The following is a 248,506-nucleotide window of genomic DNA, read 5'->3' as shown; positions in this document are numbered from 1 at the left end:
ACATTTATTATTGTTGAAAAGAGTTGTGATGCATAATATTTTATGAAAACATCTTACATTATATGATTCTTGACTGTTCCTTTAAAAAAATAAAATTTTGTTGGATTTAATTTTCTTTTTTTATATAATGATAGTCGGTGGGGTCCACTGTTGTTTTATTATATTTAATGACAATTTGGACTAAACATAAGCACACACGGTTAAAAAGAAATGTTTTAAAAGAAATATGATATAACAATATGAATGATAGTATGGCAGATGACAACAGTTCTTGAGGCAAGTTTGGTCAGCAACATTTCTAAGGCTTAGAGAAGGGCCAGTTCATTTCAGCTTGAGATTTGTTATTAGTTGCTAAGTTCACCTCGTCCACCTGGAAAACAATTTCAAAAGTGTCTCATTTCTATGTTTCTCATTTAAGAGGTTCCAAGGGAAGCCTAGCTGGATCATCTGAGCTGGATCAGAAGTTTACTTCAGAGCGTGACGGAGAATGAGGAGGCAGAGGAAGATGTCAGGTGAGATGAGCTTCGAGACACCCTACTTTTCATAGCTCTCTTATCGCCAGACAGAGATTTCCCACACAGTAATCCTGTATGTTTTTAGCCAGCTCAGGCTTTACACAGTTGGGTATTTGGACACAGATGACCTGATATTCAGTGATACTGTAGGTTTTCACCTTAAGTACATACAATAGCTTTTCAAAAAATCAACGTCCAGGAAAAAAGTGTGTCTGTCCACACCAAGAAGCAGAACCCTCTTGTGCTACAGATCTCTTCACTCTCTCTTGAATATATTTATTATGTATGTGCATATATAATATATGTGCATAAGTACAAAATAAGTTTTTCATTTAGCCTGAAAATGAAAGTTGCCTGATGCATGCCTGTCATGTACAGTTCTAGGAAAATGCATGCGTTGTAAGCATTCTGAGTAGTGAGAGTGTCAGCTGCAGATGTCCTCAGGATATTATCAGAGAATAAACCAGATCTTGAGAGTTCACTTTCTCAAGAATCTCTTTAGTTTGAGCAGCTGTCAGTGCAAATCTCTCTTTTTCTCTATCCAAACTCATTCAGGCTTCTTGTTTCTCCAGCTCTCTTTATATTATAAGCCAAATGTATCAGTAAATAATTGTTAGGTTCTTTCTTTGTGTGTTTGGGTGGATGGTGATTTTCCATGGGCGTATCAGGCTGTCTTTGAGGCTTGGTTCCTGCTGGTGCAGTGTGGGTACTGGGTGGACACAGCTGCTGAGCTGCTTGTTCTGGCATCGCCTGAGAACACCGATTCACTGCTGTGGCTTCTGACGGTCTTCCACCACCCCACCAACAGAGGGCACCAGAGGTCCCAACAAACCGTAACAGATCTAATTACAGCCCTGAAGTCAGTCAACCTTACGTCACAAGTTAAAAACAGCAAAGTGAAGCCAACTGGAAAATTACTGATGGCTTCCTCCTCTTTGTTTTAATATCAGGCAGTGGCCAGAGAAGTCTGGACTCATCTAAGGATGGTGTTTCTCACTCGTCCTCCCCTTCCTAGACACCTCAGTGCTGTGAAAGAGCTCCTGTCCTCCTACTCGTTTTGCATTTGTTTTCAAACTTCACCGTCTTTTCCCACGGACCTGTTAGCATTATCACTGAAATGACCGACAAGGTGAGATCTTCACTGATTCAGATTCAACACATTGTAAAATAACATTCGCGTCCTAAAATGCCAAGGGTTTGCTCATGCTGCCATGGTGGCCTATTCAAGACTAGACGAGGGCTGTGCGAAGCCGTATTAAGTTGTCATCAGTGCCTTTATTGACCCTATGCTAGTTCTTTTGGTATGCAGAGAACAACAGAATAAAATAGGCTGCCGGCTGTTTACGACACATTTAAAATCAAAAAACATTTCAGTCTCTCTCACACACTCTCTGTACAAAAACAAGTTTACACTCAACAGCTTAAATGCTGAGAGCTGCTCCTTTCTGACAAGGTAATGCTGAGTTTTAATAAAGTCAGCTTTGTTTACATACAGGGATAGTTTATCCACAATTTTCACCCCTGTGCTGTTATAAAACCATAAGATTTTATTCTGTGGAGCACAAAATGTGATATTTTGATTAATCTCCATGCAGGTGTTTCCAATTCAATCAAAGTTCTTAAGGAACACGGGCTGTCAAGCTCTGACACTGACACACAGAAACCAAAAAGCATCATAAAAGTAATTCACATGACTTCCAAGTCTTATGAAAGCTTGTGATAGATTTGTGTGAGGATTATGCTGAGATTTAAATCATCATTCACTATTGGCAATCTTTCCCCAGGAAAGCTTTTAACTCAAGTCATCGAGTTTGAACTGGTCCAAAAGAATGATTCATCGATTGAAAGAAAAAAAAGAATTATTCAATGTTCTGATCACAGTGATTCTTGCATTAACAGCTCACTGGAAGTGGAAGATTTCAACTGAATAATTTATCACTGATACTTGTGAGAAAGTAAAAATGCTTTGCTATTCATAATTTTGAGTTAGAAGTCATAATGAGATTTAAGTTTTAAAAGACTTTCTACATTTTTGGCTTTCTTTGATATAGGTTAACTGTCCTTTTCTCAGTAGTTTTTGTCGTAATTCAGATTTTGTAATTAGATGTTGTAATTAAGACTTTAAAAAATAACAATATAAATTATTTCATAAATTACTTTTTTTTGTGATTTTTTTTTTATGCCATAATTATTGCTTAGTACGTCATAACTTAAACTTTCATTATTGCCGTTATTATGATTTACTAAATAATTATTTATCTTTCCTTTGTGGCAGAAATGGTCAATTTTTCCACCTTGTGTATATCATACCAATGTTTAAACTAATTTAAGCTTTGTTGGTCTTTGTGTGTTTTTGCCTCAGACCTTTTCTGCTTCATCAGCTATACATGTTCTAATTCTCCTGATGTCTTTGCTGGTAAAGCACAAGAATAATTGTGTTCCATTGTTACATTTTTGCTGTTCGCACCCCACTGCATCATATGCCACTAGTGCACAGAGGCGGCAGCCAATGAATGTGAGGATTTTCTCCAACGTTTAGTGAAACACAATGGGTCACATCATTTATCCTGGCAAAGTACACAAAGGGGTGTGACGTGCACCCTTCAATATTACATCTTTTTATAGAATCCTATATGAGAATTTGAAGAAAAAGGTTTTAAATTAGCACCTTTGAAAAAATTATTCTCTGTATTCCACTGAAAAGATGACAGCATATAGGGTTTGGAATATGAGAGTAAATAATGAATTGTTAATTTCATTGGCCCATCTCAATAACTGCTCCAGTGGAAATTGTGAGGGCTGGTTATCCAAATGTGTGAGTTTTGTGATGCTGGCAGGTGCTGACTGAGGCCTCTGTGAAGTGCAGGGCAGTGTGGATCCTTTTCAATACGCTGCAGACTAAACAGTGCTGCTACGCGGGATGAAAGGGTTCATTCCAGGCTGAGGACTCTTCAGGACACCCTCCTCCAAACCTGAGAGCCTCACATAAAAAGTCCTAGATTCAAGCATTCACTGAAACTATTTATTAGGACTAGGAATCCTGCCGTGGTTCAGTTACGCACCGAAAAGCTGGGTGGGACGATATGGCATTTATAGAAGAGAAGCCCAGCTGCCATTTTTAACTTTAAAAGCAGTGGGTGTTCTTCCCCTAGACCCAAGAGGGGCCTCCGCACTTGATGTACTGAGCCAAATAAAAGGAACACATGTAGTTCTTTCTGTGTGTTTGGATCAAACACGAATCGGAGAAAGTCGATTTCCAGGGATGCGACTGCTGTCAGATCTGCGGTTGTATTTCCTGAGTGTTTGGACTTGGAGTCTTTGTTGTTGGACTGGGGAGCTCCGTCTTTCTAACACACCGTTTGTCTTTGCTCACTGTCCTCCCACACAAGGAGAGTCCTTCTCACCACATGAACATTCACATCTGTGTGTGTGTACTCCCAGCACAGGGCCTCTTGAATAGTTTAGTCTCTGTAGACTTCATCATCACTAGTGCTTCTCCTCTGAACCATTTCCTCTGAGCATTTTCTGTATTCGGGCGGCTTAAGCACTCAAAACTGGATCATACTGTATTGACGGCCTTGCTAAACTTGTGAACTCGTCTTGTGAAAAGCTACATGTTTGTAAGAAACAAATCCCTCATTAAGGCCTTTTAACATTAAATGGTAATTCTGCCCAAAATATGAGTTAATAATTCATAATACTTCTACCAGTGAAAAGGTCCATGAACAATTTTTGCCAAAAGAAACAGTCTAAAGTAAAAACTTACAAATTTCTCGGATGGCTTAAGGGTGAGTTCATTTTTGGCGAACTCTTCCATTAATACTGGAATAACTAGTTATATTTCTAGTTACTGTACTTATTTACGGTTTTTGAACAAATAAATGGCTATAATATGGGACCACAATTCTAACAAAGAAAATGTGATGTCAACCACAGAAATATCCCTGAATGTGTGGTGTAAAAACACCAACCATGCATCATCAGCACATATTTGTACCACAAACATTTCTTGCTATCAGATCGTGACTCTGGAACTTGATGTGGTGGGTTCAGAAAATGCTGACGGTGCCTTCAGTGTGCATGAAAACAAGATGTAGCTTAGTGTGGAAGTTCAGGTAGACTTCAGAATGACACATTCATTTGTGCATAGAATTTGTTTTTATTTCTTACAATACAAAATATGAAATTTTTGTCTTTTTATGCCTTCTAGCTTAAATGTGCAATGATTGTTGGATTGTTGTTTGTGTTTTGAATAGTCCATTCATTGTGCTCTCTGAGCATCAGTGAGCAGCGGACAGTCAGTTCCTGCATGATTTCCCCGAGTTAAAGACCAGACAGATCTGAAACCTGCAAAAGAGAAGAGTACAACAGGAAACCTTATCATTCACGATCATGACATCAGAAATAATGGATGAAGGCAAGTTTATTTACATAACACACTCGATACGCAAAGGAAATTCACAGTGCTTTACATAAAAACAATTTAAAAAAGTAATAACAGATGCAAAGGAAATTTATTTGATTTCAAATGTTTCATACTTGTCTTTAAATGCAGCAAAGATGTTAGATTCTTGTTTGGAATATTAAAGCCTTCTATTTTATTGTCTGAACTCTGAACCCCTTGTTTTTGTTTGGGTATATTTTGCATGACTTCAAATAAAAAATAGTAATCATAAAGTAAAGTATAAAGTAATTTACTGCAATAATACAAATCTATGTAAAATAGTTTTAGACTGGGAATAATTAGCCCAACTCTCCCCATTGATTTTGTGTTTTAGTAATTTAAGTTACTTCTTTCATGTCTAAGTTTTATTAAAATGTATATTTTTAGCTTCATTTCAGTGAACAAAAACTTTTTTTTTTTAATATATATATATAATTTCCGTTTTATTTAACAAGATAAAGTTAATGCTTTTCACGAGTCGCCTCCAAGCTTGGCACACTTCAGTTGTACTGAGATGGCTGTGTGTGGATGAGCCTGAAGCTGCAGAGATGAGTTGGTGTCTGTGGACCAGACTCCTGTTCCTGCTGAACTGAGCCAGTGTTTCTACAGTACTGTAATCAGCTCAGTAGGCACGGGAGGCCAGCTCCATCTACAGTCTCTCTCACATGCTCACATATGATTCACATTCAGCATGGGCCACTTGATGGGAGCATCAGATATGGGATAATACGCTTCAGCTGAGGGTGCTTAGCACTTCATTTCCCACAAAATATCTCCTAATGACATTTGAAATACAGCCTGTGCAACTAATTCCATTTTTACCAGCCGTGAATGGTAATGCATCTTTAAACAGCTTCTAAATATAGTCATTTATGGCCAGCTTCTCCTTAGCTTTATATTTAACTCCTACATCTGTCATGACTTAGTAGACTGCATGCTGGCCGCGGCCGTACGCTAACTTGATCTGCAGAGGTCCTTTTAAGCACAACTTCCTGTCTCAGTTGCTGTCTTTCATATCTCAACCATCAAAGCTAAAAGTGGAGCTGTTTTTACAGTCCACAGATGCAGATGTTTGGTCTGTGTGGCTGTCTAGCTCCTTCTGTCCACGTTTCCCAGAATTTCTCTGAATTTCATGTGGATTTTGTGGCCTAGCCGTAGGAAAGAGCAAAATTATTTTGTTATTCGCACAGTAGAGGTACGAAGTGATGCTAAAAGACTTGAGCATGAGGAGAAGATGATAACTCCTGGGCTCCTCATCTCACTGTGGGCTCCATTAGTTCAGTCTGCTTCTCTTCAGTCCTCATTACAGCCGTCTCCACCATCTTAGACTCACTCTTCATCTGTCAGTGCTCTCGGCAAGAGTTTGTTTTGCGCATTGTGAAAGGGATCTCACAATCAGCTCATAACGAAGGCAACCACGTCATACTGCACTGCTATGATAACATTTCATTTCACTCCAGAAACCCTCAAAGAAAGTTTGTACATTGACATATGAGTTCTAAAATGTTTTGATGAAGCAACTTGGAAATGAACCAGTGGGGTAGAAAATAAGGGTATGAAAAACAGAGGTCAAAGCACGTGCAACAAATTCCTCACCTTTAAAAATAAATCGAAATAAATAATTTAAACAGTGAAAGTTCTTAAAAATTAGCCTGTTTATGTATACCACCATTAAAAAGATCGGAGTTGTCTCTACAGTCACTTGTTCAATTTAATGCATCCTGACTAAAGAATCAGTCAAAAATGACCAATTTTTTATATTACCAACCCCAAATGTCATTTTCTTGAGTGATTAGTCATTTGTCGGCTGACTGGTGCCAACAATGTAATTGCTTGGAAAAGCTCTTTCTAGTTATTACAGACCTTCTGTAACTGATGACGATGTGCAACAAGAAAGTTTTTATGCATGTTTAACTTACAAACTAAAATACAGACACTCTCCATTGACTTTCTTTCTTTCATGCCTTCTACCATTTCTGAATGTATAATCATTATGCTTTTAACACTTCACATCTGTGACGCGATGAAGAAAAGCGGGAAAAAGCTTTTCCCTGAAGTCTCTCTCTGTCTGTCATCCTCTCATCAGGTGCAGAACTTAGCCACTGTGAACAAAGAGTTCAATCACTGTTCACCAATCAGCTAAGCTCTGCGCCTGCTCTGAGAGTCTCTCCTCGACACTCGTGCGTACGCGCTCCTTCACCCACGAAACGTTCCTACGCTTCATTTTCTTGTCATCCTGTCGGAGGCCCACAGAGAACAGCCATGTTTTCTTTTATTTTTATTTTCTTGAGCTGTGTTAAGACGGTGCCTCTGGTTGCCATAGCAGCTGTCCGAGCGGCGGTTGTGTGGTAATCCCTGGCAATGTGATTTTTATCTTAAGTCACAAATCAGCACGCCAGGAACCCACACAGCCAGCAACATGAAAGGCAAAACCTGCAGATCCTCTTGCTCTCCTGCGAAGGAGCACGCTTGGCTGGGCCGTGGATATGTCCCTCATTATCCCCATCAAGACGCATTTCACAGGTCTCTGAACTCCACCGACCCTAGCTCTCCCTTATGAGGAGAAGTTCAGATTTCAGCCCTTACACATTTCTTAGGAGTTTGCTCACATTTTTTTTTTTTTTTTGGTATATTTTTTCTGTCTGAAGTACACTGATTGTAATCGGCAGACTGAGTATTTCTGAAAGGCATGAACTATGGCTGCTTTTAACATCTAGAATAAAGGAAACTTTAAAAGGTTTTTATTTAAAACTGTCTGACTGGATTGTTTTGTGTCTTTTTTTAAACAGCATTCAAACTCAGCTTAAGAAAGAGAAGAACCAATGATGTGTCTAGATGATAAAGAGAATAGAAAATCTATATACAACTCATTTAAGTCTCAGAAATGTTGAGTGTACATATCTTATATTTTAAAATATTTTATAAAATATATAAAAAAATATTTTATAAAATATATGAAATATTTTAAATTGTTTTATTAATTTTAGTTTTAGTATTTTTTTCATGTTTTATTTTTCCATTTAGGTTTAATTTATTTGGAAAATTTAATTTGTTATTTTAGTACTCATTTGTAAGTCGCTTTGGATAAAAGTGTCTGCTAAATGACTAAATGTAAATGTACTTTAACTTAAAACATTTTATTTCAGTTTCTATTTCTAATTTATATATATATAAACACACACACACACACACACACACACCGGTGCATCTCAATAAATTAGAATATCATTCATTTCAGTAATTCAACTCAAATTGTGAAACTCATGTATTATATAAATATGATGGAGTTTCATCTGAAAAGAGGACTTTGGACCACTGGGGAACAGTCCAGTTCTTCTTCTCCTTAGCCCAGGTAATACCTCTGATGTTGTCTGTTGTTCAGGAGTGGCTTAACAAGGGCAATATAACAATTGTAGCCAAATTCCTTTACACGTCTGTATGCCTTGACCTCAAGCTCAGTCCATTCCTTGTGAAGTTCACTCATATTCTTAAATCTGCTTGATAATCCCATTAAGGCTGCATTTCTCTTGGTTGGTTGTGCATCTTTTTCTTCTTCTACACTTTTTCCTTCCGCTCAACTTTCTGTTAACATGCTTGGAAACAGCACTCTGTGAACAGCCAGCTTTTTTGGCAATGAATGTTTGTGGTAAATGATTGGACAACTATCAGATCAGCAGTCTTCCCCATGATTGTGTAGCCTAGTGAACCAAACTGAGAGAACATTTTGAAGGCTCAGGAAACCTTTGCAGGTGTTTTGAGTTGATTAGCTGATTGGCATGTCACCATATTCTAATTAGTTGAGAACTAACTACCAAACTACTTAAAATTTTCATTACAGTATTTCAATTTTAGTTAGATTTTAGAGAATTTTGATTCTCATTTGATTCAACATTTTGATACATTTTAATACAAAATTAAATATATGCTCATCATAGAAGAGGTGTACTTAATTGTATGTGTTAATGCCATTTTTAATGTAGTTTTGAATTATAAGATAAAAGTTTGACTCCAAAATAAAAATAAATAAAAAAAAAACTGAAAAGCTCAACACCCATTATTCAGGTCTAATAGCTCTTCCTGACACTGTTTGGCATACTTCAAAACAGCAGGGGTGGTCTGCTATCCGAATTTAGTACATTTCAAGGCACGTCTGAGTGAGGCAGACGCCTAATGTGTGCTGAAGAATTATTGACATGGCTAGACGCTGACCTCTGAAGGCAAACAGGCTCTTTGAGAATGAAAATACTGCATTAGCACAGCACAAATTGCAGGATGATCACGACTGATGTGATTCATCCAAGTCAAGTGACATAAACCGCAACATCTTGGAAAAGCCACCTGTCTCCTCCGAGTCCCCAAACAAATAAAACTGTCTAGCTGGCAGATTAAAAGCACCACATCTTCACCAAAAACGCTGGAGCGGGATGACTAATTGATTTATCTCGGGGTCCATAAGTCGTCTCTTTCCTATAGGCTGACGAGCGGCCCGTGCTGCTTGGTTAAACCGAATAATATCTCGGCGTGATGTGAGATAAGCAGCTTGAAAGTCAGACAATTGCCCTTTCTTCCGCTCATGGTTACCACCATATATCAGTCCACCACAGCTTTTTGGGAAGCAACAAATTCAGGTTGTTATGTGGACCCAGGGAATCCCTGCCTTGTGGGGGAAGGAATTTGATGCAGTAAGAGCCCGAGACCCACCTCTCTCCTAAAGTTTCATCTGAAAACGGTGCAGACCCATTTCTTTTCTGGTGCTTGGGAATTGTTTGAGGTGCACATTCCAAATTCATCATATTACAAACAGATCTAGACAGGCTTCCTGGAAAATTGCAGAAGCAGCAGACGGGAGCTTCTGGAAGAATGTGAATGTGGCGGTGGCCGGGACAATGGGAGTGGATCTTTAATAATATTGTGAGTAAAAACAAAAGGCCTTTTTATGATTTCTGTATCGCTCAGCTACTGAGTGACTACTTTTTCAAAGTGGCTCTTTACATAATAGGATATTTTTATGTCAAACGTGTCCAAAAATAACTACTGTCCCATTGTTACTCTGCCATTAAAATCTGTTGATCTCTTTGATCGCCCCCTGGTGGCTGGCTCCAGTACAGGTCATAAACCCCGCCCTCTCCATGTAAACTATGGGGACTTGAGTAAAAAATAAAAAAATAAAATAAAACTTCCAATAAAATTTTCTGAAAGATGGTTTTGGTCATTTAAGGTAGTTGTCATATATGTTAAATTGTTTATTTTTGTGATGTTTGATTTTAGCTAGTAATTTGATGCTGTAAAAACGGTACGGGGTGTTATGATTTACAACTGTGATTGACAGCTTCTCTGAGCAGACTGTCAGAGCTTCGAAAGGAGATTGAAGATATAACCAGCTATTCATTTTCGATTTCTGTTATCTCAACAAAATGAGTTGTTTAGCAGTAAACTGTACTAACCGACCTACTAGATCTGATGGATCACTGAGTTTTTTTCTGTAATGTTAAATGTGGGTTTTATAAGCTAACTAATAAATGTTATTAGATAAGATAACACGCCTAACGATTAGCCATGATGGTAAAAAGCAGGTAATCGTTATTTGTAAGTTACTAATTCTTTTTATGGGTTTAAAATTATATTTAGGAAAACAAAACTAATGATAGCCAACTAACTCTAATTAATTATAGAATACAGTCTACAGCAGTCGTTCTCCTGTAACGGCAGGACCATTTTAGAGCTGTTTCTAGTGGCATATTAAACTAAAGATCATTGATTTTGCTGTCCCGCACATTGTGGTAGACTAGTTGTTCATTTTAAATAATTTTAAAAATAGCCACAATTTTTTTCAATATATAGTATATTATTGTGTGTTTTAAAATTTAAGTCATTATTTGTTGTATTTACGTTGTTTTAGCAGGCCTTCGGTATTCGCCAGTCAAATGATAAGTTCAAGGGGCATGGTTTATTGGGTCTGCGCTGCAGGAGTTTGATTCCGTGGCTCCATACCACGACACTACTGCACAGACTCTGACTCCAAACGAATCTCTACTGCGCAGACTCTGACTCCAAACAAATCTCTACTGCGCAGACTCTGGCCCCAAACGAATCTCTACTGCACAGGCTCTGGGTCCAAATGAACCTCTACTGCGCAGACTCTGACTCCAAACAAATCTCTACTGCGCAGACTCTGACTCCAAACAAATCTCTACTGCGCAGACTCTGGCCCCAAACGAATCTCTACTGCACAGGCTCTGGGTCCAAATGAACCTCTACTGCGCAGACTCTGACTCCAAACGAATCTCTACTGTGCAGACTCTGACTCCAAACGAATCTCTACTGCGCAGACTCTGGCCCCAAACGAACGTCTACTGCGCAGACTCTGACTCCAAATGAATCTCTACTGTGCAGACTCTGACTCCAAACAAATCTCTACTGCACAGGCTCTGGGTCCAAACGAACCTCTACTGCGCAGACTCTGACTCCAAACGAACCTCTACTGCGCAGACTCTGACTCCAAACGAATCTCTACTGCGCAGACTCTGACTCCAAACAAATCTCTACTGCGCAGACTCTGGCCCCAAACGAACCTCTACTGCGCAGACTCTGACTCCAAACGAATCTCTACTGCGCAGTATCTGGCCCCAAACGAACCTCTACTGCGCAGACTCTGACTCCAAACGAATCTCTACTGTGCAGACTCTGGCCCCAAACAAATCTCTACTGCGCAGACTCTGGCTCCAAATGAGGTCATTTACTCAAGATGGCAGTGGCCATACTAGGATGCTTTGGCTTCACTTTTCCGTAGTGGAAGGAAGTGGAGATGCGTCATCCATCTTTTTTTACAGTCTATGGTTGAGACATCATAAGCTGATTGAGGAACATCTCTTGATTCCAAAAATCTTTTGTAGGATTTTTAGAGAATGAGCTGATTTAAATTGTAAATCATTTGGACTTCGAACTGTATATAAAGGTCAGAATGGATATGATAATCTTACCTGATTTGACTGAGTTCAGAGGATCATTTCCTCTACAACAATGCGTGCTGATTGGTCCATGTCATCTTTAATGATGGAGAGTCAACGGCATGCCAATGCTTGTTGTGGGGCATCTTCCTGGACCATCAGTTCGCTGTACAAATGCACTACCATGGCCTGCCATACACACACACACACACACTAATATCAAGAAGTGTTCTTTATGATAGAAAGCTAAATCTAAGCTCTGTTCCTAAACCTAAGCAGCAACCTGACTGAAATGTTACCTCATAAATGACTGATAAATTAATATATATAATAAACACTTTATTGGGGGGTGGTAATTATTATTATTTAACAAGTATTTATTGATAAATATCTAAACTGAAATAAAACAAACTAATTCAATATAAACCTGTCAAAAAGAGACTTTTATTAAAGCCTCGTTTATTTAATAAAATGCAGCCTTCATAATCATATAAAGTATCAAAAATAGTAAAACTGAAATATTATTACAATTTAAAACTACTAATTTCTATATGTATTTCCAGTGATTGCAAAGCTGAATTTTCATCAGTCATTACTCCAGTCTTTAGTGTCACACGATCTTTCAGAAATCATTCTAATATGCCTTTTCTAACATACATTTAGTCATCAACAATGTTGAAATTTATTTATTTTTTTCTTAGGATTTTTTGATGAATAGAAAGTTCAAAAGAACAGCATTTATTTGAGATATTAAACTTTTGTAACACTATAAATGTCTTTACTGTCACTTTAGATCAATTTAATGCATCCTTGCTGAATACATTTAGTTTATATATATTTTATTGTTTTACTGATTATATAAATAAAATATTGTTTTATTGATGACATAGTATTTTATTTATTTATTTTTTAACAAGCACACTGTATTCTATGATTGACTTCTCTATCAAGGATGCATGTGATGCTTTCTTTGGCAAAATATTATATTTCAAAAGACAGAAGTTAAAATAACTTCTGAAATGTGTCATGGACATGCCTTAAAAGGCTGCTTATAAAGACAGCTCATTAGGTTTGGGAACAGTGCTGGAGAACAGCTCATTTACCTGGTCATGGATCGGAAAGAGCTCAACATCTCGGTATGCCGCTGTGTGTTTATACTTGACCACAAGTTCACTCCAGCGATGATTCACCTAATAAGAAAGAGACAGATAGAAAGTGATTAAACAAGATGAAAGCAGCCCAACAGCTACATAATAACACTGAGCTCACGGGACGTCACCACCTGTGGAAATTACATGCATATGGGGAAATCTGCATGACTCTGTAGTTTTGTTATCAGTGTGTTTTGTGGTGAGACAAGCATGTGTTAGTGAAGCTGTGTGCTCTGTTTATGTTCGATGTACTCTCTCTCTCTTATGTATAAATGGAGGCTGTGTTAGTTCGGTAGAGCAGAGAGATCACAGACTGGCTCTGTCTATCCCTTGTTCTCATTCCTGTTCTTGTTCTCTGCTGTCATTCAACTCTTCCTTCGGTGACCTAACAACAGCAGCGATAAACATGGCCCAAAACCTGACCTCATACATGCATGGAAGATCTCATTACACTAACTGTATTTAAAGGAATATCCCAGGTTCAGTTCAATCAGAAGCAAAAATGGCATTGTTTTAATTACCATAAAATAATTTTACCTTCTTCCTTGGTTTCTTTGAAAAAAAAAAAAAAAACCTGAGGTTACGAGACATTAACAGTTGCGATCAAAATTATTCAAACTCCCTGACCTGCAAGACATTTTGCTGCAGAGAACAAATCTTCTGAAAACGATTTGACAATGGCAACAGTAAACGTAGAGAAATTGTATTAATGCACAATTAAGTGAATCTGTAAATGCAAAGTTGATGAATGATGAAAAAAAAAAACGTTTTACTGGCTCTAAACATTAATTGTAAAAATTATTCATCCCCCAAAAGTCAAATTTGATCCAAAATCTTTTATTCTTTAAAACCACCAATAACGTTACTTGTTAATTAATAATGTGTTACCAAAACCTAAACTAAACTTAAAACATGACATTATATATTGACATTATCACTTTCAATATGCCAGTAAACTTTTATAGGTGCAATTTTTATAAAATCCTGGATCAAAATACAAGAGAAACTTGTATTTGTAAAGTACTGTAGTCTCTGAATAATTTTATTGCAACGGTACAATGGTAGTGAATAGGGTATGTTTTTGTAGGTTTCAAAAGGAGAAATGTGAAGTGAAGCAAATAATTCTACAGAAGTACATTTTTTTGTGTTAAAATGTGCAAATGTGTTTATATCATGAATTCAAATTTGAATTAGAGCGATTCTGTCATGCCGACAACATAAAAGAAAAGAAAAAGAGAGATCAAGGGCTGGTGGGTACGTTTTACCCAATATTTTTCTGGGGTCCATAATATATATATATATAAATATCTCACCCTCTGTAGGCTAATTTTCATTCACATAATTATTATTGTATTCAATATAACATGATAGAACATTATTATATAAATTTATGGTATGATGTAAATTACTATGATAGTTGACCGATTACTCAATTACCAAAATATTCAATAGTGGCAGCCCAAGATATAACTTTACAAAAAAGGTTTAATTTCTTTCACACTAAAATCATGCTAACACATATTATTTATGTTTTGTGTTTATATTAATGTTTAAAGATTGTCTCCATTACTTTTTTTTTTTTTTTTGAAAACAAAGAAGTTGAAATTTGTGGTAATTAACATTACGGTATTTTTCGGACTATAAGTCGCACCTGAGTATAAGTCGCATCAGTCCAAAAATACGTCTTGACAAGGAAAAACAACATATATAAGTCGCACTGGACTATAAGTCGCATTTATTTAGAACCAAGAACCAAGAGAAAACATTACTGTCTCCAGCCGCAAGAGGGCGCTCTATGTTTTCAGTGGTGGACTACAGGAACACTGAGCAGCATAGAGCGCCCTCTGGCAGCTGTACACGGTAATGTTTTCTCTTGGTTCTTGGTTCTAAATAAATGCGACTTATAGTCCAGTGCGACTTATATATGTTTTTTCCTTGTCAAGACGTTTTTTTGGACTGATGCGACTTATACTCAGGTGCGACTTTCATGTCAAAGTAATTTTTATAAATAAGTCGCACCTGACTATAGGTCGCAGGACCAGCCAAAATATGAAAAAAAGTGTGACTTATAGCCCGGGAATATACGGTATGTTACAAATGCTTTTGATTTTGCTTAAGTGAATCAGTGGATTCAGGGGTTGGACATGATAGTTCTGCATCATCATAAGCATATTAGTGATTTGAACTGAAATCACTCGTTCCCATTTCATCTCTTTACGCTTCTCTTTGGCTCCGCCACACGCAGGGCGTTTTATTAAAGCTGAATGGGTGGGAGCTCAGGGGGCCTGAAGGTGGCAGGCAGTTTAATGATTAATGAAGTAAGATTGTGTGTGTCTGTGTACAAGTGTGTGAGAATCTTTGCTTTAAGACGAGGTGTGAAGTGACTCAGGAAAACAACAGGAAGCAGCGGCACAGCAAAGAGCCTTCCGGTCACAAATCACCATCTATTTATGAAACCTGTTCAAATGTCACTGCGCTCACAAGGTATGAAGTTTTCTCGTTCTCTCCCGCAGACACCATTAACTCCCTTCCGTCCTCACCTGCCCGCAAACCTTATCATTTCAGCTGATCGCGGTTGTGTTTCTTGTTTTGTTCTTTCTCTTTCACTGCCAGATGTTATGTCATGCAATATTTTAATCAACTGCCTTTCATGCAAAAGTGTGCTCACACATGATTTCCGTCTTCACTGTTCAGTTTCACTTCACATCTCAGTGCAGATAAAAAGATTAACACTTGCCAAGTGTTAAATGCTAATAAAAAAAGCTTCTTCAGGAAGTTAATAAAACTTGACATGATGCAAGTGGCCTGTGCTCTTTCCATCAATTGTGGAAAAGTAACTAAGCTGTAATAGGATGAGCAAATAAATATTTTTCACCCATATGCTATTTTTCAGAATTCATCGCTATCAGGGAAAAAAACAGTTCATGAATATGAAGAATAGAGAATGTAACTTTTAGTAAAATAAGACAAAATAAAATAGTTAATTGTAATATTTGATGTTTGATACGCATGTTTTTGCTCTTGAAACACAAAAAAACAAAGATGCCATGTATTTGTGGTGGAAATGTTGGCAGGCAAGTACAAATCTGAACTACTGGCTGGTTTTGTGAACTTGTGAAAGACTTGAAAAACACACACATATACAGATTAATAACAAAACCCTTTCCCGCCCGGGTCACAGAACCGCCTGGAGCCTACAAAAGCTGCAGTGACAATAGCCACCTACTAGAGAAAACACACATCAGTAATTAGCAGTAGGGTGGCAAATCCTTCAGATTTACACACAGAAGAGCAAGCTTGGTGTGCGTCTGTCTAGACACAAACAGCAAGCAACATGTGTGCATGGGAGAAAGGATCTCGTCTGGGGAATGGTAATAGTAGAGTTAATGATAACACTGATCCACACTCCCACCACAGGAAGACATTTAGTTCAGTCAGGCAGCTTGACCTACATTAACCTAACCTGAGGACACTAGAAGAATCCAATAAACCTAATATGCACATAACATCAGGTGGCTCACTTATTAAAACTGGCAGGAAGAGAAAGGATTTAAGAAAGACTGTAGGTGGTGACTGGGAGAGAAAAACTGCGTGAATGATGATCCGATGGCTTAAAGGGATAATTCAGCCAATTACTAGCATTTCAATCTGTTTCTTGCACAAAACTTTAAACCCAGCAAATGAACAGTATGATATAATGATGTTTTTAAGTAATATATTTACAATTATTTGCAACAGTGCATCATAATTTTTTTTATAAAATACATATTATTATATATCGTTTAGCTTTATAGATTATCATTTTATTCAAACATTATCATTCAATTTCAAATATTTACTGTTCTTTTCAACTTTCCTTTTTATCAAAGGATCCCAGGAAAAAATGAATCATGGTTTCTACAAAAATATTAAGCAGTACAAGTGTTTTCAACATTTTTGATAGTAAGAAATGTTTCTTGAGCACCAAACCAGCATATTAGAATGATTTCTGAAGGATCATGTGACAATATGAAGACCGAAGTAGTGGCTGCTGAAGATTCAGCTTTATTAAATTGTAATAATATTGTAGACTTTCCGTATATTTGATCAAATAAATCCAGACCTGGATAGCATGAGACTGTTTTTTGAAAAATGCATGGGGGGGGGGGGGGGGTGTCAAACATTACTTTTGATCATTAGTGTATATCATGGGCGTTGGAAGAAAACCAAATGTGAGTGGGTGGTCCTCCAGAATGTTTTCACTGGAGTAGATGCTATTTCCTGTATTCTGGTGCCTTTTAATTAAACAATTGCTTTTATAGCCTAAAACAGTTACCTCATGCCTGAGTTTGTTTCCCAACAATTAACACAGCAAATAAAGTCCGGTAAGTTAGCTAGCCAGCTAGCCAATCAAAAACGTCAGATAACTGTTATAGCACTGTAACAACATAGTGTAACTGTAATTCAGTGCTGCGACAAAGACTACATGATGCCATTAAAAGCCACAGGTGAACAAATGATGAACATTCACTTTAATCTCAGCTTGTTTAGTGCCAATATGTGAGCACACACTCAGACACACAGTATAGTTTAATTTATATGGACTCTGAATGTGCCAAGTGGAAGGGGTTTGATGAGGCAGCAGCTATAACACGGAATGAAGTTTCATTTATTAGGGCATTCTCAAGTGGAATAGATTTGACTGAGGGCATCTGTTCAGTGAACAGACACATGCGCTGAATTAGGGTAAAAGTGAGTTAAAAAATGTGTGGGTCTTTTCCCACCTACATACAATGGTTCTTACACCCATGGTGTATTCAGTTACAATTTGTTCGTTAACTCTTCAAATATGTTGGCTTCTTAGAGCTTGTGGTGTCATGGGATAGCAAAGTGTCCACTGGTTTTGCTTTTTAGAATTTCAGCAGATGCAATCATCATTCAGATATAGTTAATTACTGCTTTTCCCATGCTGTGTAGAAGGGAAGTATGTACTAGACTGTACGGAAAAGAGTAGCCTGGATTTCAACAGAAGAACATAAAACATACACATCTCAGAAGACATCTGGGTGAGCAGATGACAAAACTTTCATTTCTGGATGCACTGTTCCTTTAAAGTAGTCTTGGCTGACCCCTGTGTGCCCACAGCGGACTGAAGTACCATGCCATGAGCATCAGTGATTTCACTCTGCATCTGTGGAACTGTTTCTGTGTGCATGTACACGTATGCTTGCAGTAATAAATTGTGGAATGTCCCGTGTAATTACTGCATCTCTGGAGAGTGGGAGAGAGAGAGAGAGAGAGAGAGAGAGAGAGAGACGCAGGCAGGCACACTGCAGCTGTCCTGCCTCAGGGGTCTCCCCAGGAATGCAGCTCAACTCTGATCCCCTCTGCAGCTGCCGGGTCTATACAGGGCACAGGGGAGACCACACCAACACACATGCACATAATTTCAATTATAAAACCCGGAACCATGCATCCACAAGCGTATATCATGCACAAGCTAATATCCAAATATGTGCCTTTTAAAACAAGTAGCTTAAGCCATGTTGGACACATGGTGACATTATGTGCACATTGAGATTTATATAAAGATATGCCAGCCTTACATAGACTTCCTGATACAGTACATCAGATGGCTGGACTACAGAGGCTCCATCTGAACCAAATAAAAACCTCCGGTCATTTATCACCAGTGATGCAGTATTTCATAACATGTCAAGAGTGCAACCCTTAACTGTTGTAGTGCTTGCGTGGGTAACGCCGCCCTGTGATGAGATCATTCCAGAAGTCCCTGTTTGATCTGGGAGTTTAATTACTGTTATTTGGTTAATGCTGATTGTGCTTTCTGATAGTTTTAATGTAGTGGTTACAGTTGTTAGGTCTCATTCATTAATAATTGTGTACAGCAATAGTTCCCACGCAAAAGGTCCGGGTGCATATTATTCTCACACACATAATTCTCAGTCTAATGTTTAGATAAAAGGATTATTCTAAACAACACAGGGCGTCCCCGCGGTAATTGTAATACATGTCCAAATCACCATATAAGGACTTTAGTACCTGTGTCCAGAATTTTTTTTTTTTTTTCATGTGATCATGTGACACTGAAAACTAGAATAATGATGTAATCAGAATAAGTAGGATTGATGCTGAAAATTCAGCTTCACCATCACAAGAAGCAGTTATTTAAAATATGATATTTCACATGATTAATGTTTTAATATATTTTTATGAAATAAATTCAGTCTTGGAGAGCATACGATTTTTGAATAGTAGTGTACATATTTAATTATAGAAAATTTTATTTTCTTTTTTTTTATGTAGAACCAGATAAAGCTACAGTATAACTTGTAATTTTTTGCTACCCTGAAATAAATAAAACTTACTTTAGGGTTATTTACTTTGAGAGTTACTTAGTTATTCAATTGATAATAAGAATAAAAAATAATACATTCAGGTAGAAACTTTATCCTAAATTTAGAAAAAAATTAATTATTAAAATAAATTATAATAAAGTGCAACCCAACTGATAAATCATATTTGTTTTGTGTTTATGCACAGGTTTTATTAACAAATACTTGAGTATATGCGATAGTCAAACAAATGTTTTATGTTGTCAGTGTTTCATATTGTTTAGATTCCGATTCCCAAAAATGATTTTCAGCTGAAACAGGTGTGATCTGACCTCTCATCATGCAGCCCATGTTACGATTCAGCTGATTATTCTCCTGGCTGTGGGAACACACAAGACACATCTAGACTTCTGATATGCCTTTTATCAGTCACTCTCTTCCTGGCTGGTTGTCTGTGTGTGTGAACTTTGTGACCGACCGACCGACTTTGAGAATAGCTGTAATACAATGTATTCTGTGTGCCTGACCGACAGATGGTACTCGCACTTACACGCGCAACACACACACACACACACACACGAGTCCTCACATGAAACAGCATACCACAATGCTTAGCCCTCATGCTTTTGCTTGTGCTCGCACGAAATATACAGCACACATGACGCACAAAGTAGTGAGAGGTGCTCTTCTCTACTGATTGGCATGCTTAATCTAGGCGGAATCCATCCAAAATACTGTTAAAACACTTGAAAAATATGCAGGCTTCTGAAGTACTATATTGTGTAATGGAATGGATGCTGCACTGAAGGCGTATGTCCTAAAACCAATGTCCTAAATTTGACCTTCTAGTATTATTCTAAATGCACCATAGTGTCAAGTATAAACAAGTGATAGTTTCAGCTATCACTTTTCAGGTTTATTTTAAATAAGGCGAATAAAAGAGAACGTAAAAAAAAAAACAAAAAAAAAAAAACAAGTGGTGCTTGCCTGTGCAATAAGATGCTAGGTGGCATAGAGTTGTTAATAAATTATAAGTTGTTATTGAGTGTTTTCAAAATTCTGCTATGCAGTTGCTAGGGTGTTCTGGCTGTTTGAAGGGGCAGTCACATAGCTTTTTTTTTTTTTGTTCCAATGATTTACATTCATATGCATGCGAATGCATCAGACAAGAAAGCTTGTGTCGAAAAGTTTCGAATTTCACAGCGTTAAGCCTGGTGAACTCTGACCTGCAAATTCACATCACGTGAAATGTGTTCCCAACAGCAGATGGATGTCAGAGCATGACCTCAGCTGAATTAAAAGAACATACATTTAAAACTGCAGCGCTGCTGGAAAGTCGAGCAGATTTTATGTTTTTAAATTTAAGATGTATTATTATTTGTTATGTGTTGAATTTTAAGTGTTCAAGAAGAGACACTTAACAGACGTTGCAGAGCATGACGTCATATCACGACTGTTGCAGCGTACAAAGAGATTTTGCATGCTCAGAGTCTAGTGTGACCGCGGCTTAAGGCTGGAATGACACTACAGGATCTGAACACATTTTAAAACACTGGGCATCATACACTTTGTAAACAGTGGAAAAACTTAACAAACACACAGTGAGCCAGAAACGCGCACCTTGACGTGTGACAAATATCAAACGTTTGATATCCTCCGACTGGTTAGATTCATGGTCTGAAGCTAAAAAATCTGAGTCTGTGACCATCATACACTATGTGATTTTTGATTAAATCTGTCAAGTCAGATCTAAAGAGTGGCTCTTACATTCGCCAACTAGTGTCAACTTCTCCAGCCTGTAAATAGGGGGGAAAAATCTGAGAAAAGGTCGAGTAGTGTATTCCAACCTTTATAGATTTAGTCAAAAGATTCCATTGTCAGTTTTAAGTAATATTTTAATCTCTAGATATAGCTCAGAACACTCCATCAATGCAAGTCTACAGGATGTTTCCACCTATTTTACTGTATGCCAGGTGAAAATTATAAGTCTGATCGCTTCAAATAAGTAAATAGCACACTTCTCTTCAACAAGCCACACACTTAGAGACATAATTCATGTCTGTAGATGAGTCATGACTAGTTGCATTTAATACACAGGGTTAGGGGTTTGTTTAAATCCCTAACCCTTAGTTTAAGCAATATTAATGGCCATGCTTGCCGTTGCAAGCACCACTAATTATGAAATATCCAGTGATTCATTTCTTATGTGAGAACAACGCCCAGTGATGACCCACACAGACTAAGTGGCGCCGACCACACCTCTCAACTTTATTGTGACATTAAAGCAATCTTCATGCAGCGCTAATAATTATGCACAGCTAATAATGATTCACGTCTATTTTAAAACATTAAAATGATATGTCAGCAGCAATTCACAAAAGGAAAAACAAATGCAAAATGGTGACGTTGGTAAAAAAAAAAAAAAAAAAAAAAAGAAAAAGAAAAAGGCTAGCAGGGAGGAGAATTAAATCTGTCTGAAAGAAAAGATGACTGTCGGAGCCTGGGAGAAGCAGAGGAGAAAAGAAGCCAGAGAGTGGTTTGGATGGAGGGAGGGGCATGTGGTAGTAATAACCTGATTTATTTTTAGAGGGACTTTTGTTTTTCCTGGAATACCTTGACGAAAACCTCCCATTGGGCCTCAGTTTGAAACTAACTGTGGTAGTCTGGGATTTACTGTGGTCACCATTTCCTATTATCTTACATCTTTCATGCTGCCAAATAGTGCTTCATTTCACAAGAACGTTGTGGTAGGTCACTGCTGGCCTGCCAAATGTTGCTCCCAAACAGAAGCTGGCCTCCTCTGAATTGACTAAGAATCACAAAGTGGCCTAATTGGCTGCCGGGACAGTAATTGAATCAGGAGGCAAATACCACAGAGGTTAGCATTTGGCTAGCGTGCACTTTTCAAAGAGCGCAGTGCTCGGCCTGAAACCCCTCTAAGTCTTAAGAAGAAAACTCTCCACATAATCTGATAGAAATCAGATACCGTGGCTTCACTTGCGCTTGCCTGATATGCCCAAGTAAGAGGCCGTTTCAGGGAATTCAAGTAGATAAGATATTTTCGAAACCTCTCTATCTTAAACAGAATGAAGAGATTACTTGCAAATAAATGCATGCAACTTTTTCAGTAGGGTAAAATGATAAATGTCAGTGGTATGGTGTTATAGTATACAAACTCTAGAATGAGAGCGCCATAAAATGATAAGACTGATGGATTGGTGTGTTTTTTTAGCTGTGAACATAAGAGGTGTTGGTGGAGACATGACAAATGAGTTCAGCCTGCCTCTAGTCAATATTTAAAAAGGTGTGGAGGGGAAAGAGCAAAATAAATTAAGCTATTAAAAACACTTTGTGCGCAATACAATGAAAAATAATTATTCTTTTTTCAAGCTGTTCTCCTGAACTCTCCATGCCCAAACTTCTAAAAATGGTTACACATCTCTACATATTAAACTGGGATACAACAAACTATTACAATAAAAGGGATCAACCTTCAACAACAATGAAGTACTATGACACTGATAGGTAATAATGTGAATGAAGCTGTAAAAGCTGTAAAACAGACGTTTTTAGTTTCCTGACTGTTTCAAGCAATCGTTCAATATAATTGATGAGACCACAAAGCAGTAGTCAGACTCGATAGAGATAAATATACATATGGCTGAGCAGTGGTGATGTTGGGAGCAGGTCTGGAGGTGAAGTAAACAGTTCCATGCGGCAGTTTGCGGTGGAAATCTGTGTAGGAGGATTGGTTACCTCAGCATCCTGGGCCTGTAGGTTAGAAGTGGTCTGAAGTAGTCTCATCGTGGACAGATTCAGCTCTGGTTCCTCTAGAAGAAGAAAAAACTCCAACAGAAGACTCAGCTGCCCTGGGCTCAACTGAAACAGAAAAACAAAAGGTTTTTGAATAATTTCATACAGCTAACATATACAGTGAGGTCCGAAATTGCATATATACAGTATTATATGAGCAGAGGGAAGACACTAAGAATGGTACAAAATATTTCTACTTCAAATAAATGTTGTTCTGAACTTTCTATACATCAATGAAACCCGAGATAAATGTATAAGGGTTTCCAGAATTTTTTTTTTTTTTTTTTTTTTTGTAACAATATGTTTCTTGAACACCAAAAACATTATGTGATAATGTGTCAGTGAAGACTGGAATAATGGCTGCTGAAAATTCAGCTTTGCCATCCCAGAAATAAATTAAATTTGAAAATAATATATTTGTAAATTAAATTGTATTCATATTTTACAATATTACAGTTTTTTGTCTTTTTAATCAAATAAATGCAGCCTTGGTACACATAGGAGAACCCTCCTTTAAAACATATGCTTAAATGAACCACACCACAAAATTATTTACGGGCTTCAAATACAATCAAAAATAACACCATGAGCCATGATGGGATTTTCAGAAGGTCGAATAAGACATCAATACCGTCTTTGAAGACTATCAGAAAGCAGACTAGGAAAGGAGAAGCTCAAGCACCAGCTTGAAGATGGAAGAGCATTCCAACAAGGTAGAACAAAAGTGAGAGAAAATAACATATTGTGCATATTAAACCCCGCTCCCTTAAAAGAGCTCCTCTGATAATCGTCAGAATAAGATTAAAATCACATTTCTCTCTCTTCTTGAAAAAGCAGAGTCTGCATAATGGTTTCTAGAGTATAGACAGCTAATGGAGGGAAGGAATGTTTTGGGATTTGAGCGCTGGAAAGATGCTTTAAAGTCTCATCTTGCAGTATGGAAATCAGGCCTAAACCAATTATTGCATGAAATGGCTATATTTACAGGGGATTATGTTTCTTTTTTAATTCTAAGTCTGCTTACTCTCATTTTAACCCATGTTTCTGTCACTAAAATGTAACATTCAAGCTGTTAAGAAACCGTACAAAGAAACAAGTCACAACAGTTTCAGACAGGTAGAAATGAAAAGGCCCATGTGCTTACATTACCATGAGATTATCAAAAAAATGTGCTGCCCTTTAAAAGAAATGACAGAAATTATGAGTCATCCTCATAACATATCCCGACAAACGTTTATAAAGACACGACATGAGTCACAGCTAAATAATCAAGAATATCGCTGACCTGACAGCATGTTTTATTATTTGCTGGTGCGTGTAAGGAAGCAAGAAAGAAGGAAATTCTGTCCTGCTGCTTTTATCATAAGTCAAACACCCTGTCAAAAAAGTTTGCAGCTGTGGTTGACAGAAATTCACTGTCAAATGCAGTGATAATATTTCAGATGTAGGTGTCTGCATATTTTACACTTTATAATGATTCATCTCATTACTGATATAATATTAATATACCACTCTACTTGAACTATTAATATACCTTTCATATGTTAAAAAATGTATGATAACTACCATAATAACGCAAGCAAAAGTCCACATAATTAATTAAAGTTAAGGAAATTGGCCTTACTATAAATATGATACTGAAATAATGCAATAAACATGAACAACGGAAATTTCTAAATATATATAGCATATAAATTGTATTTGTTTAGTAAATAATGTATGATAACTACCATAATAACGCAAGCAAAAGTCCACATAATTAATTAAAGTTAAGGAAATTGGCCTTACTATAAATATGATACTGAAATAATGCAATAAACATGAACAACGGAAATTTCTAAATATATATAGCATATAAATTGTATTTGTTTAGTAAATAATGTATGATAACTACCATAATAACGCAAGCAAAAGTCCACATAATTAATCAAAGTTAAGGAAATTGGCCTTACTATAAATATGATACTGAAATAATGCAATAAATATGAACAACGGAAATTTCTAAATATATATAGCATATAAATTGTATTTGTTTAGTAAATATAGTAAAAGTAAATTAGTTTTATTGTTGAATATAAAATATAAACCTTAATGAATATAATATAAGGTTTTTATAAATTGTTAAATATGACGGTTTATTATATAAAATACAGAAACTGTACAAATATCAAACACATTTTCTATATTATTTTGCAGGAATTATTTTTTTTTTTTTTCATTAAATCTAGTGGAATTTTGACTATATAGTAAGGTAACTTAGTTAAACAATTAACAGATTTTTACTGTTAATTGTTAGCATTTCTGACTTCAGACTGATGTGGCTGTAGATGGAGAGAGAAACAGGAAAAGGGAAATGATGGACTGAGCGAGGGACACGTAGACAGAAAGAGAGAGAGCTGGCTGAAAGAGTGATGTGGTAGGAGATGGGTGTTGGCAAGCCTGCTATTATTACTCCATTATCACATCAGGATCTATAGAGCAGTGATGCACAGTCTCCTCCGTCCTGTGCCACGTCCCTTTCTCTGTTCGTCCAAACCCAACCCCCCCCCCCCCCACACAGATTGAATTAAGTTAGGAACAACCATTATCAGCAGCATTTTCAAATCAATATTCATGGATGCAACTTTATCAACAACTTGATCCATTTAAATACCCCCTTTCCAAAAATGGTTAGGAAATGTGATGCTTCACCCCGCCTTACCAAAATAAGAACTATATTTGTCTACATTACTGAAAGAGGGAACTATTTCACTCTTGACTGCTCTGTGGCCATTCAAGGCCTTAAAAGAACCAGAACCCGGGACAAAATAACTGTGTCAAATAAAAGCTAAATTACAGGAATTTGACCGTGAGAAACCCAATAAAGTCATCACCCTCTGAAGAATAAGTGGCAAGGGTCAACTGTTTTCCAGCTCAAATCTGCTGTGAAGAATTAATGTGGTGGAAAGCAAAGACTTCTCACTTTCGGCTGATAAGCGGGTGCGTTGCCGCCTCTGTCTCCGCTCTGTCATTAAGAGCCATTCAAGGGCCCACCCAAGATCATCGGATCCACCGCCTTTGAAAGACGAGAGGAATTTAAAGTCATAAATGATAGAGGGGAGACGAAAGCCCTCCTCCACACTCAATTTGCCTCAGGGAATGGCAATTGTTTCGGGATGGCAAAAAAACGTTTCCACACAGGGAACAAACAGTCCCGCTGTGCCCAAGTCCACTCCTCTTGTCAAAAACAGGGCAGAAAAGAAAGTGAGGTGAGGTGATCAGCTATCCGGGGGAAACACCCTCTCACAATACATCACTCTGCAAAAAACTTAACGGGGGTTTCTGTCACTTGGCTGGACCCAAGAAGCAATTTGAAGACTGGATTTTAGTTTCAAGTAGGTTTTTGACTGTTTTGGTGTCATTTTTTGTCCTATCAATTAATTATTAAAAAATACATGAAAAAAATGCATGCATAGAATAAATTGAATATAAAGGGGTCATATGACGTTACTAAAAAGAAGATTCTTTTGTGTATATTTTGTTCACTAAGAAGATCTGGTTAAATAGAACGATTCGTTTGCGATCTGGACATCACTAGACAAGACAAAACCATTAAAACGCATTACAAACAAAGCATTTGTTGTATCCACTGGGGACATAATTACTGATTATAATGACTTATACTGTCTTTTATGCATTGCGTTGTGTATTGCACCATGTATACATAAAACCATGTGTGCCTTCATGATCAGAGAAACAACAAACAAAAAGCCTACTATACACTCTTCAAAACTGGCAAATGATTTAAATATAAAAAAACGTACTTACTACAGGCTGTGAGTCAGAAGCACCAGACTGTCCTTGCAAAGTTGGAATTGCCAGACTTTATAGATACAGTATATAGGCTACTGGTTCAGAAAACAGTCCTTATCCTCCACAAAATGCGCTGCACACATCTGAATATTTGGGTTGAACAGTTTTGTAAATACAACTTAACCACTGATTTCTAGTTGTGTCCTCTTTTGGAAGGCCGAACAAAGTAGCTTCGCTTTTCACAACGAAACACACAGCAACTCCACGACATGGCAGCGCAACAACAGCCAGAATAAAAGTTACAGCTTTTTTTTTCGTGAACATTTGGGCAGCGTTATGCAAATCTTTCCACATCATGACGTAGACATGTGGGCATGTTAGAATGAGCCATTTTAGGAGGGAGTGGTTGACGCTTCACTTTTATAAAGAATATCTCTTTGGATTTGAGACTTTTAGTCTTTGCAACTTTACAGACCTTCTTTATGCACCAAGAGCTTGTAACACAAGGAAAAATTTCAATCGCATTATATGACCTCTTAAACCTTAAAAAGTTTAATGTAATATTTTATTTTCATTTCTTAGAAAAACTATTTTAAAAAATCTGCTTCACTGAATAATAATATTTGAACACATTCTGTCAAGTTTTAATATGAGAATATTTTCAGACACTATGTTGACAATTTATTCAGATATTAGACAAAGCAAGGTTAGTTCAAGCTTCAAAATATCATGTGGTATAATGACATTTCTATAAATTAATATTTTTTTTATACTATGATTAAGATTTTTTCCAGTTTCATGAGATGGGTCCATTACATCACATTTAGATTTAAATTTAAACTTTAGATTTCAAAACCAATGAACAAATAATATACTTTTAAGAACTTGATGTGTTTTAAAATACATTTGCAACTTATCTTTAACATTCGTCATCGACCTTTGTAATACTGTACATAAGAGTGTGAGAGCCTGCACACCAGACAGCAGGAAGCAAAGATGAACATCACTTCTTGAACAAATACACACAGATGGAACACAACAAAATGGATGTTTGCTGAAATCACAAGCTAGAAAACACTGTGATAATGTCTACAAGGCTTTCAACACTTGCTCGAGGTCTTATTATTTTCCGACCCAGAATTCATTATTTTGTAATTTGGGCCAAATCACACAGAAAACCCCAAAATTCATCATTCACCATTAAAACACTTGCCTCTGTGAGCCATATGGAAGTCCCGTCCACTGTAAGACTCCCTCCAGGAGCACCGCTCCACACATGCACTCACTCTGCGCCGAGTGTGTGCTTGGTTTTCCGCTGCCTTTTCATTTCTCTCCACATGAAAGACTCTTTCATGCAGTGTCCATTAAAGCCATGGAAAAGTTAGCAGCACGCAAATAAACAGAGTGAGGAGCTTAATGAAAAATGATGTACTTTTAGATCAAGAGAGCTTTCCTTTGCCTTAATACATCTCAATCGCCTCTGTTTTAGTCATCGGTAAAGTATCCCACCACTTTTAACAAGGTAATCTTAGTGAAATGCTTGATCGTCTCCAAAAATCCTTTCAATGAAAGTCCAAAGAAACACAATTCAGACTCTCTCTCTGAGTTTGCAGAGAGGACAAACAGAATTTATCACTTTCCCAACATTCTCCTATGAAGGGGAGGACAGCGAGCAAGAGGACAATGTGGAGGGTAATGAAGTACAGTGACTCATAGGTGCTGAGATTATGTTTCTGTTTGTGGAAAGTGAAAGAGGGCTCACAGACAACACACACACACACACACACACACACACACACAGAGACACACCCTTCCACCGTTATTTCTACACAAGCCACAGGCAAACCAATGCTTGCATCTACAGGGATAGTTCAGCCATAACTTAAAGTTCTGTCATTATTTACTCAGCCCCGTGTTACTCCAAACCTGTATGATTTTCTTTTGTAGAATACAAAAGGTGGATTTTTGAAGAATATTTCTTTCAGTATAAAGAAAGTGAACGGGGACGTGGGCTGTCAAGCTCTGAAATGACAAAAAGCACCATAAAGTATCATAAAAGAGGTCCATTCAACCCATGCTCCATTTTTCATGTCTTCTGAAGCTATGCGATAATTCTATTGTGTCTGTTGTATGTGCCTTTAGGTCCTTTTTTAGTCTTGAAAGCTTTAGCACTATTCATTGTAATAGTATGGAAACATACAAGACGCAAATGCAATATTTAACATTTCTTTTTTTCTTTTTTTTTGCTCGACAGAGTTCTATAAGTTTAAAAAAAAATAAGGTTTAGTAATTAAAGACAGAATTTTCATTTAATGAGCTATTGCTTTAGATGCCTTTGCAAACACCTACAGTACCATAAAATATAAGCAAAAAAAAAAAAGTAGTTTGGTAATTTTTGTTAAAACAGGGACTGAAATATGACAGTGTGTGTTATCCTGTACATGAGGAAATTCCCTTCAATTAGACAAACAATGTTCTGACACAAAGTTTTTCATTAATTCAGACTGAGTGACAGTTTGGAGTAAAATCACATACAGTAGGAAACGAGTGACATGTTCCACAAACACAGGAAAAAGGCCACATGTTCTTTCACCTTTTGTTCACACAGTGTGTGTGCTTCAAACATGCCTGGAATAATGGGTCTAAAATAAAATTCTAAAAATACATATTTAAGTCAGATAGATCGGTCTGTTAGGATTTGGAATTTTTTTTTTTTATAAATCATATAAGGGAGGGTCTTCCCTTTTTTTTTTACCTTGTTAAAATTTTACCATTTAATAAATGGTAGTTGACAAACAACATGAACTTAATCTCAAAACTGTTAAGGTGCTGTAAAGGTCAACTTTTGGTTTCAGTTTTTAACCATTTTAATTTAAACCATTTACATTCTTAGCCGTTTACTTGTCTCGTCTCAAGAGAAAAATTGATTTTTTAAAAATACAAATATTCCATGTAATTTCTCAAATAAAATTAGTTTATAATAACATACATACTTACATAATATAGAAAGAAATACAAAAATGTTTTAACAGTTCACACTGCTGTCACTGCTTGACATTCTGTTTTACAAAAACACTAGCATTTCGACAAAATGCTAGTGAATGTGTTATTTTAAAATACTGATTTATTGACTCCTTGCACTTGACATTTCAGCAACATGGAATAATATTATTTACTTGTCTTTTCATGATGAACATTTAAGTGTTCAAATGACCCCCTTGTTGTCACCATTTTACGTGACAATTAAGACATTTAATTTTTTTGATAACAATTAATGTGTCATACTCTACCGTTCAAAAGTCTGGGGTTGGTAAGATTTTTTTGTTTTTTGAAAGAAGTCTCTTATGCTCCCTAGGGCTGCATTTATTTGACCAAGAATAAGGTAAAATGTAAATATTATACAAGTATATTATACTGTGAAATGGTTTTATAATTGAAATAGATGTTTTTTTTTCTATTTCAGTGTATTTTAAAATATTCAGCCATTACACCAGTCTTCAGTGTCTCATTATCCTTTAGAAATAATTCTAATATGCCGATTTGATGCTTATAAGAATTATTTATTATATTATCAATGTGGTATTAACAGTTGTGCTGCTTTATATTTTTGTGGACACCATGATACAATGTTTTCCAGGATTCTTTGATGAATAGAATGTATAAAGAAACAGCATTTATTTGAAATTGAAATATTTTGAAACAATGTAAAAGTCTTTGGAAAATCTTTGATTGGCAGAGGATTTACTTATCACTACAAAAGACATGATTTGTGGATCTAATTTTTTCTTTAAATAAGTAACAAGATAAGAATTGTGTGTTATTTGTCAAAACTGCTCACTCTGCTCCCATCTGGAGCCCCTGTATCCTGCCATTGTTAATGCAACAGGAGGAATATTAAATTAGGACTCTAAAACTGTAAACGTTCAATTCATATTGGCTGATGTCTTCTACAAGAGCGACTTCACTCCAACATCTGGAAATGTACTTTATTTACAAGTCTCAAATCTCAGAGATTACTATATCCTATCAATAAATACTGAGAAGCTTAAAAAGTGTTTAATGAGGCCAGAAATGTTGAAGGACGCAAGTGAACTGATGAAGGACAAAGCGTTCAGTACAGTTAAATGGATGCATAAAAACCTGGAGACATCCTAGTGTGCTGATGCAGATTTTTCAAAGAGGAGTTTCACTTTCATCTGCCGCCACATTCAAGGAAAACCTTGGAAACAGAGATGTTCTCTCTCTTTGAAACCACGAGCATTGGGTCCCCTTGAACCTTTGCCCTGTGGAGGGTCTCGTGTGGAAGAATGCACACCATTCCCTGTTATTCTTGCACAAGAGTCTGTGCATAACTGGCATTATTAAAGCACAGAGGGTGATTTCTTTGGCAGTTTTACAGCTTCTGGGCTTTTTATGCTGTCTGACCACAGCCTCGTAAAACCACGCTCCACCATTGACAGACGGCACAACACTTGGCCTGGGGTGCTTGGGTTATACTTGCTTTTTTACCCTGTGTCTTTCTCTCCATTATTGTTTTTATCAGGGCTTTTTTTGTCCCACCATAAACTTTGCCTCAGGGTAGGCATTCAAAACAGTCAAAGCCCTTTGACTTTGAACGTGGTAGATCTCAGGGTATCTACGCTGTTGCAGGATGATAAATGATGACACATGGCAGTAAACAGACATTGGCTCTGTATTTCAGGTGAAATAAACCTCTTAGTTTCAGTGGCATCGGGGTAAACTCGTCACCATGGGGAAGGCAAGACTTCTGTGAATTATAAATCATATAAGGGAGGGTCTGCCCTTTATAAAAGCAGCACTGACTGTGATCGTGTGTCAGGATCACCTACAACCAAATACACTAGAAAAAAAGAAAAAAACCTTTTCTTAATCAGGATTTTGTCATATTTTCCGGTAGAAATATCAAGAACTAGATAAATTAGTCTAAATTAAAGTTTTAACTTTTACACTTAAGAAAAAATACTTGAATTTAAGGGCATCATATATATTATATAGCTCACTATATTTTTTTCTGAAAAGAGAATCCTTGCTAAATCAGTTTTGTTGTAGTACTAGAAAAGAAGATGAAAAAGTAAGAAATTTATTTGTAGCAATTCAAGCTTCAAACACTCCTAACTGCAACATGGTTTTTCTGGCTTTTGTGTTTTTTATTGGGTAGATATTAATGATGTGCCCAAATAGTGAATCCGAATTTGGAAAGGCACAGAAAACGAATAACGTGCTCTACTAAAGATGGTTAAAATGGTTAGCTGCCTGCAAGCGGTAGCCTGTTACATTACAGTACATAACATTTCAATTACCACATTAACAGAGTAAGGGAAGTTGAGTAATAGGACAATGGTGAATTATTTTCAGATCCTGAGCACCACTGACAAAAATCTAATCTAGTGAAATGTGTGGTAAGTACTGCTACTGCGCAGTATACACAGAGTGTGTGTGATTGTTAGGGGTGTAACGGTACGTGTATTCGTACCGGACCGTTTCGGTACAGGGCTTTCGGTACGATGCACGTGTGTACCGAATGACTGAATGCAATATTTTGTATTTGGAACATAGGTACATTTTCGTGTTTCCAAACGAACATATTAACTTGCGGAAGTCTCCGCATTCAGCGCAAATCCCGCCCTGCAACTGGCTGCGTGGCGTGAGCGTGGCATGGTCTTTACACACCAGAATCATGCCTGACACGGCGATGGCACGCTGCTGCTGTAGGTGACAAAAAGGGAGGCCGCCGACAGACCAGGATCTTGTCTTCACGACAACAATATATATACTTCATGTTGAGCATAAATATTAAGCTTACTGATAAAGGACACCAGTATTGACGGCAAAATAGACTATGTTTGACAGGTGCAATATGCCAGTGTGTCACCGGCCTAAGGTTTTCGAAAGGCATCATGCGAGTGTGAACTTCACTACTACTAGGGAAAAAAAACTATTGTAATTCAATTCAATACCGTGATTTCAAAAGTGATTTCAATGCTCCACATATTAATAGTGGCTTCATGATGCCCAATATTTATATACAGTATAATTACCCAACGATATACTTGCGAGAAAAAACATTGAAATATATTTTTTCCTTCCATCTCGTATTTTTTCTCATATTTTCTGTGCCTTTCCAAATTTGGATTACCTGTTCATGTACAACCCTAATAGATATAGTCACAAAAAAAAAAAACTCAAAACTCAAACTCAAACTTCACCCTTAGCCAAAACCTAGCTTCAGGACACTGGGCTAAAAAAAATTAATCATTCAAACAATGAACCCCCTTTTAGAAGCTAAAATCTCCCTGTCCTTGTTTAACAAGCATCTGAAGGTGATACATTGACTCTTTGACATGGGCTCAATCTCTAGTCTCAGATTATGTTCTCTGTGAGCCGGTCCCTCATAAAACAGGAGAGTACGGACAGATCCATACATGTGCATAATCAAGCAGACTGCACCAGACAGCAAGTCGATGAAATGTCACTTAGTGAAACAGATACATCTGTTCACCCAACATTAGCTTATGTGTACTAAAAAGATCTCGACTTGAGATATGGTGGAGTTAATAGAGGGGATTGGGGAATCAGTCGTGGAGATGGAAATAGTAGGCACAAAGACGTGACGTGAAAGCCGACAAATTTACACAGCCTCTTTGTTATGTCAAACTAAGTTTCCCACAATGCAACATCACCTAAAGATGAAGTGTGTAATTTCTATACCAACAGTGGCACCAAAATATCTGTTTGTCAGAGACAAAACCCTAACATTAACTAACTAACTTTACAGTTACTTTACATTAACTAACTTTACAGTAATACCTCAATCCCTATGGACGTATAGAACTCAATGTATGTTGGCGCAGTGTAAACATGAGTCCTCCCTCCCCCTCTTGTGTCCAGCAGCTGAGAAAACAAACCTGCCATAGATGCACTGCCTCTAGATACCATGCATTTAAAAGGTCTATTATGTTTGACTACAGCTGTCCTAATAAGAAAGGTTACATTGACCTTGCCCTTCTAACACCGAGAATACCCAGCATGTCTCTTTATAGGTAATATGAAACAATTGTCTCTGGGATCTGTTAGTGATTCTAACATCCCAAACAAAGTACTCGTGCATCCTCACCTACCATCTTGCCTAGTTTGAGCCCTTTGCAACTTAACTTTATGTGTTATCATTCACACATTAGTGTTCATTAAACCCAGAGGTCTAATTCATGAAATCAATTACAGTAAGGTTCAATTGGTTAATAATAGTTAACCCTTTAGGTGTTATGAACTAACAATGAACAATACATTTTATAGCAATTATTAATCTTGGTTAAATTTTTACATCCAGTAATACATTTTTTATATTTTAAGTTAACATTAAATTAACATTAATGTATTACAAACAGTGGGATACTGGTAACTAAAACTCATACTATTAAAAACATTTTTCATTCATTAAAATAAAAATGAAATAAAATATAAATATTAGATGGAAAACCTAAAATGAAAAATAGAAATAATGCATTGGCAATAACCTGAAAAAAAAAAAACATCTACGAACACTGAAATTAAAGTAAATTAAAACTATTTAGAAATGATGTCACCACATTAGACTATGAAAAAAAAAAAAAACAGTGTGGGAGGGTGAAAGACAGAGTGAGAAATGAGGAAATCAGGGAAATGTCCACAACCCACACCATAGCCTAGTCACATAAATGACAGCTTTGACGAGGAGAACAAAAGGTCTACTTGTGTGCATACAATTTGTAAATTAGATGACAAAAACAAACATCTGTGGGTGAAACACTGAGAAGAAAAGGAGGGTCACTGCGAAGAAGGGAGCACATGTTCAAAGCCAAGAGAAACATGCCTGTGTCATCGCAGGTGCTCGGCGAACACACAGACACAACAACGTCTACTGTACGGTGACTTATTGGTAAACAACAAGAGGTTCAACAGGGAAGATCAAAGCAAAATAGCTATTGTTAATAAAAGCAACTGGTGAAAGACACTTTGATGATGCCTGTTTGGGAGGGCTTTAAAGCATGACCAGACTTTTGTGTTAATCTGCAAACAGCTCCTGATACCACAACCCAAACTAGAAGATGGCTTTGAAAAACAATTCCTCAACTGGCATATGTTTTGTGCTCTAGACTAAAGGATTTCTGGATTTGACGTCCAGATGTCATCGCAGGGTTACCTCTGAGTGACCCCTCAAAATGGCTGCACATGCCATTTGAGGATCCAGGTTTTTCTTTTTTTCACTAGCTACCATCTCATAGGTCACCTGTTGCACAGACTCGCTCCACATAAGCTCCTTGTTCATATTGAGTTACAATTTAATCAAAATGAGAAATCTGATTAGACCCCTGGAATATGCCATTGTATGAGCTCGCCAAGGGCTGAAAGACCATTTGGTGTTCTTACTCTATATCTGCATGCTTGAGAAGTATGTTTCTCTATGTTTATAACTCAGAGTAAAAGGGAACATATGATGTTTTTCCATGATGTCTTTTTACAAGAAAGGTATAGACTAAAAAATACAAGAGGAAGATGGGGAAAATGAGTTTTACAGACAGATGACATCACAATAACTAAATATAAACCTATAGATGGCCACAATCGGTCATTTCTCCTGTTTATCAGATGATACAGTCTGTATACTGCACATACTTGGTTAGATGTTTCCCCGTGTCAACTGAATTTGCTCCATATGAGTTTGAGCGGATTTGTGAGACAGGAGAGAGGAAAACAAACCTCACAAATAAATGAAATTGTTAGTGAGATAGCATCAGTTCCGGCTAAAAGCCTGCTCGGGGTCATCTCCCCACATGCTGGCATAGCTGTCACCTGGCGAGACTCTGGCTGGATGTGTTATGAAAATGAAATGCTAACGTGTCTGCAGGGCTGGACAGGGGTTTGGAGACTATCTGCACATGCATCTTAACCCCTAAGAAGCTACTCCCCAACACAGCACACAACCTTCCTTTTTTATGTTTTTTTTTGGGTCCAAAGCTCCAGTGATGCGTGAAAGGAACATCGGATACTGAGAAATATCTGGGCTTAGTCTTCCTACAGACCCCCGTGAGCACCGAGGTCTAATCTGAAGGTCGGCAGGGGGCTTTAGAAGCAATGCTACAAACTTAACTCTACATTTTCCAGTAGCATGACAGCAGCTCAGATGTTGTCAAAACAGTAAAAACTAGCAACTTTTGTACAACGATAAAATGTTTACTTATGCAGTATTCTATGGCATAGTATATAAATACTGAGATTAGCATGTTCAAACAGAAAATTAATACAAGAAGCACACTTCAAAGTGTTCAAGAGAGGGTGCGAAAAAGGAGGACAAATGAATAAATAAATAAAAATAAAGCCACAAATTTGAGTCACACATTTGACAAATTTTGCCATTTATTCTAACATGTTCAGCCAAATGCTGATATTCTTTAAAATATTTTCAACATAGTTTGTGTTGCTGCATTTAGTGTACCATTACTAAGCTATTGCCCCGATTCAAATTAATGCCACAATTCTAATTGTTTATTCATTCAAAAACCCTCATTGTTTAATTATAAATTATACAATGGGATGATTGCATACAAAGATATCTCTAGCTTGAGCTCATGAGAATTTGTAATAATTAAATTTGTATGAAATGAGAAAATTGAAAGAAAACATTCAACTCAAATACAACCTAAATCTAACCATAAATGCTCAATCCCTGACCCAACCCCTAAACCTAAGCCTAGATTTCCATACAATCCACGTTGATATCTTCATTTACAAAATGATTCCTTGTCATGAAATTCTGTTGTATTTCACCCTTGAGGACAGTAGCTCCAATGTAATTAGATCTTTTTTGTTAGTAAGTTATAGGACACCTACATTTTCAAGAGAAGCTTAACTGTTGAAGTACTTTAAACTGAGTAGCTTGTATCTTGACAGCTTTCAAAAAGGCTTTCATATCACTGTTATTTTGAATGCATGCAAACATAGCATTTGTTTCTATAGCACTTGTTCAGACAGAAATGTGCGCATACACAAAACTACCAATGAAAAGTAAAGAAATGCATTCAAATCAATTTCAAATTGTTTCACATGCATGAAAACTGACTACAGACGACGCAGCATCAGAAGAGTGTGGCAGTGGCTCTTTAAGAAGATTAAAGACTCCTGACAAGCAGCATGGGATGAGTCATCCTTACACATGGAGACTAATACATGGCAGAGTGTCACACCAGGCGGCTGCTAACAGACCTGCTCTAAACATCTCCACCTGCTTTAACACTCCGATTCAGTTTTAAATTCAGCTCAGTTTTGCATCCACACACACATCAAGTAGAACAACCTCACAGATAGGCTGTGAGTGATCTCTAGACATTCTTTACCCATCTTAAATTGACCAAATAAGCAAAATTGAAAGGTCAAGGTCACATGACTCACCAGCAATGACTCATATTTGCTTTTTCATACATTTGACACTTACTAGTCACTCTTTCTAGACATCTCACACTTGGAAACAGCTCTTCAAAGTAACAAAATCTTCCATTGCACTGACATTTCTCTCTTTACATCACCTCTAATGAAATGAGAGGTCAAAAACACTACTCCTACATGCTGAAGATTGTCTTACTTTTCTATTTTCTGGTCTCAGTCTAGGGTTTCAGGTTATAATAGGCTGCAGGGATTACAACAACAATGCAAAGGCAGGTGAATGTACAATAACACACCTATGGACCAGGTACAGCTGTTGGATTCAGTGCTTGCTAGTACAATAAGAAGCAACAAATGCAAGCGACCAACACACAATAAATTAATTTGGATGCAAATCTCTCTATGGAAATCTGTGCTAACATATGGACATCTTTTAATTTGAGTGCCATATTGCTGAACAGACCCCCACAGAGAATGAAACAAACACAATAGAAGGTTGTAGTGCAATAGTAAGTGCACTTTAATGTGCTATCGTCATTCTTCCTTTGTGCCCAGCAGCGATGATTACAGCGAGCCATCCAACACGCAGTCCACTGATTGTGCCAGTCAGGCGGGCAGCTATTTCTGCCCGCTATTCCTGTCTGTACCATTACTACACACTCTCTGGCCCCTCTCAATTCAGACCCAAATATAGCGCCATCAAATGGATCTGATAAGGACTCATTTTCCTGGCTCACTGCCAGCAAGCCACAAAATCACTGAAGCCATTTCACAATGGCATCAGTCCAATGGCATTTTAAATTGTTTTGGGGGTCTGTTTATTTTTGATGTTTGGTACAAAATTTTGGTAGTGTGTGAAGTCTGAGAAATACAGATGTTTATCTTTGCTGTGCATAGATAATATGGACTTCAGATTTAAGATTACGAGTTAAGCAAGCATAATAGACATGAGCGGATTAATATCAGTATGAGGGTATGAGGGATATTTAATGCATTAAATAGCAATTTCTATATCAGAGTGATTTTCTGAGCCCTTTTTCTCACTCTGGATATATACAGTTCTTGAAGGGAGGGCAGGGGAGCACCAATAATCCTTTCAGCAGTATGAATCATCCTCTGTAGTCTTCTGATATCTGATTTTGTAGCTGAATCAAACCAGACAGTTATTGAAGTGCACAGGACAGACTCGCTGACAGCTGAGCAGAACTGTGTGAGCAGCTCCTGTGGCAGGTTGAACTTAGTTAAGTTCGCCAGGTCATTAATGAAGCAGATTTTTTTTGTTTTAATCAAATTAAGTTAAGTAGTTCATAAGTCAAACCAGTCCATTTGAGTGACTCTAAACTACATACTTGTCAAAAGCTTCAGAGAAAAATGCAGTCTGGAGATTTATAGCGTTCATAACCCAAAGTCCTGTTATGATTTTCTCCTTTGGCGGAAGCACTTTGGCTAAAACAGTCCAAATTGATCTGTACGCCTAACGACAAATAAACCCCTTTAAAAGTCTCTGTTATTAGATTCATGTGTGTCTCCCTCAATAATGTCTGTGCCTGTGAACCCAACAGCATTAAAGAGTCTGCCGTGTATGCTGTGGGCTTTAGTCTGCTCTGTAAACCTTCACAGAGTGAAAGAGAGAGAATAGAGGGGGGAACTCAATGAGGCTCACAGCACCATAATAGTGGTCTGTGAGAGCCGCCATCTACCTCGCTTATTACCAAAATGCAGCTTTTTCTCCTACCAGACAGATGTTGGAGTGCGACGCTTACGACCAGTGAGAAATGAGATGAAGTGATGCCCGAGTCACTTCACTACGTTTTTATTTGTGATCGTTGATTTCATTTCCCATCAAATGAGGCCCGTGGAACATGACGCAGAACATGCACGGAGTCGTTTAACACAGGCCTCGTTTGAGCCTTATATGCTAACTCCCATTTAAGAAGGTGCATTTATTTGCAAATTGGTATTTAACATAAATCCAATTGGAGCTTGAATGTCACAATGTGGAAATAGTGAGGGGCAACCATATGTGATCAGTTAAAGCGATGTGGGTCTGTGTATTTCCTAACTGATGCCTTTTCCATGTGCGCTGGAAAGACAAACACAGATGGTATTTAATGACACTGATGAGATGTTGCTAGCTATTTTTCGGTGAGAAAACCACTCACGTTAAAAGCTTCAAGCCCTATTCCTCAGAGAAAAGTTCAGCTTAGGCTTTTGAGAGAATAGTGAGTGTTCGCTGATTAAAATAATCTGAATCACATAATATATTGATATTTGTGTCCCTTATGTTGAAGAAACTGTTGAAACTGTTTCCACCGGACACAAAAATCTCAGCTCAAGCAACCAGTATCATCATTCCTCCCAAGGGCCATCATTGGGACACAAGAGTCCACTAAATATTCTGACTATTGATTACTTTTTTTATTTTCTCATTTAACACAAAAGAAGATAATTTGAAGAATGTTTTTGTACAGTGGAAGTTGATGGGGTCCAAAACACACTGGGAAAGAATGTGAGCCATCCAGATTTGGAACAATATGAGTTATTAATGATGTTTTATTAAGATTTTTAGGTAAACTATCCATTTTAGCTTATGCTAAACACCACATTAAGACCCAGAGGTCTTCAGGCACATACTAAAGTGCTTCTTTGCTGGATGGAGATAAATAAAAACAGAGACCGCAGAGTTCTGCTTTCATGCACCAGGAGTGGCAGAGCCTTTTATATACATACTGTTTGTATAATGCTCTGGCTTTTAAAGGCCCTGGGTCTACATTAAAACTCTCTACACTATTCTCTAGCGAGCGAGTGCACCCATTTACCATATCAAATAAAAACCATCAGCTATGAGGTTTTCTGATTATGTTAGGCTTGCATAGGAAGTTAGACGCAAGAGCTCTTTTGAGAGCATGGCTTATTGCATCCTCATATAGTACAAAGAATAATGTGGAAATTCTCAGCCATGCAATTCAGAATAAAAATTCAGACACGTGTGCACAGGCTAATGCTAACACACACACATAACGTGGAATTCAGCCTCAACAACAGGAAAAATGTGGATGAACTTCCAGTATGGACCTTTCTGCCAATGGTTTTCAACAGGTACTGTAGACTGCCTCTAAAGAGCACCTTTGTACATTGCTGGCCATTACATTTTTTTTCCAAGCAACACGTTTATTGATAACGTCTTCTATAATATACTGAAATTAAATTATTAATTTTGAACAAATTCAATTTAACACTAAAAAGCATGTATCAAACCAGGCCATGCACACTTCAAACACACCAGCACATGTGCAATGGTTAGGCTTTCATAACACAAGGAAGACATCCAGTTGGCGATACTGGTTACAGCTTTGAGTTGATCTGCATCTGACTTTGAAGTTTAAATACAACTTCAAACTTGAAATAACTTTTCTGGTTAAATGATTGCATGTTGTATAAATTCCTCTGAAGTGAGGAATGCAAAGTTTAGTGTGTGTGTGTGTGTGTGTGTGTGTGTGTGTGTGTGTAATAAAAAGCACATGACTTCATGGTTTATTCTCCACAGCCTCTGCCCTTCACTTGCTCCTCCGCAATTGGACATGGACCCTGGATCATTCCCACACATGCAGACAAGACACACATCTCTCTCTTCTCACCCATGTCCACACACACTCCTACATGACATAAAAACAAATTTGCAGTAAAAAGTTAAAACGGTTGTAGAAATCGTACAGAATTTACTTGAGTTTGGACATTAAACATTAAAAATGTAAAAAACTACTTCATTCAAGATACATTATATATTAATGTATGACATTTAATTCAAGATATATTATACAAATGTTATGGCTATGATAAATGTATAAATTCAATATTTTACTGAAAAACTGAATAAAACTGATTCAAAAATTAAATTTATTATTTTGAGAGAATATGTATTTATTTTCACACATTCAAAATTTTGGAATCAACGCATAATAATAATAATAATAATAATAATAATAATAATAATAATAATAATAATAATAATAATAATAATAATAATTGACCAAGATAAGAAATACATTTTATTTAAGACATCCAAAATAAATGGATCTTGTTTTAATAGTATTTTAATATTAAAATCAAACTATACTTATTAAGAAAATATGATATGATACGATGTATTTGCATGTGTCTGTATGTGAGGCACTATCCTGCCAATATCAGCAGTAGCTCCTTTATATTCCTGTATTTTCCCTCATGTGCAGTTAGCTCGTGAGAGGAATGAGTCAGAAGTAATAGAGGAGACCTCCCCACCTCTTCCCTTTAAGGAGGGGCAGCGAGTGAAAAGGTCAGTCTTGTTTTGCTTTTGTTTATGGATCTTTCCGTTTGTTGTTTGTCATGGATCTCGCTGAACTGAGCTTGTCTCTAATAACAGTACAAAAAAGATTCCAGCCCTGGCAGTCACACGTAACCGCACATTTTTGGATTGACTTGTGCACTGTCTGATGCCAAAATATTCACTAAATGCAGACAACCCCCCCCCCCCCCCCCCCATCCCAAACACATACACACAACTGCAGACATTAGAACTGCAGTCTGTCATTTTGTGCACTCGGGTATTTAGAGAGGATCTGGATTGAGGGGCCTACTTCCTTTACCTCTTCCTCCATATCCATAAATCAGCTTTGGGTTCAGGATGCCGTGAACAGAAAAAAACTTCAGGGAAAGAGTGAGTTTGAGACCTTGAGGAACAGAAGGAAGCAGGTCATGGCAATCAAGCACTCTGTAGGACATCTCTATGCACGGTAGAAAAAGATAAACCTGTAAAGTGCCATAAATTACCGCAAAAATATTGAACAGGCCACAGGAACAACCATTTGGCTATGTGGAGTAACAGCAATGTCAGCACACAACAAGAATTTGGATTAGGCTCAAAAACATTGTCCCGCAAGGAACCGCTTTCATCTACATTCCAGCGAACATTCAAAAGAGTACATGACCGTATAAAACAAATGCCGAAAAAGGAATTGAAGAAATAACCAATGAAGAATAGATTAGGAGTTCAGTGTATCTGTGTGTCACTATGGTTTCAGGCTCTGCGGTCTAAGGGAAGGATTATGCTATTCATGAATGTGACCTTATTTTCAGACAACCCAGCATTCCTTTCTTTGACACTGAATATACAAAGAAAGATTTCACAAGAGCCAAACCTCAGAGCATTGAGGAACTTCATATAGCATCTAGCCATTTAGAGTACCTTTTCCCAAAATCGAAAGTACAGTATGGCCTAAACTGGCAGCAGTATGGCCTAAAGGGCTTAGCCCATATAATGAGGGGTTGTGGTGCGGTGGTTAAATGAGAGTGATTCAAATTTGAGTCTGGCTCGCATTTAATTTTACTGATCATTTCCTTACTACCCCTAAAAATAAAAGTGGTCAAATGGTCAAAAAAATACATAAAAACTGGGCTGGTAACTGAAAGATCATGGTTTGAGCCATGAATATAGCAATTGTGCCAATTTTGAGAGACTTAATTCCAGAGGAACTGTTCCCGTAGTACATTCCTGTAGCCCAATTGAACAGACACTACCAATGCCACTCTTACAGGTACAATTCCCAGGAAAGCGCATAAACTATCATTCAGTTTTTAGGGGCAGTAAATAAAATGTATAATGCTTTGTGTGTGTGTGTGTGTGTGTGTGTGTGTGTGTGTGTGAGAAAGAAATTTATACTTTTAGTCAGAAAGAACACATTGCATTGATCAAAATTGTCAGTAAACACTTTACACATAGTAACATACCACGGCCTGTCATGTGATTTGATAGAAAGGCTGCATGTGCTGCTGAAAGAGACAACTGGCACTGTTTAATGTGTTTGAGATGTGCTATCTTCCTGAATGCATAATTTACATTTCACAGGTATATTCTCCATTTGTAAATGTTAGAAAGCCATGGAAATATTTCCATTTTTCTGTCAGAAGTGCATGAGCCTTGTGGGATTCTCGGCTAAACTTCACTTCAGTGAACGAGAGCCGCCGCTCGCATGCACACCAAACACACAGAGCTCAATTAAATAGGAGCGCAATAATTCTGACTAAAAAAATATACATTTTGCTGAAATATTTGTAGTTGGAAAATAAATGTGACCTGGATAATCAATCAACCATGTCTTAATTAGATTCAGGAGCACATAAGCTATATTATCAACACTGCCCTGTGCCTGTATAAAATACCTTAAGCTTAAATTGCTACATTATATTTCTCATCAGCGAAAGTAACACCATGGCGCAGGTAGACTACTTCACACAAGCATCTCTTTCTTGCTCAACAGTTAAATTAATTAAATGCTATAATTCATATAAATGTAATCTTACTGCACTACTTAATATATTTGTCTGCTCTATCTTATTTAAAACGAATATAATGCTACATCTTACAAGATGTAACTGACAAAAATAACTGTCATTTTTATCGTTCCGGTCAAATATTGCAGCGCAAATATTATTAATATCTTTAATATGTGAATGCTGGAAATAACTTCTTCGTTTTCGCCTCCATTCATGTCGTTTATTGCACAGCTAGCCGCTGATTATCCCTTACATTTAATATAATATAATATTATAAATGTACTTTTTGGATCTGGTCTACTAAAGTAGTGACTTTCAAACAGGACACCTGTTGCTCAATGCCAATATTTCACCATGTATAATGTTTAGCAACCAAGTGGGAGGCTAGATAATGTATGAGACCGTACTAGAGGTCGGTCCCTCTGTCTCTGTGATTAGCTGGTGTAGACAGGCTCTCTCATTAGCTTGGCTTTGGATGAAAATGGAGCAAAATGAAGCTCATTATCACAAAGCGTAACTAATATAGCACAGCAACTCCCTAAACACGCACACACACACAAACACACACACACACACACACACACACAAGCTCAAATAGGAGGCAATAAAACTTCATTCTTTTCCGCTCCAAAACCTTCATTTCACATTAAAGTGACCCTGATCTCAGTCTGAGGTTAGTGGGGGGTGTCTGGACCTGAACTGTGCCAATTACCTATGATGTAATTACCAATGAGAGAGCGTTCGTTGCACTGCCTGTAGGGCCCACATGCTCTCCTCTCGCCCCTCAGTCGCTTTAAGGGCACAACCTGAGCTTGATTTATGGGTGAGCTGAGGATGGGGTGCCTGCTTTTGAAGTCCATGAATGTGCAATATAAAATACACCTGGAAAGAGCCAGGGGCTCCTACCGCCTTACATGAGCAGGGGGTGGGGAGGTGTACGAGTGGAAGGGGGCATGAGGAGAGGAGGGGTCACCAGTGTTTCCTTTCAGGTTGGCTTTTATGGCACTACTTCAAACAATCGCTGACTCTCTCTCTTTCTCCCTCTGTCCCCGCCCTGGTCGTTGTACACAGCCAACTGGACTGTAATTGGTCTTTCTTCTCTTTCATGGGCCTGTCTCTCTCTATATACACCTCCCATCACTGTTCTCTGAAGTTACATGTAACAAATCTGTCAATTCGCCAGGTGCCAGAAAGACTGAGCTTCAGAGAGCTTCATACTCGTTCAGAGAGGTGTGGTCTGGGAAGGTTTCACAGCTAACCGCTGTAAAAAACATGTTCAAAAATATTTTTTTTATATGATAAATACAAATGGGGGAAGTCGTGGCCTATTGGTTAGAGAGTTTGACTAATAACCCTGAGGTTGTGGGTTCGAGTCTCGGGCCGGCAATACCACGGCTTAGGTGCCCTTGAGCAAGGCACCAAACCCCCAACCGCAGCATAAATGGCTGCCCACTGCTCCGGGTGTGTGTTCACGGTGTGTGTGTGTGTGCGTTCACTGCTGTGTGTGTGCACTTTGGATGGGTTAAATGAAGAGCACAAATTCTGAATATGGGTCACCATACTTGGCTGTATATCACATCACTTTTTATTTTTAAATCAGTGAGCGCATACTTCACTTCACTTGCAAGTGGCACAAAAATAGAGAAATCATTCCATCCTTCGTAAGTAATAGGGTCCAAAAAGAACAAAAGAACTTGTTTATTTAAACAAGAAAAAGTCTTACAGTTAGGATTTATAACCATTTTAAGTAAAAGTGAATATAATTGTTTTAATTGCATGTAATTTATGTTGGAATTATTACAAATCCTAACTTCTAGCTTTAAAATGATTATATATGATTATATTATATTATTTAAATTTGTAAAAAAATTTGTAGAATTTTGTATCATTTATAAAAGTAGTTATGACTTAAAATGAAGAACATTATATAGTTTTTATCCTAACTTTTGTTAAATTATCCAAAATACTTACAATATCTAGAATTCAAGAAATTTTATATTAGACTTTCATTTCTTTTTCTTTCATTTTTAATAATATAATTTAAATCTAAGAAAGAATTTTGAATAACTTAAAACAAAGAAAAGTTCAGACATAAAAAAGAACATTTATATGTAGCATTATTCGTCAGAACTTTGTTTCTAATTTTTTTTTTGTGATATTAATCCTAAAATAATATAATATACTATGTTTTAACTAAAAACAAATATAATATGCCATGGTCTGTCGGAATACTCAATCACTATACCTTGGTACACCACGATACTTTCAGTAAGGGTTAACAGCTTCAGATGGTAGCAGCTGTAAAACGTGACACTTAAGAATGTCCTTTCACAAAGACATATTCAGACAGAATAGCCTCTTAGCTCCAGTCACTGACACAAATATACACACCTACCACAAAAACATGATCTTGAGGCAGACATTACATCAGTGCAGAAACTTGAAGATGACATAACTGAAATCACACTAGATGAAACACGCAAGACACACACACACAGAGGAGTTTATGAACCTAATTCTGCCATCTGATTTGTGAACATACTTTAATAGAGGCTCGACCGCACTGTTTGGTGCACAGCCAGTCGGCGTGCAGATTCCACATGTGCATGGGTTTCAGCGAGACAAACTGTTTGACAATTTGGGTGAAGACTTACAGAGGAATCTGTATACACGTATGCACAACTTAGAAGTTTCGATAAACACAGAGAGAAAAAGAATACACAAAAACATCATGCTCATGCACACGCATAAACTCATGCAGAGTGAGCAACAGGTATCTTCCCTGGCAGCTAAACCTAAAAGGAGTGACTCACGGCCATCACATTGCTATTTCAGATTGTGCCTTGATTTTTTTCTGTTGTTGGCTGGCCAAGAGGCAGACACATGAGATGGGTGTATGTGTGAGCCCTTTTCCAGCATTCAATATCCTGCAGTACATCATCAGCGTACGAAAATCTGATAGCCCTGCTTCACAACAAAACTATGTTCAATCTTGAGCGATTCTTAAACAGCAACTTGAGAGGAACAGAAGTCGGATGACTTCGTTAGGCATGATTAAGCAAAACTACGGACGTTTCCTAATCTGGAGTGACCGAACTGAAGTGGAAATTATTAGGAAGAGATGTAGGGAAGGCATACGGGTGGGATGAGATCTATTTAAAGCCTGCTTGGCGGGGTCTTACCTCTTTGAAGTTAACCTTGGGCCCTGCTCTTTTCCGCTTGCTGCCCTTTCCACCAGAGCCACTGAAGTGAATCCATTTTGCAACCTGCGGAAGAGGAGGCAGAGGAGGGCGGGAGAGAAAGAGAGAGAGAGAGAGAAGGTGTGAGAGACGAAGACATCATAAAGTACCTGCCGCACAACATTTTCACTTAGTAGTGAAATAGTTAAACATGATGCACTTAGCACATGCAAGCTCGATTCAATCGTTTCTGAGCTGAAGGACGTCATTCAAACTGACTGAAAGACACTAAATACAAAACATCAGGGTAAAAATCCTTCACTTCACACTTCACAAATCAAAAAAAACCTTCCAACTGTGTGATTTCCTCTCTTAGCCACTGAGTGATGCTCCAGGTACAAGTAATAGCAAATGCTACCCACAATTACACAATAAAGACGGTTCAAACCACAAACATCCTCAAAGACATTCTCAGAACAGAAGATCTACAGTTGTAAAAGTTACCGAGACCTCTTGAATGAAGCATACGAAGTGCTACAGTTCATATAGTAAAGAACTATCAATCTGCAAAGGAAGTAAGATATAAACAGGTGCTCAGGGAGCTTTAAGAGTTAAAAGAAGTGCTCTACCTCTCCTTTGACTTCTTGCACCGCTGGAGTCCGCAACCATTCTGAGCAGGCGTCCCTCAGCCACTGAACAAGAGGAAGAGATCAGCAGAATGTTGAGTGGAGAGAGAGAGAGAGAGAGAGAGAGAGAGAGAATCACTTGTTCCTTGAAAGGAACTAACCACTCAACACAGCAAGCTCTGCGACCAGGAGCTCGAGTCTAAAATAGAGGACAAAATCCCCTCATTAATTTGAAATGAAGTTCTCCTCTAAAGATCCTCGCTTGCGACTCCTGCAAGATCTTCTGCACGCTCGCACTGCACTTAACCTTATTAAAGCTCACACTGTCGGCGCACTGAATACCTTCCCTCACTGAGAGAGGGAGGAAAGAGAAAGGAGGGGAGCGAGTGAGAAAAGGAGGAGGCAGAGAGATGAGGAGTGCATGTGGGGGAGCAGACGGCAGTAACGGCAGTAAAAGGTCTGGGAGCGAGGCTTCACTGTAATCAACAGCGTTGACTCCCCGTGCACCCAGAGGAGGGGCCGTTTGTCTCTCTCTTTGTCACACACACCCAAGCATGAACACACACTTTTCTCACGGGGCCGCTGCTTTCAGAGGGACTGTCTCTTTAAAACTGATGAGCCGTGTGTGCGTAGAGGTGTGTAAACACAAAGGCAGGATCTCACAGACAGGCTGACATTACCTCTCGCAGGTAATAAGAAACATGGGAGATAAGAGGAGCAAAAACAGACCCAATGATGTCCCCTATCCATCATAAAATAGTCAAGTAACAAGATTAGGTATTACTATATACATATACTGTACCATAATACATCTGCTCTGAAAATATTTTTGTTATCAAGTTGAATTTTTACACCTCTTCTAGAGAAAGTGAGTGTTGTGGTTGGACAACAAGGCATTGCTTGTGATCGATTGGTTGCTAGAGGGTTATTGACTGGCTCAGGTAAAAAGAGCCCACATCTATAGGTCCTGTTCAGACAGGCAGCTAAATTTTGCTTTGCAAAAATTTGCAAAAATCTTTCTGTCTATCTGACCTAAAGCGTTGTAGTTTTGTAACTTGAACCCGGGTTATCAAAGTTCTATGATTCAGATTTTATTTGAGTCTATTTTGCAATAGTTTCTCGCTATAAGAGTTAGTTTTATTCCTTATTTAATTTTGTGTATGTTTTTAATTTTTGTTTTTTGCTTCCAAAGATATTGTGTTAAATAATATAATTTACATTTTGTAAAATGTGAAAATGTTATAATATATCATATAAAATAAATGTTTGTAAAACTAAACTTAGTTTTAATTAATCATTTAATAATTAAATGATTAATTAAATTTTTGTTTGAAGTTTTGAAGTCATAAAAACATTTTCCAATTACAGTATAATAGTTTTAACTTTATTTCGGTCTACAGAAAAAAAAATCTGTCTACAAATAATTATGAAAAGTCAGTCTATTAATTTTTCCATCCGTTTATTGTCCGCTAGGCGAAATTTGTAATTAAGATTGCTTAGAGATGTATCACACCTCTCCTCAACAAAGTGCATCTTTATGTGCATGTATGACTTTATTAGCCCCTCTAAGAGTTAAATAAATGTATTTTTGTTTCCCCAAGAGAAAAGAAAAAAAAGTCGGTGAAATGTGTGCATGTCTATATATGTGTGTTTATTGACTTTTGTGCACTTTCGGGAAAGGAGAGTGGGCAGAGCAGAATTTGACTCTCGAGCTTCAAACTGCCATTGTTAACTTGGATACCACACATAGCAGTTTTACGGCCCAGATTGCCTGGTTCATTCCCGGCACAGCCAGGCCTTTGTGCGCCTGCAAGACACTGCAATCAGCCCCCTCTCATTGCCAAACTCGTAAAGTAGGCACACAAACACACTTGCAAACTCCCATCTCACACACACTGACGGTATATACGGTAAATGTATTATTTCTGTATTAGTACGTCTGTACGAACTCCTAAACATGGCGTGCTCAGAACTAAATTAGTGTTGAACAGTTAACAGTGGGATGTTGCCCTTGTGTTGGCGGCACAATACTAGTGATGACAGACGTGCTAACTGCTCTCACAGCTCTCTGTCTGAACTTGAGAAGTTTATTTTTATTTTTTATATTTTCTCATCTGTCAAATGATCTGTTCCTTGCTACTTTATTAATACTCATTCCTGGTCTTATTGTGCTTGATATGATTCATTGATGAACAAAACCGATTCATCTTTGTAATCATTCATCAAAATCAAACTTTCTTTTAGGTCAACCACATGCTACAAAGCTGAAGGTCGTCACCTCTGCACAGTTAAAGGCCGAGCTTATTGTTTTCAGTAGTGTTAATACACAATTTACACAACTAAAAGCAAACTACTGTATGAACAACAATTATTATACATTAAATAAGATTATTCCCCTCGCCAACTGTAATTATGATTGTAAATTTCTAATTTTCAGTCAAATTTCATACACAGAGCAACACAAGTGCTGATTTATGTGAACGCGTGTCAACAAATAACACAAAGGATTGGCTTACAGACGATTATTTACACCGATTGGCACAAAAAATGTTGATGAGACAGCATTTGGGCAGACATGGGATTTCATTAGCTGTTGCTCATTGCTACTCTTTTGCTAGCGAGTTTGTCACTCATATACAATTTTTTTTTCCTCAAACAGATTTTTTTCATCTTTTTTTCTTAACAAAAAAAGATGCTTTCCTGCACTACATTTTGTGTTCTAGTTTAATACAATCGTGCACACAAACACACTCAAACAAAAAGAGCTGGACAAAGATACACTTTCAAACCCATCCCTCAAACACACACATACACACACACACCCAGTTCCTCTTTTGAGTGATAAAATAACTGGATATGAGCTTGCACCTGATCGCTATGGTGGCACTAGATTTTTGTAAAACACAAAAGGTATTTTGAAAAATGATTTCTTGTACATTCAGTGAAAGTCAAATTTAAATCCAATGTGGTTTTGGAAGAAATTCATACAGGTTTGGAAGAAGATAAGTCAACTATCCTTGTTTTTTAAGAAATTCTAAATCATGTATGCTTCGTGAAGAAGGCAAAACCAAAATATAATGTAATAAACTACAAACTTTAAATATAAAACAAATCCAAAGTGGTGGAGAAAGCGGGAGAGATGTTGATTAAACATTTTAAATAAAATATTGAATTCATTATTCAAAATTATTATTAAAATAGATCAGTATATTTTTAAATTGATTATTTTAAACATTATTTGTATGCATTATGTATTTATAGAGCATTACGCTTTTAGCTTAGCAACTTGCTAACATCAAACTCAATTGAAATCAACAGCAAGCCAAGTCTCGTGAGTGGAGTGCTACTTGTAAGTTGCTAAATGCTATCCTTATCTGTCCAACGAGGTTCTATGACATCTAGGATACTTACTTAGGATACTACTGACTTAGAAGCCCCCATCCTATTTAGGCAATGGGATGAGTGCTAGGTTTTGAAACAAAGTTCTAGTTCTCTTAAACCAGCTTAAATTTGCCTAATGTCTTGAACCACAGCTACTGCCATACAGGCGCACCCCAGCTAATGAACTGAAAGCTGCTTTGCTTTTCTGTACAAAAGGTACACGTTAGGGTTGGGATTTGACAGGCTGCTCTGAGCATATCCTTTCAGCATCAACCCACAGCGAGCCGAGTCAAGGAAGGTCATGAGATTCAGACTGTCCCAGCCTCAAATGTTTGCCATCTTACAAAATAGCACAATGAAAAAGAAAACGCCATTCCAATCTCATCCCGCCCTTTTGTATGTGTGTGTGTATGTGGCTGTGATTGTTTATTGTTGGGTTCAACTATTTCCTGTCATTATTTATATAGATGAACGTTTGAGAAGAACATATTTTTAAAGTCAAAGCAATGGCTTCAAACAGGAGAAAAAAACAAGGATTTTATCCAAAAGCAAAACCAGTGCTGTTCCAGTGCTGATTTTGGCAGCTACGCGTCATTAGATCTAATGGCGGCGTCAATGAAAATGGCACCGCACGTCAGTCTAGTTGGCGAATGAGTGTAAATCAAGCACAAAACTGAGACAAACTGTGCTGGAAGGGAGAGAGATGGATTTTTTAATGCATTTCTTTGAGACGTATAGACTCAATGGATGAACGGAAAGGCTTTTGTGGTCTTCACTGGTTATTATAAAACAAACAATTCTTAATGTAAAAAACGATCTTCATTCAACAGAGTAGATTCCACATACACAGCCTCCACAGTATTCGCTGGAATCATGATATTTTCACAACTAAATCATCGTTCAAACTGTAAAATGCTAAATCCTATATTAAACTAAAAACACACATTTACCATTTTGTATTAGTCATCAATTGTTTAAGAGCTCATGGCAGCCCAGTTTAGAAATGCTTGAGAGTTTAAATGGATCTTAAAGCAGGAGGGAAACTGCTTCTTTCATGCCATGTGTCGGTCCAGGAGAGATATATGCAAGTGCTCTATGTTTTATTGCTCAAGAGGAAATGGATTAAAAACGGTTTTACATTCTGGGTGACAGGCATGAGAGGTAACACCACTACATCTTTTACATGTTGTGTAACACGCCTGCTTTTACTCAGAGTATTTAATTTGGCTTGAAATAGATCTTAGCTTTCTTCTTCTTACCTTTGGCCTTTCAGGTGTATCTAACCAGTTTGAAAAGAAGATTTCCAGTGTGATGCCTTGTCTGAAAGAGAAAAGTGATAAATTCAGCAATTGAAATAAATCAAGGACTTTGGACTTTTAAATTCATGAAAATCTTTCAAATTTAAAAGCAACCTTAGCAAAAAGTCTAGATGCAATGCAAGTATCTGGGTTGGGCAAAGTTCAAAATTGAGAATTTGGCACCTTTTCAATTCACAAGTTGGCACTGGCCACATGGCACATGCCATTAAACTGGCCACATGCCACAGGATGTTGAACTGGAAGGACAGGAAGAGGAATTACTGAATTGCAATTAAAAAATACAACATATGGTTTAAAGGGGTCATATGATACAATTTCAAGTTTAACTTTATCTTTGGAGTGTTACAAGCTGTTCCTGATTAGATAAGATCCCTAAAGTTGCAAAGACTAAAGTCTCAAACTCAAAGAGATATTCTTAATAAAAGTTTAGACTCGTTCACGCCCTCCTAAAACCCCTCATTTAAACATGTCCCCACATGTCTACGTCACAATGTGGGAAGATTTGCATAATGCCACCCAAATGTTCAAGCAAAGAAAGAAGGGGTAACTTTGATTCTCGCTGTTGCCATCGGCAGCATGTTGTGGAGGCGTTGTTTCATTGTGAAAGTGAAAAAACTTAGTTTGGCCTTCCAAAAGAGGACATAACTGTTCCGGAACAGTTTATCCTAAATATTAAAATGTGTGCAGCCCATTTTATAGAGGACTGTTTTCTGATCCTGGAAGAGTAGACTAAATTCCCGGCTGTTCTGACTCACAGCCTGTAAGTACGTTTACATATTTAAAGGATTTGCCACTGATAATTCAAATGCAAGTTTTGAGCAGTGTAGAGTAGCGCTTGTTTCTCCGATCACAAATGCAGACATGGTTTTATGTTTATGCGGGGCGATGCAACACAACGTGTAAAAACATGTAATTATGTCCCCACTGGATTCAACAAATGGCTTGTTTGTAATGGGTTTTATTGTTTTTATCTTGTCGTTCCAGTGTTCTGACCGGGAGACGCATCACAGTATGGCAAGTGGCATAACAGTTCCATCACACACTTGAGGCATTCAGCCGATGACAAGGCACTGGATAGCTGGCCAATCAGAGCACATCTTGCTTTTCAGATGGATGAGCTTTGTAAAAAACTATGCATTTCAAAAAGGTGGAGAAACAATATTGTATAGTAGGAGACCTCCCAGTGCTTTCGCATTTTTCTCCTATTTGGGAAAAGTTTGGGGTTCAAATTGTGGATGAATAAGGGCATGATTAGATTTGAACTCTGAATGGTGCATAACCCTTGTGACAACAGAGTACAGATTTACTTTTCTTTTCTCCTCTCAAAAGTATTTTTCTCTGGCTGTAATTGAAGTCATTCCCCACTCACTTCATATCCATCTTGTTAACATGCAAGAGTGCAGACACATGCATGCACTCACACACAAACACAAAGCACATATAATCAACTGATGGACTGTCTCAGACAGGAATAACCCGTCTCAAACACATGTGGCCCTTTGACACAACAGTTGAGCACATTTAGGTGATGACAAATGAAATGGTGGAAATTTCCATCTCAGCATCAAAGAGAGAAAAGCCCTGAGTGTCGAAGCAAATCACTAAGCTCACTGGACTGTGATTACTAAATAACAGCACTGTCATGCCACGGCGTGTTGTTGCGGAATAAAAGCAAGGCTCATTTTACAAGCAAATATGCAAATGCACGCTGAGTTGATTTAAAGGGATAGTTCACCTAAAAATGAATAATTGATGTTTATCTGCTTACCTCCAGGGCATCCAAAATGTAGGTGACTTTGTTTCTTCAGTAGAACACAAATGAAGATATTTAATTCAAATCGTTGTAGTCAATCAAATGTATCGCCACGAGCCACAGGGTTTATTTTGGTTTTGTTTGTGTATGTATCTTTCTTTTTTTATTGTATGTTTTAGCCATGATTCCCTTTCATATATATTATAAGAGTGATAGACTGCAACGGTTTGACTTAAAAATCTCAGTTTGTGTTCTACTGAAGAAACAAAGTCACCTACATCTTGGATGCCCTGGGGGTAAGCAGATAAACATTACATTTACGTTTTTGGGTGAACTATCCCTTTAATGAAGCATCAATGCTAATCCAAAGAACCTGTAAACACTTTAAGAATGTAAGAAAAAAATCTGTTCTTATTAGTCACGCTGTTATATATATATGTATATTTAATACCTTCTAACTCACTTAAAAATGGAATAATAGCTTTTGAAAGCATGCTGCATCAGTTCTCCAATGATTAATCAACACTTCTTTAAAAATGCATAATAGCAACCATAGTTTCTGGCATAAAACCTTAAGTAAAATCATAAAACATGAATATGTGAGGTCCTTCAAGTGTAAAACATGATTTGTCCCTTTGTTTCATGTATTATTTTGATGACAATACATGATAACATGACTTCATAACAAAGCTTACTGGAGTATGTTTAACAAGAAAATACTATCTCAGTCTTTTTTATTCAATGCGTTATTTGCAGTTTCTTTGTAATTATTTGTGAAACCACCCATTTAATTTATTTTTTTGTCAGTGTAGTTACTGAAACTATAGTCAAATCTTACACTGCCCATGCAAAACTCTCCTGCATGAAGGTGTTGTGAGTGGTTTGCGGCATGTTGTTATGTCTGTGTTTGGTTGCTAGGGAGTACTGGGTGGTTACTACGTGGTTGGTTACTGGCCTGAGCCCACCCCAAGCTTAAAATTTTAGGATTTCCTCGTCCATTTTTTTAATCCAGCATAAGAAAACTTTATTAATACCAAAAAAGGATCAAAGTAAAGCACAGGTATCTAAAACAAATTAGGTGCACATGTACTTCATTAACTGGGAGGTGGTGTACTGTAGGAAGAACAGTTGATTTGTCTTTGATTTGACACAAGGAGGCCCATCTGTGATTGTTTCACCACATCAATCTGCTGTTCCAGCGTTGTGCCGCCATGAATGTTTACATTTCTGAGAGGCAGACACAAATATTGAACGCCCTTACCTTTCAGTTTAATGCAATTCAATCAATCTTCAGCCAGTGGCTAGGCCTTAATGAGCAAATGGAGACTACACAAAACCGAAAGAGCGAAATGAGACACAGGAGAGGAGAGATGGGGGGGTGGGGGGGGTTGTTGGACATCATAGGTAATAGAGAGAAGAGAGAATGAATGAATGCAAAGAGCTGATTGTTTACAGTTTGCCATGAAACCAATATTTCTGAAGCCGAAACTAAAACAGTGAAATTTCACGACTGTAGATACAAAAATACAACTAAAATCCTGAACAAAAAAATGTATATTTACTAAGTTAAATAGCAAAAATAATAATTACAATTAATGTAAATAATTAAATAAAAAGTGTACTCACTACACATATTTCTCAGTTGATAAATACTGCTTGAAGCAAACAGTCATTAAAGAAGAATTGAATAAGAGCAGTAAGTGATTTTTTCCCCAGTAATGTTACGACTAACATTAACATTCTGATTCTGGATCATACATATACGGCTGTATCTGACTGTTAGCCATGGTTTGTTTTGGATGATGGTTTTTTCCTCACGGTAATAATGTCACAGTTTCCAGATGCTCTCAACGCAAAAACCTACTCGCGCTCGTGATTCTTTAGCTCCGCCCACACGTCACGCCTCCAGCCGGTCGTGTTTTTCCGGGAAAAAACGGTACAGACTATCTTTCTCTTATAAATATAATAAAACTAAAGACTTTTTGGAGTTATGAAGGATGCAGTACTACTCTTTAGGTACTTAAGATTAACTGGATTTTGAGTGAAAACGAGCATTTCACCCCCCCCCCCCCCCCCTTTAAACAACACCTTCTCCAGACAAAGAGGGAACTTCTCCATCTTTAAAGAGTAATCTTTGTGCGAATCCGGCATTAAACTGATTGAGATTGAGGAAGTTGTCCTCAGCAAGCTGTCCTCAGCAAAATGTGCTGCACATAGTTTTACATGTGGATTATAGTTTTCGGGAACCGAGTTAAACATAAATTGTAACCATTATTCTCCAAGTACAGCGTCCCTGGGAAGCCCAAACAAAGGTGATTGGACTCCGAGATGAAAATAACAGTGTTTTGACGACATTGTGACAAACACTAACGCAGCTCTTCCTCTTCTCCGTCGGAGTGCAACAAGATCACGCCCCCTTTTTTGTGTATTCCTGTGGGCGGAGGTTAGTCAAAAAACTGTTTTAGTGACGTCATTACTGCAGGGTCTAGAGGGATGTAGTCCAAACTGGTCGTTCGATGTTGGCAATTCTGTTAAATAAAATATCTCGCTTGACATTGAACTTTGAGCTTTAGAATTTTACAGATATTATTTATACTCTAACAACAACATTACACACTAATTAAAATTTAAAACTTGGGGTACCGAAGAACGGTACCTTTAATGACAGACCTACTGTGATACCCTCAGTCTCTCTGCACTCTCAAACTACTTTAATATTTGTATATTCTTCATCTTTACTTCAATATTGTTACACTCATTCATCATTGCATTGCTTCACATGATTATAGATCTTTCACTCATGAAGTTCACAGTTTTGTACCCTTGCCTTCTCATCAGATTTTTTAAATACTATTTCACTTCAAATAAGAGTTTGTAATGTTGTGATTCACTTGTAGATAGTTAGCTTGGTTCAGTTGGTTTTTAAAATTAAAAAAAAAAATACTTCAGGAACTAAAGGGGTGTTTGCCACATGGCATGAATTTGCAAATTCAAATGAAGTTACCACTAAAAAGCAATTATCTGTTTTCTATATTAACCAAAAGCTATATTAACTCTCATTTGGTGCTAGGTGAGTGTTAATTTTGGACCCTGAATGCAAGTGTCAAAAATCTATCTCAAATCAAGTTAAGCATAACACCTTTAAGGGAATTGGTGCATTATTTCACTAACACAAGCTGATGGAATGAAGGTGAGATTGAAACACTGGCCAAAATAGATAGATGCCGTCCAACAGCAACATCTAAATGAATTCTGTCTAAATGAACAGACATCTCCCGTGCAGGACAAGCTCACCTGAGACAGACTGAGCTGCCCATGGAATCTTTCCACAAACACTTTGAAGAAGTGCAGGGACTTCTCCTCGCCTACCTGATCAGCCAAAAACTTCAAGAGGAAGTAGCCCTGAGAGAAAGAGAGAGAGAGCAAATCTACATTACTCGAATCTTCCAGATGTCCCTGAGGACTCTGCGCTTTGAGCTTTCAGACGAACCTTCAGATAGTGCACCTGCATGAAGGGTTTTTCTGGGTTGAGGGTAGTTTCACTCCTGATGCACCAGACTCGCTCACTTCCCCTGTGTTCTCTTTACTGGGCCTGTGTGCAGATACACAAACATATGCAAAAACACAAACACCACATGAATCTGTGACTATGGTATTACAAGGCAAAGTGCTGCATCTGCAGTGCTCTGCACAGGACACTTATACTTACATCAGCATACATTAAGACCTCCTAACAATTTACTAAATGTGGAAACAATTGCATTCATGTAACCATTACATCCCTGATAGCTTCTCTGTGCGCAGCACCATAGATTACAGTAATGCTCCCTCTTTATAGCTCTTCGGTGCATACAGTAAGTGCACACTGAGATAAGTGTACGATTGTTAAGTCATGAGACACAAGGCATTTTTTTACCACTAACTTCTTTGTTTTTAACAGTTCAATAAATAAGTTCATATTGAGCATCTTACTTTATTAGAAATAATGTTGGCAGTTACATTGTGTGCATTTTTGTAATGAAACATCAATTAAATTAAAATAGTTCCAAACCAAGTCAAAGCAGAACTGCCGCTGCACATTTAGTTCCAGAATAAATCAGTATTTTTGAAGAAATCGGTTAAATTAATGATTCAGTGACTCAACTGGCTGCATCCATATATGTATACTTCCCTACAATATAAATGCAGATTACATTTATATTACACACATTCATACTATATAGATCATACATTTCAGTGGTCACAAAGTAAGTTCATATTCAAATTAAGTACCAACTAAGAGAAAATATGATTTGGGACCCAGCCCGGATTTTGCTCCTGGATGAATTCGTGTTTTGAATAATTAGGTAGAATGAATTATTTAATGACTTGCTCATATAGACTGTAATTTGTCGCCGCCTACTCTTTGTAACCTCCATAGAGTCACTAAATCCCAGACAGTCTGTCTTCAACATCCAAACACAGATAAGCCAATCAAAATTGAGAAATGTTGAGTTACCAATGAATCATTACATAGAATATTTAAATTTGCCATTTAATTTTTTCTTTTGAGGTTTTTCAGCATCAGACAGGCTTAGTTCTCACGACTCAGGCCAATGGAGTGTTTCCTTCCTATGGTCAAAGGTGCTGTAGATTGCGAGAGACAAACAGAGCTTTGAGTGCTGGGCGTCTCTGCGTGTGATGACGACCTCGGTTAAAAACTATTGATCTTCTTTGGGAGATTAACTGGTCTTGCCAATAAAAGGCTCTTGTAAAGATCTGGTCGATACCCAGGCGCCGCTAACTAGACAACAGCAAGTTTTTTTATACTTTTATTTTCTTGCAGACATATGGGCGTGCAGCTATATGTGTGCAGTATTTTTCTAGCCATCATAACCTGCTTTTGTTTGCTTCTTTGTGTCACAGGTTTGATCGTGATAAAGAGCAGTATGATTGATCATGCTCTAATGCCTTATCTCTGTGAGCATGTGCCCCCAGAGCAGGTCTACGCTGTCGAATTCCACAAGGAAATGAGGGAAAAGGGACAGATGTCTTCCCATATATGGAAATATAGTCTATGGAGATGAAGAAAATATATTCTGTCTGATAGTTCCACTAGTGGAGCTTATACAGAAAAACTGTAATGAACTAAATCTTCACTTTTCCTGAACAAAAAGCCGCTGTGACGTTAAAGCGTTGCTATGTGGTTGCTAAGGTGTTCTAATTACACATTTCAACTCATTTTAATATTCATACGCATATGGCCCAGTTCATCCTCCAATGAAGTGTTCAGAATTTTTTTCACCAATGCTACCAGTTAAAAATAATTCAAATGTATTACATTAATTATAATTAACCAATTATATTGTTCAACAGTCAAAATTAACAACATTAATAATTATTTAATAATTAAATGCATACATATATTAAATCAAAGATTAATGCAAACCTAAATTATTACAATATCATCAACATTGGCTGCTCATTTACATAAAACAACAACAAATAAATGTGTTAGCTGATCATGTCAACTTGCTGTTTTCAGATCCTCCTCAGAATACAGTTACAGGTCTAGTAGAGCCCAAATGGCTTCACAGCTGCCTTCTTTCTGTATTTGGGACACTTGTGCTTGTACATTATTGATGCTTACATTTGGTTCCCATCCAAAAATAAAGAGCAATGTCTTTCTCCCTTCCTCTCTCTCTCCGTCTCTCGCTGTATGGGAGAGAGTGATAAGGGTGAGCTGCTTTAAAAGGCATGCCTTATTTTTCCTGGTCACACAGGCTTTTGCATGTGTGTTTGTGGAAGTGCCCACAGCAGCCCAATGAAAAGGGTGAAAGGTATTCATCGAGCACAATAGGCAGCCTTCCTTTCCAGAAGGATGCATAGATGAACGAATAAATAAACATATTCTCAAGTGTCAAAATCAAAGAAAGTGACTAACGTTTCCCCTATGTCCACTCTTTTTGTTTGATGTCTGAGTGACTTTTTCCACAGTTGAATGAATGTTTTATGTCAGTTTAACTACATCCATGGTAAAATCAGTTTTAGTGGTAAAAATGGTTTTAAATATGTCTGAATGCTAGCACATTTTGTAGTCTATAAATATAAAACTTTCACTTTTAACATTGGTTTCTAGTTAATCTATGCAAGGAGATCAACACTTAAAACTTGTCCATACTGAGATGGATGTTCAGTGCAAAAGTTTGCTGCAATAAACACTTTAATTTGAACAGATGTGAAAAATTGGACCAAAAATGTTACATTTGACCAAACTTTTTGTGATGAATGTTTGACCAGAGATATACTAAACGCATAGATGTTCAATCTTTGAAAATGATCTAGAATTGAAATACATGTTTATTACTTAACTAATAGTTTACTTGACATGTTTTATTCACAAGACAGGCATTTTTCCAGACTGTCTGAACATTTCATCCCTGAGATTATAGTGGGTGTGGGCCCCTCAAAGCAGAGGAAGGGCCAGACACATGCTGTCAGGTGGATCTTCAAAACCTGCTGGTATTGTGACAGCTGAATTCCTGTCAAGCTCTATCATTCTGTCACACACACACACTCTCATTTTCTCACTGTTAAAAGTTAAGCAGGGTTAATCTACTCCTACCTCAAACCTACATAACCTTGAGTGATTCTGTGCTCTTCATATGAGAACATTACATTACATCTCATATCAAATAACACTTATGCATTAACATGCTCAGAATTATTCTGTGCAGACTGAAATGTCACAACTATTTCAAGCTCTTGCTTAAATCTATCTTGAGAGTGCCTGACAATTTAATGGCATATACGGTTTTTAAATATACTGTTTCCAACAGAACATTAGTTAAACATTATGTCACTGCTTTGCTTTAGGACCCAGATTTTACATTGGGTTTAAAATCAATTATTGAAATGTATTAATATTACCATGAATTTGTTCTTAAACACACAAATTATTAAAGGGATAGTTCACCCAAAAATTAAAATTCTGTTATCATTTACTCACTTTCTTAGAAAATATATTTTGAAGATTGCTGGTAATCAAACAGTTGGCGGTTGCCATTGACTTCCACAGTATTTTTTGTTTCCTACTATGGAAATCAATGGCAGCCACCAACAGAACAGCATTTTTTTTTAATGGAAATCTTTTGTAACATTATAAATGTCTTTACAGTCATTTTTGATCCATTTACAGCATGACAAATGTGTGAACGAAGTGTGAAAAAAATGCATGATTGCAATTATCTCAGTAAATGTAATCTGATGTAAACAAATTGCATTTACTGACTAAAACTTGTAAGATTACTTCATAACTAAGACATGTTAGGTCTAAAACAGCTTTTAAGAGTGAACTGTTGTGGACTGTTGTGATTGCAGATGATGGAGTAAAGAGGGAATATGGACAGAGAGACTGGCAGTTAGATGAGTAGGAAAGCAAAAAGCGAGACAGAGTGAATGAGAGACATTGTCAATCATACCTGAGGACCTGCAGCTCTTCTTCAGAGTCCAGAAACTGATCACTCCGTCTCCTCCAGCCTTCAACTGGCTCTGCTCTTCAGCCTCTCTACAACCCAGCTGAGAAAGACAAAAGAAAGCAAACAACTGTAAATGAAAACACAAACTGAGGAATGCACTTCTGACAGCATCATGTGGAGAAAGTTTAACTTCAAGGTGAAGTGAAGCTCGTCATTTCTGCAGCATTAGTGTCATCAGATGGAACTAACATGCTTCCCCAAACACAAACATCAGCCATTGCTCAGACAAACAGATAGTCTCGCCCCAGAATCATGCCATTGGTTAAGCCAGTGTTGCTGTTGTCAGGCTGTTAAAGATGCTCCAACAACTGAGCGATGTTTTGATAGTGCCACAGAGCCGCAGTGTTTACACTCTTCAGGGAAATCAACCTATGAATGACCTACTGATAGCTGCCTCTGAATATTAAACTGGGATAAGAGAAAGTCACTGAAAACATCAATGAAATTACACACTCCAGCTTAAATGCTGCTTTTTGAAAAACGTATTGGAAACATTCCATTAGCACAACAATAGTTTTCAATTCAGAGCCGGCAAACACAGATTATAAATACATTCTGAATGAACTGAAGAGCTGCGTGGATGTGGAGCGCAATCACACTCCACAGGCTTGAGGTTGTGAGTCATTATTAGCTATCTCATTCTTTGCCGGATGTGAAGTGTTCCAGTTAATGCTGAAAATTTAATTTCAAACTCATTTTATACTCTCACCAGCCAGCATGCAGTGTCTTAATAGGTGTGTAATGAATTTTGGTAAACACAATGAATTAAATTTTCTTTCTTTTTTTTTTTTTTTCTTTTTTTTTTTTTTGCTGTTAAAGAGGCAATATGAAGAAATGATTTGGAAATTACCTAAGATGTACTCAGTCTTAGATTGGATGCACATAAATAGTCAAAGATTCAACTTTGTGGTGATAACTGCTGAACGTGGCTCCAGAATACATCCTCTAAATAAGTGGCAAAACCCTCGTTGATCCATTCTTCCGTGCTCCGATGGCCAGCCCGAACCAGGAACAGGCGATTTCATGGCACAGTCTCACCCCACAGAGATTCCTCTCACCCGTTAACAAGCTTTGAGACAGGAACACGATATGTGGACTAAAAAACAAGAGAAATCACAGTCAGCTGATTTATTTTCATATTTTAAGAAGAAACTTGAAAAACAGATTAGGACTGAACATCATGGCTGTATTTGGTCTACTAACAAATCATTTGTTGTAACATTACTGCGGGAGATGAGAACTTTGAGCTCTGATCTAGTTTTAACATGTCGTAAGACTCAGCCACCCTGAAAGAACATCAGAGTGTGGGATTTTCTCTCCTTTAGACAGTCTATCGTTAAGGAGGTGGAGCTCTCAGCCGAAATGAGGCCTGTTTGCTTCCAAGTGGATTTCAGAGTAGCCACCCATGCCGCACCCTTCACCAAACAATCTGGGTGCATTTTCTCATAGCGAATTACAAGATGTATAACTGTCATCGGATGTTACTGTGATAAGTTCCACTATGAAATGTGCTGAACGACAACACTGTAAGCTGGAAAAAATGTCCACTGGAAGGTAAGGCTCTCTCTTTCAACTGTGTATGAAAAGAACATTACCTCAGGATTCAAACTGCACATAAAACCAGATGAAATATGGTATTGTTTGCCTCCACACCCGAAATTACCTTGAGTGACCTTTTCAACCAGATAGCCTTGTGTGTTTCGTACAGCAAATAGGCTGTTATCAAGACCATGTTCCAAACAAAGTTCCTATGATTCAGGAAAAACAAACCCCTTTCTTTTGTGTCCCAAGGCTTCGATTAGACCACATAATGCTTTTCAAATGTGACACATACCGTTGTAGATAGCCGCAATCGCTTTTTTCCCCTCACAAAATGAACCTGATAAAATAATCGGAGAGTTTTATGAATGCCTTTTTACCTTTGCAGCCAGACATTCACTTTGCCTGGGTCTGGAAAGAGTTTTCTTTACACAATGACCACAGCAACCAGCAGGAAATCAATAAAAAAAGCTCGGCCTTGACACTTGAGTTGAAGGTGGCAGGCATGCCTTTCATTCACACTGTTATGGCTCCCTAAAGTCATCGATATGTTATTTTAGAAGGATTCTGCGCGCCCAAAGAGTTTACTCTAAAGTAGAGCTAAGGGATTTAGAAAAAAAGCCCAGTCTCTGGATACCGATGACAGAAAATGGCCAGCACTGTTAAGAAGAAGTGTTAAACAACCAAAGAAGGTTCTTTAATAGTGGACACTGTCCAAATGGCAGAAAAAGGGATTTCTTCAGCAGCTACATACCATCGCTTTAACACTTGGAGAACCAGAGTCTGTTCAATGACCCTCTAACGCATATTTCTCACATAACAGGAAAGTAGTTTCCCATTATGGAAAGCTCTAACCTAATTGGCTAACTTTACACAACTTCCATGAGTAAAGGGAACATGTTTTGTTTTTCCTGGAAACAAATTCATGTTGAGTAGGTACCAGGTTGACACACTAAATAATCACTGGATCTGCCTAAACTTGCCAGGTGGACAGACAGATGGATGGACGGATGGATGGATAAATACATATTGTAGATAAATTGTGGGCAGTGGATGAAGGTTCATACAAAATTGAACTACACAGGTTCTCTTTTACATAATGCAATACACAAGCAAGCACATGTATACTGTATATAAATAAACCACTGCAACAATTCTTGGAAGATATCTTTACTGACAGATAGTGGAATCATGTCCTTTCATCAAAGAACAGGATATCACCACCTGCCCTGTAATTATCAGAGGAAACATTGAAAGTGGAATGTAATGGTTCAGATTTCAAAATCATCGTCATACTCCTCTCAACGTGGAATGTCGGATTCATGGAGGAGGAAAACTTGGTGGGAACAAATCATTCCCCATCTACATTAAGCCTCGCTGTTTATTTGTACCCTGTATAATTGCATTTTCTTTTCCGGTAAAAATGTCTACACATAAGATAACACACAAGATAACAAGATTGATATCCTTGAGAAAGAAAAATTGCTAAAAGAGATAGTTATGTAATTCCAAACCTGTATGACTTTTTCCTTCTGTAGAATACAAAACAATATTGGACACCATTAACATTCACAGCAAAAAAAACAAACAAAAAAAAAAAAACGTATTGTGTGTTGCACAGAAGAAAGTATCCCTTTACAGCTTTTTTGGCAACATTTTATTAAGAAACTAAATCTAACAAAAAATATAAAATATATATATTATCAATGGGTAAAGAACATTCAAGATGTATTCCCTGAAAAAGGCAAGTCTTACAAATCTTAACACAATGTACTTTGATTTTAGCCTATTATTTATTTCAAAGGGAATGCATGTGATGAGTCAAATCTTTCCACTGACCTTATTGGGGACAAAACCACAAGGCCAAAGTGGTCATAAATGCAAATGAGATGACGTAACAAATGACTACTTCATGTGCTTCAACAGCTGTACTGTTGATTGTCTATACAATATTTTTTTGCAGTATTGCTGAAGCAAGATCTCATAACTGGCCCACATCCTTCCTGTTGTGAACTGCAGGAAGACCTCCAGGAACTTTCAGCAGAAGTAGTGATGCCTGCAACATCATTTCAACATTTCAATGACTCCTTTTAGTTTTTTCATCAAATATTGCTCACCCATGAACCGAGTCATGCTACACTATTACACAACTATGCATATGATATTTATGCCTTTTTTGCATGAAACTCAAGTTTTCTTGAACAGACTTCTAAACGAACTTAAAGGCACCTGGTGAGTCAACAAGTGGGCTACTGTGCACTTTAAAAAGTACAAATTTGGTCAGGCAAAAGTAATACTTTGCCTTTTTAAAATGTCATCTATACACTTTGGTCTGAAATTATGCCAGTTTGGAAATCTGGATTTTGCAAAGCCAGACTAAATGGCCTAGATAACACAATAAAACTCATCATAGTCCTTAACGGTATGAATAGTCAATTAAATCAGAATAATTGGCTTACGGGTTGAATCTGGATTTAATACTTCAATGCATTGTGTCATGCATACTTGAGACAGCAAAACTGTTTTACAAATGCATATGTAAAAATGTACTTGCATGTACTAACATAAAACTATCATCAGTATACAATGCACATCAGACTCTGAAAAAGGGTAAGAACTCTTTTAAACTACAACATACTGAATTAAAAATGCACTAAGGACACCAACCTCCAACAAATGGCTAATTTATACTCCTGAATCCAGATCATTAGCCACCAGGCAATGACCAACCCCCAATGAGAAGTCTATGAGGTAGTGCTGTTTCAGACATTCAGAGCCATATTTATCATCACCTCCTGTCTTCTCAAAGTGGCTCTGCTAATGTGCTGGCTGTGCTCATTCTTTCTCTTTGTCTCATTTAATTTCCCACTCTCTTCAGTCTGATTGCATGAGCTTATTATAGACGGAAAAAACCTGGAAGAACCTTGCAGAACATAACTGATCTACCACAGTCCCTTTTCTTCTTGGGTTTAAGGCTTTAATGGGTGGTATTCCCGTCTAGACTGGAGATTAGGTTGTGGGGCTGCAAAATGAGGTGTGATTCTCTCTGTAGGCAGTGTGGGGCTCCTTTTGCATGCCAGTCCTTTTTAGGGCAGATCACACATGTCAAACATGAAATCCTGAGAATAAATACCCACACACAGAGGCTGCTGCTGTGGTGAGACTATCAGGATTTGTAGCATGCGCTCTGTGAAGCAAACACAGCCTGCTACAGATCACCACAACAATGCAATCCATATGTAGACGTTTTCCCAAACATACGAGTGGGAAATCTGGAAAATAGACCCTCGCTCGCATCACTTACGATGTTTATCACGGAGTGCCTCATGGTACCATTTTAACTTGATTGCTCCACATTAACGTTTCAGAGGAGTGTGCGTAAACAGAACCGGAGGCGCTCATCAGCAGCAGAAAGACCATCCGGACTGAGAAGCAGCAGCAGATGTTTATGTAAAGCTTACAGTTTGCGAGGCCCCATTATGTGAGCTTCCTTTCACTGTTCAAAGCTGTACTATGAATGAAGTCATTGGTTGAGAATGCAGATTTCTGGCATGTGTGGAATGCAGGTCACCGAAAAGACAGCTTGAACATTTGCTTTCTCAATACAAATGTTTGTTTTTGCTGATGTCATTAATCTCTCTTATTTTTCAGTCTCCTCTGCTTTACCCACCAAGTTCCATTCTACTGCTCCATTTGAGCTATAAGAAGCACAAAGTGCAATTTCAAAACTCTTTTTTTTTCTGGAATAAAACAAAAAATATGAAACATTAAATAAAGTAAATTTGTGGTTTAAAGCTGCAGTCGGTAACTTTTGACGCTCTAGTGGTTAATAAACAGAACTGCTTGCGTCTTGCGGAAGAACATTGTAGCCGGATCTACTTCTCTCTGTTTATGTCTATGAAGAATCACAAAGATACTGGGTTACTCCGCCGCGGTACCCCCGAAGCAATCTAAAATAGTCCGAATATAAACACTTATTATAGGTGCACCCTAGTGATTCAGGACAAGCTAAAAACACGGTTTGGAAAATGGATTCATGGTGTACTCACTTATTATATACATTTTGTAAATTTTGAACACATAAAAGTTACGGACTGCAGCTCTGATTGGTTGTTTCTTACCGGGAGCGATGTATTTCTGCAAATGACAATAGGACCACTGGGAGGAGCCAGAGGAGCTTGATTTTTTTCACAGATTATCTGTCTCATATTCTACTGTCAGGACATAATGACAGGTTTAACAAATATGTAAAAAATACATTTTTACAAAAGTTACCTACTGCAGCTTTAATCTATGACGGTCAGCAGCAAAAAAACACTGGTAAATAAAGTACATAAATACATTAAGTGTATCTGTATTATTTGATGTAATATTTCATTGTCTGCATAGAAGTCTGCAAATTACTTCTAAAGATTCTCTGTGCTTAGATTTGTTATATTTTTGTCTGCTCCGAGGTCTGGGGGAAGAAAGGTGGCTTTTTTGGCTTGGAGAATCAGATTAAATGCAATGGTAAGCCTCTATTACGGTGTCATCGAGTGATTCAGTATACACATAACAGGGACATCTGCCCAGTCTTTGAATGGGCTCATCCATTCTGGATTTTTGTGAGGTAGATGCTCCTCCAGGGATGCTGGGTAATGGCTCCACATCTCACACTCTAGTAAACCAGCCTCTACTGCCACTCATACTGCCTTAAATCAGCACCAGGGCCAAATAAACTCTCTCCATGCCATACAGATTTGATTATTTTAGACACATGTTCTGTCCCACACAGCAATATCCATTTGTTTTTCTATATGGCCATACATTTAATCTGAAGAATATGAGCCTGGTCTGAAACCACACCAAGGAATACAGTTTTTTTTGGAATCATCATGTCAGTTAAAACGTGATGGGTAAAAAGGAGTATGACTCAGGGTGGGCATCCAGAAAGGGATTAATTATGAGACAGATAAAGCAAGGAATGAATGGCCCCTGATAACAACGCAGGAATGTAGAACTAAAAACAACCTGCTTGCTAAATCCGATACTGTTTATTTACATTTCAAGGAAACTTGGAGGGAATTTGAAGCACACATATGTAGATCCAGACGGAGAGATCAGAAAAGTTAAAAAGCACCCTAATGAAGTCAAAATAGTCTAATAGAGAAATCCTAGAACTATGTCTGCCTTGTAAACATGCTTCCCTGTTCTCTAGGTGCAGGCATGCTCTGAATTCTTTCGTTCATGGTGGCTTTTGTTCGTACACAGCCAAAGAAGGGACAGAAAACCCTCTCTGTGGACTCTCTGCGAAGAAAAACATCTCATCCTTGACAATTTGATTAACAGCTGTCTTTTGTGCCAAAGTCCCCCTGGTCTGAAAGACGCACTCTGTCACACACTTCTTAGGTTACTCAGCAATCAGAGAGGAGTGAAACAAGAAAGTGAAGCAAGAGAGAGAGGGAGCGAGAAGAGAGAGCAAGAGAAAGGGCTATTTAAGTGGTGTTATCTCAGCCTCCCGAGCTCCCTGGCTAGTCCAGCACATTCCAAAAGTTTCACATCCGTCGTCCACATTACACTCCTCACCCAAGGGACTCCACTTTCCTTTCCCTATATGGTCATTTAAAAAATGCAGGAAGAGCACGTCAGCAAAGAAACGAGCTCAGAGTTCATGCAATCCAGATATTACCTGTAGAAACACCTAAACATACCTTGAAAATACCCTAAAAATCTGAGCCAGAGTCTCTAATTACAAACAGAAGCAATGTTGAAAAGTGAAACAGCTTCATTGTTTGGGACATTCATTTGTGGCCCAATCAGAGTATCTAATCAGTCCTTCCCTCACGGTAGGAAAAGCATATAATATTTGAATAGGCACAAACCAATTTCGACAACCAAAGGCAGAGGCAGCCTGATTATAATGAGAGCATTTCATGCAGCTGCAAAGTCACTGGTATTAAAATGTGAGTCTACATCTAAATAATGTTTTTTGCTTTTTCATTACCCTCTGTCCACATAATGGCTGTGTTATTCATAACTCCAAAATCAAATAATTTTTCATGCTGCTCTAATCTAGCATACTCTGGTGAGTCAGAACATAAGAAGGATGAATAATTCACCCTTAACCATTTCGAATCCCAAATTTGCTGTATGTGGGTGGTGCATATTTCTGAAGGGGAAATGTTTTTTTATTGTTGAAGAGTTCACATAATCATAACTACACTGAATACCAAAATCACTTTAAGGCAGATTTGTCCTACTCTGCAAACTAAATGTATGGAAAAGGTGTGTAAGTGCAGTAACCTCTGATTAACCTTGAATATCCCTACCTTCAGCAGCTTTTGAACAGCTAATGAAGCACCTCGGGGAAACAGACTAAAATTTCTTTCTTTTCTTTCCTTCTGTTCAATTGCTGACTACCTGTTCAGGTGATGAAATATGAACAGTAGGCCTCCGCCAAGCTTAAGGTCTCCCACTCTTCTCTTTCCTTCAGCATAAACAAATAAAGTCGACCTTAAAAGCATTTCTGCCCTAGCACATACTTCGCTTACACACCATACAGCAGGGAGACAGTTGTGTGTCAATTTTGATTTAAAAGGAATATTCTGGTTCAATAAAAGTTACACTGAAAAAACAGCATTTGTGGCATGATGTTGATTGCCAAAACAAATGATTTCAGTGCTATAGAATATAGATATATAGTGGCTATAGATTTGAACCCCATCTTCTTCCATTCTGAGTGCCTCAAGAAGGTTAAAACACAGGTTGAAGTTAACTTTATAATCTCTAGTCCATTGAGCTGAAGTTTTTAGTCCAGAATAAGTTTTTAAACAATGGAGAGCAAGTTGTAAGATATTTAAGGCATGCTTCTGCATATTTCCCCCAACTTGCTCTTCAAATCACTCTGGCTCCTCGGGTGCTTATCCAGACTGCTTCAGAGTTCAGTTGGAACTAACAGGCCATATAAGGTCAACTGCTAGTCTCAGCAGCAGAGTAATTGCTTAGAAATTGACCGAGATGAGCTATTTAATATAGTGTAAAAGTAAACAAAATGCACTTCAAGTGGGTTGGCAATTATTCATGAGAACGTCTGGATGCATAATACTGAGCAGGAACAACCTATCTCTCTACAAGTTATTCATGTGGACATATTTGAATCTCTCCCAAGCACTACTGGTCTTGTGTTTGCCTTACCATACAGAAACAATTCAGTGATGACTTAATACAAACTTTGGCAGCTGCAACAATACAGCTTTGGATCCTACATAAAAGACATCAGTAGATAAATCTATTACCCACCTACTCTCACTGAACACCTTACATTATTGGCATAGTGTGGGAAAACACAATGAAATGGGATTTCTCTGAGCTGTAGAAGCCCTCAGTCTCGTTGAAAAATCGCTGATGCCCATATTTGCACATCTGACACATGAAGTATTCCAACTATGTCCTTCTGTGGCGTAAAATAGGTGTTAAGGGACAGAAAGTGACCGCCTTCAAAGTTGAGGAAAGTGCTGTGCCCTTCCTGCGAAGATCTGAAGATATGAGCATCTTGTGTTTACGTCATCACCCTGTAGCCACAAAGGCCTAAAATCAATCCTACGTGATCAGTCTTCAATACACAGGATGAAAACGTGATGATTTTCCTCGCAGAAATATTTCCTCAAGCTTCAAAAGGGCTGTCATAAAATTTTAGGATTATTCAAATCAGATTCAGAGGAATCAAGCCAAGAATAACGTCCCAGTGGAATTGTTTTTTTGGGGGGGGGGGTGGGGGGGGGGTTACAATGGGACAGCAGTCATTTGGGTATTTGGGAGGAAGCACAGAACACACTATCAGGCCTGGCCTTTCTTGACTTCTTAATCTTTACTTCCTTCCCTCCAGAGAACCACCAGCAGCACCGCTGCTACGTCCAAAGCCCCAGCTGCAAATGAACAAGCATGATATAAAGGCAGATATTGGCATGGCCCCAAAGATTTGGGCCCACATACTTCCCAATTTTCAGATTAAACAGCTCCTGTCTCTGAAGTCGTTCCAGGAGTGAAAGGCTTTTGTTGCTGGGAATAATCCACACATCCTCTCCAACATCCTGGGGGATCGGCATCTCAAAGTGCCCCTCTGCTGGCCCCAAATGTACTTTGTTGATTACTATTTTTTGCTCTGATTTGGCCTTCAAGAAAGGCCTGGAGAAATGTGCCATTCCATAGAGAAGGGGCAACTGTCGCTCTCATACAGGGCAAAGGAGAGGGAAGATAACTATCCATTTTTCTCACATACAGAGATATTTCTGTCATCCACTAGCAGTTATCACAGGGCAGCTAATAAAACCAAGTTGTAATGAATGGTGAGGCAACTAAATACTCTCCAGACAAAAATCCTGCAGTCCTATGCTTCACATTCGCTCAAGCAGAAAGGGAGTACATAATTCAGGAAAAGAAAACAGAGGAGTGACCGCTGTTAAGATGCATGCCCAGTGCTAATTAGAATGTGACATTTTTTCTCTGTGAATGGCTGGAACCAGCCTGGGGCAGCGGGTAATGACCTCATATCCTGTGGAATACTTATTCCTGGACAGGGAGATGGTGAGAAATACGGGAAGACCTGTGGTCACCCTGAGTAAGTCAGCCAAATGACTTGTCTTACTACAGTTTGCTTATCAAAAGCAGTTGTTTCACTGGAACTTGCATAATACTTAAAATTCCATGTCGACTTCTAGTCAAGAACTGATCTGAAGAGAACATAAAGCACGGTATAATGTAAACGCAAACCAAACACAAGTGCACACACACTTCATTGAGCGTTTCCTGAGTAGTGACCTTCCTGAGCAGTGCAAGGAAAATGAGTTTCACTGCTTTCATTTAAACAGATCCAACAGGTTCTCAACATCCCAAGCCACCAAGACTACAAAACAAACAGCATGCTTAGCCAAAAAGAGCATTTAAATCTGTTAATTCATCCTGGAGGGCAATGCCCAAAGGCCAAAAGGGAATAAGTGGGAACAGCTGCCAAGTGCTGGCTTGATATTCAGAGTACTTTATTTATGAAACCGCTGCTTTGCACACTTAATAGGACGGGTTAGTTTACTGCTGTTGATGAGAAATTAAAACATATTCATAGGCAGTATTAAGCAACAAATAATGAGAGGGAGTTTGCCAAAACTGGCAAAAACTAATGTGGTGCAAGTTTTATTATTCTAAAATAATAGAAAAACATTTTTTAAATTAACAATTCAGCCAAAAATGATAATTTAATCATCATCATTTTGTTGCATATTTGTACAACTTTCCCTGAAACACATAAGGAGAAATCAGAAAAATCTGAAAAATATTTGCAATAATAATAATATATAATGATGAAAAGAGTACAGCATAACAAAAAGATTCAAAAGATTTGGAACAAAGTGTATGATATTTTTTTCCCCCTGCATTTTGTCATTTATAATGTATAGAAAGTTCCGGTCCCAGTAATTGCACAGAAAACAACAAAAAAACTAAACAAAAAAAAGTCCTTCTTTTGCATTCCAAGGATTAAAGTAAGCAATATGAGATTTCACCTTCTACCCTCACAGACTTCAGAAGGAATCGCAATCCCCTTTGCACTTGCATTTCCAATGTCTTACACAGTCACCTGTCAGTCAGTCTTGAGGGTCGGGTTTATTAATATTGTTAGTATGCGATACCCACTACTGATGGAAAACAAAGCATTCTATGAGGAAAATGGGGAATTTGGACATTTTTGCAATAAAAAACATGCCCATTTATTTATTTATTTGTTTGTTTCCTTACATACTACACTTCAAATACAGTCAAGAGCACAGAACTGATTTTCAAATGAACTTTGCGTTTCCATTTAAAATTTGGCAGACATGTTACATACACTGAAAAGAAAATCAAAACACAAATGCGAGATTTGCAATTGCGTTTGGATTCTGTCACAATGTAAGCTTACACAAGTTGAAAACACAATTGCAAATTCATTCAAACCTTTGAATACCCTTAAATAGCCCAACAAGAGATAAAATGGATCAATTCAGCACACATTATGTATGAATGCTGCATGCTACAGATCAAACAACTATTATTATTCCAGAGTCATATTTAAGAGAAATGCAGCATTTACCAGGCCATACCCAGACTGGAGAACCCTGAGGGAACAATGAGCATCTAGATGAGAGAATGGATGGACACCAAGAATAGAGTGGGCCACAGTCAGACATAGAGGCAGTTAGTGCAAAACCATGTCATTTGCCTTCTGAAGGTGCAGGGTGGTGCAAATACTCAGCTAGGAACAACAGTCTGAGCCCTGGCAGCTATGACCATGAAGCAACAGGGATAATCCATGTATGCACAAACATATATTCTTGTTGTCCAAAGAAAGACTGCAATACAGGGATTGATGCAAATATTCAAGCAGAATACCCTATAAACAATAAACTTTTAGGCTTCGATTCAGTGTACAGTAAATAAAATACTGCACTGAAGATGTCTAGTTTTTTGTCAGTTCCACATAAGAAATAAAAGTATTAATGTGTCCTGTAAAGATGGCTATAATAAGTTAAATATATATGCAACAAACCAAAGACAAATAAAATTTAGTATGCAAACAGATGTGAGACAGAAGTACAATAGCAATGCAATATGCAAATATCGTGATGACTGTCAGTTAACAGGTAACATTTTGTCAACGTCATCACTATGCATCATCATCAAGCATGTTTTCGAATGATTTAAGCTGAACATTTCATATACCTGTGAATTTTATAGTCTGGGGAAGAGCAATTATATTTTCATTTTGCACTGCATTCTGGGTGTATGATAGAAATTTCTGTATTTCATGTGATTTCTTTGTTCGTTTTCGGAAAGACATTTTGGAATGTAAAAAACAATACTCTATGTGATTACCATAGAATTGCCCTCTTTGCAAACCGAATTTCGTACTTTTCATAAAAACACTATAATGGACGTAACTTTTTGTCTGGTACCTACAGTTGTTCATAAAGTTTCATAAAGAGTTTAAAGTTGTAAAATGTCCCAAAATAAAATGAATAATACAAATAAATAGGAATATTATTAATTAATATTAATAATATGAATTAATAAAAAATTCTCCAAAAAACTATCAATGTTTCAATTGAGTCTGAAAAGTTAATTCTATCTAAATGGACTTTTACATTATAACAAGATACCTGGGTTCTTTGGCATAAGGTTTATTTGTTTTTTTCCACCACAAAGTTGAATCTTTTACTCCAGCCTCTTGCCATTGTCCCACATCTATTGTGAAGGTAGGCTGACATTATTGTAACATAATCCCACTGCAGAAAATTTGAACGGAGTAAAGAAAAGACTTCAGCATTTTCCATAATAAAATTAGTGCATTAAATTACACTTTTGCAACTCTGAACTGCTGAGTAAGGGTTTAAACTGTACCTGTCTCGCAAGCTTAGCAAAGGCACTCATTTTGTAGCCTAATCACACGGAGCTTTCACACGTGGCTTCTGGCATGGGAAGAGGGTTCTGTTGATGATAGGCGAGCCCATGGTATACACACAGTCAGCAACTAAAAGATAAAGTTGTGGCATACAGCATATCCTGGATATGGTTGTGCGTGTGACTAGGTAAAAAAAAAAAAAAAACGACTTTCCATCGCTATATCCATTTGAACTCATTCATCTAAAAAATATGGATTCTTAAAATGCCACTGTTGACACTTACTCTATGCCAGCATTTCCTGCATCTACAGTCCCACGGAAAAATACGTCATATATTTCCGAACCGATATTCAACCTGAATGTGATAAGATAATGTCAGAGCGTCTCTGGATAAGTGAAATGATGCCAAGGAAACACTTTAAGCGTAAAAAATGTAGTCCAGTTCACGAACATGACTTGTTAAAACCAGTATTTTTAAATAATATAGTTTAAAAATTTAATTAAAAGTTAGGCTACCGTTTGAATCTGTCTGACGAATTCTTACTGAATTAAATATTTGAAACGGAGCGGCTTCAGCATGGTTATTATGGTAATTTTATATAGGCTAGGCTAGGCTAGACACAGACATATCTAGAAGCCAAGAATATTATTTAGATATCATTGCTATCCTTTTACTCTATGCCAGTGTTTCCATCCTGCACCACTTTTTAAAATCTCCAGTCCCATGAAAAATTGAATGTGATATAAAAAGTTGTGAAAGCAAAATAATGCTAATAAACAATTGGTAAGTTCTGTGGGGGTTGCGGTCATATCATAGCCTATGATTCATGAACAGTTGTGATTCTTTGCAAACTGTTCGTTTTAGTTAATCATAAACAAAGTAGTCCGATTCACCGTTTCTTTTTGAATCACTTGAATCATGAATCAGTTTTGTGTTTGTGTGTATACATACTGTACATAACTAAACTATAATATTAGGCAACATATAGCCTACATCTGGCCAAGTGATTTTGAATCGAATTATATCCAGTTGAACCAAGAACTAGTTACTCTATTTAGGACAAGAACCTCCTGTTGGCTTAGTTTCATACCATTTTCTGACAGCACACGGAAATCATGAGGGGAAAAAGCCCCTTCCTTCCTGATCTGAAGACTCCAACGGTCTCTGTGGAACCAGAGGTTGTGCATTATGGGTATGAGGGGAAAGACTGCACTGGACGTATATCTCATGCTGCAGTCTCCAGCAGACAGAAGGCATCCTTTGTACCAGACAGGATGACGGATGATCCATATTTGCATATTGTTGGTCTGACAGTGTCAAGTTTCTTTAAATCTGGAATAATTAGGCCTATATCCAACTTGTCCACTTTTGACAGAGTCAGGTCACAGAAATCCAGCACCAAGGTTGAATTCTTCACTCTCATCACCCCACAAGACACTTCTGACATAATTTCCTCCACTCAAACGTGATGGTTCCTCAGGGGTTATCACCATATTTGGCTCAGGTATGATGGGAGAATTTACGTCCTGCTTAGATGACATAAAAAAGATATGTTGATTTAGATCCTGGTTCACCCTGTTTGCTGAAACCCACACCAGGCTCCAGAACCAGAACAATACTATGATCTTCCTTTGGAGTGAACAGTCAGGTCAAGAGCATAGTGTCGGACGAGCATATGGTTGGTGTTAGCCGCAGGGGCAGGTCATCTTTATTAGGATCCAGATCACGGTTACTTTCCATATCTGATGGAGATATTCTATAGGGAGGAACAGATCTTGAGACCAGAATGAAATATCATTAGGAGTAATATCAGTAGCGGTTTTAGGCACGGGCGAACCGGGCAGCCGCCCGGGGCGTCATTTTTTCGTGACACATTGGGGGCGGCAGCACGAGCAGATAAACAAAAAATCCTCTGTGTCGCGAAGCGGTTTTTCGCCATTTATATCATTTCACTGTGTGTGGAATTGGCAAATTGGCGCTCCCTGCAGCTGCCGGCGCCCCTGCTTGCTGAAAATATCCACTGAAGCTTTGTGTTGTGAGAGAAGTGTAAGGGAGTGGGGCGAGAGGCGCGTGCGACATTTCACCTCTGGGTCTCTCTTAAATGGAACGGACAGGGCGGGGGTGGACGGGGACGGGGGATCCACACTAGTAATATAATTAATAATAGGCTAAAGTCAGTCACACACCTCGACTTTCTTCCAAATAACGCACATTTCATTCATAATGTTATAATACAGGCCTATAGTTCCTGCAAATGAAACAAGGTAATACAAAACGATTATGCGGTCATCAAGGTGAATTGGTTTAGTCTTGACTTCTGGTCCTGAGTGACAGGTGGGGGGTGGGAAATCTGTTGATTGTCGAGTGCCAAATAAACAGAGATGGAGAAGAAAAGGTTAAAGCCAGGTGCCCAATTTCGAAAAAAAAGAAAAGAAGAAGAGGAGAAACGAGCAACAGATAAAGGTATGCAACTATTGTCTCTGTATGATTACAGTATCCATTTCATGAATGAAGGGCTAATGTTAATTGGTGGTGGGTATAACTCTTTGTTAACCTTTTTGCTATGATGCTTGCTATGCTTATACAACAATAATTTGGTTTCAACTCAATCATGAGATCTAATTTATAATATTGTGCTTTGCAATAAAACTGTTAAAAGTTCAGTTATCATTTCCATCAGTTGGTTTAACATTAGGCCCTGTAAATAACCAAGGGCATTTTATTTGCTACACAGTATGCTAAGTATTGTTTCCTAAGTATAGTTTTACAAGTCATAACTAAAAGTGTGTCATGCGTATAATTTGAGGCAGTAACCTAATGGCACCTCCATGAAAGTTAGATTGATATACAAATTTTGGTTGAAAAATATCCTGAAACCCAAAAAGTTTTTGTTTTTGCCTATACATATAATTTAAAGTCATTTAATTTTTTTAAACAACTGAGACCCAGTGACCATAGCATAACGTGAATAAAATATATTTCAATGTATTTTTTTTACTATTTGTTTCTATGCTCTAAACAATGTGATGACATGGGGGGAAAAATGAAATAAATAAATGTTTTTATTTTCCGGGTCTAGGAGGATATAGCGTGTAATGACAGACATTTAGTGTGTAAGAGCATGTTTATGTAACCCTTCTATTATGTTTTGAGTTAATTTGACCCTAGGCTGTTTTAGCTTTATAAAACATTATCCTATGGTCTTTTGATTTCAAATTAAGTTAAATTGCAATTTCAGGGGCACTTCTAAAATATTTTGGAGCATCCTCTGCCACTGGTCAGGATGAGCCAACCACCTCCTCCGCTACACATATGTCTCCACAAATATCTGATATTGAGGATGAAGACCTCTTTGCCTCTACTTCTACCCAGCATGAGCTTTCAGGTGTGCATATCGTGTGTGTGTGTATGTGTGTGTGTGTGGGCTACAAGACAACTGCAATTTAATGTAATTTTAATATTTCTGATAATTTACGAGTAGGACTGTGTTTTTTCACTGCTATGTGTTTTGAGTAATATGCCAATATGCTGTCTGATAGAAATGCCTGGAGCTGAACCCCCACTGAGCCCCACTGGCCCTCACATCTGACTGACAGGATTCGGACTGAGCTGGTTCACAGAGGACCAAGTAAAGTGCCACCTGGCTTTGTTTTCCGTAGGAATGAGAGTAATGGGAGAAGTTGCCACCACTAATATTTTAATAAGACATTAGTAAGTGGTGAAAAGATGGCAAGAAGTTGGCTGATTTCTTCAATTAAGAACAACAGCCTCTTTTGCTTCTGCTGCAAATTGTTCTCCAAGAGGAACATCAATTTAACAAGTGCAGGAATGGCAAATTGGAAACATGCATGCAATGATCTCACATCATATGAAAACAGTTGTTATAATAAAATATTGCTGTTTGTGCAGAACTTTGTTTGCTAGTTTTTGTGTGTGTGTGTGGGGGGGGGGGGGGGGGGGGGGGGGGGGGGGGGGGGGTTGGGGGGCGCTCGAAAGGGGTCTCGCCCAGGGTGTATTTCAATGTAGAACCGCCACTGAGTAATATATACGGTATGCTATTTGGAAAATAGTTCCGTCTCTCAAAGAAATTCCACTGGTTATTGAGTATGCATCTGGTCCTGAGGAATTTAATAGCCTGTAATTATACATTTTCAATAAAATATTCCTTAAAATAATCTATGTAAGGTAAGTATACAATTTCAGCATTAAGCTGCAATCATAAAATTTAAGATAGATATCCTCAGGCCATTGTACATTCTATTATTTGGTACCATCCAAAATAATTACATTACATAAAAACATTTGAATATATGCAGCTGTTACAATCTCTTTGTTTAACCTTTTGACTGGAATATTAAATTGTATTGAACATTTATATTTTGAAAATTTTACAAATCTTGCAACAGGATTAGTGCAATTGATGGTTCACCCAAAATGTACACTTTTTCATTTACTTTCATGTTGTTCCAAACCTGTTTGGCTTTCATTCCTTTGTGGAATATAAAAGAAGATATTTTGTAGAATGTAGGTAACAAAACATTAGACAGAATATTCATATTTCAATATTTCTTTGTCTTGTTTCTGAACTGGAATTTGAAGGATATGCTACCCTCAGACCTTGGAAGCATACACTTACGTTCTCTTTCGTGCAAAGGGGAAATTTAATAAGTGACACTTAAAGTGGCAATTTCTATCCACAGGCCCATAATCAGGTGTTAAATCACTCACATTTAGACGCTTCCATCAAACACTGTAAATAACCCTTAAGTTAAATACTACTCTCTGGGTGAAGACTAGGTGATCCACTCATATTCTTCAAAGCAGTTGTTCTCCATACTGGAGTAACCCAGCACTAGACAGTTTGGAGATCTTTCCCAAAGCTGTTCACTTTGTATTATTATTAGTTTTTAAGCTATAACTCTGTGTAATTAACATTTCACCCCATTTCAAATATCATAGGAAAGTGTGGAGCGAACACATACGGAATTTGCCTACAAATTGACGTCAAGATTAAACTGCTCTACTCTATATAGCTTATTAACCATAACTTCTTAATTGTAGAAATTTCAAGACGCGAATTTGTGTATTAGGGGAAATGTCAAAACTGTGCAGAGGTAGAGGACTTCAGGACCAGAATCGATGTGGAGTCTGACTCGAATGCAGTCAGTAGGGTTTAAAACTGATCAACACATCATCTTTAATACGTTTTTATAAAGCCACTTCAGTTAAGTTTCCTTTCCCGACTCTTCAGATTTTCATACAGAAGAACATGCAACTGACAATTAACTGCAATAGTAGCATAAAGTCATTTAATAAATACTGAGATCTGTTTCACGAACCTGTTCCTGTTCTAACGCTTGAAAAGCCGTTGAAACACTGACCCATGCGATAAACGTCATCACGCAACGACAGGAAGCTGAGCTGGATCTTTTAAGGATCAACCTGTGGCCTGACTGTATATATAGAAAATCAAGAACAATGCCACTGAATGATATTATTTTATAATGCAAGAATAGACCAAGATAACACTTTTAAAGTCAAAATAATATTTCTCAACACGATATTACGGTACAACAAGTTATAAAATGGTAGTTTTTATTAGGAAGTGCATGAAAGTATATTTGTGTTTATTTTGAAATTGCAATGAACTATACATTTAATAAATGTTCTTAGCTTTCAGAGCAGTAACATTTAACATATGTAACAAAGCACTGGAAACACAAACAATGTATGAGCTTATGTGCAGTTCACTTAAAAAAAAACATATTTGAAAAGAATAAATCACTTTTTAGAAAAAGAAAAAAATACCTAAGGAAATTAATTTGACAATTTCCAGTTATTTAAGAAAAAGATGCACTTGATGCATTCCTACTCTACACTTTTAACTGATTCTGTTCTTTTGATCTCTGTAAACCTGATTTACTTTTATTCTGGTCACATTTTAATATTGGAATGCATCTAAGACCTAAATATTCTCCATAAATAAAATAGAACTATATATACACAACTCTCGTATAAATCTTTGCAATTGTAATATACATAGACTAGAACAAATCGAGTAATCATGATTTATGCTATATTAGCTCTATGTAAACATACAAATGAAGAGGTGATCACATTTATACTATTAACTGTCCTCTCTGTCCATTTCTTTTGACACTTTCAGTGGCTTTGAAGTTATATCAGGTTTACTATCTTGAAGCAGTTCATTGAAGGTTGTAGATTTTTTTCCGCACATGTAACATGTCTGTAGGTTAAATTGTATTAGCTAAGAATACAATATGTTGTAACATTCTGTGGATTCGAACCATATACAGAAAACAAGTACAAAAAAAAAAAGTTCTACATCCCTTAAAATCTATTCCATATATACATTAATACAGAATATAACAATGATATCTTCTGGGGTTTCAACACTGTGCATGAAACTCTGCTCGAGTCATCTAATTATCAGCTGACGGCGCTCGTTTCCTGGCACACTGCAACATCCTTCCCTCGATATCCTCTAGAGACGTTCTCTTGACATCATGAATTTTCATCTTGTGTCCGACGGAGGCTGTGCCGTTTGAAGGAATCTCTGTTACAAACACAAGAGCCTAAGCAGTGAATGTTAGATGGTTAGAAAGAAACAGCTCCACAAAAAGAGCCGCAGTGAGCAGTATGAGTCCTCACATCAGCCAAATTCACACTGTCAATTGTTAGGAATACTGCCCAGAATATAAAGCAGGATACAGGAGCAGATAAAATAATGCCTGTATAAACAGATAAGCAAAGTCAGTCCCATTGAGATAGCCTTCAGTAAAAGAAAGAAAATGATTAATTAATAGATAATTAATAGATCAATTTGACTTTGATTTCTCTTTATTTACAGAACAGGACTGAAAATTGTATTCTACTGCTGTGTGGATAAAAAACAATGAGACTCACTCCAAAAATGTATAGTTAACCCAAAAAATGTAAATTAAATATTTGACATTTGCCATTTTAAGAACCCTCACGTAATTCCAAACCATATCCATCCCCCCATAAATCTTTTCCGCTGAGGCCGTGAAAAAGTGTTTCATTCATTCAATTAAAACATTTTAAGGTAATGATTCACATCTAGATTTTTTTTACTTGAGACAATAAGTTATTTATTTTTTTACTGGCTCAAGTAAAAAAAATATAGATGTGAATCATTACCCTAATTGTTTTTTTTTTTTTTTTTTTGGATGAATGAAACACTTTGTATCTTTATTTTATTCGCACCAACATTTGCTTTTAACATTTTGGAATAATGTATTTAGCCAGTTTACCAAATAAACATCTTGTTTATGCACACTTTCCTTCTTTCTTGTTTGTTGCTTAAAGATTTTTTTTAAAAATCGGAAATCGGTATCGGCCAGTTTGCTTGTAAAAAAATCGGTATCAGAATTGGCCATGAAAAATCATGATTGTACATCCCTATTTCTAATACAAACTCTACTATAAAAGTAGTTATAATAAAAGCATCTTCATTTTTGGATGAACTGTTCCCTTAACACCGCTTATGGAAATTCTACTGAACATGAGAGAGGATTTCCATCATTCATTGATTGCAGAGTCAAAGATCAAGTGTAGCACTAGTGGTTATACCTATTCTCAATGCGAGGTTTGATGATGGGCTTGTAGAGCTCAGGGATCTTTCTCTCCAGCATGGGCCTCAAGTTCTCGCGCAGTTTGTTGTAGTTTTTCTTCATCTCATGCTGGTACTCCTTCTGATCAGGAGTAATGAGTTGCTTGTTCTTCTCAACGGCCTCTCCACACCTGCAGGTATGCATTCACAACAGCATCAGCAACACACAAAGCTCGGCAGGACACCAGATGATGAATAATTAGTGCAATTAGCAGCATTTGGACAGAACTAGTCAAATGAGTTTGTTGAGGATCCTCAACAGTTAGTTTTATTCCTCCAGAAGCTCTCGTTCAAAGGCAAAAAGCCGCAAAGGGAACATAAAACTGTGCTCTGGTTCTTTTTCCTAAATTCATTTTAAATTGTTCCAGATCTTTCAAAATATATCTTTTGAGAATTGGGGGGCTATAACGTCTTGGCATAAATAACGGTAACTTGGCTAGAGAAGAATTATGCAGAAAAATAAACATATGTTAAATCACAGTAAATATTTGTCTGCATGCTGGCAGCAATCAAAGCCCAGAATCCAACATGAACTGTTCCGTCTGTAAAAAGCAAAGTTGTATACATCCTGGGAAAACTCACTGTATTCGAAAACTTAATTTATTTCGAGTCTTGGTTTAAACATCATGATGATTATGCAAAACAAATGCAGCTGGGTGACATTAAGATGGGTTTTCTCCGCTCGCGGAAAAGCCCCTCGGGTGTCTTACATCCAAGTATTTCAGCGAACTTTCAAATAAAGAACTTTAAACAAACCAATCACTATAAAATAAAGATGCTTCTATATTTCCTTTGATCCTCTGATGGAAAACTTGCTTAATTCAAGCAAATGTCAAAAAAAGATTACATTGATATCTCTTTTCCATTGGAAGCGGCCACTCACCGCATTATGAACTCTTTGAAACACAAACGCAGTTTGTTGTGATGACGGAAGAGCTTGGGGTCTGCTGGGATTTCATTCAAGAAGACCTGGGCCACCTCCAATGGACCCTGCAGAGATGCACAGAATGAGAAAAGGAAAGAAAAGGCCCCTCCTCTCTCCAACAGTGCCAGCAGAGAAAATGAATGCTTCATCCACTGGAGGCCACAAGGTAAAGTCAACACATAAGGGAAAGATCATGAATAAGTCTTTGTGTGAGTGATGTCACCGTGGAGCCAGGAGTAGAGGCATTGCCGCGCTCTTTTTATGTAGTTTCTCCAAAGGGCATTATATTGTCATATAACCGCAGCCATATCGAGAGGAGTTGGATATGTTTTAAACTTGATTAGTGTTGTAAACTGTCACTCTGGAGCCTCAGATTTCACAATAAATAGAGAGATGCTGGGAGCATTAGTGTGAATCCCTACAACCCTAAGATTTACAGTACCCTTCTATACTGTCCTTAAGTATTCACAGACTACACTGGAGATGTGCAGTGGAACAGGCATCTGGAGTCTGGGTAAGTGACGGAGCCAGTTTTAATGTCAAGGGATCAAGGTTCGGTTGGTTAGCACGGGTCTGTTAGCCCCTGCTGGTAGATGCGGTAATTACATCATTTTGGACCCCAAAAACTATCTTTCCTCATTGATTTTAACCTTTTATTTTTAATTTTGTTGAATTATTGTTAAAAAAAATTGTTACAAAATGTGGGGGTCAGGAAGATTTTTCTGTATGTTTTTGGAAGAAGTCTCTTATGCTCACTTTGGCTGCATTTATTTTTAATTTTATTAAATAAAAAGATTATCTGTAATATTGTGAAATATTTTATATATATATATATATATATATATATATATATATATATATATATATATATATATATATATATATATATATATATATATATATATATATATATATATATAAAAAATACTTTTCTATTCTATTTTTTAAAATGTCATTTATTCCTGTGATAGCAAAGCTGAATTTTCAGCAGCCATTACTCCAGTCTTCAGTGTCACATGGTCTTTCAGAAATCATTCTAAGGAAACATTTTGTATTATTATCAATGTTGAAAACAGTTACAGAACATCTCTCATTATTTTTATATATAATATTTTGTGCCCTATTTAATATTTTTGCGTAACTGTTTACATTTCTATTTATCAAAGAAAAAATGTATTAAAGTAATAGCAGTTATTTGAAATAGAAATATTTTGCAACATTATGCATCTCTTAACTGTCACTTTTGATCAATTTAATGCATCCTTGCCATTTTATTAATTGTTAAAAAATGTATGTTTTTTTCTAAATAATTATTCAAATAATGTAAAAATGTGAATATACTATTACTATATACTATTACTATAAAATTCATAGATATTTTACCAGTGCCTAAGTGTTAATTTAGAAGGGCTCAAAGTACACATAAAATTTGATTTTTGTCAGCCTCCTTTCACATTTCACATCTCAGAAGAGTTGCTAGTGTTCAAGTGTGCATTAATTTCAGACCTGATTGACGGTGGCTGTGACCGATCCCTGCAGGACCATCTGAAGCATCACAGCATCCGGCTTCTCTCGGTGCGTGGCCTCAGCCAGCTCTCTAGTCTTCTTCTGCATGTCCTCAATGGCCACCTCAATAGGAGTGAGGTCAAACTGAAAACAGGTAGAGACAGATTGAGTAAGTAGTCATTTAGATGCCTTTATCGAAATACCACTGCAGATGAAGCAGGTATTTCCCTGGATTGTTATTACCTCCTCCTTTTGAATGACATTGATCCGTGTCTTGATGTAGGGGAAGGCATGCATGGTGGTTAGGATGGTTTTCCGCTTGTATTGCTCGTTGAGTTCCCCTCGGGGCCGCCCACTCTTTGTGAACGGCGTAGTGTACATGAAGCGCCGAAGGTTGAAGTTCTTCTCAAAATTGGTGAGGCGGTCTTTCATCTCATAGTCATCAAAGTAAGGCTCCACAAAGGTAATCTGTATGTATGCCTGATGCGAAATAAGGAAATCAACATTACAATTAGGACATGTCAGTGAGACTTAAAGGAAACAAATCGCTGAGGGTAACATTAGTTGAATGAGGCATTTGAGATTTGAGTGCAGAGGCAGTCGACGGCCTTTCAAGCTAATGAGGGTGTCACACAAGTCGTACGGAAGAAAGCTTTTGAAGGAAGAAACACACTTGACGAGAAGTACCTTGTTGGGATTCAGCTTCTTCCTGTCTACTGGTGTGGAATCTTTAATCATTTCCAAAAATTCATCTCCAAAACACTGACTGTAAAAGTTCTGGAAAATTACAAGACAAAGGGACAAATGTGTAAGTCCCATATAATATAGAAGCTAATTTCAGACCATTATAGCGCTGCCTAAAAGCATCAAAACCTGAAACCTTAAGAAAAACCTTCATCACAAATGCAGTTCAAAACTTCACAGGGTTCCAGAGAAATTTCACCTCGAGCCGGTGGGATATCTCCGGTAAATGGGTGATTCCTGGCTCTTTGTAGATAAATTCTCGCTCATCCAGGTCTCCAAATTTAGAGCCATAAAATCCCACGCGGAAGTAGGTTCCAAACATCCTCTTGTGACCCTGAAAAAGGAAAAAAATAAACATTTAGTTAAAAGGCAGCAGTTGCTACATAATGATGCATGATTTCAGGTTCAAGTTTTTTTTAATGAAATGACTTCACAAAGTAAAAAATATTTTTGGAAGATGTAAATAAATATGAAAAGAAAAACTTTCTACTTCAAAATGTCATGTTTAAGTCAATGTGTTGCTTGCTGATGCTTTGTAATTATTTGTGAAAGTTACTAGCAGTTTTCCACGCCATTATTTTTACAGTACACTACCTTATTTAGCTGTGATGTGACAAAAAAATGTTAAATTACAAATATTCTACATAGTGTCTAAATTAATGCTCCTCAATTAATGCTCATATTAGTGTTCATAAAAATGTATAATATCTATTTAAAAAAAAAAAAAAAGGAAAATACTGTTTAACATCGTTTTATGTGAAGTAGAGCATGTCACAGCACATTAACTTCCCTATTTCTATCCAGCTGCCCACATGCATATAGATTATGATCACATTATGCAGCTTCTTCCTGCCTGGCGGAGGCATGTAGGAGGACATGTCATTTGTATGCTTTACCTTTTGAATGATGTTCTCAAAAGCCCTTTGGAGCTTGTCATGTGTGGATGCGAGCTTCCGGAAATCTCTGTGGGCCTCCTGTATAGGCACGATTACCTTGTACACCTCATTAACCGCCTCGTACAACCCGCCCTGTAAGGGAACAATGAACAGTAATATATTAGATATAGCTACATAACTTTCTTTTTAAAATAAAAATATATTATTATTTTTAATTATTAGAATATATAATATTGCATTATTACAATTTTTATATATATATATATATATATATATATTCTTTTTTTTTTTTCTTTTTTTTTTTAAGTTGTATTTTTTTAGAATACAAATAAATAATAGTCAATATTATTACTATCATTAATGATTTTTCTTTTTCTTTTAAATTCTTCTTCTTAAAAAAAAAAAAAAAAAGTTTATATAGAGAATTGGAAGCGTCATGCTACACAAAGATATGAAGTAGCATTAAAGAAGGTGGGCTGCTTATTTGGCTGTCGTTGGCACATTGTTCCACGGATAACTCACGTTGCTGAAAAGTTCAGCAGCCTGTTCCAGAAGCCCAACTAGGCCATTTTCTGTGAAGTAGCGTCCCGAGCAAACCCCATCCTCGTCTGGAGACAATATGTCGTCTGAGACTGCAGACTCCTCCAGCACGTTAGGAGAGATGTTCTGGTGGAGGGAGATGATTATTTACCACAGTAAGACAAGGACCTCATTTACACTGAACCGCGTGTGAGGGGTCGAAGAGCAGCCGAGACATAATTCACGCCTACTGTTGTTTTTTTCAGAAAGGGAGCCTATTCAAGCGTTTCCTAATCATGATAATAACTCACTTGAAAGGTGACGCTGCCCACAGGCAAGTATTTGTGATCCTCCAGCATGCTGAGATATTCAGCCACCAGGGCTGCGGCATGAACCAGACACATGGCTGACTCTGTAAAGCACTTCCTGCTGTTGTGCTTCTCTGCCATGTTTTGGAGCCAGGTTAGACGCAGGTCCGGAGATGTCTGGTAACCCTTTGCGATCCTGGAGCCAAAAGCAAACCACAGGTTAATGGAAATAAATCAAACTCTGCTTCTAATTTCAAAGCATATGTGGACTTATTCACTCAAGTTATTACACATGAGGCACACTGCAGGGTTCAAATGTGCCACTCGGTTACCATGGTAAGTGCAAAAACAGTAGACAAACAGTAGAAACCACAGCGAAAATGGAAAGCAGGGGAGAAAACCACAGGCCTGGAATCCCAAATGCAGATGCAGACTCCGTTTTAGCTGCAGGAGAATATGCCTGTACCTATACATGAGGTCCATGAGCATCTCAGGATCTTTCTGGAACTCCTTCATCTTGACAGTGTCTGAGAGGATGCTGTTTAGATTCCTCAAGAGTTCATCCACCTGTGGAGACAGAAACCAGTAAGGTCATTCGTTAAGACAGATGTTTAGCATGCTTACTGATTGGGCTGGATGTCTACAGGTCTAGACTTTAGGCTGAAGTGTTACCTGTGAGGGCAGCTGTGTAGATTGCATTTCCGTGTCTTCTTCCGCATACGCCAGGATAGTTCTGAAGGAGCGGCGTAGGTGCTCCTCGTGGATGTCTGAAGACTTGCCCACCAACGAAGCCAAAGACATTGTCACCTGCATCTTGACTCTGGAGAAATTCTGCAAGGACAAACAAGGTGTCAAGGTTTGGCTTCCCCTGACTTATGCCATGTTCTAGTATTTACAGTAGCACCATATGGACCACTTTTACTGCATTTCTGGAGCTAAAAAAAGCAGCATGAACATTGGTTCCACATGATCATATGCTTTTTTTGGGTGAACTATCCCTTCAATTTAAAGTCTTCCTCCAAAGTTTGAATGTTCAAAGCTTCGTGACAACTGCATGAGGTTTCCCAACTAGAAAACAGCCCTTCCCCTAGCAGTTCCTGTCAACCAGAGTCATGTCATTTATCTGGGCTGGCCCTGCTGAGGTTATTGAAGGTTACATTGTCCGATACAGGTGTTAGGCTGTGAATGGAAACGCCACACTGCCAGGCGCGGTCGGCCATTGCTGTCATAGTCTCAGATCACTGATTCCACGGGAGGCTTGAGCCAGAGGCTGAAAATGCTCCATCCATCTTGCTTAGCATCAGGAAACTGCAAAATGATCCCCCATTAACCCCTGTATAATTGCCAATGGATCATTTCAATGGCACCATTATGTTAAATTGAGCGTATGTGCGAAGCATCGCTGGACGTCGCCAATCTCGCATCTAGGTCAGTTTCGGCAAGAAGAACGGCTGGACATCGACACCGCTGAGAAGATTGATTCTGAATTTGTGCTGAAGCCGGACTTCACCGTTTAATCTAATGTGAGAAACGGCCTTAGGAAGCATACAAACACAAAGCGTAGACCAGAGGGGTAAAAGACGGCCTGCCGGCTGAAACAAATCAACATGACTTATTCAAGGTTACACTAAAGACAGGACCGTCTGCTGGAAGCTTTTACAAAGCAAGCAAGCAAACAAACAGACAGACAGAGAGAGAAATCCATCCTTTGCCCATTAAAGATGAATGAGATGGCAAACAGCACGGCCATCTGCTAGGGGAGGGCTGAGGGGGCTGAGAAATTGAGTAAACAGAGGAAATACTCCAGCCATCAGCCTGGTGCACACAGAGGGACGGCCGGCGAGCAGCGACAGGCTCATGTTATCAGGCGACAGACAGACAAAGAAGAGAATAACCGTATAGAGGGCTTTGTCAATGTTACGTCTGCATCATCTTATCACAGAAAAGACATTCAGGTGGAAGTGTTTTCATTCGTTTAGCAATTAAGGTGTTGAGTGATATGGTGTCTTACACTAGCAGAGCTGTAGCTGTATCTCATGATCAGGTAGAGTGTAGCACAAGCCTGACTCCTGTTGCCGTCCACACAGCTGCTGCAGTAATGAAGAACCTTCTGACACAGGTCTGCACACTGCTCGGCCTCCTCCTCGAACAACAGCTCACCAAACTGAAAAATAGGATCGTGTCTGATATATATTCTATATTACATGATTACAAAAAAGGGAAGACTGGGGTTGGTTGGCACGGTTTTCATTCCTTGTTAAATATCTCTTTAGGTGCAAATTAATTTAAGCTTAGACTATGCTAAACAGACATTCAATAATCACATTTTGTTAATTCATGACTACATTTATGCAATTGTGCATTAATGAATATAGTTTTTGAATGCATATTAATGATTTACTATTAATTATTCTTATACTAGTCTGTGTCAACCATTCACACTCACACTATTTTCATGAATGATGTCAGGCAGGTGGCATAATTTATCAGTCTTTTAAAACTACAAAAAAAATAAATAAAAAAAAATAATGATATATATTATATATATATATATATATATATATATATATATATATATATATATATATATATATATATAAAATAACTGGTTGCTGGATATGACCTCATTTTTAAGTCTCTCTATAACTTAGTTTAGAATATTAGCTGGGGGGTACATTTTTATTTTGACAGAAAATTGGACATGTTTTTGCCTCAACATTTAAATGATTTTTCTTTTCTTCTGAGAGAATCCAATAACGAACCAGAAATTTCATGTAGACAACAAAACCCAATCTAGCCTACAGCTAAAGGATTTAGAATGAGCTACACTAAAATAAACCACAGGAAAAAGCTTTTATATGGCTATAAATAAAAACAAACTGAATTTCAGCATATTTTTGCACCTTTTTATAATGTTAGCCACACACACGGTCAGTACCTTAACTATGAGAGCCCGTAGGGTGCTGAAACAGTGTGACAGGAAGGTGGTGCTCTGATTACAGGTGAGAGAGTGCAGCAGAACCTTCAACACTCCACCAACCACATTATCCTTACAGTCCGCCAGAGGAACTGCCTGGAACCAGAACACAAAGAAAAAAACATTATTTCATGCTAAAATGTTGCAATATTTTTGGGTCCACTGTAAGAGTTCTGTTACCTGTACGATCATCTCCAGCAGGTCAAGGACTATGAGGTTGGTCTCAGTCGCCAGGTTCCCACTGATTATGGCCTCCTGATCCAGCTCTGCTTTGGATCTGAGGAAACAACAACAACAAGTCATTAGGCTGTAGATTAGGGCCATGGAGAACTAGAACCAACAATACATGAGACGTGCCACAGGTTAAAGGGAAGTGAACCATGAAATGATGGTACTATTTTATGCTCACTTGTCCTGCCTGTCGTTTGTCTGGCGCCACTGTGTAAGGTCTTTCCTCCAGCGTAGGTTCTCTCTCAGACCCAGCGTCCGGTCGTTACCTTGCACAACACACCAAGACGGGACAGATTTAGCAAATATCTAAACAAAGGAAGTCTGCAGACTGCAAACATGTCCAATTAGACCGCATTCAAAATAATTTTAGTGCATTGTGGAAAACAAATAATATATCATTCATTGCACCAACAGTAACTGTCCCCACTACAGTTAAAGGAACAATTATGTTATTATTTATGAATCTGCATGTGGTTTCAGAAATCTGTATGATACACTTTATTCTGTATTGAACAAAAGGTAACTTGTTTTAAATATCCTGTAACATATAATGAAAGTGCCAAAATGACACCATAACCGTATTGTGTCTTTCTTGTCCAGATTTGCAGTCAGAAACAACCAAATAAATAAATAAATAACCAATGGCTCATTTTCATCAAAAGGCCCATGGCAGGTCACCTTCAAAAAAAAAAACTCTGTAGTAAAATAACATAGAACAAATTCTACTTACATACAATATATCATACATAAGTTCATAGAACATTATTTGGGACTAAATGTAAAATGCTTAAAACCACTAAATCGATGATATTCTCCAGTAGTGTAAGTAATGTTTATCTAACAAAGAACATGTGACTGGGACAGAAATTGACATTTGATTTTGAATTTACACTTACATTTGGATGACTTTTCAGAACACCACCACTGAGATATAGATATATATATATATATATATAATTATTATTATTATTATAAATTTAATACGAATTCTTTTAAAATAATATATTTTGTAATAAATACACTTTTTAATGTGATTGTTTTGTGAATCCAAAAGAAAAATAATCTTTTCATAACCTACTTATTGTTTTCCATGGAAGAAAGAAAGTCACACAGTTCAGAGCAACACAAAAGTTAGTAAATGATGACAGAATTTCCATCTTCGGGTGAACTATTCCTTTAAATGCTAAGATAGAAAGTAAAACATGAGATGCAGCTCACCTCCCACCCTTTTCATCATTTGTCCTCTGGCTCCGATTCCTCCCAACAGAGCCTCCTCCAGACGCGCCTTAGCCTGCTGAGACTTCTGGAGGGCCTGGGTGCTCACCTTATCAGAACTCTGCTTCCCCTACATAAACACACACACACACACACTACATTACGTGAAAATATCCTAATGACATCAGAAAGACCATCCAGCAGATGTCTTCCTGTCCAAATCAAACTCCATCCCGACACTGTGACTCCAAGCACTTCTTGAGGTCACTGAATGATGCTGCAGTGACTCAAGTGTTTTTACCCTGTACTCAAAGCAGGAGACGCAGATGGTGAGGAGTTCCAGCAGACGGCTCAGCTGAGATGAAGGCATGTCCACAGTCCAGCGCTGGACCAGACTCTGGTCTGCATTCTTGATAATCCACAGGAAACACATGAGCAGATTGCGACTGGTCTCTGCTGTCAACATGTTGGTAGTTTTCCCCGCCTGGACAAAAAGACAAAGAATGCTCAAATGAGAATTACTGTTTCTTTTGGAATATGTCAGATAAATAGAAATATCCAGGCACAGGGCTCTCTGGAATACTTAATTATGATTGGTCAGTTACAGGTATGCTAAACTATGTACTCTCATATCACTCCCAGTGTTGTTTTTGTTTAATTACCAAAGTAATAAAAATATAGCTGAAATCAAAATAAACTGAAGCTGAATATAGAAACAAAAAATATAAAAAAATTAAATAATAGTAATAATGACAAAAGCACATTTACTCGAATTATATAAAATAAATATTACTTTATAAATAATATTTTGAAATGATAATATAGATATAATACAAATAGAATTATATATATATATATATATATATATATATATATATATATATATATATATATATATCAATACTTAGTTTCTATTTATGTCTCAAGTAAATTAAAGTAAAAGTAAATACATAACATAATTCATACCACAGAGGCCATAGAGACCAGAGCATTTCTCGCTAAAGTGTTGAAAGGATTTCCCGCGATTGCCATGGCAACAGATTGATTGATGGGGGTGATGCTGTCAGGATCTTCCTCAGGCCCACCAGACTTGCCTTTACCGCCACGCGAGTCAGATACTGTGTAGATCACATTTACTCACACATATAACACACAGATCTGAAAAGCACGATCCCTTTTCAAACTACCATCATGCACCACAAGAGAGCCATGATCCAGCACTTGAACCCACTGGCTAAAATCCAATATCAAGTCTAACTGAGATTAACAGTGTGACTTGTGTAAGGCAGTACCTGTGAAGTCAAGGTAATTGATGGAGTCAATGATGATGCCCACTAGAGGGAGGTAGAGAGACGCAATCTTAGCCTTGACCTCTGGCCTCGAGCAGCGCTGGTCCAGATCATGAGCGCACAGTAAGCTGTATGTGGCACTGATGGCCTTTTGTTGTACTCTCCCCCTGCGTATACACACATTCATTTATAACATTTGGTAAGCGCACTCTTGAAAAATGTACTAAACATAGCACACGTTCAATGTGACCGACCCCTCTGACTCCATGTCCAGTGCAGTGCTGAGCTCGGTCAGCAGCAGTCCGGTCAAGTAATGCCGCTGCTTAAAGTCTGGCGACAGATCAAACATGGCTGCGATCTTATTGTCCTGGAAACTGCAGGAGCTGGAGGTCTGGTGACAGGGACAAAGATTTGGTCTAGATACTCGTTGTTTCCAAATACTGCGAGTATTAGACGAGACGTAACGGACACAACACAGGAGAATGAGGTTTCTGCACTGACCAGTGAGGAGGTGGAGGGTGACGGGGAGGCGGGGGCAGACGCAGGGCTGCTGAAGAACAGGCTGAGATTCAGGTAGTGCTCATGACTGCACAGGACCCTCAAAAACTCCAGCCTCATACTGATCAAAGTCGAGATGTTCACACTCTTCGCTGCCATCTGAGAGAGAGAATTTAATAATATTTTTACTTCTGTCTGAGCCAAGGTGCAGTAATTTATGCACATGTTCTTAATATGACACTCATGCAGGTTTTTAGTCTTAGCCTGTTCATCTGTTTATCATAACTAAATAAATAAATGTACTGAATATATAGATAGTTAATTAATTAGTTAGTTAAATAGTAAAAATATGAATAAGTGGTGCTCTGGCTTGCAATCTATCTTGATCCCATTGCTACTCTCTCTTCTAACAATTTTCTGTTCGGTTTCCTGTATCTGTGTAGCATGTATAAATAAATACACATAAATATATTAAATAAAAACATTATTTAGTGTTGTAGGAACGTGATAAGATTCACCTCTTTCACCTAATATTTGTCTAGCAGAGCACCAAAATATATTTACATTTATAAATATTTTAATGGTAGCATTATTGTTTTGTTTTTTGACTCCAGGTTATGGAATCATTATTATTTATTTAATTTATATATATATATATATATATATATATATATATATATATATATATATATATATATATATATATATATATATATATATATATATATATTTTTTTTTTTTTTTTTTTTTTTTTTTTTTACGGAAATGCGCATCAGATTTTCTACAAATTACTTAATAAAATATTATATTGTTTTGTATTTTTTGTATTCATATTTTTGATTTTCTGTATTCACTCTGAAATATTACTCGGCTTTATTTAAAAAATCATGCCTGAAAGTTTCACGCTGGACAAGCTTCTGATGTCCACTGAACCGATTATTTGTGATTTGTGATTTCTTTCTAGTATTAAGAGAATCATTAGTAGATGAGATGAGCTGCAGGACCTGGTTGCAGTAATTCTTCACCAGCTGGAACACAAATCCTCGGTCCATCAGAGACATCAGGTCATACAGGAAGAAAGCAAGGCTGATGTTAACCTTCTCTGCCTGCTCCAGTTCCTAAAGTGAAAGAAACACACACATCTCTTCTCATCAGCACCGACAAATAACATTCCTCAAGAGGACCTAACCTCTTGTACGTCATATGTGCAAAAAGTTTACAGAATTGCCAAAAATTTAATGGATTAGATTATGGTCTGTTCAGATGGATTCAATCACCTTTTGTTGTTTTACTAAAATGTTTCCAATCTCAGCAGTCACCACGTTGACAATAGTGGTGATGTCATCTTTGAAACGATCCGAAAATCTGTTCCTACGAGGGACTGCCTTCTTGTCCAACTGAGACACATGCTGACTCATGCTCTTCACCTGGAGTGAGGATGTACAATGAGAATTAGAAAAAAAAAAGCTCATAAACAACAGAACATCTTACACGTGAAACTTAAAGGACAGCCAAAGCTGGTTTGGTCAGCAACATGTACGCATTCCAACTTACAAGAAGTTCAAAGAAGAACCAGGCGTATTTGTAGACGTACTCTCTGCAGACTCCAGTGCTGACCACCATCTGAAGAGCCAGCTCCTCATGAAACAGCTATAAAGGCAGAGGGATTGTCTTATTAAAGGGGAGGTCTAATGCCATTTCATGCATTCTGACTTATGTACAATCTGTGAAAGAGTTGGTTCCTCATGCTACTATGAGTATTTGACGGAGTATTTCTGTGCCAAACACACTCCTTCAGGGTTTGTGTAAGTTTTGGAAAGTTTTTTCGAGTATGGCTCTTCATGACATCATAAAGGGCAGAATTCCTTGTATGGGCATGTGAGCAATGCGAGCGAGAGCAAGAGATGCCCATCAACGTGCTTCGCTCAGGTTAAGAAAGTTGTCGGCAGTGATGCAGAAGACTTGCTCAAGGATGCGTCTTTTTTTTTTTTTTTTTGACGATAAAATCAACAATTCAATTCAAGTTTATTTGTATAGCGCTTTTTACAATACAAATCGTTACAAAGCAACTTTACAGAAAATTATGTTTCTACAATATTTAGTCACCAAACAAGGGTGTTTTTGGTTGTGTGGGATGGATGATCTTGCTCAGCCAAAGAATTCAGCACTAAGCAGTTTGATTCTCCGGGTCAGCAACGGAGTTGTGCAAGTGTGTTTGTTTTGTACTCAGCATTTCGGTGATGAATGTTCAAATTAAAAAAATTTAAATCAATAAAGGTTTCGTTCCTGTTTTATTTATGTCAATGTCACAGCTTGCAGACAAATCGCTACTCAAAAGCTTCACATGCTCGCAACTTTTTAGCTCCACCCATGACACGCCTCCGGGAGCTCAACTGTTTTCAGGGAGAGGTGTAAAGCTGTATCTTTCTTTTATAAATCTGATAAAACTAAAGACTCTGCAGATATCTGGGAATTCTTCTGAATGAACTGGCTCTTGAGTATTACCAAATAATTTGATAATGCCAAAGTTTTTAATGACAGTTGACTGTGTGATAATGTGTGAACTGTGTTCATGACTAATTAAAAAAAATAAAAAGTTCTTAATGTATTCTACAATAATGGCCCGTTTTTGTGTGAGTGTGTTGTGTAAATGTCGGGGTAGGCCTGGGGTGTATTCCAGAAAGCAGGGTTAACTTACCGTGAACTAAACCCTGAACTCTCTGTTGATTAACCCCAAACCTTGCTTACTCGAGGTATGTGGTTCCAAAAACACGTCCGGGAGTAAGTTCATTCAACTCAGAGTATGTTCCTGGTTAAGACTCAAGACATTCTCAACAGAGCAACGAATTGACGAGTCACTATAGAAACGGTCGCTAAGAAAAAGCGCGCCAAGCTGTTTCTTTCTTCTTCTTCTAGTTGTTTACCTGCTTAGTGCATATCGCCACCTTACTGATGGCTGTGCAATCATTTAATTTTTTTTCCAATCCTTGAGAATGTAAATTGTATTATTTGTTTTATGCTAATTATACATTAAGTCATATCAGATATGTATTTTGATTTAGAATTCAGACATTATAGAAAATACCACTCCATGTGTGAGATATAACATATAAATATATATAAGTTAAACATTACCTTGTCATATTGTTTTATAATTTATGCATACCTCTTAATACATAATTTATAGATAACTCTTATATATGCCAATAAAATAAATAATCATATTAGATTAATATATTACCTTATTTATTACTTATATTAGCGCTTCCTCATTAACATATCATATGTATGTATATATATATAAAATAGGCTATATTACATATTGTAATATTATATAATAATCTGTCACCCCATTGAAGGCTCGCTGTAGTGAACTAACCCTGGAACAGGTTAAGTTTAGAGAGTGAGTTGCTATGACTACTAACATACCCTGAAAGTTACCTCTGTTTTTGGAACCCAAAGTTGAGGTTATCCACTTACTCTTAAACATACCCGGGTATGTCACATAACCTGCTTTCTGGAATACCCCCCTGGTGTTCTGTTATAGTATATATGTAATTCTTTTTCTTAATGTTTGAAAACAATAAAAAAAAAAGAATATAAACAAAAAATTGCAATACAATACTACTCTAGAGGTACTCAAGATTAACATAAGATTGGCTGAAACTGTGTGTGTTATGTCCCTTTTAAGAAACACAACCTCTGCTGAAATGACAGACAGGTAACGAAGTGGCAAGGTCAACCTTTCTGTTCGTGGGCCGTGTGCTTCCCGTGGAGCTTTGTGAAGTATTGGAGGTGTTTCCAGCTGCTGTCATGCGACTGCCAGGAAGATTTAAACCCTGGTGGAAACCAAAAATGTGGGAAAAATAAGCAAAAAAGTGTGTGTATGTGCATGTAAAAAGAATGTGCACCCTTCCAAAAGAGAATACTTTAAGGAATTGTATTTTTATTGGTAACTAAAACTATTAAATATTATGATTTTCATTCATTAAAAAAAATGAGTTGCTCCTCCTACCATGAATTTTGTTCAACCCAAGAATGATATTGCATTTGTCAATTCAATAATCGAAAAAGCTTAAATAAATATTATAATTAATATAAATATTAGATGGAAAAACCCTAAACAAAAATTTGAAATGTTCTGAAATAAGTGTAAATAAGAAAAATTTACAAATAAGTGTAAGTTAAAGTACTAAAATGACTATAAATAGATATATTTCATTATAATATAAAAAAATATAATATGATATAATTCTTAAATATTTAATAAATGACATACAGAATTGTAATTCTGCATATTTCTCTTCCTATCATTCTATTTTAACATTCTGTGACCTTTCAAATTTCAATTCAAACTCATGAATTTTGTCCAGGTCACGTATAACGTTGCATTTGTGTGTATGTACCTTTCCTAGAATGTTGGTGACCTCTGTGTCCTCTGGGCTCTGCGGTCCTGGTATATCAGGGTTGCTGCTGGAACGAATCCGTGACTGGAGCAGCATGAAGCCGACCGTGTTAGCCGTGGCGCGAGTGAGGGTGCTGTATCGGCTCTCTGGGTGAGCCATCAGACCTCCTGTGCCTGGTGAACACAAGTAAGCCTCGGATCAGAGACGGACAACAGCAGAGCGAGGCCCAAAGCCACTAAAACTAAAAGCAATTACATCATTGGTGGTTAGGATGATGTCACAACCCTACTGTACCTGTGGTGTGGATTTCATGTTGAGTATCTGGCAAGCGGAACACAAAGTACAGGTATGTTGCTAGGAGACAGTTTCTGCCCTGATGGTCCTTTGCCAGCTCCTGACTGTTGTGCAGACTGTTGACCACCGACACCACTGACTCAAATGCAATCTGGGCCAGATTTGCTGCACAGAACAAGATTAAAACTCTGTGAAACCAGCTGACAATCCTGAACAAGTATACTAGCCTACGCAGTATGCAAAAATCTGCATGACGTGCAAATGTACTTGTATGCTAAAAACATGACTTTTTCTGTCTTTCGAGTGAGTGCAATACAAAAGCTAAAGCTCTTCCTGTATGAAACGCACCAGTCTGTCCAGCGATGACCATGGGCTGCATGATGAGACGGAAGAGTTTGTCGAGGACCTGATGGAGGAAAAGCACCAGCGGCTCCAAGCCGGAGGATGACAGAGAGATGATGCTGAGCTTCAGTTCGTGCTCAAACATGTTTTCAGAAATTTTCTCATCTCCCACACGGATAGGGAACATGGCCTTGCCCTCCAGCGCATGACACAGGGTAAAGAAACGCTCCAAGTGACTGTCCTGTGATTGAATAAAAAGAATTGGCAACAGCCATTTCATTTAATGAATATTTGGAAATAAATATTATGCAATGTTTGAAATGTTACCTATAGAAGCTGATATTTAATTTACTTCTTAATAAGTTTCAAGTAATAATAAAATACATTTTAATAGAAAAGGGTTAAGTAAATAATGAAATACCTACAATTCAAATAAATAATTAAAAATATATATCTATTCATACTTTTTTTTTAATATACTTTTTTTTTATTTCCAGTGATCATTTTAATTTTAGCGAAATTTAAGTTTTTCATATAATTCAGTACATTCTTCTGCCAGCCATTTCCTGCAGGGTTAGTCAATTTAGTTCAAATCAATATATTTTACTCAAGTTAAATCTAGTATAATACTTCAAATCCTACTGCTTTAGCTTTGACCAGGCTCAGTCATGGTCTTTCACATGAGACACTGATTGACAAGAGGTTGTGTTATTTAACCTAGGTGAGAAGCGATGCACACCAGCATTCACTACACAACATATGCTGGTCTTTCCAGCTGGGAAGTAAAATCTGAGAGTGTTTGGCACCTGTGTTTGGACTGAGGACACCGCTTGTAGCTCAAGGCTGAACAGTCCCTTATGATTCTCCATCCACTTAACAGGAGGTACCTGAGCTGGCAGTTTCTGAAGGCACATAAAAGACCCACATTTACAGAATATACACTTTATTCAAACAAATGAGCACACAGAGACACAGAAGAATCATTAAATCTCTGTCCAAATTAGACATTAATGCAAGGTTGCAAAATGATATGATTGGTATCCAAAAAAAGGCAGATGTGAAATGGTTGACTGTACCTCTGGGGAGTGCAGGGAATAGTTCACAGGAAGTTTGTCCAGAATGATTGGCAGACACTGCTGCCCAGTCTGCAGCCTGTCATTGTTCAGCATGGGTAACCACTGCAGGAAAGGAAGTGAAGTCATTACTTTACGGTCACTTTTGAGCATTTTATGGCACCACTGCTATATAAAAGTATTAATTTCTTTAAAAACAAAAAGAAAAACTGAACTGACTTTTTAACAGCCCTGTATACACACACACACACAATCTGTTTAGTCACTCACTGAATATCCAATGAGACTCTCCACACTTCCAGTCTGGTTCTGTTTCTGCTGGCAGCTGATATGGTAAAAGGTGAGCAGTAAGTGGTGTTTCTCTGTTAAACGGGCTGGAAGACGAATCTTTATCTCATCATAGAAATCAGGAGACCTGTGTAGGAGATGGAAACAGCTCTCTCAAACCAGCCTTACATTTGCTTAATATATAAAACCATCGTAAGAGACCATGTTTACCTGCTGTGGTATGTGACTGAAGTGTAGACCTCTTGAAGAAACTCAGGGCCGCTTGATTTTCCAAAGATTACCTTTTTTTTCGAGTGCAGAGGAGAAGGTGACAAATACATCAAATATACATTTTTGAGTCTGCTCAATAATTTTTTTAATCTCTGTAGTATTGTTATACAAACACATCCTTTGGGATTTAATGGTCTGTCATTTAAAGTGTAAGTTTTATATATTTCGTATGTCATTTATTCACAATGAACTTGGAATCATACAATAAAGTGATAATAATAATTATTAATTTCACAATTTTATTATATATCATATTATCTTTAAAGCTTTGTAAACATTGCACAGGAGTAGAATAACAATAACTGAATAAAACATTTATGTTTACAAATGTTTAAAATAATTTTCTCTTTTCGGACCACTTTAGTCAACTAGCTAACCTGATTTCTATTATATTCCTTTTATATCATTATGTTATAAAACAATATTTATTATTATTGTTTTTCGTTTTTGATGATGTTGTTGTGAATATAAATGCAATGGTATACATTATAAATAACTATTTTTTGCACTCACAGGCATGGCGCAGCTAGGGTCCTCACCGCTCATGAACTGGATTTTAACCGTAATGTTTCTGGCTGAAGTCAAACGGTTAGTAAGATTCAACCTCAGAGGATACACATACAGCAGGTTCCTGTAACATAATTAACATAAATGAATGAGACTCTAAAGTTATTTGCAGACAAAATAATTATTCCATTAAAAAATCCACAATTGGGTGTTAAACATTAACTGACCACTAGATGGCGCAGAAGGCTTCCAGTTCAACACTGATAACAAGGAAGAAACTAGCTGCCTTTCATAAATATGTTTTTCTGACTTATTTCCATATAGCAATTTTTTAAATGCAAGTTTGTCCTACGATTAATAAAAATAAAAATAAATAGGCAATTCTACTTTTTCCATAATCTATAAACACCCTCCCATCCCTCTTTATCACAGAGTGTTTTCTAGGTGAGGCAAGTTTTGCACACAATTTTTCAAACTATTTGTGTTCATAGTAAATGAGTGACTAATATGACCCACAGTTCTGCCCTCCAAATTCTGACAAACCTTATTACTCAGAACTACGATTTTTTCAAGATTACTGATTAATCACTGCCTCCCATTTCTGGTAGATCTCAGCCTGACAATTTATCTGTGTGAGTGTGTGTGAGTGAGTGAGTGAGTGAGTGAGAGAGAGAGAGAGAGAGAGAGAGAGAGAGAGAGAGAGAGAGAGAGAGAGAGAGAGAGAGAGAGAGAGAAAGAAAGAGAGAGAGAGAGAGAGAGAGCGAGCGAGAGAGAGAGAGAGAGAGAGAGAGAGATTACCGGTATATATTGTGAGGCACATAGACTTCACTGGAAGGAAACTCCAGCACTTCTTTAACCGCGCGGGGATTTTTCTCAGACACAGGTTTCACTGGAATCAGTTCGGGGGACAGACACCCAGGAACCGTCTCTGGCACTGGAGACACTTCCAGTTTCAGATAACCTTTCAAAAAACACATACACATAATGGTGCAGGATGACTTACACGACAAAGTTTAGTACTTATAAATACGATTTTTATTCACCAGTCCACCACTGTTAACTCTTACACATGAAACTGTAAAAAGGCACAGAACATCTCCTCACCAGGTATGATCTTTACACGTCGCTGACCGGATGACCTCTTGATGTCCGCCAGGAACTTGAACAGGTCCTCGTCACTCAGACGCTCTCCTTCCTGCCGGCACACACAATAAACGCTCAGCTCAACACAAAGCATTTCAAAAATGACATTTTTTCAAATCAAGTCAGAAGGATTTTATGGAGAACAGAAGATAAATTCCTGTTGTAAGAATGCAGAGTGATATTAGCTAGAAGAATGCAATCACCATCCGGAGAATGTGAAGAACGGAATAATGCATTCAAGGTGACAAACTAAAATTCTAATAATTTTAGCAACTTATTTTTCACAATGCTAATTCACAGAGGTTGGATTTTGTTTTTTTTAGCACAGTAAAGCATAGTTCTGAAATACTTTGTAAGTTGCAATCATATTTCACAATATTATTATTTTTGCCCAAAACCTTTGAATGGTAGTGCACATAAACAAAAGAGTTCCCCAAGTCCCATCCACATTTTCTTCTTGAATATTCTATTGGCTAGCATTTCTGCAGTAAATACCTGCTTAATGAATGTGCACATGGGGACCGCTGGTTTGAAGCCAGACAGGATAAAGTTGTCCTCCATCATACTGAATCTGTCAGAGTTCCGTCTGGGCAATCCCTTCTTTTCCATAGGACCCTTGCCTGTGCCACAATCAAAATTGTACACAACTATGGATTTAATTTTTTTTTTTTGCTGAGCGATGCATTATATTAACAGAGCAGTGGTGTTCATCTATTCAGGATCTCACCATTGATACTGTCCGTGTCACTTGTTTCTCGTTCCAGTGTGGAGTTGATGGCACTCATGATGTTGACCGTGGCGAAGGCGAACGGCATCCTGTAGCGGCCCAGCCTTTGACAAAACCCCTCCGCTTGATTCTTCAGCTTCTCCAGCTTCTCTTTGTTCTGACGGACACCGAAAAAAAGAGCGAGGTTCATAGAAAGAAAGTGGTTTTATTAGTTACAATATTTCCCATAACCAACTCATATGGCTTGTTTGAATTCAAAACAATGCTTCTACTCTTCTGGGAAAGCTTTCCTCTAGACATAGATGCAGGGTTTTGAAGGGGCAATTGCCCACCAGACTCAGTGAAAGATTTCCTTATGGACCGTACTTGGTATATAGGTGTAATGTCACAACCCCTGCCAAAATCTGGTAAGTCAGTACACTTCTGACCATGTTGTGTACATAAACAATGAGAGAGAAAGAGAAGTGCTCCGCCGTTACCTTAGCAGCATCACTCTCCTTCAGTACCATGTATGGTTCAGCACAATCCCCGATCTCTCCCTGCTGAAGAACCTTCTCGATCTACACATGTACAACGCAAACACACTGTTGTTACACAACACTGATTTGACATTAAGCAAGCATGCATTAAACTGTGATCAAAAGTGACAATAAAGACATAATGGAACATAATGGAAATAAATGGGAACTTTTTCTTTATCAAATAAATCTGAAAAAGTATCACCGTTCCCTCAAATATATTAAGCAGCTTAACACTAATAATAATAATAAGAAGAAATGTTTCCTAAGCAGGAAATTGGCATATTAGAATGATTTCTGAAGGATCATGTGACACAGAATACTGGGGTAATGATGCAGAAAATTCTGCAATCACAGGATTAAATTAGGAAAAAATAAAGTATTAAAATAGACAAATGTTGCACATAAACAAAACTTATGAAACTGACTCAAACACTAAAAATAAAGAAAATGTTTATTATTAATTGACAATGTCTCAAAACGACCAAATCTCTATAGATTAATCCTCCTAACCTACACATCGGTTAATCACTTTATAAAAAATATATTCAAAAGCAACAAAACATGATGAAAGTGTCATATCAAAATACTAAAGTTACGCCTTTCAATCATTTTGAGGCATACAGTGGCCATTACTCAACACTACCTTAATGACCAGATAGATATCTGGAGAGGGGTAGGAGATGGAGAAAATCGCAGATCTGGCCAAAGTGGAGGCGTCCGTGTGGGGAGTGTGGACCCGCAGGAAACCCTTCATCTGATCCGAGTTCATGTCAAAGTGGAAGTTCTCTGAAATCTGACAGAAAAATACCACAATTAGCATGGATAGCATGAAACAACCAGCCTGCTAAGGGTTTTGCCATATCACAAAAAATGAAACAAGGGAAATTGCAGTGTGCATGAAGAACAATAATACTTCCTCAAATTTCAGGCAGAGGCAACCAATCAGAATTGAAAGAGAGCTCACAAAAAGCAACATTAGCATAGTTTCCCAATAAATGAACTTACTCTGGCATTTTTGAAATCCTAAATTATGTTTTCGTTCCTAAATTGGAGAAATGGGTAATTCCTCCCATTCAAAACACACTCTTCACCAAGCCATGAAAAAAAATAAACAAAAATACATTCTACATAAAGTCCCTATTTAGCATGATGTCTTTTGCATTAACCTTCTTCAGTAAAAGCTAAAGAGGATTAACGTAATACTTCAGGATATTCCTCCCAAATATATATCTGCTGTCAGTCCATTTAATATGGAAATATGCACAGCTTGCATTAGAACTGGCTGATTTCTTAAAATCCATGGCTGTCGGTCTAAGTTCTTAAATCTGTGGTAAAGACTAGCTGTGTGTATTTGAGTGGTTCATGTTCACTGGTTTTATAGAAGTTTGTCTTAAATGAATTTTGTGAGCAATTGCTACTTCTTTAGAATTAAATTGTTTTAGATGTCTAGACACACAAATTAAACATAGAAAAATAGCCTCTGACAAAACAATGTTTATAGCTGTGGATAAAGAAAATGTCTCTTATTAGCTTCTCTAGCTCTGTTCAGACCGAAGTGCAGGAATGTGGGAGGACTAACAGGAAGAACACTGACGGGAAGAATTTTGATTATGTCTCCCAATATTAAAAAATGGGATTAGGCAAAAGGGTCAAAATACAAAAAAGCTATACCACATATTTGGGATTTTTTTTTCTTTGTTTCTTATGATAAGCATCAGAAACTGACCTTCTTCTTCTCTTTCAGGTCATAGAGGGCCATGGTTGCAAAGAGGGGCTCAATTTCAATGTCAAATCTGTAGAAGGAAAAAAAAAATTCTTTAAACCAATATAACCATCAAAACCAAATAAGCTTTTCATGCATATGCTATGAAGACCATTTCAACTTCAAAGTTTAAAATGAAACAGATTATTTAAAATTAGGAATAAAATCATATATCAGACCAACTATTTAAAGAAAATAACCAATAACAGTGGATGGTAAAGTAGTATTACTTGATGGTCTGGCATCGCACTAGTATCCTCTGCCCAAAGTGCTCTTTGGGACAGTCAGGAATGGGCCGAATTGCTACTGCATCCTCCTGTACAGTCAAAGGCAGATTGAAGATGATATTTAACTTCTAACAAAATCCATGTGTTCACAAAAATGAATCGCTCAAGAATATTCTGTAAAGAACAATGTTTAACACTTAAGCATGTATTTAGAGGAAGTAAGGCATGGCTGCACCTCATCAGTGGGTGGGTAAAGGCCGAAGAGCTCGCCGTAGCGGTTGCTATTTCTGGCCTCCAGGTTGAAACGATCCAGCTCCTCCGGAATGCTGAAGCGTAAGAGGTTCTCCACACGCCAGTCCGGCTGCAGGGCCCGTAAGTTGAAGTCTGAGCTTGTGAGGGTAGTCCTAGCTGTATCATCACATAGTTCTGCCAGGGACGGTGACTTTTCCTGAGGGATAGGAGAGAACATATTACATTACATATTGCATAAATAGGACATTTAGATATCAAACTGGAGCCTTAGGACCCCCAGGAGCCCAAAAGAGGGTGATACGGGGTCCAACCAAAAGTTAATAAATCATTTAGTAATTCATTATTAAAAATAAAAGAAAATTATAAAATATGGAATCAAAAAAAATAAATATATATATATATATATATATATATATATATATATATATATATATCTAAATATAATAATAAAACAAACTTAAATTTATAATTAACAATGAAAATTCACATTTAGCACTTTTTTAAATGTTTATAATTGTGTGTGTGTGTGTGTATATATATATATATATATATATATATATATATATATATATATATACACACATTTTTTTTTTTACATTTATACTGAATAATAAAAATAAGGACTGTCACATTTATCACATTAAAAAGTTTTATGTAGAAAAGAAAAAAGCATAAAAAAAACATCAGATTTGGCATCACCTTTTAATATTTATTTACTCTTTTTCTCATATGGTAGTTGTATATATAAAGTTAAAGGGTCATTTATGAAAAATATACATTGTATGTGAAGTTAAAAACTAAGCAATGCTTATACATATGTATAAGCATTAAAAAGTTTGAAAAACCATTGTCTAACAAAATAAACATGCTTTGCAAAAGATGGTTTCCTTATTTGCCTATTGAGAGCATATTTTCTCACAGATACAAGTGATTGTTTAGGTTAAATTCATTCATTCACTTTCATTAGTTGACTGTACAGTTCTTTGTCAAAAGTAAACTGAAAAAAAAAAGCGGCACATAGAATTAACTATTTTCCAAGTTGTGTTTTGTGAATACTCACAGAATTGGCAAAGCCTCTTTAACTTCATTCTCTGCTCTGATTCACATGCAGTTATGTGGCAGAGGAGCAAATTAAGTTAAAGAAGCATATACAGTTCAAAAGGCTTAAGCTTGGATAATAGTTCATTTCATATGCTTTTTATTTTTATTTTATTTTATTTTTCATTTTACTATGTCTTTTGTGAATACCGACTGAACTGGCAATGCCTCCTTAACTTCAATCTCTCCTCTGCCACATAACTACTCTGTATAGTTCTGAGACTAATGCCTTTTTCCAGGAAGACCATAAGCCTTTGCGATAGATGAATTCAATGAGATTTCTGTTAATCGCCAAATATAAGAACCATATGCACCGGCTCTGATAGTGGGCATCATGCAGGATTCCCATGATGCATTGCATCTAGCCTGTAGGATAGACCTTCCCATACCATTAGTATTCTTAATCTACTTGTTTAAAACACACATCACAGAACAGAGCTGGCTAGCGGGACCTTCAGTACTCCTCTGAATTACTAATAACCCAGCAGTGAATGCAGGGGCCCTTTAAAGCATCCAAAACTAAGAGAAGATCTTGCAGACTCTCAATCTAAACTCATGAAATATGCATGAAAGAAATCTTTGTGGTTTGGCTGGTTAAATCTTGGCAAAGCTGCATTGGGACGGAAGTAGTCAGGACAGAATGAATATTCATGCCTCATTATGCACCTGGACCCTGATAAACAGGGGTGGGATAGAGCCAAGATGGTAGTCAAGGGGACAAAAAACACCTAGGAGAAAGATTATGCTCATATTCCTCCTCGTTTTCTTCTGTTTACTGATAGGAAATTAATTTGTTTTGTTTCTTTTACGGCAGGGAATGAGCACATAATGGGATGTGTGGTGACACATTTCAAAAGCTTTAATATAATAATAATTACAAATAATAAAAAAAGAGGAATATAAGTGTCAGTGGGGTTCCTTGAGTAACACCAATAACAATGTGAACAAAAATCCTAATTACTGGGGCCTGTACCATGAATCTAGATTATCTGGCTAGCCAGGTAAGTTTCAGTTTAGTTTGCACCAATCCTGGGTTTTATGTGCCACGTAAGTGGCTTGGCTTTTAGCTGTGTTCATTGCCATAGTAACTTAAACTCCACTGCTAACCTGCTCTGTGACAGGTTATGTTCTGGGTTCGAGATCTCAAACTGAAGTTGCACCAATCAAACCAAAGTGATACATGTCTGACACAAAGTCACTCCCCCAGTTTATCTTGGTCTGAATCAAAGGTCACTAATGCTAAATAAATAAATAAATAAATAAATAGAAGAAGTCTGGCTTTAATGATAATTACTGAGTCATTTTATGATTTATATAATTATTCTGATTCATATTATTTGTATAATCTTTTACACACAAGCAATTTTAGTCTAACCGTTATTATAAATCGTTTATTTTAAATAAATATTCATGTATACAGATCATGTAATATAAATAAGCTGTAGCATCAAAAGCACTCTTTAAAAAAATAAAAAATCTAACCTTACATGTTCGAGTCTCTATCGCTATATATTTTCAAATGTATAAACTAACTTAAGTTTCACTTGTCACTGCACTGATAGAGCAAGATTATTTATTTTATTTGTCCGCCTTCATATGATGTTTAAATTTTTCATATTCTTCAATTATATTCTTCAAGCTCTTAACCTTTAGCAAAACCTAACCTTTACTTTTGAATCTCACTTGGTCTCTCGCGAGAAGTGAATCAAACTTGCTTTGTGTTGCAAGGCTCGCGATTGGCTGTTTGCCAGTGATGTCACACATTCATTTGCACGCGCTCCACAAACTCAGGATCAAAGCCTGAGTTGACAAAGAAAGTTGATGAACAGCATCATGGCACCAACAACGCCTGATTGGAGTGGTTTGGTTTTGTCAACTCGAAACTAATCCTGTAACTCTGAATTTATTCAGCTACCATCATGATACAAGCCCCTGCTTTGTTGTTGTAAAACGACATCTACATATAAGAGGAAAGGTTTTCTAAACTGTGCTTACTACTTACTTGCTCTTGTTTGTCAGGCTGAACGTCAGACTCAAACGTCTGTCTCTGTAATAACCTGATAGCGTCCGTCCTCTCAGAGTACGCAATCCACCCGTAACCCTGAGTTCTGTAAATGAGAAGCAGTATTATAGCATCTCTTTGTCTGATGCTATTTCTTTGAGTTGCGACTTCTGAATATTTAAACGGAATATTTCAAATTCAGCCCTTGAGGAAGGACAAGAAATGAAGTCTGGGAATTTACCGTCTGCTAACCACCAGCCAGGGCTGCGTGTAGCTCTGAACACAATCCCTCACATGGGGATCCAGCTCCACTCTGGAGACACACAAACACACACACACACATATAACAACACTCAAAGCTTTACAGACTTTCTTACTGACATTGTATTTTGCTTCTAAATGGTTGCAAATTAATTTGCATCTCAGTTGTGAGTGTTTCTGCATTTCTCACTTGAAAATGAAAATGAATAATTTATGCAAACTAACTTGGGAACACTGCTTTCCGTTGAAGGAACATAAGTATATAGGTTAAAGAAACTAAATGAAAGATATTGATTCCAAATACAGATATTGGTCTAGTAAACCTTCCCGATCCAGTACCCACCCTTCCTCAGGGACAGAGGGGCGGATGGTCCTGCACTCCCTCTCCACCAGCTCCACCCCCAGGTCATCATCAGGAAACTCCCCCAGCTCCTGCATGAGCTCGGCATCTCCACTGCGCAGCTGTGACATCAGGAACTCATCCAGGTCCACCGGCTCGACTGCTTCACACACCTGAGGCTATGAAGGAAACCCGGAAATACAAGAAAATCGAAATTACAATCAGAAAATGTAAACATATCAGGTATTATGAAAAAAACCCTCGATAACACTCTTAAAAATAAAGGTTTGGCAGCGATTCTACATAACAGGGATCCTCAAATCTGGACTTCGAAATCCACTTTCCTGCAGAGTTTAGCTCTAACCCTAATCAAACACACCTGAGCATGCTAATCAATGCCAATCAAAGTCTTCAGGATCATTAGAAAAATCACAGGCAGGTGACTTTGATCAGGAGTGGGAGCCAAACTCTGCAGTGCATTGGACGTCCAGGGCAAGATTTGAGAAAGGGGGCTATAGAAGAGCAACAGTTTTAGGTTCCCCAAAGAACCTTTCAGTGCACAGTTCTTATAAGAACCTTTTTTCTTAGTGTGAAGAACATTTTATTATCTAAAGAATATTTTTCTATTACAAATAACTTTTTTTTGTGGAATGGTTCCATGGATGTGCCAATAAAGGAGCTTTTTTTCAGACATAATTCATACTGTCATTATAATAAAAAACAAAAGTAGTGCAAAGTATGAGAAAGAGAAAGTATGAAACGCATAAAAAAACAGCCTCTATAAAAATGCAATATAAAAAAAGAAAATAAATTGTAAAACTCTTCAAAAAGAGGCCAGAAACGGTCATAAAAGATTAAATCTACCCTGAATGAATCACTACTGTATTTTCTTCTCGACGCTAAAGCATTCAATCCAATTCAATAGTTGTTGTCTATCAAATAAGACATGCATTTAATCTCCCACTATACCAAAATGAATTTCTTAAAATAAACACACACACACACACACACACACACACACATAGAATGCTCTATGACCTCCATAAAACAATGAAACAAAGAAGGAGGCTGGTAGGAAGCAATAAATCATTTCATAGCTGATGACATGTTCAGACCATAGCAGTAAAAATGCATTGCCTAGAGCTGCATTCCTCTTTTAGTAAAAGTTCTACTGAAGAGTGTTTTGTCATGACTTGAGGCAACAGCTCCAGACCTGCTGAAGATAATCAACATAACCGCTGCAGTGTTTCGGGAGGCTGTGACCTCTTGAGATATTTCATATAGACGGATTAATCAGAAGACCATTGGACATCAAAATTAAACCGTCAAACTAATGCTAACCCGTGGACAGAGACCGCAGCATTTCAAATAAAGGATTTAATTAAGTTTAACTTTATGACAACCCTAGCAGCTGGTTATGTAACATCTCTCAAACATAGCGTAGGCTAATCTCTTGCAAAGTGTCATACAACTACATTATCAGTTATCTGAAACATGCCCCGTTACACAAGGCCTCACTAGAACAATTCTGATAAGCCACTTTCAAAACGAAATATCTTATTGACACACATTTAAAAGCATGTAAAGGGGGTAGATGTTGAATCCCATCACAGGAGACATTAATAAACAATCAATTTAGATCATTTCATCAGAGAATCTTAAGAAAAACGATGTACTGTACAAGTTATCTAAATGCATCTGATCACCATGGAAGCCCATTTCTGCCTCAGACTAAAACATAAACAGTCATTTTGAGAACAGATCAAATAAACGTTATACTTTTATGAGATACAAGAGATAGTAAGTTGCTTTAAAACATAAACAATCGCAAAATACCGAGGACCTTGAAGTACAGAATTAGGTCACAATTGTGAGATCTAAATTTCAAAAGTGTAAAAATGTTTACAATTGCGAGTAATAAATGAAGTTGCAATTGCAAGAAATAAGGTTGCAAAAGTAAAGGCCGCAAATGAGAAAGTAAGTTGTGTTGATAACAGTCACAACTGCGAGATATGAAGTTGCATTACCATAAAAATAAATTTGCAATTGCGAGAAATAAAGTTGCAAAAAGTGAGAAATAAAGTTGCAATAGCATGAAATAAATTTGAAATTATGAGAAACAGCCACAATAGTGGGAAATAAAATCACAATCATGAGAAATAAAGTTGCAAAAGTGAGATATAAAGTCACAAGTGTGCAAAATAAAGACCCAATTGTGAAAAAATAAGTCTCAATAGTTAGATATCAATTCTATTAGCTTTTATTTATTATTTTGTAATTTTTTTTATTACTCTAAGGTCAAAAAGATTTCTTTATAGTAAATGCTTGCTTACATCTCTGGTGTCTACTGTACATGTAGTACAGGGACCAAAACTAAACATAACAATTGTGTAAAACCTTTGGATTGAAATATAGCAAACCGTGTGGTTTGTGTACATCAGGAAAAACTACTCGGATTGTTTCTTATAATTGCATCATTTAATGCACAGGTTTAAAATGTAATTTTCTCACCCTGAGGCCTAATTGTGCTTTTCGGAACATGAAAGCGACCACAAAACAATTCTTGGTCTACTCAACACCTCCGAGCTTAATATATCTCACCCCAGGCTTTGTGCATTGTGCAAATTTAGCTAAGAGTTTCAATTCTGCATCTACCAATTGAATGCAACCAACATACAGTAGACAGAACAAGTGCATCTGAAAAGGATAAAAGACAATACTCACCTAATGCTTCTTGCGAACAAACTAGAAGGCAACTGACAAGATGGCGTTGCCCGGAAATAAAAACGACTTGTTTCAGCACAACTCTTCCTTAATAGGTTTGAGTCGCATGAAGCTGTCTATCTTTTGAGGTTTCGAAAAGCAGGATGTGACATCACAACCACTTCCCTTACTAGCTATGACGAAATAGCAGGGGCAGATATGAACTCACATATCAAGTCAAAAACATAAGGATAAGTGAAGTCTATGTTGCGCTCTAAACTTTAAGAAACCCTGAAGGAATTACACTATCACAGTCAGAAAAGTGAGAGTTATTGTGGACCATTATTGTATGTTACGAGTTTTAAAATCTGTAAGGGGTGAGATAACTAATAAGTAACAATACAAACATGGAAATTTAATAAAAACACTGACAGATAATTGTGCTAAAGACTATTGGTTAAAAACAATAAGCAATTGGTTATTTTACAATAAGCAAGCAATGGACACTACATGTACAGGTTTATCATGCTTTAAGATACATGTGTATAAATGAGGATGCTATAGTGCGTAAACAACTGAACTTATCAAATATTACAGTATTATAACATTAAACATTTTCCTTTCACTGTAGTCTATGTGAACATAGGAAAACATTGTAGGCAAGATAATGTTTCTATGAAGTCATCAGCTTCTAAAATCCACAGATATTACAGATGAGTGTGTGTGTGTGTGTGTGTGTGTGTGTTTGTGCGTGTAAGCTGGGAGGCACCAGCTGTAGTGGTCTGGGAGCCTGGGCTCTGACCCATTTTCAGCAAAGAGGAAACACACACAAGTTAGAGATTAAGCACACGTATATTCATGGCTTACTTCCCATTAATTTCAAATCTCTTCTAAAAAATAATAAAATAAACCATAATTTAATATATAATATTTAAAAGAAAATAATGCTAATATGTATATTGATACAAAATATTTTGGCTGCTCAGTGCCATTATTGACCAATCAGAGAGTAGTATAAATAAAAATAAATATAAATAGACATACCTCCATGTATAATCTACAAATGACCTGCTTGCACTTTCAGAATTATTTTGAAGTTACTCAGCTGGATTCTATTTATGTATCAGTGAAAGTGCATCACTCACTATGTTGAAGCTGGAAGAGCTTGAGGCGCTGTAACTGTGCCGGTGTTGAGGTAAGGCACCATGGCTGACCCCACTGAAGTGTTTCCGGATATCTGCCGAGGAGTGTCTGAGATAAGAGAGAGGGACACCAGGATGAAAAGGGTGAGGAAGTAAACACAGGATTATTTTTCAGCGTAAGGTTTTATATGGACACCAGGTGCTTGTTTAGATGCTCATTTCAGTGTGTTTGTGTGTGTGTGAGATCTAAAGTTAAACACACCGTATGAACCTCCCAGCAATTACCCCATTCATTACTCGTCATTAACACACAGTCCCCCTCATTAACCTGAAGTTATCTGCCTTGCTTAAGGACATAGGAGTAAGAAATCTTAAAATCTTAGTTGTAGTTCATGGTCCCCTCCACGTAGATATGATGAATAGTCATACACCAATATCTCGCCCAATGAATCGCCCAATTTCGGGCCATTTTGAGATGCTAATGATTCTGTCTGCTTGAACAATTTTCATAAGTGTCCCTACTAGTTCCAAATTTTCCAAATAGAGCGGTCAATAAATAATTTCTGCAGTTTCTGCTCTCCATTTAAAATGTTTAAACTTCAGAGTACAGATTTGCACTGCATTCACGGTATTTGTGTTAAATTTTATCAGATGTTCTACAAGGTGGCAACATTGTCCCAGATCGTTGATTCACAGTAGAAAACAAAACCAAAGAGATAGAACAGCAAAATAGCAGACACTGCAACAACAACAGACGTTCAGGAAGATACGCAGTAGAGTAAAAAGACAAATGTCCCCAAAATGATAGTAAGTAATACCTGTAAGTTTTGACCTTGATTGGACATTTCTTTGGTCATGAGGAAACAAGCTTATAAATCTAAAATTACAGAGAATTTTGTGCGAGGGATAGGTTTTGGGATAGAAAGTTTGCACAGTAATAAAAACCATTACACTTATGTAATATCCCCATAAAACATCAAAAAAGGGAGTGTGTGCGTGTTAGGGCTGCACGATGTGTCGTTTAAGCATCGATATTGCGATGTACGAATCCACGATAGTCACATTGCAGGATGTGCGATGTAGGCTGTCATAGTTGATCTGTTATTCATTAACTGAATGGGCCAAAGAGAGAAAGCGTGATAAAGAGAGAGCGCAAGAGAGAGAGAGAGAGCGTGCGAGCCCCGGCCGCACGCTCAACGTCTTCAAACAACTTGAGGGCTGTCTTGCTCTCTCTCCCTCGCGCATATTAATCAATTGACATGATGTTTAAATCATTTAAAAGTGTGCTCACCCTATTTTTGTTTGTAAGAAAAAATTAGATTAGATTTCATATCGCAATATATATATCGCAGAAAAATTAAATATTGCAATGTAATTTTTTCCCACTATCGTGCAGCACAGCTGCGTGTGTTAAATTATACTATAAGTTATTTTTGTACATTCAAATAATTTATTGTACACTTCTGCCAGGGAAATTAGTGCAAAAACAACAACAAACCATTCCGTAACATACAGTAATCAGCTTTTGAAAAACATGCTGCGAATTTCCCAAATAAAGTGCAAAACTATTTGTGTGTGTGTTTACAGTGGTGCACCTGTGCTTCCTAACCAGTCAAAGCAAAGCAGAAGAAAACAGGCAGACACATGACACATGCATCACATGAATGAACTGCATTTTTAAACAGAAAAAAATTCAGTTTATTACTGTATTACGGTATTCTTGATCAAATCAATGCAGCCTTGGTGAGTCTTCATTTTAGAGAGAGAGAAAAAATAAATTAAAAAAAAAAAACATAAAAATCGTATAGACCCCACGCTTTTGCATTGAAGTGTATTTCCAAGATGGTTATGAACATAGAAATCACATAAAAATACGACATCACAAAATTAATCGTAACACCATCCCTTAAAACAAAAACGTTGTAGCTGCTATTCTTGTTTTTCGGGACTTTGTTTGGTGGCTTGTGCCAAAACATCACCTCAAAGTTAGAACCTAGAGGAGATTTTGTTGAAATATTTTTATTTGTCACTGCTTTCTGGGAGAGTTTCCACAAAATCAACTAGAGACTTCATTAACTACTTTAAAAGTCGAGACTGGGGCCGGAGAGCATGCAAATTCTCTTAAACCTCAGTGCAAAGACAAACAGGAGTGAATTATAGCATGCAGCCTGCAGACAGATCACAGAATACCACAGAGAGTATTTAGCACATGCAACATGTTCACGATTTGATCATAATACACGTCATTACAGACCAAATGTCAAACCTTGCAAGATGACAAGCCTCCGGAATTTATAAAATACACATTACAGTATCACATTTCACTATAAAAGCAAAGAAAGGGACAGCAGATCTTTTATAGAATAACCAGACATTCAGTTGTGTTCTACTACAAAAGTCGCTCGCTATGAAGAAAAACCATTAAATATAAAAGGCTGAGACGGTTGTGAGCAGTTAAAAACGTTACAGTCTGTAGTATGACTGGAATGTTTATCCCAATAAAACAGTTCATGAGAATCTGGGTGATGGTATTTCTGTTACCATGGACTGTTCTCTGGAGATAATGACATAGGGTGCAGAGAAATGAGTCTTTATTTGACCCTCCTTCTGCTCCACTGGCTTTCCATCAACTTTGACAGGAGCTGTAATTATAGGGAACACTTCACACAAACTAACACTCACGACATGTGAGGAGCTCACACTTTAAGAACATCCATCCTGATATTGCTACAGACTTGATGAAATCATACAATCTGACGATAACTGTTTATATCATACGCATTTGGGTCATTTTGTTCACTACTTTAAGGATTACTCAAGCAGGTAAAGTACTTCTGAAGGGTGGAAGCGATGGAGCGAGTTCTGTCTGTGCAACTTTTTGAATTGCTAGTCTTTATATAAACGTCAATCAGTCGCCTTTGGTCATTTAGCCATGTCTTTTCTCACACCATGAAAGTTTTTAAGTCTTCTCATCAATATAAAATTCATCTGTATGTTTTTATTTTAACTATGGACTAATATTGCCATTTATTTTTTACAACCGTTCAAAAGGAACACTCCACTATTTCGAGATTAGGCTAATTTTCTAACTCCCCTAGAGTTAAACAGTTGAGTTTTACTGTTTTCGAATCTATTCAGCTGATCTCTGGGTCTGGCGGTAGCACATTTAGCTTAGCTTAGCATAGATCATTGAATCTGATTAGACCGTGAGCATCTCGCTCAAAAATGACCAAAGGGCATCTATATTTTTCCTATTTAAAAATTGACTGTCCTGTAGTCACATTGTGTACTTTTTTTCAAAAAAAAAAAAAAAAGTGGAGTGGTCCTTTAAAGTCAGTAAGATTTTCTTTTTTTAAATTCAAATCTTATGCTCAACAGGGCTACATTAATTTGATTAAAAATACAGTAAAAACTGTCATATTGTGCAATATTATTACAATTTAAAATAACCGTTTTCTTTTTGAATATTTCTAAAAATGTAATTTATTCCTGTTATGGCAACATTTACATTTTCAGCATCTATTACTCCAGTCTTCAGTATCACACAATCCTTCAGAAATCATTCTAATATGCTGATTTGCTGCTCAACTTTTACTATTATCGATAATGTTGAACAGTTGTGCTGCTTAATATTTTTGGTGGAAATGTTTTTCAGGATTCTTTGAAGAATAGAAAGCATTTGTTTAAATAGAAATCTTTTATAACCTTATAATGTCTTTACTGTCACTTCTGATCATTTTAATGCATTCTTGTTGAAGAAAAGTGCTAATTTCTTTCAAAAAGTGAATCATACTGACCCAAAACATTTGTAGTTTATTGACATAGTGTACTTTATTTACCTAATCTGACTTTTAAACTTTTAATTCAATGTATAAATAAAAAATATATAGAGAAATAATCCAGAAATAGGGTCAATGACCAAAAGTGACATCTTATGAAAACTAAATAAACATAAATCGTAAAGCACTTTAAAACATAAGTACTAAGTACGGCCATGACAGCAGCAGCCACATTCCAGCTTGAGTGGACTATGATTGTTTGTCTTAGCCGTCACAGCCAAGTATGATTGTGGGTCAGAGTGCTTCACAACACTATTGTGCAAGAACACCACTTCCCTTGAAGGTCAACATCCACTAAAGATAACTGAAATAAAAAACTATTCTCATAATACTGTCAAGGGTTTCCTTTAACTACCGTCGTTCTGCTGACTGAGGGCTTTCGTTTATAGTCTGCCACGTCTCATTACATTCTGTTGTCACCACATTGTCTGTCCTAAAAATATTAAGTGTCACTTCTCATACAGAAACATTCATCCATGTGCCTGGAAAATCCAAGGATTCTGAATATTTAAATTTTTTTTTTTTTGAACAGGGCACCCTTCATCAGTACAAAACACAGCTGTGTTCAAAGGACTTTTCATGTGTGAATGCATCATACATGCAAATAAGTTTGTGGTCACTGAAAATGAAAAGGGACATGGAGGGCGGTACATGAGCAAGAAGAAATCTGCAGCGTATGTGCTGACGTTTCCCCCTATCCAAAGCGGTCTGCACGAGACAGCACAAGTTAAGATTGTGCAATACAGCAGCTGCAGCCACAGCAAGTATCGGCCCCCAGTGAGATGCGCTGGTCAGGCTGCACATGCATAAAAATCTGGAAATCATTTGCTCAGGGCTTCTTACTGCTTGACTTTGTTTTAGAGACAAACTAGAATCTCTCTTTAAAATCATAGAGTTCTTCTGAATTTCCTACTGTGTTCTTACAAAGAGGAAGTGAAACAGTAGCTGTTAATTTCTTAATCATAGTTACCAAATACTGTGTGACAACGGATATAAACCTGCAGCACACTATAAAAGAGATGGCCAGACACATTTGCATTGCAATTCATAACTATTTTATGCTATGACGAATAGGTGGCTTATTCATACTTCTGATCTCAGTCATAGGTTTTCATACAGTTTGCTTGTGCCCCTGTGATGGTTATGTTTAGGGAGGGCTTAGTGTGGACTACTACTTTTTTTCTCAAAATCATAAGTTTTTTATTATATGGATCATACCAAATTGTCACCTCGTAAAATAATTACATTTTCCTGTAAGATTGGGCGTTTATTATTTCTATTATTATGTTCCACCCAATAGATGAAACATTTTTAATATTACATTTCTATGATGTTTTGTTAAACTTAAAAAAAAAACAGTAAAAAAGATCTGAATCAATCAAGTGCAGCAATTTTATGCAATACAACATTATAATGTACGAGAGTATGAAAAATCGTCATTCATTTCAATAGCTGCTAAAGATAACATGTAACATTATGATTTGATTATTAGCATTTTTTAAGATTAATTTTAAGTGAGATGGCAAAGGTAATCTAAATGCAAAAAAAGGCAAAATGAGCTGCACAATTAAATATAGTCTACCAATAAATAATCATTAAAAAATATATATTTAATATCAGCTGATCAGCTGCTGAAGGTAGATTATTTGTCATTAAAAAATTAAAATAAAAATCATCCAAAACATGAGTGCACAGACAGCAGCTTGGGATACAGCGCAAAATTGCAACATGTCATCTTGGTGTGTATCAAACCTGCAGCAACTTTGTTACAAGCCTAAAGCCTTCCACTTCCACCACCCTGGACCGGTGTTAAACTGAAAAAACACAACATCTCGGAGTTCCTCAGATAAACTAGTGATTAAACACATGATTAATTCAGCTAATTAATTCCCAAAGACACTTTTTGAATTAAGAATAGCATGATTCCAACAATCTGCTGAAAAAAAAATGGAGTGTAGCATATGACAGTTATGAATGGACCTTTGTGGGTCTGTGTGACAAACTCACAACACCAAACACACATCATTACCCTGTAGCCTATATGAGCACCGTTCCCTTTGTTTTATTACCAGACTCCCTTCTTCTACTATGTCCGTATGTTCATTTCCTCCCCACCTGTTGTGCGATAAAACAGGAACAATACAAACTTCCACCTTAACTTCACACATAAGCAGGGGCCAGTCCTGATCTGTCATAACCCAAGGAGAAAAAAGGGCTTGTGGAGGAAATGATCAAATAGACAGGAGATCCATATTTAGAATTAAACGGAAATGAATGCAAAATTGCTCTGAAATGCTTTGCCATATTTTTTCAATCATTCTTCCTTTCTTTTTGCCTGAATGGATACATGTGGCAAGCCTCTGGACCTTAATAACTTTTACAGCACAGATGTATCTGAATGTAGACCATCTGCATGCTGAAAGTGACAGGTCAGCCTACTAATACTGCAGTTCAAAACTTATTTGAAAATGAGATTCCCATACTGGGGGAAAATTTTTCAATAATTGAATATGCTGATAAATACAGAATCAGTGCTGTAACTAATGAACTTATCTGTAATATCACACAGTCGTAACTGATAAGAAGACTATCAAGTGTCATGGTATCCCAAACGTGTAGCTGCCTGCTCCGGAATTCACCCAAACTCCCTGCAGAGATTTAACACTGACCGCGGGCGGACAGACAGACAGACAGACAGACGACTCCTAAACTCAGCTCAGCTTCCCTGGGATCTGTCAGTGCACGAGCTATGAGGTCCAGCCAAAGGAAATGAACATTACCTGTTGATTTTGAGAGCGAATGCTCTCCGCTCTGACGCTGGCAGAGAAGCCATGCGAGTCTGATCTCAGTCCACGCAGAGCCACGGAGCGGGGAAGAGCGCTGATGGCATCGCGAGCCTCATCTTCGCGGTATCAGAGGCTTTACTGGGCGGAAACTTCCGCATTTAACTTCAACCCAAACAAAGTGGATTTAAACGAGAGAGAGGGAGAGAGAGAGGGAGAGAGGGAGAGAGAGAGAGAGAGAGAGACTAAACGATGATATGAAGATTAAGGGTGGGTTTACTTAAAACAAATGGGTTTAATGGGTGACGAGGTTTGCAGTACATTATAAACAAAAATACCGGTTTACGTTAAGATACAAAATAAAACAAGCCAGGATATATTTTATCGATAGATGTTTGATAAAATATGATTGATAAAATTATGTTTATGTTGTTATTGTGGTACCTGTAAATAAACTGCTTCTCACACTCGGTCAAGTTGCTGAAAGGAATGAAATCTAGTCAGAGAGATGTGAAACAGGACAGCTGCGACCCCTGGAGTCATGAATTGCACTCCAAAATTACTATTTTACTAAGTTAACGTAACAGCATTTATTTATGATGATTTATTCATATTTTGAATGAGTTTTTATTTTATACGATCTATTTAAAAAAAACGTTTTATTGATTTTATTATGTGCTTTTGTTATTTATTTTTTACTAGATGTTAAGTAAATATATATATATATATATATATATATATATATATATATATATATATATATATATATAGGCCTATATATATATATATATATATATATATATATATATATATATATATTAGAAATTATATTTTCTATATATTAAAGAAAGCACTGCATGTTCTTTGTGTACATAAAGCGTTAGGTACTTGAATTGTTTGCTAACAGGTGTTCTAGTCTATATAAATCATTTTTTTTATAATTGTCATTATATTTGACCTTGAACTTTTCTTTTCTTTATTTCTTTATTTGTTTGTTTGTTTATTTATTTCATCTATTTATTTATTTTGTATATAAACTTATTAAATACAGCTTGAAATGTTAAACAGCAGGTTAAAACACCACTCAAATCCTTTTTAACTAACTGTAACTTCAAGTTATTACATCAGCACATAGCTCAGTGAAACATTAATTCCACTTCTTCTGGTTGCCTACTTCAGAGATATACATAATAAAGGCCTTTACAAATGTATTAACATTGATAAAGTTGATAAAGTCTTAGAATTTTTTTTGTATCCATCTCCTGATTTGTGCCTCTCCACAGCTTTATCCCAGAGATCTTTTGACAGTGCCTTGCCACCCATAGTTAATAGTTTGCTTCAGTTGCACTACCAAGAACCGACATGATCCAAGAAAGCTCTTTTCATGCTAAGCGAATCAAAGTCAGATGGCTTTGTGTGCCACTGAGAAGGTGATTAGCTACATCTTTTCTATACCCACTGTTTTCACAGTTAGTTTTGCAGATCTAAAGATTAAGTATATGAGTGGATGGTTTCACTGAGTGGGCCTCAAGTACTACTTTTAGTGTCTAAGCAATTTAAAAAAACTGTAACAGCTTGTATCAAACAATTAAATATAATATATTTCAAATTTATGTTCGTCCTCCCCTGTAAGATGCCCCTACACTGAGTCCTCGTATCATTGAAAAATTAATATCCTGTAATGTCATGCTATAAAGCCCATTTACTCTGAATTCCTGTTTGTGTGTTTATAGGCTCAGATTAGTTCAGGAGATCTCAGTGATGGAGGAAGAGGATGAATGTCCAGAGTTAGTTCCCATTAAGGAGAAGTCAACTGGACACACAGCTCAGACACCTGTTACCATCATCACTTGATACTTGGGTCAGCATAGAAAAAAAGCATATTTTTATTGTTTACTTAAAATTCTAGATTTTTTTTCGCAGTAGCTTAACTTTAGTTCTCTCTTTTCCAAATACAGGTGCTAGAAAGACAACACTTATGAACTACATATTAACAGAGCAACATAATAAACGACTAGCTGTCATTCTTAATGAATTTGGTGAAGGTAAGTTAGAAAATGAGCAAACAAATAAGCAATCAAAAGAACCCTAGTCTAGTTCTTATGCCTAAATGCCATTATGTGTCCCGAGTCCTCACAGTCCCTTAGGATTTCTTGCTCTTATGACCAGGAGAGGGCAGCAAAGCATTCCCTATTTCCTTAATCAGTGCAGTAGAGAAGTAGGATCTCGTTGTTTGTGGAAGACCCACATTTTCATTGTGGTTTGGTCTTTTTAACATGGTTATCTTTTTTAATGTTTCATAATCATACTATTATTATTTTTATTTGTATTTTTTTTTTTTTTTTGTCATTTGGACCATATCCATGAACAATTTGATCAAAAGTGCAGAGATTATAAATGTCCTAGCTGTAGTCTGTAATATTGGGCTGCTGCTGAGAGGCTGAGCCTGTGCTTGGCTGTGCTGCAGGCAGTGCTCTGGAGAAGTCTTTTGCTGCAGTCAGGCTGGAGAGCTGTAGGAGGAGTAGATGGAGCTGAATAATGGCTGCCTGTGCTGCTCTGTCAAGTAAAGTTGATCAGACTACTACTAAATACTAGGACAAAATTATAAAGTATATGAATGTGTGTCTGTGTGTGCTGTAGTTTGAAGAATAAATATAGTTCCATGTGGACCACAGAACTATTTTTGCACTTTTTAAGATGGCTTAAATGGAGAGTGACTCTTTCTGCTTTCCATTACATTCCAGTGACTAAATAACTGTTGTCCTTGTTTTAATCATTTAATTGTTTCTAATTACTTATTATTTATATGGGATTATAAGAAACATTATAACTACTGCTGTGTCATAACACAAAATATTTGGAAAGAAATCCATGCTTTTATTCAGCAAGGAAACATTAAATATATATGTTTTATTATAATTAATTATCAATTTGACAATAAAGACTTAATATAACACAATATTTATATTTCAAATAATTGCTGTTCTTCTGAAATTTTTTCATCAAAGAATCCTGAAGAAAACATGATCATAGTCTCCAGAAACATATTAAGCAGCAGTTTTCTACCTTTGAAATAATTGGAATTGTTTATTAAGCATTACATCAGCCTATTAGAATGATTTCTGAAGGATCATGTGACACAGACTGGAGTAATGATGCTGGAAATTCAGCTTTGCCATCACAGGAATAATTTACATTTTACATTAAAAAAGAAAACAGTTATTTTGTAACAGCATTTCACAATATCACTGTTTTGCTAGATTTTTTGATCAAATAAATGCAGCCTTGGTGAGCATAAGAGACTTCTTACCAATCTCAAACTAGTATATACTTGCATATATTTAATTATGTTAGATAAAACATTGTCACCCGTGTCTTTGACAGAGACAATGGTTTAAAAGCTATTGAAAATCTAATGGAGAAGAAAGGAAAGTTTGACTACATCCTTCTAGAGACAACTGGATTGGATCCAGGTACTGTATTTCATGTGCATCAAGATTTGCACAGATTCTTAGACTATAGGCTGGGTTTTATGACTTAGAATGTTTTTTGTTTTGTTTTTGCAAGACAATTTAGACATCTTTGGGAAGAGGATTTTTTCTCCTACGTAGCAAAAAGGACTAAAGCAATTGAAAGTGGAACAGAGATCAATGGAAAGACAGGAAGGGTCAGCAGCATCACTTCAGCCAGCCTGTGTTCATGAGTGACATGTGTCAAGGGCCTGTGCTGTGCAGGACCCTCAGAGCTCAGACACAAGCCCCTCTTCACTGTCATTGGCTGAGACAGGCCTGTCACTCCTAGGAGCCTCAGGGGGATAAGCCCCTCCCCTTCTTCAGAGGATGCTTGTGGGCTGAATGGGTTATGTATCTGATGCCTTTTAAGAACATTGCCTTCATTACACTTCTATCAAATATTTATCATACGTTCTTATTCTACCCTGACAGTTTGACAAAACTCCATTATGTGAACAAGATGGCCTCAAATTGTAACATGAAACTGTGAAATAAATTTGACAAGAAAAGTTGGAAAGCATGGAAACAAACAAAATGTACCTTGTAGCTAGATAATTTTTTAGCCAGCCGTAAAATTTTGTTATGCATTTTAAATAACCAATAACCCATTTAAGCTGTTTTACTAGAGTTTTAAGGCAAAAAAAGTTCCCAGTAACTTGATAAGCACTGCCAAACCTAATAGAATGCTACACTGTAGAATAGAATATAATTGTACATTATTTTTTGCTAAACCTTCCAGTGGTGAAATTATACTTTACATCATTTCTCATAAAAAAAATATTCCAGTGGTAATTCAGTTAAGTGTTTTACCATTTGTGTATTTACAGTAAATAGAGAAATAATTTTAAATATTTCGATTTTGTTTGTGTGTGTGTGCGCGTGTGTGTTTGTGTTCATTACATTTTCAGTACAGGGATTTAATTGAAATGTTTTTTTTTTGTTTTTTTTGTTTTTAGGAATCATTAGATAAAAATGTATAAATTTATAAATATAAAACATTTTCATAAATTATATTTTACATTATGAAACATTATAGAAAAATAATTAAATATGAACTGTGAAATATAAAATGAAGAGGATTAATATCTATCTTAACTTAAATAATATTCATAATAAAATAAACACATCCCATTTAAATGATCCTGATAAAATAATAGATTATAAAACATAAAAATTATTTTTTTCATATTTTTGAATTGAATATAATTAAAAAACAATTACTATTATAATGTTTTACATTTAAAACTTATTTTGTATTTTCAATTGTAGAGTTATTAAATGATTTGGCCTTGTATTGCTTTACATGGGGAAACAATAAACAAACACAAAGTTGGGTCCATGTCACTTGAAGGTGTTACATTTACTTGGTCTTTACAGAGAATTATTTTATTTTATGTTAGTCTTCGAGTATCATGTCCCATTGAAATATCTTCCCTCCAGTCATTCCTCTTCACACTTCAGGCTGGTATTGACACCTGGGTAATAGGCTGCAATTTAGTGGTGTCATTCTTGGCAAGTCAGTCTTTTTATTGCAGAGGTGGCACCCCGGCACTGGGGTTCTCTGAGTGCCTGTTGAGGTGAAGACAGAGGAGGGCTTGATAGAAAGTAAAGAAATAATGGATATCCCAGCAAATCCCTCTAATGGGCCTGTCACATTTTGTCCTGCTCTGTCACCTGATATATTCATTCATACAATAAATACTTCAGGTGAGGGGTTTGACTTGCACAGACATGCCCATCAGGTGCCCTCGTGTGCCTTGATCTCGGATTGAAATTTGTGCAGACAGATGATGAGGCTTGTATCACTCTTACATATTGAACGCAGACAATGAGACATGCCTCCTCCAGTTTCTCCTCCCAGAAAATAAATTGGATTGTTTTCAATAAGCAAACTATTCAGAAGTTGTAATATCTTGGAAATTGGATTTCTTTTAGTGTGTTTACAGCTTGTAATCGCAGTGATGTCAGTTTTCTCATCTATACCGATGTGAAAGATGTAATTTCAGGAAGGAAGCTGAACAGAATAAGTGCAGAAGTATACAGAATCTAATGAGACATACCATGTTGTTATCGTTTTATTAGATCTTATAACTGATAAAGTCCAGACTCCAAATTCTGATTGGATGAGCCAAATTTTTATTGCATATTGGCAAATTGATAGCAAATATTTTACCACTCAATGCAATTTTCTCATGGTTAGAGAGATCTTAGACATGAAAGTACATCAAGCTATATTGTTTTATTTGAAGACGTAACAACTCTTTTTAAGATGATAAATCTAACTGGGATTTTTGTTGTTTATTGTTTTGATAATTAAACATATGTGAGTAACAATACATTTTTGTATTAAAATTAAATTCTAAATGAATTTAAAATAAAACACTAAAACCATTTTTGATAATTATTTGTTTAAACATTCTTCCAAAATTTTTCTAAAATCAAAATGCCATACTGTTAATTATGCCATACATAATTAACCTTTTTTAGATGTGTTTAAAAATTACATTTAACTTGTAGAAGTAAATGTAAACATCACAACATTATAATGTACACTGTGCAAATTTAAAATTTTACAGTGTTATTAATTGATGTAAAATAATTTTTTCATTATTATCATTATTATTATATTCAGCCGAGAACCGATAGTGCTGCATCCCTGAAATATAATTAAAATAAAATGCAAACCTTGTATGTTTTCATAAGTTCTTTTGGATGTTATGTAATTATTGTCATTTCCTATTTGTCTTTTAGCATCTAACAGAAGAGACGCCAGAGTGTCTTATCATTGAAGCTGCAAGGTAAACATTTATTTGATTCAATAAAATATAAATATGGTGTTAAAAATAGAAGAAAAGATGTAATACAAGAATCCAAAAATCTAATTGTCCAATCACCAAGATTTTTATGAGCACCTCTTGTGTGGTCTTTTAAAATCCTATTCATGTCTGTTATCTCTATTAAATGTGACAGCTGGCACTGGTGTTTGTGCAAAAACATATCCGATTCCAGCCCAGCTCCTTCCCCTCTCCGGCTGCAGTCAGGGTGTTTTTGTTGGGGTTCAGAGGCATGTTGAAATGCTCTCAAGTGTCAGAAGTCATAAAAACCAGTTCTGCTCTCTGTTTATGTTTTCCTACCAAGCGCCTTTTGAGTCTGACACGAACCATGCCACCCACACACGACTCAACAACAGGCAGGGGGATGGATGAAACACAACAAAGTGTGTTTACACACTCACACACACACATTTAGTTACAAAGGGAGAGTGAAACATCGAACACTAAGCAATTAAGAGAGTGACAAAAGAGAAGGAGAATGGGATGAGTTGTTCTCGTACTGTATTGTTCTATTGGTGTATTGTACGACTGTAATCACACATACTTGCGTACAGCAACTGTAGATGCACAAAGAAGCGATTTGCTTTTTATGACAAATAAGCCATATGCGACCCTCTGAGGTGTCGTCTGCCTTTTGTACATACACATGTTATCAGGTGATTGTGAATGTGACTGAATTCTACTCTCTGTTTTTAGGCAGCTGATTGCTGATCATCAATAAAACTGATCTAGTGAATGAGAGTGAGATGGTGGAGCTCAGAGACATGGTGAGGTGAGAACCATAGACCTTTATGTTCTTTTTTGAGATGGACTGATACTAAAATTCTGGCTGAGACTCAAAAGCTGATAATGATGGTCGATATTAGCATTTTATACAGTTAAAATGTCTAAATGAATTTGAAAATAAAATCCTGAAAACCAAAATTAAACAGAATCAATTCAGGCATCACAGCATTACAATTTACACTATACACTATAAAAATGGGATGTTTATTTTGACATTTGCTTAAAAACAGAAGATATTTTTTGAAGTGCAAATGTGTGTTTAAAGATTCACTTTCAGAAGAAGGTGCAGTACCAATATATATATATATATATATTTAGAGAGAGAGAGAGAGAGTGTGTGTGTGTGTGTGTGTGTGTGTGCGTGTGTGTGTGTGTGTGTGTGTGTGTGTGTGTGTGTGTGTGTGTGTGTGTGTGTGTGTGTTATGGCCGATGACCAGTACATTTCTTGTCAAAGTTCTAAACTAAACCAACTACTAAACTAAATAAATTGTTTTAAATGCTTCGGTGAATGTAGATATCTAAGTACTATAATGTACACTCTGAACAATGATACTCAATTTGAAATTAGCTAAAGGTAATATTTAATGTTATAAACATAATTAGTGTTTAAAAAAAATATCTTCTAATGAATGTTAATTCCGGCAAAGGTTCAATAGCAATATATTGCGCATCCCTAGTTGCATGTGATTCACTGGATTTTGGCGTCTGTCTCAAACATGTCAGAAATGTGTTGTGGGGAATTATAATCATATTCATTATAAATTGTTCTTGCTTTATAGTTAAGGATTTGAACCCCTTACAGGATTTTGTGTATCTGATGAGGATCAAACACTACATTACCTCATGCTAATGTTAATGACTTACTCAAAAACACTCTTTTTAAGAGGAATTACAGCAAGACAGAGTAAATGTGAATGGCTCGGCCCAGCTGCAGAGAATTATAGCAGTGTTTGCAGTAAAGGTACAGAAGCACTTCCACACAGACTGCCTTTCAACCCCGACTGTGGCCCATTTGCCCCCTTGAGCACAGGCTGCTTGTCTGGGATGCCCCCCCCCGGTCTGCTGTGTGGTACTCAAAGCCCGACGAATAATCCACAGAGCTACGTTTGCCCTCCCCTAGGGGTCAGAGCCCGCTCACACGCTTTCTTCTTCGTTCTTTCTGTATTAAGCTCAATCTTGCTGTTACTAAACCCCAAAGCTCCTCCGCATCACACCAGCACCAGGATTAGGGGCCATCAGTGTAGTCAAACCCTTTGAAAGGTTTTAGCTAAGAGTGTACACCTGTCTAATACAGTACATATGGGTATGTTAGAGGAGGCTGTTTATTGAAGGTATTGGACATCAATCAGTGTGCTTGTTTCACATTTGAATGTCATGAGATCTTGTGTTCTGCAGGTTAGCTGAAAAGTTGCAGCTGGTGAAAACAAGCCAACCACATCTAGGCAAGGTGAAGATGAATTGGTTTATTGAATATTTTTCACTTCTGAGGTAAAAATAAAAAAAAAGATCCCGATAGTCTTTCTATATGGTTCATCTCAGGGTTTGTTTTAACCTGAAGGTTCGATAAATGTTAAATATTGTCAGTGTCCTTCTATCCTTGAATCAAACTCTCCAGAGGAGCTCTTAGCATTAGATGGGTCACTTTCCCGCATCCACCCAGTCTGTCCGACCCTCCCCCTTCAGAGCCAGGCTTCACTGCTCTTTTCATGTAAATGAGAGCTCTGTTTTCTCTTGTTATTCTACAGGGGAAAAGGAAGTGTGTAACTTTTAACACAGACAAACAATGGTTTAAATATCTGTAAAGGGCCATGCAATGTCCCAGAGAAGTACAGCAGTGTTTTACACCTGGGGAAATACAATTAAGTGTTGTACTGACACTTTTAACGATAGAAGTATTATTAGAAATGTTTTTGAGTACAAACAGAAATTAGTAAAAATGCTTATAAAAACCTGCTGCTGATTTTATGCATTTTGTTTAAAGTTCACTTTATAACACAATGAATAGCAATTTCTTACTAAAATTATTATGCACACAACCATTCAAACTTTTTTTTTTTGAGACAGAGAGAGAGTGTGAGAGAGAAATTAATACTTTAATTCAGCAAGGTTGCATTCACTTGATCAAAAGTGACAGTAAAGACATTTATAATGTTACAAAATATTTCTAATTCATATAAATGCTGGTCTTATGAACTTTCTATTCATGCACAGCACTGATGGTCATATTACGAAATGTGTCTCGACAGGAAATCAACATATGAGATTATGACACTGAAGATTGGAGTAAAGGCTGCTGAAAATTCAGCTTTGCATTAAAGGTAGTACATAACATTTTGAAATATATTAAAACAGTTCATTTTAATTGCAATAATATTTCACAATATTGCCCTTTTCCATGAATTTTTGAACAAATAACTGCAGCCTCGGTGGGCATAGAGATTCCCTTCAAAAACATTTTAAAAACCTTACTTTTGAAAGCTAATGTACATTTGTAATGTAAATTGAGCTGTTTGGAGAAATGAGACGCTCCCGTCATTTTTGTTCATGAAACAAGTTTTTAACGTTTTGCTTATGTATTTGTTTTATTTCAGAGTATGCTGACTATAACATTTGAAGTTCCTGGGAGTGTGTCAGAAGATGTATTAAATATATTAATTCAGGTACAAATAAAGCATATGGAAGCGTGTAAATAAAATATTTAGGTAAATATTTAACCAGAACAACACCTTTGCTTTATTACATTTAAAAATGGTTTGATACATAATTTACCATTTACTGTCTTCTTACTTCTGGTCGAATCCTTGATGGTGACATTCTGAAGAAAGAGTTTATTTCAGGCATGTGTAATAAAGACTGCATGGAGTAGATGATATCTGGCAGAAACTATATGCACAATCTACCACACAATATCAGCAATCTCATAAGACCTTTATGAAATCACTGGAAAAGACAAATGTTTCTGTTTGCAACCCACAGTTTTTGTACCTGGGTTGCAAATCTTCCGACAGTAATAGGTGCTTGTCATGCTTCATTATGTTTTGAATAGAAAAAGTGTTCAAATCTGACACTTATTATCCTAAACATGTAGAATATGTACTAAAAACCCTTAAAGCATCTGTGCGCCACATTGCAAACAAGTAAAACTGATAATAACTGAAATGTCTTAAACGCAAAGTGTAATTTATTTTACGTTTACTTTTTTGACACATATATTGGAACATTAAAGTGAAAGTCATGACATTTGCCAATTATGGTAACCCTACAGCTTCACCTACAGCTCCTGCCAGCACTGAGACTCGAACCGGTGACCTTCTGGTAGTTTTATTTTAAGAGTATGTTTTTATTTTTGCAATTAATTTGGGTGATCGTTACTAATCATTTTACATAGACTTGTCACAGAGCGAAGTGTAAAATAGCAGTAACCTGTAAAAAAATAAACGTAGTCTTACTCTTCTAACATGTTAAATTTAGTCTTTTTTCAATGTGGGATCCATCATTACAAGCACCCACTTAACACTTTCTGTGACAAGGCGAAAATGGACATTTAACATGCTTTGCGAAAATTGGTTGGCAGAGTTTACTTACTGTTGAGTGTCTAGTGGAACATATATTATGATAACTAAGAGCAAAAGAAATCTCAATGAAATTATATAATGTGAACATGCAACACAACACAGAGCTATTTAGAAGTGTCTTCCAAATGCATGCATGTAAAAGAGTTACAAAAAATGTTCACAAATGTCACAAATTTCATTAATGTTTCGCTAATGCTTCTATGTGTTATATAACAACAATTTTGCATTTCATGCTTTGTGGTATTAGATGCCTTAATACTGAGTACAAACACTTTAAGATCAGTGTAGGTCTTTGGATTTCTTTAAATTGGTATATGAATGAGTGCAGCAAATAGCTCTGTTAGTTTACACAGCTTTCAAGTACTCTCAGAAATTTACATGCAGCCCCTTCCACACCTGAGGAAGTGGATGGACCCCTTAATTTGCAATTGAGATGACTGTGAACAGTTTTAACACACATCCGCGCACAAGAAGGTTTGCTTTGAGGATTGCTGCGCTTATTCATGCCCTCCAATAAACCTCGCCCCTGGCCTGTAGGCTAAAGCTGCGCCGTTTCCTATTTGATTCTGATGTTGATAGGCTCGTTTACCGGCATTCTTCTTTCATTGCGGGGAGCCGGGCCATTGCCATTTTCATGGTCACCACCCGCGGGTATCTTGAGGTGACAAACCAAACGAAACCCAGGGGGTGTCGGGGGAAAATCAGTCTTTTAAACCGGTAGTTATAGGCGTGGTGTGAAAATTCCCCATCACACGTCCCGGTTCCCACTGCGCTAACCTGCTTCTGAATTGGAGATGAATCCTAAAAGGTCATATAGAATATAACGATTGTATTTTTACTGGAAGTGAATTACGTGGCTTTTTAAAGAAAACGTTCAGTGACATGACGCTAATTTTTGTCCGGATCTAAAACACATTAAAATGATAAATTAAAGAGAAATAAAATTTAATAAATAAATAAATGGGTAAATAGATAGGCTACACTTTTTTTCTGTAGCTTAAAGAGCAAATATGAGTGTTCAAATGTGTGGAAATTTAAAATGCTTGAAAAAATGTTAGCATTATATTTTATTATAGCTAGCCTATTAAAATAAGGATTAAATATTTTTTTTTAAACGTTATTAAAGTTTAAAAACAATTTGGTGTAACCACATGCAGAAAAACATTTTGTTGTGATGTGACCCATAATTTAAAAATGTGCTTCAGGTCAAATAATCCTCAAGAAAGCGTCATCAAATATATTTTTAAAATAGGCTATTACAATAATAATAGAATGTATATAGTTTCTCTTCTTTTTTCTACACTCAATCCTTGCATAACACTTAAAAAAAAAAAAAAAAAAAAAAAATATATATATATATATATATATATATATATATATATATATATATATATATATATATATATATATATATATATATATATATATATATATATATATATATATATATATATATATTTGTGCATGAAACTTGGCACATGCGTTTAAAATAGATTCATAATTTGGAAGTGCATTTGATAATGTCAGTTTATTATTTCAATAATGAAGCTGAATTAATTAATAATAAAGATAAAAACGTCTTACATTATGTTCCTTATTTAACAAGCAAAATAACGAAGTAAAAATCTAGTTGCAAGAACGTTTGTCTTAGTAAAAATAAAAGAGGGAAATTTCACATTTAACCTGGTCCAATTATTTCGCCATCTCATTAGTTTGAGATGCTCTAATGGGGTGTTTGGGATCCGCATCTCTTATGCGGATTGTTTAAACAGGTCAAAGACCCCCCACACCTGTCCGACTGTCCTGAATCCCTGTGGTGACACTCCACCCCTTTTGGTCTGACCATCGTGTGGCCTCTCATAAATAGTCCTCATTTCCATGAGTCCTGCAAACCGGCCACAAGCTTCACCAACCACAAGCCGCGTCCAGCACATGGTCTCCAACCATGACCCTTTCACAGGATTACGAAGAAGTGCAGCGTACCCCGCTCTCTTCTGAAGACGATGAAATAGACATCGGTGGAGGAGACCACAGTGATAGTGACCGAGAGTATTTCATCGTGCCTTGCAAGGACCCCACGGAGGCGGACCACTCAGGGTCCGAGTCTTCCGGAGAGAGCGAGAGCAGCTTCTCCACCGCGTCCGCTCCGAAGCAGACCTCCGCCGTCAAACCTCCCTATTCCTACATCGCCCTCATAACCATGGCGATCCTCCAGAGCCCGATGAAGAAGCTGACCCTCAGCGGCATCTGCGACTTCATCAGCAACAGGTTCCCCTACTACAAGGAGAAATTCCCCGCGTGGCAGAACTCCATCAGACACAACTTGTCACTCAACGACTGCTTCATCAAGATCCCACGAGAGCCTGGAAACCCGGGAAAAGGGAACTACTGGTCCCTGGACCCCGCATCTGAGGACATGTTTGACAACGGCAGCTTTCTGCGCAGAAGGAAAAGATTCAAGAGGAACCAACCCGAGTTCACTCAAGACAACCTGCTGCTTTTCCATCCAGCGTTAAGTTATCGAGCATATGGACGTCCTTACTGTGTTTCTGGGCCGGTTCCAGCCCAGGCTAATCCTATTGGATATTTGCCAGTGCCGGATGGCATCATGGTACCACCTCTATATTTCCAGTATCAGACACTGAACATTAAGGTCCATGAAGCTCCAGAAATCCAGCAAAGGCCCGAGAACAAAACCCAGAAGTGTTCGTTCAGCATTGACAGCATCATGGCCAAATCAACGGAGTCTTCTCACAAAAACTCTGCTAATCATCTCACACCAGACTACAGTTATGTATTTCCCAGACCGACATCATGTGTGACTCCAAGTTTGTTACCAGTGCCAACAAGAACTCCTGAGCTGAAGACTGTTCCTTTCATAGACACTCTGCGGAGGGTGTATCCTCCTCACTGCTGAACTGTCCGGAAAACTCACGAACTCTTGTCATTTTATACTTGTAATATAAGATATTTCTGTCATTGCTCTTATATGATAGTTTTAATGTATATTAATAAATGGTAATATATTTGTTAGTCTAAAATCCTGCAAAGTGGATGTATTAAAATGTCTGTTTAAATAAACCATCAGCGACAAATCTCAATTATGTGTTATAGCCTTGGCCTACCCATTAGCTATTATTATAGGCTATCGAGTATTTTCCCATAAAACCCTAGTAACTAAATTAAATAGAGCGTTTTGCTCATTCATTTATCAAAAATGCTCATTCATTTATCGCTTTAATTGCACATGTTTGAATGTTGAGTAACGTATGAACTTTAATGTATGAACTTGAACATTGACTTTAAATTGTTATCCCTCTCACAACAGTTTTAAAATTAAATACAATTTGTTAAAAGGTGACATATGAATGCGCGTTCAATAGCCTACTTATTTTAAAACCAGTAGGTTAACAGCGTGCTGCATGCATTATAGTCTACAGAATCCCCGTCACTATTTAAAGGACATTTTCTATCAATTCATGTCCACTAGATGGAGACTGAAGCTTGTGAAATCAGTCCAACTCGATGCATGTCTGCTTGTGCTTGCATGTGATGCTCGATTAATTTAACAGGATTTCCTTGCGTGCAAGTTCAAGTTGAGCATTATTCTAATTTCGCTACATTTGTGGACATACAGTGGAACGAATAAATACAACAATGAAGTAAAACAGTATAAAAAAAATACAGACTATATTTATATATATATATATATATATATATCACTTAGTGTTATAAGACAAATAATGAATTTACAGCGAAAACAAACTTTTAATTCTATATATTTATTATTATAGGTTTAAGTCCATTTCTGTTTGGATACATGCCTTAAAACAATTATGCTACTGAAACAACAATAATGTATAAAGTAACAATTATATCAAACCATTGGTTTGGCCATTTTAAAAGATGTAGACTACTTCAAATTAAACACAAGAAACGCATTTGAAAACTTTCCTCGACCTGACATTTATGAAAAATGTCCTTGTCCTCAGAACACAACTCAACCTTTCAAAATCTACCTAAATACACAGCTGACTGTTGTTTGAATTCATATCAGTTATTGTTCACTTGAAGAACAGAATACACCAAATGATTGTAATTTAAAAGGTTTTTGAAACTAACACACATCCACTGCTAAAAAAAAAAAACACATTTGCTGAACTTGACTTGTATACTGACACACATTTGTTCTCTGACTCAAACCCATAGTTACTCTTGTTCCAACCAGCCTCGTTCGCCCTTTTCTGTTTTGCCATTGGAAATTTGGTCAGTTTGTTATTCATCCCATTCCTTCTAGTCTTAGTTAACGTTATTTAATTTGATGGATGTTACGACATTTCTGTTTGTGATCCAGTGTGCGCGAGATGAGCGCATCACGTAGCTCCAGTGCGCCACGGGACAGTCGAGGTGCTCGATTACACAGCGGCACACTGTCACTATTCGCTCCCACACATCATGAGCTATTTTTGGCCGGTGCGTTAGCTCATTATATAGAGTTTTCTCCCCTCCCTGCCTTTTGGCGAGCAAACGCACGCGTGACAGCTCGGGAGAACAGTGTCGATAAGAGTAAGACCTCATTTTGGAATATTTCTTTACGTTTAACAACCATTTATTCTGAATTTTGTGGCCGTACTTCACATTTTGTCCGGGTGCGATGAGAAGACAGCTGTCGTACACTAGTTTTCCAAAGAAGCGTCACGGGACGCGTCTCAAATAATTGACTTACTTGGACTGAAGCGCACTGCGCTGTGGCGCACCCTGACCGCTCGCTGCCTCCGTGAACTTCTTCCGTTGCTTTTCACCATATTTTCAACACTGTATCACTAACAAACTCATTTTTTGACAGCCCGAAGCGTTCCTGGAAATCATGGAAACTAACCCTATACCCATTTTGACTATCCAAACTACCCCCTTCGATGACCAGAGACCAGGGACGAATGGGCTGCGAAAGAAGACCGCGGTTTTCGAAAGTAAAAAGAACTATCTGCAAAATTACATCCAAAGTCTGCTGTCCTCCATCGACTTGAGGGACCGTCAGGGATGCACTATGGTGGTGGGCAGCGACGGGAGATACTTCAGCCGGGCTGCGACTGAAGCCATCGTTCAAATGGCAGCTGCCAACGGGGTGAGATGGTGTTTATATTTCTGCAAAGAGAAACATAAATCTCACGCATGTCCATCTAGTTCAGTCATTTAAAATGTATTCCAATAGCATTTCTAATAAATGTAATACATTTTCTTATGTGTTTCTTCAAAAAACTAGCATCAGATTACTGAAAGCACATTTCTTTCTTTCTTTCTTTCTTTTCATTTGCATTTAATACTTTTAAAAGAAGGTTTGATTACTGAAAGCCTTTTTGCTTATTTACCTATCGCTGCGTTTATTTATTATTATTCTATTTTATTGCTATTTATTGTTATTATTTCATGTGTCTTTTAAAAATGCACAAGCTTTGTTGGATGATTTGTTGTATAGCTGATTTGTTTAGTCAGGATAGCATTAAATTAATTTATTGTATAAATGATCATATCTGTTTTTATATATTGTTTGAGATCCCAAACAGCTTTATTGTATTTTGTTGGAAAACCTTAGAAGCTACTAACTGTGCACATTATGACAGATACGTTTTAGAGCTAAATCTCGGCAAAGGTATCCTGTCTTATCTGTTGTGCCATCCCTATCCTGCACACTTTTCCTGGAGGGCCACAGCTTCCCTTGTATTGACCTCTCATGTTCATGTCAGAACGACGGGGACACCCAGAACATATGGCCATGAGCCAAAAGCTTCATCAACTCTGTCAACATATCTAGCCTATTTTATTGTGCCTCTACTTAAGCTATAACGTTTAGTTCAGTCTGAGCAAAAAGCCTGAAGTCATTGTTTTTGATATTCTAGATAATTTTATTCCATTCATATTCAAAAATTCAGCCACATCATCCCGCACTCCTTAATTCTCCTTCATTGTATCAGTGGCATTCTTCAATTCAAACTCGGTAGCTCTCAGAGGCATGATATACAGAGGCTGTGTATCCAAAAGCAGAACCTTATATGGATAAGCTGCTCAAAGAGTGCTGCGAATACAGTTCACACTCATCGAGCTTCATCTGAGAGATGCAAACAGAGTAAAAACAACAGACTAAGCAAAGCATCAATCTAGAGTAGTCTTTAATTGGTATATTACTAAGGGGAAGGTCAGTGCACTTGTTCTTCATTTTAAATGCTTGAGTGAGATATGCCACACAATTCAATATTAATAGAAAGTGGCTGATCTTGTAAAGCTTAATGAGTTACAAAGTTGCTGAGATGTCTGGGCTGCTGTCCTGTGAGGTAGAAAGAAAGTATCTGTCAATAATCGGAGCACTTGCGATTTATGGCAGATTGGATTGTATGTCAAGTCTCCTTTGAGTCAGCTTGTCACTCCTACAAGAATGAGCTACCAGACAGACATAGTTGTTGATCTGGTATGCAGCAGGAGCCATGACTGGCGCCTCTGAAGGGTTCAGGTTTAAAGCCCACCATATAATGTTATGATAACCCTTACATGACAGGTGAAGGTCTGGAAGCAAAGAGCCTATTCAGGATGTGCACTTTTACACTTGACATTTCAAATCTGTATGACTTTCCAGATATTTTTAAGAAAGTTTAATGTTTTCGTTCTTTCAGTGAAAATTAGTGTAGTCCAAAACAACATTGGACTGCACTGACTTTCAATGTATTGAAGTAAAAAACTGATATAAATCAAACTTCACAACCATAAAACCAAAACTTTGAATTCAGATTGGACGTCTGGTCATTGGGCACAATGGGATCCTGTCCACCCCAGCGGTCTCCTGCATCATCAGGAAGATAAAAGCCATTGGTGGGATCATTCTCACTGCAAGCCACAGTCCAGGAGGCCCAGGAGGAGACTTCGGGATCAAATTTAATGTTGCTAATGGAGGTGAGAACATGCACTTTCAGAATAATAAAAGTAACAAACTGATTTCATTAGGTTATATATAATATCAGCCTTTAAGGAAATCATTGTGCCAGTGAAGTCATGACCTCAGGTTAACATTACCTTTGTGTAAGCTGTCATGAAGAACTATTTACACCATGAATCCCAAGTGGAATAGCGTTGTACATCTTGAATCTCAGTGTAAAAAAATCTTCTATGGACCTAAATGTACCTAAAATATATTGCTTCCCTTAAATATATTTACTGCTTTGACATACATCATTATTATGATGGTAATATTATTTTTAGTGACAAACAGTGCAAATTGTATGCTCACAAATACTGCACCACAGTACAGTACACAATAAAACATTTAATGCTATTATAATATAGCCTTAATATATATAATATTATGACATTTCAATATAACTGTTTCTATTTTAATATATTTGACAATGTCATTTACTCTAATTATAGCAAAGCTGAATTTCCAGAAGCCATTACTCCAGTCTTCAGTTTCATCCTTAAAAAATATGATCCTTAAAAATCATTGTAAAAGTTGTTCCTGTCACATTTGATTCATTGATTGTATAGTTGCTGATTGAAGGTAAAAAAAAAGGTCAAATCTCAGCCTCCATCTCTCACATTTATAACAAATATGTGAATATGCATTGTGATCCATTATATTTTGATTTTGGTGGATTATTGTGAAGGATGTACCACGTGATGATTGTATCTGTAAAACTAAAAAAAATAATAATAATAAACTATCACTGTTTCTTGTTTCCAGGACCATCTCCAGACACAGTGATGGAGAGGATCCATCAGGTGAGTCGCACATTAGAGGAATACGCCATCTGTCCTGACCTCCACATCGACCTGTCCCGCCTTGGCCGTCATGACTTTGACTTGGAGAACAAGTTTAAGCCCTTCAGAGGTGAGGGGCTTAACTTTTCATAATGGTATTGTCATAAACTTCCGTTTTTATTCATATACTGAGCTTAAAATTGTTCTTCCCCCATTTTTAAGTTGAGATTGTAGATTCAGTTGAGATCTATCTAAACATGCTGCGAGGGATTTTTGACTTTGGTGCCATCAAGAGCTTGCTGACAGGTCCAAAACAGCTGAAGATCCGAATAGATGCCATGAATGGAGGTAAACTCCTGTAAAGCATTTCAAATGTGAATGTGCAGATATATATCTGTATGTAGAGTCATATCTTTATGTCATCTGTTTCAGTTATGGGACCATATGTCAGAAGAATCTTATGTGATGAGCTCGGGGCTCCAGCTAATTCTGCTGTTAACTGTGTCCCTCTGGAGGACTTTGGAGGCCAACACCCCAACCCTAACCCTGCATTCACCGTACTTCTGGCGGACTCCATGAAGGGGGGAGAGTTTGGCTTTGGGGCTGCTTTTGATGCAGATGGGGTGCTTGTCTCTTATCATTTTATAATAATTTACAAATAAAGTACAAATTACACAATCACAGAAAAAATGTAAACATTTCAAAATGCTGAACCAATTTGCTGGATTATTTACAGCTTCTTTTTCAAGGGGCGGGGCCAAGAGCGTGGGAACGGAGCGAGGCCGGTGGAGTGATTTGGAAATGAGCGACACCTGCCTCGCTCCGATCCCACGGCTCTCGGTCCCGCCCCACTCGTCACAGACTTGTTTTGATTGCAGTTCTTTATTTTTATTATGAGTTTTATCTTTTTTTATTATCTATGTTTCTTAATATTTCAAACAAGTGAGAGACAGGAATTGTTTTCACACTGCTGAGAAAATAACAAATATGCTAACATTCAAATTTTTATGTAAGATTTTGGAAAGAATACATTTTTTTGGTGGACATTACTTCAGTCTTCAGAGTCACACGATCCTTCAGAAATCATTATAATATGCTGATTTGGTGCTCAAGAAAGATGTCTTTATTATGACCAATGTCAAAAACAGTTGTTTTTCTTCATATTTTTGTGGATTTTTACACTTATTTTATGAATAGAAAGTTCAAGAGAACAACATTTATCTCAAATCTATATTTTTGCAACAATGTAATGCATCCTTGCTCAATAATAGAATTGATTTATAAAACAAATGTCATTTTCAAATGACTCAGCAGCTGCATATTCGGTTATTTTATGTGGAGTTGCTTGTTTAATCAGATGAGGTGACAGAACTGGATATGTTTGTCTTATATATAGGATCGTTACATGATTATGGGGGAGAATGGATTCTTTGTGAGCCCGTCAGATTCACTGGCAGTGATGGCTGCAAACCTCTCCTGCATCCCTTACTTCAGTCAGAGAGGAATCAGAGGTTTTGCCCGCAGTATGCCGACCAGCACAGCCATTGACAGGTAAGAAAACATTCCTGATCTAACTGACATTTTATTTTTATCTAAAGAGTATTCATAGTTCTGTAGGTGTTATATTTGTTTGATAGAATACCTGCACTCTCAGAAAAAAAAGGTACGAAACTGTCACTGGGGTGGTACCCTAGGTACTAATATGTACGCTTTAGATAATATCTATACTTTTAAAGAATTAATAGGTTCCATTTAGAGATAAATAAGGTACAAAGATAGCACTGAAATGCCTTTAAAGACATGCTGCAGAATAATCAACAAAGTACTGTCATGAATATTAATTATGTACATGTATATTAATTACAACTTATTTGCTTGCACTTTTATTCAGCCCGCTGCCAAAGACTGTTCTCTACTTAAAAGGATTTCACACAGTCTGCAGCAATTTCTCTGTTTTACTCTCACTTTTTTTGTCAAAAAAGAGTCAGTGGCATACTGTAAGAGTTCAGTGCTGTTTAAATAAAAGCCGGTCAACTCCAATATAATTTATAAGCTGATGATCAGGGAGGAAACTATCCATCAAGATCCTTCCACTCTCTCACAATTAGTTTTTCACTTCTTGTTCTGTCCAGTTTAAGACACTGATGAGCGGTAAAAGCATTAGTGATGAGGCCAGAGGTTACAGCATGGAGACTCACTCCCTAAGAATAACAGAGTTAGCTCAACCCTGCGCTCCTGCAGACACCATTCACCCCACTAAAAATAACTTTCAGGGTGCATCGTGATAAAGTCCTGCCTGCTTTGAGACAGGATCTTGTGCTATGAGAAATGAATAGTGATTTCATGCCATTAAATGGCATTTGTTAAATGTAAGGTAATTGTGGTTCTGTTGTTATAAAAAAAAAAAAAAAACTGGTCTGACATGGCAACAGCTCGACCAATGGTGTGAGTTGGGGGGCGGGGCTGGCTGTTTTTTGACCAATGGGGAACAAGGAGTGTTAAAAAAAACCTCTCTGAATACAGTGCTGTTTTGAAATCAGCCTTACAAGGTTCCATCTGAGATTTGTCTATACACTTCAGCTTTCAAAACTAGTTTTAAAAAAGACAAAATTTGTAAATTAATTCACACTGTCATACACTTAAATGGGGAGGCCAAAAAACTGGCAACTCTAAACCCTCTTCTCTGGCCCAATTTTCTTCTATGCACTAAAGTTTGCAGCTTCCTGAAATAATGTGACCCTGACTGATGTGAAAATGTTTTGGTTACCAGTGACTTCCAATGTATGGGCAAAAATTCACTGAGACAAAATAAGTTATTTTGTGTTTTTAACACTGGAAAGAAAGTCATACAGGTTTCTAAGGCGTAAGAGGGATAGTGGGTGCACTGTACCTACAATGCTGGCAGTCAAACAGGAAGTGATGTTATTTTGTGCTGCCTGTTCAGTCATTGCAAACAGCCAGAGAGTGCTTATTTTGCCATAACCCCAGAATTAGCCCTGATTTCCTTGAATCAATATTGTTGTTACACTGTGACTCATTATTCACTTTCTAGAGGCTTTGCGAGGTTGATATAATGTCAGAAACACAGTGTCAGTGAGAATTGAACTACTGGTGTGGCTAAGATAAAGAAAGTGGAGGTCGAGTCTTCTTAGCTAAGCAGAGTGTCATGATTTCCATTCTGTAAATGAAATTTAAGTATGGGTCCTCCCAGCCTAGAAACAGTTCTAGATTGTTCCCTTTCACGTTCTCGCTTTCACTGAAGTCACCCTTAAAATCTGAGCTGTTGCCTTCCAGGCTAATATAATAGCTACAGTATAATAGCTCTGGTTTTTGTAACTTTACTAAAGTTTAAGTTTAATCAGCATGTTCTTGTATTGCGAGTTTTTAAAAGTCAGATTATACAGTTCTGGAGCTGGTGATGGAGAATCCTTAAGTGTCTCTGTTCATAAATCTGTATCATTCTGTCCATCTAATCTGAACTGATTTTCTGAGGAATGAATGTCTCTCGTGGTGTGAGTTGTTGGAGCGAGGCGTCTCTGCTGCTGTAAACCTTTTTAGGTGACGAGCAAGCTCTAGGCTGGGGCTGTGTTTACATTATGGTCCTCTCAGGAGTGTGTGTTTGTTAAGTGGCAGTGGAGATAATCTACTATCACATGTGTGCGGTGTGGGTCTGATGAGTGTTTGCTGACCTGTATTTGAGTGGAGAAGCTCCATGTCTTTATACTGTATGTAGGTGTATGAGTGTGTTTAAGGATGTAAGGATGGAAAGGAAACATCTGCAATGCTCCCTACACATGGGAAGGGGAACAAGGGTCTATTTTTATGAGTTATTTATTGAGTCACTGACTAAACTGATTTTTTCAACACTAATTAATTCAGGAATTAAATAAGAAACTGTCCTTATAAGTCATTGAATCATTCACTGAAAAGTTTAATTTCAACCACACTGATTCATTCAGGATCTAAATAAGTGTCTGTATTTATGAGTGAGTCATTGAATAATTCACAGAACCCATTTACTTAGCGATACGTATTCCTTCAGGAATAAACCATTAGTTCTTCCAGAAGCTATATTTTGCCAATTTATTCAAACACTAAAAAAAACACTTTTACTAAGGTAATATTGCATACATACTCAAAAAAGGAAAAGTTTTTTTCTTTCTTTTTGGCCTTAATAAATTTTTTGCAATTCTGTCTGGGGATGTCAGTGATGAAGGGTACACTTGATATGAAATAATATGAATCTTTGAACTGAAAAAAAAATGCACAAAAAGCTGATTATTATTTTATATTTTTTTAAATGTAATTTCAAGGCATCTTTCACTATTTGTTGTTGGACTGTTCATTTTGGTCCTCGTCGTCTGTGTTATGCAGCTCACTAGATTAGACTTTATAAGGTAATCAAATCCTTAAACTATTTGTTTCTTTTGTAATTAATCAATTTCAAGCACTGCTGGTATTCAAAGATTCACTTTCAAACTTATTTTATTATACCTTGGAGCAAGGAATGTAAATGGAAAGCATTTTAATATAACTGTGGTACCAGCTTAATTTAACTGCCTGTCAACTCATGCTAACATTCTGCCGGATGATAATAGAGTTTATTGCCAGATTGAGGTTAGGAACAGCTGCTGACTGTAAATCCAGCTCAATACATTATTTTCTTTTCTAGAAAGTATTGTTAGTTAAAACCCAGGCACACCCACATGAACACATATGCATGCAAAATATTTAAAATGCTGGATCAGAGATATACCGCTGCTTGTGTGGGCCACAAATATGAGAATAAGTTATCATAAACAAGTCAAGGGGTCAAAGATTCCAGTTTGCTGTCCGTATGCCAGGCTTTCCATTCTACTCCTCGTCCCTTGAGTCAAACACTTGTTTTCCCATATTTAGTAATTCCACCCATGAGTAAACAGCTGCATCTTAACTCTTCTCATTTACATCAGTTCCCTCTTATCTGTCCCTTCATCTGATGGGTTCTCAGCAACTCATTACCCATAATGCCCGACTGCAGTGTCTGAAAATAGTTAGGAATCTAGCCAACTATCCAAGATCAACAAGCAGAGGAAGAGACTTGTAATTGTGTTTCTCCTCTTGTTCTCTCAATCTCCTTAATTTTGACACTGAATATATTTCATTTTCATAGATTACAGTTCCCGAAGACAAAACTTGTCTTAACAGTAATGTTGTATGACACTATTTCTCCAGAAGTAAGCCTATTTCTGTGACAGCTCGCAGGAGTTTGTCAGTATAAAAAAGTTAAACAGGTGTAGACTACACACTGATAATTAAAGTGCTGTTTGCTCCTCCAGGCACGTGGCTGAATCTCAAAATAAATGTCAGCCAAAATGTCAGCATAGTTTCTTTCTGCTTTTTGCCTTTTAAAGACATTGGATTGAGAAGACAAAATATGCAACTTGATTTATTAATCAGTCCAAAGGACAGATAGTAAATGTACTACCAATAAGCTGAATGGTCATTACTTTGCTCAGAGTACATTAAATGATCATTACCTAAACATCCATCTTCTTTCACAGAATGTCATTTGTTGCAGTGTACCATATAGTCTGGTATTTCAATCTAAACGTGGATTAGTAATTTTTAGAAACTAACAGCACATCCATCTGCTTGTACTCTGTTTATGAGTCCTAATTTTTCCTTCAGTCCTTTTCTGACTTACAAATGAAAGATGAATAGGGGTCTGAAAATGTATTTGTGTTCACAGAACTGCCAGACTACATGCATCTTCATCTTATTATGCAAAGAAATTCGCTAGACTTCTGTAGCTGACATGGTCCAGTGCTCAAGTCAAGCTTACACTCATAAACAGACTGAAAAAGTTTGGCAGCATGACTTTGTGCTGGCTGAAGGAAAAATGCATTATATATATATGTAATGTAATTTATAGAACAATAACAATAGCACATTTGCACTTTTTATAGTGTAACATTGCAGTGCCATGTAGCTTGTTACACATTTTTAAAGATATTCATAAAGGGGTGATGCTTTTAGCCAATGAGATAATGCATTTCGTTTCAGATTTGTTCCTGGCCAAATAAACTCTGAATAGGATTGCACTGGAATACTCCTGCTTCCTGTTTGTTTACAGGGTTGCTAAGGCTATGAAGGTGGCGCTTTATGAAACTCCCACAGGCTGGAGATTCTTTGGCAACCTGATGGATTCTGGGAGGTGTTCATTCTGTGGAGAGGAGAGCTTTGGAACAGGTGGGTGCCATCAGAGTCCTCTAAAAGCATATAAAAGCCCCACTTGTGCTTTTACAGTTTAAAAGTCATCATTAATCTTCTGTCAATGTTCACTTTAATTACAATGTTTTTCATAGATTGTGCTAAACCCATATGATGTTACTTTTCTTTCAAACACAAAAGGCTTATCTTATTGACATTTTCAGAGGTTGTGTATTTTTTTTATTAGTAAAGGATACTGAATCATCTGAAATAGGGAGAAATTGAGAGTGCTTTTTGCTGGCAAAAGCAAACGACTACTCCTCTGCTTTTCTCACAAAAGCACAGGGTGGAGGCGCAGAAGAAGAAGGCGAAGGAGTGAGAAGGAAAGAGATTTATTGGAATTTAGTGATTATATATCTCAAGTCCCATATATGTGACTCTGGAGCTCAAAACCAAGTGCCAAGTGCTTTTTTGCTATCGCCAAAAATCATTGTATTGGTCAATTTTTGTTTATTTTTCTTTTATGCCAAAAAAACATTAATATGTTTAAATATGGATTAAGTAAAGATCATGTTCCATGAAAATATTTTGTAAATTCCCTACAGTAGATATATAAAAATGTCATTTTTGATTAGTAATATGCTTTGCTAAGAACTTCATTTGGTTAAATTTAAAGGCGATTTTCTCAGTATTTAGATTTTTTTTCTCCCTCAGATTCCAGATTTTCAAATAGTTGTATCTCTGCCAAATATTGTACTATTACAACAAATCATACATCATTTGAACTCTTATTTATTCAGCTTTCAGATTATGCATAAATCTCAATTTTTAAAAATTGACCCTTATGACTGGTTTTGTGGTCCAGGGTCACATATGAGTTATTGAGTTATAAACGTAATTTGGTCAACAAGATAAGCATGCACTTTTTAGGACTTAAATAGATCTTTGTTCAATGACGGGTCCGTTTTAATGTGCATTCATAATATATATTTGCTACACAATTACTTATATGTCTTTTATTTGTCTCAGAACAATACATTCAATCTAAAAATATGTGAATTTGTCATAAAAATATTATGATTATTCAAACAGACAGTAAAATACAAATAATCAATGTCAATATTATTGTTTGATTTATGCAAATTTATTTTGATTGTCATGGAGACAGTGGTGTGATTAAAGAGCTGAGACCTGACAAAATGAAAGACATGATGTGTAAAGAAAATCTAAATAAATATCACTCGTGAGCAGAATATTTTTATTGAGCGTCATTTCCAATCAAGCAGTAATTTTGTCAAAGAAAGTGTACAAATGTTATTTAAGACTATTTAGGACGTACAATTCTAGCTATGAGGTTAAACCTAGGAAGACAAAGCAGTTGGTCATTATAAAAAAGATCACAAAATCATAATTTCCACCACAGATAATAATGAAATAAAATGTGGTGGAGATTACATTTGTTGTTTAAAAAAATAGGGGAAAATTACTGTGATATATGTACTGTATATGCTCAAATTAAATAAACTAGTGAAAATGTAGAGTATGTTTTAAGCTAAATTATAGTTCACTTGAAAATGTTCTTTTTTGGTTGAAATAACACTCTCAGAAAAAAGGAACAAAATGTTGCTGGGACAGTACTCTTTCAAAAGCTACTAATATTGGTACTCAAATGCATATTTAAAGTGCTAATGCGTACCTTTAAGTACATAATATGTACCACTTAGGTGATACCTTTCAGCTTTTGCACTTTAGGGTATTCCCCTAGTGACTGCTTTGTACCTTTTTTCTGAGAGTGTATAGTTGTAGGGACTCCCATACACGAAGGTGAGTCCTTGCATGTATCAAATGCTTGTGTTTTGGTTGGCAGCTGAATGTGGAATAAGCGACTGGTGCTGAATGATGTTGCTGGGCAGACAGACGCTTGGCTCTGTGGGCAGAGGGTCGATCTGTAAAGCCTCTGGGGTTTTACACCATCAGACCTTGAGTGAGACACGAGGCATTGTCTGTAGGTGTCAAAAGAGCAGCCTGCTCATTATTCACCATGTTTTGACTTTGCTTCAGGATTACTGGGACACTGGGTCTGTATACTGATTTCTTTTTCCACTCCTGTCAGATTTTTTTTCACAAAACACTCTCAGCTGTGCTAGACATACATACTATAAGTGTACAACAGAATACATACATTCATCATATCTTTTATGTGTACGTATCTGGTATAAACTGAGTGTGTTTATGGAATATTGGCATAAAGCAAGTTTCCCTTTTGGCATTGAACCAGTTCGCTTCTGCATCACGCTATTGTTTTCTGATCCAAGGGAAAGTTATCAGATAACAGTCTGACAAGCTGTTAAATGTTGAAATCTGCTTTTTGAAGTGTATTTTGTGTTGATTCATTGATTTTAGACTGTTAAGACAAAAGACTTTGGCTGCTGATGTGATATGCGGTAGGCCTGAGCATTTTTCAGCACTCCAGCATTAGTCACACACTGAGAGCAGCTGTCGGATATGCTTTTCCCGACATATGATTACATGAAATTAACCAGATCAAAGAACATAAGTCATAGAGATGTCGACCATAAATCAAGCAGATAAACAGTTGAACAGGAGGGAGAGGGCTTTCATTTAGTAATCGTCTTGTCCTGATTTAGATCCGTCTCATCTTGAAAACTTGAATCACGTGGGCTTTTTAGGTTGTGTTCAGGGTGTGTTTATCAAAGAATCCTGAAAAAAAGTATAAAAAGTTCCACAAAAAAATTAAGCTGCATATTAAAATGATTTCTTATGATGCACAGAAGACTAGAGCAATGAGGCTGAAAATTCAGTAATTATATTTCAAAATGTAATCGGTATTTTTCTATTTTTGATCAAATAGATGCATCTTTGGTGAACGTAATCTTACAGTTCAAAAACATCTTACCGTCCTTTTGAGTAGTAATGCAAATTGAATCGCAAAATATGACTCTCTGTATCTCTCTCTCTTAGGTTCAGACCACATCCGTGATAAAGACGGCCTGTGGTCAGTTCTGGTTTGGTTATCCATCATGGCAGTGCGAAAGCAGGGGGTGGTGGAAATAGTGCGAGACCACTGGGCCAAAATGGGACGCAACTACTTCTGCAGGTGAGCTAAACCCAAGAAAGCATCTTCCCAAGCTTCATTTCTAACATCAGTCTTCATTTCAGGATATTTCTTACCCACACTCTCAATGGCTTTTGCTTTGAGACAGAGTAGAATAGGCAGAATCTCTTTAAATTGTGTCTGGATTGTTTTCGCCTTTCCCATACAAGTTTCCCACATTCACCATATTTAGCTCTACTTGTAGTTTTCATGTGAAAATCCTGGGAGCTCTCCAAATTTTCATGCACCCATTATTTATTGCTGTAGGTGCCATTAAGTTATGTTGGTAGTCCTTCTTTTACATTGATCTACTATAGCGTTTGCTGTATTTATGTTATGTCTGACAGGTTTGACTATGAAGGGGTGGACGGCAAGGCAGCGTATTACCTCATGAGAGATCTGGAAGCTGTTATCACTGATAAAGCTTTTACCACTCAGAAGTTTTCTGTGGGTAATAACATCTACAGTGTGGAGAAGGCTGATAATTTTGAGTACATTGACCCAGTGGACGGCAGTGTGTCCAGGAAACAGGTCAGTTCAGTCATATTGCAGCCTCACTAGTCTTTGCTGTATTTATGTCCATTCATTCGTAATACAAATAGGAGACAGGATCTGCTTCTTAATGTGATGTTGCTTCAAAACAGCTGTGTTGCTAAACAGGTTTAAAGTGCATCTTCAACATGTTTTCTCCTGAGTTCAGCATGTGTTGGTAAGATTTCAAGTCTGTTATGCTCACCAATTAAGGTTGCATTTGCTTGATCAAAAAAATGAAAATGAAAATAAAATAAAAAATCAACTATTTAGACCCCACAGGTGAATTTAGGCAACTTTAATTAAATTATTTATGTTTTTTAATAGACTTTAAGTGAGCGTTTGATGCTGGCCAAGTTCATCTAGATGAAAAAATAAGGGAAATGAGCATGATAATATATCTTGTATTATGGCGACAAGAGCCAAACTGCAAATGTGATCATGCTTTAAACTGCCCGAACAAAAGAAAAAGAATCTGAGCATTTGAACAAGATGAAAAGAAATGTACACACTGGTCCCATAATGCACCTTATTCATCTGAGCTAATGAGGAAATGTCAGAGATTTTGCAGCTTAGTCGCTCGTATAAAGGGCTGCCAGGGGTTTGTTGAGCATTAAGGTTTTATGTTCAGCAATTATATGCTGTTTAGTATGGCACACGTCCTCTTGTGCACACAGACCACCCAGTGGGATTCCTTGTTTGGGCATCTACATTCGCACTTAGCTGCTTATGTGTGTACGGTATATATGGCATGGCTGAAATGAACAATATACACGTGCCGAGACTCTGTTAAAATTTTCATTCAGCTGCTCTCTCTCTCTCTGTCACTCCTTTTTTGGAGGATGTGCTAAAGTACAGAGATGCACATGTGCTTGATAGTAACAGGAGAAGGATGTTTCAGTAGATGCGTTATCTTTATCTGGCCTGGATTTGCTGTACCAAGATGCAGAGCCCTTTAGTGGTCTGTGTTACACACACACATAAACCCTTGCATAGCCTTGTGTTTGAAGCTTACCCAGCTGACTCACTCGGTTCTGATCAGGAATTTGCAGAAACCACCTTCTCCCTCTCCAGAACAATCTCTCCAGAGACAGAAATGATGTAGTTATGGCATCTACCAGCAGGGGGTTTCTGATGCTAACCAGCCAAACCTTGACCTCTTGACATTTTCCTGACACTTTACTCAACCCCTCATCTACCTCTAATCTTATTTATATCTCAGAATTGCAATCGTAAATTTTAAAGAAATTAATACTTTTATTCAGCAAAGAGACATTCAATTGACTAAAAGTGACAGTTAGAACATTTACAGTGTCACAAAAATAAAATAAAATAATAGTAATCAAAGAAATGCTGTTTTTTTTTTTTTTTTTTTTTTTTTTACATTTTATTAATCAAAGAATACTGACAAAAATACAGGAATAAAGTACATTTAAATATATATTCCAATAGAAAGCATTTTCAATTGGAATATTATTTCACAATATTTTTCTACAAATATATGCAGTATTGGTGAGCATTTTTTATGAGCCTCGTGATTTGGTGGGATTTCACACTGGGGACATGGGGTCACGGCCTGTCGTTCATTCAGTGATCTCCCACCGACGGTGACAGTCACTTCAGTCATCCGGCCGGCGTCTCCACAGCTGAGTGTGTATTATTACAACAGACATTCCTCCCAGTGCCGGATTGTGTCAGCTGTCCTGGTCCTCCTCTCTGCGTGTCTGCAGGGGGCCACCGAGGAGACACTCAGCTGTCGGACAACATGACACGCAGACACACACACCAACACAAATATTATCTATAACAGTGGTTCTGGTTCTGATTGAGGACTCAGATTTAAAAATGGACATGACATGTCCTTAAAATTCAAATTAAAAAAATATCATATTTTAAAAGTGAGTACTATTGAGTTTGACTGGATGAACAGCCTTTGATGTCAACAACATAAGTTTGACCTAATATTAACTGTGACTCCACCACCGCTGATAAGTTTTCTGGCTCAGAGCTTTTCTTGACATCTAGTGGATAGTTTTATGAATTACAAGAAAAATCCAAGTAGTAAACCCAGCCTAGATTTTCATAAAATAAGATTTTTAAAGGTCAGTTTAGGAACACGAAAGTGCCATGTTGAGTAATCAATGTTTTCACAGTTCTTTTTGTAATGTAGATCCTAAATTGTAAAATTTTTTAATAGATATTGTGGTATAGCATAATGATTCATTTTTTTTAAGCTGGTAGCCGAAGGTTGTAGGTTCAAGGAACTCAGTGATCAATCAGAATTGTTGGCACTAAAATGAACTTTATCTCTATTTCTGCACTTGTCCTGCAGGGCCTAAGGATCATGTTCACAGACTCGTCCCGAATCATCTTCCGGCTCAGTGGTTCTGGTGCTGGAACCGGGGCCACCGTCCGCATCTACGCAGAGAGCTACGAGAGAAACCCAGAGAGACACAACAGAGAAACTCAGGTGAACAATTCACTTGAGCTATTCTAATATTAACCTCTTGTTTGGCATTATCAAAGCAACACTTGTGTAAAAGCTTGTGCTTATAAACCAGTGCATTTCATGCTTAAGACATAATGCTGCATTCCATTTACCTGAAAAGTCGGATGTCTGAGCTGGTAATTATCTCATACCCAAGTGGACCGTGTTCCAGTGCAGAAGTCGGAAAAACAAGATGTATGCAGAAATTGTTAGCTAAACACATACAAAGCAGTATTTTGCATGCCTTAGTATCGTGTCCATAAATAGTTTGGATAATACTGTGTGTACCACTGAGTTTATTGAGACACAGACAAACATAAGTGCTAATAAACAATATATTACTACTGTTTCTCTTCTGTTTATGTACTAAGCAACCATATTGTAATCTGAAGTTGTTGCAATTCCTTAAAAGTTGCTGTATTTCCGCCTTCCGTGTACAAATGGAACCTGGCATAAATGTGTTTAGTTCGCTATAGTTTTGTATTCAAATGATAACAAAAACACACTTCATAATAACTGTAAGAGTTAACTTACATCAGTGATCCTCAAATCTGGCTCGCGAGATCCAGTTTCCTGCAGAGTTTAGTTCCGACTCCAATTAAACACACCTGCCTGTGATTTTCTAATGATCCTGAAGACAATGATGAGCAAACTCATGCATGTTTGATTAGGGTTAGAGCTAAACTTCGCAGGAAAGTGGATCTCGCGAGCCAGATTTGAGGATCACTGACATGTATGAAGTAACATTTATTAATCATTAATAGATATGTTTGGAGAAAAATCTGTCACTTTTTGCCACATATGTGTTATTGCCAAGTTAGTTTGTTTTTATTTTGCTTGTATACGAGTAATATGTCATCTACTGTATTTGAAGAAATTAATTTAGTACTGTGTTCATTCTTATGCCCTCATTCCTTGTTGCCAGCTTCTGAATTACATAATTACATTGTGAAACAAAAATGTCAAAGCCATGTCCATTATTATTCTAAAGATCATTAAAATAATTATATTTCAGGTTCTGTAAGTTAAAGGGATAGTTCACTCAAAAATGAAAATGAGATGTTTATCTGCTTACCCCAGGGCATCCAAGACTTTGTTTCTTCAGTAGAACACAAAAAGAGATTTTTAACTCAAACCGTTGCAGTCTGTCTTATAATGTATGTGGATGGGAAATATGACTTTTAGAGTCATAAAACACAAACAAAACCAAATTAAACCCTTTAACTGCAATGTCTGAACTGTCCTGAGGAAGAAAACGCGTTAAGGAGAGTTCAGAGGTAAAATCAGAGGTAAAAAACAATATAAATAATGTTCAGTTTCTTGCACAGACCAATGGTTTTGTGCCTTTACACATCAGTGTATCATCACGACCCGCAGGATTTAATTTGGTTTTGTTTGTGTATGTTTTTTTGACTCTCAAAGCCATGATTGCCATCCACTTACATTATAGGACTGAGACTGCAACAGTTTTAAAAATCTCCGTTTGTGTTCTACTGAAGAAACAAAGTCGCCTACATCTAGGATGGCCTGGGGGTCAGCAGATAAACATAAAATTTTCATTTTTGGGTGAACTATCCCTTTAAGCTCAATCAACAGCATTTATGGAATAAAAATAATTTGATTCATCCCTCGATTTAAAAAAACTAAAATCATGGTTACAGTGAAGCACCACCAATAGAAGTGAATAGGGCCCAATTTTATTGGATTTAAATACAGAAATGTGAAGCTTATACTTTCATAAAAACGCTTACATTAATTATTCTGTTAAACCATGTGTATTATTCTGATCTATAAAGCTATAGAGAAAAGGTGAAGTATTTCTCTGATTATAAAATCATGTTAACATGAATATTGATCACATCTTGTGACTATACTATTAATACAGTGAGTATTTTAATATTTGTGGATTGACCCGATCCACTTTCATTATAAGTTCCTCACTTTACTGTACATGTGAAAATAAAGCTTTGTGCTTATCAGATGTTGTTGATTCAGCTAAACACAGAATATTCCTTTAATTCAGTTTGCCATTTGCTACATTTGTTTCATGGTACTGGCAGTCTGTTTAATATGTATTTCCCCACTCTTTCTTTTGATCATTGTAGGTTGTGCTGGGTCCTCTCATTGCCATTGCTCTAAAACTCTCCAACATCCACGAACGAACCGGACACAGAGGCCCCAGCATGATCACCTGAGACCAATCCAGCACCGCACGCCAGGGGCCAAAATCACTTTCCTCACTCATCTGATCCTTTCACCCTCAACACCACAAAGAATGTGCCAACTGTTCATTTTGCTGCTCTTTAATCATTTCTGTCCTTGTTTCCCTTACTTCCTCTCTCACTCTATCTTGTTTTTCTTCTTCATTTGTCTTTTCAAGGGCCCCTGTATGGTTTTCTTTTCCTTTGCACATGTATAAACTCATATAAACCACAAAAAAATCCAAAGGGAGCACAGCGTTTCTTCATGTTCAAATGTTTCATTAAATGAGAATGATGATAGAAGCAGAACATATGTAGACCACTTTGTGTATCGATTGAGATGCATGGGGTCTAAACCCTAAACCTTGGGAATCTGGTAACTGTGTGCTTTTGTTTACAATGTAGCTATTACAAAGAAACATATTCAAAACAACCAATGTAAAAAGGGAGCTGTGCTGTTCGATATTTACTTATTTCTGTGGAATTCACATTAGAAACGCATCATATTCTGAGCAGCAGCTAGAACTGAGCTTATGTCCAAGAATGAACCACTAAAATAATAATCATAAGGATTGTCTTGAAAAAGGCTCCTAAATTCCTACAACCAGGCTTGTAATTGCGAACACTGGTTTTGATTTGATATTTTCTTTTATCACTTCCTGAAATGTGCTGCAAATGAACTCTGTGAATCAACGTATGAAATTAGTTAAAGAAAAGTTTTCCCTTTTGGCTAACAGTTGAATAGCTTATAAATAATGCTAAATAATTTTTTTTTTTTTTCCTGAATGAATCGGTTTGTTTAATGTCAGATGGATTATGTGCATTCCGTTGTTTGATCAGAAACATGCCTCTAAGTGTATTATTATTTATATTACTATTATTATATAACACTGAAATTTACAATGCATTTGTTTGAGCCAGTGTTTAAGATATGTTCAAGGATATTTCAAAATTCTGCTGTTCTTAAAAGTCCCTCATAAACCCTGTACAAATAACAACTCCAACAAACAAATGCTTCCTTTTAAATAGTACTTTGATGAAAGGACTAAAACTAAATAAATACAATGGCCTTAGCTGTATTTTAATTTTGTATGCTAAGAATTGCATAAATAAACTTTATCTTTTGTGTGTCCTACATGACCATCTTCTGTCATTTCATTTCAGAGAATTATCCATGGATTTAAAGATATTATTATACTGACTAAAAAAACATCATATTATGTCTAATAGTAATGTATTTGTAATAAGTCTCTGCTCACCAATGCCACATTTACTTCATCAGTACTGTAAAAAATTATATTTTAAAATGTATTTTTGTATTATTCTAACAAGTGGCTGTTAAATTTTGAAAACTCTTAGCATAATGTCACAACAGATCATCAATGCACTTATTTTGGTGCACTAGCATATTTCAGGATATACTGGTATACCCAGAAGTGAGCAAAACCTGACAAAATCGTGTAAAACTCATTTGTAAAACTGAGTGTTTTGCAATTTGTGAATATACAGCAGGATCCAAGGGATAGCAGTTGAATTGAAAGAAGATCACACTGTTTTTTTTTTTTTTTTTTTGGTGATTCAATCTAATGTTCTCAATATATATTACAATAATCTTTTGTTTTGAAACAATGATTATGTTGACTGGAAATTGTATGAAAATTGTAAAAATGTTTTAAACTGTAATGAAAGCATGAGTTCAGTTTTAAAAATATGACTAGCGATGTTACAAGTATGATCAGTTTGGAAGAGTATGAAGTATGAAGAGTTTTAAAAATATACACCGTACTTGTGAAAGTACACCTGTTCAATTGCTTGGTAACACAAATTGCTAATCAGTCAATCGCATGGCATCTAGATGAGGTGATGATGACTTGAGTTTAACTTGGATTGGGATTTAAGTGACTTTGATTGGGGAATGGTTGTTGGTGCCAGATGGGCTGGTCTGAGGATTTCAAAAACTGCTGATCTACTGGGATTTTGACGCACAACCATGATGAGTAGGGTCAGAATTTGCCGTAAAGAACATGAAAGCATGGATCCATCCTGCCTTGTATCAAAGGTTCAGGCTGCTGGTGGTGTAATGTGTGGGGGATATTTTCTTGGCACACTTTGGGCCCCTTAGTATCAACTGAGCATCATTTAAACGGCACAACCTACCTGAATATTGTTGCTGACCATGTCCATCCCTTCATAACTGCATTGCAGTATTCCAGCAGCGTAATGCACCATGTCACAAAGCTCAAATAATCTCACAATGAGTTCACTTTACTCAAATGGCCTCACAGTCACCAGATCTCAATCCAATAGAGCATCTTCGGGATGTGGTGGAATGGGAGATTCGCATCATGGATGTGCAGCCGACAAATCTGCAGCAACTGCGTGATGCTATCATGTCAATATGGACCAAAATCTCTGAGGAATGTTTTCTATCACCTTGTTGAATCTATGCCATGAAGAATTAAAGAATTAAGGCAGTTTTGAAGGCAAAAGTGGTACCAGGTACTAGCAAGTTGTACGTAATAAGGTGGCAAGTGAGTGTTTTACACACACACACACACACACACACACACACACACACTCATATATATATATATATATATATATATATATATATATATATATATATATATATATATATATATATATATATATATATATATATATATATGGTGAAATGGGACAACAGTTTAAAAAGTGTGATACAGATGAAAACTTTGGCTACAGTCAAAAACGATCAACTGCTGTTCCATCAGGAAACGCTTGATGGAGACAAACTCACATGACAGACGCTGCAAAATGCCACAGAAGTTTACAATCATAATACTGTCAGGTGTATTACAACCGAATAAGATTAAAATTCTACAGAAGCGTTTTTTTTTTTCATAAATATTGATAGGGTGTAAAAATGAGAGGTAATTAATATCTGGTTTACAATGAAAAATTATAAATCAAACATGTGATAAAATCCTATAGCCTAAGATATTGACGAATCTCTCTGCGAATTCGCGAGTAACGGAGTGAAAAATACGCGATGCAAACAGTTTTTGCAAGTTTTTTTTCTTTGTTCCTGGATAGCCGAATCTGTGTCTTTAAACTGAGACTGTCTGTGCAGTCGCTATTAATCATGTACTCGTCTAGTCCCACCTCTTCTTCCTGCAGGCAGCAGCAGCACTGAGAGAGAGAGAGAGAGAGAGACCGAGAGCAGATCCAGTCTGATCATGAGAAGTGACGGACAGCGATGCCACTGGCAAACCTGCGAGAGGACACTGTGTATCTGAGAAATACGGACGCTTGAGAGAATAACAGGGCTAATTTCCGATAACTTCTTTGGATGCATAAGTCTGTGTTTACAAGGGATCCTCAGTCATCGTTTTCCATTTAAATGGCATGAAACGCGGATGTCAATAGATGATTGAAGTGCACATGGATCTTTCAGCTCTGCTTTTTGTGTTTATGGAGAACCTTGTGTGTCTGTCCAAGATCAGCTGAGTAAGTGTTTATCAGATGTTGAGATGATGTTCTGCATGTACACAGGACAAATTCAGATGTTGGATATGCAGTAAGAAATCAGCATGGCGTTGAGTGTATTCTTACAAACAAGTGATTTTAACATGTAATTTTTTTCACAACTAAAAACAAGTAAACCAGCAGTAAGCAATCATGGTAGAACCTGCTGGCTTTGTGGAAGCGTGGAAAGCTCAGTTCCCGGACTCAGATCCTCCGGAGATGTCTTTGAACTCTGTTGGAGACATTGAGAAGGAGCTGGAGAAATGCAGAGACTCTATTAGGCGTCTGGAGATGGAAGTGAACAAGGAGCGTTTTCGAATGATCTACCTGCAAACGCTTCTAGCCAAGGAGCGGAGAAGTCATGACTCAAAGCGATGGGGCTTCGGTAGGGTCTCACAAGGTGACCATAAGCCAGCGTCCATGGATGAGAACCATCAGAAAGCCGATGGAAGCAGGTGTCTCCCTGCCAAACTGAAGCACACAACCGCAGCAGAGGAGAGTCATGAGTCTCATCCTTGCGCTAAGGTGGTGGGACGTGATCTCTCAGACTTGGACAGGCAGAAAAGCAGAGATGGAGAAGTTGACGGGACGTCTCCGTACAAAAACAGGAGCATTGAAGCTCCCCTCAGGGCCATTGCTGGACGTGGACCTGCGCTCCATGAGGTGGATGGCATTCCAGAGTCTCCACCAAAAGAGAAGGTCACCACGGGGTTGGGAGTTGCTGCGCTTCGCTCAAACTTTGAACGTATCAGAAGAGCCAATTCTCAAACATCCGGTGAAGGGAAAAGCGAGAGGCCTTACTACGTCAACATGGAGTACCATCAGGAGAAAGGTCTTGTTCGTGTCAATGATAGAGACGTCTCAGAGAAGATAAGTAGTTTGGGAAGTCAAGCTATACAGATGGAACGAAAGAGGTCTTTGCATTCTGTCCCGGGTAATCTGTCCACTGCTTTTGGGGACGTCCGTAAACCGGAGCGTCCTCATGAAAGAGCTATGGAGAGCGGCTACAACTGTGAGTACGAGGAGCCTGATCTAAACCTTGGGTTCCTTAAGGATAGTTCTTCAAGGCTTGATGGAAGAAGAGCAACTCTGCCGAACTGGCACCAATCAGACTGTCAGCCCTATACAACTGTTTATGTGGGGGGCATTATGGGAGACGGAGAGCACCTGCACTTGACCTGGCCCAGACGGTCTTACTCGCCCGGGAGTTTTGAGGATGGATACACGCCGGATTGCAGCTCCAATGAAAACCTGACGTCCAGCGAAGAAGACTTCTCCTCAGGGCAGTCAAGCCACGTGTCCCCGAGCCCCACCGCCTACCGAATGTACCGAGAGAAGAGCCGCTCTCCATCCCAGCACTCCCAGCAGTCTTTTGAGAGCGGCAGCCCCCCTACCCCACAGTCCCAGAAGCGTCTCAAGCAGCAGCTCGCACTCTCCGACACCAGTGTTGTTGGTGTCCGCAAGATCAGGCCTGCTGAAGGAAGCTCCAACAACTTCAGCAACAGTTTCCATGGAGATCTGGGTAAGATAATATTCTTGCAGTGTTTACTTTTGTATGTACTGTAATGTCTGATTAGTGGGACGTTAATAGGATTTCACTGTCCCACAGTGAGAGTATAACAAAAAAGGCACAAATATTCATTCTAATGACATTTGATGCCAATTATTTGTCAATTATCTTTACTTGTGCAACCTATTAAACATGTATCTGATTTAGTTTGTTGACTATCTCTCTTTTCCAACTTACCTCCTCATACACGATATATATATATATATATATATATATATATATATATCCATATGTGGTATGTGTATATATTTCATGCATAAAGACCAGTTTATATTGTATGAGGAAAACTATTGAAGAATAGTTTTGATTTGAAAAAGAATTGGCTTTTAATGTTGTCGCTGAACTAAATCCCAAACAAATTTTAATACATTATCTAGAAAATGTGTACTTTGTATTAGCTGGTTTTTAAAATATTACTAAAAAATCAGGGCAAAAATGTAATAATTGTGATTAAGCTTATGAACCAGCCCTTAGAAAGCAGAATGAAACCGTACTAACATCAAATTTGGTAAAATGTGTTATAAAATTATAACATTTAAAATATTAATTATTATGATCCGTCAAAAAGTTAACTTTGACCTAAGAAAATGTTTTATAAAACCCCCTTGACTATGATATAAGTTGAAGCAAATCCATAATGTTTTCTGAGTTTATTTTTCCAACTACATTTCTAGCATTCTACCGTCTTCCTTCATTGTGTTTGCTCTCCATGAGGTTTCTCCCTGTCCTTCTCTCACTGTCATGATATGATTTATCTGATCTGCAGCGTTTTAGGCCAAAAATGGCCTGAGGCAGTGCAGTCGCTCACTCTCTGTCCACTCAGAGCATTCATGCATCAGTTCACATTAGTAGTGTTGTCCTGTCTAGGGATAATGAAGCTAAAGGGGTCATCTAGCATGGTGGACTTAGCAAAGCTTTTTGTTGGGGGAGGGGGAAAGGCTAATTACAAGAAACAAACTAAGAGGGAAACTGAAGATGCCACTTTGACTAAACGATCAGACATCTGTGGTTATATTGTTCTGAATGGAAACTCAAAGAGTGGTTCTTCATTGTGAATGCGAGCTGTAATGCATTTGAATGTATGGTCACAATGCAAATGGTATGTATTGTAGCCATTCAGACTGGTTTTCGTCTTGAATTGTGAGTCGTCACAATACAATGAAGAGATGTTGTCTGGAGCAAAGTGTCAGTTTGAAGCAGTCTCGCACTCACCCTTTAACAGTTTCATTTTCACAACTCACACTCATTAGTTGAACATGCAGCAACTGGTGTATCAACCCAGTGATGTATAAGAAATGTTTCTTGAGCAGAAAATCAGCATATGAAATTGATTTCTGAAGGATCTTGTGACACTGATGAGTAGAGTAATGGCTTTGCATCTTTGCATTACCATAATATATTTTTGAAATATCGTTTTGAAATATATTCAAATAGAGAACAGTTATTTTACTGAAAAAATGTAATCTTTTTTTGTATTTACTTGGCATTACAGCCTACAGTTGGAGACTGTCTTAATGTCTTGTGAAATAGTCAGTCAGACACTAACACTTGTTAACTCGTAAGTGCAGTTTGACAAAAATGAAAGAAACTGAGAGAAGACTTCAGAGCCAAGAGCAGATATTTCTCCTTTCAAGCAGAAAAGAGCTCATCAGCTCAGTCCAAGCTCTAGTTACGTAAGCAGGCAGAGAGAGCGCAGACCTGCAAGCTCAGCACGTCACGAACAAATCACAAGTGATCAGTGTAAAGTTGCGTTTCCACGACAGGATCGTAATTCACACCAGTGGGAAGTGCAGCCGTTCATCAGGCTGTCTCTAAGCTTTCTTCAGATTCTTTTCTGCAATCTTAATCTAATGCCCTCGAGCTGTCCAAAAACTGCACTTTCGAGTCTTGCAAGATAGTTTAAAACGGTTAGATCCGTTACCCTGAAAGACAGTGATCAGAGAGTGTGATTTGCAGATTTTTGTCCTGGAAAATCTCAGTCACGCTCACCTAGTGCACCCGCCCCCCACCCCACCCCCCCGGTGTAAACATCGGTGGTCGCTGCAGCCACGTGCGCTTGTCAAACAAGAACATGCTGCACCACAGTCTGTGGTAACTGCCCTGATATTTCTTGGGGGAAAAAATTCCTCAAAGCAGCATTTTAATATGTATTGTGAAATTACTGCTACCTCTATAAGCAACATGCATTATATGTAGTCATGCAGGTGGCTGAAACATGCCAGAGGTTATTTTGCAATGAGGAAAAGACATCTTTATGGAAATCCATTGATGTAACACCCACAACAACAAAAAATTCCTTAGGCCTCTTCTGTGGTAAAACGGTTATATTTCACTCATGTTTCAGAATCCACCTCGGCGATTGCTGTTGTGATCGATCGTAAGTGTTGTGCTTGAAATGGATTGAGTTAAAAGTCACCCTTTAGGAACAGACCGGCGCTGGCAGATAATCTAATCCTGCCTGTATTATTAAAATAAACAATCCTTTGTTAAAGTCCTCACAGACTCTTTTAAGTTCACTGTGCATGCTGGCTTGAGCTAAAAAAAAAAAGTCTGGCTGGAAGAGACAGGTTCTTTTCAGGCTTGTAGGTTTTGCATGGCAGGCTTGGGAACATTTCAGGAATGAAAGAAGTGGCTACCTTTCAGTTCCTGAGTATGAATTTGATTCTGTAACTCTATCTACCTGTCTGTCTGTCCGTCTGAATTTCTTTAAATTTCACTTCATTGTAATTCCCAATTCAAATTTCCATAAAAGAATTGAAATTCTTTATACCGTTTGTTATACCGTCATGTTATATACCGAATGCATTACATTTTGAACCTTTTTGGAACCCTTTGCGAACATAATCTCTTCACATTCAGCAAGGCTTTGGAAATGTTGAGAGGTATTTGCTGGCTGTCCTTCTTGTTGTTTTTCTGTTTTATCATCTGCCAGAGCCCATAAATTCAAAGAAAACCTCAACATCAGAAATACCGCTCATGCAACATCAAACGTGCACCATGTGTGTCTAAAGCCTGACAGCAGCAGCAACCGCTGCATGGAATTTGCTTCTTTTCAAACGGTCTACTTATGTGGTCCGTTAAGCTGTAATTTTGCACATCTAATGCCCCGAGACACCCTAACTGGACCTGTTTGTTTGTGTGTCACCTGTTGTCCTGGGGGTTGGACTGTGTTAACGGGGGCAGGGTGGGGCCAGTCTGGCACGGGTCTCAGAGAGCCCTGCACCACCATCACCAGCTGCAGGGGAAAGAGCACATCTTTCTCACTACTGTCACTTTGATGGGAGGAGCTTCCCACTCTGATTCACACACACACACAGTAGTGTGTTATTTTATGCAGCACAGATGTAGACCCATATATAGGAAAGAGTCACAACATTTATACCCATTTATATTCCTGGAGGAATTAGTTGAGTTCTGCCTGGGCTTAAAGACTTCATGGAATGATTTGACAAGGTCTTCTTTCCTGTATTAAAACAGGAAGTTTTGAAAGGAAATATTGAAAAGCTTATTTCATGAATTCAGAATATTATCTTGATTACAGAGGACGATGTCAGGGACGGTTGCAATGGGGCTCTGCTGGCAAGAGTAAACAGCATCATCATGAAACTATTTCAGTGGTGTTGTAACTTCAGACGAACACGGAAGAACTTGCTTTTTTAGGGTTTGCAATCAGTATTTTTCTGGCTTCCTGTAGATTCTGTTGGTGTTTTCATTGTTTTAAAATTGGTTCCCAACCCCTTTCATAATATGGGTATCTCAGATGAAACAGGATATTCAACATGAATTTAATTTTTGGAAATTAATACTTTTCTTTAGCAATGGCACATTAAATTAATCAAGAGTGAAAGTAGAGACATTTATGAAATTGCAATTCTGTATATGTTGAATTTGCTATAAAAATCAAGGTTTTCACTCAAATATGAAGTAGCACAACCGTTTTCAACAAGGATCACATGACACTGACGACTGAAGTAATGAGGATGAAAATTCAGCTTTCTTATTGCAATGATAAATTACATTTTAAAATATAGAAAATGGGTAATTAAAATTGTAATAATATTTCACAATATTACTATTCTTACTATTTTTAATTAAATAAATACATTATTGAGAGACTTCTTTCATCAATATTACATATCCTAAACCCAAACTTTTGAAAGACATTTTCAGACCTGAATGCAGGTTTTCAGTCCTGAAACTTGTCATTTTTAAGTGATACTGAGAACATGTATTAAGAATGTAAAATTATTATTATTTTTTTTTACTTTCATGTTTTTATTGGGATTCTAAATTTAAGGATTCTAAATATCAGCATGAATTCAAGGCGTCATCAAATAATCAATTATCAGAATTTTGCTGGAAACACAATCTACTACATGACTTAGCCTACAGTTTATATTTATACGTCGGGCTTTTGAGGAACGTTTATTTGTACATTTGTTAACTTAATACTGATAATATCAAGCGGACAAGACCGTAAAAAACCAAAGTTGAACTTTCCACTGTTCCTCTGCTGTGTGCCCTGATCCCCCTCTGGGGCTTACCCAGCTTTCCTGCTGGGACTGAATGAGCCTTCTGTGCTCCTTCCCTAAAGTGTTTATGGAATGTCTCAGCTGCTTGAGAAGTGTGGTAAATACATGGCTAATGAAAAGTAAAGTGGCCCCTGAGCACAGGCACTGGCCCCTGGGGGCTGTTGCGCAGTCATGTGTGTGGAAAGTGGTTGGTGTAAAGTGCAGCCTGGAGGTCAGATACTGTACATCACTTATAAGATATAGGATATATTTTTGTGGTGCTATGATAAACTTCCTTATGTTAATGCTCGGCATGTGATATACTGCCATTTTTGGTTACTTTTGATGCCCTCTGCTCTGTGTTTGTACTATGAAAGAATATTTCTGCTTGTTTAGGAAGAAAATTTCCAAGTAATCGAAAAAAGTTTTGTAAAATATAGCAATGTTTATCATAATTATAGTTATTGTCGCTTATATTTTCTTATTTTAGATCATTAAATCACAATTTAGGGCCCTGTGTGTTGTGTGTTGTTGGCTGTGTTCACAGTGTTACAGAAGTAGAGACTTGGACATTTATTAAGCTGTGATAAAGCCTGTTCCCACTCGGATCTGTTTAATGAGATCTGCTTTTCTCCACCTCTCTGGTAATTAAAGAGAATTTAATGGCTGTGGTGTGGTCACTTTGATTCATCCTCCTCCATAATGTCAGCAGACGATGGGCGACGGATGTTTTTTGATGAAGCTTGAGGGAAATGGCCATCAGCCAAACCAGCAGGTGGTGTGTGGTTAAACACATGCGCTCCTCAGGTCCAGCAATAGTGCCACCCTTTCCCAGGCATTCCTTGAGTTTTTATTTTGATTCAGTGTGAGGATGGGATTTGCTTATAAAGTTCACTTGGGAACTCGAAACAGTTGAGTAAATCTGGCCTGTACTCCATCCCTTTCCACAGTGTGTGAAATAAGCAGAAACGTTTCACTGCTGATTTATTGAAGGCTTAAGCTTTTGAATACCGCAGAATCTTTAGTTGCGATCCCAGCCGCTGGTTTAATGGTCTTGCCAAAGCTTAATTGCTTAGATGGTCGGTTTAGATATTAAAATGTTGGTCAGAAGTTATTACACTAAAAAACATTTAAAAGTAACAATAAGAGAGCCAAACTTTGCCGACAGGCTGCGTTTGATAGGACCGTGTGCTTTTCCTTCAGAAGGACAAAGTGATGCGTATTAATAGTCCTGCAGAAATCCATTGCTATTTTAATTCCTTTTTATGAATATTAGGCACAGCTCTGCTTTTCCACTCCCTAAACTGTCTCGAGCCAGACATTAGGGTGACACAGAATTACTAAGAGCATTTTATGCTAGGAAAAAGAAATCATTTTTGCTGGTTGTCCTATGCTGATACTATATACAGTACAGAAGGCATCCCATTTATCGACCAGCTGCTATTTTTCCTCCTGAATCAATCTAAACAAATCTTGTATTGACTCCTCCGCTGGCTGTCCTAAGTGAATTGCCTTAGACGGAGGCTATTCTTTAGTTGCCTCTCGTAGCCTTGCATATGTGTCTGCGTGACTTTCTGGTAAAATCCATTTCCACTCTCTCCCGCATGACCGCCTGCCTCCCCGGTGACTGTGCTGTCGAGAGCTCCATTGATTTACTGGGGAAGCAAATCCTTTTAACACCACGGCACTTTTCTCCCTACTCTCGGAGGCATCTCCTGAAATCGATGTGTGTGGAGTGAAGGCCAGTGGCCCCATTGTTAACCCGTCCCGATCAGGAGCTGGATTCAGGGGCCACTCGCTTTATCTGCCAGCTGAGTGTTGTCCCAGAAGGAGACAGGGACCAGATATTTGGGTTTTCTTGCATTGGCAGGTTTTATGAGCTGATTTTTGTTATCCATTGTTGTACAATTACTGAAAACTGTTTTTCTGAAATATAATTTTAGACTTTGTTTCCAAAATGTTCCCCATCATCCATTTTAGAAATGTACTTACTGTTTTATTCCATCACTGCGACTATGCTACCTTCCCCCATTGTCACTCGATTATGAATAATGTCAGTTATGAAAACAGCTCAATTGAGCAAGTCCAGACATTTAGTCTGAGTCAGTGAGGGAAGTGCGGAGATGTTTACAATTCCTGCTTACAAAGAAAGACAAGAAGGGGGCCGTTCCCACAGACCTGTCATCATGGAATCTAAGGTACCCTGCTGAGTATTTATTACAGACTGGGGTGTTAAAGCTATCCAAATAAATGCATTCTGTCCTCCCACATTTACCTGGGCCTGCTGTTAGCCTTTTAATATCATAATGTGAAGAATGATGATTGAGAGTGTCCAGGATTGTGAAGTTCATATTAAAACGAATGGGCTTTCATCATTCCTGCATACCTTTTTATGGAATTTGTGAGCTATATTAAGAAATACCTCTTTCTATCATTGACATTCTCACATCTAGTTGTGCCATTTTAGTGTTTTTAGAGGGACGGCTTGACACGTCGAATGAAAGATGAAGAAAAGTGACCTGAACTAGAAATACTGTAGTTCCAGTAAATTAAATCAAATAGGTAATGACTAACCAAGCATTTCCCAAACTTTAGAAAAAAACGTTGAATAGTTTACTAACCTTAATTGGTGATCAGTTTTTCGTATTTAGGGGAACTTATTTTTTTAGGTTCCCACTGACGTTTCGGATTCAGGTCCAAAACGGGAGGAAGAAGAGTAACATACTGAAATGAAATTGATATTTGACCTGCTTCCTCTGTGTGTATATATGCTTGTTGCTTTTCTATTGTTTCTTTTGCAGGATGCCAAAGTATTTTTCGACTTTGTGAACCCAAGAAAAATGGTAAAAAAATCCAAATGGAGACTTGAAAAAGCACTGAAACTGTGTCGATGTCTTATCTGTGATGTTGCTTTGGTGTTGATGTGACGTTGTAGTCGGTGTGTCATAAACAGGAAGTTGCTTTATCCAAAATAGTAACAGTTAAATGGTTGTCAGTGCACTGAAGAGCTTTATCCTGCCTGCTATATTTAGATCTTCTCCCTTCTGAGGGGAAAACGGTCCACCGGTTTTGCTTTGAGGTGTTACGGAAATTTAAAATACAATAACCACATGTGCCAGATAAAACTTCTGATACACACACAAAGGCCACATCCTTTGTTTCATGTGTTGGATTTACATGTGAACTTGCCAAAAATGATATGTTCACACAACAGATATGTCCTGTTGACTTTTGTCAGGTTTCCTCTTAGTGGACCATATGCACACATAAAGAGGAAGATTACGGCATGATCTGTATCCATGTTCATGCTCTTCACGCTGCTGGCATAATAATTGCGAATCATGGTGTTTGTATTTATGATTTAAATAATGGAACAGGTTAAAAAAGCAGTTAGACAATTTGTTAAAGTTAATGAACGAATTGTATAAATTAGAAGCATATATATATGTGACCTTGGACCACAAAACAGTTGCTGGGGTATATTTGTAGCAATAGCCAAAAATACATTGTAGGGGTCAATAGTATTGATTTTTCTTTTATGCCAAAAATCATTAGGACATTAAGTAAAGATCATGTTCCATGAAGATTTTTTCGTACATTTCCTACTGTAAATATACCAAAACCTAATTTTTGTTCAGTACTATACATTGCTAAGATCTTAATTTAGACAATTTGAAGGCGATTTTCTCAAAATTATTATTATTATTATTATTTTATTTAAAAAAAAAAATTGCAACGTCAGATTCCAGATTTTCAAATACAGCAGTTGTATCTCAGCTAACTGTTGTCCTATCCTAACAAATCATATATTAATGAAACTCTTATTTATTCAGCTTTCATTTGTATGTATGAATCAATTTTGAAAAATTGACACCTGATGACTGGATTTGTGGTCCAAAGTCACATATACTGTAGAATATGTATGGAAATATATATAATTTATGATTTTTTTATGTTTTATATATTTTTATATTTAATTGATTTTATATCATAGAAAAATAATTATATACACACACACGTATGGATGTTTTGTATTAGATATGATTGATCTTTTTTGTCTTTATTATACATGACCTTCTACACAGAAACATTTTCACTATGGATTTTTCTGATCATCTAAAACAGCCTTGGATAAACTTTGATCCTCAAGTTAGAGAGGATATTATGAGCAGCTGGTTATGTTAGAGTAGATCAGTGAATCCGATCTTGAGATGGATTGTTCCTGGCCTTACACATCTGGCGCTTTCCACTCCCTTTGGGATCACATTCAAACACACGGATTAAGATCTGTGTGTGGTTTGTGAGTTTGTGAGAGCACGTATTGCTGCAAGGAAAAAGACTAAGAGTGGGGCGACTTATTTAGGTATTATCGCAGGATAGAAATGCTGATGTTGCGTCATGACCATTTAATCTACCTCGTGTTGAACTGTGTGATGCGTTTGCATTCTCTGCCAACAGAAGCCAAAACATCTGCGCTCAGTTGCCCTGTTCATTAATAACCAGAGGACTGTGATTTTAGATTCAGGAGTCAAAGCTCTCTGTTAGTGTCTTGACCATTTGTAGACTTAAATATCAGTTTATAATAGCTTTGAATCTTCGTCATTTTAGAGATAAATTCTCAGTTATTATTGTTTCCTTCCAAGGAAACGGGGTCGTTTTTACCACTTTGTTCCACCGAAGACCTTTTTAAGACTTCCTGGTTGTGTCTGTGAGGCTGTTTGCAGTGGATGGGCAAGTGTAGACATGAAATTGCTCCAAGGAATTCTTCCCTTTCGAAGCCTTTGACTGGTGAACTTTATTATGTTGAAAGGATAATGAATTAATAGCACTTTAATCATTATTAGGGTTGTCAATGTTTTTTATGGGGCTTATTCATTCATCAATCTGTGTATTGATTTATTGATAATACAGTTTTCATAATTTATAAGCATTTTCATATTCCTCAGTTTATAGCCTAGGTGTTTCAACGTGTGAATGTGTATTTTTGTTGGAAAGATGACCTTGGATCAAATGTGTGCATTTCCTCTGTACAGACATCCCTGCACACTTCCTCAATTACTGATTCACAGTCATAGTGACCAGTGAACCAGCAGTTCCACACACACTATTTCCATCGGAAGATTAACTTTTTTGACACCGATTTTAAGACCATGTTTTTTGTGCATTCTACGCATTGCACATAGCATATATTCCATACATAAAATATGTATTGAATAATAAATATAAAGGGATAATTATTTTTTTTCCTTTACAAAATTTTCCCTTTACAATTTTTTTTACAAAATTATATTTATATATATATCTTACAAATATATATATTTTTTAATAAGATATTTTTGAAAGAAGTCTTTCATGCTCATTTCCATTTATTTGATTTGATCAAAAATACACTAAAAACTGCAATATTGAGAAACATTACTACTTTTCAATATAACTGTTTTTTTTTTTTTAATGTTATTTATTCCTGTGATAACAAAGCTGAATTTTCAGCATCATTACTCCAGTCTTCAGTGTCACATGATCCTTCAGATCATTCATATCATTCTGCTGATATGCTGATTTGCTGCTCAGGAAACATTTCTTATTACCTATTATGATCAGTGTGGAAAACAGTTGTGCTGCTTAATATTCTTGTGGAAACTCGGGGATTCTTATCTTTGATGAATAGAAAGTTCAAAAGAACAGAATTTATGCGCAATTCAGTTCTACGGTCACTTCGATTTAATACATCCGTGCTGAATAAAAGTATTAATTTCTTTCAAAAACATTTGAACGATAGTGCATTTGCACACACAGGAGAAATACCATTAGGATGATTATATGGATGCCCTTGTACCAAACACATCCATTTCAACAGTCTATGTGGCCTTGGTGTTAGCCACAGGAATTGTTTTGCTCAAAAGCTCAATGCTAGTGGCTAATCACAAAGTAACACATGATGCCCTTTGGCATGGCTCTTCCTTCTACAGGACAGCAGTCGCCTCGCGCTCTCACTGTTTTTTGCTATCTCTCTCTGTGATCCCCTACCTCTTTCTCTTGCTCTATTTGTTCGACTCTATCTGTTATTCCATCTTTTTACGTAGGCTACATGCCAGGCCACTCAGCAAGGCTGCCTTCATGCTTCCGGTGTCCTCTTTTTTTCTGTTTCTCTCAGGATGAGGTGATTTAACTCCCATCTTTGTCCTCTCTTAATGTCCTCATACACAATAAAAACCTGTTGACTGCTGAATGAATTAAGCCACGAGACACTACTTGTTATCCTGTGCAGTTCTGACTAGTGAACATCAATTCTGGGTGATGTTATTTTTACCTTTTTTTCATCAAAATCCCTTTCTCTGCTGTTAATCTCAAAGCCAACAAACCCGATATTTCAAAGTCTCTGGGCTTTTTCTGTATATATAAGTGGTTGTTTTGGGGCTGTTGTGCTGGATGGGTATGAGTGTACAGGCCTGTCCTGTAGGTGTGTGGGAGTGGAAACTAGGTAGTGTGAAATTCAAAGCCTCATCTTCACAACTGTATGCAACATTGGCAGACATTGACGGCGACATTGAGGGAATGTGTTCATTAGCATATTTTTTTTTTGCTGTCGTTTTGAAATTATTGAAATTTGATTCAGTGGTATTGCTTCTGGCTACTGAAATTTTAGTATTGTGACAAGTTTAGTTTAAATGGCTACTGTGTATAGAGCAAGAGCTGAGTGGATTTCACTGTTGATGTTCCTGACTGTAAACGTGTGTGCATATGTGTATTTATTTATGCATGCGTTTTGCGTAAATCTAGATAGCTTTTGACTGTAGCTTTAGACTTCGTCTTAGCTGAGCTGATCAGGACACCAGATAAGATGGGCACACAGTTGATACGTTTGTGCCTGGACATCTCACCCATGCTGAGCTGTTCACAGACTGCAGGAAATGAATGGCTGATTTTGGACAACTTACTCTATAAATACAGACAGAGGGATTCTTCATGTCTCAACTCACTGCAATCTGTGAATCACAGTTGATGTGAATAACCGACTCCACTTCCCACTCTTAAAGGTGGTCATATGATGCGATTTTAACTTTTTCCTTTCTCTTTGGAGTGTTACAAGCTCTTAGTGCATAAAGAAGATCGGTAAAGTTGCAAATATATTCTTTATCAAAGTTTCAGCCATACACTCCCTAAATGGCTCGTTCTGACACGCCCCCACATGTCTACCTCATGATGTGTGACGATTTACATAACGCCTCCCAAATGTTCAAGAAGGCGTAACTTTTATTCTCGTGTTGCTACAAGTGCCATGTTGTGGACACTCTGTGTGTTTTGTTGTGAAAGTGAAGCTACTTTGTTTGGCCTTCCAAAAGAGGACACAACTAGAAATCAGTGGTTAAGTTGTATTTACAAAACTAGAACAGTTCAACCCAAATATTCAGATATGTGCTGTGCATTTTACGGAGGATGAGGACTGTTTCCTGGAAGAGTAGCCTACAATGCCAGTGTCTGTTTCTATAAAGTGGGGCAGTTCCAACTCAAGAACAGTCTGGCTCTTCTGACTCACAGTCTGTAAGTACCATTACATATTTAAAGAATTTGCCACTGATGATTCAAACGGGAGTTTCAATGTAGAGTAGCAATTGTTGTTTGTTGTTTCTTCGATCACAAATGCAGATATGGTTTTATGTTTACACAGCGCGATATGCAACGCAACATGTAAAAAGACAGTATAAGTCATTATAATCAGTAATTATGTCCCCACTGGATGCAACAATTGCCTCGTTTTATTGGTTTTGTCTCGTCGCTCAGGTGCATGGCATCACAGTATTGTAAGGGGCGTAACATTTCCGTCACACGCTTGGAGAATCAATCACAATGCACTGGATAGCTGGCCAATTAGTGTACAGCTTGCTTTTCAGAATGATGAGCTTTATAAAGATCGATGCATTTCAGAAAGGTGGGGCATAGAGGAGCAACAATAATGTACAGTATGTGGAAAATGTTTTTTTTTTTTTTTTAAACCTTAAACCACATAAAAATATTGCACTACACCAATTACAGAAAATAATGTTCTTTAAAACAACCTTGCATGACCCCTCTAATTCTCTTTCTCTTGGTTCGTGTCAGTGATATTCCCTGAAGGTGTGGAACAAATACTGAGTCTGTCAGAGCAGCAAGCAGATAATGTGACGAAAATGTTGGCTCAAGTTTAGTGAAAAACTCATCTCAAACAATGGAAATTAAAGCTTTAGATATTACATTGAACAGTGCATAATGGTGGAATTCTAGTATAATAATATAAATACTTATAATAATAAAAATAATAAATCGGGTTTTTCTAAGTAAAACATCCAATCAGTCTTCATATTGTCAGAGGGAAAATGAAAATTACAAATTTAATTGCTGCAATTTACTACACACATTTTTAATAATTCTGTTGCAGCGTTCATGCATTAATGATGAACAGAAGGCTTAGTTGAGGCTGTGATTTAGAGAGATGGTAAATAATGTTTCCAAGAATAAATTTGAAATGGTGTATTGAATTCCTAACGGCTTTGGAAGACTTCGCTTGGCAGACTTTATCTGTTGCTCTCAATTATACGTTGAGGTCTTTACTGCAAAGAGGAAAAAGCTCAGCCTGTAATAAGTCTTTTTGGATAAGTTTTCAGTCTTCTGTCTGGATTACATTAAGAGATAAGAGATGTACGAGACTCTCTCTGGTAAAAGGACGTATTGATTATTTCAAGCACTCAAAATGAAGATGGAACGCTTGACTTGAAAACCCATTTTGGTTGTTTGCGACACTGGCAATGAATGATAAATTATGTGCTGTTATTTTATGTAATACTGCATATTACATGCATTTTGAATTATTGATATGATTTGAAAGTGAATAAAATCATATGTTACACTTGTTAGTCAAGTATGACAATCTAACCTCTCTCTATTTGCAGACATCCCGTTTAACGGGATCCCGCCTCCAGCGTACATTTATGATGCCGATCGAGGGGAGAACCAGCATTTGCAGCCTGACGTCAGGTCCTACACGGATGACTCTCTCTCTTCTCTGCGCCTTCATCCGAAGGGTCGAAGCTTTAGAGAGACCCCTTCCTCGGGGTCCCTGGAGCTCACTAAATCAGTAAGGGACATTAAAATACAGAGAACTAGCTTTAACCTTCATGAAGGTTTATACACCTTTCCCAAGTCTTTCTGTCATAAAGTAAAGTCCAGACTTGTCTTTTGTAAGAAGATTATTGTTATGGAATGCGTGCTATATTGTAAAAACATTTCAACTTATTGGTAGCAACCTGAATTTTAATATTTACTATCAGTTAGTAGCTAATTATAATTTAGGCTTAAGGATCCTTTAACATTTGTGGTTATGCAAATGTGTGAATGCTCTGAACTATTGACCTCTGTTTTCTTTGTCTTTATTCATTGGGACGTTTCATATAAGGGATAATGTGGTCTATGGTTGACTTTTGTAAATCTGTATGGGATAGGATTTAAGTTTTTATGAGGTTTGCCAATAACACTTTAGTATATTGACTAATTCTCACTATTAAAAAGAACTGGACCTTGAAATAAAGTGTGACCAGATTACCCTTCTGACGAATGCCTAGGGACTGTAGACATGAATATGTGTTTTTGGCTGAACCCTCAATGTGTTTGCGTAACGGGCACTTTCTTCATCATGGACATTCCTAGTCGGAGCTGGATGTCGAAAAAGGGTTGGAGATGAGAAAATGGGTCTTATCAGGGATCCTGGCCAGTGAGGAGGCATATCTCAGCCACTTGGAGGCGCTCTTACTGGTAAGTAATACAGTCTTCAGGCATTACTGGGTCTGTTTTACTGCACACGTTAATGAAAGAGGGTCAGAGATCACCATTATAGTATTGCTGAGCTTTGCACATTAAACTGCACCCAGTGGTTACAAATGGGGACCCCCTTTTGACCTCCTGTTATTTATTTATTTTTATCTCAGCCCATGAAACCCCTGAAAGCTGCTGCCACTACTTCTCAGCCCATGTTAACCCTCCAGCAGATAGAAACCATTTTCTTCAAAGTGCCTGAGCTCCATGAGATCCACAAAGACTTTTATGATGGCTTATTACCCAGAGTGCAACAGTGGAGCCACTGTCAATGTGTGGGTGACCTCTTCCAGAAACTGGTGAGCAGTTTTTTTTTATATTGTTTAATATAGAACAGTCCATTTGCTAATAACGCATTATTTTTTTGGTTTGCATTCAAATCAGAATAGCCTTTCGTTTTTAAATTAATAAGGTCATTTGATTAGGCATTTCACATGGTTATTTCATATATTTTAGGGAGATTAAAATTCGAACTGATCAAATAAAGTGATAACCAAAAATTTACTAATATTACAATTCTGTAATATTTTGACTTAATACAAAATAAAACACTGAAACCTAAAATGAGTTATTTTAAATGCTAGAAGTCATCACAACAAATGTACAATGTAAAAATTGTGTATAAATGCTAAATGTTAATATTTAAAGGTGTTCTTTTATTATTAGCATGTACAATTAATAATTATAATTTGTGCATTCTTATTTGTTTTCATTTAATTTCATATTTGAGTTTCCAGCAAAATACGTATGTAATGATAAGAAACTGTTACCTTGTGTGAAATTACACATATCATGATATAATATTTTAGTCATACTGCCTACTGTTTGCTTATTATTGAGTTCACTGGCTCATTTTTGTATTATCATCTAATAATAAGCTAGTGTTACTGTTGTTACTCATCATAACATCTGAATTGTGCCGTCACTCGATGCCACATGCCCATGTCTAATTCGTTACATGATGTTTCTATCAGACCACCCGAGAGAGATTTCTTTTTTAGACCATTTATGAATGCAGTCATCATCAAAGCATGTCTCTCTGGTCCTCCCTAAGGAAAATTTGCTTTGATAACTGGTTTAGTGAGCTTCACGAGCAACAGCCACATCATTCCACTCGGCACAATTAGCTGTGGAAACTGAAACTTTACCCCCATCTTTACAGACGCCTGCAGGACTTGACGCTCATGCGGATGAAAGCTTTTCAGAGCCACATGACTGTATGTAAAGCAGCTAGGGGTCTTGCTCGTAGATCGGTGGGGCTGCGGCCAAAAATGCTGGGGTTTAAATGTATTAGGGTGTTTTAGCCAGGAGCGTAGATCTCATGACAAACTAGAATGTTTCTTTGCTGTATTGATTATGTGAGTTGCATAATTTGGCTATATTCACTCTCTTCTTGCTTTTCTCTTGATATCTCTGAATTGTGACTTTTTGCATTTTACAATTTTATACAAGAAGATTTTTTTTAAAGAACTGATGCTTGTGATTCCCGGAAGGAGACTTTAAATTGATCAAAGTGACCGCAAAGGCATTTATAATGTGTTATGTTGTCTGTTTCAAATAAATAAAGAGTGTTATTTTGGACTTTCTGATTAGTTTTGAAAAATGCATTAAATCTGCTATTAGAATGTAAAGACTGGTATAATGGAAATTCAGCATTAGCATTACAGGAATAAATCACATTTTAAAATTCTATGGCATGAACTGTTGCAAGATATCTTTCAGCGGTCAGTGAAAAATATAAAACCCAGAGTGGAGCTGGAGCAGAATGCTTTGAGCAGGAGGGGAAATTGTTTTTGATCTGATCAACTCATTCATCAATTAATTCATTTGAGGTTTGTGTTTGAAATGTTTTGCCCTCCCCTCTGGGATCCAGGGTGACCGCTTGACATAAATCTCCTCTTTTAAACATAAAGGCATTGGGGTTGAGTAAATGTGGCCAGAAGCTGAATTCATTCATCTTTTATTTGGATTGTTAATCCAACAGGGATTATTTTGTTAGTTGCAAACACCTGTGGTTATTATTTGAGGCAATTTTGTATCTTATTCCTTTATCTTTGTGCAGATGTTTTTGCATGAAAGTGTATTTCTGAAAGCACAACCCTTTGGGAGAATATGCCATGTCCATTACATTGGAAGTATGTGTGTGCGTTTGCATAGTTCTATTCTAGGGTGTGTGTGTTTTACACAGAAAGGGGTAAATAAACAGGAAATCCCACAGGGAGACATAGTCACACAGAGTTTTCAGTGGACAGTGAGTCCAGTGTTTCCCAGAAAGCATGTTGTCATAGAGCAGGGGTTTTTGTGTCTGCCATGGAAACCCACTCATTGCTGGGCATTCCCTTGCCCTCTCCCTGTGGACTGCCAGCACTCACACCATGGGATTTACTCACTGCTGACTCCTAAGATGCAATGAGTCCAAAAATGGACTCAGATGCTGTTTTCATACAGTAATGAATCGGTTTAGGCCAGTGTTTCCAACAGATTTCAGTCTACTCTACTACATTTATATACTTAATGTATATACAGGATATATATTAATGCTCTGTTGTTTAATGTCTCTGTTTAATGGCACATTGTCGTTGTTATGAGAGGGTGGAATTAATGATAATGCGTGACACCTGCACCACTCACCCGTCTCGAGTCCCACGGAGGATCTCCTAAAGGATAAAAGGAGGAGTGTCGACAGAGTTGGAACAGAGTCACGTGACACACACAGTGATGAAGCTCATATGTGTTTGCAGTACACAAGCCTCAGACGGTTAAGACAGCTGACCCCACTGTTTGACCATCTCTCTCTCTCTCTCTCTCTCTCTCTCTCGAAATGGTCATCCATAAAATGTGTTGCTGTTCTGTTGTAACTTGTAAGTAATCTTAAAGATTCCTAAAAGCACAAATAAAGTGCTTTTGCTTTCGCCTAGATACACACAACATCTCCCTGACATGGTTGCTTCAACCCTAATTTTGGTTACTTAAACCAGCCCTTCTTTATTTGCGTGAACATTTGGGCGGCATTAAACAAATATTTCCACATGTGGGGGCCTGTTTGAATTAGTCGTTTTAGGAGGGCATGAAAGAGTCTTAACTTTAAAAATATATATATCTCTTTGTATTTGAGACTTTAGTCTTTGCAAACTGTACAGATCTTCTTTATGCACCAAGAGCTTGTAACACTCCAAAGAGAAAGAAAAAATTTAAATCACATAATATGACCCCTTTAACTGTTAGCCGGTTCCTGCCTCCTCCTTCCTGATCTGCGAATGTTTGTTACAGTCGTATTTGAGACAACTAAATATTGCATAGTATGACAATAATGAGAATTTGCAGTAGGCAAGTCTTATGTTGGTTTAGTAACTGCTCAGTAATGGATTTGTCTGATTCAAACTTGTCTTCTTGAACAAGTCATGAATAAAAACACCTTTTAATAGTAATTTGTTCATGAATCAAGATACACTTGAAATGCGGTATGTTGTTGACTCATTAAAATGCACCTGTTCATAAGAGTCATTAGTTTGTGAATTTAAATACAATGGTCAAACTGTAGGTTTCTGACTCACTTAAATGAACTGGTTCATAAGAGTCATTTGTTTGTGAATCAGAACAGTGGTCATGCAATATATTTTTTATCCACTAATATGAACCAGCTCATAAGAGTCATTTGTTTTTACATGCACCCTGCAAGTACAGCTCAATCAAAAGATGTTTCCTGACTTTATATTTTTTATTTAATTACATTCAATTCAAACTGCAAACTTCCATTCACAACTCAAATAAAATAGAAGATCTTTTGGCGTTAAGCTGAAAATGTGTCCACTTCACTAGAGGAGTCTTTAGAAAGTTGTTCTTTTCATTGTAATGGTTCTTTTCACTCTTTTAACGAGTGTTCATCTTTTTTCGGTGAGTGGAGTTCACAGCACGATGTAATCTGTCTTTTTTCTGATCTCAGAGTAATGATGCTCATATTCTGGATCACTCACACGTTTCCCCAGTAGCAGTATAATGGCTGTTTTGAAGGAAATACTTAACCCCTCTGTCTCATGACAAGCCCCATCACAAGTCCCTCTCTTATTTACCCCAGTGTTGGCAGCACTCGAGATGTTGCCATGGAAAATGCTTGTTGTCTGTGCCCATTTCACAGCTGTTGTCTTTTGAATGGTGTTTTTCTTCATAACACAAATGCTCATACACAGCGACATTTTGGCTTCATTTACACCAAGTCATGCATTCACCCTCTTATCATGGACTTTTTAGAAAAGTGTTGTTTGTATGCGTATCTTGTATGTGATATTTACCTGGAATTTTCTTCAGATATCACATGGAGAACACACAGTCTACATGAACATTTTATTAGTTTGATGTTGTCGAACTGATGCCACAGCTGTGGGATGGTTGTAATTTTTGAAGAATTTAGAATACACATTAAATATTGAAGTAGTTCATTATAATTTCCCTATTTACTTATATTATAAAAGGTTCAAGCATGTAACAATGTGGATTTGATACTTTAAAGGAACAGTTGGACATTTTATGAAAATGTAGTCGCCCTTAGGCCATTCAAGATGTAGATGAGTTTATTTCTTTATTGAAATAGTTCAATTCGATTGAAATCTTCAAAGTTCTCACAGCTGATAAAAAAATCACAATAATCCACGAGTAATCCACACGACTCCAGTAATAATCATAACAAATAAAACAAATCACAAAGACGTTTTTAATTAAAATTACTCCTCCCTCCATTATATCGCATTCTCCAGTGAAAAAGACATCTCATCTGAATCAGGAGAGAAATATGCACAGATCAAGCACAAGTGAAAGGGGATGGATACAGTGGCTATAAGTTATAACACCTTAATTATGGATTTATTTCTTACAAACACGTCTTATTTTTTCATTTCACAAGACATTAATTGATGGACTGGAGTCGTGTTGTGGAGTTTTGCGATGTTTTCATCAGCCGTTTCGAATCAGTTGGTGAGCAAGTGATGTAAATCTGTTTCGATGAAACTCCTCTACATCTTGGATGGTCTGAGGTTGAGTGAATGTTCAACAAATATCATTTTATGGGTGAACCATTGCTTTAAGATTGACCAATTACGTCATCGTGATAATTGGTCTGCTTTGTTGAGTGCTGTTGTCTTTAAGCATTTAGGCTGGTATTTGCTTGTCTTTGAATATCAGAAGCATGTCAACCTTGTTAAAACAGGCCACAAAAAACTGCCTGCTCTACCTTAGTAAGCAGAATTAAGCCGAAGTAACATGCATGAGTAATCCGCCTCTAGCACTGACTTTTATCTTTCAACCACCTTCTCTCTCACTCTCTTCTGTGGTTTTATCTTCCCACACAGGCCAGCCAGCTCGGCATGTACAGGGCTTTTGTGGACAACTATAAGGTTGCTGTAGAAACGGCTGAAAAGTGTTGTCAAGCCAATTCTCAGTTTGCTGAGATTTCAGAGGTTAGTTTTAAGGACATTATCCTGTCAAAACGGGGCCTGATATCTTTGCCTCCTTGTGTATTTATGTACTTCTATATAATTTCACCTTCAGAATCTGAAAGTCAAGAGTGCTAAGGATCAGAATGCCAAGAACTCTCTGGAATGTAAGTAGTTTTTCCACTTTTACTCTCCTTTAACTGCACTTATGAGCGTTCTGATCGCTCTTTCTCGTTCTTAGCGCTGCTGTATAAACCAGTGGATCGAGTCACTCGCAGTACTCTCGTCCTCCATGTGAGTAAAACTGAAAGAACATCCACCTAATCATTTATTTTACTCATGTGAGAATGTTTACCGGTTTTATTTGGAGGAGCTTTGGCTGTATTGATTTACACACTCGATCGATTGAGAGTTTTGCAATATTAGAGAAGTCTGTGTGTTTCAGGACCTGCTGAAGCACACCCCATCCAGTCATCCAGATCACCCTCTCCTGCAGGACGCCCTCCGCATTTCCCAGAACTTCCTCTCCAGCATTAATGAGGAGATCACGCCCCGCCGTCAGTCTATGACAGTGAAGAAAGGAGAGGTCAGTGCCGCCCAGTGAAAGAGCAGACTGTATGTCAATGACCATATTTAAACAATGATTGATTGATACAACTTTCTCTAAAATCAGATTAATTTTAAATGTTTATTTAATTCATAGTTTTGTTTAAAATATAACGTTTTTAGAACACTGCTACATTATATAAATAAAAAAAAAGATTCCAAATAGAGTCATGTGGTGTGACCAACAGGCTATACATATATATATATATATATATATATATATATATATATATATATATATATATATATATATATATATATATATATATATATATATATATATTAGGGGTGTAACGATACGCGTATTCGTATTGAACCGTTCGGTACGAGGCTTTCGGTTCGGTACGCGGTACGCATTATGTACCGAACGGTTCGTTGGACTAATTAATTAAATTTGGAAAATAAAAAAGGTGTGTGAAATATAATGTTATGCGTTCAACAAGGTAGCCCAATAACCCAAACGACGTAACAGGCAATGCCCCTGACACCCCCGAAGAAAAAAAAACACCAACTTATATGTTTATGTTAGGCTACTCAGTCAGGCGCTCACTCAGTCAGTACGCGCTGAAGGCTCGGTACCACGGAGCCCCGCGAGTCACCTGTAGGAGAGAAAAAACATCAATCCGTGGCGACGGTTTTGCAATCCGTCCCCTCAGTTTATAAACCGTGCTCATGAATTAATAAACTGTTCACTCGGTTTAACAAATCGTACCCAGGATTAACAAACCGTGCCCACGAATTCCCAGTCCGTGCGTTTAGATAAACCGTACCCTCGGTTTTTGAATCCGTACCCACGAATTCATAATCCGTGCGCACGCTTTCGCAATCCGTTCCCTCGGATTTGAAAACTGACACGCATTTTACACTTAACAGTGAAACATGCATCTAACTCCGGCAGGTGGGGTGAGGTGGGTGGAGCTTAGTATAATAAAATCACAAAAATAAGTCTTCATGTTAAGAAAGAATTGTACACAAGCATTTCCAAAACTGTCCAAAGGTTATTTAAAAATAAAGCAATTCACAAATTATTTTATGACAAATATTTTTACTGTCTTGTACTCATTTATTTAGCCTACAAATTAAAATTATAAAAAATAACTTTATTTTTATTTGTATCATTATTATATATTATTATACAGGTTATGCATAAGAATCTTTTATCCAAAATAACTTACAAAAGAGGAAAAAATTACTCCAGAGTCAGTCACAATGCCAGGTTTATTGCACAATAATAATCAAGTGCTATTATAGATTATCAGCAATTGAACAAGATTTTAATGCGCATCTTTCTTATTAAATCTTTGTATTCCACCTCGTACTACACTTGATAGAGAATCACTTAAGACACTTTGCTGTAAACCTATTCCACATAATAATATTCAATAAAACTGTATGTTAACACGTAGGAGTTTGCTGCATGAATCCGTGAGTACGGTTTACAAATCCGAGGGAACGGATTGCGAAAGCGTGCGCACGGATTATGAATTCGTGGGTACGGATTCAAAAACCGAGGGTACGGTTTACAAAATCTAAGTGCACGGATTGGAAATTCGTGGGCACGGTTTGTTAATCCGTGGGCACGATTTGTTAAATCGAGTGAACAGTTTATGAATTCGTGAGTACGGTTTATAAACTGAGGGGACGGATTGCAAAACCGTCGCCACGGATTGCTTTTTTTTCTCCTACAGGTGACGTCCCGGGCTCCGTATACGGACATCACCGCAGCGAATGGTGCATTTACGTTATAGCCGCGGATATGAGACCTTACTCTGTAGTGGAAAACGCAGGTTTTAAGAACATGCTTAATGTAATTGAGCCCCATTACAATATTCCTTCACGAGCCCATTTCAGACAGACCGTAATTCCTGCTTTGTTCCAAAAAACATAAGCCCAAATAGAGAACCAATTGAGTAAAAACACACTAAATATAAAGAGTTATAGAGTTCCATATAAAAAGAGTTACATCTTTGTATTTGTTCATAACCACTACAACAATATTACATTTAATTAAAAAAAAAAAATTTATAAGGAGCTATTTTTGTTTTATACAGTATGCTGCTAAGATAACACCATAGAAGATGGGTAAAGAATAGCTCCATCATTGTTCAATGTAAAAAAAACACATACTTTGTTAGTTTTAATAAATAATTTTTTTTAAAAAAAATCAAGGAAATTTATCTGCCAATTTTTTCTTTTTGCTGTATCTAAAACGTACCGAACCGTACCGAACCGAACCGTGACATCAGTGTATTGAACCGAACCGAACCGTGAATTTTGTGAACCGTTACACCCCTAATATATATATATATTACATACACAAACACACACACACACACACACATATATATATATATATATATATATATATAGTGTGTGTGTGTGTGTATAAGCAAAACATAACAGTATATGAGGACGCCTGAAGACCCTGATGACTATGTTTTAAAGTCATTAAGACTGATCAAATATGAGCTATATAAGGAAAAATATGCAACTGTGGAGACAAAATGTCATAAACTGATTTTTTTAAACAAACAAGATTAGTGCAGGCTTTAAAATGTATTTTGTGCAACTCCTCAAAAAAAAAATATTTTATGAATTAGTCATAATATTTTTTGCCTTAAAAAATACATTTAAAAATCTTTTTGAAAATAATGATTGATATGTGTATGCGCACATGAGCTCAAGGTGACAAGGCCAAAAGAAAACCCCTTGCTGATAAACTCTTGGACTGTAATTCTTAGTAATATTTTTTACAAAAGGTTTAAAAATATTCATCAGTATGCTCCGGTTGCATAACGCTACAATGTCCCATCAACAATATAATCATCTCCTGCCTTCCTGTTCCCCTTCCTCCTTTATCAAAGGTCGTTTATGCGAAACGAGAAGTGTCTCAACACCCTTCCCAGCTTCAGAATGAACACAAACACATATTTGCACACTCTTCTGACCCTCTGACCTGTGAGTCAGCTGACCTGGTACTAGACTTCCTCGCTGATTACTGGAAAACTGTGTGGGAAGTGGCTCTCTGATTGTAGGCTTATGGACATGCCAGGAATTTTTTATTACAGAAAACACAGAGATATAATTCAAAGATACTTCTCATTTATTATTGGAATGATTAAAGGAACGTCTGACATAAGCTGGGGAACAGTACAGCTCAACTTAATCATGATTCCTGCCAAGATTTGTACTTTGTAAGAATTTATTTTTATCACTTTGAAGGAACTGATGATAAAACATAATTATACAACTATACAAGAAAGTATTCATCAAAGTATGTTAACTGTGGATATTTGCCAGACACACAATACCTAAAATAACCCTTTGTTTCTCTAATGGAACAACAAACCATTTTGGATCAAAGGAGTATAAAAGACAAATTTAAATTACATTTAAAGTAAAATTTAATTTTTACGTTCAAGCTTCAAGAAGGATACTAAAGCATCATAAAAGTATTTTGTGCACTATATTCTAAGTCTAAACATAATGATTTAATGACTTATGATAAAACATCACCAAAAACATAACAATAGAATAATATTGCAAATAGTGAGCAGTCTGACAAAGCACGTTTAGAAAGAAAGTAATTGTATTTTCCAGCATTATCATTTGTCAGGGCATCTTGGTCCATGTCCTGTGTAATTATTGCCATTGAGATGATTGATTTCCAGCTCATGGCCATGTGCTGCTTCTCATCTTAGGCTGTTTTAGCAGATCTCTCTAAATGCGTGAAAGTCAATACTGCCCCCGTTTATCATGTTGGCCAAATCCTGGTTTACTTTAGGAGAAAAAAATGCAGGGGTAAACACACTCTCTGAAGCCAGGGTCACAGGTCAGAGCCAGTGTTTCGAATGCATCTGCACACACATACAGACAATCCAGGCCATGAAAAGAGCAGATGTCTTTCACATATGTCACACAGCCTTCAATTAGGGGAAGATTCAGCCACTCACCCAGTTGTAACGAATGACCCTAGATGGACATCTTTCGGAACCTCTTGTACAGAACTTTTTCAATTTAATGTTGCTTTGTTATTTTAAGGACAATATATTGTTTTTCAAACCATTTAAAAGGTTACTCCACCCAAAAATGAAAATTTTGTCATTAATCATTTGTCCCCATGTCGTTCCAAACCCGTCAAAGCTTCGTTCGTCTTCGGGACACAATTTAAGATATTATGAAAACAAGGTGGCTTGTTACTGTCCCATAGACTGCCAAATAAATAACAGTAACGTTATGACGTGTCGAGAATACTTTTTGTACACGAAGAAAACAAAAATAACTACTTTATTCAACAATTCCTCTCCTCTGTGTCACCCCAAATCAGCATACCAACATTTTGGCAAATCTGAGCTGTGCCCATTGTCGTTTGCTTTGAAACCAAGGCGTAAATACACATGAAAAACGTATCCTTGTGGTGGGGCGGACACAAAAGAGCGTATGCCACCTGCGTACAGCTCAGATTTGCCAAATTGGTGCTACGATGATTGACACAGAGGAGAAGAATTGTTGAATAAAGTCGTTATTTTTGTTTTCTTTGTGTACAAAAAGTATTCTCGTTGCTTCATAATGTTACGGTTGAACCTACAATGGCAGATGGAACATTCTGACGATGATTTTCATACTTTCCTGGACTTTGACACTGTTATTTATTCGGCAGTTAATGGACAGTCACAAGCCTACTGATTTTTATCCAAAATATCTTAAATTGTGTTCCGAAGATAAACTAAGCTTTTACGTGTTTGTAACGACATGGGGATAAGTGATTAATGAAAACATTTTCATTTTGGGATGGAGTCTCCCTTTAAGGCTTAATTTTTCCTCTAATGTGACCTACAGTAGGTAATAACCATCATATCACCTTTTGTGAATCATCTCATCCAGCACACCTTTTTCATTCTATCCAGCCGTGCTTGTCTGAGGTTGAAACCCCTTCAGGCTGCCATCATTATCATGAAAATAGCTCCCATGACTCGCCCACAATAGCGCAATTACTTAAGTGTGTCATGCCTCCATCTGAGTGAACGGGTCTGAGCTTCTCATTGGCTGTTTTTCCTCCTCACCTACTTTTAAATGACCCCATGCCTCAGGGAAAATAGTGACTGCCACTGATTCATGGGACAGTAAACGATACATGAACGCCCCCTGTTGGTAAACAGTTGAAAATAATTGTGTTAAGGTTATTTTCTGGTTTCCAAAAATGATGATGGTGCCTTTACACATCCCCAAGGTTCTCAGAAACATAAGGCGTCAAACTTCGAAATATATAATTTGTTATAATTTTTTATCATCATTTGTTATTGTCCTGCATATTAAAGTAATAATATGCCTATAATGTCTTTAAAGAATCGACAGCTTCTCAGAGACCAGTTTATGGTGGAGTTAGTAGAAGGGGCACGAAAACTTCGACATGTCTTCCTCTTTACCGACCTGCTGCTTTGCGCCAAATTGAAGAAGCAAACCGGAGGGCAAGTCAATCTATATGAAACTTTTTTTGCCTGTAGAAACAATCCTTATTTCATAGTTTTTTTTTTTCTTTGTCATAACTGTGACCTCTGGTTTCGGTGTCTTCCTATTTTCAGGAAGGGGCAGCAGTATGACTGTAAGTGGTATATCCCGCTAGCCGACGTCACGTTTCAGACCATCGATGAATCTGAGTTTTCGCCGGTCACCCAGATACCAGAGGAAGACATAGATGCTGTGAAGGTCAAGATCTCCCAGATCAAGAATGAGATACAGAGAGAGAAGGTAGATGAGGCAATTAAACATGTTTGCAGAAATGCATTTCTAAAGTAAACATTCAGCTTTGTGCTAATTGTTTCCCACCTCCTTCCTCAAATTCTCTCATGTGTTCAGAGAGTATGTAAAGGAGGCAAAGTCCTCGATCGTCTCAGGAAGAAACTGTGCGAACAGGAATCGCTGCTTCTGCTCATGTCTCCATGCATGGCCTTCAGAGTCAGCAACAGGAATGGCAAGGTAGAACCAATACCAGACAATTTCCTAAAACTAAGACAGACGTTTAACATTTAAAAGCCATTTTCAAATGTTCTTATTTCCTGTTTTATTTCTGTATTTCAGGGCTATACATTCCTGATTTCATCCGATTACGAGCGAGAAGAATGGAGGGAGATCATTCGGGAGCAGCAGAAAAAGTGTAAGAATTGCTGCTCCTCACAGAAACCTTTTGGCGTGCATGAAAACAGAAGGACTCTGTAAACTGCTCTTTTCCTTTAAGAGAGAATCACTTATTAGATAAATGCAGATATCGGCGACCTTAGTTTCTGTACGTTCTTTTTTCTCACAGGTTTCAAGAGTTTTTCTTTGACTTCTCTGGAGTTGCAGATGCTCACCAACTCCTGCGTGAAGCTACAGACCGTTCACAACGTTCCTCTGACAATCAATAAAGAAGGTGAGAGCCTTGTTTGACTGGTTTTTAATAAGATCTTTATAGAATTTTCTTTCTTTCTACTGTATCTGAAATTTCTCCCATTTTTCTCCCATTTTTCTCCCATTAGATGATGAATCCACAGGGCTGTATGGCTTTCTAAATGTGATTGTTCATTCTGCAACAGGGCTGAAACAGAGCTTGAGTAAGTTGTCTGGCACGGGATGTCTCACCTAGCTTATGGGACTGCAGCAGTAGGATTTTTCGGTGGTTGCAATTAGATGGAATGAAATCCGGCTCACAGTAATCATTAAATTATTGAATGCCTCCCTAATATGTGCGCACATGCATGGAAACACCTGACATGCTCCCTGCTGTTGTTGGGCAGAGTTCTCTCTGTGAGCAGCTGTGGGACGGGTGGATTAACTCTTAAATTTAACTTTCAATCACTAATATTTGATGTATTTTTTTGTTCTCACTCATTCATTGTTTCAGAAGTTGGGGTTAATGTCATTACTGTGACAGACCATGGTGACAGTTAATTTAATAAGAGCTAAAGACTCTTTGCATAAAAAGTAAAAACATATTCTGATAAGCAAGCTATATAAAATGTGGGATCAGTAAGTTTTTAAAAAAAAAATACTTTTAATACATTGATCAAGATTAATTTGTTACAATTAACATTTCATATAAATGGTGTCCTTTTGAGTTTTATATTCATCAAAAAATCCTAGAAAATATGTATCATGGTTTCCACAAAATAATTAAGCAGCACAACTGTTTTTAACATTGAGAATAATTCAATATTTTTCTTGCGCACCAAATTAGCATATTAGAATGATTTCTGAAGAATCATGTGACACTGAAGACTGAAGTTATAGAAGCTGAAAATGCAGCTTAGCCATAACAGGAATAAATACATTTTAATATGTGTGTATATATACACAAATAAAAAACAGTTGTTTTTGACTGTATTCACATTTTGAAATATTGCTGTTTTTACTGTATTTTGATCAAATGAATGCAGTCTTGGTGAGAGACTGTACAAGAACATTAAAACATTTTACCAGCCCCACATTTTTAAATGATAATGTGAATACATAATAATTTGTATAGTCTTATTTTCAATGTTTCAAATTGAAAAGTGAAAAATTGTGTTATACAGTGACAGCTGCTTTTGATTATTTTGATTGCTTTTGGTTTCAATAATCTTTTTTTTTTGTGACTCATCTTTTTTTTATATTATTTTTAATTCAGTAAATTATGTAAAAAATTAAGAATATCAAATAAAAATTGAAAAATACTTACTATAAAAATGATTGTAATAGTTATTGGGATTTTGGTCATACTGCCTAAAACTTTGATTAAAAAAAAATACTATGTGGGGAAACAACTTTCAATTTCTGATTAATGTTCAGTGTTTTTGTTATTGTTATTGTTGTTTTAAATTTGAAAATGGTTTATATGTAACCGGCTTGTTTTCTGTTCTCTCCCCCTCCAGATCTGTACTGTACATTAGAGGTGGACACATTTGGCTATTTTGTGAACAAAGCAAAAACACGTGTTTACAGAGACGCCACAGAGCCGAACTGGAATGAGGTCAGAACTGCAGCCCATCCTCTGCATGTAGCTTTCTTCAGAAACATTTAGTGAAACCTCGAGTGTAACAAAGACAAAATATTAGTCCTTATGCTGCAATATCATTTGATCCAACTAATTGAGCTATCACAAATGACACCCTGCAGCTTAAAATATGAAAAGACATTACAATGCAAGTTGAACGGTATGATTAAATGGAGGTTGGCCCCTCTTTTCACAGGAGTTTGAGATCGAGCTGGAGGGCTCTCAGACCCTCAGACTGCTGTGCTACAGTAAGGTCAGACAGTGCAGGGATGATGGGGAGAACATGGATCGCATCATGGCCAAAGGACAGATTCAGGTATGCCTGTTTAGATGATATTTTAATAAATTAGGGAGCTTTGAGAAGGCGAGCTGTTTATATGTTTTCAACAGCGGTTCCTCACAGTGGTTACAAAGCCCAGGGATGTCCTCACCAACAAACACCGGACAGTCAACAGCTCAAATAATCCTGTTCTCATTTTGAAAACTGATCCTGTTCTCACTTCTCATTTCAAAACTGTTACATGAATTAAATGCTAATAAATTAAGGACTTGCCAACATATACTTATGAGCTTTGAGTCATGTTGTGGACTCAGATGTGGGGTTTCTTACTTACAGAAGTGTGTTTTCACTACTTGAAGTGACTGACACTGTTTCTCTGTGCACAAATCTAAGCAATCAATCATTAATTTGTGTTATGTTGTTTTCAATTTTATCGATTAGTCATACATAGAACAAGCAATAATCTGCTTACCCTTAGTGACTAAGCATTTACATTTTTAATCTCTAATGCAATAAACAGAACAAAGCCGGTTAGTTGTTCAGGTGGATAATCCTGCCATATGCGGTGGTGTGCTCATGTTACCAGAGAAACCAGAGTGGCCGCTTGACAGAGGGGCAGCTTTAGGGAAACGCTGAGGTGTTGTGCTAGAAAAGGATTAGAAGGACTGTACTATGGATTGTCATCAGAGCTGTTTGGCACTGCTCCAAAGAGAAAGTGGGACATGACACGCTGACAGAGTCCCAAAGGTGCAGGTGCGAAATCACGGGTTGGTTGAGTGAAAGTGTGTATCAGCAACCACAGCATCTATACACTGGTTGGAAAAACATAGCACTGTCCTAAACTTACGAAGTGGCACATTTCATTGCTGAGAAGCAGAAGAGCATCAAGCGAAACCCTTGAACTTGTCTTGAATGCGTTGTTGGTAGGTCAGCCGCCCCACTGGGCCGTAATCATCAGGGTGGGCGGAGATTCTGTAGTTAATCCCAGCGCTCCATCTGTGTGAGCGCTCCGTCAGGGGAGCTCTGTGTGTGTGAACTCAAGATTCATCCAGACCAGCATGAGAACCGTTACACCAAAACACGCACCACTTCAGGATGTCATGGAACACCAGTTGGCCGTTGTGTTACAAGACCCAAATCTGACTGTGCTTCTGTGAATGGACAGGGATTCCTGTTCCTGTAGCCTGCTGCTTCTTGTGAATAACAGTAGCATCCACTGAGGAACTTGAGCGAGATGGGCAAAAAGGACCAGATGCAGGATGGTGAAGAGCATTATGGTAGAAAGAAGACTACCATAATGAAGGAAGAGTTGATACGCAGCTGTGCGGTGGAGGAAGAGGAGAAACAGGAGGAGGATGAGGAGGTGGAGACTGGTCTCAGGAAGGGTCCCAGCAGTGGGGCTCGACTCTGGGGTAGAGTGCGAAACACGCTCCTCAGGCAGAAGGTAACGAGAGGCTGGAATCCTGTGTGGGGATTTAGGAAATAAGAAACTCAGTTTGTTAACTTGGTTTATATAGATGAATATTGTTAAGCAGTATGATTAGAAATCGAGATGCTGGAGTGTTTGATGTGGATGTTTCTGTTGATCATTGAACGAATGTTTTTTTTTTTTTTGTCTGCATCTGTAACATGGTAGGGTATGTATTGTTTGTTAAGGTAATATAACATTGTGATTTGAAAATTATTAAGGCTTGAGACTTACTGATGGAGTACATAAGATAAAGAATGTGTGATAAGGCTGGTGTATGGCAGGGATTTTTTTTTTAACTGGTGACCTCCAGGAGGCAGCAAAGGGCAGCTGGGGGTCAAAATGTGATTCTAAAAGATATAATTTAAGATATTAAATCTGCATTTAGTTTTGTGGGGGGAAAAAGTTCCCAGTGTGCTGGATACACTGTCAATGATATTGTCTTTATAATTTCACATTTTATATTCTCACACAGTATACAATTCAAAAGTTTGTGGTATGTTATATTATTTTGTTTTGAAAGAAATCTTTAATGCTCAAAAGGCTGCATTTATTTGATCAAATTACAGTAAAAACAGTAAAACTGTGAAATATAACTACAATTAAACAATTTTTTTCTTGTTGAATTTATTTTCAAATGTAATTTTATATGCAGAATTTTGTCATTACTCCAGTCTTAAGTGTCACATGATCTTTCAGAAATCATTCCAATATGCACATTTGCTTCTCAAAAAACATTTCATCAATGCTGAAAACAGTTGTGCAGCTTAATATTTTAGTGAAAAACTTATTTTTTTTCAGGATTCTTTTATTAATGCAAAGCTCAAAAGAACAGCATTCATTTAAAACTGAAATATTTTGTAACTTTATAAATTAATCCTTGCTGAATACAGGTATTTATTTTAAATATATATATATATATATATATATATATATATATATATATATATATATATATATATATATATATATATATATATATATATATATATATATATATATATATTACTGACGCCAAATTGTATTGTGATACTGATCTTTTGGTTTACTGTGCTGAAACTAGACATGGCCTGCCTAAAACAATGTGTTAAACCCATGATAACATGATGCATACAAAAGATTAATTTCCCCTTCGGAACACTCTAGATGTCTTCTGAACATTTGAAATATGACATAGATTGTTACTGTTATATCATTATGTACTTGTGTACCAGTTGCTTTCAATTACATCAGATTTTTTGGCATGAGTAAATTAAGCGATCAGTACAGGTCTTTCCATTGGCAGCAAGCTGGTAAATTATGTTATCACAATACCCATAGCAGACCACAGTAATTACAAACTGACACCCTGGTATTAGAGACATGATTAGAACAGAATCTGTCACTAGATTAGTAATGACAACCGACTATGTGGACGTTATGTAATACTATAAGACTTGGGAAGATAGACATATCATAAAGAAGGGAAACCGTTTGGATTGTACTATTATTTAGGTTGTGCCTTTTTTAAGTTTAAGTGATTATTTTGTCTATATCAGTTCAGATGAAATCGTATGGTGTCTGCATCATTCAAATGCTGTACTATGTGCCTGGGCAGCTATCTTTCTTTGTCCAGGCTTGGCGTATTTGTTTGTTGATTTATTTAATGAAATGTAGATACTTTCCAGTAGCGTGTTCACTGAGCTGCCATTTTTAGCAGGTGACTCTGTGTTTGGGGCACGCTCAGATAAGGATTATCCTCTTGACTGACATTTGTCCCTATGTTCGCAGCTGGATCCTCAATCGCTGCAGGGTAAAGACTGGCAGAGGACAGTAATCAGCATGAATGGGGTCAGTGTGGCTCATCCTGCACAACAATAACACAATTACTATACTAATAATAGAAACAATCATTTTATAAAACGTTCAAAAGGCAGTTTACATTTAAACAGGCCAGTACACTTGATTAAGATCATCTATATTTGTCTGGGAAGTGAATAATTGATGTTGCTGTATCATTGCTGAACACTGAAGTGATGATTTACTGTGTGTAGTGCACATGTAGATGCTTATTACTTGTCTCTTTTGCAGATTTCGTAAGATATTCAAATATGGTTGTGTAGAAATTGCTTTTGTGTGTTTACTGCGCTAAAGTTTTATAACGGATACATTTCAGTAGATTTCAGCTGTCGAAATAATAGCTAAAACTATTAAAGTAACAATGTACAGTAAATGTAAAAGTCTTTACTGTCACTTTTGATCAGTTGAATGTTTCCTTCCTTGCTGATTATACTATTATTTTCTTTAAAAACAATCCTACTGACCTCAGACATTTGAAAGTTAGTGTGTGTTTATATTTTATGAACAGAGCTGTACTCTGTAACTTATACATTAACATCCTCCAATCAGTATATAACAACCATTTGTCTGCCATCAAGTTTTAACAATATGAAGCACAATGATGGATTATCACAGTCATGTGGCTCGATATTAAGCTGATGGCCACAGTTTACAGTGATTTAATTCTTGATCATTTTATAGGTGAGATTGAGCACAGAGTTTTGTTCTCATCAGTGAGATGATTTTGTGCACATTCATCACTCTTTCCAGATTGAGGTCAAGCTGTCTATGCGGTTTACCAGCAGAGAGTTCAGTCTAAAGAGGATGCCCTCCAGGAAACAGTCTGGAGTGTTTGGAGTCAAAATTGGGGCTGTTACTAAGTGAGTCAACCTGCCAATCAGTCAATCAATCAATACATATCAGTAGCCTAATAAAAGCTGTTTTTCCTTTACATGAAGTGGGTTTCCTCATGAGGGCTGCCATGTTAAGATCATATGACCAGCCACATACTAACCCCATATTTTTTAGATACTTTTACAACTTTTTTATTTAAATGATGCTGCATACACACCACTAGCTTCAAGAGCAACCCCAGTCAGATGTCAGCCATGTTTCCCTCAATTTAGAGGACACAGGGACCATTTTCCGACTGTTTTCCTAGTCCCACATGACTCAAATGAGGGATCATAAAAATAAGGAGGGGGGAACTTCCTTTTAATAAAGCTGAGGAGAGGTGGTCTCCGTCAGAAGAAAGCAACCACATTATGGACTTCCTGAGAAACAGGAAGAAATTATTATTAAAGGCAAGGGTTTGCCAAGGGCTTTCCTCAGAGGACTGCAATAAAAACAGGACTGTGGATTTAGGAATGAGACTCTCAGATATGCATTTTTCATAGTTTAACTGTTTAACAGCAATGCACAGGAGTGAAATATTGCCCTCTATTTGTAAAAAAAAACTCAACTTGTTTTGGGAGGGGGTATATAGTGGACAGAATTTTTATGGTTGTGGTCTCATTATGATGTTGATTTTGAGATATTGGAATGCTGTGTCTGGATAATGCAGATGTAGGATTAAATATAGGCTATGAGAATGTTTTCCTTTCATAGTGAACAAATAAACAAGCTCACAGAATATGCTGGTGCAAGAAAATATTTCCTTAAATAATTGAACATTTAATTAAAAAAGTTTCATGAAAAAAAGAAAGAAAAAAAGTAGGTTTTATATGTATGTACGATATGTATAAGATGTCCCATAATTTTCTGTGGACATAGTATTTACAACTTTAATACCAAAAAAGAAGCACAGATCAATATGAATCTATTTTTCAGATGCTAGTTGTTGACTCGTGTCTGTTTGTAACTCTTAGACGGGAGAGCTCCAAAGTGCCTCTTATTGTGAGACAGTGTGTAGAGGAGATTGAGCGCCGAGGGATGGAGGAAGTGGGCATCTATCGTGTCTCTGGTGTGGCCACAGACATCCAAGCCCTAAAAGCTGCCTTTGATGCCAGTAAGTGCTTCTTGTAGGGATGACCCTAGAATTAAATCAAAATAAATATTATATATTTAATACTGTAAGTATTTATGGCTATAAATGCTATTTTTTTGTGATTTAACAGACAATAAAGACGTTTCTGTTATGATGAGTGAAATGGATGTGAATGCCATCGCTGGAACGCTGAAGCTTTACTTCAGAGAGCTTCCTGAGCCCCTCTTCACCGATCAACTCTGTGCGAATTTCACTGAAGGCATCGGTCAGTTGAGTGTTTTTCAAGTTCTAATGAAGAATCATTCATGCAAAAAAGTTCCTATTAATCATTTAATTCTAATTACTCATTTTCTTCAGCATTATCAGACAGTGTGGCAAAGGAAAGCTGTATGCTCAATTTGTTACTCTCGATACCCGAACCCAACTTGCTGACCTTCCTGTTTCTGCTGGACCATCTGAAGAGGTGCGGTCTGATCCCTTCATTTAGTTTCAATGACAGGATTCCTAAGTGAAAATATAAAAATATTTATATCGGTGGTTGGGATAACTTAATTCTAATCTATGATAAAAAATATTGTAGGAACCGCCTAGAACACCAAAGCTTAATTTTTTCTTTACAAAACTAACTGTAGAATAATTACAGTTAACCTCAGAATTTATAACCCCTCTTTAATAAAAACTTAAACTGTGTAAATGTTTTTCTTTTGCTATTTCACCATTCACATTTGCTTGAGATCTACGTGCTGACTGAAACGTTCTTCCTTGTTTCCCTCAGGGTCGCGGAGAATGAGAGCGTCAACAAGATGTCCTTCCACAATCTGGCCACAGTATTCGGCCCGACCCTCCTTCGCCCCTCTGAAAAGGACAGTAAAATCCCCATGCAGCCCATCTCTATGAGTGATAGCTGGTCTCTTGAGGTTATGTCTCAGGTAAACAACCAGACAATACTAGAATTCTAGTTGAACTGTCCTGAGGCCCCAAAGCATAAAAATAATAGTTTTGTTGATTTATTGGTCTCTGTAGGTCCAAGTATTACTGTACTTCCTGCAGCTGGAGGCGATCCCGACTCCGGATAGTAAACGGCAGAGTATGCTCTTCTCCACGGAGGTTTGAAAAGGAGCTCTGATGCATTATGTGAAATGCACTGGGACTGAAGTGATTCAGCATGTGACCAATGGAGGGCACCAACATCCTACTGAAATCTTCCAAGCGGAGCGAATGCCCTACATTAGTATCATACTGTTGATATTTCTGTAGAAATGTACAGTGAAGAATGACAAGGCAGTCTGATATCTTCTCATGAACTCACTGTTACAAGCACTTAGTGTTTCAACATGCAGGTGATGTTGTTTATTTTCACTGTCATCCATTGTAAGATATCGGATTGAATGGTGCCAAGCTTCTCGTAGATCACTGGATCGTGAATGTTATTCTTGCATTTTCTCTTGTTCCTTCCAACACTGTGGATTTATAAAGAATCACACATTCCAGTGTTCCATGAACTTTTTATTTGATCGGATATTTTGCTCACCTATGATTTATGTCTTCCCGTGGCATGGGCTACGGAACATCTGAATACTCGAATCATGAGGAGGAACATTTATATGACCCTTTTTTGATGGATAAAACACAGCACGGAGAACTAAAATATGAAATTATTTAACCAACGTGACTATGGTCAAAATGTTAGCAAATAATGTCATAATTTAAAAGATTATATGACACAGTTATAGTTTCTACCACAAGTATAATCTCTACTTTCTCAGAAAGTACATTCCTTTTTGTTTTTTGGAAATATTTATATGATTTATCTCACATAAATATATTTAATATTGGATTACCGAGCCTATATTAAAACAATCCAGTCATGTCACATTATATTATAGGACTACAACACATTAATTTTCAGTACTGTTCAAACTGGAAACCTCACATAACTTCGGAAATTAAACATAAAATAGTTTTAATTCTTTATATCATTTAAGGCATTGTAGGAAATGCATACATGATTAACCGTAACTGATGGACTTAATATATTAAAATGGAAATAGAAGTTCTCCATTAGAATAATACCACTTTTCTGTATTGAAAAAATAGCAAAAATTAACTTAATTCAAACACTGTACATTTTTCTTGTTTAATGGTTTAAGATCATTGTATTTTAACTTCGTAAAACTTTTTTTTTTTGCTGTTCACAAAACTTTGCAAGTACTTTGCAATCCTGAGCGGTGCCAATACCTGGCCCTGTTAAGTGTGTATGTGTAAATTGTTCAGTTTATCATGGCTAATATGCATATATCTGTATTATGTTGTTCAGAAAAAAGGAGAGGTGTATTATTAGGATGTCATGTAACATGCAGGCATGTTGTTTTGCTCATGAATTATTTTTCTTTTAGAGATTCCCTTTAGTTATTGTGCGACAGATTCTTTACGTTTGTGTATTTCCTTTAGACCAATGAAAACTGAGACATTCCTGTAATTGTGTTTTAGATCTTTGCCTTTCTCTCTTCTTGTTCCATTGTATGTTCTGGAATCTGCACTTCCTTTCTCAAGCTCCTGCTTGTTTCTCTCTTTGATTTGGTCCATTACACACTGAACTGATGAAGATATTCCTGACTGCGTTTTACAACCCGGCCTCCAAGATGAGGAAATGTTCTGTATATGGAGAAGTATGGCACAGTGAGGATTAAGGATATAGAACACCGTAAACTCCTTCATCCTCTTGTTTCCACAGAGTCATTGACTGTTCTGTGTGGTTTTCTGACCGAAAAAATTAAACAGTCCTCAATAAGAGTTAGCATTACTCCCCAGAAGACATAAGGAAACAGTGGTTTGCGTTTAGAATCTGTTCCTATCCTCGAGCTCTACTGCTGTGAAACATTAGACTTTGTTTATTATTATAACTGGACAATACTGAAACTGCACAATGCTATGGCAGACCTGTTACATTAAATGTGGCCATAATATGATTCTGTATAAAGTAGATGAATAATAAATTTAAAGTTGGTTAAAATGATTATTACCGATCTCATGTTTTTGTTGATATGTTTTAATAAGCAATTCTCTAACATTAACCTATGTTCATGAAAACATAGGCAGTTTCAAACATGTCAAACTGTCATAAGAAAACATTGCATGCTTTAATTTATGGTGAATGTAAGTTTATCCAGGAAATTGTGGCTAAATTTAGGCTAACATTACAAATTGTACTGGTGAGTTTTAGGAATTCTTTTTTTTTCCATTAATGCTTTTAAATTGCTTAACAACACAAAACATGATTTTAAGTTAAATTTAAACATTCAAAATTAGTAACATGCTTTCAAATTTACAAGCTTCATGGAGAAAAAATGGAAATAAACAGCGAATTTAATATTCATCTTGTTTTTCCTGCTGATTAAAAAATGTTCACTGCTGTTTAGAACTTTGGTAACATTATAAATATATTCACAGGCAAGTTCAAGTAATCATTTGGATTATTAAAAATAAAATAAAAATCCCATTGACCTCAAACGTTTGAAAGGTGACTTTCAGTGACTTTTGATCGAAAAGAAGAGTAAAAAAAAAAAAAAAAAAAAAAACGCGTTTCCTACCTCATTAGACTAAAGTCCATTTCACTTTCAGACATGTAGAAACCCAGTAAGGCTTTTTAATGTGCTATATTCTGATTTACAATCTTTGGACAGCGCAACGACAGACAATTTAAGAAACCAGTCAGATTAATAAAGATGAAAGACTCGAGATTGGCTAGAGGAGGATCGTTTTTCATCAGTTTTATAATCTGCGTGCATAACTCATAGACTACTAGGCATACTGTAGATTTTAAAATGTATGACACGTTAATACAGGTAACGTTAGTTTTAAAACATATTTTAAATTATAACTCGCTATACGCTTTTAAAATACGTTTAATTCTAATATTAATAAAAAAGTTGTTGTTTTCAGCTAACATAATGAATATTTGATGCTGCACACACAGCTGTACTGTGGAAACATGTGGTAGGCGGGCGCAGAGCGAGCGAGCGGTGATGTGATCGACTGTGTGTTTGTCTGTAGTCTGTCAGTTACGCTGTTTGCACAGTGGCCAGCCGTCAGTGTAGCATGAGACGGCTATCTGCCGCTCAGAAACGATGCCACACAACCTAAAACTCCGGAAAACCCATTGTTATCTACTTTTGAATACGACCCAGGAGGTCGCCTACCCTGACGGGCGCTTATACAGACCGAAAGGAGGGAGCCAAGGTAATAAATGAGACATTTATTTCACCTCGCATCCTGCTCATGTAGCACATCCTGTTAGCATTAGCGGTTAGCCTGTAAACTCACAACCGCGCTGTGACAAACACTGGAGTGATGAAAGACCATGTCGCAGAGTGCGTAAATTGGTGATATTTTTGTGTTTAGTCGGATTTTGTGTTTTTCATGTTATTCTGAACATTGTAACTTTGAGATGGTGGTTAGGTCGCGAACTGGACAGTCAAACCCTGATAGGTCACTCATGTCAATCAATATCTGATTAAGTTAACGTTAACGTCACCTGAGAAATAAATTATGGGTTCTAGCTAAAGGTACACTGAAATGTTTCTACTATAAGTAGTTTCCTTCTGATTTAAAACACTAATTCTCTTTATTTAATAAACATACAGGTAGTTTCAAAACCTAGTAAGCTGCTTACCTAGGGAGCTTTTTTGCTACTACACGTTTGTCTGGGATGGTCAGGAATGCTGTCTAGGTAGGCTGCTCCTTATGTTTCGACACACAGTCATGTGTCAAATTAGGATCTTGTCCATTTTATGGATTTGGGAGACTGTATTTCCTGTATCAGAGTTCACAGATTACTTTTTTAATACCATTTTGTCTTTTCCAATCAATCCACGATTATATGTTCATATTGCAAGTGCCAAGTCACCAAGATTTGTACCTTTACAATAATAATAATAATAAAAAAAGTTAAATTCAAAATGTAATTTATTTTTTTTCTTCTGTCTAAAATGACAGAAAACCACCAGAGGATTAATTGTCGTAGTTGGAAACAGACTGTCTGTTTACATATATTCTTAGATTAATTGATGCAGACTGTGTGAAAAAGGCCAGAATAAAATCAGGAGCTTCTAGACGTGTTGAGGTAAAAAAAAAAAAACCTCAGAGCGATTTTGATGCAGAGCAAGACATTTTCCTTTACTTTCTCCTTTTTCTGTTTGTGGAAAAATGGTCTTAAACTATTTATCACAAATGCAGTGTTCAGGGAACAGGACTTATGCAATAAGAGTTACAGCCTGTTTGGCCTGCTCGCGATCCTTGGCTTCAGCAGGACAGTCATCCCTAGCGAAAAAGTTCTTGGAGGCCATCCTCAAGATCTAATAAACCACCAAAAAGGCTTTCAAACAAAACGCATTCCTAGAGCTGAAGCAGAGGCAGGGTTTCTGTTGCGAGGAGTGTATGGCTTCACGTATAGAAATACTCAAGTCCTGCTGAGATGATTCAAAGTGTGTGTGGGGAAAAAGGTGGCCCTCTTGTTACTTCTTTTCCAGAAATATCTGTGAATATGAATTTGAAATGTTTGGCATTTTGGATGCTAACACAACTAAAGGAAGGGCTCACTAATTTTAATGCGTTTGAAGATTGCCAACAGATGTGTGATTTGCAGATGTGTTTTGATGGAGCAAGATGTTGTTCAGATGCAGCTGGAGTAGCATATTGGATACAAATTTAAGTGGTATTACAAGGGCTGAACTGTCAATAAATTATCTCCGTTTTATTTTTTATAAAAATAATTATATTGTACTTCACTGTTCAGAAGTTTTAAACTATTAAGATATAAATTAAATGTAATATATGCTCACCAGTATAATACTTTTATGCAGTAAGGGGCTAAGGGCACATTCAATTTAAAAGTGACTGTAAATACATCTATAATGTTACAAATTATTTATATTTCAAATAAAAGCTGTCCTTTTAAACTTTATTCATCCTGAAAAAACATGACAGTAATAGGTTTTTACAATAAGAAGCAAAACTGTTTTTAGCTTTGATAATAATCAGAAATGTTTCAGCATATTAGATCAAATCAAATCAGCATATTAGAATTATTTCTGAAGACTGGAGCAATGGCAGCTGAAATTCAGGAATAAAGTATATTTTTAAAAATATTTAAGTAGAAAACAGTTATTTTAAATTGTAATAATATTTCACAATATTTCTGTTTTTACTGTGTATTTTTTATCAAGTAAATGCAGCATTCATGAGCATAAGAGAATTTAAAAATACAGAAATAAATAAAAACTATTAAAAGAACCTTACCAGACCTTACCAGACCAGACCTCAAACTTCTGAAATGGAAGCAGTCCTAACCAGACATGATGTAACTAATTTTTTTTTGTAATTTTTAGGTGACTACTTTAGCAAAAAATTTTGTTAGCACTAAAAACGAAAAAGCCCTGAAACATAACACAATGACAAGCTATCAGAACAGTGAAAGACATATTTGTTGTTGTACTGTACTGTGATGTTGAGCAGGGTTTTGGACCAATCAGTTTTCACAGTGGGAGGAGTTTGAAAGCAGCATCAATCAGCGGATCCCTAATGTAGCTGCTCATAGATGGAGCCACTGATAGACGTGGCTTTCTAAAGCTCCTGTCACTGTGTGCAAGCGCTCAGTGAAGAGCATGAAGTGATGATCATTGTAGCCAATCACAGGCATATCTGTTAAGCGTGTAAACACAATGACCAATAAGAGCTGTTTGAGAATTTCCTCAGCAGTGCTCAAAATGCTATCTGGAAATGCAAATTTTGCTTAAAATTACGCTATACTGGACAATAATCAGTCTGTTCACACTAAAAGCAAAAAATGCTGCTGAATCACAGCCATTCAGAACAGTGAAAGCAAGTTCTCTAGTAGAACTAAGAACAAATAGTCATTTCCATTGTATTTTACGGACAGTTGTGAAACTTGAGAGATACAGCATCCAGGGAACCTCTTGTCATTTGTGTTTCACGTTTAATATTCATGAGGGGCAGGATTTTTGTTCAGCGAGTTTTTTGGGGCAGTCAAACAAGGCTTAATACATTTCTTAAAAAAATGTGAATGTGATTTTTTTTTCTGCTTTGAAGTACTAGCATCAGTGACTCACAGAATAAAAATATTGTTTATTATTTTGACTCTTCACCACATTAAGCACCACAGCATATTCCCCCTCACTTTTTCCAAGAGGCTACCCAAACACAATCGGTCTGACCACACCGGGCAGGACTCCAGGACCCCCATCGCGCTCTGATGAAGTGCGCTAAACAAATAGTGCCATCCCATTTACTCCCATCACGTACTCCACTGAGACATGCATTTCCAAAGAGAAAGAACAAAGAATCCAAACAAAAATAGACATAGGAGTCCATTCTCAGCACATTGACACCTTTTATTGTCCAGTTTGGCTGAGAGTGCCTAGTTTCTAAAGGGCCGAAACTGTTTTTTATGTAAATCAAGGCAAATGTAATTATCCGAGTTGGGTATCAAAACCCGGTTATTATTCAGAAGAGTGAGGAGTCTCAGTTCATGTCATGTGTGTCTTTTTAATTAGGCAGGGTCAACAGTGTTATGATGACCTCACTGTAGTAATAAGTCATGTGTGAGCGTTACACATGCATGCAGTGCACACACCTCATAATGTGACCTCATCCTGCACGTTCCTGACAGCAAACAAAGTCACGGTCAAGAGGTAAAGAGAGCGTAGGAAAAAAACTCTAGCTGCACATATGTTTCCTTTTTTGCATTGAGGCCTTGAAGCCTTGGCCTACCAGTTGATAGATGTATTTTGCTATCAGAATGTGATACACTCTACAGAGGAGTGTGAAACCGGGCATCTGTTTCTCTGTATATGTGTGTGAACGTCTCTCCCATGACTCATATTTAAGGGCATGGTGCTGGATAGTGTTAGTGTTGAGTCTCTGTCAGCACTTCTTAATGCTCCAATTTGGGAGCCATACTGTATCAGCACTCGGGCCTTTTTTTAAAGAGATTTTTTTCTTAAGATACTCTTTTTAGAAAAAACTTTACTGATCCCAAACTTTTGAACAGTACTCACAGTACCCACATTCAGCTGGTGGTAGATGTTCATTCATTCTAGTCACAATGGGCAAGTTTTTTAAATCACCATTCCTGATGGGCAAAGTTAAGTCTTTTCTTGTTTGATAAGCCGTTTTACTCAGACATACCTCACGATGTGGAAAAAAATTAGATTTTTAATGCTGACTTTAAAAAATCATACATAGTTAAATGCATGTTTAACATTCATCTTTATTTTATTTAAATCCCCACATCACTTTATCTATGTGCAGCCTGTGCAATGTGCTTTAGTTTCACATGTGTGATACCGCCGTGGTCAACAGATGGCAAGCATGTACTTCAGGAAATTAACTGCTGAGAAAAAAGGATGAACTAATGCAAATAAAATGCATCAACAAGTCAACACAGTATTTTCCCGGTCACAATTAATCCAGTTATTGTTAAAAGAAGTGAGTCTTAATTCAGTGCCTGAAGATAGGGTGGGATACTACCGTTCTGTAGTGGAAGCTGGGTGTGGAAACAGTGAAGTGCTTAGTCTTGTTGTCATGTGAAGGGTGTGAGAAGTCACATTTGATATGGGTCTAAAAGGTGAGTAGATGATTGTCTGTTAATTTTCTTGTATGCCAGGACGGGTGTTTTGATTGACTTCATCCCAGCTCATTTTGGATGCATGTCAGGACTACACTTAATATAAAAAGTTTTTTATGCATGTAGTTCGTATGCAGTGTATTTCTATATATATTTTTTGTTGCAATATTGGGCATGTTTGTTATTAATTGTATGTATTTTGCATTTATTTACCAATAAATGTTTTACTTCACATAAGCTATTTATGTTTGCGTGTTTAGTTATCACTTCTGGAAGACTCATGCAGTGTTTCTTTCAGGATGGTTCTGAAGAAGATCTGTCCTGGCGTCATGCTCCAAGCCTCTCCCTTTAAGGGAATGTGTGCTGAAGTTTTTTTCCATTGGGGGGTCTGTAGATTGGAAATGAGCAAACATTCTCCCACGTACCCCCACCCCCTGCCTCACAACAGCTGTAAGATATTAGGCCTTATTTTCTCTTCCATTGAGAGACAGGAGGAACGGGCCCTTTGCCTTCCTAAGAGCAGGCTCGAGAGGACAATTGGGATCTATTAAATGAATGATCTGGAAAGATTTCCACCATCCAGAAACAAGTCCAGAGGACTGGGTTAGAAATTTGGAAGTCGTGATTCATAATATCTGTCCAACACATATCGGAAAATACTGTCTATTTGGCAAAACGAAACCTATTTTCTCTTTTTCAGTTTTTGCTCAAAATTAAAAGTTGTTGGGTAATTTTGCATATTATTATTATATTGAAGTTCAGTCATCGTTTAGTCATACTCATGTTATTCTTAATCTGTATGACTATTTATTCTGCAGAACACGTAAGAAGATATTTTGAAGACTGCTCTTTTTTTTTTAAGCTCTTACAGTGGACGAGGACGAGTTTTTGAGATTCATAAAGGACAGAATATATTGCACTTTTATGATGCTTCTTCAAGTATTTGGAAGCCATATGAAAGCTTTATGTGACAAGCAGATTGAAATCAAAGTCATTATTCACTGATTCACTGAACTGTTATTGCTTCAAGATGCTTTTGTATTTGCAGGCTTTCAGAAGTCTTGCTTTTTAAAGCGGGCTAATATAGTATACCATGATATACTGCTACAATACGACAGAATAATCCCACTATTCTCAGTATTCTAAAACATTTTTAATGGAAAGGTGGCATGTAAAAAACATGGAAAAATAAACAATTATTGTCTTGTTTTCAATGTACCTGTTGCAATCACTGAATTGGCTTTTAAATGCCTTTACCAAATCATTGATGAGTGAGTGAAAGAATCAGTTCAGCAGATTAATTGAAAACGTTTCATTAAACTATTCATTACACTTGAAATCATCAGACTCCATTACAACTGGATGGAAAAGAGCGAACAACAGTACAGTTTTCTGAGTTTATTTTGTACTCTACACCATAAAGGCATATGGTTTTGAAGCTACATGAGGATTAGTAAATGATAACAGAATTTATGGATGAACTTCAGTTTTCATGAATGTTGTGTCCTTTGTTTTGCTGTGACCTATTTGTGCCGTTTGTTTGTGGTGTGGTTTGCTCTGAAGATCTAATGAGGCTCCATTAATGCTCTTCAGATGTTCTTTCCATGATAGAATCTAATAGCTCTGATCTCCAGGCACTATTAGTGTGCGATGCCCAGAATTATTAGCCTAGCTTGTTGCCCTCTCATTACTTGCAATCTGTTTCTTTGAACCGCACGAGTCTGATCTCATGCTTTCACCCTTCAGTTGGAATTTGTCTATAAAATATAAAGTGATAAAATAAGTTGAAGGTTTTCCTGTTGTGCAGATGGGCAGCTCTGGTATTGTTTTGTTGATCCTGTCTTGAACACATCCAGGATTTTGCTGCCTTTTAAGGCACTGTTTTTCAGCAGCATAAACAGTAGAGAGCAACACCCCAGCAGACAGACGGCAAGCTCTTGTATGAACTCATGGTGATACGCCTAGTTCAGTTGCTTTTTTATACACTAGGAGAATGTGAGCCGCATCCTTGTCATTACAGTCAATCAGAGCTTCAGTGAAAAGTCAGCATCATGTTAGATTTGCCCACATGCTGTTTCTGCTAAACTTGCCTTGGGAAAGACATGTTCTTTGCTTTTAGCCTTTAACCCAGTGGTTCAACTGCTCTTCAGCTGTTATTTTAGTACCTTCTGCCCCCAGGTGGAAGTGAACAGAAATGGACTCAATTTCCTTCTGAAAACTTCCAAGACTTTTAAACCGTCTTTCTTTTCTTTCTATTTTTTTTTTTTCACTTTTCAAGAATAATAACAATAAAAAAACAGTAAATCTTAATCCACATTATAGATCATCTAGAATTTACATAAAAATCTTAAAATGCTTAAAATGTCCCAGATGCAAATTAATCTTTTTTTATTTCTGTGTATTAATATTTGTCAAATGTACTGAAAAACATTTATAAAACTTTCTGAAAAGTTTTGAGATATGTAATATTTAAAATAGTTTTAGGGATTTTTTTTTTAAAGATATAAAAACATATATTATAGGTTATTTTATTTAGTTTCCTTTTCTTATTGTAATAGACTATTGATATCATTAAACATGTTTAAAAAAGAATTCAATGTAAATTGTTTTTAAAAATAGCAAGTTTTTAATGTATTTCTAGGGTAATATAATTAATAATATAATTAATATTAATATAACATCATTTATGAACCAAAAAAGACTTCCTGACAGTCATGAGTGTCCTCTTTGTGATGTAATATCTTGTTTTGCCTTTTTAAATGTTGGTTATTTCTGGCAAAATTTATTTGGCTGGCACAAAATTTTCAAATGTTATATTTTAAAATTACTGCTTCACTGCGTCTTATTCATACGCCAATATTACTTCCAAGAATTTCAGCCTTTTATTTATATCTATTTTTTTATGATTTCAGTATGGTTATGCATTCAGTTAATTTAGTTCAAATTAGTCACAGAATCCATAAATTGTAACTTGTGTTCTCTTCATCTTTACAGACTCAGGGGTAGATGCATCACCAGGAGCGAGCGCAGTATGAAGAAAGCAGGAAGGCCAGTGGGGAATAAGGCAGCAAGTGGAGGAAGTAAAGGTGACGCAGTGATAGCTGGAAACTCTGCTGGCAAAAGTGCTGTAAAGAGCCCTACCACAGCTCCGCTCTCCAAGGTAACATCATTCTCTTGTGCAGATCAACAATTTAAACTAATATTTAAGTCACTCAGTTATTGTTGCTTTTCTGTTGAATTGTTGATCTTTGATTCACCAGGTCAAAAGTAGTGATGATCTTCTAGCTGCTATGGCTGGGAGCAGTGCAGGGACAAACAGCAGTGCTGCCAAGGGCAAGAAGTCAACCTCTACTCACTCAACGTCCTGTGGAACAAACACTAATAACCTTGACACAAAGATCAAGACCTCCTCAGGTATTTCAAAGTTTCGTTTAATTTAACCAGTAACCAAATAACTATTTAACATTGTCTAGACTACTGAAGTTTCAGCATTTGGAGGTGAATTGTTTTGTTTATTTGTTCTCGTATTTGACATTATTTCTCCACAAGGTCCATCTGGCAAACGGGCATCATCCACGGCCTCCAAGGAGTCGAACTCCTCACGTGATCGTTTGCGAAACTCAAGAAACTCCAGCAGTAAGAAGCAGTCATCCACTGGTGCTTCTGATCGAGCCCAGCCCAGGCATTCCCGTGGACTGGCCCAAACCTCAGACTCGGAGAGCCGCATGAGCAAATCAAAGTCTGACGGACAGCTAAGTGATAAAGTGGCCCTGGAGGCCAAAGTCAAAAATCTGTTAGGTCTGGCCAAGAGCAAAGACGTGGAAATCCTTCAGCTACGGGGTGAGCTGAGGGACATGAGGGTTCAACTGGGACTGCCCGAGGTTAGGTCAAATTCACATTATAATGTTATGTCCTACATAATTCTGTTTTTTTTTGTTTTATGAATAAACACCTGAACAAAACAAGACTGTGGTTGTAACATAATATTTTACTATAATTAAATTCAGACTTTAAATAATGTTCTGTGGTAAATTCAGCAGCAACATGGCAATTCAGGAAAAAAATGAATTCAGACTAAATTAAGTACTACTCTAATTGAAAATAAAATGTTTTTTTCCAAAATACATTGAACAAAATAAAAACAATTTTTTAGGTAATCCAATGCGTGCTTTGTTTTCTATAGCAATTCAATAGATATGGAATCCAATTTCTGCCTCAGAGAAGAAATAAATAAAAAAGGTATTTGTGTGCTTAAGTTTAAAATAATGGATGCAAGTCACATTGTGAGATAGTCATTTTATGAAATGTAAAGCCATAGTTACCGTTTTAATTATATAATTTTTTTTTTACTCTGAGGTGAAAATGGGCCTCCATATTGGATTGAATAAAGTATATCTCTGTAGTTTTTAAAAAGTCATAGTCATAATTTGGTCAACCATATAATCATACTTGGGGAAGGTAGGATGTGGATGGTGAGTTTAAGTATTTACGTGGTGAGACAAGTACCTGTGAATAGTGTTGGTGCATCTGTAATGTGAAATACTACTAAAACTACTACTTTAGATTAAAAGCCTTTACCATGATGTTATGTTGCTCCTAGGAAGAGGAGGAGGACGAGAGGCCACCCGAGAGGGAGGCGGCTGCAGTGATCACAGCTGCAGATGTGGAGTCGACGTTGCTGCTCCTGCAAGAGCAGAACCAGGCCATCCGTGGGGAGCTCAACCTGCTTAAGAATGAAAACCGTATGCTAAAGGACCGCCTCAATGCTCTTGGCTTTTCCCTGGAGCAAAGACTGGATGGGGCTGAGAAAATCAATCAAATCTTTGGCTTTCCCTCCGCCAGTACTGAACTTGCCTCCACTGGAGGTACTGGAGGTCATGGAGACTGTGCTACTGCGGCCTCCTCTGTGGAGGGATCCGCACCAGGCTCCATGGAGGACCTCCTTACGGGAGGCCAGCGAAGTGGCTCAATGGACAACCTGGACAGCGAGTCCAGTGAGGTCTACCAAGCGGTGACCTCCAGTGACGATGCTTTGGATGCTCCGTCAGGCTGCGGCTCCTCATCGTCCTCTGAGTCTGAAGGTGGCGCTCCAGCATGTCGCAATTCCTCTCGGAAGGGGAGCAGCGGAAACACCAGCGAGGTGTCAGTGGCGTGCCTTACAGAGCGCATTCACCAGATGGAGGAGAACCAACACAGCACGGCTGAGGAGCTCCAAGCGACTCTACAGGAACTGGGTGACCTGCAACAGATCACGCAGGAACTAAATGGTGAAAATGAACGCCTGGGAGAGGAAAAGGTCCTGCTTATGGACTCCCTCTGCCAACAGAGTGACAAACTGGAGCACTGTGGCCGTCAGATCGAGTACTTCTGCTCCCTCCTGGACGAGCACGGCGTGACCTACTCAGTAGACGAAGACATCAAGAGTGGCCGATACCTGGAGCTGGAGCAACGCTACGTGGAGCTTGCAGAAAATGCTAGTTTTGAGCGTGAGCAGCTCTTGGGTGTGCAGCAACATCTGAGCAATACTCTAAAAATGGCTGAGCAGGATAATGCAGAGGCTCAGAATGTGATCGCAGCACTGAAGGAGCGCAACCATCACATGGAGAGACTTCTAGAGGTGGAAAGGCAGGAGCGGGCCGGCATGGCGGCAGTTCTGGAGGAGTGTAAAGCTGCGGTCAGCAACGACCAGACTGAGCTGAGCCGCTGTCGGGTGTTACTTGAGCAGGAGAGGCAAAAGGTTGCAGAGCTTTACTCCATCCACAATGCCGGAGATAAGAGCGACATCCACCAGCTCCTGGAAGGGGTTAGACTGGACAAGGAAGAAGCTGAAGCCAAAGCTGCCAAACTACAGGACGATTTGAGCCATGCTCGCAATGAGGTGGCATGTCTGCAGGACTCCATGAACAAGGTGAGCTTAAGCACTTAATTTTAAAGCATTTGTTTTAGTCTAGTCTTTGTGTGAAGCTGTCGTTTTAGTTTTTATTAGTTTTAGTCATGTTCATACTCTTTGAAGTCTAGTCAAGTTTCAATCAACTAAAAGTCTGATCATTTTAGTCCTATTTTAGTCAGAATTATCCATGAATATTTTCATCTGGTTTTAGTCGACAAAAACTGATTACAATTAGTCTAGTTTTATTCAATGAAAATTGTATTTTAGTCTCTTTTTAGTAAGGCAATTCTATTTAACCCAGTCAATATAGTATAAGTACCTAAATTAATACCAAAATTGTAATTAATTTTAGCCCATTTAAACCCATTTCAAACAAGGTTATCTTATCTGCGCAGTGTGACCTGATGAAGCCCTTGAAGTGAAACACAAGAAACAGAAATACTGCAAAATAATAATAATAACGTGACTTAACAAGACAAAATAATGTTAGAACGTTTTGTTTTAACGTTGTTGTCTCTTATAATATATTTGTATAGAATATTTTTATTCGTCAACAATATTGCATTTTACATTTGATTATAGTCATTGTCACATGACCAGCATTTATGTTGCATCTCGTTTCATTTTCGTCACGTGACAAAGTTCGTTGATGAAAGCAACACTAGTTAGGAGCCTATCTGAGTACTCCTTGTTTCTGTTTGTGGATGTCCAGCTTGACTCCGAGTACAGGGACTTCCAAAGCGAGGTGCAGAAAGAGTTAGCTGAACAGAAGAGGGCTCTAGAGAAGCAGCGTAAGGACCTGCAGGAAAAGGAGACGGAGATTGGGGACATGAAGGAGAGCATTTTTGAGCTGGAAGATGAAGTGGAGCAGCACCGAGCCGTCAAACTTCATGACAACCTCATCATCAGCGACCTAGAGAGTGAGTTTGATTTGCCACATTCTGTACAAATGTTTATCCAGGGATTCCCAATCCTCTACCTGGAGATCTGCTTTCCTGAGGAGTTCAGTAATGCACCTGTTTGTAATTATGAAGTGTTTCTGAAGATGAAGATTAGCTGGTATAGGTGTATTTGATTTGGTCGGAGCTAAACTTTGCAGGAAAGTAGATCTCCAGACACAGGATCGGGAGTTCCTGTCCTAAACAAATTTACTTTATGCTGAACTGTTCAAGAAAGTGTCGCAGAATGAAATCTGATCCACTTGCATTTGAAGAGCCTGTCAAAATCAACCAAATCATTCAATTTTACAAGCCATTTATGGGCAGGTAAATGTAAAACAGATGATACAATTTTTTTGGACAGGGTTTTAAAGTGTCCATGAAAAGTAGTAAACAGAAGAAATTGTTGGGAATGTAGATGTTGGAGTCCTAATTTTTGTCTGAAACACTGCTACCTTATAAAGATGATTTTGTTTAGCTGCAGACTGATTAAAAAACAACTTGTGCATCCTACCTCCCAGTTTTGTGCAAAATGGATCAGAGAATGTGAATCTGGTTGTTGGAGGTCCAGGTACATGCTATGTTCAACATGAAAAGAGGCTCTAATTGGTGTATCTTCCTTCTGCAACCACATGGTGGTGCCAGTTGCTCAAGAATGTGGTTTACTTACTGTGTTATTAGTACAAAGCAGTAGTGAATTAATGTTTTTTTTATTTTTTTTAACCATCACTTGACTGCTACAGATCACAAATATCATTGGAAATCCCAAGGAGAGAAAATGTATTTTATTTACTTGTCACCTTTTATCCTTTGAGGTGACATTAAGAAGTAGATTACATAATCACTGTTGCTACAGTGTGTTTCTTTTATGTCCCCCTTGTGAACCCTGTATGCCCTCATTTCACATGCTCCCTTGCTCTCTTTCCGGTCTCCCGGCAGATTCGATGAAAAAGCTTCAGGATCAGAAACATGACATGGAGAGAGAGATAAAGATACTGCACCGCAAACTCAGGGTGAGTGAGGGCAGGGGCAGTGGTTCATGAAGTCTTCTGAGGACCCAGCTTTCACAGAGAGAATAAAAAGAAATCGTTTGAAAGAATGTTTTCAGATTTTGAGTGTAATGTCAGGATAAAACCGCAGGACAATCTTAATTTCTTACCGAGGATTTCACCACTTTTTATGTTTATGAATTAATGTTTTTCTTAACCCACTACTGTCCCGGCCTTTGTCTTTGTCAAAATTGGTCAGAATTTCTGTCCTTATGGTTATCTGCCAGTTTGTTTGTTTGTTTGTTTGTTTTATACATCTAGCATCATCCCAGTGGGAGATAATTCAGCATGTTTAGGTGCCTGTGGTCTTAAGTGGGTTACTGTATGCCTTAAGTTATTCTTACTAAACCTGTGCCTCTGTGCTTGTGCATTCACGTATATCCAGGAAGAGTCTGCAGAGTGGCGTCAGTTCCAGGCAGATCTGCAGACTGCTGTGGTCATTGCTAATGACATCAAATCAGAAGCTCAAGAGGAGATCGGTGACCTACGCCGCCGCCTACAAGAAGCCCAAGAAAAGAACGAGAAGTTGAGCAAAGAACTAGATGAAGTTAAAAACCGCAAGTAAGTGTTAGTGTTATACTGCCAGACTGTGAAACGCTTGACAAGCAAAACTTGATCCTCTTTTTTTTTTTGGGTGGTGGTGGTGGTAAAGTTACTTGTTTTTAACTAGTACATTTTTGGATTATCTTAGAAGACACCTTATATTACATGCTACTGTTTAGGCCAGTTTTGGTGGCATATTTTTACAGGAATGATCTGAGAGACCCTTTGTTTGAGTTTAATTAAATCAGTGTAGCAGATGAGGGTCACATAATCATTTCAATTTAATAAAGAGTTTCCTGCCTATGAGGAGACGGAGTATCCATGTTTAAAATCTGACTCTGTACTGTCTCAAAGGCAGGACGAGGAGCGTGGACGTGTATATAACTACATGAACGCTGTTGAGAGGGACCTGGCTGCGCTCAGGCAGGGCATGGGACTGAGTCGACGCCCCTCCACATCCTCCGAGCCATCACCCACCGTTAAAACCCTCATCAAAAGCTTTGACAGTGCCTCACAGGGTACCTCTTTTTTTTATTGTTAAATGGCTGGTTTTATCTTCGTGTCATTTATGGAGCATCTTTTATGGTCTCAAAAGGTTTATTTTATTCTATTTTGGTGTTGTCTCAGGTCCTGGAGCTAATGCTAGTGCAGTCGCTGCTGCAGCCGCTGCTGCTGCAAGCACAACTACGAGCGCCCCTTTACCTCGCACACCTCTCAGTCCCAGCCCTATGAAGACCCCACCTGCTGCTGCTGTCTCACCCATGCAGGTATCTCAGAGTTACACAGTGACACATAACACATCTTCACAGTGATGCAGAGCGACTTATTTTCATTGTGAAGGTCAAACAGTAGCATTCAGGCTCTTTTCCTGCTTGTTGAATCTTGGAAGCCTGTTAGATAGCAGCACTTCCGCCTCTTTTGGGCCTCTTGACATTTCTCACAGGATTGACTCATTCATGATATCTACGGAATGTCCATTGTGGGATGGTTCCATTTCCTTTTACATTTTATTCCTAGTGCAACCGCAACTGCTGATTCTGTCTGGTTGTGAAACTGAGTTTTGGTCTGTAAGCTAAGCTGTCAACTTGGCTTAAGTTATCTGAAGGCCAACTAAACCCACAAATAAAGAAAAATGTTCCATTTTTTAGCTCATCACAAGAGCTTTCATAACAATTTAACCTCATGCCAGGCTAGTAGGCTAAGCTGTTAGCTTGTAAACTAAAATAACACATCACTGGAAATATTAAATTTGTTCTGACATTTTTCTTCTAGCTGGTCAAAAGAGTTCTTAAAGGGATAGTTCACCCAAAAAGGAAAATTATGTCATGACTCACCCTCATGTCGTTCCAAACACGTAAGAAGAGTATCCAGGAGTAATTAATTTACTCAAATAGTACACTCACTGAACTGCTGTGGAGAGAGAACTGAAGATGAACACCGAGACGAGCCAGATAATGAATGAAAGATTGACCCGTTCTTGAACTATCCCTTTAAGCAGTTGTTGCTATGCCAAGCTAGTAAGCTAAGCTGTTAGATTGTTAACCGAAGACTAACAGAAGAAGGGAAATGTTAAATTTTTTGTAGTTCATCAAACAAGCATTCTTAACCATTTTGCACTATACTAAGCTAGTAGGATAAGGTGTTAACTTGTAAACTGGTGACTAACTGAAAATACAAATAAGTTTGTTGTGACAATTTTGTTTCTAGCTTATCAAAATTGCATTCTTAATTTTGTGCTATGCTAAACTAGAAAGCTAAGAGACTAACTATAACACAAAGATATCAAAATTAAACATCTCCCTTCCTAAGTAGTCAGAAAAGCTTTACTTAACCGGTTAGTGCTAAGCTAGTAGGCTGAGCTCTTTGCTTGCTAACTAAAGGACAAATGAAAACATTTTGACCATTAGTAGAATAATGTGACATGTATCCCTAAAATTCAAGATATGGGGCAAAAAGCCCATTTGAGATTGTGTCTCGCAAGCTTCACGGGTGATGCGTGTATGCAATACACCGCTCATGCAACAGGGGGTAGTAGAGTTGGGTGATATTAGTAGAGTCGGGTCGTATGATATTCAGATCACAATGGCAGCTGAAGAGGAGTGTATTCTGTTGCTGATGAACTATCGTATAAATGTGGATGAATACGTATAAGTTAGCATAATTTTTCCTCTTCGCCTGCCATTGTATTCAAACCTTCTTCTGTAAACACAATATACTTGAATTAATGTACAATACTTGCAATGTCGCCCCCACCGACAACGCGTAGTATTGCGTGAATCGGCGCGTCGCGTATCAAAAACTAGGACCACACATTTGGACGCATAATGGCGGCCGAAGCGTAACGATGTGTAGCCTCGGGGATAGGGCTGTAGCTATCGAATATTTTAGTAATAGAGTATTCTACCAAAAATTCCATCGAGTAATCGAGTAATCGGATAAAATGTGTTTTTGCTTAATTAAAGTGCAATATTAATTATGCAAGAGAAAATAAGACTCCTGGGTCTCTTAAAATGAACAACTAAGTTTCCTTTTTTATAATTTTTTTTTTCATTTTAAATGCATAAAATGCAATGCATACATCAAAAATAAACATTTAATTATTACCAATTGTTTCTCTGTCTGTACTTGTACTGTGAACAATGACAATAAAGTTGACAGATGAATTAAGTGCATTTAAGTGCCATTCAGTTGGGGTTTAAAATAAAGCATTTTCTGAGATGCACATTAAACATTAAACACATAAAACATTCATTTAATTTATCTTTTAATTATTAAAAATTAAGCAAACTTAACTTTTTGGTAAACAAAGGGGATTTACTATTAAAAATAAAACATGAAAGAAATGTTGTGTGATTAAACCTTAAAAAACAGCTACAGCTATTTTGACGGCTTGACTTACCTTTACAGTTCTGTGTGTGATGTGACGCTAGTTTTACTCTCAAATCAAATGGTCAAATGCTCATGAAGTGACTGTCAGAGCAGTTGGCTTATTTAGTGAGACAGCACGCGCGTTTCAGTGTGTGTGATAAAGGAACTCGCGCTTCTGCTCCATTCATTAACAGAGACACGCAGAACATGCAGGATTGATATTTAAATAGACTGTTCCGGCTTAATATTTACAGATATTAGTCCATATCGTGATTTGATGTAACTGCAATGACCTATTTTTGATTAATTCATTCAAAATCTGGCAAATTCCGTGCCATTCCGCGTTAAACTGTAAAATCCGTTTTTATGACTGGATTCCGCGATTCCCTCCGCGTTTTCTGCATCGCGGTAATCATAGGGCCCTAGTTGTGGAATGTCAGCTCTATCTTGCAATGGACAGTTGGACACACACCACGACATTCTCTTTACGTTTGTCCGTGCCCTCAAATCAAAACACTGCTGACTCCTTGCATTATGCGATTTCAGACTCCGAGCTTGTGTCTCCTTCCGCTTTGTGGGTAACGTAAACTCGCTGTGTCACAAGCATTGCGAAAGAACCTGACGTGAGATTTAAAATAAATTAAAAGAGGCTTCGAGGCAGAGGAATTTGGCTCGATCATTTTTTGTAATCGATTAACTCGAGTTACTCGAGGAATCGTTTCAGCCCTACTCGGGGACGCGTATGCGTACAGATGCGTTGACTATGAAACGGCCCTATGAAAGGGAGCGCGTCGCTCGCGTTGCTTGCTCGCGTTTCTCGCGTTGACTATGAAACGGCCCTTATACAACAGTTCATTAAGAAGTTAATATTGTGTTATTTTAGACACAATGTTGTCTGTTTTCCTCAATTTTGCCAACCAGAAAATAAAGGCAAATAAGAACTGTTCCTCTCCGAGCAACCCACAGCGGCATTTCATTTCTTATTCCACATTTTGAAAGAATTTGGTGAACCATTTGATGCGTTGAAGCAGCGCTGCAAATTTCTCCAGATCTAATGGGCAATTAAATTAATCACCGCATCATGGAATCAATTAGATCATTAGGTTAAAAAATTACTGAGGTAAAGAGAGATAAGGTAAGGACAGCAGACAAAGAGGAAATAGATCTAAAGTCATGTTCTCCTGAGAGGTTAGCTGCAGTCTTTTGATTGATGTAGGGGAAAAGAGCAATGGGATTTAACAGAAGCTGACCACAATCCAGCCGTGAATGTGTAACCTGTCGAGAAGTCATGAAGGGAAAGAGACCTTTTACAAGGATCAGGTGCTAAGTCTTATTCCAGTTTCCTGTAGTGCAGAAAAGCGCATATGGAGCTCTTAAATGAAGATATGAATCTGTCTCAGTGGTGTAGATTCTATGAGATATTTCTCTCTTTATGACTTTCTTTCATAATCCTGTCTCACCTTCAGTCACAGTTATCTTTTGTTTTCAGATCAGACCAGTTGATGAAAAAATGTGCAAGCTGATATATTAAGATGATTTAACTACTGTTTATGTAAATCACCGACAGAGACACTCCATAACTGGCTCTATGGCTGCTGCAAAGCCCCTCTCCTCCCTTACCGACAAAAGACCCAGTTACACAGACATCAGCATGCCAGGTAACAAACACCTCAACATTTCCCCTTCACTCTTTCAAATGGTCATTATTTGTAGTTATATCAGTTTTTCTGAACACTGACTTAAAATATTTCATTGATTCAGAATTATTCTTTGTAACGCAATTGTTTTTTTAAAAAGGAAAAAAACACTTTTCTAATAATAAACGTGTTTTTTTTTAAATGTGTTAGTCAAAAGATGTGGCGCTCCTGTTGTGCCACTGCTCCCTGACCTGATGAATGACCACGTTTTTTTATTTAGTTATGACCCACTGCAAAAGCAAAAATGCATAATGTGAATCATAGCACCCAGATTTTCCAGAAGTTGTAATGGGATGGATGGTAGGAGGTGGTTTCTTAGTAAAAGACGTCCGCTTTCCCGACACAAGAAGTTTATGACCCTGCAAAAGCAACACTGAGCTCATGGTGACCTCAGATGTGATAACTCATGCGAAAATACTCTGGTTTCAATGCCTCCTCCCCACTCATTTTCACAGTTTTGATGCTGGAGAGGGAGGCAGTGTGTGTTTGTGAACATGTGAGAGAGGGCATAGGGCTTTTACGTTCGGCTGCTTGACGTAAAAGCTTGACCTTTTTACAGCTATTGTCATCATGAGTCTTTTTCCCCTCCTTTCATTTTATTAGATTGGTTCCTTTGATTATACATGTAACGGCATATGATTTATGGTCAATTTGTCAAGTTAGCATTGTGTGTTTGTAGACTGCAACATTTATCTTTTTTTTTTTTCATTGAGTTATTTCCTATTACAGCCAGAACTATATTTAGCTCCCAGATGAACTGATAACTGATATTGAGATCTGGATTATGACACAATGTCTCTCTCTTTCTCTGTCTGTAGCTGAGCATCTACTAAGAGCAGCCAACAGCAGCCGTCCCGCTTCAGCTCTTCAGAGAGTCTCAAACATGGACACGACAAAGACGGGTGACGCTTAGACCTATTTCAAATCTAACTAATGCAGACACTATGCTTATAATAAATTCTCAACTAATGCACTCCTAGTCAGTGCTTTAATATTTTATTCATAAGTATAAATAAAGAGGTTTTTTTGAAAGGCGTTAACTTTTATCCAGCAAGAATGCATTAAGTTGATCGAATGCAAAAGTAAAGACATTTATAATGTCACAAAAGAAAAAAAAAAATTCGGTGCAAAACATTTGCTCTGACAATAATTCAGTTACATTATAATTTTTTAATAAATGGTATAATGCATCGTAAAGTCTGACAACACATTGGATTTTTATAACTTATACATTGTTACATTGTTATAGTAAATCTAATCCGTTCTTAAATTTCACAATTTCTGAATGTGAATTTTAATGTCTTTTTATAACGGCTATGATTTTTTTTTTTTTTTCAGCTAAAGTACACCAAAAGATTAGGACTACTGTTACCCAAAAGATAATCAAACTTTTTCTCTCCCCACTGTTTAGTGTCTCGGAGAAGCAGTGAAGAGGCCAAGAGGGATATCAGTGCTCCTGATGGAGGCCCGGCTTCCTCTCTGATAGCCATGGGCTCTGCTGCACCTCCTCTGTCCCTGTCCTCTTCTTCTTCCCCCACAGCCTCAGTCAACCCCACAGCACGCAGCCGCCTTCGGTACACATCTGCCCTACAACCTACACACATGCTGTATCATACACATTTTTTGTATTGATTCTCATATAAATATCACCGCCATCAATGAAAATCCACCTTGACCAGTTCAAGATATTCCATAATATGAATCTAAAATGCTGGAATGCTTCCCCTGAGTTGGTAATAACACGGTTGCTAAAATAATCTCTTTTTTTTTGGTTTGTTTATCCATGTAGAGAGGAGCGAAAAGACCCTCTGTCAGCTTTGGCTCGTGAATATGGTGGTTCTAAAAGAAATGCACTGCTGAGGTGGTGTCAGAAGAAAACCGAGGGTTATCAGGTTTGTTTTAAATAAAGCAGAAATGTATATGTTATATTATTTATAAAAAAATCTTATATTTAAAAAAATATACTTATTTAATATAATTAAAATAATTAAAAAATACCATAAAAAGCACATTGCTAGATTTACATCTACATTTATGCATTTAGCAGACCCTTTTATCCAAAGCAACTTAAAGTGCATTCATGCAATACATTTTTTTAACAGTATGGATTACTTTGAATTTGATTCTGAAGATTTTATTTTTATATTATGTTATATTTTTATATATGGTGGTGTTCTTCCAGTGTCCTCCTATTATTATTTTTTTTAGCTGCTGTCAGTTTCATGTCGGACCGTCTTGTTTTATTTTATTCTTGCCGAATCTCAGATGTCATCTTTGTCCACAGAATAATAGCTGTAATGCTGGACCATGTCATACCTGTTATATCCATCATTTTCCCAGTCAGATTTCAGTGAAAAGCTATTTTCTACTTTTTAAACAAGGTCTATCTCTTCCAGAAAAGCTTGTGTGGTTGTCATAGTCACTATTTATCAAGATCCTCACCAGGAAGTCCGCTAGATTTCTCGGGCACTTTAAAATGCACTTACTTGATGCAAAACAGTGTCGTCAACAGCACTTCTGGGAACAAATTCATGGCATTTGCATCATCAGGGCATTTTTATTTAGAAATGACAAAATTTTTCTTATGCAACATAAAGTCTCCAGTCAATCTTTTATTGATTTGTGAATAGTTTTTTTTCCCCCTCCATTCTAAAATACATCATCCTCAGTAGCTTTCTGATACACCGTGTGAAAAGTCAAATCCATTATATACAAATGCAGCTAAAAGTTCAGTTACCTTGCTTGTTTGCACATATTTTAAGAAGTAGTTTTTTTCCCCTCCTGTTTCTGGTTGTTTTAACCACCAAGACTTTACCCACATGTGAAACTATGATCTGTGATCACAACTGATGGTTATCACAGTTGAACGGAAGAGAAATGGCTTGATGTTTTTGTATTAGATTCAAGCGTCAAAATAACACAGGAACAAAAAAGCTGCTTAATTCCTTTCAGCACTCTCTGCTCATCCCTAAAGAATGAAGTCTCTCTGCTCTTCTGCCACACATTTCGGTGAAAAGTGGAAGTCAAAACATTTGTAGAAATGGATCTGAAACATAATAGTTTGCTCTTAGTTTGCACACAAAAGGAGGTTGTGGGCGAAGCTATGAACCGGAAATCTTCTTTATTTAATACCACAGGAAGAAGAGTAGATTTTGCATGGTGGGGTTATGTTCCATTGAATGTGCCATACTGAATTGCAATGACTTAAACCTGGTGTATCATGTTGAATCCCTCTCTAATGTGGTTTTAAATGAACTGTAGCTTTATTTTCATAATACTGAATTTTTTTGTTATTGCTAATGCAAAGTCTAGCAGGCTTATATGTAGTATGTCATTTTTTTGTTTGTTTGTTACGCAGAACATAGACATCACCAACTTCAGCAGCAGCTGGAATGATGGACTGGCCTTCTGCGCTGTCCTTCACACATACCTGCCTGCTCACATTCCCTATCAAGAGCTCGGCAGTCAGGACAAGGCAAGTACACTACTGAGTTCTGCATAATGATCATGGCAAAGCCAAGTGGCATTTATTTTATATAACAATTTTCAAGTCTATGAGTTTTTTTTTTTTTTTTTTTAGGTTAATCTTGGTTTATTAGTTGGCATTAATCTCTATTTATGTGCGTTTTCAGAGACGAAATTTCAGCCTGGCCTTCCAAGCAGCAGAAAGTGTGGGAATCAAGTCCACACTGGTAAGAGGTTTTAAATGGCTATTTTGCACAGCAGCTCATTCAGGCCAGCTGATGCAGCAAGTCTGTAGCATGCACACACATAAGCATGTTCAGGAGCTCCGGTTTGCACTGAAACAACATGCACAAAGACCTAATGCAGATCTAATGCACTCTATTGATGTCCACAAATGTTGGTTTTGTTGTTTTTTAAGTCTGTCATCCTCACTAAGGCTGCATCTTTTTTAAAAAAAAAAATAGTGAAAATATTAATATTGTTATTTAAAATATTACTACAATTTAAAACTGTTTTTACTGTAATATATTTTCATATTTATTTCTACGATAACAAAGCTAAAATTTCATTCTTCAGTGTCACATGATCTTTCTGAATCATTCTAACATGCTGATTTGATGCCTAAGAAGCATTTCCTTTTATTTTTAATGTTCAAAAGAACAGCTTTTATTAAAAATAGAAATTGTTACTGTCACTTTTAATCAATTGCTTAATTCCTTGCTGAATACAATTTTTTTTTTTAATTATTGACCTCAGACTTCTTGAATGGTAGTTTATTAAAATGACACAAATCTCTATGAATTTTTTTTTAGTTAAGTGATATAATGCACCTCTGTCAAACACACCTTCATTTTCACTCTAACTCTCTCTCTCTTTCTGTTTCAGGACATCAATGACATGGTCCATACAGAAAGACCAGACTGGCAGAGTGTTATGACTTACGTCACCTCTATCTACAAGTATTTTGAGACCTGAGCACATGTACTTTTATGAATTATCAAACCAATGCAACAGATGATCACCAACTACCCTGAATGCAACGTCCCACCATATCACCTAAGCCTAATCCTAGCACAGAGTCATATTAAACTGATCCCAGTTCAGTTACCGTATGCAGAAATGGCATCGATATGTCAAAGAAAATCCTCTACAGTGGAGCCACTAATGCAGAATCCATTTGCCTCAATAATGCTTCAACTCACTGTCAAGTGACTTAACACTACAGACTACATCTAGTTACTAATTCTTAGTGTGGATGATCTGAGACTGTGGATTTGTAATCAGTCTTAAGGAACAGCGTGGACCCCCTTGCGACCCCGTGCCTTCCACCACCCTGAGTTCTTGCTTCAAGATGGATATTTGGAGCAAGTTCTTCACCTTAATTCACAGCCGTGCAACAATGGAACTCATTTTTAAAGAGTGAGACATGTAGATTGCTCATAGCAGTGCCTAATTGAAACACTTAAATGGAGAAGCATTTCAGTGGTGGAGAATAGTACACTTATAGGAGTTATTCACTATAGCACACACTCAGTCAGTGGTTCAACTTTTTTTTTACAGGACTGTTTTGAAAGCTCATCAGGGCACGTTATGTTACGACTGTGATGGATCTTGGCTTGAAATACTACATATTAAATAGGGAGGTCAGCAATAAGCTTAAGTAACCCGTTGAGCCATTAGTGCTGCTTACCAACAGTATGATACTGTAGTAAACACTACATTCAGATTAGCAGCACATGTGCATGTACTGTCTATTGTATTAGTCTGAAATACTATACCAAAAATGAAATGTCACGATGTCTTTTCGTTTGTAAGCTAACTTCCTTCTGTACTAATCAAATGGTATATTCTTTCTCAGGATAAGAAAGTCTTATTGGTATTTATCAAGATGAATAATCATATGCAAGGCGTAATATGTTATGTGCATTGCTCTACCCATACCCGCACGTTTTATTGTTTGCAAAGCACAAAAATCAATTTATATTCACTAATTCAAAATGTAAATGAAGCTGCATTCCAGGATGTATATGGAGCGTTTCTGTCTGAGTGAGAAAAAGGACAGTTGTCACACATATCCTGTTTTCCAGCTGTGCTGAATTCAGGCATTGCTTTCTTTTTCATGAGTTTGAAAGACTGATGTTTCCCACCTGTCTGCAAAAAACGCAATATAAGACATAACAATAATGATACAATAAGAATTTTTGCATTGAGTGCATTGAAAAAATTGTGAGGTATGTATCTCATTTTCTAAACCCTTTGATTCTTTTAATAGAGCTTCTAATATTTCCATTCCTCAGGAAGTATTTTACATTGTTTGAAATCATTCCTATTCAAATTCCAGGGTGTGTAACTAAGCAGCCATTTATAGCTCTCGGAACATCTGAGAGACAAATCTGCAGTTTCCTTGGTAAGCGTTTAAGATTTATTCCAAACTGCATTTCTGAGCTACTTTACCCTTGGACCACGATCACATAATAATTAAAATTAAGTGTCAGAATAATCTTTATATTTGTCCCAAATAAAGCCTGACCAAATGGTATGCACATTCAGCTTGATTTGCTAAACGAGACCTGTTGAGTTGGACCTGCGTTCTGTATGTTCAATGTGCTTCATCCAGCTTTTATCACATTAATATGAATATAATACTGCTCTGTTGCTTTTTTGATTGTTAATGTACACCAGTTTTCAGTTCTTGAATGCTGAACTTGCTGCCATTTGTTTAGTTTTTTTAATCATTATGAGAGCATTATCTTAATAAAATAAAGGGTAAAATTATTTCCTTTTTTATGAATAAATGTGAAGAGCAATCAATAAGCTGTTCCCCCTAAATGAATTGGTCATGTGGTGTATAAAAATGTATTTTAGTTCTTTTTATTTCCATTTGAATTTAGCAGACGATGTAATTTTCTGGAGTTCTTCAGCATTGGAAAATCTCCTTTAGGTTTTCATTTTTTAAATCTTGATAAATCAGTTCATGAATCGGTGAACAATTATTACACACACAAAAAAAAAGAGGTTTAAATGAACTCCCAGACCCTTTCTGGACTGGAAATTCAAGTATGAATCGTGGATGCCCTCCCGTTTGGCTGGAAGGCTTTTCTAATCTTTGTACTTAACACATTTAACAGGTCATTTAAAATCAGTGAAAGGTCTGAAGAAAGGGGACGGTGGGTGTTTATGAGTTTAGCTCTTGCTCTTTATTGTTGTGAAGGATGGATATTGTGCAGTAGGATTATACATTTCTAAGATTAGATGTGAAGTCAGTTATTACATTACCAAAAAAAAAATACATTTTGTCTTGATTGAGACCAATTAACTGGCCTGATTTTCTGCACAGAGCCCTATTGTCTGTCCCACGATTGATTTTTTTTCTTCATTGTCACGTGTGAATGAAACCCAGATTGACCTAAATATGTCTGGCTTAACTGTGGGACTTGCTCTCAAGTTGCCCTGAAGACAGGTCATGCACAGGAAATAAAACGCAATTAAATTTTGTACCTTCATTTGTCAATATGAAATTACTCGATGGATGATTTCCATCACTGATTTGTCCATTGACAAATTAAGGTACGAATGTAATTTTGTTTTCCTTCCTGTCCGTGACCTGTCTTCAGGGCAACTTGAGAGCAAGAGCTCTAGGACAAACTGAATTGTTCATTGAACGTACGATTTATGCTTTAAATACGAAATGTCCAATTATTATTTGAATAGTGTACTTATAATATTTTTTCCCTTGTAAGTTTGCTTTCAATCAGAGACCTGGCAGTCGCAGCTCAGTTGTTTCACAGATACTCGATCTCCTGAAGAAGCGGTATCAGTATCTAAACACCCGTCCAGTGTGGAAATGCTGCCCCCGCCTCTCTATTGGTCAAACACAGCTCTCACTGCTGATATCAGCGTGCGCGCGACTTCGACTTCACCGAATCACACGGACGGAATCACTAACGAATCATCCACCACTGAGGACTCGCAAGTTTTTACATTTCTTTTTCGGAAGGGTTGCCTTTTCATCTTTGTTCATGGGATTCCCAGCTTATTTTGTTTTTGTTTTTCATTCATCTTCAACCCTGAGGGTAAGTAGAAATCAACAACTAAGCTAAGTAATTAGAAGTTTAGAGCCTGCGGGGTATCGATTGAATGGAAATTGTCTTATATTAAATACTAATTGAATTAAATAATTCATGCACGGCTTAAGTGCAATTTTAATACTAAAGCGAGGTCAATTTAAGATATATTGTTTTTAATAGTTAAAACGCACGTTGTGTCCAGTTTTACATACATCAACATACTTAGCCTCAAAACAAATAATACAAGAATGACCGCAATTACACCTCTAATAAAAAAGCAGTAGAAAAACGACAATATACAGTATTATTAAAATATATATTTTATATTATATTTACGTTTTCAGCGCAAACTAGCAGTTCCATACATTAAAGTGAAACTGCCGTGTATGGCAAGCTAATTTAGCATTTCCCTTATGAAAATTAACCATGGTTTTACTACAAATAAAACCAAAAAACCATAGTTCCTATAGTTAAACCATGGTAACCACAAATTAACCATGGTTTTGCTATATTAACCATAGTTTATCCATGGTATTTGTAGTAAATCTGTGGTTATACAAATGGTAGTCAATACGCCAAAAAAACATATAGTTTTACTATAATAAAACCATGGTTATTTTTTTGTAAGGGTTATTCCTATCTATTTTGTTACTATTAATAGTTTTAAACTAGTGTGTTTATTTTCTAGTTAGTAATATGTCATCTTTTAAAATTCCACAACTATTAACTATTCACTAGTTGCTATTACTTATTTCAGTAGTGACTAATATATATTTAATCAGGTGTTTTTTTTCATTACATGCCACTACTTAACTTCCCTCTAGTCACTACTAGTTACTTGAATCTATTCCGGTTTTACCATTGTTAGACACTATTAGACTAGATAATTATGTGTATTCCAATTGTTAATACTGTTATTTGTAAATTAACTACACATCCCACAATATTAAGCTTTTAAATAAGTTAGCTTCATGTTGATTCAGTGCTCTTAAAGTCTAAAAGTAAACCATACTGTACATTTAACATTTTTATAGTATGTTTCTTGTATTTCACTGATATTGATTGGTGTAGATGCTAGATACTGTACTCCGATCTGATAAATCGGTAGTAGTATGCAATAAAAAAGCACTAGTAAACCTGCGATAGATATTAACTATTGTTGATAGTTAATGGTTGAAATCTGAACAGCTCAAATAATACAATATCAAAAATAAAAAATGAAATGGTTTGTAGTGACTAACAGCAAAAAACTAATTAATGCATGATTACTAGTCAAATCAAAAACAATACTAGTCACTATTTGATTACTTATGCATATATATAGATACCATTTAGTTTAATAAATACCAAACCTTTTCCAAGGTTGCCATAGCCAATGTAATATTTATGATCACTTTTTCTTTTACATTAAACATTTTCTTGTCTTGAGCCACATTTTGCCTTTAACTTCATAACAGCAAATCAATCAAATAATATACAAATCAAAACAGACTTTCAACTCAGAAATTAAGCATTTTATGATAATTTTTCATTTTATGAGCCTATCAATCAGCTGAGGTAAAAGGAGAGTAAAAAAAACTATAAAACCATCCTTCACCCTCAGCTAAAGTACATCTGTTTGTTCTGCAGTGTTTAAATTGGTTTGCTATCAAACCATGATATTTTGGGTTTGATTTAGTTAGGGATGTCAGCCTTATGAGGAATGATCCGGATTCTGAGCCAGATGCAGTTTGAGATTGTGCTAAATGATGGATGTATGTAGACGATGATCTTTTCCATCATCCTTCCACAAGGGTCCACTGTTGAGTGTGGCGTCCAGTAGCTTAAACATTGTCTTCTTGTAAACACAAAGCACTGAAACCAGAAAACTACTTTGGGAAGGGTTCATACAGTGTTTCTCTGTTGTCCCATTGTCATCCTCTAAACTCTCACAGATCCATATTAATGTCTGTGAGGCTGATCTACTAGTCTATTATGTTTTCTCTCCTGTTTGCTACAATCATTTTCCCCTCCCCGCTTTTTTATTTCTTGTTCATGACAGTCACCTATTCACATTCTTACTCTGTAAGGATGTCAGGAGACAATGTGTTGCAAACACTCTACTGCATGTTAAAGACCCCATGTGGTTTTTAGTATTATTATATCAGCTTTGAGGCCATCTGTATAATAATGTACTCCTAAAAGTTCACAAACAATAATGATAATAATAAATCAAATAAAAAAAAGATATATATTTCTCTTGCAGAAATAATAACAATAAACATTTATGACTTATCTTGTATGCAGGGGTGTACCAGATTTTTATTTTAATTTATTTTTTTACTCTAGAATAAGAATAACCCCCCACTTCCATCCATAAATATCTAACAATAGCCATGTATAATATATGTTTTATAAAAATGCTAATATTAATTGCAGTTATAAAGGTTTGTATAATTTTTATTTGTAATCGGCAAAAAAAGAAGAGCAGAACAGCTGTTTCCTCATGTCTTCCAGAGGTGGGTAACCTCAGTGAGCGTCTGTGCAGCAGTGTGGGAACACTCCAGGGTAAATAGCTGGAATGACTTCCCATATAAACACTAAAACAAAAGGAAAGAGCTTCTGGCCATCACTACTGGTGTGTCTGGTAAATGAAATAAAGAATATCCACTGAAAGTTTCCTTTCTTTTCTCATATGTTTTTCGAAGTATTAGCTTGCCATTTGTGTTTACAACAAAGGGCTTAGTGTGTAGGAAAAGCACTATATTGTGCTGTTACGTTACACATTTTGCTGCTTCTGTACACTCTGTATTGTTTACTTAAAAGCCCATATTGCTCTCAGTGTCCACAATAACTAACTCTTAAAATGGTTGACTAATCTCTCTTTTCCTCAGATCAACCATCAACCTTATTGCCATCAATCATATGATGAAATGTTGGAGCATGAAGCATTTCTCAATCATGTACGATAAAAAAAATAAAAAAAGGAAATGCTATTCAAGTCTTTCTGCTTCAAAATATTATGTTTAATTGAATGTGATACTTGCCATTTCTTTGCAATCAATTATTAAACAAAAATTAACACATTTAAAATAAACAGATTTTTTTTTTTTTTAATTCTACAATCATTACTTTATCTGTTTTTATCCAGTCCTTCTCTTCAGAGGCTTGTTTCCCAGATGATAACAGCATTTCCTTTCTTCTTTCTCCAGGGAATGCAATGGAATACTAAATGTTATAGAAAGACAGGCAAGCAACACATGGAACGAGGACTGGATCATCACATCTAATAACACGACATGGGGTCAAAATGGATTTTAAAATGTACATTCGTTTGATTTATTCAATACAGAATCTCTCTGAAATGTCTGAGGAGAAATGTCTCTAGGTACTTTTTAAAAATATTGACAAAGTTCTCATTTTTAACTGGCGATTCGACATTTTTAACAAAGTACCATTCGATCATCGGTCTTCTGGGAAGGCTGATACTAGGCCTCGGTGAGTTGGCTGTTGCGTGGAGCTGCAGCTATGGACATTGAGGCGAAGCATCGTCCTTTCTCCCCAGCATCCTCACCATGCTGAACAATGACTTTGACGTGTTGTACATGATTCTGGAGCTGCTGATTGCCCTGCTCTCGATCCTGGGCAACGTGTTGGTCTGCTGGGCAGTGGGCCTCAACAGCAACCTCCAGAGCATCACCAACTTCTTTGTTGTTTCGCTGGCCGTGGCGGACATCGCAGTGGGTGTGCTGGCCATTCCCTTCTCCATTGTGATCAGCACTGGTTTCTGTGCCAATTTCTACGGTTGTCTGTTCATCGCCTGCTTCGTCCTAGTGCTCACCCAGAGCTCCATATTTAGTCTTCTGGCCATTGCCATCGACCGCTACATTGCGATCAAGATCCCGCTAAGGTGAGTGAAGGGTTTTGCTGTCAGAAAAATTGGATCTTTGTACATTAATAAGATTTCAGGGCGGTTGTTTCTTTGATACTTTGATTGATGGCATGTATGTTGAATCGTTTTTATTAATTTTTTAAAAGACAAGTGTTTCACCTCTTTTAAATAGTTTTGGCCCTAAAGAGAAACTGTTTTGATTACTTATTTTCAACATGTGTTATGGATGCTAAAGTCCCCACCGAAGTCCTTAACTAGTTTAACCAGTATTCTGCTTTCTGCTGGACCATCAAACCAGCTAGACCAGCATAATCCCAATAAAAGTGCACGCTTTAAATATAACCGCAATGGTTTAAACTAGCCTAGCTGAAAAGTTAACAAAACCCATTTAGAAGAACCAGCTAAGACCAGCAAATTAACCTTTGGCTGGCTTGAGATTTTTTTTTTTTTTTTTCATCAAGGAAACCAGCCTGGACCAGTATATTGATTCATTCTGATTTAAGTATTCCGGTCTTCTGATGGTTGAGTTGAAAAATAACCTCATCCCCTGTAAAGTCAGACTAAGACCAGTGAATTAAGTTAGGATGGCTCAAGATTTTTTTTCAGCAAGGAAACCATCCTACAGATTGATGCTGGTTTAAGCTGGTCGTATCAGGAATTAACCACGCATGGCACTGTCCCTTTTTTCTGGGACTTTTTTGTTTTTTTTGTTGTTTTGTTTTTTTACACTGTATGTCCCAGCAATGGGACACACCATGTCTTTCCAACAAGATTCTTGGCTATTTTTGGGTGAATATGATTTAAGAACATAGTAAGGTCTAAACTCTTTGAGCATAACCTCACATAAATCTGATTTACTCTGGAATGTTATTGCTAATAGTTTGCACGGATTTCCTTAGTAAGCATCCACTTCGTTTTTCTTTTTGTTTGTTTGTGTTTTGTCACAAATTGTCAGTCATAAGTCTTTTATCAGATGCCAGTTTTTTTTTTATTATTATTATCTCTTTAGACTTAATATTAATGAGCCAATTAGCAGTGTTCAGAATGAGCAGCTAACATGCTAATGGAGATTGAGGTAATGTTGGAGTAATAGGATCTCTTGTGTTTTGGACCGGTCAGTTCAGCCGGTTTCAGTGAGATGTGTGAGATAGGCTGCGTGTCCTGTCAGCAGGTTTTGGGTGGGGGACGGGGATGTTTTCTCTGTGTGGCTCAATGAACTTCCACATCTGGAGATCGAGACAAATAGAGGCCAAGGAACTCGGTTGTTCTCCCACACTGGTCCAAAAAGAGACTCTGAAAATAGATTTCTGTTCCAAACACTGACATTTCTGAGCACATTTTTCCTTCTTAATCGCTCCAATGGGAGAATTCTCTGTAAATACTGTGAATGGATGCTAGGATCATTAGAGCTATGTTTGCATCGGGGTTGTTCTAAAGTTCACACTCTATCTAAACTACCATAATTATGAGATTTTACTTTGAGTTATATTAGTATTAATTTCTATATGATTAAAAAAAAAGTATTTGTGAAGAAAGAAAGATCACTAGTGTGCAACTGTTTTTACATGTCATCATAATGATCAAGTAAATGGAACCCAGTTTTAGAATTTAAATGTAATTATGAGATAAAGTTATGAATTGTGAGATACAAATGAGTTACACTGTGAAATATGAAGTCACAACTGAGATGTATTAGTAGAATTGTTTTTATATATAGTCTCAATTATGAAAGCTTGATTCAGTTGTAAGATATAAAATTGTAAATGGAAGATTCGAAGCTAGAACTGTGAGAACTAGTATGAGACATAAATTGCAATTATGAGATATAGAGTCAGAATCTCTCTAAATCTCATAATTGTGACAAAATTGTGAGAAATAAAGGGTCACAATTATAAGAGCTAATCATTATTACATTAAATAAAACAGTAATTGTGAGAAATGGTCCCAATTATGAAATACAGTTTGACTGACGCAAAAGGTTATTTATTGGAAATTCATAATTACATAATTCACGTAATTACATAATGACATGAGCACAGTTTTAAAGAGATATCTAGGTTTACAGCTATGCTGTCATTTGCTTGCTTTCGTTAGTACTTTGGACCTTTTAGATGTGCAGTCTAGACAAACTGGAACAAACACTTATGGCTGGGGAATTTGAAAAATATGACTTTCTGTCTCTCTCTCATCCAGATACAACAGCCTAGTAACCGGGAAGCGTGCCAGAGGCATCATAGCGATCTGCTGGGTTCTGTCGGTTATCATCGGTCTAACACCTATGCTAGGCTGGCACAAAACCTACTCAGACAAAGAGGCCTTCAACAGCACCTGCCCACCCGGCATGATGGAGTGTTTGTTCGAGAAGGTGGTGGTTATGGACTACATGGTCTACTTCAACTTCTTTGCCTGCGTGCTGGTGCCTTTGCTCCTCATGCTGGCCATTTACCTGCGGATCTTCATGGCTGCGCGCCACCAACTCAAATGCATTGAGTCCAAGGCTGTGCCGTGTGAGCCCAAGTCCCGCTCCACCCTGCAGAAAGAGCTCCATGCCGCGAAATCTCTGGCGATCATCGTTGGCCTGTTTGCGGTTTGCTGGTTGCCACTGCACATCATTAACTGTTTCACTCTGTTTTGTCCAAAATGTGCACGGCCGCCGGTTCTTATCATGTATCTAGCTATAATTCTCTCACACGCGAACTCAGTTGTGAACCCGTTCATTTACGCCTACCGCATACGTGAGTTCAGATACACCTTCCGGAAGATTGTGCGCTATCACATCTTGGGTAGACGAGAGCCTCTTTCTTGCAACGGGAGCACCCGTACCTCAGTCCGAACGAGTGTGGCGGATTCGCTTCGGATTAAAGTCAACGGCTTGGTGCGAGACCACTTCAACGAACAGAGCAGCTCCACCAGCAGCTGTGAAAGTGCTGAACCTGGCCCCACGCACAGACCTGTTCCCACAGAAAAACCCATACTAGACAATCAGCCTATGGAGCTCACTACTTCTCAGAGACATTCGGGACTGAGGCATCCAGAGTCGCCGCCCACTGGGAATAATGAGGGCGTTGCGTGCAGGAAGCATGCCGTATTTGACATTACGGATGGGAAGGATCCATCCTCACCGCTTCACGTTAAATCAGCTCTGTACCAACAAACAGCCCACTGTGTTGAACTCACAGAGGTTTCCTGATAATAATACACTCTGAATGATGGATTCAAATTATTTATTTGCTGTATTTGCTAAAAAATGATTGGCTAAAATATGAAATACAAAGTACATATTTTTGCTTCTTTATGGATTTGACATTGATGTGGACCAGTAGCAGCTCAGAATTGAGTGTGTACAGTTTGATATTGTTATGACCGTAAAGATAATGTAAACATATTAAAGAGCATCAAAATTATAATCAGTGCTTTTTATTACTTTTTTTTTTTTTCAATCTTAAGAATTTTAAAACTCTCTTTTTCAGTTCATGAATAGGAACTTGAATTGGTCACAGGATGTTGAATTGGAATTTATTTAGTACAAAATAAATAAATAGATTAATTTATTATTAATTTGAGCAAGTATTCAGGAGCATTCCCAGAAAATGAGAACAGTAAAACTGAATTCAACACTCTCAAAAACAAGTAACACAGAAATTAAAAACTATTATTAATGAAAGCATGTTAATGAAATAAATTCATAAAGCTAGCTTTTATGCAGCATTGTAACTCATGCCATGTATTTTGACTGCGTATTTTGTAGGCTCTGTGAAAGGTTTTAAGCAGTGCAAACTATTTGACTCTCTTCTTTATATGAGACACTTTACACAAATAGGATACGTTTTTTGAGTCCCGTTATAACCAAGGGCACACATCCCTTGGTTTTTGTTTTGAGAACTATTAGATAAGTTATATATATCATATAAATGTAGCCTAGCATAAAAGTAGCTAATATTAAACACACTGAATGCCTGTTCACTTAAAATAGTTATTTTGGCCTTGTTGACTGCAACTTTTCACTGTGTTTAGACATAAAGTTGGTAAAAGGGTTGCAAAATCTGCAAATCTCATAAAATGAACAGAAAATTGCATGTGGCTGACAATCAACATTTCCTGAAGGTTCAACACCTCATTTCACTGAGCATTTGTTTAAACTAAAATTACTTTTGCTGCCTTATTTTGTTCGTATTTGTGGAAAGTTGATTATCTAAATGAAACATCACATCCTCTGTTTTTCCTTGTTTAACTGTTAGTTGCGAAAGTTAATTCCCATCAGTCTGTGCATTGTAAGATTTTTCTAAAGGTTATAGGGGGCGACAAGTGACTCTTTATGATTGAGTGAATGAATCATTCACTCAAATGATTCATTCACAAACATGGAGTTATTCCCAGGAGGTACAACACATGACTATTGGATATTGCGCTCTTGTGCCATTTTGAAGACACCTTTATTCACGTCTGAAAGGCCAATGAAGCTTGATGACGTTGGATGGGGTTATTTGACCACAGCATGTAAATCATTTTTCTTTTTTCTTCTACTCTTCACCGAACCACATCCTGCTTGGTGGCCAGGGGCCCTCGCTTACCTCATATCTTACCGATACGCGTGGTGTTAGGGACCAAAAACTTGTAGGCAACCCCCTCGATGGAGACCTCAGAAATTTCCTGTGCCCCTGGTGGCCACATGCATCGAGTGAACCCACTGATGTAAACCAATCCCATGCATTACAGAGGGCATGACAGGTGACAAATAAGTATTTTGAATGTGGAAGCCCTCTCAGACAGCAAAGCACAGCTGATAGCCCCACTGGAATCGTGCAAAGAACCTATGGCCGCTCTGGGCTAACATGGAGGATCCCTGGCATCACCTGGGGAACTCCCATGTCCTTTAGCAAACACTGATGGATACTGCATATCACTGCATTTACCTCCCCTGTCATCACATGGCCTGATTGTGAGGTAAATAGTTCCAGTGTATTGCGATTGCTTTGACAAATCAACACATGAGACTTTGTATGATTAACACACACCTTTTTTATTGACAACATCCTTAAAACTAAACCTGCTTTTATGCAGGTACCTCTTTAAACAATTTAGATATATCAGCAGGCAGGTTCTCATCACTGTTTCTATAGGAGTCAAACAGAACCCACAAGCTTCTAGGAAGCCACTCCACTGACAAATACAGACCCATGCAAGGGCCCAGAGCATTCCTCATTTGCATCTAGTGAGACAGTTAAACTTCTGCTCAGACTCAGGGGCAGCCAGAGGAACCTTGTTGTGGACACTAAACAGACTTTCTTCTGCACAGTCATCCTAACTCTCCGTGGCCATCCCCAACAATGGAACGAGCCGCTTCAAGATAACCCCCGGAAGGCTGGAGCGGATCGTATCTGGCCGGGGTTAGAGAGAAACAAACTAGCATGGACACTTCCCAAACACTCCGGAGAGTGCTTGTGACCATAAACACCAATAGGACAGGGGTTAGGTCTAATGCTCAGACATTTCACATTAAAAAGATTATTAGCCATTTCTTCGCTGTGCTAAACTCGAGCTAAAAACTTATCTTTTATGCCTTTCTCTTTAACAAGAGTCACCACGGTGGGTTTTCTTGTGAATGTTTCGTGATGTTGTTCTAACAGCACGGTGAAGAGCTGAAGAACAAAGGAAATGCATGTGAATGCATTTACATACTGTGGGCAGGTAACCCCGCCTCATCATGCGTTATTGGCCTTTCAGGCTTGATTTCAGGGGTCTTCACCAAATGGCACAAGAGCGTGATATCCCATAGTCATGAGTTGTACTGAGTGAACCGACTGAATGGGAACACTGTTTCATTCAAGAACTAAACAACGCTACTGTGACGTTGCAGCTGTGTTGGAAAAAGAAATGGGCAGTATTCTGTAATTTACTCAAAACCTAATGTTTATTGAACAGTTGTATATATTAATTGCTTGTATCTAATATTGCTTAAATATTTAATATGAAAACTATAGGTAAACAACTTGGCCAAGTGTGATACAGCTTAAGTGCAGGCTATAAAATAATTAGCAATTTTCCTTCCAAAGAAGCAGTCTCCAGACATGGAGACATGAAGTGGTCATCCCGGGAGAGTCCCTCTTTTGGGCCACTGTGCTCGATCACACGCTGAAGGGTCTTATGAATCCTAACATTGTATCTTTCCCAGCCTGTTCCCCAAGTCCCAAAAGATTCCAGGTTAAAGGGTGCACTAATGCATCTCAAGAGATTTCTGGAGTATTTTAGGGTAGCATTATCATTTTTCTGAACCGTGATCCACATATGATACAGATACAACAGACATACAAATACAATAGGGTTACTTTACTTCAAACACGCTTGACTGAGATTTAATCACTTGCAGGCAGACTACTGTTTTAGTCTCAAAAGCTGAAAAGCTCCTGAGCCTACCGATTTTACAGAGAGTTTTACAAAATAACAAAAAACATTTACAGTTATTTCAGCTCAAATTAATCCAAAGAAAAGCTCATTGTGTGTTGACCAAAAAGGATGTTAAATGAGCCTGGGTTTCTCGTCTGAAAATGCAGCATTCACCCGATCTGGGTAATGAACTCGTGGGGCCATCTCCAGCTTTTGGATCATCTTTTCAACAATAGCAATTTGTACCTCAAATACAGAGTATTCTTGAGGCAGTAACAGAAATACATTACTACATTACTATTATTAAATTTATTAAAACAGAAAACATTTTTTAAATTCTAATATAACTTCACAATTTTAAGTTTAACTGTTTTGTAAATAAATGAATGCTGCCTTTGTGAGCGTGAGAGACTTTTTTCAAAAACACTAAAACATTGTGTTTATTCCAAACTTTTGTAGTGTACCAGTAGTGTGTACAGTATATATGTGTGTGTGTGTGTATATATATAAAACATGGTAACTCTTGGCACACATTTATATTTTATTGAGCTAGACAAACAGACTGATTGGTCTAATCTGTGACATAAAGGTCATTGAGAGATCTAGATTTGTGGAAAATACCTGTTGATGAAGCTGATGATGTTTACACACTGATAACATTTTTTTTTCCTTGAAAGCAAAGTTGAGTATAACAGGAATCTGAGTTTATGACTGCTCAAGTCTCCGTTGTCATGGAGTTGCTGTCTGTGTTTCATCGGCTGTTATTCTGACAAGATTTACAGGATTGTGTATCCACAATGGTGCTATAAAAAAGCGGATCTCAACCAGAGGGCCTGGGGCCCAATAGAGCTCCTCAGCTCCCAATTAATGGGGCTTTAAGATGACTAAAAACATATTTTAATTATATTTTTAAAAGTGTGATTGGGAAAGCAAAACAAGTTAATTAATATATATTTATGACACAATTGGACGGTTTTTATAATGCATTTACAATACCATTAAAATTGTTTACATTTTAGTTTCTTCTTCATTTGATGAAAATACATTAAAGGAATAGTTCACCCGAAAATGAAAATTAGGCTGCGTTTTACTCACACACCCCCACTTCCATATCCACATTTCTGATGACCTCACCTGGTCCCTAAACACCTGAGCCCGTGTCCCTAAAGAGTCTGAGAATCCTCTCAGAGAGCTCCTAACTTAACCTAAAAATTCATTGCCAGGAGTTTTAGCTTAGACGTGATTCCAGAACATTTTCAGTGAACTCTGAGCAAGGAATGGATGGAAAATCCTATCTTAGTGAGGAGGTGTGGTTGACCCCGTTGCTAGGTATGAGTCATCATTTCAAAAGCCGTGATTGGTTGATCCTACAAGTTTGATGAAAAATAACTTTTGGTGATAATGAGCAAAGGATGTACCCTCAAATCAATAAACATAATTATACACTCTAATCTTTTGCAGACTGTAATTGTAAATAAATTTTCACATTCAAGAAAATATCTGGAAAATGAATAGTAAGCTGTAGGGGTTATATCCTAACATTAGAATCTATATGTATATGTGAAAACTTGAGCTCATTACACCCTGTTCAAATAATGATTTGTGTCTTATTTGATCATATTAATATCCTAGCTGGCATATTTTGTACTTTCAGTCCCATATGGACCCCATTGAAAACAAGATGGCCTATCTCAAGGGGCTGTTCTTAATGGAGTAGAAGTTACAGCGTTATAACTCAGTGTGGTCTTAACGAGGGCAACACGGCTCAGCTTTTATCAATGTCTGTGATTGCTGGCTGGTCTATTTATGAAGGCTTGTTAACAAATATCCTACAAACACAGAAAATGGAGAGAAAAAAGGAATCGCAAGCCGAACTGGACTGAGGAGCAAGGTTTGTTGCTGGCCCAGTTGGTGAAGTAATTGCATCTCTAAGAAGATCCACCACAAACATGATTCCTGCATGATCCAATCATTCCCTGTCATCCAGTGTTTGCAGGACATCTCTCCTGCCTCCTCTGTTGGCCATTTTGTGCAGCTGCTTAGGGGAACTCCTAAGCCACTAAAAGTCCTCTTCCCTGCTCTTAGCAGATCTCGCCTTAGGAGCCCTTTTAAGCGCTAGGAATCTTGAGGAATAGCTTTTATATTAACTGGGATTTTCGTGTCACTTTTAGGGGAAATTCTAAGAAAACGTCATGAATTTTCTTAGGAGCCACTTTTTGCACAAAAATTCTTTAGGGATACGGGCCCTGGTCCCTAACACAAAGTTACAGCAGCGCCTTTACTTCTATACGGAGCCTTAAGAAAGTCCCAGGATCCTTGTGGATACTCACAAACTGCATCTCAGTGTGGTACAGCAATTGCTCCACATCTGACCCCAAAGCACTCTAGTGCGTGATGGAAACTGCTCAATGGATCACTGGCACCCAGTTAACTACCATTGAGAACAGTTATCACAAGCGCTGCCTGGGCAGGGCAAGGAACATCATCAAGGATGCCTCTCACCCTAACCATGTCAGCAGGCATTACAGGAACCACTAGAAAGCTACAGGCAGGTGTGTTTGATCAGGGTTGGGGCTAAATTTTGCAGGACAATTGCCCACCAGGACCAAAGATAACCAACCCTGAACTACGGGGACAAAACTGCAACAGACATTTAAAGGGGTGCTATTTTGCCTATTAAGTTAATTTGTAATGTTGCTGTTAGAGCATAAAAAAAAACATCTACAAAGTTACAAAGCTCAAAGTCAACTTAGGAGATATTTTATTTAACAGAAATCACTGTTCACAAATGGGTTGTGCTGCACTAGAGAAGGCAACAAGTGTTATCAATATGTCGGAGACATGCAGGCTTTCCCAAGGCAGACAAACTTAGAGTGGTTACAATCATCCGGGTGTAAAATGTGCTCAAATTGATTTGATTTTGATGCAATATTAATGAACACAGAAGCTCGCAGGCGGGTATGGTAAGTAGCATGACATTTCCCGATCAGGTGCAGAGTGGAGCCAATCACAGCACACACTGACCCAGCTAACCAATCACAGCTCATTTCGTATTTCAGAAGGCGGGCCTTCATGTGATACAGGAACTATTTGAGCCGTTCATGCCAGACTGGGGAGACAGGTGTTGTAATAATGTAAAACATGTGGAAAATAATGTGTTTATCAAACAACCTAGTATGTGAGCCTGTTCTAGCACACCCCCAAAACAAAATCAAGACTTTGTAAAAGAGCATAATAGGACCCCTTTAAATGAATTAAGTGTGCTAACCTCTTAGTCCTTTCTTTATTAGGGCACAGCTTTTATTCTATAACTGGGATGGACTTGTGCTGTTCTCTTACTGTTGCGTTTAAAGTCATGGGGAAAAGACTATAGATCTGTTCCCCACTCAACTAGACATGTCCTGGATAAGTACTTCAAAGTATCAAAGAACCTGTCTGTCTGTGTACTAACTCCATGGAGACAAATCAGACTGGTCTGCTTCATAAAAAAAAGAGTCCCTTCTCTCTTCTCTTTTCAGTGGGGTTACAGAGAGAGAGGGCCAAAAAAACAACAGTGAGTAGTGAGTGAAAAATGTAGCAGGGTAATACTGTGCTGTTTATATAATGCAGATTCCAGGCGATGAGGGGAGTTCCTCTATAGTTCAGTGGTGGCCCAGCAGGATAATATTCTGATTACAATGATCTAGATCTAGTCTGCCAATTACATTCAGTGCTGCAGAACTCCACAGCATTCCTCATAAACCAGGGCTTTGTCTCTAGGTATGGCTGTCGTCAACAACATTTAACTGGCTTTTATTTTCCTACTGTGTGAACAGACACATTCATTTCTGCAGGCTGCTGGAACAGTAAGCAGTTTAGCAGTTGAAAACATCACATCTTAAAACTGAGATGTTCATCACTTTGATATTTGGTGGTAAGTGCTGGATCATTTATATAAACAGCCTATTCATATTATAATGTTATTATATCATAACAGTAATATTGTAAAATAGTGTAAAAAATGAATATTGTTTTATTTTCAATATATTTTCAAATATATTCCCGTGATGGGAAACTGTATTTCCAGCATCATTACTCCAGTCTTCAGTGTCATATGATCCTTTAGAAATCATTATAATATGCTGATATGCTGCTTAAGAAACATTTCTTATTATTAATAATGTTGAAAACAGTTGTGCTAATTTTAATATTTTTATGGAAACTGTGATGGATTCTTTAGGATTCTTTGAGGAATACAGAGCATTTATTTGAAACAGAGATTCTAATACTTTTGTAACAAATGTCTTTACTGTCATTTTTGAGCCATTTAATGCTCCCTTGAGGAAATAACATTTATATATAAAAAATGCATTTCTATGTATAGAAAACCCAAGATGTGTCACTTGTATAATTTTGAATGGGGAAAATGAAAAAAGCACCGCCTTTGGAGTTAAAGAGCCAATCACTAATCGGTAAAGTAATCGCCGTAGAAGTCACTGGCTGGTCTAGCCTGAATAATACGCTTTTTATGCTATTTGAGCAAAAGAAACAACAGTTATGAAATAGTTTTTTGTCAGATTTCACTGTCTGATTTCAAATATGAAATTTAATTGTACGTTTGGTGAACAGTTTTGGAGAATTTGATGTTTCCCCATTCAGAGAGGTAGGAGCTGTACTTGCATGCGCGAGAACCGTTTCAAAGATGGCCACTTTGAGTGAAATGAGTTATCTTAAAGGGACTTTGGTTTTGACCATAGGCCCATTTAATACTTCCTTGGTGAATAACAGTGTCAATTTATAAATAAAATAAAATTAATACAAATATTTACTGACCCCCAATTTTTAAACTAGTGTATATATTCCATTTATAATTTTACATAATATAGCAAAGTTCCTTTGCTTTATGGTTGAAATATTTTCAAATATATATTTCTTACAGAGGGAAGAGAGGAGATACTGAACCTAAACTGCAAGGTTATAAACTTCATCCACTGTATAAAAGAAAAATGCAATCTGGATCCCCAAGGTAAATTAAAGTCTGCTTCAGCTGAGGGTCAAGTATTGGTTGACATCAAAAATGAATTACACCAATGCTCAAATTAGATTCTTACATTTATATAAGTTGTTTCTACCTGGGCAAGACAAAATGCCGTGATGCTAGGAGGTTGTAAATGCTTGCTGTGCCGTTGCTATGTGGTTGACAAGGTGCTCCAATTGGTTGTTAGATGTGGAAAAAAAAACACAAACGCAGTGAAGTTTTATTCTCAGCCAACTTTGTGCAGTGCTGTCTTGAATGGACAACCAGGTGAGACACAGGGCCCATGACCGATCTAAAGTATCCAGATAGAAATTTGCTATCCATTCTCAATGGGAAAGTGCCAGAGCAACACTGCTCAAAAAAAGCTTACTAGCAAAACTGCTCAGAAAGTTGCCCCGTGTATCATCAGCCTTAGGCTCCGGGGTTTGTTCAACTCCAAGCAACACTAGAAATCAGAAACACACTCACTTAATTTGATGCCAAACAGACTCATTATTGGTGATCTAAATAAAAAAGACCTGTTCTCTATAGAGACTGTGGACTTGATGGACAGGACGGGAGAGCTGGTGAACTTGTCCGAGAGAGCGCAGAGCACAGACCTCATCAGCAGTTTGCTGAAGGAGAGAGAGAGCTATATTCCATTACGTGTATCACGTGAGTTTGCCCTCACCAACTTCAGGTACCTCAGATATCACAACAACTTTACAGAAAATCAGTAAATGGCTTTCTATGTTCTCTTTTGCAGGAGGTGAAGGCAGTGAAGTTCCAATGTATACTGCAGTGAATGACTTTGGGACAAGTTACCCTGAGCTAGCAGGCAATGCTTCTACATTTCATTCATTAATCTTCATTAATCTGTAATTTATTGAAATGGAAGAATTTGATATCAAGGAAAAAACTCCTTGCTCCTTCTTTTCATTGTATTGTCCTTTTAAAGGATTTTCCCTCCAATCTAATGAAAATAAAACTGATGCTTACTAATCAGCAGAAATATAACGAAATTGTTATGGATATTTGACATAATGGATATTTCACATAATATCTGAAGTTGTTGGTGCTCTCTTAAATGTAATCTTTCTTTCTGCTAAATTTAGAGATTCTAAGAAAGCTGTCAAATCCTTCAAAGGAGAGGGACAAAAGGGGTGGGGCATCTAAAAGGGGAGGAGTCAGCCAACACCGCATCAAAGCTGCTATCAACTTTAAGAAAGCCATCACAACACCTCGAAGCTGAAAACACTCTCTTACTATTCCCTTGTGTTCTTTAACAATGTTATAAATATTTTATTTATAGGTTTTATCATATACATAAATGTGAAGAATATTTTTTGTCTGTGTATCTACACAACCATTTGTTTGGAGGTCAGTATGATTAAAAAAAAATAAAATGAATAATTTTATTCAGCAACAATGCATTAAATTCATTAAGAGAGATATTTATAATGGTACAAAATAATTATATTTTAAATTAATTCAGTTTTGTAAACTTTATATTCAAAGAATCCACATTCTGTTTTCAATGTTTTCAACATAAAAATAAATGTTTCTTGAGCACCAAATAAGCAGATTAGAATGATTTTTGGAGGATCATGTGACGCTGTGGATTTAGGACTGAAAGAATAAATTCCATTTTAAAATATAGTAAAATGCAACAATATTTCACAATATCACAAATTTTACTGTAAATAAATGCATTTATTAAAATAAATCTTACTGACACCACACACACACACACACACACACACACAAGCAGTAGGCTATACACACACAGATATATATATATTGCATTTCCGGTTTGAAAATCTTGCTGTATTTCATCATTAGAAAGCTGAAAAAGCAGAGGTAGGCCTAATTTCCTGCAGAATATAAAAAGAGTGTAGTGAAGGAGATTGAATAATGAATATTTGCTGCCTCTGATACAAACCACAAAGCGATTTTTTTATGTATTTCAAGAGATTTCCATATTAGTGCGTTTTATTCTAAGAGTGTTAGATGGTTTCCAGAAAATATTAATAGTAAACGCTTGGCTTTTCTGTGGTGATTTGCTTGTGATCCTGAGCGTGACCTGAACACGGTGTAACGTAGATTTCCCTTCTCTAGGCCTACGTGAGGGTTAAGAAAACCAGAATAAAGACACTGTAAATGTTAACGACGTAATAATAGTGTTGACTTATGTAATTGTATATGTTCTCTAATTGACTGTAATCAAGAAGTGGGTGGATCACAGGTGTGCAATCACTAATAAAAAGGCCGCTGCTCTCTTGTTTGAGTGTGCAGGCTAAACGCCAGATAATGTCTGAGTTGTGAGTCTTGTAATCCTTCGTCATGAACCGGTAACCTAGCTCTAATTGAGATGGCAGCGCCAACAGGTTATGGGCCCAGTAAAGAGTTTGGGAACCGATGGAATCGTTTATGTTTCGACGGAGAGGAAAAGAATTACGAACTGTGGGAAACCAAGTTCCTGGCACATTTGCGTCTTCTGGGTTTGAAATCCATCATATTGAGTGAAGCACCGGCCGTGAATGATGAGGGTGCGGAGGAGAGAGACGACAGTAAAAATGAAGAGGTATATGCAGTTCTGATCCAATTATTAGATGACAAGAGTATGTCGCTTGTGATGAGAGAGGCTGCGGATGATGGCAGAAAGGCATTACAGATTTTGAGAGATCACTACGCTGGTAAGGGGAAGCCACGTGTGATAAGTTTGTATACGGAGTTGACATCTCTTCAGAAAGGTGTAAACGAAACCGTTACAGATTACATTATTCGTTCAGAGACTGCAATTACAGCATTGCGGAATGCGGGAGAGACTTTGAGCGATGATTTATTGACTGCCATGATTCTAAAGGGTTTGCCCGATACTTTCAAACCATTCTCTATTTTTATTACGCAGAGTGATGAAAAACTAACATTTGCTGACTTTAAAGCGAAACTGAGGAGCTATGAAAGCACCGAGAAGTTCGGCATTGCTAGTTCGGGAGAAGATAGCATAATGAAAATTAAAGGAAGGGATAATCGGTGTATGAGACTCACCTGTTACAATTGCGGCCGGAAGGGTCACAAAGCAGCGGAGTGCACGGTGGTTGATGGGGAGCGCGGGGAACGGAGACAATGGTGTAGTTTCTGTAAAAGCACCTCACATATAGACGTGCATTGTCGTCGAAGAAAGCGGGATAAAGTGAAGCAAACGGTGGACGAAGAGGAGGATCACACATTTGCGTTTATGGTCGAGCAGGTGAATAAAGTCCCAGATGGTGGCGTGGAAATGAAAGGTCTCATGGTGGATTCTGGAGCTACTAAACATATCGTTACGGACATTGAGAAGTTCGTTGATTTCGATTTAAGTTTCAAGCCACAGAGCCATATTCTGGAGCTGGCTGATGGAAAACGGGCCAGTGGAATCGCGATGAAGAAGGGTACCGCTAAATTGCGTTTGAGAAATAGTAATGGTCGCATTGTGGACATGATGTTGACGGAGGCACTTTATGTGCCATCATTTTCTCAAGACATCTTTTCTGTCAAAGCGGCAATTTCACATGGAGCAACAGTAATCTTCAAAGAGGGACAGAACCGACTCATTCACAAAAATGGTACAATTTTTGATATTCATATGTATGACAGATTGTTTTATTTGAGTACTGTTGTTAATGAGATTGATGAGTGTAACGCGTGCTATGATATTCAGACATGGCATGAAATACTGGGTCATTGTAATTATGAGGATGTGTTAAAGTTGGAGAATGTTACAGAAGGGATGAAAATTAGAGGTAAAATTGACAGATCCAATTTGAAATGTGAAGTGTGTGTAAAAGGCAAATTTGCTCAGAACAGAAATAGAGATCCAGATGAGAAGGCAAAAGATGTGTTTGCACTTGTTCATGCAGATCTGGCTGGTCCTATAGAACCAGCAGGAAAAGATGGTTTCAGATTTGCCTTAGCATTCACAGATGACTATTCAGGAGCTGTCTTTACCTATTTTTTGAAGAACAAAAGTGACACTGCCGTAGCCACCGAGAAATTCATTGCTGATATTACACCGTATGGTAAGATTACATGTATAAGATCAGATAATGGAACAGAATTTACATCTTCCGTATTTCAGTCATTGCTCCGCAAGAATGCCATTAGACATGAAACCTCAGCTCCTTATTCACCCCATCAAAATGGGACAGCTGAAAGAGCTTGGAGGACTTTGTTTGAAATGGCAAGATGTATGCTCATTGAGAGTAAATTACCAAAGGAGTTGTGGACATATGCGGTACAAACCGCTGCTATAATTAGAAACCGATGTTATAATAGACGTCTGGGACAAACTCCATACTACCTGATAACTGGAAAGAAGCCTGATCTATCCAAAATGAGAGCGTTTGGGTTAGAGTGCTATGCATACAAGTATAACAAGAAAAAGTTGGATGTGCGATGTGACAAGGGTATATTTGTTGGTTATGACAAAAATAGCCCTGCTTATCTTGTTTTCTATCCAGACACAGGGAGAGTACTTAAGAGTAGACTGGTGAAGTTTGTCACAAAAAGTACAAATGAAAGGGATACTCAGACAGTGGAGGATGTGGATGAATATTTGCAATACCGGAAGGAGGTTGAAACCTTATTACCAAAACTAGACAGGGCTAAAGTAGTTCCACAAGAAATGAAAGTTGAAGGTGAAGTCAGTGCAAAGGGTGAAAAAGAGAGTGATCCAGGTACTAGATATCCAAAAAGAGAAAGAAGACCCCCTCAGTACTTTGCAGATTATGATTATGAAGTTAAAGATGATGCAGATCAGCCATTGACTATTGACTATTGCTATCGTGTTGCATGTGGTGCTCCCCGGACACTGAAGGAAGCCTTGGGCTCTTTAAAATCAGAGCAGTGGGTTGAAGCTATGGAGGATGAGATGAATTCTCTGAAAGAGAATAACACTTTCACATTAACAACCCTACCAGAAGGTAAACAGGCAGTAGGGGGGAGATGGGTTTATGCTATAAAGGAAAATCCTGATGGGAGAGTATATAAAGCCAGGTATGTGGCAAAGGGTTATAGTCAAGTGGCAGGTATTGATTATAATGAGACATTTTCACCTACTGCCGATATGACTTCAGTGCGTGTTTTAATGCAGCTTGCAGCACAATATGATTTGAATTTACATCAGATGGATGTTAAAACTGCATATCTGCATGCTCCTATAGATTGTGAAATTTATATGAAGCAACCTGAAGGATTTGAAGTTGAGTCAAAAACAGGAGAAGAATTGGTATGTAAGCTCAATAAATCATTGTATGGTCTGAAACAATCAGGACGAAATTGGAACAAGATGTTGCATGATTTCTTAACTGCAAATGACTTTGTTCAAAATTCAGCAGATTATTGTGTTTACAGTAAACAAACTGATAAAGAAAGAGTCATACTGATTATTTGGGTTGATGATCTTCTCATTGCAGCGAGTAATGATCAAATACTCAGAGATGTGAAGGAAATGTTGGGAATTAAATTCAGAATTAAAGATCTAGGAAAACTTCAACATTTCTTAGGCATTGACTTTACGCAAGAACATGGTAAAGTAAAAATGAATCAGGAAAGATACATTTTAAAAATTTTGGAGAGATTTGATATGACTCACTGCAAACCAAGATCAACCCCATGTGAAATGAAAGTAAAATTTGACAATGATGGTGAACCTGTCGACCTAAAGAGGTATCGAGAAGTGATTGGCAGTTTAATCTATATGATGACAAGTACTCGTTCTGATTTGAGCTTCATTGTTAGTAAATTGTCACAATATCTAAGGGCACCAAAAGAACAACATTGGGTGGCTGCCAAACATGTGTTGAGGTATTTGAAAGGTACAGCAGACTTGGAATTATGTTATAATAGAAGTGATGTAGATCTTGAACTTGTGGCTTATAGCGACGCAGACTGGGCAGCAGACTTGAATGACAGGCATAGTATTACTGGATACTGTTTCAGTTTGTCTAAGAATGGGCCTGTTATTTCTTGGAAGTCTAAGAAACAACAAACTGTTGCTTTATCCACATGTGAAGCCGAATATATGGCTTTATCAGCTACTGCGCAAGAAAGCTTGTATCTGACCAATCTAATCAATGGAATGGACAATGTACTTGAATATTCACCAGTGACTATTTTTGAGGACAATCAGGGTGCTATTGCACTTACAAAGAATCCGGTGTGTCGACAAAGGAGTAAGCATATTGACATAAGGTATCATTTTGTTCGATCTGTACTGAATGATGGCAAAATAATTCTTCATTATTGTCCTACAGTTGATATGGTGGCAGACATTTTAACAAAATCTGTGTCTAAAGCTAAAATGGATAAATTTCTGTGTTTTTTATTTGGAGTATGAAGATTTATCTAAATGCATGTATGTGATGCACTGTGTTTATATTCTGTCAATTTAAGAACAAGTGGGGGTGTTGACTTATGTAATTGTATATGTTCTCTAATTGACTGTAATCAAGAAGTGGGTGGATCACAGGTGTGCAATCACTAATAAAAAGGCCGCTGCTCTCTTGTTTGAGTGTGCAGGCTAAACGCCAGATAATGTCTGAGTTGTGAGTCTTGTAATCCTTCGTCATGAACCGGTAACCTAGCTCTAATTGAGATGGCAGCGCCAACTCACAATATGCTGTAATTTTTACCAAATAATTCGAGCAAATACCTGCATAATGATGCAGTCGTCTATTCTACTTAACTTGTTTGTTTAGCGAGACCCATGAACCACGTGGCTTTAACTGAAGCGATACATTTTACGATTTACACCACATTAAGTGCGCCAAAACATGATTTTTTTGTTTGTTTTAATTAAAGTATCAAAACTTACAAAACACTCCAAATGCGTGACAGTTGAGAACCCTCAATTCATGTAGGGATCGGCCCCTCTCTCTGTCCTGAAAAGGTTGCATAAGAGTTGGAAGGGTACAACTGGACATGTGTTAGTTAAATAGTAATGTAAAGAGAGGTGAATTTACTCTCTCTGCGTACTCAGCACGAGGACGCCGGCTCAAAATGTCTGGGAAAGACTTTGAATCGCTAGAGAAGGTTCTGGAGACATATGTACCTGAGGCTGAACGCAGAGAGGTCAGAAGATTGCTGTTCGGAAAAGAGCTGAAGTAAGTCACGAACACGCGCTTTAATTTTAGCCCAAAACTGGAGGGAGCTGCAGTCCACACACAGCTGCGATGACAGCTGACTTTGATTCTATATGGATATGCTATATAATGAAACTAGGCAACCAAATTTAAGGTAGCTTTTACACTATAAGTTTAATTTCGTAACTATTAAAGGTTGAAACTGAGTAAATGATTTATGGTGGACTTTGGCCACAAAACAGAGCCTGGGAATGTCGTTGACGTCAACGATGTGAATTTGACAAGCTCTAACTTCATCCTTTTCATAGGTCCCATAAATATATACTAAGCTTTGGCCTTTGTTTCATTTATCCGTTATTAGTATAAAATAAAAATAAAAACTTTAAAAAACCTGTAAAATAAAAATATTATAAAAAACATAATAACATAGAACATTAATAACAGTTTGGCTGTTCAAGGAAATAAATTAACATTTTAGCATCGTGCATAGGCCTAACTATAAACCCTTTTGGTTTTCTAATTTATTCATGGAAAACATGGGAAATCTGCTTTTGATATTAATATAGCATAAAACTACTACACTTAACAGAAATTAACCATGAATTTACTACATCAACCATGTTATTGCCACATGATATTGCATGGCTTTGCTACACTAACCATAGTTTAACCATGGTGCAATAAAATACGAACTGAAGTGAAAAACAAATGTATCTTTGATCATCACAGTCATCCCTACTCTTCCCTATTTGCTTATTTTAGATTTTATTGAGCTTATGCCATTTCAAATTGTAATGCATGCATTTCAGGAAGCTGAACCTTCCCCAGAGTGCAATAGATGCTTCAGTTGAGCAAGATTTTGATCTGAAGGGTTATGTGTTTGAGGCTTCTCCAGAGCAGCTCAGACCACCCAGAACTGTCCGTGTGGGACTCATTCAGAACAAGATAGTCTTACCCACCGATGCTCCTGTGCTTGAACAGGTGAGAGAAAGAAGTACACAGTGCATATAATGGACAGGTGGCACATTTTGGCTCTTGACAGGCCCATACATACATATAAATGCTAAAACAAATTTCATATATTTAGTGTTATTAATTTGAATTCGTCACACTGAATATTCATATTTTGCTTTCATAGATCAAAGCTCTGCACAAGCGTGTGGGGGAGATGGTAGATGTGGCGGCCATGTGTGGGGTCAACATAGTGTGTTTCCAGGAAGCCTGGAGTGAGTACACAAACACACAAACACACACTTCCATCTAACACTCTTTCCAATTCACTGTTGTACAACTGCAGTTGGAATATATACAGCTATCTGGTGTCATACGTTTGTATTAATCTATTTCACAGTATTTAAATATGATGTAACTGTTATTCATAAATAATGTAATTGATTGATTGTTTGATTGATTTTCACAACATTCCACATCATGTTAGGTTTGAATTATTGAATTAATGATTGTGTACAGTTCAAAATTTGTGTTTGTGCATGTATGAAAACCTTAAATGATTTATAAATGGTTTTATATGAATTATTAATATAATATATGTAATATATAACCATTTATGCATTAAATTACCGTAAGTAATTTAATGATTTTTAATGTTTCAGCATTTGCAGTTCACTTCAAGAGTCCAGTGGTGTAATTATGAGTATCAACCAGTTAATATTTAAAATGATTGTATAAGTTAATTTAAAAAATATTTAAAAAAAGACTAGTAGTTGTATTATTTTATTCCATGGCTCTCTGTAACCATTTCCTGTTGTCCTCAAAGCAATTACTGGGCTTACTTATAAAGCGCAGTATAGGATCGGACTGCTTGGCCTTCAGTGATGTAACAAGCCCATGAAGACATCAGTGGGATCTGGTTTACATCAGCAGAGCGCAGCAGGACTGTAGTGACGACGTTTCAGCTGTGCTGATGTAAACTCCCATGTAAACCTTTGACCCCTGAGCTCTGATTTCCTGTGTCTCCATGCAAATCTATTAAGCCTGTTTGCTTTGATAGTAGTCATTTAAAAATGCCGTGTAAACAAATGATAAATTCATCCTGCTCTAAACAACAACTGCTAATGAAAAATATGACCGTAAATGTATCTACTGTACTCCTCATCCTCCCTCCCAGCAAGCAAAACAAAGTTTTATTGGACATTTCGACAGATTGATCTCTCATAAATAAAATTCAGTTCTGGTAATAATGAAATCTTTCGGGGAAAACATTAAGCATAGTTTTCCCTGTGTCCTCCATCCATAGCAATGCCTTTTGCATTTTGCACACGAGAGAGGGAGCCATGGACAGAGTTTGCTGAATCAGCTGAGGATGGGCTCACCACACGCTTTTGTATTCAGGTAAGACTTAAATGAATGGAGACATTACAAAAAAATATATAATAATAATAAAAAAAGTTACAATCAGTTTCTGATCTTTGGTAAAATATTTAATCTTAGCCCCCTGATTGATTATTTGTTCACTCCTCGAACTCAGGACGAGGCTGTATTTCATTAGCATGGACTTAATTATTCCCTTCTGCCCATTTCAAAGGCAGATACTTTTGATATAGTGCATGTTTGCTTTGACTGGTGTAGTGCCGTGCAGCTGCTTAGAGGCTGGTGATTTGTTAAAGGAGATTGCAGGAGGTTAAGCCAACAGAGGGGACGGGGACATACTGACCACGGGCGAGAGCCACAGACCGATGAGCACTGCGGCACGTAACTGTGGAATCTTCTGACACTGAACTCTAAGGAATTACGTGACCTTTGACTGTTAACAGAAGAACCCCATCTATGCTTCCGCAAATATGACCTAAAATGAAATTTCTAGAACCAATAAGTGCTTCTTTATTGAATTACTTTTTTTTTTGTTGGTATTTTTGTACATTTTCCTGTTCATTATATAAATTCTACAAGACCACTAAAGATTATACAGAAATTAGCAAAAAGTTGTTGTCCAGGTTTATTAATTTATCATCGAATTTAGCATCGAAAATACAGTTCATACACCAAAGGATTTGAATATACCTCTTCTGCGATTAGAGTTTTTTATTTCTGAATCAAAATTCATTTTTATGTTTTTGGAGTAATAAAAATGTCAGGGTGATGCAAATCTCCTGATATAATAATAATATTATATCAATAAAACAAGTTAATTTCAATAATAATAACTAAATAAAATATATAAATAAATAATATTATTTGATGAAAATTTATATTAAATAAATAGTAAAACTCTTCTACAGTATGGGGAGTGTTTTTTTTTTTTTTTTGATGCTGAAAAAAAAATGTCATGGTTATAAGTCTTTCCTCATATCGTAATGAAAAGTAAAAAGTAAAGTAAAAAAAAATTAAATCTGAAGAATTAAATTAAAATTAAAAATTAAAATCTGAAGAAAAAAAAATAAAATAAAAAATAACATATATATACATATATATATATATATATATATATATATATATATATATATATATATATATATATATATATATGTATGTATGTATGTAGTTTGGCATAATACTTTGTTTTTATTATAAAAAATATTTTGACTTTACATTTTTTAAAAACTGCTTCATGGCTTAATTGCAATTAATATTTGAAAAAAAAAATCAAATATTGCAACATGCAACAAATCAAACTCATGTTGTGTGAACAGCATGTAAAATAAAAATATATAAAACAGGAAATTAGACCCTCATCACTGTGTGTCAAAGTCAACAAGTCTCTTAAAATATCAGATAATCTGACCTTTTTTTACGGCAAGGCAAAGTTAGCTGAGGTTAAAATGTCATGTGGCTCTTCTGCTATGTTCTTACTGCAGTCATTACTTCTAATGCTGATACCATATGTGCTTGATTTTCATTTTGTAGCTGGCCAAAAAATACAACATGGTGGTGGTGTCTCCCATTTTGGAGAGAGATGAGATTCACAGTGGAACATTGTGGAACACTGCAGTGGTGGTGTCCAATAATGGCAATGTTCTAGGCAAATCACGGAAGAATCACATTCCCCGTGTGGGAGACTTCAATGAGGTCAGTGTCACCCGCTGCATAACAGTCAAACAACTGTCAGTGTGAAACAACACAGCTACAGTGACACTCTGTATTTAGATTAATAGAGTGTCATCACTCGTTTACATTAAGCTTACATGTGTTAAGCTGTAAATTAAATATTAATGCAGTGCGCTCCAAAGGTCTGAGACCAATAGTATTTCACTAGATTAGATTAGATTCAACTTTATTGTCATTATGCAGAGTACAAGTCCAGAGCTAATGAAATGCAGTTAGCATCTAACCAGAAGTGCAAGAATATAGTGTTTTATAAACATATAAGTGCAGAGTAAGTGAAGCTATAATTTAGAGAATGTACAGTGGAGTATTAAGCAGAGTATGTACAGAATATAAATAGGAATGCAATGTAGGATTGTATGTACTGTACATTATGAACAGCAGTAACTTAAGAACAGTGATAATAAATACAGTTGGATGAGTGTGCAATAGTATTGTTAAACAATATATTCTATGCAAAGTAATCAGTAGTGCAATATTTATATAGAAAGTTTACTGTGCTATGTACAGTAACAGCGTTAGTTTACAGTGTAATAGCTTGAACAATGTGTAATCTGTACAAAACATGAGTTGTGCAAATACATGTATGTAAAGTACTGTGACCAGTGCAGTAAGAAAGCAGGTTGCAGGTTAGATTGGTGGTGTGGCATTCCGAAGTGTCACAGCCTCGGGGAAGAAGCTCTTTCTGAGCCTACTATTGCAAGAGCGTAGGCTCCTGTAAAGCCTGCTGGATGGGAGGAGGGTGAAAAGTGCATGGTTAGGATGAGAGGCATCTTTGATGAGGTTCCTTGTCCTGCCCAGTCAGCGCTTATGTTAGATATTCTCAATGGTTGTTAACTGAGTGCCGGTGTTCCGTTGAGCAGTTTCCATCACCCCATGATTGTGTAGCCTAGTGAACCAAACTGAGAGAACATGTTGAAGGCTCAGGAAACCTTTGCAGGTGTTTTGAGTTGATTAGATTTTACCATATTCTAATTTGTTGAGATTTTGTTAAATGTGATCCAAAATCATCACAATTAAAAGAACCAAAGACTTAAACTACTTCAGTCTGCATGCACTGAATTTAATACACAAGTTTCACAATTTAAGTTGAATTACTGCAATGAACTTTTCCACGACATTCTAATTTATTGACATGCACCTGTGCATACATTTATCAGTAATTTGTGCTGCCACATGGGTATATCTATATCTTACTGGAAAACTGAAAAGTTGTTCAGTGCAGCCATCCACTATAGTAATTCTTGTTTTTATAGATTTGTTCCAACATGTTGGGCATTTTGTGTGTGTGTATCTGAACTACATGATCTGTGGGCACTTTAAGTGCTTGAGATGGTTTGATTTCTCTGCGCCGCCCCCCACCCCAGCTCTGCTGTTTATCAGTTTCATGTTGTGCCTTTGATCGATACCACACTGTGATAATGCTCAATTCAGGAAATGTACCCACTCTTTTTTCCTAAAACAACAAGCATGAGCATACCTGCAGGAACCAGATGGCAGAGACGGCTCAGCCCTGTTGTTTTCATTAAAATTAAGGAGAATTTTGCGGCTGTCTATGCTGATAAACATCGATGTTGGAAAAGGTTTACATAGAAACTCTTCAGAGAATCCAGCTTAGCCCTGCATGAAATTTCATGCTGCATCAATTGCATGAATTTCCACTAACATCACAAACATAATGTATATTGTTTTA

At 37.2% G+C, this 248,506-nt stretch overlaps 8 protein-coding genes, 3 long non-coding RNA genes and 1 pseudogene across 19 annotated transcripts in view; 9 read left to right on the top strand and 3 right to left on the bottom strand.

Annotated features, from left to right (window-relative positions):
* Window positions 1–9,729: 9,729 nt before the first annotated feature.
* On the bottom strand, window positions 9,730–11,909 carry LOC128018537 (uncharacterized). 2 transcript variants are annotated; one of them, XR_008184902.1, is made up of 3 exons: window positions 11,404–11,909; window positions 11,212–11,275; window positions 9,730–11,019 (listed from the first exon to the last, which is right to left on the bottom strand). It is a non-coding gene; the product is annotated as an uncharacterized LOC128018537 (long non-coding RNA). The 2 variants fall into 2 exon arrangements; XR_008184901.1 differs by having other exon boundaries at window positions 9,730–10,987.
* Window positions 11,910–11,954: 45 nt separating this feature from the next.
* LOC128018131 (aminopeptidase O-like) lies at window positions 11,955–76,206 on the bottom strand (annotated as a pseudogene).
* A 658-nt stretch (window positions 76,207–76,864) lies between these two features.
* Window positions 76,865–78,377, top strand: LOC128018051 (uncharacterized). Of its 2 annotated transcripts, none has more exons than XR_008184710.1 (3): window positions 76,865–76,929; window positions 77,705–77,851; window positions 78,006–78,377. It is a non-coding gene; the product is annotated as an uncharacterized LOC128018051 (long non-coding RNA). The 2 variants fall into 2 exon arrangements; XR_008184709.1 differs by lacking the exon at window positions 76,865–76,929 and adding an exon at window positions 77,424–77,579.
* Window positions 78,378–80,029: 1,652 nt separating this feature from the next.
* On the bottom strand, window positions 80,030–119,371 carry LOC128018535 (dedicator of cytokinesis protein 8). Of its 4 annotated transcripts, none has more exons than XM_052604102.1 (48): window positions 119,206–119,371; window positions 112,590–112,695; window positions 108,745–108,920; window positions 108,382–108,453; window positions 108,141–108,246; window positions 105,024–105,236; window positions 104,792–104,877; window positions 104,526–104,592; window positions 103,443–103,592; window positions 102,758–102,838; window positions 102,279–102,435; window positions 102,047–102,171; window positions 101,513–101,603; window positions 101,207–101,369; window positions 100,415–100,532; window positions 99,842–99,912; window positions 99,614–99,758; window positions 99,347–99,448; window positions 99,077–99,172; window positions 98,277–98,511; window positions 97,929–98,093; window positions 97,635–97,807; window positions 96,972–97,067; window positions 94,783–94,878; window positions 94,506–94,655; window positions 94,233–94,346; window positions 93,232–93,387; window positions 92,985–93,121; window positions 92,734–92,897; window positions 92,408–92,559; window positions 91,743–91,925; window positions 91,445–91,571; window positions 90,405–90,492; window positions 90,176–90,272; window positions 89,957–90,091; window positions 89,030–89,182; window positions 87,691–87,849; window positions 87,485–87,585; window positions 87,022–87,214; window positions 86,714–86,857; window positions 86,192–86,323; window positions 85,495–85,629; window positions 85,239–85,328; window positions 84,795–85,031; window positions 84,552–84,695; window positions 83,004–83,110; window positions 82,081–82,251; window positions 80,030–81,062 (listed from the first exon to the last, which is right to left on the bottom strand). In XM_052604102.1, the coding sequence occupies exons 1-48, from the start codon at window positions 119,256–119,258 to the stop codon at window positions 81,047–81,049; spliced, it is 6,228 nt and encodes a 2,075-aa protein (XP_052460062.1). In that variant the 5' UTR covers window positions 119,259–119,371; the 3' UTR covers window positions 80,030–81,046. The 4 variants fall into 4 exon arrangements, with proteins under 4 accessions (XP_052460062.1, XP_052460061.1, XP_052460063.1 ...); XM_052604101.1 differs by having other exon boundaries at window positions 80,030–81,043; XM_052604103.1 differs by lacking the exon at window positions 96,972–97,067 and having other exon boundaries at window positions 80,030–81,043.
* A 1,571-nt stretch (window positions 119,372–120,942) lies between these two features.
* LOC128018050 (uncharacterized) lies at window positions 120,943–121,777 on the top strand. Its single transcript, XR_008184708.1, has 3 exons — window positions 120,943–121,069; window positions 121,167–121,253; window positions 121,676–121,777. It is a non-coding gene; the product is annotated as an uncharacterized LOC128018050 (long non-coding RNA).
* A 10,014-nt stretch (window positions 121,778–131,791) lies between these two features.
* LOC128018049 (forkhead box protein D5-like) lies at window positions 131,792–133,218 on the top strand. Its single transcript, XM_052603436.1, has one exon. The coding sequence runs from the start codon at window positions 131,861–131,863 to the stop codon at window positions 132,830–132,832; it is 972 nt and encodes a 323-aa protein (XP_052459396.1). The 5' UTR covers window positions 131,792–131,860; the 3' UTR covers window positions 132,833–133,218.
* Window positions 133,219–134,343: 1,125 nt separating this feature from the next.
* Window positions 134,344–153,325, top strand: LOC128018534 (phosphoglucomutase-like protein 5). Its single transcript, XM_052604100.1, has 11 exons — window positions 134,344–135,040; window positions 136,695–136,857; window positions 137,645–137,791; window positions 137,884–138,009; window positions 138,094–138,284; window positions 139,058–139,212; window positions 143,777–143,892; window positions 146,836–146,971; window positions 147,316–147,499; window positions 149,832–149,969; window positions 152,093–153,325. The coding sequence occupies exons 1-11, from the start codon at window positions 134,783–134,785 to the stop codon at window positions 152,180–152,182; spliced, it is 1,704 nt and encodes a 567-aa protein (XP_052460060.1). The 5' UTR covers window positions 134,344–134,782; the 3' UTR covers window positions 152,183–153,325.
* Window positions 153,326–155,340: 2,015 nt separating this feature from the next.
* LOC128018533 (breakpoint cluster region protein) lies at window positions 155,341–194,231 on the top strand. Of its 3 annotated transcripts, none has more exons than XM_052604096.1 (23): window positions 155,341–157,217; window positions 170,704–170,888; window positions 171,458–171,562; window positions 171,736–171,921; window positions 176,965–177,072; window positions 177,164–177,215; window positions 177,290–177,342; window positions 177,494–177,634; window positions 183,001–183,122; window positions 183,237–183,402; window positions 183,511–183,630; window positions 183,733–183,808; window positions 183,959–184,063; window positions 184,170–184,244; window positions 185,541–185,638; window positions 185,859–185,978; window positions 189,181–189,240; window positions 190,000–190,109; window positions 191,097–191,236; window positions 191,346–191,480; window positions 191,573–191,678; window positions 191,991–192,144; window positions 192,239–194,231. In XM_052604096.1, exons 1-23 carry the CDS (start codon window positions 155,849–155,851, stop codon window positions 192,326–192,328), a joined length of 3,876 nt encoding a protein of 1,291 aa, XP_052460056.1. In that variant the 5' UTR covers window positions 155,341–155,848; the 3' UTR covers window positions 192,329–194,231. The 3 variants fall into 3 exon arrangements, with proteins under 3 accessions (XP_052460056.1, XP_052460058.1, XP_052460059.1); XM_052604098.1 differs by having other exon boundaries at window positions 155,357–157,217; window positions 183,001–183,126; window positions 183,241–183,402; XM_052604099.1 differs by lacking the exons at window positions 155,341–157,217; window positions 170,704–170,888; window positions 171,458–171,562; ... (11 more) ...; window positions 185,541–185,638; window positions 185,859–185,978 and adding an exon at window positions 186,301–187,386.
* Window positions 194,232–195,211: 980 nt separating this feature from the next.
* Window positions 195,212–219,084, top strand: LOC128018532 (cytospin-A). The gene is made up of 17 exons (XM_052604095.1): window positions 195,212–195,454; window positions 202,854–203,019; window positions 203,120–203,273; window positions 203,409–203,740; window positions 204,460–205,767; window positions 206,462–206,669; window positions 207,627–207,700; window positions 208,122–208,297; window positions 208,634–208,797; window positions 208,907–209,046; window positions 212,715–212,805; window positions 213,663–213,746; window positions 214,256–214,418; window positions 214,634–214,736; window positions 216,203–216,319; window positions 216,477–216,536; window positions 217,195–219,084. Exons 2-17 carry the CDS (start codon window positions 202,891–202,893, stop codon window positions 217,282–217,284), a joined length of 3,393 nt encoding a protein of 1,130 aa, XP_052460055.1. The 5' UTR covers window positions 195,212–195,454; window positions 202,854–202,890; the 3' UTR covers window positions 217,285–219,084.
* Window positions 219,085–220,095: 1,011 nt separating this feature from the next.
* On the top strand, window positions 220,096–227,654 carry LOC128018531 (adenosine receptor A2b-like). The gene is made up of 3 exons (XM_052604094.1): window positions 220,096–220,382; window positions 223,568–224,265; window positions 226,441–227,654. The coding sequence occupies exons 2-3, from the start codon at window positions 223,931–223,933 to the stop codon at window positions 227,435–227,437; spliced, it is 1,332 nt and encodes a 443-aa protein (XP_052460054.1). The 5' UTR covers window positions 220,096–220,382; window positions 223,568–223,930; the 3' UTR covers window positions 227,438–227,654.
* A 5,899-nt stretch (window positions 227,655–233,553) lies between these two features.
* On the top strand, window positions 233,554–237,496 carry LOC128018529 (uncharacterized protein C22orf15). Its single transcript, XM_052604093.1, has 5 exons — window positions 233,554–234,544; window positions 235,550–235,636; window positions 236,180–236,302; window positions 236,394–236,465; window positions 236,743–237,496. The coding sequence occupies exons 1-5, from the start codon at window positions 234,520–234,522 to the stop codon at window positions 236,877–236,879; spliced, it is 444 nt and encodes a 147-aa protein (XP_052460053.1). The 5' UTR covers window positions 233,554–234,519; the 3' UTR covers window positions 236,880–237,496.
* A 4,874-nt stretch (window positions 237,497–242,370) lies between these two features.
* LOC128018527 (beta-ureidopropionase-like) overlaps window positions 242,371–248,506 on the top strand; it is an 11,229-nt gene continuing 5,093 nt past the window's right edge. Inside the window, exons 1-5 of one of the 2 annotated variants that reach the window (XM_052604089.1) lie at window positions 242,371–242,772; window positions 243,561–243,732; window positions 243,890–243,977; window positions 245,009–245,103; window positions 246,616–246,777. In XM_052604089.1, the coding sequence (XP_052460049.1) occupies window positions 242,669–242,772; window positions 243,561–243,732; window positions 243,890–243,977; window positions 245,009–245,103; window positions 246,616–246,777 (621 nt within the window). In that variant the 5' untranslated portion in view covers window positions 242,371–242,668. Of the gene's footprint in view, window positions 242,773–242,796; window positions 242,906–243,560; window positions 243,733–243,889; window positions 243,978–245,008; window positions 245,104–246,615; window positions 246,778–248,506 lie in introns of those variants that run through there. The other variant, XM_052604090.1, reaches the window with a different exon arrangement.

Source organism: Carassius gibelio, chromosome A8 (genome assembly GCF_023724105.1).
Source record: "Carassius gibelio isolate Cgi1373 ecotype wild population from Czech Republic chromosome A8, carGib1.2-hapl.c, whole genome shotgun sequence".
Classification (NCBI taxonomy): Eukaryota; Metazoa; Chordata; class Actinopteri; order Cypriniformes; family Cyprinidae; genus Carassius; species Carassius gibelio.
The sequence above is the reverse complement of the archived record's forward strand: the minus strand, read 5'-3'. Positions and strand labels throughout refer to the sequence as shown.

Bases quoted from the DNA above. Each gene is read 5' to 3' on its own strand.
- LOC128018049 (XM_052603436.1), top strand. From the start codon at position 131,861: ATGACCCTTTCACAGGATTACGAAGAAGTGCAGCGTACCCCGCTCTCT.
- LOC128018529 (XM_052604093.1), top strand. From the start codon at position 234,520: ATGTTCATCACTTTGATATTTGGTG. The intron at 235,637-236,179 runs GTAAATTAAAGT...TGTTCTCTATAG, and splicing joins ATGCAATCTGGATCCCCAAG to AGACTGTGGACTTGATGGAC. The intron at 236,466-236,742 runs GCAATGCTTCTA...TGCTAAATTTAG, and splicing joins AAGTTACCCTGAGCTAGCAG to AGATTCTAAGAAAGCTGTCA.
- LOC128018533 (XM_052604096.1), top strand. From the start codon at position 155,849: ATGGTAGAACCTGCTGGCTTTGTGGAAGCGTGGAAAGCTCAGTTCCCG. The intron at 157,218-170,703 runs GTAAGATAATAT...CTCTATTTGCAG, and splicing joins CAGTTTCCATGGAGATCTGG to ACATCCCGTTTAACGGGATC. The intron at 177,216-177,289 runs GTAAGTAGTTTT...TCTCGTTCTTAG, and splicing joins TGCCAAGAACTCTCTGGAAT to CGCTGCTGTATAAACCAGTG.
- LOC128018534 (XM_052604100.1), top strand. From the start codon at position 134,783: ATGGAAACTAACCCTATACCCATTTTGACTATCCAAACTACCCCCTTC. The intron at 139,213-143,776 runs GTAAGAAAACAT...GTTTGTTTACAG, and splicing joins ACCAGCACAGCCATTGACAG to GGTTGCTAAGGCTATGAAGG. The intron at 147,500-149,831 runs GTCAGTTCAGTC...CTTGTCCTGCAG, and splicing joins GCAGTGTGTCCAGGAAACAG to GGCCTAAGGATCATGTTCAC.
- LOC128018532 (XM_052604095.1), top strand. From the start codon at position 202,891: ATGAAGAAAGCAGGAAGGCCAGTGGGGAATAAGGCAGCAAGTGGAGGA. The intron at 203,020-203,119 runs GTAACATCATTC...TTGATTCACCAG, and splicing joins CCACAGCTCCGCTCTCCAAG to GTCAAAAGTAGTGATGATCT. The intron at 203,274-203,408 runs GTATTTCAAAGT...TTTCTCCACAAG, and splicing joins AAAGATCAAGACCTCCTCAG to GTCCATCTGGCAAACGGGCA.
- LOC128018531 (XM_052604094.1), top strand. From the start codon at position 223,931: ATGCTGAACAATGACTTTGACGTGTTGTACATGATTCTGGAGCTGCTG. The intron at 224,266-226,440 runs GTGAGTGAAGGG...TCTCTCATCCAG, and splicing joins GCGATCAAGATCCCGCTAAG to ATACAACAGCCTAGTAACCG.
- LOC128018535 (XM_052604101.1), bottom strand. From the start codon at position 119,258: ATGGCTTCTCTGCCAGCGTCAGAGCGGAGAGCATTCGCTCTCAAAATC. The intron at 108,247-108,381 runs GTAAATTCCCAG...TCTCATTTACAG, and splicing joins TGGCTGGTGGTTAGCAGACG to AACTCAGGGTTACGGGTGGA. The intron at 97,068-97,634 runs GTACATACACAC...GGTTTCCACCAG, and splicing joins TCACCAACATTCTAGGAAAG to GGTTTAAATCTTCCTGGCAG.